The sequence below is a fragment of the Cornus florida genome, unplaced genomic scaffold, assembly GCF_030987335.1.
Source record: "Cornus florida cultivar Cherokee Brave unplaced genomic scaffold, ASM3098733v1 CherokeeBrave_3.0.0_Hap2_Chr11, whole genome shotgun sequence".
In the NCBI taxonomy this organism is placed as follows: Eukaryota; Viridiplantae; Streptophyta; class Magnoliopsida; order Cornales; family Cornaceae; genus Cornus; species Cornus florida.
Window position 1 is genome coordinate 101,204,371 of NW_026775581.1, and position 288,358 is coordinate 101,492,728.

Here is a 288,358-nt window from a genome sequence, read left to right on the forward strand (position 1 = left end):
CTCCTTTATATAGTACTAAAACTATATAGGAAACAAACAAGAAGTCACGGAGGAACAAAGAAAATGAAGTCCATTGAAAATGGTAGCTTCAAATACTTAGAAAAAAGATTGTGTTCAAACTAGAGTGGTCTTTGAAACCATCAAATGGTTTTGTTGAATGAAAATGGACACTGTGGTGAGACATTGGGCTTACTTGTATGCAGTTGAAGGGTTCAAACCCTTAATATTCTACTATTTTTTTTGGACAAAAAAATTGGAAAATGATAATGGATTGTTATGGTGTGCACTTGTGCTATACACCCACAATATTGTGTGTGTATGTGTATAGAGTGATAGAAAACTTTAAAAATTGAACTGTTGGTATCAAATGGAGTCAATATTCATGCAAGATCTCATGAATTTAGCACTACCTGCACGCCACTTGTAATGTTTATTAAATGGGCATATGTACAAAAGAGATATTTGATTTTTTTTTTGTGGACCCCACAAAGCATTACTCCAGACTCGGGACTGAGCTTCCTTTCTCTTCTTGCCTTAATTTATTATTATTATTATTATTATTTTTTACCATTTCAATATTTGATTACTTCCTCATTTCTTGGAATTTTTGGAAGCTGTTTATGGCAAACGGAGAGTACGGCGAGATCTTCAAGTGGGTATAAGCAATTTCAGTTTTGGTGCACTCTAGGGAGTTCGAAATTCTAGGGTTCTTGGGCTCAAATTGGGGGTTTTCATCAAATTAAGGTAGGGATGTTCTAATCTACAACTTCTTAGCCTTTTGTGAATTTTTCCCTTTAAATTTGATCCTAAGCATGCTAAATTTTTATTGCCTAGCTTGTTGTTGTTATAGTTATGTGTAATTAAAATGATAATTTTGTTCCATGTGTTATTTGAGTTCATACACATGACTATTTTCATTCCGGTAAACGAGTATGCTTAATGTTGATATGTTGTATGTTCTATGATTTATTTTTTTATTGCTTTTGAAGAATTGATACTATGGTTAAAAATAAAAAATAAAAATAAAATGAATGTTTAGAAATTCCTATTAAATTGTGATGATGATGTAAATGGAATGTGTGAAAGCCTATAGTTGAATTGATAAATTGAAACACACGCATTCATGCATTTATTGGGAAAGAGAAAGGGGGAAAAATATTTTTAGAATAAACGAAATTATTTTGGAGAAAATATTTTCTAAAAGTGTTGTGAAAACCGGACGCCTAGGAGGCGCCTAGTGATCCGTGATGTTGGTGTAGTCTAGAAGGGAATGCAGTTGAGTTAACTAAGCCGGATGCGACGCCTTGGAGGTGCCTTGTGGTCGTGAATAGTTAACCAACCTTCCTTTCGTGACGCCTTGAAGGTGCCTTAGTCGGATTACACTAACAGTTTGGTTGTTGAAATGAAATTGTTTCGAAAACGAGGAATGGCATAGGCATGACATTGCACTTCATGGTACATGTGGGAAATTTGTGGTTGGATGTTATTTATACCATGCTTGTTGTTGTGATTGAGATTATTTTTTTCCCATGGTATGACCCCGTTCTTTTTTATCCATTCTTTGTGTGGGATTCACAGGGATATAAGAAGTGTGTTTTAGACACTTCCTACTGAGTTTATACTCACCTCATTATTTTTTAACATTTTTCAGGACATGGACAAGAGGTGGTGGACGACGATCCACCACAGGTTTAGACGAGCTTGAAGACCCATTTCATTTTTGCTATCTTTTGTATTAGAACCTTAATATTTTGTAATGTTCTCTTAACTATTTTGTGAAACTCTAGTTTAATGGGTACAATGTTGTAAGTTATGGACTTTTAAATTCTAGCTACATTTTATGGACTGTAACTTGATGTAACTAAGATGTGTTTCTGTTTAGATGAAATGGTGGAAGGGAATTTTTGATATGTATGTAATTATTTTGGGAATGTGATGTAATACTTGTATTGTGCGTTGGGACAGGACGAGTTATTTTTAAGGCCCAGCGATGCCATTGTATTTTTTTTTGGTATTTCAACAAGTTGTAAAGGGACTTTTTCTGCGAAGGTCATGTCGAAATTTTAGCTATTTTATTGTTATTCTTTTGGTATCTAGTTGGGTCGTTACACCACTATCCATTTATTAGGGTGACAAATGAACTGGTGGATTATGAACTTGTGTTTTTGCTTTGTCTTGCAAAACACTCTGCTTAAGTAGCCTAAACTATGAGAAGAGCTAATATATATGTTCATTAATCGAGTTTGAATAACATTTTTAGTTAATTAACTAATTGAGTCTATAAAATCTCAATGCTTAGGGCGTGTTTGGTACGCATTTTTGTTTTTGTCAGGTTTGTTGGTGTGCTTTTGAAAAAGAACGAGTTTGGTAAAAAATGTTTTGTAAACAGTGGCCAAAAGTTGAAACATTAATTCAGTATTTTTACAAGTTTTCGCATTGTAACAATGAACAATATCAATTTAATTTAATTTTTTTAATTAACCGTATTTTTTTAAAACTTTCAATACCTTTTTTTTTTTTTTAACTAAACATGTTTTTATGTTTAAAAAGTTTACAACGAATAAACATTACCAAATATATTTTTAATTATTATTCAAAATAATATACAACTGAATTAAAATAAAAATAAAAAAACAAAAAACACTCTAGTCTCTAAACTAATTGTGTCCAAAAAAACCCATTGTCCGGCTACAAAAACCCACACTATCTAGATATTGTTGTCCCTTTTCTTGACCACGATTTTATATCCTTGTACACCAATTGTATCTCCCAAGTGACAGGAACTTTTCTTCCGGATGATGTGAACCTCGCAATTCAATTTTGAATTTGAAAATTTGCTAAGAAAAAGGAAAAATCTTTTAAAGACTTAACATTAAAAAAATAAAAAAATAAAAAAATATTAATAATAACAAAAATGAATTGTCACAATTCCAGGAAGAATCCAAAAGAAATAAAAATATGCTTGATTCAGTTTTACAAAAATTAAAAATAAGAAAATTATGTAAAAATTTATTTGATTGACAGTTTTAAAAAAAAAATTAAAAAATTCAGTTAAAAATAGATATATATTCAAATACTCCGTTTTGTGTTTTCTGTTTTAAGGGGGAATTTTTTTCATAAATTCTTATTTCACATTTCATGAAAATTGTCATATGAAGACAAAATTTTAAAAATAAATAAATAAAATAAATCAACAATTGTTTTCTATTTTAAATACTCCGTTTGTGACCTAGCTTTCCTTTTCCCCTTTCTTCTTAATCAGTTCGTGAAGTTCTCAACTAGGCATCTAGGTCTAGCGAAACACGTAAGGTTCCACCAGAGAATACTCGAATTTGGACCGAGACCCATTGAAATTCTCACCTGAACTTCAATGGCAGAACAAAAACCCATGCCAACAAAGTCCGTTTCAGGTACAATTTCATATTCATTTCTCTCCACTCCTCTTATATACCACACCAATTGATTCTCTCAGTTTGTCATGTGATTCTGCAGACAATCCTTTTTATGGGTTTTGTGAAATTAAAGATTCATTTTTGTTTATTATGATTCTCTCAGCTTATAATTTTGATTCTGTAGAGTTGTTCAAAGGTTGTTTTTAAAAAGTTGATGTGAATTATGGTCTTTGCCCAAAAATGATATTTACATATGGGTAATCTTTATTAGATGGCAATACTTTCTTTCTCTTGAGATTCTATTACACTTCCATAGTTTGCCCTTTTTTGACAATTCCGAGTTTTTGTTCCATTTAGTAAATTAATTACAGTTTATGTTTCAATTCAACCCAAAAATATTCTAACTGAGCATGCTGTGTTGCACATATTATTACTTACAAATGGTTTCATGAACCAATGATTTACTTTTTATCTGAGATAGTTCTGTACTTTAGTTATGTAGTGAAGGTTCAAAAACAAGTTCAATTCTTTTGATATATATGCTTCCATTTTGTTTTTGAATATAGAAGAGAAAGTTAAAAGTGGTAAGGAAGAGATTGCGGCGGTATTCCACTCTGAGAAACCACCTAGTCATCACAAGGAAACACATGGGACAAGTGATGACATTGATGAGAAAATCCCGATTGATGAATTCAAAGGCCCAACTGTGTTTGAACGAGTGAAGGAGGAGATTGAGGCCGTGGTTGAAGCTATTATTCACCCTAAGAAATAATCCACCGGTCAGTTTGTAAATTGTCTTCAAAGTTGAGAGAGTCGGTCGAGTCTTTCTTCCAAGAAGGTTCAAGAAAAACTTGTTTCCTTTGGGATAACATAGGAGATCCTAGTGATGAACTTTTGTTGCTTTGGTAAGTAAGTTTGGTTCTATGTAAACTTATTGGATGAATTGGAATATGATACAACCTATTTGATTTTTCGGTCTTTGAGACATGGGAGTATGTTTGATTTATCAATTGTGCCTCTTTTGAGACATGGAATTTTTTTCTTTCCTTTCTTTCATGATGCAAAATTATTTGATTGGTGTTATCAAACAAACCTCGTTGAATCTGTCATAGTCATTATCATGAAGTCAATTATGAATGCTAGTTCTTGTTGGAAGTGTTTGAGATGGGTTGATATTGACTACAAGCAAATTCATTTTCTAATCTCTGCCAAGCCACAGGCACTGCTACTTTAGCATTTTAACACACACAACACATTCTAGCATGGCTTTTGTACGTGTCTCTGTATTGTTCCCTATGTTGTATCAACCAAACATGTTAGTCGTATCAGCACTGATACTTGTGTATAATAATCACTCTTATTGGTCAAAACGACATTTACCCATGAAGAGAGAATTTTCTTCAGTCTTGTCTTGTTTATTTTCAGTGGGAATGTTAGCATGAAGCTGTGGTACTTGACTTGTTGGGAACCATTTGACTACATACTGTAGTCACTACATATTGGCTTGAAGATTTTTTTGGTTCAAAAATCCGAATGAATTGATTGATGATAATATGGCTACGCAATATGGTTTTAGCCATATTGGTACCTTGATATGTATTCACATCGAGTGAGTTTGTTGTGGTTTACATAGCATTTGAACTGAGTCTGCATAATTTTTTTTGGTGGAATGTGGGCGATTCATTTTTCTTGTACATATCATCCATCTAAGGCTTGTTTTACTTGAAGTTGTACATGTCAGCAATTTAAGACGATGAACTGTTTGTTTTTGTTTTTGTTTTTGTTTTTGTTTTTGTTTCTAATTCTTTTTTCTGGTCATTTTTCTAGCATCTGTGGTGAGGGTTACCTATAATGGTTTCAACTTAAAGAACAGTATAGCTTCCCAGTGGTTATGTGTTTTACTTTGTCAAAGATCTGTATTGGTCATTGCTTTTAAAAGCTATCGAAAGCAACTGCTCCATGAAAAATTAAGTATAATGTTCAACGTGTTTGCGTGGAGAGGAAATTGTTGGTTTCTTTCGCAATGCAATATATAGTTAGATGGTCTGTTTTAATATTGGAGGATGCATTCCAACGTCTCACTTCTCTCTGAAAACTTGTGTTTTGAACATATGGGTTTTGGATGAACACCATCAAGTACCTGTTACCAACTTATCACCAGCAAGTGTAAAATATGCAAACTAATTATGAGCCCCAGGTTCGATGCAAGTGTGCACCTTGCTTTTAATGTACTAGACAACACTACTGTTCAATCAGAGAGCCATTCATATTGCAAATTGACATAAAATTTCATAATGGAAAACGGACACACTCGTTCGGAGAGTGAGTGTTCTCTTAATTAGGTCACTGAGTAATGTCTCTATTAACTTTATTGGACACACTCATTCGGAGAGTGAGCGTTCTCTCAATTAGGTCACTGGGTAATGTCTCTATCAACTTTATTGGACACGCTCGTTCGGAGAGTGAGTGTTCTCTCAATTAGGTCATTGGGTAATGTCTCTATCAACTTTATTGAATTTCATGATTAATGGCAAACCAAGTCGTGGCAAAATCATTTTTAATTAGGGCAAATTGCATAAAACCTTACAAGTTTTGACAACAACACACACACAAAAAAAAAAAAAAAAAAGGGAATTCAATTGTTGCTGAGTAATGTGTTATAATGATAAAAAAATGTCCTCTTAATATAAATTTTTAAAAAATTAGGTTTTCTATAAAATGATTTTCATTTCAGATTTTCTTTCATTTTTAATTTTGAAAAAACAAAAATTTAAGAAAATTTTAAATTTTATTCCAAAGTATTTTCATTTTCTTATAGAGGCATCACCGATTTTATTTTTATTTTTTATTTTTTAATTTTTTTTTTAAGAAACAATTTTTAACAACACTGCTAAATGAGATATTAAAATTAATTTTAGTTTTATATTAAATGGCACCATTTTCGAAATTTATATTAAGGGCATTTTTATCGCAATAACATTTACTTTGCAACAATTTAGGGGGTTTTAGGTCAAATTTTTTTAGAGGGAGGTTTTGTGCCAAGAAATGATAGTGGTGCAATTTGCCCTTTTCAATTACAAATACAATAAAGTAAGTTTCCACAAAATGTCAAATCCTCACCAAATAATTAAAGCATTTTGGAAAATGCATTAAAGATTATTTTAAGTTTGGAAAATGCATTTTATTGTGTATCATGAACATGTGAGTGGTAGATTGTACTGTGAGGAACTTTTAAAACTTTAATTAGGAGGGAATAGGATCCTCTAAGTTAAAATCTCTTTACATTATCTTAAATTGAATTGTTGTAATTTTAACACGTGCCATTTCACTTAAATCTAGGGCCCACAATGCTCTACATAATTTAGTAATAAAAAAGGCTAGAAAGGACAATGTTTTGAGGAAGAAAAATACATTTAAAAAAAAATTACATTTTTTTTAAAAAATTCACTATTTAAAAAGAAACCTATTCCTTCCCAAAAATTGTAGAGCCAAAAAAAAAAAAAAATGATATCCTAGTCCATGACATATGGGAACTTTATAAAAAAAATGATATGTTTTTATTTTATTATTATTATTATTATTATTTTGGATTTAGAATTTTTGGTAAGAAATAGGTTCCTTTTAAATAGTTGATTTTTTGGATTTTTGTTTTTTTTTTTTTTTTTTTTTTTACTCTACAATTTTTGGGAGGAATAGGTTTCTTTTTAAATACCCAAAAATGATAATGTAGAGAGATTTTTTTTTTTTTTTTGGCTCTACAATTTTTGGGTATTTAAAAAGAAACCTATTCCTCCCAAAAATTGTAGAGTAAAAAAAAAAAAAATCAACTATTTAAAAGGAACCTATTTCTTACCAAAAATTCTAAATCCAAAAAAATAAAAATAAAAACATATCATTTTTTTTATAAAGTTCCCATATGTCATGGACTAGGATATCAATTTTTTTTTTTTTTTTTTTTTTTTTTTTTGGGCTCTACAATTTTTGGGAAGGAATAGGTTTCTTTTTAAATAGTGAATTTTTTTTTAAATGTATTTTTCTTCCTCAAAACATTGTCGTTTCTAACCTTTTTTATTACTAAATTATGTGGAGCATTGTGGGCCCTGGATTTAGGTGAAATGGCACGTGTTAAAATTACAACAATTCAACTTAGAATAATGCAGAGAGATTTTAACTTAGAGGATCCTATTCCAGTTAGGAGAACCACTTTGCTGCAAAAGTGATTCTAACCACACTTTTGGACTTCTCTAATTATCTTATTAATTACTGCTCCAAACATAAAACACTTTGTCAAATTGGCACTGTTGAATTGCTGATAGAAACATTAAATCTTCTTTGAAATATTCAGCCAAAAAAAAAACTTTGGGATTTTTTTTTAGTAACTATTAAGTTTGAGAGGAGAAGAGCGTCTCTAGTGTTGTAATTGGCTTTTTGTGCTTCCTTTTGGCCACAGCGGCTGAACATTTGATGAACCCCTTCCCCAAGCAATTCATTAGTTGCAACTAACATTGAGTTGGTTTATTATTATTCTCTTATTAATTTATTTTCAAATTTTGTGAGGCTAGGCATTAGTTTAATTTCACTTCTTACGAGTTGACTCGTTTATATTGAAATGTGAATCTTTACAATTCCTTGTACCGAACACTTTTTGCCATTTCACTTTATAAGAGACTAAAAATTGATCATGTTTCCGTTAAAACGTGGATCTTGTCGTTTGTTCTGTAATTAACACTTTTTACTATTTCACTTCTTCATAATTGACTTCATTTGTTTTAAAAAAGTGAATCTTGTTCGTTTGCTTTTAACAAACACTTTTATCATTTCACTTCCCAAGAGTTGAACTAGTTTAATTTAGAATGGTTTCTTGTAATGAACACTTTTTTCGTAATTGATTCAAGGACATATAATTGTCATATTGTATTACCCTATGGTATAGCTGTAATATGATTTGGTGAGTGATTAAAAATTAGTAACTACTCTTTTTGTATTATTTAAGGGGTGCATTCCGCTATCAATCTAATTGGATTTCAGGCAAGCCTAGTGGAGGCTAAATCATTTGTAAATTAATTAAAGCCTTTAATCTTTGTATTCTATTGTGTTGTATAATTGTTGGTTTGTTTTGTATTTTATTTGGTTTTAAATTATAGATTCCGCAAAGCACTTCTAACCTAAGTAGTACGTCATTCCAAATTCCAATCCATGATCCGTATTTGTCGCACATCTCAACTCCTTAGCTGCAGATTTTTTGTCTTATTACTACATTCAACTTCCACATTCCACACCTTTTAGTTTGAGGAGAACCAGTTTGCTGCAAGAGTGACTCTAGCCTTTTGTGCTTCCCTTTGGTGTTTTTGGCCGCAACAGCTGAACAGTTTGATTGAACCCTTTCCTATTCGGTAGAAAGGAAGAAAGTAAGAGATGTAAGGAGAAAATAATAAGAAAGGGATAAATTTTCTTTTTGTCGATAGAGATGAAATAAGAAAAGGAAAAATAAATTTTCATAAATAAGTGAATTATTGTAGAAGTTTTAAATTAAATACTATCATAATTTATACAAATTTTAAATTATATTAATATTCTCTATAAATTATATTATTATAAATATTATTGAATATAATGGTAAAAATAATTAAAATTTTCTCTTTCCATTTCTATTCAACCAAACAAAAAGAAGAAAGTACATAATATATTTTCTAGTAATGTCTAGCTTCATCGGCCCTCGATCAGAAATCCAATAAAGTCTTCTTCAATCTTGAAGATTTGAAGAACATTTAACTACTGGTTGAAGATCAAGCTTCTATAATCCTTGCACCAACTTTTAAAAAAAATTTAATCAGAAGAAGATCTTATGTTGTAATGGAATCGATTACAGAGAATTGTACCTATTTTTTAAAAATTAATAAAATTAATTATTTATCTTCTCTCCCTTTCATCTAATAGTTTTTCTTCACTCCTACCCAACATAACATAAATACTTTATCTTATTGCACCAAACATTGGGTTGATTCTAGTTTGAAATAGGGTATTTAATCTCACTTTTCGAGGAGTTGACTTCGTTTATCTTAAAATGTGGATCTTGTCATTAGTTTGTAAGGAATATCTTTTGCCAATGAATGAATAATTGGTTAGAATGGTCTTATACTTGGCTAATTGTATTTTCCTGTATAACTCTAATATGATTTGACGAATGATTAGATAGATATTAGGGAAAATTACATATAAATGGAGTCAAAGTTCCATATTTACTTAGAGACTGAGTCAAAGTTTCATATTTCTCTAAAATGGATTGCTGAGGTGGCACATGGTTTTTTACTGTTTAAAAAATTGTGGTGCCTAAAATGCCCTTCCCTAACAAAAAAGTAGTACCTTCAGTTCAAAAAAGTAGTACCTTCGGAGAAAAAGTAGTACCTTCGCGGGTGTTTAAAAAACATGGTACCTGGACGCCAAAAAGTAGTACCTTCAGTTCAAAAAAGTAGTACCTTCGCGGAAGGGCATTTTAGGCACCACAATTTCTAAACAGTAAAAAACCATGTGCCACCTTAGCAATCCATTTTAGAGAAATATGGAACTTTGATTTAGCCTCTAAGTAAATATGGAACTTTAACTCCATTTATATGTAATTTTCCCTAGATATTAACTCTTTGTTTTAAAAAGTCATTTTGCTATCAATCTGACTGGATTTCACATGAAATGGCAAGCCTAGTGGAGGCTACAACATTTTTAATTACAATAGATTACACGTTTTCACGAAATAACAAATCCTCACCAAATAATTAGAACCTTTAAAACTTTGTGTGTGTGTGTGTATACACTTTAATACTAATATTTTTTTAGAAAAATGATTATTACAAAGAATAATTGAAGTGAATTGTTAGACGTAGTCAATTATACAATAAATAAATAAATAATTATATTTAATATAAATAATTAATTAAAAATCATTCGTTTAAGCAATGCAGTATAAGTTTTCAGGGTAAGTATCAATATTATGTTGTATAATTGTTAGATTTAGTGTGAAGCGATCTGGGTGAACACACATAATAAGCATCGTATTCCATCATCCAGTGGGTCAACGTGACATTTAAGAAGTTGTAGCTGGCAAAAATGTCTTTTACTTATATGGTTTTATTTAAAAACCAAACTTGACACCTCACGTGGAAAGATTCTTTGGTACGCTTTCCTTCGTCCCCAAAATTTTCAGAATGGTTCGAGTGTGTTAAGGTTGTTACCTATATATATATATGGGTCATGGCATTGTTCCACTTACTACTACAACCTTGTACCATTCCCCAATATTGCTTTTCTTTCTATCCACTCCAACCACTTACAAAAAAATGGCAGACGCACTTCTTTCCGATGTCGTGAATGGAATTGTGAAGAAGTTGGGGTCTGCTGCTCTCCAAGAGATTCAATTGGCGTTTAATCTCGAAACTGACTCTCGGAATATGGAGAACACCATTTCCACAGTCAAAGCGCTACTTGTCGATGCGGAGCAGCAGCAGCTCGTCACAAACAATCAGGATAGTGAGTGGCTGGAAAAGCTCAAAGACGTCGTTGATGATGCCGATGAGTTGCTGGATGACTTCTCAACAGAAGGTTTGCGGCGGAAGGTGATGACTTTCAACAAAAAAAGCCAAGAAGGTACGAATTTTCTTTTCAAGGTCAAACCAGCTTTTTTTCCGTCTTAAGATGAGTCATAAAGTAAAGGGCATTCGTGAGAGACTAGCTGCCATAGCTGAAACTAAGATCAATTTTCACTTGAGTGTTGAAAGGCCTTTAGATATGCAAGTTCGGATGAGGAAGAGGGAGGATAGTCACTCTTTTGTGCGAGCTGAAGAAGTAATTGGGAGGGATGCTGATAAAAAGGCAATTGTAGATTTGTTGATGGACTACAACGTTCAAGAGAATGTGTCAGTCCTTGCAATTGTTGGAATCGGGGGGCTAGGAAAGACCGCACTTGCACAATTAGTCAATATTGATGAAAAGGTCACCAAACATTTTGAACTTAAAATGTGGGTGTGTGTTTCTGATGTCTTTGATGTGAAACAAGTTGCAGAAAAGACATAGAAAGTGCTACAAGTAATAAACCAGAAAATCTTAGCATAGATGGGGTGCAAAAGAAACTTAGGGAAATTATTGATGGAAAGAAATATTTGCTTGTGTTAGATGATGTCTGGATCGAAAATCGTGACAGATGGCTAGAATTGAGAGACCTGTTGATGGATGGCGCAAGGGGAAGTAGAATTTTAGTAACTACACGCACTAATTTAGTTGCATCTGTTGTAGGAGCACATCCACAGTATTCTCTAACAGGCTTGTCTAACGAAGAGTCTTGGACACTATTTAAGCAAATGGCATTTGGAAAACAGGAGGAGCCAGAGAATAAACGCATAGTAGCAATCGGGAAGGAAATTCTAAAGAAGTGTGCCGGAGTTCCTCTTGCTATAAGGACATTAGGAAGCCTATTATGCGGCATAGATACCGAGAATGAGTGGTTGATTTTCAAACATCAAAATATGTCAAAAATAGTTCAAGATGATAATGGTATCCTACCAATATTGAGGTTGAGCTATAACCATCTTCCCACACATCTAAAACAATGCTTCGCATTTTGTTCCTCCTATCCCAAGGATCACAACATTGTTACACAACAATTGATCCAACTGTGGATGGCTCATGGATTTATCCAATTGTCAGATGGTAATCAAAATCTTGAGGACGTTCGTATTTTATGAATTTATTGAGGAGGTCATTTTTTCAAGATGTAGAAAGAGATGACATTGGAAATATAATAAGTTGTAAAATGCATGATCTTATGCATGATGTTGCGCAATTAGTTGCAGGGGTTGACATCTCCATTGTTGATTTAGATGGAAAAGGTGTTTCTCCAAAAATCCGTCACGTGTCGTTTGATTCATCCATTGATAAAGATTTATCATGGGAAATTCCAGACCCCTTGCTTAGGGCTACCAAGATAAAAACACTTTTTATGCCGAATGCTAAATACAGACAGGAGAAATCGGTTTTTGAAAGGGTTGTTTGTACTTTTAAGAGGTTACGCGTGTTGGATATGAGTAGCTCAGGGATGCATACAGTTCCAAGTGGCATAAGTGAGCTAAGGCACTTAAGGTACCTTGATCTTTCTTTTAACTATCTAAGTTGTCTGCCAAATTCCATTACCAAGTTGCAAAATTTGCAAACCCTAAAACTCACTTATTCTAATTTCAAAGAATTGCCGAGAGATGCTAGAAATTTGGTGAGCCTTAGGCATCTTGACCTTGATAATTGCAATGATTTGACTGATATGCCCCGTGGATTTGGACAACTGACTTCTCTTCGAACATTGACCCGGTTCATCGTGGGTACATGCAGCACTTTAAGTGAATTAAAAGATTTAAACAATTTACGGGGACAGTTAGAGATTGACTTTCAGTTAGAGATTGGACTCCCAGAGGGGCAACCGCGGAGAACATCGAAAGAAGCAGAGGAAGCGAACTTGAAGGGGAAAGAATATCTTCAATCTTTGATATTAGGTTTTGGCTGTTACTCTGATAATAAGAAGGGGGGGTTAGAAGAGTTATTGTTGGAAGGTCTCCGGCCACATGAAACTCTGAAGAAGCTATTTATAAAAGGGTATGGGGGTGTGAGATTACCAACATGGATGTCCTTCCTCCGAAATCTTGTTGAAATGAAATTATATTATTGTAATGGATGCAAACATCTTCCAAAAATCGAGCAGCTTCCTTTTCTCCGAACTCTTCATCTGGAATCTTTAGATTCCATAGAGTACATAGATGACAACTACAGCTGTAGTACAAGTACTGGGGGTGGTAATGAAGATGAGGAGTCCTTAATCTCTTCTTCTTTTCCATCGTCATCATTGTCAACAACAACATTCTTTCCATCACTGAAATATCTCCAACTGGAGAAGATGTATAATTTGAAGGGATGGTGGAGGAGCAAAGTAGCAGCAGAAGAAGATGAACAAGAACAATCAACGGTAAACATTAATCAAGAAGAGCAGCAACTGTCACTACTACCATCATTTCCTTGTCTTGTTGAATCACAGATGAAAAGATGCCCAAAGCTAGCATCAATGCCTCTGCAACCCGTTGTTGTAAAACTACAATTCTGGCAAGTCAACGAGAAGGTAGTACGACAGCAGTTTTCACTCGTTACCTTTTCCAACTTAGAGGATCTAAAAATATGTGACATCGAGGATCTAGTTAATCTGCCGGAGGAGGCATTCCAACATCTCACTTCCCTACGGAAACTAAAGATTTGTAATTGTCACAGCCTAACCTCTCTGTCCAGAGGGATGCGACATCTCACCGCCCTCCACTCTCTGGAATTCTACCACTTCCAAGAGCTTGACTTGTCAGATGGTGATGATAATGGCATGCATTTTCAAGGCCTTACAAACCTAACTTCTCTGCATATTCAAGGCATCCCCAAGTTGGAGTCTCTTCCTGCTGGGCTTCAACACATTGCCACTCTACAATCTCTATCCATTTCAGAATGTTACAATCTGAAAAGTTTACCAGAGTGGATAGGCAATCACACATCACTTCAACATCTTTCCATTTATATGTCCGACAAATTGACATCATTGCCCGAAGGGATGCGTCGTCTCACAGCATTACAACAACTGAAAATTGAATTTTGTTCAACTGAGCTATATCATAGATGCCAAAAGGAAACGGGGGAAGATTGGCCTAAGATTGCTCACATCCCAAACGTTGACATATAGAAGGTATCCTTCTTAATCTGGCATTCTTGCTGCTTCTTGTTGCTCATTCCTCTCTTTGTTCAACTTTCTTCTGATTCTGTATGTGGTCCATACAAATACATAACTCAACATCAATGTTTCTGTACATTGTAATGTTTATCTTATCTAAGTTTGGTTTTAAAAAGGCGCATTTTGGGTCAATTTCTAGGTACCATAGCACGAAGCAGTGACCTACTACCCCTGCATTTTACAGATTGGAGGAAGTTACCGGATCGGTTTAAAGGGAGGTCTGGAAGATAGTCTTGGTATGAAGCATCTCGTAATTTCCTTTTATTTATATGATATTGGTAATGTTGACATTGATTGTAATTTGTTTGCATTTGTGGTAGGAAAAGTTTATCATTCCAGAGTACGCTAATTAATGAGTACTGAAATCAACTGGTAGGAAGTGGAGGAACTTTAAGTCTAACTTGAAGAAGAAGCATTACAAGACACGTGGCTAATGAGGAGCGACTGGCAGATCGTGATGATCGAGTCCAGCCAGAGCAGTGGTATTACCTACTTCGATTTTGGAACTCAAACAAAGGACAGGTATGTAAGGTGAACTGAAATTTATTAAATTAAACTTATAATCTTTAATATTGTTTTAGTGTCCTTAGTTTGCTTTACACCGAATTTTATCTCCTTTTTATGGCTGTTGGAGTGATAGCAAAGTAAGCACGCTTTAGGGCATCCCCTTTTCCTCTTTTAATCTTTATTCCTGTTTCGTAATGAGAAATCTAGTGACTGTTCTAAATAGCCAAAGAAAGACTGAGGAATCAAGTTAATCAATTGTGAGAGGACATTTTATAGTACTTTTAGTGCACATTAAATGCTTATTAATTAGTCTGTTAATCCCAATAATGTTTACACTGCTAGACCTCCCAATGGATGCACCAGTTTATATAGTCTCACTAATTTATCACCCTTGCTCTCATCATATCAGATTTACATACATCCTCAAGTTATAGGATTAGCTATAGCATTCTGATGATCAACTTGATCATGTGCCTATCAAGAAAGGTTAGTATATTCTGTCCATTAATTCTCAGTGTACGTCCATACATTTGATGATTCCATTAGTCATTTGTTTGAAAAACTGATCAAGAAATTCTTGATAATCTCTAAAGCGCAAGTATAATGGGAGATCATTAAAATAAAAGCAAATAATGATGATTCTTGGGGATAACAGGCTGATGTTTATGGTCAGTATTATTTTTATGTTCTCTGTTTATAGTAGAGTAAATGTTTGATGGTTCTCTTATCTTTCTTTCAGCAATGCTTTAATATGTTTTTCTTGTTTTTAGGAGCATAGCATTATTAATACTGCCAATCGTTCTAAGGAAAAAAATACCCACATAGCAGGGTCAAAATGATTTGCATGAATACACGAGGAGGAGGTAAGCTATTTTGTTCATTATGCTTATGTGATAATATTTTGGAAGTCTGAGTTCCAAATAAATTTTCTGGACTTTAGTGTTATTTTCTATCCAAGGCCAGCGTAAGAAGAGGCCTAATGGACACGAACCAACCTAGGCAGATGTGTATATACTGACTCACACACGGAAAAATAGACGACCAATGAATGAAGCATCTGCATAAATTATTGTAAGCTATTGTTAAATCGTGCCTAGCTCTTGAATCAGTTGAATGGACTGTTCTATTGATCAAATTGTTGCTGCTGTAATGTTGATGTTTCTGATTTTTGTGGAATCTGTCTTGGCTGCTTTGCTCCTGATGTTCTTTTGTCACCTTTATCTCATTGTTGCTGCTATACTTCCCAATGATTTTGTTGTGTTCAATTGTATAGCTGGACTCTGTTCTAGCTGTATAGCTTGAAAACTCATAGGATTCCACTGCTGAAGTTTTTATGTTTGCTCTCTTGAACTGCTTGGCTAAATCAGCACCACCACGTACGCCTCCTTTTGGAAGGGATTATCAGTCAGTTGATAAAAAAATGTGTTTATAGCCACACTAATGAATCATCTAGACCTTAAATCACATATTATTGGCAGCTTAATTCCATGTCTTAAACTTAATATTCATAAGCAAAGCTCATTGGACTTAGTTTGGGATATTATGAGTTTTCATAAGCTGTAACCTGACATTGTTTGGAACAATGAGCAGATATTATAATAGGTATGTTCTATGAACTTGTTGAAACACTTGATGCACATGCTTATTTCGTTTCACAATATTGTAATGCTCTCATATATTTACTGACATTGCCTAATAGAGGTTCAACTTTATAATTAATTCATTTCAAAAAGTATTGCTCAATAGATATTTTCAGTACTAAAATTATGTGTTAATGGCAATGGTCTTTCTTTGTAATGCGCTCTTTTTTGAGAATACAATGTTGACTGGTTAGTCTGGTTGATGCATTTAATTAACCATTACAATATTCCTGACATGTTTTAGGTTTATCTCGAATTTTTGTTATTAACTCAAATATTTGTTTTGTTTTTATAGGGCATGAGTGAAGTTTTTTTTGTCAAGTCTCAAAAAGACCGATGTCATAGTAGCCCGAGGAATTATTTTGAGAAAGCCCTGCGTACAAAAGTAAGGGACATTGAATTTGGACCTCATAATTGGGAAGCAAGTGTTACCATGCCAATCTTGCGTGAAGAACCGTTACGTCTAGCCTTTCTACGCGATTCAAAACTATTGGAGATACAGCTGGGGCTAGTGTTTCTCGGCCTTCTGCTTATGTAAGTATAACATTAAGTTATCTCCTTTTAGTAAAAAAATGAATGAATAAGAATTTTCTTGCTAAATGTGGTATCATAATTGGGAGCAGAGGGGCTGAACCGCAAACCAATTGCAGATTGCTATAACAGTGGACATGAATTTTTGATTGGTTTTGTATGCTCAATTGTTGCTTCTTTTTGGGAGAAATTAATTGTTGCAGCTTGTTTTTGGGTTCATCATTATACAATTTCCACATAAATAATTTGATCTCTGCAAACAAACCCTTTACACTGTCTCACTGATCACAATGAATTGTACACAACATCAAGATTTAATAAGACTGCACCAGTTTCAGGCCCTACTCAAACGGTAAAGGTCACATTAATCTGATAGCTAGCAAGCATTTAATATGTGAAAGACCTATTAATGTTTGGGACTTAATTGATGCATAATTGTTGCTTGTATTCATTCAAAGAAGTCATTTTAATCCCTTTTTTTTCCTTATTTTCTTTGTCTAATTGATATAAACCATACAATATTTTGAGCTATATATATATCCCCTGTTGCAAATTCAAACACTGAATGCAAGTCAACCAGCTTGAACGAAGATATGTACCATGGGTGCTTGTTAATACTACACCAGTTGGAGTAGTTGGTCTCGTCTATTGTTCTGTTAGTTTGGTTCTTGTGGGTGGTTGTTCACCCATTCTCTTATACGGAGTAATATATTTCTCTATTAATTAATTATTTTACTTGGGAATATAAAATGTTGGTATAATAGTTGTTGGTTTCTAATTTGCTAATGTTTTATCTCAGGTTGGACGGGAAGAATGATAATAATTGAAAGATATCGAGAATGTTATGACATGGGGTCTCTCTTTTTTTTACGATTTGATGCAAATTCTCAAGATTTGAGCCATTATAAAAAATCTTCTTTTTGTTTTTTTTTGGGCCTGTTTTTGAGACAGCTACACTATATCAAATTTCATTATTGCACTGTAATTCATTTTTTTTTTTTTTTTTGGTGTTACTTTGATTTGATTGGGTTTATCTTGATGGTAATTTTTGTTTATGAATGGACTTGATGTTTGATTACAAGATATTGAATTTTTCTTCAATTTGCTTCATTTAAATAGGTCAATGTTTGGCAATGCCTTGAATAGTTGCTACAAATATTGCAAATATAAAACATACACATTGCTGTAACCTACACCAAAAAAAAAATAATAATAATAAAATTATTTTGCAGTAGTTATGTAACTTATGTTTGTTGCCAAAGAGTGTATTTTCTTCATATGTTGCAGCATAATTGCTGTCTTTTGTTCAAAATTATTGTAGAGCTTAAAATTGATGTCATATCCCGAAATTCTATTGCGCCGCTAGCTTGCGTTTCGTACTCATCAAATGCCCTTCTTCCCTCGACTTTGAAGGAGCTTGGTATCTCTCTGTTTTTAACTGCCATGGCAAATTTTTGACTGTCGTGTGACCATTGCTAGAAAGTTATGGCAGATTTTTTTTTTTTTCTTTTTTTTTTTTAACTTTTAAGGCTCCATTTTCTTTATTTTTTGGTGTTTGATTATTTTAAAATATTTATGAAAAAATAAAAAAATAAAACTTAATAGAAATAACCTATACATTAATTTGTGACTATCATTTTAGCGAATGTAAAATTTTTCTGAGATTCTTTGTCATTATAGCATTTCAAAATGAGATTGGTTAACCTCTTGGCAAATGACCTAAGCATTCAAGTATGTAAATTACTCATTCCACACTTGGTATGATATTGTATTATTATGTTTTACCTAACACCATCACATATAAGTATTTTATATTTAAATTACCCATTCCACACGTGATATGATATTGTATTAAATTACTCATGTGCACCGATGGCTCGTCCACCCATGACCTATGGTTGGGTCAGGTTTTTATACCATTTGTAACAATTCACTCTATTACATGGTATGATTTTGTCTGCTTTGGACCGAGCCTGCATAGTTTTGTTCTTGAATTTTATCCCAAAATGTCTCATACCAATTAAAGACACAACCACATACAGGGGCGGAGTGAATCAATAACACCCTCTGAATTTAATTTTCGGTTCCGCCTCTGTATGTGGTTTTGTTATCTCTAATTGGTATGAGTCATTTTGGGATAAAATTCAAGAACAAAATTACGCGGGCTCAGTCCAAAGCGTACAAAATCATACCATGTGATAATCACGATAATAAATATAGATTCTATAAATTAAGAGACAAAAAAGAAAAATTACTCAAAATAATATGTTAATCAATGAGTAATTTAAGAAAGATAAATAATTAACAAAAAAAAAATTAAAAAGGAAAGACAAATGAGAGAATTTTGAAAGGAAAAAAATTGGAGTTTGATTCAAAAAGAAAATTTTGACTTTTTTTTAAAGGAAATTAAACGAATTTAAAGAGTAAAAAAGAGATAAAATATAAAATTTAAGAGATAAAATTAGATAATAAAAATTTTAGGGGGGGGCAGTATATGAATTTTTCATATATACGTGTAAAAATATATAAATTTAGTATATGTATTATAGTAAGCGGGTCAAATATATAAACATATAGCATATGTTTATATCCGCCACTGATCACATATAAGTATTTCACATTCCTCTTACCTATACGATGTGAAATTATGCAACTATGACTCTCCCAATATAGTAGTTTATATGTAGTAGCCCAAAAGTCACCATGCTAACCCAACATTTAACAAACTAGATGAAGTCTATTAATGGAACAAATCGAAGATGCCCTTTTATGAATCCCTTTGAAAATTTAAATATCCACTACTAGAAAAATAAGGTATTTATCTCCATTTCAATAAACTTTTATTTTGAAAAATGAGTCTTGTAAAGTTAAAAATGAATGAGTTTTAGATAGGGTAAAGTGCAAAAAAATTCCCTGAACTATGTTCGAATTTGTAAATAACCCGCTTGAAGTATATTTTGTGCATAATATCTCTTAATTTATCACATTTTATTGTAAAATGCCCCAATGCCTAAACTATTTTTCATTAAATGACCATAATACTCTTTCTTATTGAATTATACTTAATCTCTTTTTCTTATTTAAATGTATTATGAAAAAAATCACACTATAAATTTGCATAAATTAACCTTTAAGTTTTGAAATTAATTGTTTAAATAAAAAATTTAAGTAGAAAATTTTAGGATTAAGTGCAAAAAACACCCCTCAAGTATACTTACAGGGCATATCATACCTCTCCCATGCAAAAAACACCCCCCCAAGTTTCAATTTGATGCAATCAAGTCTCTTGGCACATTTAAAACCAAAGTTGACTAAAGTACCCTTAGTCAACAATTTTATAAAATATATAAAAATACAAAAATTTGTAAAAAGACCATAAAGGACAATAAATAGTGATGCACACCCATTCTGCAATTCGGTCCTACGAAGCCACAAGCACCACCGGCCGCCGTGGCTCCACTATGGCAACTCCAATTTCTGGAATCGGTGATACAGGCGGCCGGATCATAAGCAAGCCAAATCGCAAAATTCTCAACAAATATGTATTGATTTGCAAAATTCTCACCAAATCTTAATAGAATTCTCAACCCCAGATCACAAGCAACCCAATCATAAGAATTGATTTGCAAAATCCAATCAAAAGCGAACCCAATTGAAGTGTCAAAGGATTTAGCAAAGTTCAACGACAAAATCAAGATTGAAGTGTCCAAGGATTTTTTGGCACCTTCCGTTTTCACCTCCGACAGTCCCAATCGCCGGCTTCGGCGAGAGCCAGAAACCACATCATCGGAAACACCAGTAAGCAAAAACGGTGGAACGACGGTGACAAAATGGACCGGCTGTGACCTTATGTCGCAGCACCGGCGGGCAAAGAGAAGCTCGACTGTGAGCTTATTAGCTGTGAGCAACGGCGAGCTCGGCATTGATGATGGAGGCGGTGGCGAGCTCGGCTTTGATGGAGCGATTGCAGAGAGGACAGACGATGGTAAAAATGGTGAGAAGACAGGCTCGGTTATGGAAAGCTCGGCCGTGGATGACTCAGTGGCAAGCTCGGCCAGTGGAATCTGCAACCAACGAGTAAGGGATGGCTCGGCGATGCAGCGGCGGTGACGGCATACGGGCTGTGGAAAACGGTAGGCGACGGCTGTGGAGAGCTTGGATTAAGTTTTACACAGGTTGTAAGATTGATTGGTGTGAATTCCCTTCTTTTTCGGTTATCCTAGCACATGCATGAACTAGTTTGCCATTTTGTTACTGCTTCGAATAATTTAGGAAAAAGACCGGCCATGATGATACTTTGTTTCTATAGTTGCAGTGCGGGGTGTAATGTTTATATATATATAAAGTTAAATAAATATTTATTTACTTACCTGTGGGGCCCACATGAGTTTTTAGTCAATGTAAATGACTTAAGAGTCATTACACAGACCATTTTGTCTTTTTCTCTCTCTCTGCGTCCAGTCCCTCTCGGCAATTTCATTTTTTTTCTCTTTTTGCAACTTCAAACCTTGATCTAGCTTTTTCCTTTGGGAATTTGGTAGAACATTATGAAGCAAAGTTGTTGAGCTCGTTGAGGTCGTCAATTTAATAGGAGCCAATCATCATTTGGTGCACTCTAGGGAGTTCGAAATTTTAGGGTTCCACAAATTGGGGGTTTTCATCAATTTGAGGTAGGGGTATTCTAATCTACAATTTCTTGGCCTTTTGTGAATTTTTCCCCTTAAAATTGATCCTAAACATGCTAAATTTTCATTACCTATCTTGTTGTTGTTGTAGTTATGTGTAATCATATACATGTCTATTTTCATTGCGATAAATGAGCATGCTTAATGTTTGATATGTTGTATGTTCTATGATTATTTATTTATTTATTTATTGTCTTAAAAAGAAATGGATGCTATGGTTATAAATAAATAAATTAAATTAAATTAAATAAATGTTTAGAAATTATTATTGAATTGTGATGATGATGTAAATGGAATGTGTGAAAACCTATAGTTGAATTGATAAATTGAAACACACACATTCATGCATTCATTGGGAAAGAGAAATGAGGAAAAATATATTTTTTTAGAACAAACGAAATTATTTTGGGGAAAATATTTTCTAAAAGTGTTGCGAAAACCGGACACCTAGGAGGCGCCTAGTGGTCCGTAATGTTGGTGTAGTCTAAAAGGGAATGTAGTTGAGTTAACTAGGTCGGATGCGACGCCTTGGAGGTGCCTTGTGGTCGTGGATAGTTAATCAACCTTCCTTTCGTGACGCCTTGGAGGTGCCTTAAATCGGATTACACTAATGGTTTGGTTGTTGAAACGGAATTGTTTCGGAAATGGGGAGTGATATTTGCATAACATTGCACTTCATGATATTGTGGTAAAATTGTGATTGGTTGATATTTGTTACATACTTGTTATTGTGGTTGAGAATGTGCGTTTCCCTATGCCATGATCCCATTCACTTTTTATCTATTCATTGTATGAATTCACGGGGACATAAGAAGTGTGTCTTAGACACTTCCCACTGAGCTTATACTCACCCCATTATTTTTAACATTTTCAGGATATGAAAAAGAGGTGGAGGACGACGATCCACCACAAGTCTAGACAAGCTTGGGGTATCTATTTTATTTTTGCTATCTTTTATATTAGAATTCTAATATTTTATAAATGTAATATTAACTATCTTGTAAGACGTTAGTTTAATTAATATAATGTTGTAAGTTATGGACTTTTAAATTATAACTACATTTTTAGACTGTAAATTGATGTAACTAAAATGTGTCCCTTGTTTATATGAGATGGAGGAACGGGGATTTTTGTGTGTATGTAACCATTTTGGGAATGTAATATAATATCTGTATTGTGCGTTGGGACAGGATATGTTAAATTTAAGGCCCAGTGAGGCCATTACATTTATTTTTGTATTTCAACAGGTTCTAGAGGGATTTTTTCTGTGGAGGTCATGCCGAAATTTTTATAGATATTATTATTATTTTGGTATCTTTTCGGGTCATTACACCGGGTGACTCCCTTTGAAGGATGCATCTTGCCTTAAGGATGAGTTCCATTTGGTCGTTGCGAAGGTATGGGATCGACGTTGAATCAATTTGACTGTTGTGCAAGAAAATGAACCCTTGCTCTTTGAGGCAGCATAAGATAGCCTTCTAGAGTAGAGAGAGAATGATGGGTATTTTCGGAAGACTAAAAGGGCAAAATGGGTATTAGAGTAATAATTTATGTCAGATATCTGATAGAGGGTTAATTTTGTATAATTTCAAAAGATTAGCGGTGTTTATTGCACACTTTTATAAATAGGGAGTAAAAGTGCTACTAAGAGTATACTTGGGAGGTGTTTTCTGCACTTACCTCAAAATTTTAAAGCAATTTAAGTATTTTTAAAATTTTTCACGAATCTATTGCATGAAAAAGAATATATTTTTTATTTAATTAATGTAGTAATTTTTATTAATATATTATATGAAAAAGAAGGAATTTTTTTTTTACGGTAAAAGAATTTAAATTAAGTATAATAAGTTTTCTTATTAATAGTAAAGTTGCAATAATAAGTTAACCATATTATAATATGTAGTTACAAATCTATTTTTTTTTTTAATGATAAATTAATACTAAAAATAAAATTAAGATAAATAGTAAAATTAATATTTAGATAAGAGAAATACACTTTACTTATCAAAAAATATATATATATATATTTAGATAAGAGAAAAGATAATAAAAATAATTTAATAAAAAATAATAAATTTAATGAGAAATGATAAGATAGTCACTTATGCAAAATTTCAAGAAATTCCAAAGTTTTTAAAATGATGTTTTAAATAACTTTGTAAACCGAGAGAGAAAACAAATACAGAGTACTAATAATGTTTTCACTATTTATATTAACTTCAAGGGTAAAGTACAGCCACACCTCCTGAGGTTTGGCAAAAGGACACTAAAAGGAAACTTACCTGTTTTTTTGGACAAAGACACCCCTTTACATAAAAAATTGACCAAATTACCCTTTAATCCTTTAAGAGACTTTTAAAATTTTACAATTTAATAAATTGGACCAATCTACACTCATAAACAATTTATGCATAAAAAAAAAAAAAAAAAAATTATATTGTTCATTTTTTTTGTTATTTACTTTATAAATGTCCCAACTTCTTAAAAATGTAGAAGTCTAAAATGATTTTTTGATCCAATAAATATATTTCAAATAAATTATATTTTGTTATTACTTCTTTTCTTTTTCTTTTTTTATTTTTAAATTAAGATGCTTAATTCTTTCATCTAAAAAAATTAAACCAATCTCTTTTCCTTAACCACCTTTTTTTAAAATAAATAAGTATACTAGCATAAATAGGATGATGTGCCTCAAATCGAGCAGGTGAAAAGAAAATGAAAGAGGAAAAACACACACACACATAACATAAACCACCAGACAATTGCCAGAAACTGTTGATTTATTTATCTATTACAGAAGGTTGACTCCATTTTTATATTGAGCTGAAACTAATCCCTACTCACATACACAATATTATGCACCAGGTAACTCGGGAAATAGTTACACTTGAAATGTCTCAGATTGTTGATTTCTTTGAGGTTTCCAAGAAATTATTGATTTCCTCTAAAATTTTGTTGACAACTTTACTCTTGTACATGGAGGCAGTCAAGAAAAAGGAGGTAGAAGTACTTATTTAAAAAAAAGGTAGTTAAGGAAAAGAGATTGGTTTAATTTTTTTAGATGAAAGAATTAAGCTTCTTAATTTAAAAATAAAAAAGAAAAAAAAAGTAATAACAAAATATAATTAATTTGAAATATATGTATTGGGTCAAAAAATCATTTTAGACGTCTACATTTTTAAGAAGTTGAGACATTTATAAAGTAAATAAATAAAAAAAGAAGAAGTGAACAATATAAATTTTTTTTTTTTTTTAAAACTTTTTTTGTGCATAAATTGTTCATGAGGATAGATTGGTTTAATTTATTAAATTATAAAGTTAAAAAAGTCTCCTAAACGTTTAACATAATTTGGTCAATTTATCATGTAAAGAGGGTATTTTTATCCATTTTTAAGTTTTTTTTGGCTTAAAAAATAGATAAATTTTTTGTCAAATCTTGGAGCCGCGTGTGGCTGTACACCCGAACTTCAAATGGTTGGTTGCCCACACTACTATTGAAAAAAATATATATTATAATACATAAATTAATCCATATATTTATAATAATCACAAAAAGAAAAAGGGTATATTATACATAACCCCCCTGTACTAATTTTTTCGTTCAAAATCCCCCCACTAAAATTAAACACCCCCCTGAACTAACAAAACCCATCAAGTTGCCCCGAAATGACAAAATTGCCCTTCTAAGTTAATTGAAAATTTAAAACTTATAATATTATTGTAAGATTACAAAAATACCCTTGAGTTGGTCGGTCTTTTGTTCATCTCCATCTTCCTTTGATTTTAAGCACCAGAAACCCATATTCATCTCCATCTTCCTTTGATTTAGATTTAGAGCATTCTGATTGTAATTGTTGTTTGATCTGTTTTGTGTTGACTTGTTTGGTTGAAAAGAAAAATTGAACTCGGGGGAAATTTGTGTGAAAATATAGCATTGTGGGTAGTTTTATTCGCATAAAATTAGAGAGATTCTACAAACACATATATATACACTGGACTTGGTGTGTGAATTACATTCTTGCATATGTATGGGAAGAATTCTCCTTCGACACACTTAAACTCATCCGCACCGAATCAATCGGACACTACTCCTCGACCTCATCGGCGATTAGAGCCATATCCAACTCTCTCACTGACCAAATATCTGTTGCTATTGTCGACAACGACGTAATTCTGATCAACTAGATCTCGCCGTTCACTCTCAACTGCTGCGACGATCGCAGCGGCCATCACGACTCTCTCGGGCGGGGACCAGATGGCTTAACGACTTTCTCTCGGTCAATCTTTACCGGACGGTGTCGGAAGAGACCACAAGGACATACAGAGACTCATCTTCGAGTCCGCCGGTGCACATGAATTCCTAGTCGGCGACTTCGCAAGCTTCGAATTAGTGGCTCTAGTGGCTCTCGAGGTCGATTCTTCAGCGAAGCGTCAGCGATGTTCGCGACAACGTTCAGGGCATTCAGGTTTCCAATGATTCGATGATCGCCGTGGGGCTCACCTTGTTTCTTTCTTTTCTGGACCAATACGACATCGTCCTCTATCGACGAACCCATTTTAGAAACGCTGGCGATAAGAATTACCGGAATTTCAACCGGAATCGGTGAGTTGGGGTGTCCTTCGGTGGCGAATATTCAGGCGAAGACAGAATCTGATCAATTTGGGGTGTTTCTAGCTACTTACAAGAGGAGCAAACAGAGGGAAAATGTTGCCGGAGTCGCACAAGGAGGTCCAAATCAAAAATTTTACTTGACTGGGTTGGTGATTGTGGCAACGCCACCGTAGAAGGAAGTGTTCACAACAATACTTTGGTTCTTCTTGTTGCAACTCATCGAAGTCGGTGTCGACGGAGAGGACGATGGCGCCCTAATCGACGCCGTAGAGTCGAAGTTCAGTATGATCAAAGTCTGGGAATTTGATCTGTAAGGGAAGATACATCTGCACAATTTTGAAATTTAACCCAAAAAATAGAAATTAGATTTATAAGTTTTAAATTTATAATTAACTTGGAAGGGCAGTTTTGTCATTTTGGGACAACTTGATGGGTTTTGTTGGTTTAGATGTTTAATTTTAGTGGGGGCATTTTGAACGAAAAAATTAGTAAGGGGGGTTATGTGATTTTTCCCCAAAGAAAAATTACACATACTTCAACCGACCTCTTAAGTTCCAAATCAGAGCAGAAGTAATTCTCTGTTTTCAGCTTTCAGTCAGAGACTTGCATCAATGGCGAACTCTTCTATCCATGGAGTGAGTACTCTTCTCTCTCATATCTTCTATTTTTGCAAATTCCAATTTTCTAGAGCTTAAATTTCTGTAGATCTGCAATTTCCTACTTTTTCATATGCGTTCTTGATCTGTAATTCCCATGAAATCTTAGATCTTTTCCCTGATCTGACGTTTGTATGCCGAAAAAGTTTTAGGTAAACTAAACTAACATTTCGAATCTGGGTTTATCATTGTTTAAATCACGACAAAACAAAAGCCCTCTGTTGAGAACATGGTAAACAAGATTCACATAATTTTTTTAATTATTAATCTCTCATTTTTTTATTTGCAATTGTTCCTAGGATACATGATTTATAGATATATTCATGTTAGATCTGTATTATTTCATATGAAATGTCCGATATTTTGATTTGATGTTCAAACAAAAACAATGTGTTTGGGGAAATGGCTTCATTATTCACTTCTCTCTTCTCTACCTATCCACAAACACACAAACACATGTATTTACGCACCTATACTCGAGTATCCATATATGCATGTGTGAGCGCTCACACATTTAGATGATCATAAAATAGCTGGTGGATGTTTTTGTTTGCAATTTAATATATATTTATGTATGGATATATTTTGACTAATTTGCTATCTAAGATTGGAATGTTCAATTATAATCTATTAGACTTATAAGTGGCCTCTACTGCTGTAAATGATTGTATTGTGAGGATATTGCTGTGATTGGGTTATGTAGGATGCATGCCCTACTGTAAAAAATATTCTTCTTCTGGATTCTGAAGGGAAGCGTGTGGCAGTCAAGTATTACTCTGATGATTGGCCAACAAATAGTGCAAAGTTAGCTTTTGAAAAATCGGTGTTTACCAAAACACAGAAGACAAATGCTCGGACAGAAGGTATGCTTTAAGGTCAAGTTTTTTTTACCTTTTCTTGACATTCTTGAATTGATTGTTATGAGATTTGCAAAATGTGTTGCTTTTCAATTAGATTTTACTCAAGGTTTAGCACCTTGATTAACGGAATGCAACCCAGATTGACTGGACAAAACTTACATGACTTGATTTATTTTCTTAAGTACAATTAAGGGGAAACTTTTAATATGGGGAAGATAAATTATTTTTTTATGATTTTCAATATTGTTAGAAGCTACTTCTGTGGAAAAACTAAATAAAAATAAAATTGTTAGAAGCCCACCTTGTGGGGGTAGCATTGGCTCCTTAAAGGAAGCAGGTGCGGATTGGTGGGGGTTTCAAACTATAGTTACGTAAAGCCCTTGTAATAGCAATTCATGGTTCCGAGTACATGACCATTATTGTGGTCTATTTCTACACCTTAGCTGTAAACTTTCCTGTTTTATTTGATTGTTGCAAAACTAAATAGAGAAGCTGATGAAATATTGAACCTTGTGCTTTACATTTTTTCTCTCCTCTTAAAAGATGAGAAGCTACCTAATTGAAGCTGGATAGTTGTATTGGGCAATATTAATCAGAGGTCTTTATTTTTAAGTCTTAGAAAAACTTATGACCTAAAGTTGCCTTTTTTTTCTTTTTTCCTCTCATTTTGGAACTTCTGTCAACTACAGAAAGTAGCAATAACAGTTTATAGAAGTTCATCTTATTACAATTATTTCCTTAGTCCATGGTAAAGCATGAGAATGTGGGTTCGAATCCTGAGAGCAGCTACTTTACTCAATTAATTCCAAGGATTGGGCCTATGTGCAATCTGTCCTTCACTCCTTCCCAGCGCCCTTGATACTTGTTAGTGACCTCTATGACCCTCTAGTCTGGTAAAGCATCATCTTTATTAGTATTAGGGAAGTATCCTCATTTATGGACAAAATTAATTGCCAAAATAGCCTTCAGCTGTACCTTTGGAGCTAATTTTAAGCTCAATAGAATTGGATAAAAATCATTTTTCTCTATCTTGTGCATCTCACTAGTTAGATTTTAGCTCTATTAAATTAAATAAAAATTAGAATAAAATGTTAGTTCATTTTTTTCCCCTTCAATCTATAATTACATCAAACTTGCTGTACAGATGATAAATAAGGAGTTGAATCCCAATTAAGAGGGTTTTTGAACATAGGAGCACGAGCACCCACAAAGCACCAAAACCCGGTGAATACCATATATTTCTTTTATGTTTTCTTGTATTATTGAGTACTTTAGATTAAAGATATTTTTAAAAAAATTGTTATTTTATAAAATTATAGTTTCTTAAAGTTATTTTATAATATTATCTATGCAGTTTCATTCTTTAAGATTACTGGCTATTATTAGATTTATGAAGTGATATGCTTTTAAGTGGTTAACTCTAATGTATGATCCCAAATATACGTAGCTGTGCATGTTCAAGATATCATTTAGTTATTCTATATCACAAGGATATGCATCCTCTTGCATTTACGTTTGCATTTTACATTTATGCAACTAGTACTTCTTCTTTCACTGCAAGATCAGTACCTTTATCTGTCAGTAGGAAAAAACTGAAACCAAATCAGAAAACCATCTCTTATGTAGTTGATGGAAGTTTCTTGCATTATCCAGGAAAAAAAAAAGAAAAAAGGTTTCTTGCATTCTAAATTTTATTAATCATGATTTGAATGACCAAAGTACAGCGAGCCTACCCTGTTCTTCGACATTCTGCAGTAACTGGACATTGTCCATCCGCTCTTGCTTGACAAAATGGTGGATAGTAGTTGCATCAAGTAACTGACTGATAGTAGGTCAGTAAAAATAGAATGCAATTTTTGCTCCTTTCTGCATGACATTTGTCATCATTTATCATGAGCATTGCCATTGTTTTTTACTTTTTTATTTTATTTTTTTATTTTTTTATTTTTATTTTTTTATGAGATAGATTTATATTGATGAAATGAAATATAGTACAAGGAACTAAAGTGGCATACCCCTTGAAAAAACAAAACCAGAGGTCCATAACCAACTTAAATCAAGAAAACATCAACCAAGCAGTCAACTTCAAATGAAACAAAGAAAATACCAACCTGAGCCAATCAGCCCACCTTTTAATAAGTCTCTTTTTGTTCAATCTAAATGGATTGTCTTTTTATGTGGTCATTTCTATGTACTCAAATGAAATTTCTTGTGAATTTAAATAAGAGGTGGTGTGATATGCCTGAGAAGAGCGTTCACTGTGCATAAAGTTATGTTCATTGAAACCGTAAGTTCTTGAATTGAACCCTTGAGGCTGTCACCTCCTTTATTTCATTAGGTGAGATGACAATTTCACATTTTGTCTTATAAGTGCCAAATAGAAGTCGGGAATAAATGCTCAGAGAGTCAGCAACATTTGGATCTAGAATCCTCACAGTTAAATAATGGAGAGAACACTGTAATCACAGTGGAATATCAGTCAGAGCACTCACCACAAGTGTAGTGTCTGTATAAATTTCTTATGATTTTTTTTACCTCATATAATCTCAGTTTCCAAGCTTAACCAATACGAATACATTCATTACTTTCCTAGATCTGATTACCATGAGGGATGTTAATTGACCAATCCTTCCCTGCCTTCTTGAGGGATGTTAATTTTTTTTTTTTTGATAAGTAAAAAATTTGGACCTTTTCTCGATTTGTGCGTGTCATCCTTGCGCAGGGGCCATGCTAATCTTCTCTGTATCGTTCCAATTTTATCGGATGTCCCTGAAGGGACTTCTTGAGGGATGTTAATTGACCAATCCTTCCCTGCCTTCTTGATATTACTTATCATAAATTATGCTTCTTTGTTCCATTAATGTCCATTCATGTGTTTGCTATATTATTTACAGCTGAAATAGCAATGTTTGAGAACAACATTGTTGTCTATAAGTTCATCCAAGATCTACACTTCTTTGTGACCGGAGGTGATGATGAAAATGAACTAATCCTATCCACTGTTCTTCAGGGTTTCGTTGATGCAGTTACCCTTCTCCTAAGGTTTTTGTGATCATACCTCGAGCTGGTGCTTTTAAATTTGATACTGATGATATCTCAGTCTGTGCTTTTATGCTATCTAATATGGCATGCCTGTGTTATAGGAATAACATTGAGAAAATGGAGGCCCTCGAAAATCTAGATCTTATTCTTCTATGCCTTGACGAGATTGTTGATGGAGGGTAAGGAAAATGCTTCTAATTTCATTTTTTTGCTATTTTCTAGACTATCTGCTCACCTTGAATTAAAAGCAATGTTGCACAAAGAAACAAATTCAGAGACTACTGTCTACTAAAAGAGATTGATTGGTTGAAATCTTGAAGATAGGCAACATCATCTTTACCAATAACCAAAACGGTTGCATCCATAAAACGAAAAAATCAAGCATCGAATGGTAAACACTGTGCTTAACAAATGACAAATTTACAGAAATAAGGGCTTGTAAACTTCATACGTAAAGTTCATAAATTTGGGAACTGTATGTACATTAGAACTTAGCCTTGTGTTTGCTGTGCTTATGAGCTGGGAATGTAATATCTTTTACTTTCTGGATTTTGAGTATAGTATTTGGATATGTTAATTATGGAATATCAGGAGTTTTTGCATGTCCCTATAGCTACCAAAAGTTCAAAATTATGTAGGCATATTACCGAAATTTGCACCTAATGAATGTTCTCAATGAAATGGCTTTTTAAGGAATTTGAAATTTAAACTCATTGTAGCAAAATGATTATTTTAACAAATTGAATAACCTTAGTTTTCTTAATTACCTAAATCCCTCTAATCACACCTCGGGTTTTGGGTCTCGAAATCCGTGGGGTGACATAATCCTTAAGTTACAATTGATCTCAGATAGCACCTGAATATTACTTCATGGTTCTGATGACTGAGTAGTAAAACATGTGACTAAATCACAAATACTCTTTGCAAGAATTATACAATCTTCTAGCTCAATGCATGTACAGAACTTCTTGCCTCAATCTATGAGGATAATGATCTTAGCAATAGAAATGTCATTTACTCACAGCAAACGTAGACATCAATTTGAATAGTTTAAATATGGGTTTGGGGAGAAAATGGTTAAATATGGGTGAATAGTTGATCATTTGGGTGGTAGGTGGCCTAAGGGGAGGTAGTAAATCAACTCTGTTTCTTCAGTGTGGCTTCATGCCTTCTATTTTTAGTTTTTGTTCAAATAGTTTCAAGTTTTAGCCAGGAGTGTAGCATGCTCTTATCTTTTTCTGCTGTAGGTTTTATATTATTTTTTTGTATGGAAAATGTCACAATCAAATGCAATGCAAATTCTCTGTGCATTCCTACCGTCCCCGCCTTTTCCCATCCCGTGTTTCCTATCCTATAAGCTTATGTACCTAAACCTAAAACAAAAAGTTCTTCCATTTTAATCTATTATCAGTATGCTAGATTTTGCAAGTATGGGTATAATGAAGGAGTTTGTGTTTCTTTTACTCAAAAAAAAAAAAAAAGGAAAAAAAGAAGAAGAGGAGTTAATGCTTCATTTTGCCATTTGAATCTCATCGCTGTACGGCAAAATATTATGTGTTCCCTCCCCCATGCCTGCCGATGATGAACTTGCTCTAAATGCTACTTCTTTTCCATACAAGAGGTCATTATGATCAAGATGAGGTTAATCTTTTTTTCTTTATCCATTCCAGGATGATTCTTGAAACGGATGCCAATGTTATTGCGGGAAAAGTAGCAACTGATAGCATCGATGCGGGGGCACCCTTGTCTGAGCAGGTAATGAAACTCACTCTTTTCTAACTTTTTCTTTCCAGACTAGAATTCATCAAAAACCAATAATTTATGCTGTTGGATAAAATAGACTGGTAATAATAGATTGTCAATGGAAATAATTAATCTTATTCATGTCCAATCCAAGAAGACTTGAAAGATTATATTTTGAGTCAAGGAGATCACTTGGCTGCAAAATTGTTTCTAATCATGTTAAGACAACTTTTACTCTCTCAAGCTTCTCTAGCAGTTTATCTTACACCTCCTTGGTCTTTTGTGATGCTGGTGGCCTTTTGTGCTTCTTTTCGGTGTTTTATCTAATGGTAAGATGTTGTCAATATGTTGTGCAGACCCTCACCCAAGCTTTGGCTGCAGCTCGTGAACATCTGACAAGGTCCCTTCTCAAATAGTGCATCTGAGTGCACCCAGAGAAAACGAGTTGGCTTTTCATTCTTTATAAGTATATTTTTCTGAGAGTTGGCGGAATGGTAGTTCATTCCACTTCCAGAATTAGATTTCTTTTTTTGATCTTATGACAAGGATAATGCTGTTGGGCTTGTTATGTTTTCCTGTTGTCGGCCTATAAAATAATTGGTTAAGTTGGAGATAATGCTATTCCCCTGCATTGCAACTTTGTGATTTGCATGGGTCTCGTTAATTGAGGGTATCGGTAGAGATAGATTCAGTGTAAGCTTAAATTTTTACATTATTTACATAAATTGTTGTGCTTTGTCTTGAACTTACATTCTGCATTCTCACTTTGATAGTACAACATAGTTGTGCTCCCACTCAAACATGTATTTTCAAGTTTGGTAACCCAATATTAGTCTGTAATTGAGGATGTACAGCCTGAGTGGTGGCATAAACTGTGACATTATTTGCATTAAATGGTAGTGTGCAAAACTAAACTTGCATTTTCATTTCTTACAGCCCGCCTTGTCATTATTTTGATAAAATCATTGTTTCCAGTCCTATTTACAGATTTGATAATTTGAATTTTTATCTTCCAATCAAGTAATTTCTTGTATTTATATGGAAAATGTACGGATATATGTTTTAAATGTATATGAACTTTGTTTTTGTGCTGTGAAGAGATGGCTATTAACATCCTTTTCTCATCATGCAACTAATGAGGAGGGTGCAAGAGCAGGTTTGAGAATGAGCGTTCAATGTTCAAACTCGTGCCACCCGGCCTTGTATCATTTTGTTTTATAATTGCTGGCCCTTTTTTATGCAGTATGATATGATATTTTGGATTCGTAGCTACAAAGTTAACAAAATTTATAATTATAGTTAAATATTTTATTATAAATTTTTTTTTTCTAAAAAAATTATATATTAATTTTATTTACATTATATTTTAGCTATTTAAATTATACATAATGAGAGACATCCCGGTTTAGGAATTAATTTTTCTTTGTAGAAAAGTTTAGGGTAAGGGCACTTCGGAGTTGACATCCCTAAAGCATAGTCAACCAACACCTTAAAATTAGAGAACAAACACGTCTGTTACTTCCACCATTGTCGAGAGAGCGATAAAAGACAAAGAAGACTTGTGAGTTTTTTTGTCCAAGGATAGTTCTGTAAAAAGACAATCTTATAAAATCAAATTTATCCCAAGCTGAACAATGACTCGGGACATTCTAAGTGCGGGTACAACGTTATTTGATAAACTTGAAAATTAAAGTGCTGAAAATTTTTAAAATTGAATCTTAAAAATGTTAGAATTTTATAATCATTAATTATAAATTAAGAATTTATTTTTAGTACTTTTTACAGTTTAAGTTCACATAAGTGAAATATTCATCACATGTCAAAAAAAAAAAAAAAATTCATCACATAAAATTTTATTCAATTTTAATTAGCACTTATTGTTTTAAGTGGTATTAGTATTAAGTAATATACATCATCATTATTAAGTACCTAATTGTGTTATCAAACAATGTGTAAGTCTGTTTTGAGGGCACTTTAGCAAGTTTATGTCCCCGAACTTTGGACAAAAAAATACATTCACACTTATGATTTAACAATTGAGGATGTGAGCTCAACTAAAATTATCCTTATAATAACTTTATCTTATTAATTAATAAATTTCTAAAAAAAAATGTATATTATGAAATCTACTATAATAATGGTATTATTTATAAAAATATATCTATATAATGATTGATGGCAATAAAAGAAGGTTTTGAGTTCTTTTTACTTCTTTGAGCAAAAATTAGATAAACAACTAAATTAGAAATATATATATATATATATATATATAGATTATCATTATAGGGCTTTTTTTTTTTTTTTTTTTTTTCTCTCTAGTTGGGACTCGCATACACTGCCTCCATTGAAGTTTAAATTCTTGATCTCTCTTTGAAAAGTAAAAGCCTTATACCGCTAGGCCACACACCTGTTAGTTCATTATAAACTTATCACAAAATAAATAATTTTAAGTTAAAATAAATTCCAACAGAAATCTTGATATTTAACTTATTCAGCTGATTCTTACGCTCAAAATAATTGAGGTCAAAGTTAATAAAGGAATTTTTATTTATTAATCCAAACGAGTTGGATCGAGAGGTTCATTTAATTAGTTTACAAAATGAGTTTAAAAAATAAAAAAAAATTAAAACTGTAAATAAATATACAGCGAGAAAGAAAGCGGCCCCACCTACCCAAAAATGTAAGGGAGAGGCCCCGTAAATTCCTGGCATTGGTTTGTAGTCGGACGGAGAGAGTACACAGAGCGGGCTTCTTTGCCAACTGGGTCCCTCGAATCTCCTCACCCTCTCTCTCTCTAGATTTTCTCTCTCTAAGCTCCGCCTTCCCTATCATCGCGACTCTGCAACTTCGACTCTCTCTCTCCTCATATCTGTTTATTTTCTAAATGGGTTTGCTACATTCACGTTAAAGGTAGACAATGCATGTTTTTACGGGTACCCTTTTTTCTTTCTCATTATATATCTATACCTACATAAATGATTTGTGGCTTTCTGGGTTCTTCTTTTCTTGATATATCTTAGTTAATCTGTAATGAGGAATCTATACTTGTGTTATATATATTGTTTATTCTATTAAAGATTATTTATGCGGTTCTAGCTCGTGAAATTGTGATTTTCTTTTTTCTTATCTAATTGATTCAAAATCTTCAAATTAATTAATGCAAATTTGATTGTTTTAATGATAGGTCTTCTTAAGAAGGTTTAATCATTATAATGCATAAAGTTTGATTTGCATGTGTTATTGGGTTGATATATTTTCAGGTGATGCTTAACTGCATCTTGTGAAATCTAGGTGATAGGTCAATGTAGTTAAATTATAGAAGATAATGTTGTACAGCTTAGCAGATTCCTTCAATTATTGTGGTGAAGGCAAGATTGTGGAGGTTTTCCTTTAGGTGTTTGTTTATCTGGGCTCAAAATTACGAATTGGAGCCGAAACCAGAAAAATGCCACGGGGAAGGATAAGGGCCAGGCTTCGCAGCAGTCTGTACACATTTGGATGCATTAGGCCACCTGATGTTGAAGCAGACATACCACATCAATTCCAAGGCCCCGGATTTACACGATTTGTGAACTGCAACCAACCTCATCTCCACGAAAAGAAACCTCATAAATACTGCTCGAATTATATATCAACAACAAAGTATAACTTCTTCACATTCCTGCCTAAGGCCATCTTTGAGCAGTTCCGCCGTGTTGCCAACTTATATTTCCTCCTTGCTGCAATTCTGTCACTCACACCCGTCGCCCCATTCTCAGCTATAAGTATGATTGCTCCTCTGTCCTTCGTGGTTGGGCTTAGTATGGCAAAGGAAGCTTTGGAAGATTGGCGGAGATTTATTCAGGATATGAAGGTCAATATGCGAAAGGCTATCATCCACAAAGGTGATGGTGTTTTTGGTCTTAAGCCATGGATGAAGATTCGGGTTGGAGACGTGGTGAAAGTGACAAAGGATCAATTTTTTCCTGCGGATCTACTTCTTTTATCATCAAGTTATGATGATGGGATTTGTTATGTGGAGACTATGAACTTGGATGGAGAGACAAACTTGAAGGTAAAGAGAGCTTCGGAGGTAACCTTACCCTTGGATGATGATCTGACTTTCAGGGACTTCACTGGAACAATTAGCTGTGAAGACCCCAACCCCAGCCTTTACACCTTTGTGGGTAATCTTGATTATGATCATCAGGTTTATCCTCTTGATCCTAGCCAGATTCTTCTTAGAGATTCAAAGCTCAGGAATACAGGTTATGTGTTTGGAGTGGTGATATTTACTGGTCATGATAGCAAAGTCATGCAGAATGCAACAAGGTCTCCTTCAAAAAGGAGCACGATTGAAAAACAGACAGACAAAATCATATACTTCCTTTTCACCCTCCTTGTGTTGATCTCGTTGATCAGCTCCATAGGTTTCTCTGTAAAGTCTGAGTTTGAAGTGCCAGACTGGTGGTACTTGAAACCCCAGAATCCGTCATCAATTTTTAATCCGGAAAAGTCCGCCTTGACGGGATTTTTCCATTTGGTTACTGCTCTTATCCTGTATGGATATTTAATACCCATCTCGCTTTATGTTTCAATTGAGGTTGTGAAGGTCCTGCAGGCAATGTTCATTAACAACGATATACATATGTATGATGAAGAGACTGGAACTCCTGCTCAAGCACGGACATCAAATATAAATGAGGAGTTAGGTCAGGTTGACACAATCCTCTCTGATAAAACTGGCACTTTGACATGCAACCAGATGGACTTTCTCAAATGTTCCATTGCTGGTACTGCATATGGCATGCGTTCTAGTGAAGTTGAAGCCGCAGCTGCGAAGCAGATGGCTAATGAATTTGATAGGCAGGTCTCGGAAATTCCAAGCAATGCTATCGACAAAAAAAGTGCACATAGTTTCTGGGAAGACAGAGGAACTGGTCTCGGGGCATCAGAAATTGAATTGGAAACTATCATTACTTCTAAAGATGAAAAGGATCAGAAACCTATGATCAAGGGGTTTAGCTTTGAGGACAGCCGCCTCATGAATGGAAATTGGATGAAAGAGCCCAATGCAGATGTCATTTTGTTATTTTTTCGGATACTTGCAGTTTGTCACACCGCGCTTCCTGAGCTAAATGAGAAGACTGGAAGCTTCAACTATGAAGCTGAGTCACCAGATGAAGGAGCTTTTCTTATTGCAGCAAGAGAATTTGGCTTTGAGTTTTGTAAAAGAACTCAAACAAGCGTATTTGTTCGTGAAAGATATCCTTCTTCTGAAAAGCCAGTTGAAAGGTCAGACAGCAAATGAACAATTTCCTTTTTTATTTGGTGTTTTGTTGATCTTCCTTGGACTCTTTGTGTCTTACCATATTATTTGTCTTCTTAAAATTTTCAGGGAGTTCAAAATTCTCAATCTGTTGGATTTCAGTAGTAAAAGAAAGCGAATGTCCGTCATTGTCCGGGATGAGGAGGGAGAGATTCTTCTCCTGTGCAAGGGTGCAGATAGGTTTGGCTCATGACTTACTTTCTTATTTTTCTTTAATTTCCTTCAGAAGCTCTTACAGCTTACAATGATATCATTAGTGTAATTTTTGTAGAACCTTAAGTTTGCTCACAAGGTGTTTATGGAGTGTATAAACTTGTATCTTTAGTCTGTTCTTTAAAGTTTGATGGTTTAAGTAATCAGACATAGAGCAGGATGACCTTTGAAGCTCTATATATTTTCCTTCCCACTCCAGTTCATTGAGTCTAGACTGTCCTTTAGCAATGTTGATTTGTTTACAAATTCAATAAATTGTTCCTTTGTTTGTAATTTTGTATTATGCAGCATCATCTTTGATCGCTTATCAAAGAGTGGAAGAATGTTTCAGGAAGCTACCACAACCCATTTGAATGACTACGGGGAAGCTGGGTTGCGTACGTTGGCACTTGCTTACAGAAAGGTTGAAGAGTCAGAGTATTCTGCTTGGAACAATGAGTTTCTTAAAGCAAAGACTTCCTTTGGTGGTGATAGAGAGGCAATGCTTGAACGGGCATCTGATATGATGGAAAGAGATTTGATTCTTGTTGGTGCAACTGCTGTGGAGGACAAACTGCAGAAAGGAGTATGTTTTATCAATACTATAGTGTTAAAACCATTATTTATGCATTATCTTTTTGACAATCTCCCTCAGCTTTTATAACTCTTCTTTCTAGGTGCCTCAGTGCATAGATAAACTGGCACAAGCTGGTCTCAAGATCTGGGTTCTTACTGGAGATAAGATGGAGACTGCCATCAACATAGGGTTTGTCTCTCAGCAACTAAAAATAAGGCTCTGATTAATGCATACTAACTTCATGACTTTGCATTTAAAGACCAATAGCTGAAATAAAATTTTTGTTTGAGTGATGCAGATTTGCATGTAGTCTGCTTCGACAGGGCATGAATCAGATCTGTATAACAACAATGAATGCAGATATGTCAGCCAAAGATCCCAAAGAGGTAAAGTTTTTCAGAAACAATCATTGTAGATCTTTTATAGGAAATTTATTTCATTGATGTTAAAACTTTGATGCTTCTTGCTACCGATCAGGCTATGAAAGAGAACGTTTTGATGCAAATCATCAATGCCACCCGAATGATCAAGCTCGAAAAGGATCCTCATGCTGCATTTGCCTTAATTATTGATGGGAAAACCCTAACTTACGCTTTAGAGGATAATATGAAGCATCAATTCCTAAATCTAGCAGTTGGTTGTGCATCGGTCATATGCTGTCGTGTCTCTCCGAAGCAGAAAGCTCTGGTGCGATATCTTTTTCCTCTTGATGGACTTTGTTTACCGAACATTGTCTTTTCTGCTATTTGGTTTTCTAAGTTAGCAATATTCATATAGTAGAGATAGTTGCATGTCTTTTTCTTTGAGTTTGTGGTTGTCTTGTTCTATCTCTCAATTTGTTCAAGTTTTAATTTCATTGGAACATTAGGTAACAAGATTAGTGAAAGAAGGAACTCGAAAAACCACCTTAGCAATTGGTGATGGTGCAAATGATGTTGGAATGATTCAAGAAGCAGATATTGGTATTGGTATCAGTGGGGTGGAAGGAATGCAGGTTGGTAACGAAACTAACAGGCTTTGTTTGCATTATGCATCTGTAAAAGCTTTAGTACAAACATTTTTATAATTCTAACATGTTTTAGTAGTAGCACAATACATCTTTTTACAGATCATTATTTTTTCTTAAACTCAGATCTCTTGGACGGCATGGACTAAGGATCCATATCAACTCTCCTTTTATGTGTCTGGGGTATTAGAAAAAAAAAAAAAATGGGATATGTGAACGAAATATTATGTCCAGTTACTGCACAATGAATATTTGAGAATATTGCGTGAAAAGTAGAAGGTTGGGTTGTTTACTAGCTTTATGGTTGCTTTTCATGCGTGGAACTAATCTCGATTCCAGACAGGAACTTTCTCTGTCTGAACCTGTTACCGACCAATAAGAGAAATAGCCACATGCAGAAAATTTCACAGCAACTGTCCTTGTCAACCTGCACTTATGATTTTCTTTTTGATGTTTAGTCTCTTTTTATTTATTTTATTTATTTTTATTTTTCATTTGGTTCAATTGCTTTACTCATCTTCTCTTGGAAGGTGGGGTGGGAGGTTAGTAATGTAATCATATCAGCTCTACTGCCTAATAAGCATTTAGTCAGATGATCTCCACCTTGTACAAGTTTATGTCAATAACTGTACTAGTTGTCAATTTCTATGGATCGTTTGGTTTCAGGATTCTGAGAGTATCAACTCTGAATCCACGTTCAGAAATGTTGATGCATTGTTCAATGCTACTATAGTCTTTCAACTTCTTCTCCTACCATAGCAAATTGATTATATTATGGGGCACTGGGTCCAAAACCATGGTCCATTTAACTTTTATTGGTTAATGTTTATATTTTAGCCAGGCTCAAGTAGCCAAGGGAACATTATAGTCCGGCTCACTAAATTATCAGTTTTTTGCAGGCTGTGATGGCTAGTGACTTTTCTATTGCACAGTTTCGGTTTCTAGAGACTCTTCTAGTTGTCCATGGACATTGGTGCTATAAGAGAATTGCTCAGATGGTAATAACTAAAAAAAAAAAAAGAACAGATGATACTGCCATTATATATTAATGATTTTATCATTTTTGCACTGCATGCACACACACGTACGCAGTTTACATATTTCAGTTTTGTGCCTTTGTGCTAGTGTTTTTGACCACTAATTCATCCTTATTTGAACTGCATTGTTGTGCATTCAGATATGTTATTTCTTCTACAAGAACATAGCTTTTGGCCTCACAATTTTCTACTTCGAGGCATTCACAGCCTTTTCCGGCCAAGCGGTGTATGACGATTGGTACATGCTGCTATTCAATGTTGTTCTTACCTCATTGCCTGTCATTTCGCTTGGTGTCTTTGAACAAGATGTTTCTTCGGATATATGCTTACAGGTTACTCCAATATTAGCATCTTCGTCTGTAATTTCATCTATTCTGTTCATCAATGTCACACTCACGCATAGTTCACGCGTTTTTCAGTTCCCAGCATTGTATCAGCAAGGACAGAAGAACTTGTTCTTTGGCTGGTACAGGATATTGGGGTGGATGGGAAATGGTATTTATTCCTCCCTGGTCATTTTCTTCCTCAACATTAGCATCTTTTATAACCAATCCTTCCCGAGGGAAGGCCATACTGCTGACATGGCTGCTGTGGGTACAACTATGTTCACTTGCATCATCTGGGCTGTAAACTGCCAGATTGCGCTCATAACGAATCACTTCACATGGATACAACACGTCTTTGTCTGGGGCAGCATCACTTCTTGGTACTTGTTTCTTTTCCTATATGGCTTGCTGCCTCCAATTTATTCCGGGAATGCCTACGTAATCCTTCCAGAGGTTCTTGCTCCCTCTCCAATATACTGGTATACCACCATTTTAGTAACAATTGCTAGTAATCTTCCATACATGGTTCACATATCTTTTCAAAGATCTTTCAATCCGTTGGATCATCATGTCATCCAAGAAATCAAGTACTACAGGAAAGATGTGAAGGATCGACATATGTGGAGAAGAGAACGGAAGAAAGCAAGACAGGAGACCAAAATCGGTTTCACAGCAAGAGTGGATGCGAAGATCAGGAACTTGAGAGGGAGGCTGCAGAAGAAGCAGTTATCTATTAATCCCTCTGGTTTGCCCTCATTGTAATAGCGCCATTGTTTTTTTAGTTCTTTTATATAGTTTTTTAGGGTCTTGGTGTTTGCATTTCTACTTCTTTGTGGCCCTTTCCCAATTCATATATTGGCAGTTTTTTTGTGTGGTTTCAGTGGTTTGTAGATGCCCATTCATCAAGCCAGAGTATTAAAGCTGTTGTATGTAAAAAAAAGAAATTCAAAAGATTTGATTATAGCTAGTGAAAATAGTCCATGTCTAGCTGCCTTATCTCTGGGTATGTACTGGACCAATATACACCTTTTTGTACCCTTAAAGCATGAAAGCTTTGCAGCTATAATCCAACCCCTGATTTGCTCTCTTTGCCATAATAAAGTGAAGACGCTCCCAGATTGAGCTTGTGCATTGGATCAAGAGTGCAAACCTCAAAGCCCTAATCTAACATTTGAAAATTTTAGCTCACACAAGAGTGTTTTTCTTTTTGAATTTACATATTTGTTTTGATTAACTTCAAACAGATTAATATTGGGTCTATTTGATTGAATTTTCCAAAAACAGTTTTGAAGGGGAAAAAAAAAAAAAAAATCTATATTAATATCTATAAGTTACCAATGGCCTGGTGACATATAGGGTTTGAATCTCTAAAAGGACAAAAGTGCTGGTGGGGGTGGGTTTCTTGCCATTAAAAAAAAAAAACCTAAAGTTGAAACATTTTCAAAAAGTTGGGTGAATATTCAAAAATAACTAAAACTTTATAGGTGAGTTTGTAACCTTACATAGAATTTAGGTAAAGTTATAATTTACCATAAAGAAAATTACAAGAAGAAAAGTAATATGATAAAATTACAGGCATTCATATTAAAAAAATATACCAACATAATGGTCTCTTTCAGATTTTGTTTAATAATTGTTGCTAGATATTAAATGAATTAGTCACTATTTTTCCGCCTTCAAAATAATTTTTTTATATATATATTTTTTTACATATATCATTTAATTGAATTCAGAATGTCTAAATTTACAATTCAGGGCTTCTTATTGACTAAGGTGCAAGTTTATTAAATCATAAGTTTTGAAAAGCAGTGAGTGTAATTTTTTAATATAAAGTGATTTTTGTAATTTACTTAAACTTAATAGAAGGTTAATGCAATTTACTAAAAATAATAATTAAAATGTTAATTATATATAAAGGTGTGAAAGAGGTCTCTGCTTCGATTGGATCAAAGCGCGAGTGGAAATATCATTATGCCTCCCCTTTCCCCTCCGTCTGTCTTCCTCTCTCCTCTGTCTTCCTCTCTCCAACTCTGCAACCCAAAACCTCCATTAAGCTAGATTTCTAGAGAGAAAAATTCTCAAAACCCTAGATTTCCTTTACATATTTTTCCAGTGATCTCTCACAACAATTTATTTTCCCCCTTTCTTGGTACCACAAACAAAATCGTTTCTACATCCTTTGGTCGTGTGTGTGGCCACAAATTTGTTTTCCCGTTGATTTCTGATCATCGTTTTGATCAAGGGTTTGGACTTTGGACGGTTCAATTTGCGCTTTATTTATTTGTTTTTAATGATTTTTTTTAGCTAGCGTTGAATTGTAGATAGGGTTCCGTTTGGACGTTGATTTTGTGACTTTTGATGGAACCTCGTGTGGGTAATAAGTTCCGTCTCGGCCGGAAGATCGGTAGCGGCTCGTTTGGAGAGATCTATCTTGGTATGTTGCAATTCTCGCTCTTCATTGTTCTCTATTGTGAATGTTAATTTACTGTGTTTTTTTTTTTTTTTTTTTCAATTTGATTCTTATTTTGTACATTTTTACAGGCACTAATATTCAAACAAATGAAGAAGTTGCTATTAAGCTTGTAAGTTCCCATATTACTATGAATTCTGTCATTATGTGTTCTTTCTTTTATTTTTTATTTTTTCCTTTTAATGTTGTGCCCGTGGCTAAGAGGTTTTACGTTCTTTTCTATTTGTGATTGAATTATTTTTTATTTATTATTTATATATTTTTTTGGGTTCGTTAAGTTGGAGGTTGCAAATTTCTGTTTATGTTTATGGCGTCTTTGATAAATTTTTCACCTATGGAAGCTTGCGCATACACCCAATGTGGCACATGCCAGCACACAGACAAATTTATTGCATATGTGGTGAGGGTATAGTCAAGTGATCAATGCGTGACAAGAATTTAGCTTCAAATCAGAGGGGATTTTGGATTAGTTGCACCTTAATACTTTGAGTCTATGGCTTAGATTCTACTGTGTTTTTGAGATATCAAGTTCAAGATCACCTGCTTTGCATAGTTATTGGGTTGTGCAAATTTCATCTAAGACAGGAATGAAGCAGATGCCGAATGTCTTGTCATTAGTTTGTTGTTTGAACTTTGAACTGTCCTGCTCAAGTGCTTTCTTTCTTCTGAATCGCATTATGTTTGATGATTTGAGCTGATTAGGGCCCAGATATTATCATGGTTTAGCTAAAACTATTATTATGTTGTGATTGATGAGATTTTTAGTTGGTATTTATCTAGATTTTAGGGTAAATATATTTGGTGTTAGAACTTGGGATAGTTTTAGTAAATAAGGAAGTGTTATTGTGATAGAAACTGCATATTTTTTGAGCTAACATTTTCTATCTTCAAGAATACAGTTAAGGTGCTAATTTTTGGTACTTTAGTTATAGGATATTTGTGGTAAACTGTTGTGTGATCATTTTTTTACCATTAAATTACCCGTTGGTTTCTGATTTTATGTTTTCTCTGCCTGGATTTGGCCCAAAGGTTGATTTTTTACGAGGGTTGCATTAAATTTTGAACTTGTGATGTGATGGGGTTTAGGAATTAAAGGGTTTGTTGATTGAATCCTAGCTTGTGCATATGCAACTTTGCACTGTTTGATCAAATCAAAAGAAGCGGCTGGCAGTGAGCAAGAAGGGGTCGTCAGCTGGTTTCTGTAGCTCTACTAAGCAAATAATTGCTTGCTTCCTTCTGGAATATGTAGCTCTACTTAGCTTATAATTGCTATCTGCCTTTAGTTGCAAATAACGTGTGCGTGCAGCATAGGAGAAGAGAAGCTAGCTATGGTCGTTTAGCCCCATCTATATCTATAGGTGGCAAATGTCAAGAGCTGATAAGTGATGAGTGTGGTAATAGTATTGGGGGCCGGTTCCTTGATGCTGTGCGTTCTGTCCAGGTTCAGCTCTCATGTACGCCCCACCTCACATAGAAAAGGGGGACCTCTTCTATAGAAGAATCAGACTGCTATAAAGTACTGCTATAATTATGCCAGAGTGAAAGAGAGAGAAGAAATGGCGGCCTGGGGAATATATTAGACACTTCTTATGTTCTCTAGTAAGTGTGCTTAAGTAAAAACCCAACCTGACAACCCGAAAATTGCCCCTGGATGGCATTAATGTCACAAGTGGGAAGGGATTAAATCGGTCATTCATCATATACATCTTCCTCCGTGATCCATTTCATGCCTACACTAATTAGTTATCAAAAGACTTACTTTACAAAGATAACATTGCTTACAGGAACCTTGCAGTTCTCTGTAACCGTCCTGGATCGGCCTTGCCAATGCCCCTAGTGCTTATCGTCTATGCTGGATATAGAAGGGGATTGATTTCTTCGCTGTAGTATTATTTGAACTCATTTTGCATGTTGAATTAATACATGCTTGAATTTCTTCTTCTTCTTTTTTTTTGTTTGTTTTGTTTTTGTGGCGGTTGTTGTTGTTTGTTTGGTGTGAACTTTGTTGTTGGCGTTGAAATTTTTTTCCGCTAGTTGAAACAAACACCCACTTTGCCCCTATAGGACACTTTGGAAGGTGAAGAAGTACTACTAGGCTACATTCCCTTGGTCAATGAATAGTTTCACCCATGAATTTTCAATTGTGTTTCTTATATACAGGAAAATGTCAAGACAAAGCACCCCCAGTTGCTGTATGAATCGAAGTTGTATAAATTACTACAGGGAGGAAGTAAGGATATTTACTAGCTTGCTGCCTTCTTCTTCTTCCTTTTTGGCTCACTGTAATATTTATTAGTTCATATCCTTATCGGTGAGAAATTTTTTTGGCAGCTGGAATTCCAAATGTGCGATGGTTTGGGGTTGAAGGGGACTATAATGTTCTTGTGATGGATTTACTGGGACCTAGTCTTGAAGATTTGTTCAACTTTTGTAGTAGGAAGCTGTCCTTGAAGACTGTACTTATGCTCGCAGATCAGATGGTAGGATTTATTCTACTGCATAAATACTGTGGTAACAATAAAGGCACCTCTGTTTATTGTTTGATGGCAATCTATTCTTTCAGATAAACCGGGTTGAATTTGTCCATTCCAAATCATTCTTGCATCGAGATATTAAGCCAGATAATTTTCTTATGGGATTAGGGAGGCGTGCAAATCAGGTTTGAATTGAAAGTTGTCCCCTCCTTTTCTTTTTTCTATTTGCTTTGAGGATCTGTTTTAATTCCTTGTTTGCTATTTAATTGCATTTAGGTCTACATAATTGACTTTGGTTTGGCTAAGAAGTACAGAGACTCCTCAACCCATCAACATATTCCTTATAGGTGAGCTCCTTTTGAACTATTTAATGGGTGAGTTGGTTCAAATACTCGTATTCAAAGGATTTGGTCTTTCATAGGTCTGGAGCCGATTGATACGTTATCCTGATCGATTTGCAATTTATTTTGCTCTTTGACATGCTATGTTTTGTTTTGTGGAATTAGATGGGCTCCACCACCCTTTTGGCAAGGTGTAATAAGGGGGAGTTTATCCCACATTGGATCCGGATGGGAGAGTGATTGGGTATATATGAGTTGGGTGTTGCCCCCACCTAATAGCTTAGGCTTTTGGGTCGGATTGCGAAGCACCCACCCGTGACGGTATCAGAGTCAAATCCAGTTCTTGATTCGGTGTCACGCCAAGCGCCTGGCCCGGAGGGCATCATGGTGGACAACCCGGGTAGGCAGGGTGGCTCGACCTGTAGTAATGGCGTTGCGAGTTCGGGTGGGGGAGAATGTAATAAAGGGGAGTTTGTCCCACATCGAATCCGGATGAGAGAGTGATTAGGTATATATGGGCTGGATGTTAGCCCCACCTAATAGCTTAGGTTTTTGGGTCGGATCGCGAAGCACCACCCATTACACAATGGGTGAACAAAATTATTATTCCATTCTTTGGCTCCTCAATTTTGTCAACCTATTATTAGTTTTCTTGCTCTTATATATTTTATTGTACCATGATGAGTTCTGTTTGTTGCGGCCCCTAAAACGGTGCAGGATACTCGTAACATTTAATGTATTGGCCTATGTACATTTTATTATGAGCTAATGAAATGTGTTTTATATTTTTGTTTGTTCGAAAAAATTCTAAATTTGTTGATGCTGCTGCAAGAAAACTTTAGCACCTCTTAATTCAATTTACTTCATAATTTTTAAGACACCAAACCTCCCTGAATTAGCTTGCAAGTGAAGATGGAAGGAAAATTTGGGGGGGGCCTGGCACACTGATTTATATTATGTCTGTTACTGATCAGATGAGGATAAGGTGTCATACCCTGTAGGAAGCAGGAATTTTAGCTAAGTAGGGTGATGCTGATAGTGTTGACTGTATCTTGAACATTCTGGTGAATTCCCTTTTATCTCATGTTTCTGATCTGGTTCATGTATGCTTCATTAATCAAAATTGGAGCTTAAATTTCAAGTGAGGTTATAGTTTATGGCTAGAATAATGGGAGTTCTTAATGAGTGGAAATTATTCTGTACATGTGGATTGCATTTGATGAATGGTTGTATGTCACATGTTATTACCATTTGATTACTTCTGAGCATCGAATTATATAATCTTTTCTTCTCTTTTATTTTTGGTCTTTGACTTCCATACTTTTCCTGACACTTAAGTATCTGAGCTTGTTTACATGACCCAGATGTTATTCATAGTGTGTTAATTTTGATATTATGTATCATTTAAAAGGCAACAGTGACTCTTCAGAAGTTGGACATATGAGTGCAGTATGTTTCTGCAATAATTGTTGCTTCTTCTTTTTGTGCTTGATTGGTTGTTTATATTCTGGTCTCACTAAGAATCAAAGTATTCGCTAGTCATCCTGTTTTACATGCCTCGTTTTTGTCAGGGCTCCTTGTACTATTTTACTAGATGATTTAGTTATCAGAGATGCCAGTTTCTGTTCCCTTTTTTTTTTTCTCCTCTTGAATGTTTCCAAATAAAATGCAGAGAAAATAAGAATTTGACGGGCACTGCAAGATATGCAAGCATGAATACTCACCTAGGCATTGGTATGTAATGGCAATTTTTTTTTTTTTGTTTATCCTTTTGTTAATAAAGCACAACCTCTTTCTGTGTAATGTAAGTGTTAATCCTTGGGCTAATTTTTTTTTTTCTCCCATGTTTCTCTTGTACTATTGCATAGAACAAAGTCGGAGGGATGACTTAGAATCACTTGGTTATGTTCTTATGTATTTCTTAAGAGGAAGGTACACAATCATTTGATGCTTAACTTCATTATTTTATTGATTTTCTATTATGTGCTTGTTTATTTATGACCACATATGTTTGTAGTCTCCCGTGGCAGGGACTGAAAGCAGGAAATAAGAAACAAAAGTATGAAAAGATAAGCGAAAAGAAAGTGTCAACCTCTATTGAGGTAATTTATGTTTTACAAGATAGATCGATGCAAATGATACATATTCAGCACCATGAAACTGACTGCAAAGCTAACTGCTTCATCCTTAGGCCTTATGTCGGGGGTATCCCACAGAATTTGCATCATACTTCCATTACTGTCGATCATTACGGTTTGATGATAAACCAGATTACGCTTATCTGAAGAGAATCTTCCGGGACCTTTTTATTCGTGAAGGTTTGAGTTTATTTTATTATTATGTATCCTTTTGGTTTTGGAAAGATTAAAGGTCAGGCTTTTAATTTCAATGTTGCGCACTCAATAAATGAAGGTTGTTACTTTCTTTTTGCATCAGGCTTTCAGTTTGATTATGTGTTTGATTGGACTATTTTGAAGTATCAGCAATCTCAGCTTGCCAATCCTCCTTCCCGTGCTCTTGTATGTGACATTGTATAATTAGTTTTTCCCCATTCTTTTGCCCTTTGCCCCTTATTTTGGCCCCTTCAATGGAAATGCTTTGAATAGTAAGATATTGTGGACAGGCTGCTGGTGCTGGAACGAGTTCTGGGATGCCCCATGCAATTGGCAATGTCGATAGACAATCAGGTAATTCTCTGCATTTTCCTTTCTTATATTAAGTTTTACCGAGTGAAATCCAGTTGCATGTTCTTGAAACCGAGTGAAATCCAATTGCATTTTCAACTTATTTGATTCTGTCATCCGGATAATGCATATTCTAATTTTCTGCGCATACCTTTGTGGGTTTTGACTTTTGATGTATGGTTATTTTGGACACACTGTCAAGTCTCCCACTGATTTAATGAGCTAATCTTCTATTCCCCTTGAACCTTTACACCAATTTTTGTAATAAATTTCTGATCTTATCCCAATGTTCTGGTTCCATCTATTGCTCTGAGCTTAATATGTATGCTGAATGTGTTGCAGCTGGTGAAGATGGTAGGCCTACTGGTTGGTCTTCATCAAATCCAACACGTAGAAACACTGGACCACCTGTAAATACCGGAGGCTTGTCTAAACAAAAAAGTCCAGTTGCAAATGATTCAGCCATGGCCAAAGACAGTATTGTAAGTTTATTTCATTTTTATTTTTATTGTCAAAAGATAGATGGGTGCTCTATACCAATGTGAATGGAGATTCCCTTGCAACTGGGCTATATTACCCTTTGTTATCGGTTTAATTGTTTAGAACCTGTCTCAGCCCACCAACCTGCCTGAAGAAAATGAGTTTTGTTAAGTTTTATGCCGCAGGAGTTAGTTTTGGTGATCTAGTCCTATCTGATTAAATATGGGTTGTGTTTAGCCTCAAAACTTGCACAAGCTAAAGTGACCATTTATTTTTTGTTTTTTTGTTTTTTTGAAAAATTATATATATTAGTTATATTTTCTTCTGTTTTTTATGCATCCTTCAATGAGGATAAAAAATGTATCTAGGTTGGTGGACTGTTCCGCTCTCCCTATTAGATCTTGTGACTAGGTTTTGAATCCAACTGGAACTAGCTTTTGAACATGGCCTACTAGTGATCCTTGTCATCCATGCAATTATTTAGGTTTATTTTAAGTTCTCTTGGTTTTTGACACGAATATGTTCGTTAACATGGTGATACAAGCAAAATGAATCTGATGCAAAACTATTCTCAAAAAAAAAGTTTGTCCAATGTGCAATATTGGTCTGTTTACTGAACGATGGAACTTTAACTTCCCCAAGGAGTTCCTCACATGGGTTACTTATTGTTTTATTTACTAGCTTATTGATAACTTCCAATCTTGTTTCTTTCAATTAGCTAAGCCCTTTTAGACCAGCATGGCAGTTTCTGCTCGTGTTATATGCATGTCTTATTTGTGCAGACACACTAGAGTCGATAATTGAATGGATTAGGGAAAGAAGTGCTTTACAGTTATGCCAAGCCTTTCTACTTGGAAGAGCAGTTTTTTATTATCTTTCTTGCTGTCAATGACTCAATATCTTTCTGCAACATTGCTTGGATTGTTTGTGTATACTCAACGATATGGTCCACTAAGAAACAAAATCAAAACCCAAAGTTCTCTTTCTGCAACCTTCCGATGGCATTCCTGTGAGTCTGTGACTACCTCTGCTGTCTTTGGTTACCCGTCCAACTATAGCCTGGAATTTTGACCGAATTACTAAAAACTACTAAATTAACTAATAAAAAGTCGGTCTAGGAATAAAGTCTTGAGGGGCTTGCTGTTTTGGCTTTCAGCTGGAGTGGAACTGCTTTAGCCAGAACAGCTTGTAGTGAAAATGGAACTAAAGTTCTGGTTCTACTTGCTTAATGTATCTTAAAGATAAAACAATTTAGTTAGTCCCTGACTTAATTCTGTTGCTACATTTTGGTTCGTTACTTGTGGTTGGACTCTTGCAGTTGTCTGGTTCTAATTTTTTGCGGACAAGTGGATCTTCGAGGCGACCTGCTGTCTCTAGCAGTCGTGACCCAGTGATTGCTGGGAGTGAATCTGATCCTTCTCGCCTCCGTGCCACTGGTGCAAGTCCAAGTGCACTTCGCAAAGTTTCTAGTTCTGCTCAAAGAAGTTCACCAGTTGTATCATCAGATCACAAGCGCAGTTCTTCTAGTAGAAACCCCTCTAACATAAAGAACTTTGAATCCACTCTCAAGGGTATTGAGGGCCTGCACTTTAATAACGATGAGAGGCTGCATTATTAGTTGTCTCTATTCGACCCTCGTCTACTGTAAAAATTGAAATGGTAATACTTTGGCATGCACTTGGAGTGGAATCTGTTATTTTGTGTTGTTCTTTGAAGACAGCTGGCAGCTGAAATATAAGGTGGTGCAAGTTGGGTAATGTTATACTAGAAACCATACAATAAGAGATCTTGAAAGAGTAGAGCAGAGCCCGACTATATCCCACCCAAGTTAGGCTTGTCAATACAGTGTGAGTTGTTTTGGAATGGTTTCAGTTATATTGTTGTTTTGATCCTTGTTTTCCGTCAGCTCTTATGTTCATTGTTCCGTCAATTCTATATGTTAACGACGTGGGTTATAAGCACTGTAAAACTGTAACTAGGCTATTTTATTGATTTTTGTGGTGCATTTAGATTTCCAGAAGACTTGGATATCAATATTATCTAAAACTGGAAGGTTGTTTTGTTGATTATTTGGTTCATTTTGTTTTCCAGGAATCTCAAGGATTGAGATTATTTAGCACTTAACCCGTACTGTGAAAATGAACTTACAAGCGTTTCAGTAGATGTACAGGTGAAGTGTTATATTTTCAAAGACGAAGTACAAGGTGAAACATAGAATTTGACAAGAGTTGTCTTGGCTTGGCCAAAGCAATTGATTTTGTAATTTTATTTTCTTGATGTCTCTTTTTGCTTAACAATACCAGTTTTCAGACCTAACCCTATAGGGTTTACTGGAGGATGTGGCTTCAAAGCTTTTAGAAGCTCTTTATCATATCACTTCACACAGCATCTGATGTTTGTCGAGGCATACAACAAATTCTGTAAACGTTCTTATGGTTTTGCAACCTTTACTTATTTAGTGTAGCATGCTGATGTAGATTGGTGCAATACTTTTATCCTTGTGATTGTGAATTTGCAAGCACACATTCATTGATATACAAACTTCGACAAAGCCCGCATTCCACTCTAGGTTTTTTAACAAGGACAGTTGGTATGGTACTTGCTTGAAACTATGAAACTAATCCCCTTCGAACATCTAACATATAACAACCGTGAATCATTGGATGAAGATGTCTGAATATCTTTGTATATATATGTAAATTATTGAAGGGATTTCTCCTGCCTCTACAGTTGGACTAATTCCCTTCGAACACCTATCATATAGCAACCAATTCTCTGCAAAGCATTGGATGGAGCATATATATGTAAATTATTGAAGGGATTTCTCCTGCCTTGCTCTCCTATCAAAAGTTTTGATTGTGGAGGTTGAGTGTGCAAGTGGCAATATTGTAGGCATGTTTGTGTTGGAGTAACTTTATTGTCCTGAATCGTGAATTCCGTTCGATTCCCCATTCAGCCATTCCAGCAGGGTCGCCACCGATTTGCATAGATTGCCAAAAGAGGATCTAATTCCTGTTTCTAATTCCCTGCAAAGTTAGTCCCAAACTTTTGGACCATATTTCTAATTCGTTCTCCACAGCAATCCAAAATTTTACGCACGAGAAATGGTAATTCCCTTGTTTCAATAGCTGGTGTGTATATGTATTCACTCTCATTAACAACCAAATTTTTGTACGCAGTGTCAGCAGAAGTCTCTAATAAGAGAAACCATGTGCAACTATGAGAGACTAAAAACCAATAACCATATGATTTAGGCGTCTAACAGCCTGTTGGTAAGGAGTCAAATATAAGGAAATGACGGAGTATGGGAGCCTTTTTATTCATTTAGTAGAGGAAAAGAATAAAGGGAAAGGAAGGCAAAGAGAGAAGCTCCCTAGTATGAGAAAAAATACATTTTTCTTTCTTTATGTTCTTTTTGACAATAAATATATTTGTTTTTCATCTTTAATTGTTAAAGTACAAAAAGGCCATATCATGTTATATACCTATCCCTGTCTTCATTTCTTTTTAGTTCTCTAGAGGTACATCTTCCAACCCTTCAACATTTCCCTCCTTTCCATCTTCCAACCTCCATAAGTTTGCCTAAAAGACAGGTAAATACAACTTTAAGCTATTTTGAGAAAGTGACACCGGGTTTCCTAAACCGAACAAAGACACCCCTTGTCAGAATTTTGATCCAAATAAGGCCATAAAATGCTTGAAAAGACAAAATTGCCCATCAACATTTAATTGATTTTAATGGCAAAATATCACAATTCTGAAGTGATGTTTTTGCCCTTCCATCAATATCAAGATTGTATCATGTCCTCCATTTTTCTCTCTCTAACTTCTGCTAACTTATCTTCTTGGGCGACAACTTGGCCCATGAAGTTGACGTTGAAGGCTAGGGAGGATTGCACCGGCAATGGTGGTTTGATGGCTTTTAATTCCACTGCCGATTGTCAACGGCACAAAAGAACAAGTAGAGTGACGAGAGAGAAGAAAAATGGAGGTTTCTCAAGGAAAGAGCCTGGTTTTGATCCACCTTCATCTGGATTTGGTGAGCTTTTCAGATGGGTTGGACTATGTTTTTTATTGCAATTGGGTTAGTTGGTGCCTTTATCCATGATTGTTCTTTGCCTCTGTTTCTAAGATTCTTGTCTTGTTAATTCTTTCGGTTTCAATGCCAACAATGTTGATATAAACATATATATGGAATATGGTCCGATGGCCACCATCATATATATGGTATGTATAATCAAATCTTTTTCTCCCTTCATACCATATATATATATATATATATGGTCAGACGACCACCAACATATACGTAGTATATGCTATGTATAATCAAATCCGTTTTCAAGAGAGAGTTAAATTTTTAGATATAAACCCATAAAAGCTAACCTATACAATTGACACACACACACACACACACACACACACACACATAAAGATCTACACGACCTTTGCCGCCGCCACCCGACCACCGCATCTTCACCCACAACCTTCGCCGCCACCACCGAGATGACAGGGTTGAAAGAGAGACAAGAATTGAATACAATACAGTCTTGATATTGATTGAAGGGCAAATACGTCACTTCAGAATTAGGATATTTTACCATTAAAATCAATTAAATATTGATGGGCAATTTTGTCTTTTCAAGCATTTTATCGCCTTGTTTGGATCAAAATTCTGACAAGGGGGTGTCTTTGTTCGGTTTAGCAAATCTGGGGGGTGACGCTGTCCAAACATAGCTTACGTTGTATCTACTTTTCTTTTAGGCAAACCAAAGGGGGTGTCCCTGCAATTTACCCTAAAAACAATGCAACTTAAGTTAGAAGGCATATGAGGACAATGGATGAAAAAAAAAAAAAAAAAGTGCATGGGAAGTTCTAATTTGAACTTGAATTGCTCTTTAAAGTATGGAAACTACACTTGATCAAAGACGTTGACTACCTTCTCCAACTGCCTGCATGGAAGATCTTGTGTATAAGGGGAGTCCTGATAGCTAAGACATGAAGTCATGTAAGAGCTGTGAAGGAGCTTAGATGGTCACAGATATGGTCCTAAGGCTTTTAAGGGCATATAATTAATTATAGAACATCTTGGTATTATGGAAAAACATGCATCAGGAGGCCTGTGCTCAATTTCTCAGTTTTAAAGACTCAAGCCACTGGATGCTTCAATGTGGTCATCTGCACTGAACCAGGAGTTGAATCATCCGAGGCACATTCGCATATACATGACATTGTATCTAAGGATCTCCTTTGAATAGCCTTGATGCTTGAGGCCATAATTCAGTTCAATCTATTGGACTTGTATACGGAAGAGGTAGAATGAGTTGCCGCGAACCACATATCATGAAGCAGAAGTAACCTATGGACATGCCTGTGCACCTAGGAGATTAGTCCCACCCAAAAGGTGAGAATACCCTTGATTATCAATACATATATGTATGTATGTATTTATATATATCGAACTCCCCTAAAGAAGGGAAGTTGGGATGGGACCATATTACCAGTGCTCCTGCATAATACTCGAAGAGTTTAAGCATTAACAGGCGTGACCTAGAACTTCTTTTTCATGGAGGCAAAAATAAATTAACAAAAGATTCAAATAAGGGTAGAGATTTAGAAACTCAAACCACAGGAAACCAAACTATAACATTTAAATGGATTGTATATAAATATATATATAGAAGGGATAGAGGCTTAACAAAATTTTTGGACCCCTAGGGCCTCCCATATGTCAACACTGAGCCTTAAAGATAACAAATAATTTCTTCCAATGTCATATAGTTGTACAAGGAGTTTTAGCTGGAGTCGAGCAATCGAATTCACATGCAATAAAGACCAATGGCTGTTTTGAAATCAATGGCTGCATGAACAAGAAGAATTGTAAGAACAAGGCAAATACCAAACAACATGATAGTTAGAGTGGCTGAAGAAATGAAGTGTTGCCCACTCCAAGTGGTGGGGTTATGGTAGTTGATTGCAACCAAATTCTGTGTCATATATCTACCACCCAAATCTTACTCTACACTAGAAGTTGGAAACTCAAACTGATATTATAAGTTTGATTATCATCCGGTAAGTTCATTCAAACTCGAAATGCTAGCAATTAGATTAAGTTTAACACATCAATTTATTTAATGGAAGCCGTCTAATTTCTATATTTCAAATAACTTAATCTTAAGACAAAATAAGTGCCTTTTCAAGAATCAAGATAGGAGAAAACATATTACTAGCAATCCTGGAGAGGGCAAAAAGTAGTAACACCTGTGAAAAGATCGAGTGGATTAAACTACGGGCATAGAACAGAGGGAGAGGAGCATGGAACTATCCATTTTCATTTTCTATTTACCTCTTCTTCCACGCATTTCAAAGCTTCAATCTTTGAAGCTTAAGCAATACAGTTAGTTACTGAGAAGTAATAGTGGTAAAGAAAGTAAGAAGCTTCATCTAATTAACTTTTGCACAGTTAATATTATGAGAAGGACAGTTGCCTTGTATATACTTTGTGAGAAGACTTCAACTAAGATAATGTGGTAGTTAAAACTTTGCATATCTTTATTCTTTTTGCTACCAATAATAAATGATCTAAAAGTCAAAAACAGAAGGATTGATTCCGTTAGTACCTAAACAAGAATCAGATCTAATGCCCATATCCCAAAAATATTTATTCTTCACATGTTCTGAAACAGACCATGGAGAAAATAGACCACAGAATTCAAACATCAAAATTTCCCAATCAGATATACATTAGCCATATGAATTTTCAAACAAAAATAATGACCAATTAATAATTATAATACCTCATTTTTCTATGACCAAAACAACCAATTCAATTTATTTGAACCTTAAAAGCATCCATATTTGCAAAAAGGCAACAACCCATGTGGAGAAACTAAATCTTGATCAAATTGGCATTTATAGATCCAATTTCATAGAACCCAAAGAAGAAATTAAGTACAAACTCCACAATTCAATTTATGGAAGAGACCACAATTATGGAATTTTGACTATTATATAAGGCTTGATATATATTCTCAGACAGAGAGAACTTTATAATCCCAATAGAAACATAACAAAAACACAAAAACAAGAAATACCCAATAATCAATCACCTCCATCCATAGACCACTTGGGTGTAAGTGTCCTTGATCCACCTGAAGCTCTTCCTCAGAGAACCCTTCATCTTACCCTCCACTGAATAGACCTTATAGCTAGCAACCCTCTTCTTCCTCTGCAACTCTGGATCACTCAGGCTCCAATTCTTTGAAGTGGACCCCACACTGCTCTTCCCTTTCTTCATCTTCACCTCCTTTCCCATCTGAGGTGGTGGCTGTGAAGATGAAGCATAAGAAGTACTGTAACTCCTCAGATCATTCATGCTAGTTGGAGCTGGTCTACCTCCATAGTAGCTCTCTATCTGCATCCTATCTTCCCTCCATGACTTAGATCTATAATCCTCCATCACAAGTAGAGAGAGAGAGAGAGAGAGAGAGAGAGAGAGAGAGAGGAGGGGGGGAGAAAGGAAAGGGAAATTGGGGTTTTCTTTTATTTGTGGTTTGTTGTTGATTTTGATGAACTGGGGAATTGGGGAATTGCCCGAGTTGGGAGGTGGCTTTAGTCTTTATTTGATGCTTTGATGTTGCAATAGGAGGTTGCTGAGCTCTGAAATGGTCTATGATGGTTGGCTGCCACGTGGAAAGGTTCAAGTTGACCGTTAAAATACAAAAGTAAAAGATAGAAAAAAACACAGCTTCATGTTGAATGTCATTGTTAGCAGAAATGATTTTAGATCATGTCGGTATGTCACTCTTAACCATTTATTTGAAAGGAGGAGACTTTTGGAAATGCACCCCATTTTTTTTTTAATGATGCTGTTGATTTGGTACAGAACAAAATCATATGGCATGTGCTTGGAAGACACGGCTCCAATAAATAGTTTTACAATTTTGGTTTAATTTGGATTGAAAACTCTCAACTTAAAATTTAATTAGATATATTTCGAAAATAAAATAAAATTAGATTTTTTAATAATTTAATTAGATTTAAATTATAAAATTAAAATATGATTGGATTGGATTGCAACTCAAGCTCAATCAAAATTCTAATTTTATTTTAAAAGTTAAATTCACTAATACGTTTCAGGTTTGACCAAATATCATATTGAAATAACTTACGAATATTTTTTAGGATAAACTACGTTAAATCTCCCTTTTCTATCTGTGTTTTTCATTAAACTCCCTTTTTTTTATTTTTTTTGCCAAAAAACCCCCCCTCAACTATTTAAGGGGGGTGATTTAACTAACGGGAGTTAGTGGAAAGATAATTGAAATATAAATTGACTTAAATACCCATTAAAGCCTATTTGAAAAATCTACTTTGCTTTTTGTTCTTATTTATCTATTAAATAACCTAAACAACATCATTCACAGAAATTAACACTTCTATTGTGTTTTTTTGTTTTAACATTTTACTAGACTGACAAGTTCACATCAGTCACATGGAAGGAATTCTTTTTTTATATATAGAAAAAAATGATATTGAAATATTAAAAAAAAAAAAAAAAAAAAAAAAGAAGAAGAAGAAGAAGAAGAAGAAAACATGTAGGCATAAATATTAATATAAAAATGAAAAAAAATTAGACATTATTTCTTGTAGTGTCCCTTTAATAAATCTATATAAAATGAAAATCAATAAAAATCAAATAAATAAATGCACAATATAATTCTCAAATATATATATATATATATATATAGCAGATAAATTTCAAGAGAAAAACCAAAATTTATATTGATCTGAAGGCTAGATGGAAATGAAAATATAGTATAAATAATATTTAATTGTACATATTATATATACCATTATATTATGATACAAATTATATATAATATTATAATGATGAAAGAGTACGTGTTGTTGCAATGGTGGAATATATGCAGCTAAGAGCGATAATGGAGTAGATATACATGTGAGGGTATATTAAAATAGGTACAAGGACATTTTTGTCTAAAAAATATATGTGAAACTAAATATCCAAACAGCTCCCTTTTAGCTAACTTCCATTTGTTAAATCACCCCCCTCGAATAGTTGAGAGGGGTTTATTAACAAAAAAAAAAAAAAAAAAGGATTTAGTGAAAAACACAGATAGAAAAGGGGGGTTTAATGTAGTTCACTCTATTTTTTATATGTAAAATGACATTATTACCTTTTTAAATTTTGTTGAATTAAAAAAGAGTTCAAATGACTTCCATAGCCTTTGACTTTAAATATATAATTATTTATAAATAAATATATATATATATATATATATATATATATATATCCTTATATATAACACAACTCATCATAAAAATCCAATGGAATGTCCATTCCAACAATTCCTTTGTTTGGTATGTAATTTAAAGTGTGAATGGTCATTCTATTGGAACGAAAATTTATTCTATAACTAAACCTATGGAATGGCCATTCCATTCCCAAGTAAACCTCATGTCCAAGTTCAAAAATCATCACCACCTCCACCTTTCACCACTATCATTGTCTTCCACCACCACCACTGCCACCGACTTTCACCATCGCCCACGTTTTCCACCACCACCACATATCGCCACCGTTTTTCACCACTGTTACCACCAGCATTACCTTTCACTACTGCCACCACTTTCCACCACCACCACTACAGCCTTCCACCGCCGCCACCTCCATCGCTTTTCACCACCGCTACCACCTTCTACCACTATCGCCACCGCCTTTCACCATCACTACCACCTTCCACCACCGCCTTTTACCACTGCCACTGCAACCGCCACCGCCTTCCATTACCGTTGTCTTCCATCACCATCACCTTACACCATCACCGCCATCGCCTTCCACCACCACCACCGCCTTCTACCACCACCATTACCACCGCTGTTTTCCACCACCGCCGCCACCATCTCCTTCCACCACCACCGCTGCCGCCGCCATCGCCTTCCTCTACCACTGCCCCCGCCACCACTATCGCCGCCTCCATCTTCCACCACCACTATTGCTACCACCTTCCACCACCACCAGTCACTTCCATTAGTTTCCACCATCGCTACTTATACCACTATATTTTCCACCACCACCACCACACTACTGCCACCGCCTTCCACCAACACTACTGCCGCCTTCCACCACCACTACCGCCGCCTTCCACCACCGCAACCACCGTCGCCTTCCAACACCACCACCTACACCACTACCGCTTTCCTCCTCCACCACCACCACCACTGCCACCATTTATTTTAAAAAAATTATTAGAGAATGTCATTTTGTTAATTTAATTATTTGTTACTAAGAGGGTTATTATTGAGAATTCAATTTAAAATTTATTCCATTTATAAATTTTAAATTGGTCCAACCAAACACTAGAATAGTTATTATCATTTCATTCATATACATTTCATATTTACAACCAAACAATTCTCATTCTATTCCCATTTAATTCAATTCATGCATACCAAATGGAGCATAAAAGTTCTTACTACCAGCACTTCTTTCTCTATGAAATAATCATAGAAGTAATGAAATCTACGGTTTTTAAATTGAGAGTCAAACTTGAGATCAAATCAAACGGTAGCTTATCTAATTGGAAGTTGCCTGTAGCACCCTTTTCTTTTCCAGTAACCTGCTTCCACCCTTTTTCAACTGGCATAGAATTCAACCTCGCCATTATTGACTTTATTAAGGCTTTCAATTATAGGAATTTTTTATTTTTTATTATTATTTTTATTTTCCAGATGAAGAGCATGGGATGATGTTATTTTACAGTTGAAGGAAATGGGTATTAATGATTAGGGTTTGCACCGATAAGAAGATGATGATGATTATGATGATACAAAGTGGGTTTATAATTCGGATGGCTTTTTGTTACTTTACAATTGATGATGAAAAATATGACATGAACTAACACAACTAATCAATCAATAATAGGTTTGGGTATTGTTCCTTCATTCACAAGTGGATAAAATTTAGGGTATTTTAGTCTTTTCAATTTTTTAATATTTTTGGAATAAAAAAACATTAAACAGTTTAGGATAAAATTGTCATTTTGCATATTTTGCACATTTTTAATCGTGTCATTGACGAAAAAGAAAGATATTTGGGGTTTGATAGTATTTTTCGAAAGATATTTTAATGTGATATTTGGTCAAACCTGAGGGGAGTGAACAAAATTAACCCTTATTTTAAAGGGTAAAGTGCAAATAACCCCCCTAAACTTTCAGCCAATTGCACAAAACCCCCCTGAATTAACAATTGCCCCCCTGAACTATGATAAAGTTGCAGTTAAGGACATCAGGTGAGGTTCCGGCACCGGAAAAAGAAGATTACAATATTACCCTTAAGTGAAACTACGTCATATTGGTATTGTCTTAACTCAAATCTTAATCATCCAATAGAATTGTGACAACACATCATTACCTTATCACCTCATCTTTGTTACCACCAAACACGGCCTTATACGCAAGGCTTTTTCTCTCTAAGCTCTATTTTTCCCATCGTTGATGACATTTGTCGACTAAAAAGGTTTCGCCTGGTCTATATGATGCTCACCAAAAAGGTTTGTTGACGAAGGTTGACGATGTTGAGAACGGCAAGGTTGACGAGACCTCGTTGCCGACGACGGGAACAGTCTCTTCACGGCGTCGCAGAATCACTTCTCGCCGCCAATGCCCACTACTTCATCACCATGTTCATTCGACGTCGGTGGGAACCTTCCTTGGCGCTTCCGGAATTGTGACCCATCTAATTGAATACAGTTGATTTAATACATACATCCAAAACTCAAATAACCCATCACTCATTGTTGTGATTCTATAGATACATCTGAACTCAAATCCATACACAGTGGATTTAATACATACACAGAGGAGAGGAATCGACGACGCAAATTTTTCAAGCCGCTATTACGAAGATAAGAGGAACCGACGAGAACAGTCTCTTCACTGCGTCGCAGAAGGCGATGGGATCGGCGGCGTGCAAACATGTCGGTCGATGCCAACGCCAACGCCGGATCCGTCGCCGCTGTGCCAGTCACTGATTTGATCGGAATCACAACTTCTCTAGTCGCTGTTCTGCACCGCCGAGCTCTCTCTCGCTCGCTGGTTGCCATCACCTTCACCCCTCTCTCTCTTACTCTGCAGCTATGATGATGATCGATGCAATTTTTGGCTGATTTGGGTTTTGAGGCGCTGAAACCGCATTATCGAAACCATTGGTAAAGTTTTCAGAAATTGAATTGATTATTTTTGGATCCAAATCGCTTGAATTGAGGGCAATTTTAGGGTTATGAGGTACTGAAATTGAATGGTGAGAGTGAGTAGTCAAAAAAAGATAAGCAAAGTGGACTTGAATGGTATCTGAAAGGCAAGAGTTTTGGCTGTTTTCCTTGGCTATGAGTTTTGGTGGTGTTTGGTGATGAAGATAAAAAATGGGTTTGTTTTTTAGTCCTGTTGAGAGAGTTCTTTGCTGATGGTGATTCCATGGTGTTGATGCCGGCCGCGGGAAAGAGAGAGGACAGAGATGACAGAGGAGTGAGAGAAACCAGAACAATGAGACTAAGACCCAGTCACGGTGACCATCCAGTGAGCTCCAAGACATGCGTGCGACTCCGGTGAACAAATGACGAGCTCTGTTCATCTTCTTCTGGTAAGCTTGGTCTGACCTAGCAGTGAGTTCTAGTCCGGCAGTCGAACACTTTGTTCGTCGTCTTACTCCTTTCTCTCTCGAGTTTTTACCCCTTTCTTTATATTACTATATACATACAGCGACCCACCCACCACCGCCGTCAATTTGGGAATGGAGAGAGAAGCCAAGGATATTGTTCTGACCGATGAGTAGATATATGAATGTGCTCGGGAAGACTACACTGTACGGCAGCGACTGCCGACGGCTATGTAAGAATTTTTTTTGATTTTTTATACTTTTATAATCATAAAGGGCTATTTTGTCATTTTTTATTTTCTGTAATCGCGCGTGAATAACACACCCCCATTTAATGGTGAGAAATAGCCAAAACTTCGCCGGTGGGCATTTTTTGCAAAAAAATTGATAGTTCAGCGGGTTAACTGTAAAAAAAATAGTTCAGGGGGGTTTTTAAGGAAAGAAAGTAAAGTTCAGGGGGGTTATTTGCACTTTACCCTATTTTAAATATACACTCCCTCTTCCCAAGTCGGATGGTTGTAGTGGTTGTACCACCATTGGTGAAGAAAAGTAGACATTGCTTAGTGTTTAAGAACTTATCTATGACTCCGTCCCAATTTAAGTGTCATTTTTGGGAAGTATAAATTTTGAAGGGAACATGTGAGACATGCATTGTCTCCATAAAATTAGTTTTGAATATTCAAGTTTAAAATTTTAAATTTCAAAAACATGTATGAAAATATATAAAATATATTGTTTGAAAAAGAAAAGTGAATATTTTTCAAAATATTGTTTGAAAAATAATTATTTTGGGATACTCCAAGAAAGATGAGCATTCTTTTTTAGGATGGAGGAGTAATTTTTAATTAAAATTTAATTAATTAAAAACATATATAATGCATTTAATATATATATATATATATATATATATATATATATATATATATATATATATATATATATAATTGGGTTGTTAACATTTCAATCTAAGTCCAACTCTAATTAACATAGGCCTAAGATTTTTCAATTGAATTCAATTCTAATTGTAAAAATAATTGTCCGAGCCTATAAAAAATCGAATTGCTCTCAGGTTAGGTTCGAGTTGTAGTATTTGATTTGTGACAGATTCATTTTTGATGAAATTTCTGAGTAACCAGTACAAGAACATGCGATAAGATGAATAATTATTTTGTACAAAATAATGTTAAAAAATTAAATTCGTTTTAAAATCATGCACATGCGTGATTAATTAGTAGGAGGCTTTATAAGAACGTAGTTGAATGTTAATTGTTTGGAGAATTTGCAAGCACGAGAGAGCGTACGCCATTCAACCTTTTTAACCATCAATCCAATAAAACCTTTTTTTTAAATCTTTTTGACCCGATCACATAAATTTTGTTTTGTTATTTATTAATATATATATATATATATATATATATATATATATATATGTGTGTGTGTGTGTGTGTGTGTGTGTAGATAGAGAGAGAGAGAGAGGAAATTGTAGTGTGAAGTGAAACACCAAAACTTCCCAAACCCAAAAATGGTGAGGCCAATGTTACAAAATCCAAGAGGTAAAATCACCACCTAGGCCAATGTTACACATCGGAACATTCGACAAAATCCAAGAAGTAAAATCACCACCTAGGCCAATGTTACACATCGGAACGTTCGACAAAATCCATATTTGTATTGTGCAGAGGTGGTTTTCAGCCAAGGCGGACATCAGAAGACGGAGTTACAGATAGTTGCAAAATAGAAGAGAATGATAATTTAGGTTGAATTGTTGACCACATCCAACTTGGGGAAGACAATGATCATCTACTTTCTGATGAATAAATCAGTGCCGTTTATTGTTTGGCACAATCTTTGATCGACAATTTTTTTTATTAAATTATTATTATTATGTAATAAATGAACCATTAGCTGTGATGTGGACCTGGAGCTCATGGCATGTCTCGTTTGTACTTGAATGGAAGTGGAATGGGTCGAATAGTATGATTGGGTTAGGAAGATATATATAATATATAACCAACCCAGCAAGACAGTCCAAATTACAAAGATAAGACCTAACATGGTAGGCCCCAAATCTTTATATATATATATAATTGGATCACAAAGATTGCATAAGATGGAACACAAGCTCATTGAAGGTGCATCAACACACAAATTACTATATAGAAAAAGAGAGCATAACACTTTCAATTTATTAAAGCGTTTAAAATGTTGGGCATTGAAAAATATTATCGACAGCATTTGGCCAACCACCATTTCAGAACTAACTTGAAAATGAGACACAGAAAAAGATGGATGTTGATATGTTTTTAAAAATAATAATAATAAAAAATCTGTTTTTTATTTTCTTCTATTTTACTGTAACTTTTTTTGGATGGTATTAACTGTGGACTATCAAACCATATCTTACCATTTATTTCTTCAAGTCGCCAGCAAAAATCTCTCAGAAACTGACCCCAAAAAAAGGCTTTCAACCAAATAAGTATGTTTAACAATCATCTCCTAAAATACAAAACTATAGCCAACACCATTCATATGAGAGAATTATACAAGTTTTAAACAACCCCATTCATATAAGAACCTACACGTGATGCCTTTTGATCAACCTAAAATTTCACCTTTTTTATGTTACTAAAAATTATTCTCTCTTTATGTTATTCAATTTCTTCGCCAATCCTAATGAACTTAAAAGGGTGTTACACCCATTGCCAATTGATTAACCATTCCTATTCCAAAACCCAAACTTCACCACAAAAAGTCATTTTCAAGATTTAAAAAGGCACCATTTGAGCCTGAACCAACGGTACTGAGATTGTCTGATTTTCCAAGAGCCTCTATACCTTAATCAAATTCATTTTTCAATACCTGTTGCCACTATTTAGATACCAAGTCAGTATACAATGATCAAACACACACAAAAATAAATAAATTAATAAATGTGAGAAAAAGGTTTGGATACAAGACTACTAATTTATGCATACCATTATTGGGTACCCTTTGTTTTTATGCAATCAACACTCTCTCTCTCTCAATCAACACACACACTCTCTCTCTCCCTTCTCAATCAGCCATCTCCTGGATTGCATGCGATTTATAAGAAATGCAGCCGTCATCACCCCAAAAACATAAAATTTTGGGAACACGCAAAGCAAAGCGTACTCATTTCAAAAATGAAAAAGTTAAATAAAGCTGACATAAAGTTTAAAAATGAAAAAGTTAACTTTGTCAAAAATGAGAGAGTTAAATAAAGCTAACATAAAGTTTAAACATATATTTACGTGTCATTCAATAATTGTCCCGAGAACATTGGTCCCCGAAGCATGTAATAATTTCTCAACAGAGAGAAACAAGACCTTAAAGGTCCAGGTATCCACACAATCTTTCATTTCAGCAGATCAAGTTTTAAAAGCAAATATAAGAAATAATGCACAAATAGGAATCACTACTATGTCTCAGTTATGCACGATTTGATAGTGTCAACCAACAAATTCCAAATTGTTACATAATATCAACCTAAGACACCTGGTTTCAGAATCATGTCAATCCTAGGACAACGCTAGAGGGATTCTCACAATGAAAATTTCTGAAATTTTTCATGAACCACTCAACATGTCAAGTTACATTGATTTCCCTTCTCTGCTGATATATAATGATATAGAATCGTACCAGGGTCCAAAATATATCAATTTCGTACTTCAAACACATCCTTAAAATCATTTAAGTTAATAACCACTATTTTCAGGACTATAGCTACATCAAAATATGGGGTAGTTTTTTAATCGGTCCATATCGGACCACACAGCCCCCCTGCTGGCTGATCCAATCTGGACCATCCAAAAAAATACAGTAAATACTGCATTATAGAGGATCCTGATTCCATCTTTTCTACCCTCTTATAGATCCATCTTGTTGCTAACGTAGCAACTGGCCTGATGTAACATAATAGCACTGAATTCAGGATTCTGTAGTTACAAAGACCTGCTGGGGTGATCAAAGATCTTGTACTAACATGGTTCATAAAAGAAAATTTCCTTATGCAAGCTATCACAATTTTAGACCATCTTCAACTAAAAAAAACTCTAATGTAATCTTCATGTTCCATGGGTCCCTTAATGAAAACAATAACACCTTTGCCATACAGGTCAAAACTGTGTTCTTTCTTATATTTAATATGTTCCATCTTTAAATTCTATATACAACGTTGTATATATGTATTCTTCATAACGGAGTTTAACAAAAAGAACAAGATAAAGTAAAAAATAAAAAAACCTTAACACACTGGTGAACACTTGAATACTAAAATCCTTTTCACTAAAAAATGTACGAAAAAAAAAAAAAAAAAAAAAACCCATAAATCAGGATGCATAACATTTTGGGTGCATTTAGCCAGACAGAGAGCACTGATGGATCATTCACCATGTCTATTACCTGCATAGGCAATTCAAATCCACCAACCCAAACCTCCACCCCTCCCTTCTCAGGAGAAAGAAAAAGATCAGAAAAGAAAATCCAACTATTTCCCCCAAAATACCTTGAATTTGTCAAGTCCACAATTGGTAATACATGTTTTTGACAATTCTAAAAAATGATATCTACGAACAATTTAACTCTTGATAGTTGATTCCAAGCACCCCACATCATTCCCAACAAAATGAACCAACACCAGTAATGCCAATGGAGACAATTGTTAATAAAATATCTAAGAACAATAAAGCAACCAATGAATAAAATATAATTGCAGGATTTAAAAAAATGGACAAAATTGTCAAGTCCATTAGAATACTCTCATCAAATAAAGCAGCCAATGAACAAAATATACTTGCAAGAGGCAGAAAAGTGAGGTAGGTTTAGTCACTAATACAGATAAATATATATATATATCATCCCATATATCATCTTTCTATCGTTGAAAATTAAGCTTATGACATAAAGAAACCAAGTAACTACAACCGTCAGATACTTAAATCCAAAAAAGAAAGGGAAAAAAAACAAAAGGACATAAAATACAAAACCTACCTGCAACAAAACTTGCAATAATATAAGCCGCCACCAGAGTGTGATGGGCAACTTGACACTCACCACCCACCCTGATGCAAATGAGCAGGACACATCATTAGATGGTCAGTTAAAAAAAACAAAAAAATTTAACATTAAAGAAAACACTGACCAAAAAAAAAAAAAACTAATACTTGCATTATAATAACCCATTACCTCAGGGAACCTAGTAAAAACTCATCAGAGGAGGTCAGCAACATTGGATGGCAGCTCTTCAATTACCACATTATAGAACTTCTGAATGTCAAACAGCATTCTCTCATCTTCTTTAGTTACAAAATTAATAGCAACACCTTTTCTTCCAAACCGTCCACTTCGTCCTATACGGTGGAGGTAATTTTCTGGCTGAGTCGGCAGATCAAAGTTTATGACAAGGGAGACTTGCTGCACGTCAATACCACGGGCCAAGAGGTCAGTGGTTATGAGAACACGAGAGGAACCAGAGCGAAATTCGCGCATAATTATATCCCGAGTATTCTGATCCATGTCTCCATGGGTGGCAGAGACTGTGTGGTCACGGCTTCGCATTTTATCAGTGAGCCAGTCAACCTTGCGCCTGGTGTTCACAAAAATGACACTCTGAGTGATAGCCAGGGTCTCGTATAGATCACAGAGTGTTTCAAGCTTCCACTCTTCCTTTTCAACGTTAACATGAAACTGCTTAATACCCTCAAGGGTCAGCTCATCACGTTTCACCAGGATCCTCACGGGCTTGTTCATAAACTTCCTGGTAATTTCGAGTGCTTCAGGTGGCATTGTGGCAGAGAAAACCCCGACTTGAACTTTAGATGGCAGCAGCCGGAAAATGTCATAGATCTGACAGCACAAAAACCCAACATCAATAAAGAAAATATCAACAGCCCAACAAAAATTCAGGCAGATTGAATTATTGTGAACAAATACAATAAGGGAACAAAACTAATCTATTGACCCAAGCAAACAGAAGAGCATGAATGCACGATCACAAACATATTTGTTGATTTCTCTCAATACAGATTGCCTTGTTATGGTATTTCTGTGAGCTTATATTTGAGAAATATTTTTTTGTCTAATTCAGTTAAGGACTTCCATAAACTAAGATCAGTATTTAGTTAAGATATAAGGGAAGAGGAAGTTTTGGTGGTATGGAAAATGACAATGATCTGTGAAAAAAATAAAAAAGAGAGTGTAGTTAAAATATAAGGTAAGAGACAAAGAGGCAGACCGAAACTAATATGAGATGAACCAATAAGAAAAGACCTTAAGAAATTAAATATAATAGGAGACACCTAATAGAAATGAGTGACAACAAAGGATACATGTGACCAACCCCATTGATCCCATGAGGCAAGGATAATAATGATGATGTTTTACAGGACTATATTGCTACTTTGACTAAATTTGGTTTCCTTCACTTTATCTAGTCTATTCCTACTCCAATATTAATATAAATAGGTAAATAATATGAGATAAAATGAAGAAATTGAATCACCTGATCCTTGAAACCTCGTGAAAGCATTTCATCGGCCTCATCCAACACAAACATCCTAATGTAATCAGGCCTAAGTGACTGTCTTCGCAACATGTCGAACACACGACCAGGGGTGCCAACGACAACATGAACACCGCTTGAAAGAATTCGTTGATCCTCACGAACACTGGTCCCACCTACACAAGCATGAACCTTCACGCCAAGATAATCACCAAGTGCTCGCATAACTTTCTCAATCTGTTGTGCAAGTTCTCGAGTGGGCGCCAAAACCAATGCCTGGCATTGGACTACACCATAATCAAGTTGCTGCAAGATTCCAGAGCAGAAGGTTGCTGTTTTCCCTGTTCCAGACTGAGCTTGCTGAATAACATCAAGGCCTTTGCAGAATGGAACAATTCCCCTTTGCTGGATGGCAGAAGGCTTCTCAAAACCTTAGAAAGAAACACAGAAGAGTACATTCAGCATATCTAAGCAGGATACACTCGACTAAACAAGGTAACCCAACACTTCATAATTTTGCATATTGTCAATGTAAGCAATGGAAAAACATCTTGCAGAACCAAATAAAAAAATAAAGTTCTCAGAAAGATCCAACCACTGGTTAAGAACAATGTCAAGGCTGTTAGAGTCACCCTAGACGACATATATCCCATAAACTGGTAAGGCAACAAGAAGTTCAATTCACAATTTTTAAACTGTAAAACAGCTTCTGAAGCTTTTCCGCATGAGGTTGCGACAGTCATCTTAGAAGACAGGTCGATGAATTGGTAAGGAAACATGAAACTTCAATAAACAAATTTTTTTTTTTTTTTTTTTATAAGCACGATTTTATTATAAATTGTTCAAACGGAAACGTATCCAAAAGCTACAAAAGGCCAAACAGGGCCCCTAAACTCTCTGAGAGTTAAAAAAAACAACTTCGAAGTTGAAAAACAGCCCGAAAATACTTGCCGTAAGCATAGATGCCCCTCAGGAGGTTCTCTTGGAGTCCCATAGCATCAAAACTGTCATAAACCTCATCATATGATGTGAAGAAATCTTGTCCATCAGCTGAGAGTCTACACCAATAAATTAATCAAAACAAGCATAAATGTTACCATCCACAACTGAAAAGTATATATATAGATGTTAAATTTTTTTAAAATAGAGTCACTAGACAACTTAATAAGTATAGGGAAAAGCAGGTGAAAGAGGAACTTACAATTCACTCATTTTGGCATCAAATTGACGAGCATCAAATTGTGATCCTTCTGGTGCCAAAGCTGCCATGACTGTAACCAGAACACCATATATAATATCAAGTTAATTGAGGTCCTCAGAGAGATGAGGCAATAAAGGGTAATACTTTGCCCGAAAGATATTTGAGTTATGGAGTCAATTATTCGTTTGCAAAAGGCCAAAGGTAGTCTTTGTGGGCCAACGAGATTTTTCATTGAGAACTTTATACCCTGATGAGTTATGTACTCTCAGTTTCTTTCAATTTAGTTCTCACTGCCTATACCATTCAAAAAGGCCAAAGAGTAGTTTAATGGGCCTCAAAATAATCACTATTTAGGAGATATACAGATACAATATATATATATAACCATGTATGTGTATGGGCAGACACGCGTATTACAGAATGGTTATCATGTACATATAGCTCAATTATGCTCCTAAACAGCCAGTTAATAGTCAAACATCGCATGTCTCCCAATCAGAACACATACAAACCTTTCCATCAAACAGTTATAAGAACTTGGACCATGCCATTATTCTGGAACTATTTAGCCCATGCTTATAAAGATTAAAAGATTTTCACTTTCAACATCATCAATTCCTATCACTCTCCATTCAAATTGCTTCACAAATCAATTTACCACGCTAAAAAGAATCCAATTTCATATGTTTTCCAGAAACTAACAGATTCCATTCATTAAGCCCATAAGCATTCAAAGGTTCAATTAATCAAATCCCACTATCCAGCTTCAATTAGGTAAGTAATTCGAAGTTTTTCAAAACAACACAAAACCTAAAGATCCAAACTTTCCCTTTCTTTACCTTCCTAATAGTAAGTTTTCTCAGCAGACAAACAGAGGATTAAATAAAACCATAATCATGCACACACATAAAACAGAAACAAATTTCAGATCATGTATGTAATCAAACAACGTATAGATCGATCCATATGAAACAGTACAAAAGTGAGTGGAGAGGATGATAGAAGACGAACCTGCAAATGATGAGAGAGAGATTGGTGATGATTGGTTTAGAGGGAGAAAGTTGGGGAGCTTGTGCGGTTCGGATGAAAAACTAGGGTTTCTCAACTCCTAGGATCTGCACCTGGAGTTGAAGGAAGAACACAATTAGAGAGAGAGAATAGATAGAGAGAGAATGCGGAAACAGAATTGGAAAGGAGAGAAGTTCTCGTATTATATCAAAGTTCGACGAATGCCCTTGTCCTTGTCCCACCCCACCAATATTACTGGTTTTCCGAATTTACCCTTCCTGTTAAAGTCGAGTTGCTGTTGTAATTACCAACATAAAAATAAAAAGTGTTTTTATATTATTTAAAATAATACTATTAAATTTTACATAACTTTTTAATGAATTATTAATAATTTTGATAATAATAGAACTTTATAAACTAAGGGATACAATTGTCTTTTAAAAAGATATAAATGAATAAAATTGTTTAAGGAAAAACAATTACTTACTACGTAAAAACTCTACTCAAAAAGTTTTAAATTTTAACTTCTTTGAAAAAAATTTCAGAGCATCTCCAATGGTAAAATGCTAAATTCGAATGCCAAATCTATATTTTGACAGTGTTATAGTGTCAAAATACTACATTTTAGCAATTCTACTTCAATGATGCATTTTATGCAAAATGGTATTTTTTGACACAACCACTATTCTTTTCAATTACCATTCACACCATTTATATTTGCATAAGTAATGTCAATATTAGGTACATTTCAACTCAAATTGTAAACATTAGAAAGAAAACTAAAATTAAACTTAATTAAAAAGAATCAAAAATCTAATATATCTGGTCAAAAAAAGACCAAAAATATATATATATACATATATAAATATATATATATATGTATAAATTTATATATTTGATTATATTATTAAATAAATTTTTTTATATAATTTTTTATTCTTTTTCAAAAATTTATATTATACATATATATATATATATATATTTAGGGCAAATCATTTCAGCCTCCCAAATATATATAGTTTTAGGGCAAATCGTTTCACAACTCTGAAATTGCCCTCTCTCTCTCTCCAACTGCAATTAGAAGTTCAAAACCCATATCTTTTAGATTCCATCGCCCGCTGTTCTAGTTCGGGTTTGTCGTTCGCAAGCTTCAGCCGCTATCTCTCAACTCTCAAGCTTGCCCCCTCTCTCTCTCTCTACAATTGCTAACTCGTATGTATGGGTTCTGTTTTAATTTTTTTTCTAAATCAACTAATCAAGGTTTATAATTCTTGTTTTGCGTCCTATTTGGTGAAATCAACTAAATAGCAGTAGCCATTTCTTATGCTAGATTTGGCACCAAAAATGACAAAGCCAAATTTTGACCGGTCATATAACATGCTATTGAAAATCACAATTTTAACTCACCTGCTATATTTTGAATTGGCAGCTCATATTACAGGTGGATTGGAGATGCCCTCATTAAAATCTCTATGATTTAAAAGTTTATTTTTTTTGTTCTTAATAAACTAATTTTTTTTAATTAAAAAATCTTTTTAAGACAAAATTATTTTAAAATAACGTTTATTTTTAACAATAAAAGCGTTTTTAAGTGGTTTAAAGTAATTCCAAGTGCATTCAAACCTGAAAATTTGGAGTTTTCTATTTCGTTTTTGGGTTGTTAATTACACGGTTTTTCTTTTGTTTTTAAAATTTGAATGGACCTTTTTCCATGGTTCTTTTGTTTTTAAAATCTACATGGACCTTTTTCCACGGGTAACAACGTGCTATTTAGCACTCTCAATATCCGACTGGTAAATATATATATATATATATTAATATCATAAAACTAATGGAATAAAAGTGAATAAGATTTATCCATCAAAGAGTTCTCAGATGCATAATGCGGTTGAGATTCTGAAGGTAATCGCACCCTAACTTAAATGGTGTATTTTTTTTGGTACATACATGTGCTCTTAAGGAAAAAATAAATAAAAATTTATCAATCAAATAAACTTGTGCCCAAATTCATTTTAATTCCATTAAATATGTTTGATTTTTCTTAGATTACACTTCAATATGACACATTAATTTGTTTTGTGTGTGAATATATATATATATATATATATATATATATATATATGAGTCAAGTTCAAAAAAAAAAAAAAAAACTTAGTGCATATCATACCTCTCTTATTAAAGTTTCAATTTGTGCAAATATATATCTCCGGACACATTTAAGGTAAAGTTTACCTAAATTGCTTATTTAAAAATACATATTGTGAAATGATGAAATTGGACACAAAACAAAATGAACGGTAATTTAGCACATGAGGAGTGTGATACACACTTTAAGCATATTATAGTAGTGCTTCATGCAAAGTGTTTTATTGCACAAAATGTATATATATATTACATTTGTGAAAATTTATTGCAAATTGTAAAGTTTAAAAAATTAAATGTATACTCCTATTTTATATATATAATGAATAAGTATCTTTAAATGATAACTGTATTAAATTTTAATTAAGAATATTTTTTTATAATTATAAAAATAACTGAAATTTTCATTGCATGTGATATATTCTCCGTTAATGTGATAACAAATATATATATATATATATATATATATATATATATATATATATATATATATATATATATTAGAACTTTCTAATTTATTTTTATTTTTATTTCTATCTTTGTTTGACTAGTAAAAGAAATATATATATTAGAACTTTCTAATTTATAAGTGATATTAAGTTATAAGAAATGTATAATTCTCAACTCAAAAATAGATAATATATATCATGAATAAATAAGTCATTTATCAGCTAGATTCAAATTTTGATTTTAAATTTCACTCATATTTGAATTAGTGGTTTAACATTTTACTTAAACTCCAACTATCAAATTTTTTTGGTTATAATACTTTTGAGATATTAAATGATTATGCTACCCCTTTTGACTTTATATTGACTTTGTTCTATGTGTAAAATGACTTAACTACCAAGAGACTTATTTTAAATTACCAAATTATTTTAAAATCTAACCCTCTTCTTCTTCTCACTAAAAGTTTATATATTTATACAGCAATAGACTTTGTCTGCAAGTGCCTGTCTTCAGTGACAAATGTATGGCTAGGACCCTTTACATGATAATGATTTTAGCATAAGGGTGTGTTTGGTTGGCTTGATTTGGAGGGATAGGGAGAGAAAAGGAAAAAAAGGATAATGTGAAGGTGTGTTTGGATAGGTTAAGTAGAGGGATAGGGAGGGATGGGATAGCTTCTCTCCCAATTTGAGAAGATAGGGAAAGAAAGGATATGGGAATAAGTTGTAAAGTGCTAATACCAAAAATGCCCTTTAGAAATCAACATACTAAAATGTAATTCCATTCATGTCCCAATTATATATTATTCTTACTAAGGCAACTGGGCAAATGGGCATGATTAGAATTAGAATCAGAATCAGGAGGAGGAGAGGAACAACACGACACTGATGAACAGATCAAACACATATAGAGTCTGCCTTGATACCCAGAACATAAACTGCATCTGGGCATCTCTGATTTGGTTATGTCAATGGTTGTTCTACCATTTGGGGCTGTTTTGAGCCACTTTTATAGCCACTAAGCCCATGCTTCAGCTTCAAATCTACAAGGTGCTTGCAAGGCTTCGGGATTATGTAGGAGGAGGGCATGTTGATAGAGATTAAAAGAGGTTTTATTAGATTTATAGCAAGTATATCAAACAAATATGAAAAAATCTTAATAATACGTACTACTAATTAGTAACGAAAAAAATAAATCAATCAATCAATAATAACAAAAAAGAATGAAAAAATAATATTATTATTATGGAGAGTACGAATTGAATTAGATTAATTTGAGGTTGGATTGAAGCTTGAGATGGGTTTGGATTTATTTGGTGGATTTATTTATTTGAATATAATCCACCAAAGAAACACATTTAATTTTAATGACCTGTAAGGGTAGGATAGTAATTTGGTCACTATCTTTTCTTTTCTTTTCTCTCCTCTATCTTATCCAAACAAGAATAACTATTTTTTCTTTTCTTTTCTCTCCTATCTATCCAAACATGAATAAAAATTATTGCTATCATTTCTTTTCTTTTCTTTTCTCTCCTAACTAATACTATCATTTCTTTTCTTTTCTCCTCTATTTATCCAAACACATCATAAATAAACTGTTTGTTTTGTGTATATTAATATTCCAGAATACAGCATGAATGTTGAATCCAATCTTAAGTATTATCTAGAAAATGGTCTTTGAATTGCATTTACTGTTTTTTGAAATATGACATTTTCTTCTTAGAACCAGAATTGAAATCAGTTCAAATTTTATACTTATGTTACTAATAACTCAATTCCAAAAAAAAAAAAAAAAATAGTTGGATGATTAATTATACTAAAGAAACCAACAAATTTTCAAAAAGACAATTTTGCATAAAACTGATTTTCAGATAAAACTGTAGGTTGGTACATCAATATGATAAATGGTCAGACAATCAAAGTAAGTAATAGTGGGACAAATTGAGATTAAAGTGGGGCAATACAGAAGACTTTCAAATAATCTTCTGCGGCGCGGATTGGGGCACCACCACCACCACCACCACATAGACCCACATCATCATCAATAATAATAAAAACTTAGACTCGAACCACTAGATCACATTCGAATCCCGACCTTCAAGCGATGAATCGGAGAATAAGAAAAAGACTCTGTCATCAGACACACAACGCCTATGGCGTCGATCGACGGTGAGAGCCTCAGACGGTGTTGAATATTATAAAAAGGGGTCTTTTGTTATTTAAAATTATATATATATTGGATTAAAAAATTGAGGGTAAAATGATTAATTCACATATATCACAAGGCAAAAAATAAATTGAAATGTAAGTAAAAGTTAAAACCAAAATCTCCATCTAATTAAAAAATAACACAATCTTAAAAGGGTTTGAGTGTAATTTACCCTTATTTGAATCTTGAATGATACGTGATCACCACCACCCACTAGATCACGACGACGACGACGACGGCCACATAGACCCACATCATCATCAATAATAATAAAAACTCAGACTCGACCCACTAGATCATATTCGAATCCCGACCTTCAAGAGATGAATCGAAGAATAAGAAAAAGACTCTGTCATTAGACACACAACGCCTATGGCGTCGATCGACGGTGAGAGCTTCAGACGGTGTTGAATATTATAAAAAGGGGTCTTTTTGTTATTTAAAATTATATATATATTGGATTAAAAAATTGAGGGTAAAATGGTCAATTCACATATATCACAAGTCAAAAAATAAATTGAAGTGTAAGTAAAAGTTAAAACCAAAATCTTCATCTAATTAAAAAATAACACAATCTTAAAGGGTTTGAGTGTAATTTACCCTTATTTGAATCTTGAATGATACGTTATTATCTCTCACAGGCCAAATTTTCAATATATATCATACGCCAAATTTCTTATATATATATATATATATATACACACGTGCGCGGGGGGTAATATGAGTGATTTTAGGCTATTTTTTTGTAAACAAAATTATCATCTTTTACAAGAGTCTAAAACGGAGTAAATTATTCCAAATGAAATCCAATTAAAAAAGTGGACAAATGAATGATTCAATACAAATAAATAAAAAAAATATTCATAATATCGTTTAATTAAATTTTCTTTTCATAATAAAGTTTAATTTAATGGTTTTTTTTTTTTTTTTTTTTTTTTTTTCTCTTGTGATTGAATTTAAATCGCAGGGAATGAAACTAACGTTTTTCAATTATCATCACGGAAACTATTAGAACTAAAAACCCTTCTTCACAACTAGTCATCTCTATTCTTCAGACATATAGAGAGAGATGCATTCCCTAAATAAATCTGTATATACTCTCTCTTCAAAAAATAAATAAAAACTTTTCAAATAAAAAAAAAGAAAAAAAAATTAAATAACAAATAAAAAAGAAAAAACATGGCAAAACCACATTTTTATGATAAAATCATGAAAAAACTTTCATGATGTTTATCGTTTTCAGGAAATATATAGAGATAAATTTATTATTATTATTTTTTGGAAAGTGAAAGAAAAAAATAAATTATAATCATTCACTCTTTGAGCATTTTTTAAAGAGTAAAAGGGCAAAACATGCATTAAAGTATAACTTTATAATAGAATTCTATTTAGGGGTATTTTCGCATAATATTATAAAATATAAAAAAATAAAAAAAAATTATTATTAGTACACTATTTCAAATAAAGAGTGAAAGTATACGTAAGGAAGTATTCAATAAAAATGTTCTATGCACCTGACCCATTAGTTTGTTTTAAATTTTAACTTTTAACTTTTTTGGACAAAAAAAAAAAAATTAATAATTGATAAATGTTACTTTTGATGAGCGGACTAGTACTTACTTTGCACATTTGTAGAAGAAGCTAAAAAGAACATTAGTTCTTAAAATTTCTGCCCTAAATGACTTTCCTATTCTTCTAATATTATTTTGAATAAAATAGGTTATGTTAAATATTCTCTGCATTATAATTTTAATTTTTAAAATTTTGTTTTTCAACGTTCATTATGCCCCATACAAAATAAAATTCTAGCTTCGGCCATGGACAGTTGTATGACACGGTTAATTTATGCGGTCATAATTAAATCAATGTGTCTAATACTTTATTGCGTGATTTTTTTATGAAACAATTAAGCATATCATCATAAGAACGTTTGGTTAAAATTTTTTATTTTTATTTTTCCCTTTTTTAATTAATTACACTTCCACCTAAGAATAGCAAAATACCTCGCGTTTAAAATGTTTATAGAAATAGTTAAATGATTTTGGAGCAGGATAAGAGTTATGATTAAAAAAACTCCATGGTTATAAGGTGGGGATGGAAAAGGCCATCCCACTTGTTTATAGTGATAAATTACAATTTTATCTTTATATTTTATTTTTATATTCAATAACATTAGGTATATATAAAGCAAATCTTAATTTATTATAGTCCAATTACTAAATACTCTTTTATATTTTCCTTATTTGATAAATTATATATATTATTTTATTTTTAAAAAATAATATTAAATCTTAAGTTACAATTGAGAAATTTATTTTATTATTATTTTTCATTCGATTCATAATATAATGAAAAAGTATTTTACAAAATTTGCCCTACCGCCATTTAATAAATAATTTAACAATGCTAAATCAAGATGAGATGGCATCCCGTGTCCCAAATCAGCGCCCTTGCAATCCTGATTCCATCCTTGGAGAAATAGATAAAGAGTGGACAATGCTTTGACATTTCTTTGGCGCTAACCCAAGAGGATTGGGTTTACATCTAATATTTCTTGTTTATAATTGTGTATTGACAAAATTGTTGAAGATTTGACATGATGGGGACAACTTTTTTTGTTTATATTTGTGTATTGATGAACTTGGTGGACATCGCAAACTATTCCCACAGTCCAAAAAGGACATTTAGTCTTTATCTGATTAAGCAAGCACTTGAAAGATTAGATATTAAACTCTCATGTTTTCATCTTAAGAATAAAAAAGATTGGGTACTAATAGAGTTAGCGGTGCAAGTTCAATGCACTTACAAAAGTAGAAGATGCTGAAAATGACATGGTTCAACTTTATCATACAAAAAGTATCATTTTTATTCTTGTGATTCAGCTGAAGCCATGGTTTTAAAAAGAGGCAGTCATAATAGAGCATTTGTTTTCTCAGCTAGGGCTTGCATAGTCTTCATCTTTTAATGAAATTTTTTATTGGAATGGTTGGTTTTGTGTGGGCCAAAAATGTGTTAATTTAATATAAGGAAGAGATGGGCTCACTACTTTATTAAACCAAACTGAACTCTTTCTTCTATATGGAAAAGTAAAGGGCATTTACTTGTCCTTTAAAAACTTGAACAACCTCTCAATTGAAAATGAGAAAATACTAATATATTATAGTTTTTGGTAAATTAGATTAAGTTGAAAAATAATATCACTTTACATTTTTTATTAATTAATTTTCTTTGTATTAAAATCTTATGGAAAATGATTGGATTTTGTTAAAAAAATATGAAAATTTCTGAAGTTACAAGATTTTTTTATCTTTGGCAACAAGTTTGGACCCTACGCAATAAAATATACAACACTACCTAATAATTTACTTTTGAACCAGATAACAAGGAATCATAAATAAGAATGACAACGGGACGGGGTTGGGACAAGTTTGGTTAAACCCAATTTGGTTAAACTCTAGTTTGCCCGTTAAAAAATTTGTCATACTAACTCCACTCCTACTCCGGGACGAATTTATAGTTACAAATTTCGCCCGCATCCATTTATTTGGATGCCGAAGTGTGTTATGCCATTTTTATTTAATAAATAAAATTAGCCCAATATACCTAAAATGGACGGATAAATAAGTTAACCAAACTTTAAAATTATGAATATTTAATATATTAAGGACACTCCTAGCAAAATAACAAGGTTTTAAAAATATTAAATATATATTTGATATATTTATATATCATGTAATAGTATAGTCACTTTTAATCTTAACCTTAAAATTAGGGATGGCAACGGGGCGGGTTTGGAGCGGGTTTCCCTAAATCCCGCCCCGCCCATTTTAATTTTTGTCAAGTCCATGCCCGCCCCGATACCCGCGACGGGTTGGATTTTCATATCCAACCCCGCCCCGTTAGGAAATACTGTGCCCCCGTGCCCGCCCCACTAACAACTTTTTTTCTCTCACTTTTTGAAACTTAAACTCCTGCTATTTAAATGTATAAAGCCTAGGAATGACACAACATAAATAAAATTATGTATCCTAATAAAAATAAAAAAAATAACATGCACATAACATAATTCAAAGAACATAATAAACAAAAATAAAAATTTAATACAACCAAATCACAAGAAGTTCTAAGCTTCAACTTCCACCATAACCAAAACAAAAGCAAATTTAATACCAAATTTACATCCCAAATTAGAATTGTAAGAGATGGGTAATTGGGTAAGTCACTAAAATAACTTATTAATATATATATATATATATATATATATATTAAATATAGTTATATGCGGGGCGGGGCGGGGCCCCTAGGATATGTATATTGAACCCTTACCCGCCCCGTGACTCTCGACGGGTACAAAATTTGTATCCATATCCGCCCCAACGGTATAACAAGTGTTCCCATATCCGTTATTAACGGGGCGGGACGAGGCGGGGCCCGGCGGGGCCGTAAAAATTGACATCCCTACTTAAAATCTAATCCTACAATAATTAATTAATCAGTTTTTTCTTTTTATATTTTAGAAAACTTGTTTCTTTTTCTTTTTCTTTTTTTATTACCATTATATATCAGAAATGACAAAACTAAACATGTTTTTAATGGAAATAAATTAAAATCAAATTGGCTAGACTTTTATTCTATATTGTTTGTCATTACTTCCAAAATATACAAAAAAAAAAAATAAAAAAAATAACAAACAAACTTGCGTATACCAGACTAATTAAGAAATTCCCAAAACATATAAAAAATTCCTTCCCATACATTCAGCCACAGAATTCGCAAAACATACAAAAGGAAAAAATATGCATATATTCGATTTCTAATCCGTTCAACCTTATAAGGTTGAAATATGGAAGGAAGGCAGTGACCCGACCAAACATACATAAAAGACAGTGGCATCTCAAAAAAATAATAAATAAATAAAACAACAGCAGCAGCAGGTGTTAGGGAAAAAATTATTGCCAATCTAATAAATCTTCCACCCACCGTAAAGAAATTATTTCAAAAGTCTTGAATTAAATTTGATTAGGTGTAACAAGGGTCATTTGTCCCACATTAGAATCGGATGGGAAAGTGATTGGATATAAATGGGTATGTATGTAACACTATCCAATAATTTGAGTTTTTAGGTAAATGGGCAAGTGTCCACCCGTTACAATTGGTATCAGAGCCAGACTTAATTTTTGATCCGGTGTCACGCCAAGCACCTGGCCCGGAAGGCGTCCGGGTGAGCATCCCGGGTAGACAGGGTGGCCCGAGCTGCAACGAGGGTGTTGCGAATTTGGGTGAGGGAGAATGTAACAAGAGTCATTTGTCCCACATCGGAATCGGATGGGAAAGTGATTGGATATAAATGAGTGGGTATGCAGCACTACCCAATAATTCGAACTTTTATGTAAATGGGTAAGCACCCACCCGTTACACTAGGTGTGTACAAAAAAAGTTGTGAACATTATTCCAAAACTGATTTGCATATCCACATATGGGGGACACTCATAGAGGGTTTTTTTATATTTAGTAATGGTGTAACAAGAATCTTCTCATGTCAATTGCTAAGAGTTATCTTTATTTAATCATATAATTGATACACACACATATTTTATTTTGTTTGAAAAATATAAAAAGTTTCAATCCTAATAGTTAAGTAATTAGAGCTCACGACTCTTGTCATGAGTTAATGTGTTTCCAGAATTTTAATTACATAATTTATCATTAGAATGGATGAAGTATGGGAGTAAATTAAAAAAATAGGACTTACTTATTTCTCTTTAGCCACGGTGAATTGTTGAGAATTTTTTTTTTTTTTTTTTTTTTTTTTTTTTTTTGATTTGGTGGGTAATGAAGGGAATGGATTTATTTTTTCAAACGCTATTGGTTTTATTTTATTTTTTTCCAGATATAGTTGCCTTATATGTTTCAACCTTCTATGGTTGAAGGGAAGGAATTTTTGTATGCATATAGAAGAAAAACCTAACCAATTTGGTTTTAGTTTATTTCTATAAAAAATGTGTTTAGTTTTGTCCTTTCCTATTAATAATATATAATGGCAATAAAAAAATAAGCAAGTTTCCTAAAATATAAAAAGAAAATTTTGATTAATTAATTATGGTAGGATTAGATTCTAATATCAGGATTAAAAGTGAGTATACTACTCCTACTCACCAGGGAGAATTTATACAATTTTTAAACGTACATATATAATTGGGGCGGGGATGAAACGGGCATTAATAAATCCGCCCCGCCCCAAACTTGTTTCAAATTTTCAATTATTATATCATGCTTATCTTAAACTCATTTAGGAGGTTACTAAATCTACCCCATTAGAGCGGGCGAAAGCTCGAGGAGTGGGAGGAAATTGTCATCCGGTTTTCGATAGAGAGTCCTTTTTCAATAGGGAGGACGGGTAGCCGGGTAGGGCTGCATCCGACCCGTTACACTTCCCCGCGTGCAATGTCCACGCTTTCTTTTGTTTCCACCATCTATTCCATGAAACCATCCACAGCTTCGTATTTTCCAATGCTTCATTGTTCACCCCTCTTCTCTCTATAAAAACCCTCTCTCTCTGACTCTAGTTCTCATGTGCTTACCTTCTTCCAATACGTCCTCAAACCCTAGATTTCTATAGCCGACCTCGGACGGTAGCACGGAGTAATCGCTTCGGAGAATCTAGGTCGCAGGTAATTTCAGTGAAATTAAAATTCAAACCTTGCAGTCTCTCTTTGCTTAATGTCTACGTTCTATTTTCGCATTGTTTTAGATCTTAGCAATTTGTTGTTTGATTCTATATAAGCAGTTTTAGAATATGTATATAGTAGTAATTATTAAGTCAGGGAAAATTTAGGTACTTTACATAAACAATTAGAAAATCTTTAATCGTTCCTGTTATATTGTTTGGTTTCCGATTGATATATGATTGTGGTAGCCAGATGATTGTATTAGATATAGCTGAGTAGATGGAGAAAAATCTTAGATTCGAATACACTATATACATACACGTGTAAATTTTATGTGTGTGAACGTATTTTTTCCCCTGAGTTTACTTCAGCAAACAAGCTGAAGTTATACTAGAGTTGGAGGAATATAGATGGTTTTACCTGTTCTTAGTTTTGATTGAATCATATTTTCTTACAGACCACAACATTAAAAATACTGCAAAATGGTTGATAACCATTCAACCTCTGATTCTCCTGCTGAAAACCAAAACCCTAATCCTGGTGGGAATTTAGCTTCTGAGAGTGACATCACAACTGATGAACTAACCCGAAAGGTTCAAGAATCTCTTTCTCTAGCAAAGACACACAAGTTTTGGGAAACTCAACCTGTTGGGCAGTTCAAGGATATTGGGGGAACGAGTTTGCCTGAAGGCCCAATCGAACCTCCTACACCCTTGGCTGAAGTCAAACAAAATGGGAATTTAGCTTCTGAGAGTGACATCACAATTAATGAACTAGCCCGAAAGGTTCAAGAATCTCTTTCTCTAGCAAAGAAGCACAAGTTTTGGGAAACTCAACCTGTTGGGCAGTTCAAGGATCTTGGGGACACAAGTTTGCCTGAAGGCCCAATTGAACCTCCTACACCCTTGGCTGAAGTCAAACAAGAACCTTATAATCTTCCGAATCTCTATGAATGGATTACTTGTGACATGGATTCTGAAGAGATGTGCACAGAGGTTTATAACCTCCTTACCAACAACTATGTCGAGGATGATGAGAACATGTTCAGATTTAACTATTCAAAGGAGTTCCTTCAATGGGCACTTCGCCCTCCGGGTTATTTTAGGAGCTGGCACATTGGAGTGTGTGTCAAAAGTTCAAAAAAGTTGGTTGCTTTTATTACTGGGGTTCCTGCAAAAATCCGGGTCCGGGGTACTGTTGTTATCATGGCAGAGATTAATTTCCTGTGTGTTCATAAGAAGCTTAGATCAAAAAGACTTGCCCCCGTTATGATTAAAGAGGTAACTAGGAGGGTTCACTTGGAAAATATCTGGCAAGCAGCGTATACTGCTGGGGTGATTCTTCCGACACCCATGTCAACCTGCCAATATTGGCATAGATCTTTAAATCCGAAGAAGCTTATAGATGTAGGGTTTTCAAGGCTTGGTGCGAGGATGACGATGAGCCGAACAATAAAGCTGTACAAGTTACCAGACTCAACAGTCACTCCTGGGTTTAGAAAGATGGAGCCCCACGATGTTCCTGCAGTTACACGTCTGCTTAAAAATTACTTGGGTCAGTTTATCGTTGCACCTGACTTTGATGAAGATGATGTGCGGCACTGGCTTCTTCCAAAGGAGAATGTCGTGGACAGTTACCTGGTTGAAAGTCCTGAGACTCATGAGATCACCGATTACTGCAGTTTTTACACACTTCCCTCATCTATCCTTGGCCACCAGAATTACTCGACTTTGAAGGCTGCTTATTCTTACTATAATGTTTCTACAAAGACTCCATTGCTTCAGCTGATGAATGATGCTCTCATCGTGGCAAAACGGAATGATTATGATGTCTTCAATGCATTAGATGTTATGCAAAATGAATCTTTCTTGAAAGAACTGAAATTTGGACCAGGTGATGGGAAACTCCACTATTATCTCTACAACTATCGGATAAACCATGTTTTGAGACCATCAGAGCTTGGGCTTGTGCTCTTATAGTTTGAGCTCTGAAATCCAATTATTGTCACCAGTAGAAGCAAAAAGGTCAAGTATGCTGATTGTTTAGTTTCAAGGTAAAGTCTGATACCCTGTTATACGTTATTGGCAATCTATGTTAGATTTTTTATTTTACTGTTTCTTCTAAAGATAAATTTTGAGAACTTCTCTGAGTCTCGTGGGCAGTTATTTAATATTGAGCTTGTCAGTATTGTTAGAACTGAGAGAATTTTGTATCTCAAACAATTATTTCATTATCTGTTTTCTGCTGGTTTAACATCTCATTTGCTGGTCACCATACTTGACCAATTCCCCATGCAGTAGTTATGATATATTTCTTTTGGTCGGACAAGTAGTTATGAATTCATTCTGGCAAATTACTATTTCTTCCAGCTGATATGATTGCTCTAAAATTCTAGTGCATATATGAACATAATTCTATCACTTATTCTAGTGATTTTTATTTTGTTAAGATGGCAAAAACTTTGAGGAGGGCTAAGATTTAAATGAGTGTACTGGGAAATGAATCAATTTTTGTTCTTTGATGTCATTTTGACTGGAAATTCTGTTTCTTAGCCCTCATGTTGACAACACTTTGTTCAGCACATTGATATTGCTTATAGCTACGTGCTGATATAGTTTCACATACACTGTGAATCTCTTAAATGGGTCTGTCCTAGGTTTTGCCATATATATACACACACACACCAATTATTATAGATTTTTGTCAGTTCAGATGGTAGAAACTTTGAAGGGGGCTGAGATTTAGATGAATGCATGAGGAAAATAATCTAAATTTGAATTTGTTATTTATTTGGACATGTAGAGCCCGTTTGGCATGCGATATGTTTTAGGCATTATGTTTTTGGTCAATACCAAAACAACCGTTTTGTTGTAGGAGTGTTTTGGGTAGAAATTGGAACCATGTTTGGTAACGAAAAATTGTTTTGGGAAATTCATAAATTTGCTTTAGTTATTCCGCAACAGCACTGAAACACACAATATCACCAATTTGCTGATATTGGTTTGTGCCAAAAAAATTAGATATGTTATGAACTATTCCAAACCAATATCAGTCGTCCCAAACATGATATGGGCCCAAATTTGAAGACCAATATCAGAAAAAAAAAAATATCATAACACATTCCAAACAGGCCCATAGCTTTTAACATGTCATTTTTTGAGTCGAAAATTTATTTCTTATTGTGCTTCGCCCTCTTGTAAACTACATTTTGCTTATCACATACTTGAAAGTTATTGCTTCTAACTATGCATCGATAAAGTTTCATATACACAACAAATCTCGTGAATAGAGCTGTTTGAAAATCATTCAAAAAACTTGGATTTTGTTTTTATCGGAGCATTATATACATTTTATAATGATCCTACTTTATTTTCTTAGAAATTTCAAAGTTGCATCAGTCTCATTACACTAGTAACTAACGGCTCTTGTCATTTGTGGCAGTGTGCTTGAAGCATGCACATAGTGAAAGCCCCCTCTGTAAGAATCATGCAGTCACATAAACCCAGCATTGTTAAATTGAAGCCCATGTAGGCTGCTTAATTAGGGGTTGATTACCAATATCTGGATAGTCTCTAGAGAATTAACAAATTAGAAATCGACGTGGTCTATGATACAAGACTTTAAATTTATTAACTGTATCCCAATGGTAAAAGAATTGTTAATTAAAAACTGAAAAAAGGGGGAAAAAAGAGGGTACGGAAATCTGATGCTTGTTCTTAAATCTCAGTTCATAGTCGCGCTGCAAAGCATATCAGAGGTTGGCAAGGGTTGTGAGAACCTAAGCTACATGAGTTTGGGTTTGTATGATGAGTTTAGGTATATGTCTAGATGTTTTATTTATTTAATTCTAATGGAAAACCGTGGAGAAATTGTTAAATGTTTATCAGAGATGTTTAATCGTATGGCTTAAATCAATGAATTTATGTGTTTATTAATCTACTTTGAGGATGCAGATACTTTATATACCATCCTGTAGGCCCTTTTTTCCCTTCACCACTCTTATGATACTGATGCACAATTTAGGTGAAAGTACACTGAAACCCCTCAATATTCATGATTTCCTACTACACATGATTGAATTCCAAAGTCTCCAGGGAAAGTTGAACTAAGTCTCCAGGGACGGTTGCGTGGGAAAAATGAAATGGGAACAGAATGTGGAATGAAATGGAATGGGAACAGAATGCAGGTTACCTAGCATTTCTTTGGGATATGCGAATTGTGTTTCTGTGAAGCATGGAATTACATAGATTTGGAAAGAAGTTTCAAAGCATCCTATTTGAAGCATAGTTATGGCAAAACACTCTCAAGAGCCAGCCAATACGCGCCTTTTATCGGTAGCTTCATTATAAATGTTTTTGATATAACAGCAGAAGAGGTTTTTAGAATTCCTTCCATTTATCTTAATCAATCAGAGTAACGGAATATGAATTTATCTTGACTCTGCTATCTCACTTCCCTTGTTTTCTTTTATGTTCTTTCATATTCGTTTTTTCAGCTCCAAACAAAGGAAAATAACCGATTTCTTTTCCCCTCTTTTCTCACTTTTTTCTCCTTCTCTTAATTCCATACCAAACTGTCCCCTTTATTCTCAAAATCTATAATTGCAGATTAAACTAAAATTACCATGAAACAAGGTTTTATTATAATGGAAACCTATAACTCATTAGTATCTCCGTTGCCTTTTAAAGTGGATGGAGATATTTCCGTGAATGGAGACGTTCCGTAAAACAAACGAGTTCATCAATTTCTTGTCAAGAAAATACAGAAAAGTCTCAATGGAGGCCATTCCGCCTGAACATCCTCAACTCATTGTAATAAATCCGCTTATACCCAGACCTGAAGTCCATGCCTTTGTGAGCAATGACAATTAGACCTCTATTTGATACAAGAAAGCCGAGTAATCCTCCTTTACTTCATTTATCGAGCTTGCAAGAGAACAATTTCACCTCGTGATTCGTGAATTTTTAAAAATAAACTACACACTTTGGAGTTTGGAAATTCACTTGGAACCACCTTCAATTTTTTATTTTTTTTTCCTTCTAACAACTGCTTGATGCACGTGTATGAATCATGTGATGTTGGAATATGAGGAGCTCTAACAGGCCCCACATTAACATCTTCAATCAAAAAAAAAAAAAAATCTTACATTTTCAGTCAACGAATCAAGTAACACTTTTACATGATAATAAAAATGTATTTTATTAGGATATAAATACTTTCACAAAAAATAAACATGGGTGAAATCACTTACCAAAATTGAATGGGCAAGTCAAATATTTACTCAATACAATACGAAAGATACAAAAAAATATTTGTTTGAAACACTATTTTATGTCTAAAACCCTTTTTTTTTTTTTTTAAATGTTTTACTCTAAACAAAATCCTTTCAAACCTTATGATTATATATACGCTACCTCTCTCTCATAAAAATATTTTTTTGGAAAAATATCAAAGAACATATAATTAATACATTATTCTTTTTTAAAATGACTAAATTAACTATATGTTATCTAAGTTAAAAAATTTAAAAGGCATATATGAAAAAGTGCATTTATATTCTCAACATTTCAATTTAGAATTTTGTTTTGTTTTGTTTTGTTTTATTTATTTAATTATTATTATTATTATTATTATTAAAAAAAATTTAATAAAAAAAAGAAAGGGGAACCCCGAACACTCTTCCACCTAGAGAAGAGGAGAGATGAATAATATAAGTAAGAAAAGAAGTATAGTGTGGCTGAACACGATCCTGTAGTCTGTACAGATCGTGATTGGGTCACTTTGGAGCCCTAATTCCTTTTACAAATACAACCCCAGATTTCGATCGCTGAAAAGTGTTACTCTGGTTTTTGATTTCGGAATCATGACATACGCGTCTCACATCTTCAGTCACTCTAAAAAGGTACTGATCATCTGTCTAAAGAAATTCTCATTTCTCCTCTCTCTCTACACACACATGTATGTATATCAATATATGTATCGTGGTTTACTGATTGGTATTTAATTCTTGCAGCAATTGGTAAGATTACATTTGTATACATATATTTGATGCTCAAGGCAGTTGTGACTTGTATGTACTTTGGCATTTTAAGTGTCACCTGAATTTATGTTGTAGGGTAATCAGAGGACTTGATAATCTAGACCTAGAGGTGGGTCAGTAGATCTTACAGAACTGATTTAACTATTTTAATTAATTTCTAAATTAAAAGAAATTTAAACTTCAAAATCTAGCAGACAGTAAAAATCATATGTAAACTACAAAAATTTAAAGCAATGAAATAATAAACAACAAGCAACAGATTTTTATGTGGAGAAGTCTAGAAAGGAAAAAGCATTGGATGTAGTCCAGACTCCAGGCAAACCAATTCGCTATCAAGAAAGAAGGTTTACAACTCAGGGTAACATATTTCTACTCCAAGAATTCTCTAGGTACCTCCTTGACAGTTGACACAGAAGACTCCAAACTTTTCTTTCGAAAAAATTTCTAGGCAATGCTTCTGCTTGTCAACAACATTTGCTCTTTACAAACCTACTTCTCTAGTGAATCGGTCTGAGCCACTAGTTGTACAGGTGTCAATCTAATTGTGGATTGAACTTTAAGTGTTGAACTAATCTTGAAGTATGCAGCAATGGATGCCAACACATATGGATACACTCACCAATACTTAGTATGGTAAATGTAAAAGAAAAATATGCACTCACAGAAAACCTCACAAAAATCTGAACTCAATGAAATTCGTCAACATAAGTCCTATTGACCTAACAGGGAGAATAACGGAGGCTGTCCCTCCTTTGGGGCGGGTTTGTTTCCTTCAAGTACCCGCAATCACTCTCAAACTATGGTATTGACAAACCCAAGGAGGATGTTTTTTTCTCATGTCCCCATGACTTGAACACATGATGTCAAGAACAGGCCTTATGCCAACCCAGCTATCCCGTTTGGATAAGATCTTAGATAATTAACAACATTCTATTTTCAACAACCGTTAGCTTTAATTGCATATCCACACACATTTATCTATGCATTCTCACACGAATGAACATTCATCCATTTGTTCAATTTAAAAGCATTTTTTGCATCACAATATATGTAACACGACATGGTGATATTCATGTTTTTGAGTCTTGAATGTTGAGTCTATGGTCGACTGGTCCATGAAGGTCTCATTCAGTTCAGCTTGTGTTAATAAATAACGTTTTGCACACATGGTTTGTAGTGTCCACTTTCAATTGCTAGTTAACTTAATATCATATATAGTTAGTCATTAATTTGATTAATATATTCAGTTTTGCAAATTTTCATTACCCTGGTATAAGCATGTAGTTAAGGTTAACCAAGTTGGCATTGGTTGTTGGTCTTCATTGTCTATAGGCTCCATCTGGTTTTGTGTTGTCAATTTCAAAATGATGCCCTACCTCCTGCTAACTGATGACATGTGTCTATGCAGTAGTTACAATGCCAATCACAAGTAAAGCAGGGGTTCCTTCAAATAAATAAATAAATAAATAAATATATATATATATATATATATATATATATAGAATTTTTGGCGTTGGTTTATAACCACACACACGCATTTGATTTTGTGTATGCTTCTCAATGCTATTTGTTTGACACCATTCTAGCACAACATCTATGAATTTTATGTTGCTTGGTGTTACGCCTTCCTTCTTTTTGCTTTAAGATTATTTTATTATGATATTTTGTATTTTAATTACAGTTTAGAAATGCTCCCAGCTTACTACGGCAAGAGCATGCCATCCTAGTGCGTTGGTTTTCCAATGGTGTCCGCCCCTCTATTAATATAGGAGAAGGTAAGTATCTGATCCTCGTTCTTGTTTATTATAGGTTAGATGTCTATTTGTTCCATCTACTTTGTATTAACTAGTTTTCTGTATCTAGCTGATTTTGATGAAATTAAAATCTAGTTTTATGAAGTTTAATATCCATCTATGTCTATAAATGATGTTCATCTTTAATGTCCACACGATATTTTTTTCTTTTCTTTCCTGACAGGAGGCAAGATTTTTATAAGGAATGAATAATTAGGAGAGAAGAAAGAGAGATCCTTCCTCAAAGAGAAAATGCTAATAAAAAAAAAAAGAGAGAAAGAATTAAAGAATGCATTAAAACAACTCTGATCAACCAAAGAGGCCTATTAATCCTCAAGGAGGACAAAATTTACCTTTAATAAATAAACAACCTTAAATGGCATAGTCTTTTGTTTTCAATTGCCCCGTGAGGGGACCAACTAGTTCTTGGTTCTATGTGCATGGTATAACTAGTTGAAGAGTCCAATCCAAAGTTTTGGAAGATTGTACTTTTACCAATTATTGATTGGATAAATACTAGAGGTATCTTTTTGTAAAACAAAATGAAGAAGATGAAATGTTCTTGATAAATAATTCCTTAAACAAAAAAAGAGAGTAACCTAAAATTAACGTTGGGGGTGGCTTTTACTTGTAAAAATTATTTGTTGAGTCCTTGAGTCAGGAGAATGCTTGCTGGTTGCAGCATTGAAGAGTTTGAGCTCCCTTAGGTTCATCTGTATGAAGCATGGAGGCATTTAAGGAGTTGTGTCGGAAACATGTTGGATATCGACACTAATTAAACACTCCCAGAGACACGTTCCTCACATCTTGGACGTCTCCATAATAAAAAAATAAAATTCTTAATTTCAGACACTACAATGCTTTTTGAACATGAAATAACATGTGACCAGTGAACCTTGAATGTTAAAAAAGGATTTTCTTTTAGCATACAAGAAAGTATAAATGCAAAAAATTCAAATCAAGGCTTTATGCAACAAACAAAAGATATAGCAAAGGTTTATTGAAGGAGTGGGCTTGGAGCAGAAAAGTAATCATTAAATTACATAAATATACATAAACCTATTTACATACAATACACATATATACCCAAATATATGTTTTATCTATGTTATGTAGTGCTATATGATACAGGAGTGATTGTAACTGTATGATATATAAGCTATAATTTCTTGTTATAGTCATAGAATATATATTCTTTTATAATATAATTTATATATAAGAAACATATGCTTTATTGTTGTGTCCTCACAATGTTCATGTCCTACATTTTTTAACATCTTCTGTGTCAACGTGTTTGTATCCATCGTGTACATGTCCTGTTCCATGCTTCTTAAGTTAATATCTTATGATGACCATTGGAACGTTGCACGAATTCATGTTTTCACCAGGTTCATCTGGCATATAAGGCGTACCAATGTTCATTTTTGGTTAGTGACTACATTATCACCTACTATTCATAGTATTAATATTCTGAATATATATCCAAATTGGCATGATAACTGCTATTCTTGGTTGTTTTTTATGCTTGTTTGTTTTTAAGCCTTGTTTACGTTTGGTCTTAACCATTTTGGTTATTTCCCAGATAATTTGAAGTTTTGCCAATATGATAATATGCCTGGAGAGAGACGTGCGTTTTGCAAGTCTTCCACTGGATGCACTCGCAGCTATAGAGCAACAAATCTTGCCATCGTCAAGGTGATTTCACCACTCTTCCTCTTCATCATTGTCATTGTTTGGCAGCATTCTTTAGACTTGTCTAATCCATTGCATCATTATTTGTTGTGGGGATATATTCATTACCCAAACTGAGGAATCATTGTTGCAGGCTAACTATAATGCAACATTTTGTGTAGATAGGAATACAGAATGAAAATGTTTCGAGGACGGCAAGTAAAATGGAAACGCCGACAGCAGGCTTGGTGTTCCACAAAGTGTTTTCATGGTAAGTTGTGTATGATTGTTTTAAATCTCTAATTTTCTTATCTACTCGTACCTGATTTGTTTTGTTCTTGGGTATCAGTTTACAGGTGGACACAGTGAGAGGTTATTCGACAGATTCAGGTGGAGTTCATTATGCCATTTGGTTCTTATACACCATTGTTGATTTAAAGCTCTGTACTTATAGTTTTTCTTATCTTGTGATTCTGGAAATATAACAACTTGAGTCTGTCTATTAACTGTCTTATTGATATAGCCATTTAAATATAATCAATCGGATACCTTTTGTCTTCTTGATAAGATTTGAATATTAAATCTTTATTTCTTTTGCATGATGTGGTTTATGTTAGCACTTGAATCTAATGAATCTAGGCATGTAGCTTATCATGTTGGAATCAAATTTTGTCATCTTATTTTGCTTTCCGTAAACTATAAAGGTTCTATTAAAGGATGGATGATTTCCCAAAGCTTTGTAGTGTTAAATAACAAAGCTTGCTGTAGCACCAATATTGTTTACTCTATGTTACCTAGACAATTATGTCTGAGTGTATAGAACAATAAAATTGAACACTTCAACATGTTTTGGGTTAGATGGATGCAGCACATGTTGCTCACCTGCACCCAGCACCATTGCAATTTGCAGATTTCACATGACATTGGAATAAATGGTTTTGACTGGTTAAATCATTGTCATTGCAGACGATAAAGACTAATATATTGCATCATCACCCTCTTTATTTTTACATGTCTCTCCATTATATACATTTATGTGCTTATATATACTTAACAAGTATATGTATATATAGTTACAAATATCGCCACCAATCTTAAGTTTGAGTGTGACCGGACACTCTCAGAGGAGGATGTGCAGGTTCCTCATTGCACGAGGATATTTGTATCGTACTTTTCAAACTAGACATATGTATTTATAATAAAGCATGATGGTTTACATCTCTCTCTCTCTCTCTATATATATATATATATATGTTTATACAATAGCTTGAAAGTATTTGGAAAAAACCAAATCCTATCAGCTGCATTGTAAACAACACCCTAATCACCACTGCCCTTGAAACCATATGTATAATTGGATTATAGTCAAATCTTTTGGGGGATTGCTTGTCAAATTACAGTTCTGCTTGTCATAGTTTCCTAGATACTAATGCAGGAATGACATTTTTTACCCCTCTCATTTCATAAAATTGGCAGTACTTTGTTATTCCAAGGCCTTCGATCTGGTAGTGTCTAGAACTTTGTGGGTTTGTGGGGGCATTGTTGTTGGGTAGGATGAACTGTTTCTTTTCATGGCTAAAGGACCTTGTCACCATCTTAGCATTTGATAATAGAACTGCTCCAGCTGTTGCAAGTTTGGTTGATGAATTTCTTCGATTTTCTTGCTCCATATGTAATGATGTTCTTTTTACTTTTATGATCCATTTCTTTCTCAAACCTTCCTCTGTTATTAACAAAGTTTACAATTCAAATAACAAGGAACTGGTATCACAGTTTGGTTATTGTCGTGAAGTATCTCAATCTATTTTATTGGTGAATCACATAAATTTTCCTTTCCTTTCCTTTTCAAACTTTGGTCCTCTTGTCATTTAAGTTTTTGTTCAAATAAATCTTCTTTGTTCTTGTAATTCATAATGATGTAATTTCTCATCAAATCAACGATTATGTCAAATTTTGCAGGCCTTCCCCCACACCAGGAGATTGGGATGCCTTCTCTTTCACCAACAATGTCAGAGGCATGTAACATTGCAAAGCTTAGGAGAGCACGTTCCATGCTAGATCTACTGTTTTTCTCCAAAGTACTAATTCTCCTCCAATGAAATGCAGGGTAATATTGCAAGGTGGTTGAAAAAAGAGGGTGACAAAGTTTCTCCTGGTGAAGTACTCTGTGAAGTTGAAACAGTAGGGATCTTGCTTTGTCTTTGTTTTTGCAGTTGATAAAAGTGTTTGTTCATGTGGCAAATTAACTGATATTTTACATTTTTGCCATTTAATATCGAAGGATAAAGCAACTGTTGAGATGGAATGCATGGAAGAAGGATATATTGCTAAAATATTACGTGGAGATGGAGAAAAAGAAATAAAAGTTGGTGAGGTACTGATTTTATCTGGTATTAAGTCTGGTACGGTCCTCATTATTTCACATTTCTACAATTTTGTTTTATTAACAATTGAAATGAAGTAGACTGAACAGAGGAAATAAATCTTGGCCTTTACCCATGGCACATCTCACATGTCTTCTATCACAGTTTCCCCCCACATCATAAGGAAACTTTGGTTCATATTTTGTCCGTCAAAGAATGTGACTAAATTAGCCAAAGATGCTTTGTTTCTACTGTGTAATCAATTCTATCTAATCTCTTTTAGTGTGACTTTGTGAATCTTGATTGTGGATACACTATACTTAATGTTACAATTTTTTCATTTATTTATTTTATAGAACACCTTTTATATGTACACAGGTCAGGGTTTCTTTTCCTAGAACTGTGACCTGCATTCTTTTTTGGCTTTCCTTTTTCCTTCTAGGCACTTTAAAATTGAACTGGTCATTCCTTGTGGTTCTTTCATTGCTAAACTGTGCACATGACCAAGCTTTCTGCTCTGGACATTTCCTCAATTGTTGGAGTCATGTAACTTAAGATGAATGTGTTCATTCTAGTCATAGCTTTGTCTTGCCACTCATCCATCCTGGAATCCTAATTTAGCTCTGCTCAAATGCGTGGACATGTTTCCTGATTTCCCAACATTTGGTGGAATGAAATAAATAGCTCTCTGGCCACCTTATAGAGACTTTTTTTTTTTTTTTTTTTGGGGTTGGGGGGGGGGGGTGGTGTGGGGAAGGGAGGGAGGGAGTGGAGTGGGATGGGGTACATTTTGTCAAACCTTGTTTCCCAACATTTGGTGGAATGAAATAAATGGCTCTCTGGCCACCTTATAATGAAATAAATGGCTCTCTGGCCACCCTATAGAGACATTTTTTTTTTTATTTTGTGGGGGGGGGGGGGAGGGAGGGAGGGAGTGGAGTGGGATGGGGTACATTTTGTCAAACCTTGTTTGAATTAGAGTTTTTTTTTTATATTGAATATCCTAAAATGAATTATCTTATTTGTAACTCTCTCTTTTATTGGCTGGAGAGGTTTTTTTTTTATTTTATTTTATATTTTATATTGAATATCCTAAAGTGAATTATTTTATTTGTAACTCTTTATTTTGTTCACTGGAGAGAGAGTACTATCTTGAAATGGTGGAACTTTATATATGTTTGCCTATAGGTGATTGTCATAACTGTTGAAGATGAGGAGGATATTGCGAAATTTAAAGATTACAAGCCTTCTACATCAGGCACTGCTCCTCCAGCTAAGTCCCCCCCTGTCTCCGCCCCACCTAAAGAAAAAGTAGTTGAGGAACCTGTCAGTTCAGCAGAGCCAAAAATTACAAAGGACAGGGCAGCTCCTCCTGTAGGAGATCGCATTTTTGCTAGCCCTCTAGCAAGAAAATTGGCTGAAGATCACAATGTAAATTATAGAAGATGCTGCCACTTAAGTTTTTTGTTGAAACAGTTTTAGTACCTTGGATAGGATACAACTATTATTGTTGAGCCTGTAAATGCATGATTTGATGTATGTATACATTTCCTTGAACATAGATACCTCTCTCGAGCGTTAAAGGAACAGGTCCTGGTGGACACATTGTGAAGGCTGATATTGAAGATTACTTGGGTATTACTTTTTGCTTCTGCATCTATTTTGTATATTGAGGGTTTAATGCTGGGCTATATTTGTTAGTTTTAAGACTTAATGCTGCTGTTTTGTTTTCACATGTATTATAGTCATCCAGCTGATATCATCGTATTTTCTGGTTCTCCCTCTCTTTGATGTAGCTTCTCATGGCAAAGAAGTTTCAACAGCAGCCCATAAGGTTGATGCAATGACAGCTGCATCTTTAGATTACAAAGATATCCCTCATTCTCAGATAAGAAAGGTAGATTTGAAACTCCCTGTTGTCATCATCATATCCTAGCTTTATTCTAACAATTGAGGCATTGGATGTACAAATTCTTTTATGTTGATCTACTCAATAGGGGCCTAACTTCCTTTAGTTAATGAGATCTCAGATTTAATGTTAGAATTTTATATTGCTCTTTTTTATTTTTTGGCATAATCAAGCTTTAGGGGCCTAACTTCCTTTAGTTAATGAGATCTCAGATTTAATGTTAGAATTTTATATTGCTCTTTTTTATTTTTTGGCATAATCAAGCTTTACTTCCTAAATTTAATTCCTGGTGTATCTTCACAGGTGACAGCTTCACGATTGTTATTATCAAAACAAACTATTCCCCACTATTATTTAACTGTAGATACATGTGTTGACAAACTTATGGAGTGAGTATCTTTCCACCTTCTGAATGATATGATCCCACCAAATCTTTTGTGATGATCTGAATTGCTGCTCTTTCTGCAGTTTGCGGAGCCAACTAAATTTATTAATAGAAGCTTCAGGTGGAAAGAGGATATCCATTAACGATCTTGTAATAAAGGTATCAAATTCTCTTTGCACAATGAAATGTATTGCTGAGTCTCTGAATCAAGTTGCTTATGAGCATAGTTTAATTAATGGTTGCAAAAGATCAGAAACTTAGTCTTTGTAGTAAATTGCCCTCCAAGAGATTAGGGTGATTCTGTCCCCCAACCCCAAATGTCAGTAGTCATTAAAATGGTGCACAACTACGAGATGATTTTGAGCATCTCCCTTATTTGGATGTTTGTGTTATGATTGGTTCTGCTGATGCATTATAATGGTCTGTTTCTCGATCTGATAAATTTAAATTTTATGGCAGGCTGCTGCTTTGGCTCTTCGGAAAGTTCCTCAGTGCAATAGTTCATGGACCAATGATTATATTCGCCAGTAAGTATTCAATAGTGGACATTATAATTGACTCAACTACACCATACTTTATGACATCATTTCTATGGCAAACAATCCAGGTATCATAATGTCAACATCAATATCGCGGTGCAAACGGACAACGGGCTGTTCGTCCCTGTCATCAAGGTGAGTTTATTGTCCCAGTTAATGCCATTGAATAATATATATGCTTGGAGATTTCTATTTTTATGGTAGCTAATATCTCAAAACTGTACTGTGGGATGTGTAGGATGCTGATAAGAAAGGTTTATCCAAGATTGCTGAGGAGGTCAAGAATTTGGCCCAGAAGGCCAAGGAAAACAGCTTGAAACCAGAAGACTATGAGGTGAGAATTATGTCTTATGTTATCATTTATCTGCAGTTGCTGATTGTCTCATGGTATCAGTACATCATTTAGCATCCTCATTACAGGGTGGCACATTTACTGTGTCAAATTTGGGAGGGCCCTTTGGCATCAAGCAATTTTGCGCTATAATTAATCCTCCTCAGTCAGGCATTCTAGCAGTTGGGTCCGGTAAGATTGCCACTTTATTCTCTCTCCCCCTCTCCCTCTCCCTCTCCCTCTCCCTCCCCTCCCCCTCCAACCCTCCAAAGGAAAAAAAAAAAAAAATTAAAACAATCATGATCACCATCGTCTTTAAAAAATTTTGAACAGCTGAGAAGAGGGCTATACCTGGATTGGGCCCTGAGCAATTCAAGTTTGCTTCCTTCATGTCCGTGACATTGAGCTGTGATCACCGTGTTATTGATGGTAAGTTGATCCATGAAAACGTTCTCTCTCTTAAGCCAACACTGTCTAACAGCGAATTTGAGATATTAAACCCTAATGAATTGACTTGTACTTGGTTTAGGTGCAATTGGTGCAGAATGGCTGAAAGCATTTAAAGGCTACATTGAGAATCCAGAGTCAATGTTGCTCTAAGTCCAATAATGTTTCTTTTTTCTTTTCTTTTTTTTTTTTTTTTCCAAATATCTTTTTTCTCTCAAATGTGACATAAAACTGATTTTTTCTGGGCTCTGGAATGTCTTGGCTTGAATTTATCACTCATCTTAGTGTACTTGAGAGAAAAAAAGGTTTAAATAGTTAATAGAATAAAATGGGGTTTGAGGCAGTGGAACTGAATTTTGCTCATGTAGAGTGTAAAGACCCATTGTATGCTGAAAAACATTTTAGCGAAACAAAGGATCTTTTCCACATTGCAAGGTGAATAGATATAGAAATTTGTTGCTCTGTTATGTGGTTCTAAGCTTACAGTGATACTTGGAAATGACAATTAGGAAATGTCCCCATTTCGCATAACTTAATTGCATAAAAAAAAAAAAAAAACCAAAGTGGAATTTCAGAATTTATTTGCAGGATGTGTTGTTTTCGATGTCAAGTTACACTGTTGTGAACTTGAATGTTAAAACCTCTTTGTTAATTGACATGAACAGCCGGCTTATTCACCCTCCTATGTCTTCATGGTCGGCGGCTTCCTGGAAAGGGCAGGGCTTAAGGTAAGAGCACCACAGAAAAATCCAAGCCAGATGCAGACTTCCATTGGCGCTGAGTCATTTTTTCAACCCTTCCCGTGTCAACCCGCTATGACTTGTCGACTCGTTGTAGATATGTTTTTTGTTGTTGTAAAAATATATTAGAAACTGATAGCGTGAAATAAAAAATAAAATAAAATAAAATCAGTCCACTAATAGATATGTTGATTTATAAAAATGATGAATACGCAATATTATCAACAAATTATTTTGCATGTTCCTATAGTGCTAAATAATTTATAACAGATATGTTGATTTATGAAGCTTTTTGCTTTTTTCTTAATTTTTTTTTTTTACTATGTAGAAAATTAATTAGCCTATAATATTTTACTCAAGTTGGACATTGCCTTGATTTAGGGTCTTATTTTAAGATGAAGAAACTTGGAATCCATGTTGTCATTAAGATGTAGTCCTCTCACCATATAACTATACAATTTTGTTCAAGACGATTCATGGGATGTAATTAGGTGCGGCACTGATTTTTGCAACTTGGTAAAATTATCATGTGATGTATTAATTAGGTAAATAACAGAGTTGGTTTTGTTTTGGGGTAAATAATATTAGCCATAGTAATTATTCCTGTGCTTATGGTAGAATTGATTAGCGAAACCTAAACTTCAATTTGAGTTGGTTTGATTAACGAAACCTAAACTTCAATTTGAGTTGGTTCTTGAATTCTTGGAATACTATTATTTACTTGTATTCTCTAATTTACATACAAAGGTCTTGCTTAAATCCAAAAGGTAGCATTGCTCAAGTCCACAATGGCCATGCCCAGAAAGTAAAAATCAGTGACCGTACCCAGGAAGGTGTGAGAGATTTTTTTAGAGAGAGAGAGGGGGGTTGCGAATAGAGAGGAGGTAAATCTGGGTCTATGGGTATCCATATCCATACCTAATATTCCTTTATAAATATATGGACACTCACATTCAACCTGCATTTTAGTATGATTCATCCATATTCATTAAAAAGCACGCGGATATGGACAAGCAAGCGGATATGGACGCGTTAGTGGGCTATAAAACATATTGCCACCCCTACACATTGGTGATCAAATTTACAAACATTAGATGAGTATCTGGATATTTATAGTGGATGATTTATGATGAGATTTATAGTGGATGATTTATGATGATGTTCTATTATCAGTCCTAAACAAACAACAGCTCAACTTGAGATTCATAATATATTATGAAGAACCCCAACCCCACCCTAACCTGAATTGGCAATTACATTTCAAGGCTTCAAGCTACTCTGTCCCTGAAATTACATCAAACAGCAATGTAAACCTTCCATGTTGTTGGTTGTACATAATGCTGCAACTGTTCACTGCGAGATAACTTTAAGAAAACCGTATAAGGTAGGTGAGAAATAACCAATGCGTAGAGGAAGAAATACTGAGCACACCTACATCTTATAATTTGATCAGATATTCCATTCAATGCAATTAACTAAAAAACTGCACGCACACTTTACTGTAAGAAAACGAACGAGTTTAAAAACCATAAGAAGTTGACCGATAACAATAAATTACAGGTTAATCTCCATCTACAGCCATTACAATCAACTCGATAGCTCAGCAAAATTTGGTGTGTAATGGCCCTTTTCATTAGAAGAAAACTGTCAGCCTTCCAAGAAAGTTGCATACTATGGCAATTGCATTATACATTAAAAAAAAAAATGTCAAATGAAAAGCACAAAGCCTAAGGGCCACAAAGTGGTTGCTCTTAAACTCGAACCTACATTGTCACACTTGATATTTTGAGCTTTCACAATTGCACCAGCTAATGGCCCTCCACACAAGACTGCTCAGTCTGTCCACCACTGTTTATATATCATCACCCTACAATAAATATAATTCATAACTCAAAGTACATACTCCCCCATCTGAACAAAAATTCGCAAGTCAAAATTCATCAATACTGAAAGCTGGAATGAAGTCTATATACCTGTAGTGATAGCAACATCCATATGATCGCAACAAAAGGAACATCCTATGTTAAGTACATACTCAAACCATACATTATCACAAGAGCACATCAAAAGTCCCCATTAAATCACAAAAATTCATTTTTATTCAACTTTGTCTTCTATAATCTCAACCAATCAAATTCAACACGGTATTCTTGTGGTTTAACGTTACACTTCTATTATTTAGAGCTGAATATTGCTTCACCACAAACTCGCTAACCAAGAACCAGCTATGGCATTATATTCGATCAACTCTAACACAGTTCAGTCCATTATCACAACTGCAAGGCATGCAAAAAGAGCCTTCATTGGTAGAAAATAATGACTGAAAAAAGTGAGGAATAGATTTCATCTTCAAACAACAAATATGTAAAAACATGGAGGAAAGCAAAAACAACAAATTTAGGAAGAGCTTTAGAGAAACCTAGCAAGAGAAGAAATTAAGCTATCAAATAAGTACATGGTGTCAATGGATTTCTAACAAACATTTCTTCATGACACCCACTCACCCTTGTCCCAACCGAGAACTAAGACATGCACCTCCCTCTTTAGGGGTGGTAGGAGATACCACTCAAGTTATCAGCCAAGGGTAACTCCAAATGAACTCTAGTAGTATAATGCATCTCCTCTTATCAATATTGTAGCTTGTTAAAGTTCGAATATTCTAGGCACCCAAAACCATTAAATATTCAACGTCCATAGCAAGACAACAACTTCCTTTACAGCACTCACAAGCAGCCTCCAAAAACCTCACCCCTTATTTTGTCCAACTATATCATTTTCCTTCCACAATGAAAAAACTCCAAACTCATGCTCTTCTTTTTATATTATCAAGATAGCACTCAAATCCACCTTAGTAGCATTTGCTTTGTTATTGTCTTCAAAGTTGACATTAATCTTCCTATTCCAATTGTCTTGAGTTTTCAAGAAGCAGTCATTAAATTCATTAGATTTGAGTGTTTGAAGGGGGAATTGATCTTCAAAAAGGGAAGGACGTCCGGTGGGGGGTGGCGCCATTGCCTACTGGGGTCTCCACATTCACAAAGATCACCGATGGAAAAATTACCTTGAATGCAAGGCATTCCATTTCTCCAGCACGGCATTCCGTTTCTCCAGTACAATTCACAATATTCATTGAGATCCCTATAAAGGCAGAAATTTTTCAACAAAGGTTATAGAGACTAGAGAGAAACACTAATACTAATAAATATTACTCTGTTATTTGGACTAAACCTACATATCTTAGTATACAGGTATTCTACCCCAATGGAGGGGACAAAAATTTCCAGGGAAGAATCATAACCTCACACTAGCCATTCTCTTTAGCATCTTACCATCAAAACATCAACTTTTCCAACACAACAAAAGCATCACTTTGACAGCATTCTTGATCTACTTGATCTACTGGAGTGAGATACTGTACGATTTTGAACTTTGCACGATCCATTGAAAGATTAAGAAGACAAAATAAGCATAAAAATAATATCATAATTGAGATTTGATAATAAAGCTAAACTTGCACCGCTAAACCATTGATCTGAACATACAAAATAAGAGTACTTCATCAAGTCTCTCACTATAACCCTGATCATATCACATCTATGATGCTATTCCCATGTCATCGTTGTAATAAATTATTCATCACATACATCATCTACGAAGTTCATCAGCATATAAATTGAGATATATATATATATATAATAAAGCATTAATCATTCATGCTGAACATAGTTGCAACAGACAGCAATGAACGTCTTTCATATCTCAACATATCAAATTTTGGAACAAATTAATTTAAAGCATAGATTATAGAGCCACAAACCCAAGCTCCTCAGATCGGCACGTATCTCTTCGCCGCTTGCTTCCCGGCCACCGCCAACCCAACCACCACGCCCCCAATCGCCCCGGCCACCGCCGCGGACCTCAGCCCAGCCGCCGCCCTATAAAGAGCTCCGGTCCCTAACCCCGCCACCACACTATTCACCACGTCGTCCGTGTCCCTCACCGCCACCATTCCACTCTCCATCCCCGCATATAACAACCCGAGAATCCCAAACCGATTGCCGAACACCCGACCCGTTTGTCCCGACGCGTTCAGGATCCGATTGACCCGGAGTTTCGCGGTGTCCCCGGGCTCCGACGCCTTGACGCCGTCGACTAGACCCTTCCCAGCGCCGGCCACTGCTCCGGATAGGTAACCGATACCGGTGTAGTACGTGAGGTTCTCGCCCCATGAACGGCGTTGAACGACGGACTCCTCTTGGAAGAGGAACTCCGGCGAGGTCGGAAGCTTATATAGGGTTTGGATTGGGACTTGGAGATCCTGGTAAGGGCTGTATAGTCGACGATTGCGGTCGTCTTCTTCGTTGTGATTTGAAGGTTTTGGCTGGTACGGCGTATTCATTTTCTAGGTTTAGGATTAGGGTTAGAAGTGGGGAGTTTTGGTTTCGTTCCCGAATAAAGGAACAGGAAGGAAGATTCTGAATGTCTGATTCATAGAGAGAGGAGAGAGAATGGAGAGGGAAGCTTCCGATGTTTTTGTATCACGTACTAAAATACTCCTATTTTACTTGTAAAGGACCCAACGTCGTCTTTGTGGTTCGGGTGCAAAAATTCGGGCAGGGAGGTGCTGGACCGGTTTAAAGCGATTTGGATTTGCATTGGTGTAAGCCGGTGCTACATCCTACCGGGTGCCCGTCCGGACGGGTGACATGGTACTAGATTAATAATTATATATTCTTCTTCTATTGGCTCACAAAGTGATCTGAGGTCGCTAGCCAATGAACGGCTGACCTAGAACGCGGGCGTGCCAGAGTCCTGATGGACTCGAATATTTCTTGCCAAACTATTCCTATCGGGTCGGGTCACCGACCTAAGGTGATTCAGGCGAAAGTTGGAGAGTAGGAATGACCCTCTCCTTAAGGTTGCTATTGCCTTTAAGAAAGGACTTTAAACACTCAAGATAAACATGAATTAGAAGCAACTTAACTGGACAATAAATATACCTGAATCTGTAAACCTTTTTTCATTGAACTTGACTGATTACAATGATGAATGAATTACAAACTCTTGATTGAAATGGAAACTAAAGTATTAAATGCTGGAAGATGAACTAAGTACTAAACTGATAGTGTTAAGCTAAACTTGCTGAAATAAAAGCTAAGTGTTAAACTGAGCTTGATGAAATAAAAGCTAAGTGCTAAATGATAGGAATGCTAAAGGTTGAACTTTAGAAATGGTCTTGGACCTCTTCCTTGTGATGCTTGAGTGGGTATTTATAGAGGCTTCCACCTGGTGTTGTCCCTTTCAACCGTTTCTCTAGAAATTGATTGGTTGTAAGCTGAAAGTGACTTTTCCTAACCACCAGTTGGAAAGGTTGACTAACTTGCACATCCCTCTATAGGCAGATACAAGTATGTCTGACATGGTATTTTTGACTAAATGGTGCCTATTCTTTCATGCTTGATGATTTTGGTCTTCAAGCCATTTTCAGCTCTCTGCACCTGTCATGTCTGGCTTGATTTGTACATTAGCCTGGAGTCATCTGATTACTGACAATCCTGACTTTCCTCATCAGATGTTGGTGAGAACCTTCCATCTGTAGTTCTGAACTTCTGACATTGTCAAGTTGTCCTTTTCTATTTCAAGCTTTCCTCAAACTTCTAGACCTGACTTGTTGGGTTCTCGAAACATTGGGATTCACAATCGGTCTTTATTTGAATTACCCCAAAGATTCCTCAAGTGATTATGACCCGAGACCCCTGATCATGACCATATTTGGTCATAAGTCTTGATCATGGCCATATTTGGTCATAAGTCTTGATCATGGCCATAGTGACTAGAAATCTTGGTTAAGATTCATAATCATGGCCATTATGACTGAGGGTCTCCTGACTATGACCGTTGTGATTGAGAAAGTTGTGACTGAGAGTATTTTGGCCTAAAACTTATGATCATGACCATAGTGACTGAGAAGGTTTTGGCTTAAGACTCATGATCATGACCATTGAGACTGGGAGTCATAGCCATAGTGACTAAGAAGATTTTGGCCTAAAACTTACGACCATGAGACTGAGACTCTCATGACCAAGATGACTGAGAAGGTTTTGGCCTAAGACTTATGATCATGATGACTGAGACTCTCATGACCAGGATGACCGAGAAGGTTTTGGCCTAAGACTCATGATCATGACCATTGAGACTGGGAGTCATAGCCATAGTGACTGAGAAGATTTTGGCTTAAAACTTACGACCATGAGACTGAGACTCTCATAACCATGATGACTGAGAAGGTTTTGGCCTAAGACTTATGATCATGATAACTGAGACTCTCATGATCAGGATGACCGAGAAGGTTTTGGCCTAAGACTCATGATCATGACCATTGAGACTGGGAGTCATAACCATAGTGACTGAGACTCTCAATCATGGCCGGTTATGGGCTCAAAACCTCATATCAGTCTTAATGGCCCAAAAAATTCCACTCTTCTTCATTCTCAGCCTTAAATCGGATCGCCATGATTAGAAATTAATCTCTCGCCAGGTCAGACTTCATGATTTCTGACCACGTGGCATGATTGTTTCGAATTATATTTTAGGTGTTAACAACTGCCCCCCAACTCTATGAAAATGGGTTCATACCAAATTTTCGTAGAGTTGTATTTATTTTGGCCAGTTTTTATGTTTAGCCTGGGACCAGTCAAAGCCAATTTTTTGCCTTCAATGTATGGATAACCAAAACCATTTATTAACCTGAAGAGAACTGTGTATCATCTCTTTGCCATGGCCATTTATACCTTGGCCATTTTGAAGCTTCCAACTTGCTCAAGCTTCAAAAGAAACAACCGAAACAGAACATAACAGCAGCTAAAGAACATTCTTAGAGAGAGAATTCATTCAAAACAAATAGCACCATAAAATCACATGATGTTGCAGTGTTGCACCTTTTAACAGCCCCTAATCCCTAATGAAATTAAAATCTGATACATACATATGTATACGTATATGTATACATATATACATATACATATATATACCAGGTTCCATGTATATCACACCAAGAGTTGTTACGCCCTCTTCCGATTTGACCATGGATTCCAGGTTTATTTCATAGTGTTGGAGATGGTGTTCCCACCTTTGTCCATCATTCATACCCAATAGTTTTGGGTTTCGGGTGGGCTTCAAAACTGACTCATGTGAGTGTCGGGACCTCGTCAAGCCCAAGCAACAACGAACACACACACACACACACACACACACACATATATATATATGACGGCTGTGAGCTTCTGCAAACTGCATGGTAGACTCTACCAGCGATGGGCCTGTGATTTACGAACCTTCGTATCGCAAAGCGCTGTAATGAGTTTGCCCAGGAACTACGTCGGCCGTAGAGAGATTGTCGCATCGATTATCTTCTTCATGAAGTCACCGCTGCCGAACCTATCACCGTGGATAGATTTGCCACCGGAGAAAAACATGCAGGTCTCCATGCAAGCACAACGTTGTCACCCTCACCGTCATCGCCCATCTTCTGTTACAATAACTACAGCAGCCACCTTTGTTGTCATCAAACTTGCAAATGGCGATAATCACGTTCAAACCATTTCCAAACTTCTTGTCTGGCTCCTCGCGGTTTTGGGTTTCAGTGAGCTTCAACCCGTTTGCTTAACCGAATCTGCTATGGACCAAGAATCTTGATCACGAAGGTTCATATATATATATATATATATATATACATATTTATATGTGTGTATATATATACATTTAACAATTGCTTTGAGATGACAAATGAGTAATCCAACGCTGTCACCTTCGTCGACATGCAACCCAAATTGGTTCGACGACCTCCTTCATCGTGTAAAGTCGGCTCGTTTTTCGTCGACGATGCCACCGCGGGCTACTTTCTTTTCTTCATGCAGTTACGTGCCGCCGAAAAACTCAAGAGATGCCGTGGAAGCTAACGCCGTCGCATGGGCTGCTCCGCTTCTTGTGACCGATGATGATGGCGCCGGTGACGTAGAGAAAGAGGATGGTGACGACGAGAACAGCCATGAAGAGATTGTCGCACCGGTCATCTTCGTCATGAAGTCACTGCCGCCGATCCTATCACCGTGGATGGACTCGCCGCTGGAAAAACATGCGAGTTCCATTGCAACCGTCATTCTCTTCGACGGATAAAGGTCATGTTGCCGAAGAACTCAAGAGATGCCGTGGAAGCTAACGCCGTCGCATGGGCAGCCCTGCTTCTTGTGGCCGATGACGGTGGCCACGGTGACGTAGAGGAAGAGGAGGGTGGCAATGAACTCGGCGATCAGGGCTCTGTAGAAGGACCACGTCTTCAGCTCCGCCATGTCGATCAGCGGTGCCGGTGGTGGGTCGACGTAGTCCTGCTTCCGGCCGCCGTGTTGATCGGATGCTCCTTCGCTCAAATCCTTCTACATTTTATCTCTCTACAACTTCTCTCTCTATAATCCGTGTCTCTCTAGCTAAGCTTGTTTTCTCTCTCTAGCTAACTTGCAGAGACATGCATATATACATATAAATATATTTACATATACATCATGCAACACATCTCATGCAAACCCATTTTTCAAATGGGTATTGGGCCATAGCTTAAGTTGTAAGTCAAAATAAGTACTGACATATGCTTAATTAAGCACGTGAATGAACCTTGTTGTTTCATCTTGAAGGCTGGCTGTTTGGGAGCTCAATGCATATCTTTTTAGATATAGTTATGTACAACACGCAACCAATGCAGACATGGTTGGTGTACTTCAACTAAACGTGGCCTCTTGTAAATATAAACATGTGCGAATATAAATATGCACATATATATATATATATATATATATATATTTCTATTAGCTCTGTACAAAGCACAACCACTTTATTGTCAGAACAAATGGATTTGGAGCTTAACGTACGTCTTTATCTGCAATTTAACTTGACAAGACAAGAGAGAAACAAACCCCAAAACCATGTGCTCAATAACATGTCAATAGATACGGGTTGCACTCAAGTGAAGAACACATTACCCTGTGGCTTAAGGATGTATAATAAATCTCATTTGCTGACACGTTGATTTCTAATACCTGAATTTATTCTTTATATATCCTTGGATTTTTAAGCTAGCCTGTTTTTAAGCGGCTCCAAGTACATTCATAATCCTATGGCGTTTTCATTGGGTACAGTATTTCACCAGCTAAGCCTAGCTAATTGCTCTATATATATAACGCTTGCCTCTACCAAGCATTGTCAACACCATATCCAACAAAACCCTCTGTAGCTTCGCCACAAAAATTGCAGAACATCTCTGTGAAATTTACCTGATAGTTGCATGTTTTTTTTCAAATTAAAAAAAAAACTGCACAGCAGAATGTTAGCTCGTCTTATCCCACAATCAAGAAACATATCCAGCGCACTTTAAAGACCATTTCTTCTTAATAAAGCTTCATCGTAGAGAACACAGCTTTATTTTCTGTCCTTCAGAATCTTGGTGATGGGTGGTAATAAAAATGTAACGATCGTTGCTGAGAATACGTCAATTTCGGCTAGTAACAAATCTTCCAGTCAAGCCGGGATTGTTCAAAAACTCGTCAACGAGATCATCGCTACAGATATTTTCAGCACTAGTGAAGTGTTAGCCAGTGTCTTAGGTGCTGATTCCTTACCTAGAATCGGCCTTGCTCCAGCCTTCAGAGATAGTCCACCAACCTCACTTCTTCCCTACTGTCCCTTAGCTGAGGAGCAACTCCCATTTCAGCACGAGTTCTCTAATCTTGTGGATTCTTCCTACCTTTTCAAAAATTGCCCGATCCCTCAAAGTGACTGGATTGATTGGGTCGATCGGGTCGAACCTCACTACGGAGCATTATGGAAGGAGGTCGGCATTTATGATGCCATCATTCTTTCAAAAAATCGAATCTCTATCAATAAGGAGGCTCTCGTCTCATTACTCTTTTTCTGGTCGAATTCCACCAATGCCTTCCATCTTCGGTGTGGTATGATTGGTCCGACGGTGCAAGATATCTGTTTTCTTACCGGGCTTAGGCCCCATGGTACGGAAATAAATTCACTTCTCACCGTTCCTGAAGTAGCTTATGAATATCCAAAGAAACCTGACGCTTCTGAGCGCATTACTACCCATGGCCCTTTTATTAAAGCCAGCAAAGGTAAATGAACTTCGGTTTCCATCGCCGAGCATATTTCTTTCTTGGTGTACTGGCTGAACAGGTTCTTATTTTGCGTTTCTTCGCTCACAGTCACTAAGGAATTTACTCAATTGGCCCTTGCTCTTCACTCGGGCGAGAAACTTGCTCTCGCTCCTTTTTGCTTTCTTATCTTTACCGTGGCATCGGGGAATATGTTGCTTCCAACTTCAAAACCTGTTTTGGGCCATTCTGGCTATTACAACTTTGGGAATACGCATATTTCCCTGAGCTTTACCCCGATCTCGACTTGTCGACCGCTGTTCCTGTTCCCGGCTATCATTATGCACATATTCAACCAGGAAAAAGATCGTTCAAAACCATGTTCTCCTTCTTTTACAAACTCCCTGCATATCGGGCCAGTCATCTTTTCTTGCCATTCTCTCCTAGACCAAGGCGACCTTTGTGGCTTTCCTATCCCCCTGCCCAGGCTCCACCGAGTTGCCAAGACGAACATACACAAACCTGGGCCAGTTACTTAATTGCTAGGGACATCTCTTATGGATGTTCAAGAATGGGCTCTCCAAATAGTAAGTGTGGGGTGGAGTATTACAATCCCCCACAATTTGCTAGACAATTTGGTCTCACCCAACTCGTTCCACTTCCGCCTTTTCGATCTTTCAATACTTCTTTCTTGGAACGAGTAGTCTTCACCTTAAAAGAAACGGTGGATAGAGTATCCTCCCAGGTTCAACCGTCTCTGTAACAAATTCTCTTTGTAGCCATTTCTGGAAAATCCTGATACTTCTCCATCCTTTGACTACTGGTGGGGAAACCATATTGCGGAGGTTATGGTGGAGGATTCTCGCACTATAACAAATAGGATTGCCTCCATTTTTATTAAACCCCAAGGAGCCTCGACCAAGCCATCAAAGGGGATCAGTGTAGCTAATCCTGGTTCTCCCAGCAGGACGAAAAAATCAAAGTCGTCCAAAGAAGGTACACACTCATACTTACATATATATAAATACGAAGTTCTATGCTTTAGATCATAAAAACATCTTTTCTTTTATGCAGCTGTTGACTTCTATAACCCATTGGGAGTTTCTGATCATGAGGCGGAAATGCCTGAGGCTGACGAGGAAAACGTGGTGCCCCCCAAGAGGCCTAAGGTTTTCCTTATGAATTCTTTAAAGCATAATCTCTTAGAACTTTAGCTTACTTATATGTACCACCTATATACCCCTTTTTTAACCTCAATGGTATTCCAGGTGATCAGGGCAGGGAAAGGAAAAAAACAGGTTACCTCAGTCAGGACCACCAACCCTTTGCCTTTGATCGATGAAGAGGAGGAAGAAAATCCTGACCCCTTGATGCCATCGACTTTCTCAGTTGAGACAAATATCTCTACCAGCCGTGAGGTAACTAGGCTTTGTTTTTACTCCAGTATCAATGTACCTTGCCGATTCTCATGGCATCTTTACGGACAGGTTTCCTCACACTCGGCTAGGTCGTTGTCAAGAGATAGGATCAACATTTGTGATGACATTGCGAATGCTGATCACCCTCGCACTAGTGGAGTCGAGTGTCAACAAGCCACTACTCAACCAAACACTGTTTTTCATCAGTTTGATGGGGCTGAGGTGATTTTCAAGATGATCTTTCAGTACATCTCCCGTATATCTTTATCAAAGTTAGGCATTCAAAAACATTCTTCTCTTGCAGGTTGCCCCGGGCACACAACCAAGAGTTCCAAGCCCTTACTCTGCACCAGCGTTTGCTACCAGACGCACCTTTGGCCACGTGACTCGGCCTTCACCAGTTGGTGTGAGTATTTATGACTTATTCTCTCATTCAAGCCTTGACTTGTTTTACTAAATTCCTTTCATTCATAGGCTGGCTCAAATTCTCAGTCCCAACCGCCCCTTCACACTTATAGCACGATCGATGACTTTGATGTCTACTTTTCCGAGATAGCGGCTGGGTTTGATCTAGATCCCTTGATGAGTGAGCCAGTTGTTGTGCCTACGTCTTCCAGTCGTCTGCCAGATATTGAGGGGGCAAAAAGATTACTAGTCGCCGTCGTGTCCCGAGACCTCTCTGAGATGCCAAGTTTGGCTGCTGATGTGACTGATGCCATGTCCGTCTTGATAGATCATCATGACTTAAGTCAAGAACAGATAAACCATCTTCAATCTGTCCAGAGTCGATTCCCGACTCTCGTCTCTGATTTTCAGCTCTCCTCTCAGAAGGCTGGTGAGCTGTCGTCTACGATCCATGAAAAGCTGTAGGAGCAAGAATCTTTGATTCAACAAGAGAAAGACAATGTTTCCCATTTTCGGGCCTTAAAATTAACTCATGTTAAGGAAAACCAGAGAGCAGCAGAGATCGAACGGGAGATAGAACGTCTCAAGATGGAATTGACTGGAACTGCCCGGTCAAGAGAAGGACTCACTATTCAGATGAAGGAGATTTATCAAAAGAATGTGGAAATTGATCAGCAGAGAGAATCGGTCTCAAAAGAAATTCCTCGACTGAGGACTGAGAAGGCCAAAGAAGATGAAAAAATGGCCATGTCTAAGAAAGAGTGGGATGAGCTTAGGAGTCATTTTGTTTATCTACAAAGAAAATGATAGGTAATGACTCTTATAAACTTTTGTACTCAATGAAAACAATGAATGAAATGCATGTCTCTATGGCTTCTAGTTATTTAACCATCTTTGGTTTTATTCTCCATTGTCTCCCACATTGTAGGATAATAAGTTTTTAAGTATCGGCCATTAATCGATCGAGGGTGTATTTCCCCGTCAAGATCTTGCAAATGATATGCGCCTCCTTTTAAGACTTTGTAAACCATAAATGGACCTTCCCAATTTGGTGACCATTTTCCATATTTTCGATCATTCACACCCATTGGGAAGACAGTCTTCCAAACCAAGTCACCTTCACCGAAGATTTTGGCCCTAACACGCTTGTTATATGCCCTTGCTACTCGCCTTTTCTGAACTTGTATGTGGTCAAGAGCCCTTAACCTTACTTCGTCTAGGTCCTCCAATTCGATCAACATAGACTCATTATATTCAGCAGGGGTCAAATTGTTTTGCAATGCGAATCTCATTGACCGCACAGTCACTTCCATAGGCAAAACTGCATCATGACCATAAGTGAGCGTGAATGGAGTCACACCTGTGCTTGACCGTTGAGAAGTCCTATATGCCCAAAGTGCTTCTGATAACAGTTCATGCCACACCCTAGGGTTATCTTCCACCATTTTTTCAATGATGCCTTTTAGCGTCTTATTAGACGACTCGGCTTGACCATTTCCTTGTGCAAAGTGAGGGGTTGAGTTTAGGAGCTTGATCCCGTACTCTGCTGCAAATGCCTACACTTCTTGGGCGACAAGGGCTGAACCTCGATCAGTTGTGATTGATTCTGGGATCCCAAATCTATGAATAACATGTTGTTTGATAAACCGAATCACATCTTCTTGGTGCACTGACTTCATGGGCACCGCTTTGACCCACTTGGTAAAGTAGTCAGTTGCCACAATGATAAAACAATGTTGTTTAGAAGAAGGTGGATAAACTTTCCCTATCAAATCCATAGCCCAGCCTCTAAAAGGCCATGGTTTTATGATTGGTTGTAATTCAATCGCCGAGGCTCTATGGATTAGCCCATGCCTTTGACACGCTTGACATCCTTTGGCGTATGTGATACAATCTTTAAGCATCCCGGGCCAGTAATAAGCGTACCTTCTAATCAGCCACTTCATTTTTATTCCAGCTTGGTGAGCACCACATATCCCTTCATGGGTCTCTCCCATTACTTTCATGGCTTCTTTCTTACTGACACACCTTAAGAGTAGGTCATCTTTGATGCTTTTTCTGAATAGGTTTCCATCAATCATCACAAACTTAAGAGCTTTGATCTTTAGCTTCTTGTCAGCCTTAGGGTCTAGATTTTTGAGAAAATCGACGATCGGTGTTCTCCAATCATTCTCTTCCATATCGTCTTCCACCTCGATTGCAAAGACCTCTGCCAACAATTCTTCCCTCGCCTTAACTGAGAGTAATGACCTTCTCTTTATTCTGATCAAATTCTCCATTATTCCTTCTGGCACCTTAACGCCAGATGCTATTTGAGCCAAATCATTGGCCTCTTTATTATGCAATCTATAAACATGCTTGACCTTTACCTCTGCAAATTCTTGTAGTAATTGCATGGCTATAGAGTGGAATGGTTTGAGGTGCCAACTTTGGCACCTGAAATTGCTGGACAACTGACCGATCACCAGACTTGAATCACCTATGATTTCAACGGTCTGTGCCCCCATCTCTAAGAGTATTTCAAGACCAATAATCAGAGCTTCATATTCTGCTTGATTGTTAGAACATTTGAAATCTAGAAAGAAAGAATATGTTGTTTTCCTGCCATTTGGTGCAATTATTACAACTCCAGCTCCCCCGACATCATTTGCGCTGGATCCGTCAAAAATTAGAGTCCAAGGAGTTAGTTAAATAGCACATAACTCCATTGCATCATAGACTCCCGGATCAACATCCAAGCATGGATGGTCAGCTAGGAAATCAGCAAGTGCTTGGCCCTTCACGGCCCTTTGAGGCACATATTGGAAATTGAATTCCATAAGGGCCAAGGACCACTTGCCTATTCGTCCAGAAATTATTGGACGAGAAAGCATTTACTTAATTAAGTCAGTGGCACAAATCACATAAACTAAAACAGGTAGCATATATATTCTCAATTTGTGAGCAGCAAAATACAAAGCAAGACACATTTTTTCGATTGGCGTATATCGACGCTCAACCGGTGTCAAAATACGACTAAGGTAATACACCGCCTGTTCTTTCCCTACTTTATTATCCTGGGCTAACAAACTTCCGATTGACTCATCCGCGGCTGAAATATATAACTTCAGCGGCTGTTTCTTCTTAGGTGGCATAAGGACAGGAGGGTTAGCAAGATATTCCTTGATTGATTCAAACACATGTTGGTGATGTTTTTCCCATCGAAAATCTTCCTCTGATTTGAGCTTTAAGAGCGGAGAAAAGGTATGGATCTTTCCAGCACGGTTTGAAATAAACCTTCCCAAGTATGTGATTTGACCAATCAGTCTTTGTAACTCCTTCTTGTTGCGAGGTGGTTGAGCGTCGATGATCGCCCTAGCTTTATTCTTGTCGATCTCGATACCCCTCCGATGCACCAAGAACCCTAGAAAGTTCCCTGCTGTCACTCCAAAGGCGCATTTAAGCGGGTTCATCTTCAAACCATGGGTTCTCATTCTCTCAAATGATCTCCTCAAGTCGGCCAGATGTTTCACCTTTGTCGCTGATTTCACCACGACGTCGTCAATGTATACTTACATAAATTTCCCAATCACGTCATGGAAGATTGCATTCATAGCTCGTTGATAAGTGGCTCCGGCATTCTTCAAACCAAAGGGCATCACCACCCATTCGAAAGTGCCTATGGCTCCCGGACATCTAAATGCTGTTTTGTTAACATCATCCTCTGCTATGAATATCTGGTTGTATCCTGAGTGACCGTCCATGAATGACAGAATCTCATTCTTGGCGGCCGCATCAATCAATTGATCGGCCATGGGCATAGGATACTCATCTTTTGGAGTAGCTAAATTTAAATTCCTGAAATCTACGCACACCCTAATCTTTCCATTCTTCTTAACCACGGGAACGATATTGGATAACCAGTCACAATACCTTGTGGTCCGGATGAATCCTGCTTTGAGCAACCTCTCAATTTCCTCCTTCACTTTCATAGTCACTTCTGTTGACATACGTCTAGGCGCTTGCTTGAACGGTCTAAAACCTTCTTTTATAGGTAGTCGATGCTCGACTAGCTGCCTTAGTAATCCCGGCATCTCAGTGTAATTCTAAGCAAAACAATCCTTATATTCTCTAAGCAACAAGATCAGTTCAGCTTTAAAGTCAGGTTCTAGAAGATCACTTATGTAGGTTGGCCGAGGCTCTTCTTTTGCTCCTAAATTGATCTCCAACAAGGGATCCTGAACATCGGCTTTCAGATCCTCTAGCTTAGCTGGGGCTGCATCTAGCTCTTCTAGCCGAATAACATCTCGACGATCCCCTGACTCACCTTCTTCTATGATTTCGGCCATATTGGCCGACATATCACTCCACAACATTGCCCGTCTTTCGGTGAGATATGCTCTCAGCCGTGCCATGCTAGCTTTAAATACTAGCATTTTCTCCTTCTCCTTTTGGGCTTGGTCCATTAACAACCTGTTGTTCATCAACTTCAACTATCGGCCTTGGCTCGCAGATAACACTTGGCCTCAATAGTTCCTTGAATAAATCGGATAAGTCCCCGTCTGTCAGATTTTTCCTCATCGTCGCCTTCTCAGGCTTGCCATACTTGTCACAACCAATAAGCCTCACAGGACCCATTTTCTCCTCATATAAAACTGCATCAGCCACATGGACCCGAGCTTCGAAAGGCTTATTATCTCCCCATATGACTTGGATTTCATCCCCATCCCAGAAAATCATAAACTGGTGGAGGGTAGAAGGGATGCAGAAATGTGGGTGTAACCAATCACGCCCAATCAAAGCGTTGTAAGCTGCCCCTGCGTCAACCACGAAGAATGCAGTCATGGTCTTACATCTTCCAACTGTCATTTCCAAGGTGACTACCCCTCTGGTCCTGGCTCTGCCCCCCGTGAAATTACTGACTGTCAAGTCAGTGGGAATCAAGTCATCTTCCATTTTTTGCAGCAACCTCATGGTGTTCATCGGAAGGATATTAACTGCAGATCCATTATCTATCAGTGCCCGAGACACTGGCATCCCTTCTAGGAACACTCTGATATAGAGTGGTTTCAAGTGTTGAGACATTGCCGCAGAAGGCTTCTCAAAAATCACCCTAGCCGCCTGATCTCTCCTAATAGTCACTGATTCATCATCTCGTGGTTTAGCTCTTATCACAACGACTTTCTGTTTCTTGTCTTCGGTGATCGACTCAAATGGGTTCTCAATAATCTCCGGAACTTCCTGGCCTTCATCATCTATCACCTCGACGTCTCTCTCCATGGCGGAGGGTTGATCAGGCTTAGCCTCAAAAATATGAGGCAAGGTAAGAACCATATTGCAATTCACAATTCCTTCAAATGAACCAAATTTGATACCTTTTGAACCATCATCCTGGTTATCCAGGTCGAGTTCGTCATCACCAAATCCTGCTTCATCTTCAGCTTCTTTCATGGAGGAAGACGCACATTTCTCTTCAGTGCATCCATTTCCGTCTGCACTATCTTCCTTGGATTTTCCTTTCGGATCACTTTTTGAATCTTGCTTGATAGGTTCTCTCCTAAGCAAAGTCACCTTCCCTGGCTGTGGAGCTGAATATTTTTCTTCCATTCTCTTTAACTCAGTTTTCATCCGCTGCCACCGTCTTACTTGATTGCGAGTCATGAATGCTGGCGGGATATCCCTGACCCTAGAGAACTTTGGATGACTCACCCTTGACCATCGACCGTCGTCAGTGACTGGTGGCTTGACCATCCGTTGCCTATGGTTTGGGTGGTTAACTGATGTCTCAGCCTGGCGAGCCACATTTGAGTTATGCTCCCTCGGCTTCCAGACAGCATGAGTAAGATTCCTTGACCGACTGTTGGAGTTCACTTCTCGCCTTTGCTTGTGCTCATTGGTATTAGACCTTCTATCAGGCCATGTTAATCGACTTGTCACAGGCACCCTAGACGAGGGTGACCTAGGTCTGTCTTCATGACGTGAACTTCCAGGACGTCCCCGAGTGTCGCTGTGGAACCTCTCTCGGTCCCTTCCAATGTCTGTCTTGCATTTAGGGCATAATCCTTGCTTGATCAGCGCCAGTTGAGCCTCCCGCAACTCCTTTTCTAAGTCATCCTTAGACCTTGGAGTTTCCTTAACCATCGGCTTCTTTCCTTCAGCCTTGCTTTCTCTGTTAGCTGAAGTATCCTCAAAATCAATTCTTCTCCGTGGCCTGCTGGCCATTCAGATTTCGACCATGTTACTGCTGACCAAGGCTGGGAATGGATCACTGTCAACGCTCATCACCTCTTTCTTCTTCTCCGGGAACTTCCATGCCCCCTTCTCGATCTGTGCCTGAATCACATTACGAAAGACAACACAATTATTAGTTGCATGATTCCAGGAGTTATGATATTTGCAATACTCTCGACCCTTGATTTCATCAGCTGAAGGTATTTTATGTACCCCAGTGACTTTGATAATTTTATTAGACAACAGGTGGTCAAAGATTTGCTCTGCTTTACTTATATCGAAAACATATTGTTTGCCAGCCTTAAAGATATTCCTTTTGGCTGAAGATGATGAGGGTTGAACACCGCTAACAGTCTCTAAGGGCTTAGCTAAAGCTTTACATACATATGGTTTTTTTGAAACAATTTCAACAGCATCGACCTCTAGGTCATCATATACTGTATCAACCATGTGTATTTCATAATTAGGGTCCTTATAATAGGTCCCCCGAGAGGAGTTTTTCCTCTCGTTTTCCTCTCGTAAGATTTTTTCATACTTGGTAACCCTATCGGCTAATTAGAACAAATCTCCAAAATGAGTACCCTCGAACTTCTTTCGTAATTCAAAGTCTAAACCGCTAAGGGCCAAGTTGACAAATTCTTCTTCAGGCAAAGTAAGTTGGCACCTATTTCGTGCCTTCTTAAACCTAGCCAAAAATGTCTCAACATCCTCATTTGGCAACTGATGGATCCTAGATAGGTCGGACATAGAGACTTCTGGTTCTGTCCTATAGAACTGATCACGGAACACATCCTGCATCTATTGCCAAGTGTGGATGGAATTTGGTGGCAAGTTTAGATACCACTTGAAGGCAGTCTCAGTGAGGGTGTTAGAGAATAGCTTCATTTTATACCAATCGTTGTTGCTGAGTGGCCCACATTTTAATGTGAAACGGCCAATGTGCTCAAGAGTCGATTGGTTGCCTTCTCCTGAGAAAGTTGCAAAGTTTGGCACCCGAAAATTTTGGGGAAGATCCATCCGATCTATCCAGTCAGGAAATGGGTGCCTAAAAGTAGGTCGAGTAGCCCTTTTTAAAGCTGGTCCATACTGTTCTTGTATGACCTCAGCCAATTGCTCCCTAGTCATGACCATAGGTGGGACTTGGTTCTGAAAAGGGACATTGGGCCAAGGGTTATGTCCCTCTTGCCCCCCTGGGTTCGCAGCCTGAGGTGGCAAGACTTGAGGTTGAAAATGAAGAGGTCGACCATTAGGTTGGTCATGATTCCTCCATCTTGGTTGTTGGTGACCATTCACTCCTTGCTCTACTGGATGGACTTGTGGTGGAATTGGAGCTACTGGTCGAGGACCATTAACCATGGGATGTGGTTGGGCACCTCTTTCTGGTTGACCAACTTGTTGAGGAGGAAACTGGTCCACGGGTCTATCATTCTGGTTTTCTAACCTAGGCGGCTGAGCAATGACCTGCCTATCAATACGAGTCACTAAGGCATTAATCACCTCATTCAGCTGTTGGAGCTGAGTATTAGTCATGTGGGATGAAGCCACCAATGGCTCCATATTTTTGTTGATTTCCCAAGCGACTTGGCGTTGGGGAGCCTCCACTCTACTTTCAAATCGTGTCACCATATTGCTGATACTTTCGGCCGCCATTTGGTGGCTGGCCTGATGTCCCTCTTCATGCTCAGACCCGGAATCTTACATGATGGGAGCAGGCTGATTTTCTTCCTGATCTTCCCTTTGAGGGTTAGCTTGTCCAGCTGAAGTCTGAGTCTGTGACCTAGTCTCGACGACCATTCACAAATAAAACACAAGTCCCACTCGGCGTGCCAAAGTTATTTGGCTCACAAAGTGGTCTGAGGTCGCTAGCCAATGAACAGCTAACCTAGAACGCGGGCGTGCCAGAGTCCTGATGGACTCGAATATTTCTTGCCAAACTATTCCTATCGGGTCGGGTCACCGACCTAAGGTGATTCAGGCGAAAGTTGGAGAGTAGGAATGACCCTCTCCTTAAGGTTGCTATTGCCTTTAAGAAAGGACTTTAAACACTCAAGATAAACATGAATTAGAAGCAACTTAACTGGACAATAAATATACCTGAATCTGCAAACCTTTCTTCATTGAGCTTGACTGATTACAATGATGAATGAATTACAAACTCTTGATTGAAATGGAAACTAAAGTATTAAATGCTGGAAGATGAACTAAGTACTAAACTGATAGTGTTAAGCTAAACTTGCTGAAATAAAAGCTAAGTGCTAAACTGAGCTTGATGAAATAAAAGCTAAGTGCTAAATGATAGGAATGCTAAAGGTTGAACTTTAGAAATGGTCTTGGACCTCTTCCTTGTGATGCTTGAGTGGGTATTTATAGAGGTTTCCACCTGGTGTTGTCCCTTTCAACCGTTTCTCTAGAAATTGATTGGTTGTAAGCTGAAAGTGACTTTTCCTAACCACCAGCTGGAAAGGTTGACTAACTTGCACATCCCTCTATAGGCAGATACAAGTATGTCTGACATGGTATTTTTGACTAAATGGTGCCTATTCTTTCATGCTTGATGATTTTGGTCTTCAAGCCATTTTCAGCTCTCTGCACCTGTCATGTCTGGCTTGATTTGTACATTAGCCTGGAGTCATCTGATTACTGACAATCCTGACTTTCCTCATCAGATGTTGGTGAGAACCTTCCACCTGTAGTTCTGAACTTCTGACATTGTCAAGTTGTCCTTTTCTATTTCAAGCTTTCCTCAAACTTCTAGACCTGACTTGTTGGGTTCTCGAAACATTGGGATTCACAATCGGTCTTTATTTGAATTACCTCAAAGATTCCTCAAATGATTATGACCCGAGACCCCTGATCATGACCATATTTGGTCATAAGTCTTGATCATGGCCATATTTGGTTATAAGTCTTGATCATGGCCATAATGACTAGAAATCTTGGTTAAGATTTATAATCATGACCATTATGACTGAGGGTCTCCTGACTATGACCGTTGTGATTGAGAAAGTTGTGACTGAGAGTATTTTGGCCTAAAACTTATGATCATGACCATAGTGACTGAGAAGGTTTTGGCTTAAGACTCATGATCATGACCATTGAGACTGGGAGTCATAGCCATAGTGACTGAGAAGATTTTGGCCTAAAACTTACGACCATGAGACTGAGACTCTCATGACCAGGATGACCGAGAAGGTTTTGGCCTAAGACTCATGATCATGACCATTGAGACTGGGAGTCATAGCCATAGTGACTGAGAAGATTTTGGCCTAAAACTTACGACCATGAGACTGAGACTCTCATGACCAAGATGACTGAGAAGGTTTTGGCCTAAGACTTATGATCATGATGACTGAGACTCTCATGACCAGGATGACCGAGAAGGTTTTGGCCTAAGACTTATGATCATGACCATTGAGACTGGGAGTCATAACCATAGTGACTGAGACTCTCAATCATGGCCGGTTATGGACTCAAAACCTCATATCAGTCTTAATGGCCCAAAAAATTCCACTCTTCTTCATTCTCAGCCTTAAATCGAATCGCCATGATTAGAAATTAATCTCTCGCCAGGTCAGACTTCATGATTTCTGACCACGTGGCATGATTGTTTCGAATTATATTTTAGGTGTTAACATCTATACGAAGTGTAATAAAGTTATTAAATTGAACTGACAATCAACCCTTTGTGGCCTCCAAATGCTTGGTTTGACGAAAAGGCTTTATTACGGAGGTTAATCTCACTCAGGCTTCCTTAAGTTTGGTTATTTCTTTATCCTTAAATATTTTTTAAAAATAATTATTACTTAAATCTATTCTCATTTTTCTTGTTAAATACAGGTAAAAAAATAATAATTTATTCTTAATTTTTAAATCTCATTTATTTTTAAATATTAAATTATGTAAATGACCTATATACCCTTATTATTACACCTATCCCAGTACCCACCACCACAACCCACACACCCGTCATCAGAAACGACAACCACCGCTTTCCACCTCGTCGGAACTGTTTGGCCGAGACTTTGTTTTGGGATTTATTTGTGAAGTAATTTCGGGGTTGATAGCAAATTGGTTCATGGGAGAGCATCAATGCCTGTATACATTGTGCGATTGAATGATTTCGAGCCTCATTAATTTGCATTAAAAGATTGAAGAAAATAAAAATGGTGGAATCAGAAACGCCAACCACCGCCTCCGCCAATATCAAAATCGCCACCACTGCATCTTCGTTGCTGCTCTGGCAAATCCAATCGCAACCCATGGTGACGACATCGGTTAGGCACAGAGGTGATGGCGGTGAAGGCACCCAGATCGGTTGACGGTGGCGTGACTAACGTTGGAGGTCTTGACGCCTTTGATGGGCTCTCTGCGGTCGTACACGGCATGGTTCTTCAGGCATCCTCTGTACCTTGTTTCCTCGACGCCCCCACCGTCTTCTCCTGCGCCTGCCCTGCCGCCGCCACCACTTGTGCTGACATCCTCGCCGGTGTTGTGATTGTGTATATAATATACATATGTGTGTGTGTTTGTCTATATATATATATATATATATATATATATATATATATATATATATAATTTGGTAAATTTACAAAAAAAATAGGGGTATTTTAGACTTTTAATATAATCATATAGGGTAAAGAGTTGTTTTAAGAAAATTAAAGAGTATTTAAGTCATTTTATATTAGGTCAGAATTATTCAACTAATGGTTGAGGTGTGAAGGAAAAACATAATAAAAGTTTGTAACGTAAGTGCAGTTGTTTTCGAAAGATATTTAAGGTTGAAAATTAGCCAAATCTAAAGGCTACGAGTGAAATTAACCCTTATCCAAGTAATTTTTTTAAAAAAAATTAACTTCTCAAAAAACCCTTATGTTCCAAATCAAAAAACCACTATTACCATTCACTACGACCACGCATGCCTTTCACTACTACCACCGTCTTCAATCACCACCACCGTCACCCGCTTTCACCATCGCACACCACTTTTTACCTTTCACCATCGTCACCGCCATCGCCTTTCACCATTGCCACCACCATCACCGCTACCGCCTTCCATCACCACCACCGCCTTCCACCACTACCATAGTCACACCACCATCTCCTTCCACCACAACCACCACACTACTGCTGCCGCCTTCCACCAATACCACTGCCACCTTCCACCACCACCGTTGTCACCACTTTCCACCGTTGTCACCATCGCCGCCTTCCAACACCACTACCCCTTTCCACCATCCATCACCGCCACCACAACTGCCACCATTTATTTTTTTAAAATTATTAAAAAATGTCATTTTGTTAATTTAATTTATTTATTACTAAGAGTGATATTTTTGAGAATTCAATTAAAAATTTATTTCATTCTAAATTTTAAATTGGTCCAATCAAACACTAGAATGATTATTATCATTCAATTCCTACACATTTCATATTTACAACAAAACAATATAATGAGAATAACCTTTCCATTCCTACTTACATTCCATTCCCACTTATATTTCATTCCACCCCTACACACCAAACGTAACATTATAATTCGACCATGAGAGGCTAATAACTTTTAAAATTTTGAAAAATATGTATAAATTATTCTTTTAGCCGTCAATTTTAATCAACATATATTATAAAATTTTCAAAATATCCTTTTTTATTTTTTCTATGAGAGTTTTTGGTTTTTATTTTAATTTTTTCCTAAGAGTATTTTAGATATTTTACTTGAAAATGTCTTTGCATTTGGAATTTTATTTTATTTATTATTTTTAATATTGGAGGTGGATACATTTTGTATGTAACAAGGGGTATAATTTTTTATAATTTAAGGGTTTTTGTGCGATTAACGCATTTACATACGCATGATATATGTGTACTGCTGGGGTGTGTGTGGTGCTGTGCGAGAGATGAGAGCAGCACGTCTTGCCACCATTTCAATCTCACCGTTTTCGTATTGCTTAAATTTTTTTGTGGGCCCATTTTTCATCGCCGGTCCTCGGCGACATTGCAGTCTATCGACGACCGTCCGATCTCTTCCACTGCGAATTCATGATGACCATCATCACTCTCCACAAAACAGCGCCATCAAGTCCTGGGACAAGTTCTACAAGCGCCACCAAAACAAGGTCTTGACGTTTCTATTTCCTCATTCCTCATACTCAGCTAATTAGGGTTTTGATAGTTTAAAAGTCATTTTCATATTTGTAATATAATGTATGTATATGTAAACGTTTGGATTTTACTTGTTACAGTTCTTCAAGGATCGGCATTACTTAGAGAAAGACTGGGGACAGTATTTCTCTGATGATAATTCAGAATCCCCAAACGGGAAGGTCGTTTTAGAGGTTAGTTACTATTTTACTACCATCAAGTATCAACCATCCCCACAAGATTTAAATTATTCATTTATATATATATTTCAGTTTCTGCAATATATAAAAATCCATATTTATATATATATTGATAAATGATAAGTAAGACAGACTCATACACCCTATTTCTTCCAATTGGGAATTAACAATCAGCCTCCTCTTTGGGAGGTGGAGGAGACACCACTCAAGCTAATGCTCAGTGAAACTAATGTATTTCATTATTAGTAAAGCGAAAAATATTGTTGTTGAGGATGAGTGTAGTTCTTTTTATTGATCGCTGGATATGTGCAATAAATTTAGTTATATGAGTATTGTCTATGCAGTTATTTCTTTGACCAAAGTGATTTTTGAATCTAGTTTCCATGTACATGGTCTTAGCTGCTCTTCTTACTGCATACAACTTATATGCACCCATCAATGCATGCAAATTTGTTTTACTCAAATGTATAAGTTTCCTTTTTACAGAATCAAATGTACTGTGTGTTAAAGCATAATCAATTTTTAGAGTTATGAACAAAAGTAAGGGCATCATTCTTATATATACCTCATCCATTAGTGTTTTTGCCGATGTGAAATTTATATTATTATTTTTTATTTAAACGAAAATGAATTTCATTACAGAGAAGTTATCAACCATCTTGGATCTTGATTGAATTGAGTGACGCTATTTCTATGTTTTTGCATGGTAGATTCAGTAATTACTTGTAGAAAGAAGCCTGACATTTGCAAGCGGCAGGTTGGCTGTGGAGCTGGCAATACTATCTTTCCGCTTGTTGCCGCATATCCCAAACTTTTCGTTCATGCCTGTGATTTCTCGCCCCAAGCAATCACACTCGTTAAGGTTTGTAATTTTAATATATATTTATATAATTTATCAACACACACACACACACACACACATTTTAACTTTAGAAGAATGCTTAAGTGTTACTTCATGATCTTAGTTACATCTCTTTTATGGAAAGAGGGAAAATTCGTGTATGTTCTTTTTCCTTCCCTTCACTCGTTAAGGTTTGTATATGTATATAACTTATCAATATATATATATATATATATATATATATATTAACTTTAGAAGCATGCTAAGTGTTACTCCATAATCCTAGTTGCATCTCATTTATGAAAAGAGGAAAAAATTTTCTATGTTCTTTTTCCATCCCTTCCTGTATACTTTTATTGAAATGAAGATCAAAATCATCTCTTTTTGTGTGTGTGTAACTGTACGTATTGAAAAATGCAGATTTTTTTTTTTGTGATTCCCTCGTCTGAGAATTGTGTAGTTATATATATGGTTAGTTCATTTATTATTCTGAATTAGATATTTTTGGCATGATGCATATCAACTCAGGGTTATGCAGACAATAATATGGTAAATTGCTAGCATCATGATCACAACTCATTGTGCCCAGAAGCAAAAGAGATTTCCTTTGCTTTACTTCATGGTTAATGTTGGCTATCCACCCCAATATCCTTTTCCTTGTAATTTTCCTTGATTAGTTTGAAAATACCTGAATGTTCGCATATAATGTAGATTAAATGCATTCATTTGCCATTATCATTTTCTCAACTGAGTCATTTTGTCTAAATCTCTCTCTCATTAATTCTTACAATTGGAGCTTTGTCAGTTGCCAATGTTGCTTTGTTCATGTTCATGAGACCTATTAACCATCATCATCATCATCATCCTTTGCCTAGTTGCTTTATACTGTGCAAATGGGGTCAGCCACATGGATTTTTTCACTCTTTTCTTTCATAAGCCATATGAACTAGATTTAATTTTTTAAAATCATTTTTATCACTTCATTCCATGTTAGTTTTGGTCGACCTTTTTGTCTCTTACCCTCTATGCAAATCAATCTACCTCTCCTCATGGGTGCATCTATGGGTCGATGTTGAATATGCCCATAACACCTAAGTCTACTCTCTCTTATTTTCTCGCTAATAGGTGCCACACTTAATTTCTCTCTAATCCTTTGATTATTAATCTTGTCTTTCCTGGCCATTTCTAACATCCATCTTAACATTTGCATTTTCGTCAAATGGATGCGCATCATGCGTTGTTCGTGTTTCTTTTTTAAAGCCCAACATTCTGCACCATATAACATAGCCGGTCTAATGACTGTTCTATATACTTTTCCCTTTTACTTATTAGGCATTCGTTTATCACATAAACTCCACTAGCGTTCCTCCAATTGGTCCAACCTATCCCAATTCTACTACTTGTATCATCACCAATCTCCTCATCTTTTTGTACAATTGATCCTAGGTATCGGAAAACAATACTTTAAGTAATGTTTTTGTCTTGAATTTTATTGCTATATTGTCATTTCCTACTGAATTACTAATTTACATTCATGTATTCCGTCTTAGTTCTACTAATTTTTAAGCCTTTTGACTCTATGACCATCCTTCAATTTTCTAGTTCTATTGCTGAGGTTTCTTTTAAAGCCATCCAATAGCACAATGTCATCCGCAAATAACATGCATCATGGAATGTCTTCTTGCAAATATTTCGTTATTTCATCCAAGATTACCATAAATAAATATGGATTTAGTGCTGAATCTTGGTGTAATCCTACTCTTATAGGAAACTCAATCATCTCCCCACATATAGTTCGAACTCTAGTCTTAGAATTCTTGTATATATCCTGAATAAGTTCTTAAATCTTACCAGAATATGTTTTCTTCGTAGTGTCTACCATATCATATATCTTAGAACTCTATCACATGCCTTCTCCATGTCTATAAAACCATGTGTAGATCTCCTTGCTTACCTCTACAATCCTCTATGAGACCTATTAACCAATCTTCTGAATTATAAGAATTTTTTTTTTTTTTTTTTTTTTTTGGGTAAATTAGGAATTAGCCAACTACAGTCATCGGCTTTGTCAACTGAGCTAAGGTTGGTTTTGAAAATTTGAATTATAAGAAATGTTCACCCGATATAGCAATATATGTTTGTGCATGTTTCTGTTTCTTGATTCATGGTAATAGTCTGTGGAGAGTTACAGTATTGTAATGCAAATGGCCCATCATGGTTTTGAGTAACTTTTGTTGTATATTGAATGCAGTCCCATGTGGATTTTAGTGAAGACCGGGTAGATGCATTTGTTTGCGATGTTGCAAACAACAATCTCTGTGACAGAATTATGCCTTCTTCTATTGATGTTGTTACCTTGGTAAGAGTGGATAGTGAGTTAAAAACATATATTCTTGTTTCTGTGTATGGTTATTGCTTTATATTTCTCGTTTGAAAATTTGTTTTCTCCACATAGTCATGTGGAATTTTCCCTGTACTCAGCTTTTGAACATTGTGACTACTCACCAACTATAAGCACCTAATATGTTAAATAGATTTTTATGTTGTCTGCAGTTTGTCCAGAGAAGATGCCTTTGATATTACTTAACATTAAAAAAGTACTGAAGGTACCTCTGAAATGATATTGGCTGACAACCTTTTTATATTTTCATTTGTTGGTACTCCTTTTTTTAGAGTAACTTGTAATGGATATTTTCAATTGTTAGCCGGATGGTTATGTTCTTTTACGAGACTACGCCCTTGGAGACTATGCCCAAGTGAGTCTTGTGATATTTCTAATCCCTATACTATACTGTTTTTAGACTTTATTTATACTTTTCATTAAGACATTGGATAAGCAGATAATGAAATAGTTTACATATTTGTTAAGGTGGTTGGAATAATACTGATTATTCTGACAGAGACAGTCCTCTAATCTTCACTTATTTATTGAAAACTTATGGTTGTTGTTCCACAACTTCTTTTTATATATTTTTATATGTAAGTTGGTCAAGTAACCAAAATTACTTGAATGGATTAAAAGGAAATACAGAGAGAATGATAGGGAATCCTTCCAAGAAAAGGAAAGGAAAGGACATGCAACTCGCGGTCTCTGCTGTGTACAAGCAGAAACAAGACTAAAGAGAGAAAAAGAAGTTTGCCTTTTGGTTTATATATCTTTATGCTAAGTCAAAAAAAAAAAAAAAAAGAGACTATTGGACATGAGAGTGGGAGGCAATGGTGAATGTTGATGAAGGTGGCTGTGATGTAAACACAAGAGTGAGAGACCGATTAGAATATGTGAAAGTAATCCGACTTGGTTATTATATTGCCAAATGATTTAGAATATATAAAGGATAATTTAATGAAAGATATTGGAATTGCTAGGCACAGGCGCAATTCCCCCGAATCTGCCCATGCCCTGATTAGAATATACTAGGGATGATTGACTTTTTGGTTTTTGTCCTTTTCACACCATAATATTTTGTTCTATTTCTTCAAAAAAAATATATATATATAGAAACCTTGGAACTACTCTTGTAGCACTCTTTAGCTGCAATTGGCCATTCCATCTCCGCTTTCATTCAAAACAAGAACCCAAATCCTGTGAAATATTTTAAATGTTATTAGGATGGTGTTTTCTTCCTGAACCGTGTTGAATCTGATGTCAAATCCTGCAATAAATTTTTAATTATAAATTGATCTAATAACTTATTGTTTTCTCCATAATGAATTTCAGACAAGAAACTCCACTACACATAAATATACAGAAGTTTAACATTATGTTGTAATAATGGCTTCTTAGCATTTGCTCTTGGTAGTTGTTTCTTCTCATTTGATGCGTTTTTTTCTACATTGAATCAATGTTAGGCTTCATCATCCTCTTGTTAAGCTGGTCAACTTTCAGGTGAAGTTGCAGAACAAGAATCAGATGGTTAGTGAGAATTTCTATATTCGAGGAGATGGCACTGTAAGTATTTCATGAGGCTCATAGTTGTTCTTTGAGTAATATTAATACGTTTAATGTGGCCAGGTTTTCATAGTTTTCAGTTCTATATGCCAGTGCTCGTTTTACTTCTCAGAAGATTCTTTGTCAGCCTTGTTTACAAGATCTGGCTTCAACATTATAGATATGAATATATACTGCAGACAAATTGAGAATCGGTCTAGGAATATTACGATGGATCGGTATGTTAAGTTTTTTAATCATCACCTGCACTTTAAATTCTCATCCTTCCTGTTACTAATCCATGAATAAATGGTGTTGGCTGTCAAATGCTTTTGAGAATTTTCAGTTTGTATGATTTTGGCCGTAATGGGAGTTTTGGACATTCCCCATGAAGAAATGATTCTATTTTGTTTGTTTAGCACTTAAAGGCACTCAAATCCATCCTAGAAACTTCTGCAGTTTCCCAACTTCTGTGCCAAAGATTTTTGTTAATTTACTCACTTTTGAGATGAGAACTTGTTGGAACCAGTTTAATTTCAGCATATGTTCTTACTTCTTCCTCTCCTCACTTGGTGAACCAAATGATATTTTGGGACTCCTCGTCTTCTTTCCTAGATAATGGATGTTAAATTTCTTTGCTCTAACATGTATGACCTGACCCCACTCTCACCCCTTTCTTTTTTTTGAAACCTGGAATTCTCTAACATGTTAAAAGTAGAAGGTAAGGAAATTCAGAATAAGATCTAATTTTAAATTTACAATAGACCTGACATCTCATGTAGATGTTGTTTTCAATGAAATGTGGCGGAGATTTCCTTCTGGGTAGAAATTTTAGAGAAATTAAATGAAGGAAATAGTAAGATTGGAATAGAAAAGGATAATTTGGTCTCTCTTTAGTTTTTTAAAAATAAAATAAGTAACAGTTTAGTGGATTCCCTATATCATCTAGAACTGCAGTCCATTTCGTATTAAAAAATGTTTGTAGTCGCTCTCTGCATTTTTGCTTTTAATTCTAAATTTGATTTGAACCAACCCTGTATTTATAGGCGATGGATACGTGCCATTTGCAGCCTGCCTTGATTGCGATGTTCCTTTCTAAGTCGGGGCCTGGTATGGAAGCTAACTCTGAATTATGTGGCTTTTACAAACTAAATTGTCAATTGGTGTTGGTACCATGGAGAATTTGTTATATAAGAAATGATTGATTCCTATATTTTGTAGTGGAACTAATTTTACCATCAGTGCTGTTAGCGAAATGCTCAGTGAACAAGGGAAAGAACAACTGCAATCCAATTCTAATGGTAGACACTTGGAAAAGAAAGCAATCAAATCCGCCAAGGTTCCAGTACCCCCACAAGAGAACAGCAGTTTGGAAGTATTATTATTATTATTATTATTTTCCCCTGATGTTTCTATATCATTTTTATTTCTGAAGATGTGAAATGCTTGAATACTCGCTGGTAGATATGTGAATTGATTGTGGAATGGGTAGTTTGTATCATATCTATCATACGGGGTACTAAATAATGTAATGTTCTTCGAGGATGATGTAGTCAACAGTTGGCAAATTCCGAATTTACAAAATTTGTTTCTTGTTATCAGAACAAGGCTTGTAAGGAGAACAGACCATCAATCAACAGATTCAACACAAATCAATAATCAATTCCACATTTCCGATACTTTCCGTTTGATTACAAATTATTATGTATAACGGTAATTGCTGCTTCTTGAATTATTCACAGTTCTTCCATTTTTCATGACTTGAATTATTATTACCACTTCTTCCATTTCTCTATCATTGTCATCCTTGCATTTTTCGAAGGCTGCAAAATTTAAAGGGCTGCACGTTTATTTCTATTGAGTGGTCACTTTGGGTTGCTATATTTATATGATTTAGGCATTATTTTTATATATAGAACACGCAGAACACTTTTTCTAAATGTTCATAAATATAATATGTAAAAAGCTCCAATTTTTAGCTTTAGCTAAAAGCTCTTTTGAAGTAACAGCAACACCAAATGGGTATCTCGTATGCCATCCGTACGATCACCCTTTTAATTTGGCAAACCTCCAAAATGATCTCTTGAAACTTTCCCCTACGAGCACGAAAAGATCTGTGACAAAGATCATAAAGCTAGATGCAAATGTAACAAACAGATACTGAAAACGACATCCATTGATTATAAAGATTAAAGAGGTACTTCCACATATTCCACCACCATTTTCTTCAAAGTTACAAATCTCACTGCAATAATTTTAATCATCTCATGAACTAGCAAAGCATAAGACCACCCAAAATTTTATATGTATTATCAAACAGTAAACGAGAACAAAAACTCTTAACGGGTCTGTCTACCTTCTTCGCTTCCCCCTTATTTTAGGAAATCGAAGTGGGGTAGGAAGTGTAGCCCACGATATCGTGCCCGTGCGTACAAACTTGCAACCTAAATGTTCATAATATGGTCTCACTGCCACCACAGACATCCTCAGATCCTTAGTTATATCTGTTGGGTCACTCCGGAAGTCATCCACGAAGAGACTAAGAACCAAAACATAACTGATAAGAAGATCACTCTTCTCGTTTGAAAGTCTTCTTAATTCCGACTCACCAAACATGTTGGAAAACTTCTGGGATAAAATGCTCGGGAATTTATGATGCTTTGCAGAAGAGACGCCCTCCATAGAGTGTTTATCCTTGAACTTTATGAGATGAGCAATGTATGACAGGATGCAAGCAAGCTTCTTCTGCTCCACCTCATCCTATATAACATGAAACAGAGAATCTGTTAGACATCAAAAAATATAAAAGACAAGAAGGGCACGCTGAATCTAAAATTGAATTGTGTTGTATACCAATGTTTCGAATCTCAGAAGCCAGTATATATAAACACGTAATGGGTATATGAGAGAATATTGTGCGGTATAACCCATCTCGCCTATCCATCACCCTACCAAGATTAAATTATATATAAGCACCATTTTGTGCCTTTTATTGAAAAGAAATACATATATATACAAGTATAGGGACTGCCAAACTCATGGGAACAAACAATGAAAACTTTTCATGTGTCTGTCAGGATAATCTTCTGATTAATGAGGTTGATCTTGTTGGTACAGATAAACTTGCCAACATATAGCACCACTTCATGGCTGGTTTCTTTTCATTGGAAAATAAATAAATAAACAAATAATAATAATAATAATGATAATGATAATGATAATGATAATGAAGGAATGCCAATCTCATGGGAGCATAACATTAGAAACTTTTCATGTGACTTGCCAGGAACTACTTATTCTAAGTTTCTAACTGCTGCTGGATCCATGACAAGCCAGACCACAGAATGCTTGCTCATGTTGAAACTTTTTTTTATAATCCTCTACAATAGCCAAAAGGATATCCAATAACAACTAAACAAACAGAGTAAAAAATGTAGAACCTATTTAATTGCATACCTCAATATTGTCCAATCTATGAATTCTGTTGCAAACAAAGCTCGGGTAAACATCTGCCCTTATATCTGAACCCTTGAGAATATCTAAAAGGTAATCCCACTCGCCTTTGAAGATAATCTTGTCCAGTGGATAAGCCGTTTCGGGTGTAGTGGCAGAAATATCATGTGGTGGGATATTTCGAGCATTATAAGCATCAGCACTATCAAAGGCCTCCTTGCTTGGCTTGATTTCCTCTAATTTACTTTCCGAATCCTCCTTTACTCCAAGATGTTCTTGTGGATGTAAAGATTGACGTTTCATATCCTGCAATGTAATACATATAATACCACATTATATCCAGATTATTTCCAAGGAAAACATTGATAGGAAAAGTTGAAATAGCTTAAGGTTTCTTGGTAGTTTTTTTTTATTTTTATTTTTTATTTACTTACTAATAAGAATTACTTGTGCCAAAAATCATACTTTAGAAATTACCATGCACGGAATAATTGTTCACATGTACAACAATAGAAACTCACTAGTTGATGGCCAATTCAGTAAATTTCAATCTAGAAAAAGCTTCAGTTGGCCAAGCAGCAAATAGCAACATTTTCAATGCAACACAAATATCGAGTTTCATTTACCAATTGCTGTGAGACAAATTAAAACTCATAGAAGACGCCATAAGCTTGTAGATATTTAACTCAAATTAACCTACAAAGGGAAGGAGACCATACCTGGTTTCTCGACCTCTTTGTTCCATACACAAGTGTTAGTTCTCTACGTTTGTCAGTCTTCTGTTCTGCGGTGGGCTCTTCCGTCAACAAATTTGAAGGTTCATTTTCAGATAAACCAGAGCTTCTAATTTTTGGCTCCAACCTAAATATCTGCAATTAAATACCCAAGCCAGATTAATGGTTTTAATTCAATGCAAACTACAATAAATGCCAAAGAAACACCAAAAGCATTGAAGCTAATATAAAAAAGGTTTCTCATTCTCAAAGACTTGGCCGCATTCAGCATAAAAACAAGTCACATTTTAAAACCTTAGGATAGTACTCAAACTTGTCATTGGGTACACAACCTCAACATGAGGTCCAAAAAAAGCCAATGGCCCCTAAATTTTACTAAAACTATTTGAATTAAACGCAATCTAAAATTATAAAATATAAGAGGCAAAATGATTGGAATGCATAAAGTATTCAAGTTGAAGTGTTCTGGACGAACACGTTCACAAGTGACATGTACTTCTACTGTCTATAAACCTCTCAGATAAGTAAATCTTCTATCTCCAATCCAAAATAATAATCAAAAGAAATAACTATGCTTAAAATATTTTTCTTTTTTCTTTCCTTTTCCTGCATTTTCTCAGCAATTAAACATTAACTTCATTAGTAAATTTTCTTAAGAAAAAAAAAAACATTAAAAAATAGAGGAGAACATATTATACCCAAATCAGAGAAACGTGAAGTACGAATTCTCTTATTTGCATAACTAACACCAGTTAACAGTAACTCCATACAACATTATATACAAATTTCAAGTTTTTATAACTTATTTTCTCTCAATCACACGTAGCCAACGAAACCATCAAAGCCAAAGTAAAAGCAAATTACCTTATTGGAAGCAATCGGAACAACTTTCAGCGTCTGGGTCTGCTTATCAAGAACCCCAAGAGCATACGTACATACCTGAGCAGCAGCGGCTTCGCCCTCATAGTTGATGCCGACGAAATCGACCTTGGACCCATTTGGGGTGACCACGAGCTGCAACCGTTTAGTCTTTTTCACGTCCCTGAAAACCCTAACCCTATGTTGTGGAGGTGATTCTGATTCGGGGGTTTCGGGACCCAACTTCAGAGGATCGTAACCGGAGGGAAAGTAGCCGACGAAAGGAGAGATCTTGTTTGGGTTTTCGCTGAGGGTCTCGATCTTCACGTGTACCGTGTCTTTCTTCTTTTTCTCTCTCTTCTTCTTATTGCTCTTGTTTTCTTCGTCTTCATCTTCGGTGTCTGGATTTTGTTCTCTCTCCTCCACCTTCATCTTCATCTTCTTCTTCTTCTTCTCCTCCGTCTTTAGAATAGGATGTGGTTCGTCCACCTTCATCTTCTTCTTCTTCTTCTTCTTCTTCTTCTTCTCCTCCGTCTTTAGATTAGGGTGTGGTTCGTCCACCTCCATCTTCGCCATTGTCTGCTGATATTGGGATGGCTATACTAGCTCATTTACTGATGACAAACCCTAATCCGTATGGTTGTGCCAGCCAGCACGATGAATGTGTACGTGTATGTATGTAACTGGGTGTTACACACATTGGATCATCTCCATATAGCCCAAGACAATCGAGCAATTTAAGTGAGACTAGAATAATGATTTGTGGGCCGGCCCACCACTCCTCACCGATTCGATTATTCAGCTCACTTAAAATTAGGTTTAAAGAGTTTATGGTTTATGTTATTTGTACAGGTGAAAATAGAGAGATAGAGACAGAGTTAGGTTTTGTTCATTAAATAAAGTAATTTATTTATAAGAGATATTACTAACTTACCCACTCTTTTAAATAAAAGATAAACCTATAAATCTAATCCATAACAATAAAATAATAAAATAATAAATATTTTTAGTTATACTTGCTTTTATATTTTACTTATGGGATACTCATTGCCCTCTGGATGTGTGGTTATAAAAATTCTTTGGTATATAAAACACCCTTAAGATTTATTTTTGAACAAATAACATTTCTCTTATATTTGGGTATCTAATTCCTTTAAAATTTTTAAAAAAATATTACAAATTAAGACTTTTTGGTAGTCAACGGTTAGAAAAGTACCATTAATAAACCATATACGTCGCACATGACTACTTAATTGTATTAAATAACGAAAATGCTCTTTTTTGACTCAATTTTTTAACTAAACTTTTACATTAAATGAATTTTGTTTACTATTTTTTACTATTTAAATACAAAAAATGTTCTTCTTTTAACTGAATTTGTCTAATAAAGGCCCTAATAGTCATTTTACATTAGTTAAAATTTTTACTATTTTTATTTTAATTGTAGAAAGGGTATTTTAGTATTTTTATCGCTTCATTAACTGCTGAATAAGGGGAGGTACTTCTTCAATGTTCATTCCTAAAATAATGTTAAGGCGTTTCAGAACCTATAAAAAGTTACATGAAGTATATGCATATTACTAGGATTACTAGGATGTTAAATGTTGGCTGCCCAAATTCTTTTAAATACTATCCCTCATCAAAGATTGTTGCTTTCTATTTGGCGAACGAGAAATTCTGGGAGCTTGTGTTGCCTACTACCATCTCATTTGTTGAATTAACATCCAACTTTTACTTTGGGTTACTTGGAGGATGTCTTTGTATACTTCCAAATGGTCCTCACGAATTTTGGGTGACGAAGGAGACCAAAGTTGTGATTGAAATCCCAAATTTCAGAATCCAAACACTGGCTTTGTTGGAGAATCACGAAGCCATTGTAAGGATAAATATAAACTCCTCACACAGCTTGTTCTACACAACACAAGATAGAAACATCGGGATTATACCGATAAAAATCATATTATTATTGCGATGATAAAAATTATATTATTATTGTTATTGGCTGTATCAAATTGATGCCTAATACCTGGTTCGGGGTATGGGGCGTCTTTCTTAGGCCTTCGGAGATTAGCTTAAGATGCCCGAATTATTCAAAAAAAAAATTATTGATGCGATTACAACATTTTAAACAATAAAACAAGTTGGTAATTACCATTTTAGTGTTGATTTTATTGATACGGTTACAACATTTTAAACCGTAAGACAAGTTAATAATTATCATTGCAGTGTTGCATTTGGTGGTGGCCATAAGCATATTAACTCCAAAACAACTCATTGATGGAATAGAATATAATATGTACATGTAATTAAGTCAAGAGAAAGCCAGCTAGTTTACAATTTTTTAATTCATTAACCTCTAAAAGCTGCTCCAACACATCCTATGTATATATATATATATTTATATATTTAAAAACATTACCAGACAGTCAATTTACTCCATCAGCCATTCAATTCCGTGAATGTTAATGATGATGCTATTATTTATTTAGTTATTTTTGTTAGTATGCTTTGAGTTTAATTTTGAATTGTTTTCCTACAACAATTATTAAGAATTAATTTAGAAATATCTTTGATTTCTGAGAAGTTATCACCGTAAAAGTGATAATTATAGTATTATAAAATAGAAAATAATACATTAATAAGTATAAGGTTCTTTTTGTCATTCAATTAAATTAAAAAAAAAAAAGAAAAAGTAAAGTTCAAGAAAAATGGAATGTGCATTTTTATTTTTTACATTTATAATTAATAAATTTTTCATGGAGGGCTTAAATCTCTCCAATAGCATTCTACTGGAAGTTTATGCACAGAGTCGGTAGAAAGTACTGAATTCAGATCTTAAAAAAAGAAAGTTTTTTTTTTAAAATTTTTTTTTTAAAGATATATATATTTTTTTCGTTCGAGAATTTTATGCAATCAACCAATTTTAAAAATCAGAAACAATATTTACCAAAGAATGTCATTTCGTTTTAGTCTGCTTTGCATCAGGGTTGTTTTCGTTACTTTTCGTCTGAGTGCGAAAAAGCACTTCTCAACAGAGGCAGATTTTTTCTTCTTCTTACGTATGTTCTCGTATGCTTCTCTTATTGAACTTGTTCCAGTGGAAACCTCTTTCAAGCCCCTCAAGCTCTTCTCTTTTGGGTAAGAACGGAATATCTGGTTTTTATTGAATCGTTCCTGTTACATGCTTAATCTCCATCACTCGTTAACACATTTTCAGTTGTTCTTATTTGATTTTAGGTAATCCTGGTTAACTTTCGATGGGTTTTGATTAAATTCCCTTTTTTTTTTACGACTTCGGTTGACTTAAATGTGTTTATTTGTTGTTTTCTTTGTGATCTTGTGGGAGGGTTTTGATTGGCGACTTTCAATTTTGTTCGAAGTAGCATATTCGTGTTTTCTGGGAAGCTCTTTAACTGTTTCAACATTGAAAATTTAATTGAGTGAAAATAATTGCAACTTGCACCAACTCTTTTTATTTGCACCTTTTTCGCAGTTCTTTTCTTTACTTGTAAGCAATTTGAATTTGGTTTTCCTGTCAATACTGGCTTTGATTTAAAAATTATTCATTTATACTTGAATTGATTCTCAAGTAGCCATTTTTTTCACCGGTAAGCAAGTATTTGATGATAATACTTGTTGAAATATATTGAGTGAATTTGGGTCCGTAGTTATTTATTTTTCCTTGATTTTCTTATTGTTGAACTGAATTTTTTATTTTTTATTTTTTATTTTTTATTTTTTATAGATCTTCTACCTGAAAATATTGTATTGGATTCTACTTTGATAGGTATGCTTGAGCTCATTGAAATTTAGTTTAGAAGTCTATAAAATCATAAAATCTGTCATGCTGAGTGTGGGTTTCTTCATGAAACATTTGCCTAAATCCCAATATCATGCTCCAGCAGATCTAGGGAAGCCTCAATTGTGCAGGAATATCTGTCATCATCATTGTTCATTAAGTTTATATTTTGGTGCATTTAGCTGCAGTATAGAGGCTTCTAAGAATGGTAAGTTTGTAACAGTCACCTTATTGTATCAAACATTTTCAAAAGAAATAAAAATTTAAAGTTGGCATAAGGACCACATAGTGCTGCTACTCATTGAAGGAATTGACTACACATGAATTTATTTCGACTCGATTCATTTGCATAATTATAGAATTGAAATTTGAACTCACCGATCATATTATTGCTTTGCTTATTGTCAGTAATTGGGTAGTGAGGTACAAATTCCAATTTGGAATACAAATCGAACTAGTTATTTTTAATTTTAGGTTATGAAATTTATGGTTTTCCTGTTGGCTTAATAAGATTAGGATTTATGAGCCAGTGTAGCATACAAGCGTATGAGTAAGTTAGAAATAGTGCTAGTTTGCACATCATCCTTCTGTTAGCCTGTGAATATTGATTTTTCCCCCTTTTCTTCCTTCAAGGGTGGTGCATAGTGTTACTACAGGATAGCATCTTTTGGGGAATTTTTTAGGTGTTAGCTGGTTTTGTTAGAGGTCTTCAGATTGAGTTTAAGAAGTTATTTGTGCACGTAATCGAACAATGAATTATTTTATTTTATTTTATTTTATAGGTAACAATGAGCTATTTCATAATTAATAAGTGCAAGTTTAATTCTCTGCAATAAAACTGCGGAGGCTTTATCTTATCATCATCTTGTTTGGCAGTAGCTAACATGATTTAGTTACCATGCCGTATGGAATAAATTGTTTATTTCTTTATTTATTTTGGGTAGGTAAATCACACATACGCACCACCATATGTCCCATTGCCGATTCAAACATGTAACCTTCCATTTGGAGAAGAGGAGACACCACTAGGGCTAAGCTCTTGGTGATCCAACACAATAAATTATTGTCCCTACTCCCTACAGGAAGTGATAAAGTCAGTAACATGGTAAACTTTTCTCTGCTGGTTGGATTTCATTTGCTGCCTCTCTCTTTTTCTCCCATCGTGCTATTCACATTATAATTATTATTGTAATTATTATTATTTAAATAAGCATCGGTTCCTTATATAAAAAAAATTGAGGAATGACATTTAGACGGAAGTTTTTCCACACCAGGAATTAATTAAGTGGAAAATTGTTTAATCATGATTGAAAAAATAGAAAAACTGAGAACTACTCCTAAAAATTCGAATAATAGAATTAGAATTGGTAAAAAAGGGGGGCTAGTCTAGTGTATGAGGCGCCCACCACCATTGCAGGGTCTAGGTAGAATCAGATGTACGTAGCCTTACATTTGCACGGAGAGACCGTTTCCGGTTTCGAACTACCGTTGCGCCAAGGCCCACCCTCAGAATTATGACTTGGTGTGGAAATGAAACTGTAATCTGTTTTAAAATTAGTTCTTAATTCTCTCATCACATTCTAATGCAATCAAACTGACTTCCATCCAAATTTCTCTCTTGTAGGAAGCGTAGCCAAGATTTTGGACAATAGTGTACTTCATTCTTAAATTGGAGGCAATTTTTTTGTTTATTGTTTGTATTAAACACTTTGTTTTCAAGTACCATTCTGAATCGGACAGATTAGTTCTCCTTACCACTGTGCTTGATTGTTGCCATATCAAATAGACCCAGTTGTTCAGGTGGAAGGTATATGGCTATATGAGGTTCAAGAATCGTCATTGTAAATGGACTATATGAAATAATGTATCACCCTATTGAGCATATACCTAAGAAATGCTGTTCCCATTTTTACTGGTTAGTAATTTGGCTTTTTATATTTTTTTTTTTTTGATCAGCCGGTTGTCTTTGTGTTTCATTTCCTTTTGTTTTTCAATTGAGCACCCTCTATCTTCGACAAATTTTTTCCTCTTTATTATGACTGATATTCTTATTTTGTTCCTAGAATGAACTTTGACTTGTAGGTTTTAATTTCTTGACCTGGAAACTTCATACTACTTTAGATTAATTTAACTGCATTTTTCTTATTTCTTATCACACACGCTGCTTACTTTAGTGTATTTTTCATGTAACAGGTGCTATAAAGGAAGACTGAGGAGCTGAGGACATCAAAGTTCATTATTTTTGGACACATGGATCAGAGTACTAAACTTTGTCTGGATATGAATTATCTTTGTTTTGTTCATTTAAAGATTGTTTTTATTGAAACCATTGCTATTTTTGCACATTCATCTACCCCCTCAGGCCTACCTAGGGGCCATGTAGGATCTCGTGTTGAAACTTGCAACATAATGACATTTTCTCCGATAGGAGAATTTTGAAGACAATTAATAGGCTTTCTTTCATCTTTCATAGTTGTTAGAGTCTTATGGTTTACAATTCGAGTTCAATCTAATTTCACCCTTTGTTGATATGAATCGCTCTGCGATTTCTATAGTACAAGGAATCTTAATAATTTTTTAATTTATTTTAAAGGTATTCACGTGATTCACATTTCCAATATTAGCTTCCAAAGCACTTTTGAGTGCTTTAGGTCATACCGTTTTTTGCTTCTCTCTCTCTCTCTCTCTCTCTCTCTCTCATGCCATTAGATATTTTAACTCTTTTTTAAGACATCAATAACTTGATTTCTCCCTCTAAAAACTGGCGTTTATTCCTTCTTCCAAACCAGCAAGGGAATTTGCTGAAGTCAACTGATTATTAGAGTTAAAATTTGTATTTGTGCTTTGACCTTTGATGTGAGCATTTTATTTAGTCTTTGGATTTTTGGTTTTCTCTTATAAATGTGTATAAGCAAAAGGGAGTGAACTTCGAAGTGAAGTTCTCAAATGAAAATATTTTATTTGATTAAGTGATAATGTATAATTTGGTGGTTTATTTTTCAGTTGAATTTATGAAAATTTTGGGCTTTTATTTGGAATTCAGCTTGTTTTTAATTAAAAAAAGAAAAGAAAATTGTTAGATGAAATGAAAGAGAATAATAAACGTAAGATTAAAATTTTTAGTTCCACGTGCTTATCTTACAAAGAAAAAGCAGAAATGAGAAGTTTAAACAAAAACTTTAAAATGGATGGTGAAAAGTAGAATCAACTATTCAAATATTTGTGGATTCTTTTTTATGGACCATGCTTTGTCTTCTAATTTGATTTGAAATCCTGTGTCTGCTAAAAGAATGAAATTCGTTGGTGAGTGCGTAAGGGCATAAAATTCCGTTCTTATCATGATTTTACAGTCACTTTTATTGGATAAATAAGAAAAAAATCTTAATACAGCTTTTCGATAAGTAGAAAAGAACTGAGTTAATGTTGCTAAAAAATCTTACTTATCAAAAATAAAAAATAAAAAAATAGGTTATGCATCTTAGACATAGATGACATGACCATGATAGCAAAACAAACATATAATACTACATCCTACCTTTTTACAATATATTCTTGCTTCCTATTCATATCACCTACTGTTTAAAAAATTCTGTATCTTATGATTGATGATAAGATACAATCAATGATTAGTGATTCTAAATGTTAGGATGGTAATTCATTATACAAGTCACGATTTGACAACTATGCTTTCTTTACACTTGGAAAATTCATGTCTGTAGAACTTCAGTTTACGTGATTACTTCTGTTGCACAGAGCACGCAATAGTGATGAACAGAACATACTTGTCTTATATAGAAGCACTAATGATGCATATGATTCTATTTTGAAATTGCCAGTTAAAATAGAAAGTCTTAGGTTTGTGGTTTTATTAAGTTACTGCAGAGAACTTTATTCGGATCTGGGTTGTTTGCTCCAGTAAAATGTAAACTGAAGGGGAGGCCTTTTTGATTTGTGGCTGTTTTAGTTTGAAGGTGGTTGCTTTTGTTTGTGGTTTCCAGTGGCATTAGATGCGGTCTTCCCTTTTGTAAGCAGTGATATTTGGGAGTTTCTGGTTGTCCAGTGGAAATGAATCTATCTTGTGGTGTTTTGTATTTCTTTCAATTCAAGTTATTTCACTTTCTCTTCCATGACATTTGGATTAATTTGTAAACTTTTTTAAAATGTCCTCTCCATATTTATTTTTTTCAGTATCGCTTTTAGTGATGACACAGTGAACACCCTCTTTTTGACGTTTTATTTTCCTTTCGTATAGAGTCCAATCTGAAAAGTTTGGTTGTGTTCCATCAAAATCAAATTTCATCATTGTGTCTCTGTTGGAAGATCCAGTAGCCCATTAAAGAGAGAACATTTTCTGTTTAACAAGTTGGTTTAATCAGTGCAGTCAAAAGCACTCAGACACTTATCTTGGAACTCCCACTAATTGGCTTCCCTATAACTCAAACCCCCAATTCTCATGCTTGATAGTTCATGCCTTTTAGCATTGCAGCAAACAATGTCCCTGACAGTAATATGTCAATATAGAGAACCAATTAATTGATTATGATCACACAGGCTGACATGGATGCACACTTTCATGTTAGGAAGCCTGCTTACTCCCCACTGAATTTCTGTTCTTTTAAAATAAGGTAGGGAAAGTTATGAACCTCACTGCTCTACGCTATATGCATGTTGTCTATTGTGTCCTTTTCTATTCTTGTAAACTAGGGCAGGAATGGGTATGAACCTTACTGCTCTATGCTATGTGTAAGTTGTCTACTGTGTCCTTTAATTCAAGCTAAAAAGCACTTTGTTTTTGTTATACTATAGTTCATTAATTACTTATTCACCCAACTTAGCGTTTCCGTATTCCTATCTTCCTATGGTGATAGTTCAAGCTCCATGCCTTCCCTCCAATTTAATGTCTAATTGTTTATTCTTTCCTGAGATTGACTAGATGTTGGCCTCTTCATATGTACCAATTTAGTCACATGTTATGGTGAAATAATTGGTTATTACATCTATTAGCAGTTTCTCACCATGATTGGTAATGGTGCTATCTGAGTCTTATACAAAATTCCAGTAGTGTTCTTCAAACATCTTGACAGCCATCATTAAAGACCCATTGACCTAAAACGAGACGCATTCGGATAGAACAACTGCCTAACTGACCATGCTTCTCTCTCTTTCCTTGCGACCTTGAGCAAGCTACAATGACCCATTCTCCTGTTTAGTGTCAATTACATGTTTCTCTTTCTTATTTCTCATCAAAAGATTGTTGAGAGGTTTTAGCTGCTTCAAGATTGATTGAAAATCTTCATTTGTGTTCCTAACTAGAGAGTCTCAGCTTGTTTCATCCTACTGTCCATGCAAGAGGTAATTCATCTCATGGTGCACCAAATTCAATCCTTCCACTGGTTTGATTACCACCTTAGATATAATTTCTAAGGAGTTCTTCCTTTTTTCAGTAAAACCTTGTTTGAATCCATGGAATGTAACAAATTTTTGGTGTATTTTCTTGCTCCAGCAACCTGTGGTGAAGTTTGACAGCTAAGGAAGTTTTGACTTAGCTGACATACTATCTCGTTTTTATTTTCTTTCTACTTGGTATTCTCTTCTAGCTTTTTTTTACTGCCCATTCATGGTTTTCTTCACAATATCAGTCCTTATTTTTTTCTTTTCCCTGGAAAAGCTGCTGGTATTATTGAGATAATGATGATCTGGGGATTTGGCTGTTACCTATCTTCTATTTTCGAACCATGATTGCTGCTATATTATGTTAAGTTACACAGCATTCAGGAATGAATTTTAATTGAGTGAAAGAATTAAAAACAAATCTTAATACAAAAAATGAAAGTGACTCGTATATTTTCTACTACAGAGGGCACACAGTTATGTGTTAGAAATGGCTGATGTGCATATGGTTTGGTATTGATATAACTTGTTTTTGATAGTTGAAAATAAAGTGCTCTATTTGCATTCTTTTCTTTTAAGATTTGTAGCAAAATATAAGAACTATGAGCAAGACATACCTGGCAAAGTAGTTGATATGTTTCGGTGAATGCAGGACTCGTAACAGATGTCAAGGAGAGTGAGAATGGAAAATATACTCTCATTAAAGATGTGGAGGATAACCAATTAGGAATGTTTGACAAACCACTACGTTGCTTTGGCTGTGGAATAGGATGGTTTTCGTGAGTTTCCTGTCCCTCTTCCTCTTCTTCTTCTTCTTCTTCTTCTTCTTTCTTTCTTCTCATAAATGTTCTTTTCTTTCCAGTCTTCTGCTTGGATTTGTATTCCCATTGATGTGGTACTATGGCACAATTCTTTACTTTGGGAGCTACTACCACAAGGATCCTAGGGAACGAGCAGGACTTGCTGCTAACGCGATAGCTGTAAGTGTTCCATGACTATCTTTACTGGTCTTCCCTAATTGGCTGTCCTACAACTAAAAAGTTCTCCATGTTAAGAGACCTTCTGTAGAGGAGAGGGGAAACCTTCTTAGATAGGGTAATAGCCAGTTTTGATTGAATATCCTTTCCCGTGCTGGTCTTGTATTGAGGCATACCGAAGATACGAGTGAAATTTTTTAAAGTATGAACCAGTTTATCTGCTCCTGCATTGGGGACTCTGTTCAGATCTAGCCTGGGAAACAATAATGGAATATGGCCCTTTCTTTATCCACCCTTTTATATTAATCTCAGATATGATGATTGTTGCAGGCTTTAATATTTACAATAGCAGTGCTGATCACAATAGCTGTCATTCTGTTCTAGTCGTAGGTGCTACAATTCCGCCCTTGTTCCTCCTACCTCTTACGCAAACTTCCTCATACAGAAGTCCGAGCAGATCACTTTGTGCATAAAACCGCTGCCCTTTGATCTTGTTGGGGCACAATTGTAGAACGATGGTGTCGCAGACGTATGCGTGTTCTTGGGCTCCGCTTTAATCTTGTGCATATTACAGACTGTGTATTATAGAACTTGTGATTCCCATTCGTTGGGGTCTCTGTGTATCTGTAATTTATATGTGAAATTGTAGAGATATTGCTTCACTCAGTAATGAAATCCTAGATCATTTCATTTTCATTTTGTGTTCGGAAGCAACTTCAATGTGGATTTGCACTTCTGATTGCCGATTTTTAACTGGTGGCTGATTAATTTCTTAATGTTCATTTGTGCGAGTTCCTAACAAAATTCTGGTTATTGATTAAATATAATTGTTAAGACACCACCAAAAAGTAGCAGCTACTATAAATCTTCATGTAAGAGGTACCGACGTTGCACTTTAGAGGTAAACAACATGCCATTATTAGTTTTGCAGACAGATTGTGCCCCGGGAACTACCCAGTGTTTGAGGCAAAGAAACAAAAATGACAGAGAGAGAGAGTTATGAAGGAATTGCGTACAAGTAAAGATTCGGTAAAAATTTTCATTTATATTAAAAACATGAGATTACAATATTCAGTCTCCAAAACCTCCTCTTTCACTTTCTAATATGCGACTTTTAGTATTTTCTCGTACCATTCTCTACCCCAAATTTATATACATGACTATAAGAGAGTCCTAAAATTGAACTCACCACCGCAAAAGAAAACGGGTAAAATTTTTTAGTCTCAAAACTGAATCACGGCTAACATATAAAATTTTATCAAGTAGTATTATTTTATAGCATATTTATGTTCGCAAAACCTCATATTGAACTGTCAGATGTAAATGCGACTATCATCCATGTACGCGTTTAGATGTCTGGTTGGACATGTGAAGTTGATGTGATACTTCAAGTTCATTATATTATACTATTATATTATCTATATATATATATACACACACACACATGTAATACGCTATTATGCCCTTGTTTTTGTTACATATGTACGCGTTTTTTTGGTTATATATATATATATATATATATATATATATATATATATCATTTTTAATTTTATTTTCTGCCATGGCTGCTGATAGGGACTTCAGCTATAGAGAGTTAATATTTACAATAGAATTGATGAATTCTAATTGCGTTAAACATGGCACATCTGTTTTAATTAGGTTTGGTAGTTAAACTTTAAAAATTATAACCAACAACAAACAACCCACTATCATTTGAAACAAAAGTGGGAAAGTGAGAGGCTGGCTAGTGTGTACGTGTGCTCCAAAATCATACCCTTCATTGATTCCATAATGCCAACATCAATCCTCTCATCAATACATTCTTCAATTTGGCCATCACTAAATCAAGTACTACTAAATGTGAACTTAATTAGAATTAGAGCAGACCTCAACTCAAAACTGTATTAACTAAATGTGAACTTAGTGTAAGAAATTATTTACTTTTTAATCTTAACTTAGTGTAAGAAATTATAAATTTACTCGCGTGATTTACGCAATCCAGTCGAAATAATCATAGTATTGATATTAGAGTTGACCGTGATTAAGCTTGCTTAGAAATTAAAACACAGACAGCAAAGTGATGATACATTCATTGTACATATACGACTACTTTTCTTCATACTTTTCTTGCATGGCAAGAAAATGGCCCCACATATGATTAAATTATTACACCATCACCTCTCCATTTCCAACCAATCAAACATACCTTATTCAAAACTCATGCTTAGTTTATTACTCGTAAGTTATATAACCAACCCACACAAAAGCAAAAAAGTAGAGCTACCAAACACATTACAACCAAAAGCAAAAGCAAACCCAAGGGTGTCCCAAAAAGCTCACTTTTCTCTGCTCTCTCGTCAAAAGCAAACCAAACATACCTAAACTTATGGAAGAAGATGGGGAAGATTTGCCACCATTTTGGCTCCAAAGCTCCACCAATCTCCGCCGCACCGACCGCCGCCGCGGCGGAGGCTTATCCTCTCTCTTCCTCAACTCTGGAGTATTGATCTTGCTCTTGTTGGTAACTGCTTTTGTTTTCATGTTTTTCATAGTTCCTTCAATCCAATCCATTACTGCTCATGTTTATAGACCAAACTCGGTGAAAAAAAGCTGGGACTCACTCAATATAATACTAGTTCTCTTTGCCATAGTCTTTGGATTTCTCAGCAGAAACAAGATTCATGATGAAAACAGTTTTGATGAAGATCAGACGGTCTCTAATGTCAGAGATCAAGTCCAGAAATCAACCCCATCAACACCACACCAATGGTATGAGTATTCGGATCGGATGGTGTACAATTCAGATAGCATGGGTGGTGGGTTGAGGAGGGCAAGCAGCTCATACCCAGATCTACGTGAAGAGTCACCGTGGGTGATCAGGGATGATCGCCGGCGATGGTTTGACGATACCCATGTCGACGGTTATCGGATTTCCGACTCCGATCACCTTCGTCGTCGACGGCATCAGCCACAAGATGTTGATTTATTGGTGAGTAGTACTCCTACCAAGGAAGTTCCATATGATCCAATACGGCAATCACCACCACCGCAATCATCTCCACCACCTCCGCCGCCGCAATCATCACCACCACCATCACCACCACCAACAGTGCCAATGCCAGCTGTCAAACAAAAGCCAAGGCGAAATTATCACCATCAAAGTGCTGCACATAAACAGAAAACAAACACACAAGTGATGAACAATGATTTAGAACCCAAAAAGTCCCCAGCAACACCAGTAGTGCTGACTTCACCACCGCCTCCGCCCCCGATTCCATCATCCCAGTATTATTCCGAGCAAAATGTCGGCAAAAGTAACAGAAAAAGAAGTGGTGCAAATTCAACTAAAGATTTCTTAACCTCATTCTACGATAAAAGGAAGAAGAAGAAGAAGCAAAGACAGAGAAGTGTTGATAATTTCGAAAGCCTACTTCAGCCTCAAGATCCCCTTTATTCACAACAACAACAACAACCACCACCACCACCTCCGCCGCCGCCGCCGCCGCCGCCACCACCGTCTGTTCTTCCTAATCTGTTTTCATCCAAAAAGGGCAAGAATAAGAGATTTCTTTTTGTTGAACAACAACCACCATCTCCGCCTCCACCTCCATCTATGGCGGCGCGTGCATCCAGAAATACAAGCCAAATTCCACCAGTCACTACCCACAAACCATTTTTACCGGTACAGATAAGTAATTTCAACAGCATAGATGAGCATTCAAACAGTGGATCTAAGACCCCTTTGATTGGCAATGAGTCGCCTTTGATTCCGATACCGCCGCCTCCACCGCCGTTCAAAATGCCGGCCTGGAAATTTGTGGTGCAAGGTGATTATGTTAGGGTACTGAGCAACCATAGCTCGCGCAGTGGGTCTCCGGATCTGGAAGACGTCGAATCTCCACCGAGCAAGACATCGACATCAGCTGAATCAAGTGAGATAACGGGCGGGATGATCGCCGGAGATGTGATGTCGCCGTTGTTCTGTCCGAGCCCAGATGTGAACACCAAAGCTGATAGCTTCATTGCCAGGTTCAGGGCTGGGCTTAGGCTTGAGAAGAACAATTCTATCAAGAAAATGCAGGGGGTAGGACTGTCCAACTTAGGCCCAGAAGCCACTCAAGAGACAGGCCCAAGTCAGATTTGAAGTTAATTTATTGCTTTTTTTTTTTTTTTTTTTTTTTTTTTTTTGGGTATTGGCCTTACCAGGGGTGTGCTGATTTGGGTTGTTCTAACATGTACAAGAGTTTGCTTACAGATAGATTATACAGAGAGAGTTGATGATGAAGATTAATGGTTTGGGGGCTCTGATTGTGTTTTTTTAAGTTGCTTTTGGAGTCCAGTAAGTATTGTATTTCAAAAAAGAATTGATGATACAGATTTGTAATATATGGAATTGTTGTGTACATTGTATGCATGCGTTTTTAGAATCAATGGGTTTATTCTTTTGCCAGATTGCATTGCAAGTTTGTAAATGATATATATATATATATATATATATATATATATATAATACTTGGAATCTAGCTGTCTTCAATAATACAAAATGTTGGAGAGAAAGAGAGAGGGAGAGAGAGAGAGAGAGGTGGACTGATTCTACTATATTGCATGTGATAGAATAGTGAATGGTCAATAGTTTTAAGTTGGGAGTGTGATGTTGCTTTACAGTTAATTATCACTATGATAATGCTTCTCCTAATCCATGGTTGTTAGATGCAATTATTTACTTGATTTGACATCTCTTTTTAGAAAATGGTGAATTTGGTTAAAAATAGAGAACTCAAATTATGTACCTAATCCTAATGTTTAACATCAAAAGCTGAGATAAAGATAAGAGAAATGCAATAAATTTGTCAAATTCCAACCAAATAATAAGTTGTGATCATTTCCAAAGTAATTGGGCAAAAGACCAGTGCCTTGTCCTAGTGCAAAGCAATCATGGGCAGATGATATAAGTCAAGTCATAATTAAATAACATGAACAGAAAACAGAGAATTGGAAAAGAGTGCTGCTATACTTTTTGATTCGTTTTTTTATTTTATTTTTTATTTTTTTGGCACTCCAATCATTCAAGTTCAACAAAGACTCTTAATTAACAATGAATAAGGACAAATTTTCACTCCTCCAAAGTGTTTTATCATTTTCCATTTGGAACAAAAGTAATATAAGCTAAGACTGAGAATGCTTGTTTAAGCATACTAGCAAGTTTAGCAACCACTCTGTGAAATAATGTCAAAAAGTGTCCTCACATTTTTTGTAACAGGAATAGATTATAATTGGATTCCCACAGGGAGTGTTTGGCAACAACAATTAGCTATTACAGGTATAGGAACCTAAAACTTGTGCAGGACAAAGTCAATTTATTTTCTTTGACTTAATCTTGGATGGTTTTGCGTATTCAGAAACCATAATATATTACATCATACCTGCTTTTTAAGATGCCACCTACAATATACACACACTAGTTAAATTAATTAATTGCACCAAAAATTGCAGAAACAAGAATAAAATACTCCAAGGCATAAAAACATTAAAAATAAATAAAACCTACATATAAATCATATTGTAGTAAAAATATCGAATCATAGGAGATTCAAAAGAAAGAAAAAGAGGAAAAAGCAAAGCCAGCCAGGAGCCACAACCATCAGAGATTAAAATTCCTAGTGTTAATTCACAAGACATCATGACTAATTGTTCAAACAAAACAGGGTACGAATTGACCATTCTACAAACAGATAGTGCTGTACTGAAAAGTAAGATCCCCTAAACCAGAAGTAGCCATTCACAAGTTGTGCTTAATATAGCACCCAGAAACAAAAGGAGGAACCTGACTGACAAGGCAGTTAGCAGTGTCCCACCAAGAATTACAAAAGGTGAAAAACCATATATTGCAACTTGTGTCAGGGGCGAACTCTTTTGTTGCTGCAAGATGGGCACTTGTATTGCTTGATGTGCTCGGCCCTAGCTGGGGTGATCTTCACACACTTGCCATGGAACCACTTCTCACACACGTCACAACAAATCCAGAATTCATCCGATGCATAGTTGTCTCCACATGCTCCACACAAGGTCTCCCCGTGCTCATCCTCATCTTCCTCGTCCAAGCCCTCCTCTTCATCTTTTGGCTGCATTTTTGAGTATTTTCCCAGAGATTCGGATCCCCGCTGATTCTATCGATCAAAAAATAAAAACCAATGAAAACTGACAGTAAGCGTTGTTCAAGGATTAGCAGATGTCATATTTGTAGAAATTAATGAGCACAGCTCTCTTAAGTCCAAATATGAACTTCCCCTTAATGGATATGCATGAAAATACAAGCCAATGAATCCCAAGAGCACACAAAGACACAAGAACATGAGACTAATATCAGGAATGAAGCCTAATTGGAAATGCCCTCGTACAGGATGTAACTCTAGAGGTAGGAGTTACTTCCCATCTATTCTCACAAGTCATAACCAAAACAAACAGCAAATCTAAGTTGAGTTATGCCAACTATAGGCGTGCTGATGTCTAAGATCCAACTGAAATGTATAAATAAAACTCAGGAGAGATTCGTTGTCACCGATTAGTGACAAAAATAAGAAAGAGCAAATGAAGGTGCTTCCCCTAAATTTGGCACCAGCATATTAGTCGCTATCCAGATAATTAAAACTACTTAACCAAAATTGAACTATTGTGCAAGTGTCTTTTTACCGGTTTAGAGTTTGACTTAGATTTGTTGCTACTATGATTTGAGACTACAGATTTCTCCTTTTGTTGTTTCTTTGCAGTGCCACTCACAACTTCAAATATTGTAGGGAGCTCATTCATCATACTAAAAAGCCGCTTCCTGCACCACAAATGATTACAAATGGTTCAAACTATAGCATCTCACTAAATTAACCTAATTATAAACTAAATAAGCTGGAACACCAGATGCATTACATGGCAGCAAAAGTAACACAAAAATCTAAAGGCAGTTTCATTACTGATTTTCTAACTATTTATGAGGACACAACTGGTTTTTCCAGTATATAACACCACTACAACCAGGTCCCATCTAAGAGATATACGCATTTGCGGCTTCTCTCATGCAGCACATTTTTTTTCCCTCCTTTTTGACTAGTAAAATTACTTAAGACGCCAAATGGGCCATAACGCAATATATAAAACATGAAGAAACAAGGAAAACAACAGTTATAAATGTCAAACTTCCATGCCTTGTTACAAAGTTTTCACCTTTATAAAAAGCATTCAAAACTTGGATAAAATAAAATATGTGTCGGTTTATTTTTTAACCATTTAAAATTTTAAAATGGTGCTAACCTTTAAGTATCAATAGAGGGACGGAATCTTTTGTATCATAATATTGAAAACAAAAGAAATGTAGAAAAAACCACAGCAAAGTTCTCTTGTTTATATGACCATGAATTATGTAAAATGGACTAGTCTAATATCTGAAGTATCCTGATCTTATTTGATACAACATGCATATGGCCTAAGTACAAATTATGAAGGCACCATAACAATTAAGGGCTGCCAGAATTCAAAAAAGGAAATAATATGTTCAAGCACTAGCGTTCTGTTGCTACAAGGATTCATGATCTAACTCTACCAACCACCAATTTGTCCCCTTTTTATGTGCTGTGAAGTATTGAACGACAAAGAAACTCCCCATAAAAAAAGAGAGATCTGAAATTTAAGATCAACGAGTTCCTAGAAAATCACTAGAACAATATGACCTTGAGAGTACTGATTTTAAGTTATTCATCTACTGAATACATTAACAATTTCCCATATCCTCTCTTTTCTACCCCTCCAGATTGTGTAAGATTGACATTGAGAAAGAGCAAACAACTAGAAGATGTACCTGTCAGCTTTATCAAATCCAAATCTAGCACCAAAATAGAAGGCAACAGAAAGCAACCATGCATCACTGTGGACAGCAACTAAAGATAACCAATCCTTTTCTTGCATCCCATCTCTAGCAAAGTTAATGCCCAATGCAGGCTCTGGTAGTTCTGGAGGCACTTCTTCTGCAGGTAAATTGACCTCCCATTGCTCATTGGGAAGTCCATACAAGCACAAATTCTCCTTCTCTGTACATCGAAACATGAATATATTCCAATAATTCAAATACAATACAAAGCAAATTAATCACTATGAATTAAAAAATAAAAATTAAGAAAATCTCTAGTCGCCACAAAAAGAGCAATCAACAACTGCAAAAATTAAACCATAAATGTAATAATACAGGATTCAAGTTTAAATTTTGAAAAGTCTTCGTAAATCCAATTTTTATTATTATTATTATTTTAGAAGTTAAAGAGTATAGGTTAAGTGATAACCTAATTTTTTCCTTCTTTTTTTTTAGCTCTTTCCTTGTTACATGTCAAGAGGCGAGATTTCGGCGCACTTAAAAGTGCTCTTCTATTTTTTTTTTTTCCCCTTTTTGTTTCTTTTAGTAGATTTTTTTTATTACAATCTATGATACAGCATTTTTCATCTTCGTTTTACTGTTTGCAAGCATCAATATCCGTCTTCAATATTGATTATAAAGCTTATTACTGCTCTTGAGACATAAATTTGATTGATTGCTAAAAAAAAACAACATAAAAATAATATTACGAAATAATTCTAAAGTAGTTACATAAAAATTGTACAACTATGATAAAAAAATTTAAAAAGGAAGTTTCTGACTTTGTTGTGGAATAAAGAAAACAATGCCTTAAAAACAGTTTCCTCTTAAAATAAGAAAGTTCTCAGTAGTGATGGTCAAACCAAACCAGTTTAGAAGCACAACAGCCAAAACATACTGATACTTGCACCATACAAGCCAATAAAATCACAAGTCATACCACAGTTGCCAATATATTAGCCACCCACCAACATGATACTTTGTGGTATATGAATATATGTGCAAGTAAAAAATAAACAAGTTGTCTTAAGAAATCTCTAAATTATAAATAAATGTGTTTGAAAGTTGAAACCTATGCGAAGAAAATAATGTTTTGGTGCAAGCACCAAAGCAAGCTAACATGCGGACATCTATGTAACATAAAATCATTATTTTAGTTTAGAAAATAAATTTAAAAAATTATATAATATGAATATTTAGTAGTGTTCATGTGTCAATCAATGTATTTTGGGATTCAATAATCCGACGCTTGGACACATATCTGTACCAAACACATGTACCTGAGCCCTTTAACAAAAGCGGATCCTCAATATTCTCTTACTCCCAGATACCAAACTAATATGTACTCCTAAACTATTGCATGGAAGGACCACATGTGGGAAGAATAGTCTAAAATATTTATAAAAAAAAAAAAAGGAATGGTAGTATCAGGAACAACGACAATGAAACACGTCTCAAAGACATGTGAACACTGAACAGTGCACAGCACGTTTTTATTTGATAGTCCAGTTTTATTGGAACTTAGAAACGACGACGACTAAAAAAAAAGAGGCATTGCCAAGAGGCTGTGATATGAGAAGAGTAAGTTCTATCACATTAAAAAGACACACTAGCAAAGAACAAAAAAGGTTGTGTGCTCTAACTGAAGTCAATCGGTTAAGCTTACCATGTTGATCCTCACTGATGTGAATGACAAAGTAAAACCAAAGAAAAAGGGGAATTGAACAATGGAAAATAATGAATTAAAAAAAACTAATAATAATAAAAAAGGAAAAAAGAAGAAGGAAAGACTCTTGTTTAAAATGAGTTTCTCAAGCCTTTCAATTTTCAAGTAAGATAGACAATCATGTCACATTTTGTCCTGCCAAAACATATGTACTAGACGATGTTGGCCAACCCGAACATAACCCAATTAATAACGGTGTAAAACTCTTCAAAATGAACACCACCTAATTATAAAATGGGTGACAAAACATGACCAGTTTAATAAAGGGGTTCTGTCATGTTTGTATTTACATGAACCCAAGCCAAATGTTACCTATCTAACTGCAGATTTCCTGACATAGTAACAAGCGAAGCATGAAAAGGTTTCCATACCCAAGTTATTTTTGCACAAGTTTTAAGAAAGAAACAACAAATTGACGTCAAGATTCAAAACTACCACACATTTATCAGGCGGATGAGTCAAGTTTCAAAACAATGACAAAGAAAATAACAAAACCCATTGATCATATGCCCAAGACAATAGATTCCCAGATATACAAATACAAATTGTTACGACAAACGCAGCAAACCCAAGAAACACAACAGAAAAGTAAGCACACCACAAACAATAGAACGCAAAGTGTTTTAGTGTGGTTGGGCAAAAGCCTACGACCAAAGTGAAGATCCGGCGAAAGTTTTCACTATGCGGAAAATAGGAGATTACAAGTTTCAACCCCAAACCCTAGCTCTCACCTCTTATCTGCGATTTTCAGTGTCTCTCAATATCCCACTCCGAATCCTAAACACCCTTATATATCAGGCTACAATAGAGTCACGACCCGCAAGCAAAAACGGGTCAAATATTATAAATATGCCCACACAAAGCTCCATCACAGGGTCGACGGGTAAAAAATGGGTCGCAACACAACCCGGAAACCAAATTCAGGCCACAACATCAGTCATCACATAAAATATATATATATATATATATATATATATAGATATATATGAATAAGAGAGAGAAGTCTCCCCAAATTAAAATCAAAGGTACGGTTCTGATCCAAAATATAAATCCAATGAGAAAGCAATAAAATAAAAGGTTGATAATGTTGGAGTACAGTGATTAAATATTAAACTCCACAAATCAGATAGGTACAAACTTGTGAAATATAGCAACTTCAAATGAAGATGAGAAGAGGAAGGAAAAACAGAAGCCGCTGTTCTTGTCTCTATGTTCAAAACTTTATGAATGAGAATAAGATAAGGTACAGGTTTTCATCCACTCCCATGTGTCCCTGAGAAGACTGTTGGACTGATATCTGCAGTGCAAGGCCGTGATCTAGACCCAGAAGGGGGGTGAACCATGAATAGGTATCAAATTTAACTCTTAACTTCAATAGATTTTTAATTATAATTAAACTGACAGCGATTTACAAATCAAAGTAACTATCAGGCATATAATTCAATTCATCCATAGCAAATACCATGCACGTGAGAATCTGAAACAGTAAAAGTAACACAATCGCACACTAGAGCACAACAATTTTTACTTGAAAAAAAAAAAATCAAACAAGAAATACCACAAAACCTAGCTAGGCTGATCAAAACACACAAAGTGAGAAAAAGGTTACCACTAAGTTACCCCACTTTATTCCAAGAATTCCTTAGTCCCTCCTGTCTCAGACTCACGCAAAATCAACCCAAATCCTACAACTATGGATCTGTAGACAAATCCATTCCTTATGCAACCTATTTCTCCATGGATTTCCGTTTCCTCACTAGTTACCAAAACCTGTGTCTAGGGTTTTTGTTGAAGACCTTTAACCACAGGAACAGAGAGTTCAACAACTGAATGATCCACTCACCATGCTCGATGTATGATTATGGATGCAGAAAAACAAAGTTCTTGCAATCAGAGGATTACAAGGATGCACAAAACAAGATGAAATGAATGCTTGAATACTCTATTATGCTCTATTCTATCATATTTAGGTTTTTTGAGCTTTTAGTGTCTTTGTATAGAAATTAAAGTCAGAAAACAGTAAGGTTTTTAAGTGTTTCAATTCAAAAAGGAAATTCAAGAACCAAACTGTTAGATTGATTGAGCCAAGTCAATCGATTGACACCAAGGCAGCCAGCTTCAATGGATACCTTAAAGTCTGTTGTTCTTTTTGTATTAGGATTCTGATTTGTTTCCTTTCTAAACCATAAAACCTGGATCGCTATATGCATAAACCCTAATCAGTGAGTGTCCCATTTCAGGTTGCAATTACCTTTTTGTTTTTGCAAAATTGTGAAATTCTTAATCTGCCCTTGGACAAGGTAACATAACCAACTTAACTAACTAGACACTCTAAAATAAATAAAATTACAGACTCCAATTTTTGCCCTATTAATACAGCTTTACGTAGCCTTGGGTCATAAATTTATCATGGAAAAAGAAATAATCAACAGGTCAGTGTAGGACCATAGGTTATTCAGCTCATGCCAGGAATCCCAAACATGACCTTTCTGTTTTGAATGTTAGCATTAACCCAATTATGTCATGAAAATGATTTACGGCAAACCAAAACCCCCCTAACTTCATTCCATGTACTCAGGGTTTGAGTCGTGTTGGCATTTCGTGTCAAGAATCTTCCATCCCCTCCCTCCATCCCCATACCCATCCCCATCGAAAAAAATCGAAGAGCTAAGTTGCATAAATAAAATTGTTTCGAGCCATCTATTAATCAACTTCATAAGATAGGCAGCTCCAACCATGGTTAAAAGAAGACTATGCTTTGTCCTTCAACAAACTACTAATAATTCCATATTATGAGTATCCAGCATTCCACAAAAAACAAGTTGTGATTCTGAATCAAACAAAGTTGTCATTACAGTTTGACGTACAGACCAGTACCCTCATTAACATACTTCTCTTGATCACATAGAGATGGGGTCGGCCACATGAATTCTCATTTCCCATTCTTTCCTATTACACACCATGTCCTCTATTAAATTTAGATTTTTCAAGTAATTTTTAATTACTTCATCCCACATGAGTTTTGGCCAGCCTCCTTGTCACTTACAGTCTATTCTTCCTCTTTTTATAGGTGCATCATCGGGCCTGCATTGCATATGACCATGTCACGCAAGTCTATTTTTCCTAATTTTGTCATTTATAGGCGCTAGACCTGATGTTCCCCTCACACGTTCGTTATTTATCTTATCTCGTCTAGTGATTCCTATCGTGCAACTTAGCATCCTAATTTTCGCTACATGGATGCGTTGTATTTGTGTCTTTCTCAACGCCCAACACTCCGCTCCATACAACATTGTCATCCTAATAAGCATTCTATAGAATTTTCCTTTATTTTATTTGGTATTCATTTGTCACAAAGGATACCACTAGCTAGCCTTCATTTTGTCCACCCGACTGCAATCCAACTTACTTCATCATCATCTATCTCCCCATCTTTTTGTAGTATTGATCCTAGGTAATAGAAATAGTTCTATTGAGTAATTATTTGGTCTTGAAGTGTGATATAAATATTGTCATCATTTTCTATTATATCAAATGCACATTCCAAATATTCCGTTTTAGTTTTACTAATTCTTAGGCCCCTTGACTCTAATGCTTTTCTCCATGGTTCTAATTTTGTTGCTAAGGCTTCCTTAGAGGTATTTATTAGTAACCATGGGATATTTTCTTGAATATCTTTCTTTATTTCATCTAATATTATCGCAAATAGGTATGGACTCAACACCGATCTTTGGTGTAGTCCCACCTTTATAGGAAAGTCACTAGTTTCCCCGCATATAGTGTTAACTCTAGTCAATATCCCACTATACATGTCTTGAATAAGATTTATAAGTCAATATAGTTTTGTTCGTATATCCCACCAAATTACGTCCCATGGCGTTCTATCATATGCCTTCTCTGAATTTATGATAACCATATGCAAGTCCTTTTGTTTGCTCTTATACTCTCCTATTAGTTGTCTTATCAAGTATATGGCCTCCATAGTGGATCTACGCGGCCTAAATCCAAATTGGTTGTCGAATATTGATGTTTCTTTCCTTAGTCTTCTCTATTATTTTTCCATAATTTCATTGCGTGACTCATTAATTTAATTCCTTTATAATTTCCTCAATTTTGTATATCACCTTTATTCTTATAGATTGGTACTATTGTGCTTTTCCTCCACCCACTTGGCATCCTTTATTCTCTTAAAATTTTGTTAAACAACTTTATTGATCACTCAATGCCTATCTCTCCTAAAATTCTCCAAGCCTCTATATGTATGTTATCCGGTCATACGGCCTTATTATTTTCCATTTTCTTAAGTGTGTCCTCTACGTTCTTATTATGGATTTCATTTACCATGCCTATGTAAGGTTCATTACTTACGACTTCTTCCCTAGTATATTCCTCATCTAGTAATTATTGAAACTATTCCCATTTTCTTAAGTGTGTCCTCTACTTTCTTGTTATGAATTTTGTTTACCATGCAAATGGGTTCATTACTTACGACTTCTTCCCTAGTATATTCCTTATCTAGTAATTATTGAAAGTAATTTTTTCATCTTTCTAATATATCTTTATCTTTAATTAGTATTGTTTTATCTATATCCTTAATACACCTAACTGGATCCATGTCTCTCATCAACCTCTCTTTATATCTTTAATACACCTAACTTGATCCATGTCTTCAGCCTGTTACCCTGCTTCACCCAAAAAATAATAATAATAAAAAATGTACAAAGGAAGCACAAATCATTCATGTGACATTATTCAAATAATAAATGTATCATATTCATGTCCTCTTATCCAAAATGATTATTAAACATGGAAGCTTCGGAAAGAATATTCTAAGCCAGATTCGCACTTTCCTTAATAGAATAGCATAGAAGCAACAATTATTGTTGATTAGCAAATTTATGCTTGAAATATAGTGCGAATCAATGGATTAATAATCAAATGCACGTCTTGTGATAAATCAAACAAAATAACATCAATAAGATAAGATTGATGAGTTAAAAAGAAAAGAATGAGAAGACATAGTCAGTACATATAAAATAATTCTTAAGGGGGCTCATCTTGAGTTCACCATGGAAAGAAATTAAAGGCATGCAAGAGGCACTAATGGCAGAACTATTTTGGTCCCAATCTACACAGGCTCTTTTTCCGCTAAGCAAACAACAGTTACACAGCCTATTTCAGCATACAAAATCCTAAAAAGGAACCTAAAACAATTCAGATCAATGGTAACTACTCCAGTTACCTAACTGGTCATAACCTTCAAATGTCTATCACCCATAAGCCCAAAACATTTGTATGTTGTATATCCCTATCAAATGGACTGGTGCACATCCATTCAAATAAACCAATACACAATATTTTATCTCTTCCTGATTGCATAATAAGTGATAGCTACCCACACACAAAACAAAACAGAATCATAAATGGCAATGCAAAAAGAACCATCCCAAGAGGGAGACAAAAGAAGAAAAAATGATCTATCCTAAATTCAAAATTTACAGAACTGGAGGTCAGTAAATCAACAAAAACACAAAATCAAGCTTCACACACACACACACACAAACACATCGCAGCTTCAGAACCGAACTGACGAATGAAAAAAAAAAAAAAAAGGAAAACACAAATAAAACAAAACAAAACAAAAACAGCTCTCAGCTACCACTAGTAACTGCATGCAGACGTTGAAATTTTCTAAAAGATATACATATAATTAGACGTGTTAAAATCTTCAAGAGAAAACACTAACCAGGATCACACTGCTGGTAAAATTCTTCAACATCTGCAACATCAAAACACTCCGAAATTTAGTAAAAATGAAAATAAAAATAAAAAAGCAGTTGATAAAAACCTAAACATTCAGAAGCCTAAAAAAGAACCTATAGTGAGAGCTTTGATCATGCCGGCTCGACGACATTTGAAATCCCTAAAGATGTCTTCGACTGTGCGAGGACTGTACTGTGAGCCTGTGTCCATTGTATTGCTTCAGAGTATATATAAAGTCAAAATAAGAGAGTGAAATGTTTATAGAGGATTAGAAAATGTCGAAGAATAGCAGACAATAAGATAAATTGTGAGGTCCTTTTAGACGATTCTGTTGAGAATTGAAGGTTGGGACTGAGACTCTTCAGAGAGAGAATAAAAGCACGTACAGGCCACAGGAGGAGGGAGAGAGATAGAGGGGGGGAAGAGGATGGGGCGGACTTGAATCTATTCGTAATAGACCGGTTAACTATATTTGAGAGAATGGTGATGAGTCCGAAAACCAGATTGATGCGTACAGGTAGATATGGACCCTAATTTGCTAACGTGAGCCGTGGGGTAATGGGCTAGTCAGTGATAACGAGACTTGTTAATTTTCGGGTCGAACCATGAGAGAACAACATGGGCATGGTCATTTTCTATTCTCCAACGAGATAAATTTATCCGGAACTTGCCTCTTTCCATAAAACTGTCAAGGAGTTCTTTCACTTGGGGATTGGACATTTTTTTCATAAATTTTTTAAATTTTTTGTTCAAAAACTCAAACGGAACCACAATATTGCTCTTGATAATATTTTAACACTCAACCTCAAATCATACCATATGAATTAATAACTATTTTCGCAACCTCAAATCATACCATATGAATTAATAACTATTTTCGCAACCTCAAATCACACCATATGAACTAGTAACTAAATAATAAAACATTTTCGAGTTTGAACATAATCACTTCTTCAGATTTAAATACAGATGCTATTCAAATTTCATATATTTACTTTGTTCCTAAAGCCAAATTGGTGATAGTTTTCAAATTTGAACATAATAAACTTCATCAAATTTGGAAATTTGGTATGAACCTTAATTACATTTTAAGGTCCTATCCCATAGGCTTCTCTCATCGTATGCATACTCTAAAGTCAGAATTAGTCACGTCTTGTACGCGAATATATGTAGATATTGATGGAACATCACAATCACTTTCTCTTGAGATTCAATCCATGCAATTGTCTATTATATTATCTGCCACAACCCAATCGCACCGTGTAAATATTATCTGTTTTTGCACACTTTCCTGCGGATGCTCACGATTTTTGGAAGATCAGATAATCTCGGTTATACCACCACATGCTACATAACCCATATAGCGGCACACCCTCGTATATTTTATACAACGAACCTCCCTCTCAATTCGGTCATGGCATACCATAATCCCTCCCACAATTTTACATAGATTGTAATTTCTTCACCAATCCCTCACCTTTTCTCAAATGATAAAAGCTTGGACACTAAAAAGATATATGAATTAGGAGTCATTTGTAGATGAGAGTTTCTATAAGGAGAGAATATGAGTTTGATGGTGAAGAGAAAATATTGGCCAAATAATGTAATAAAGATTAGGTTAGTATCCAGCAGAAGCAAAATTGATAAACAGCTTTTTATCAACAAACCTTAGTTGGGCTGCCAACATGACAGAATAAAACTTCATAGACAAAGTTAACAGCCCATTGCCAAAGTAAAAGCTAAATAAACCATACATAGATAGCAACACTAGGTTTTACAAATTATAGAGAATTTATGTTGACCTTCTCATCCACTCATCATAATAACCTCTTAAATCACGCTTGTTTTATCAAATGCAGAGCAGAGTAAAACAGAACCTACTGAACCTCTATATATTGTATATTGACGAGCTAAGCCAATATGCAATGCAAATACTAGAAAGTAAATTAACAGAGCCAAGGATGACTTCCCTCTTTCACCAACATCGGTATTCTCGGTTGAACACCAAACACGGACTGCTGGATCAATTGCTGTTGACCTCATCTCTCACTGGTGGACTGAGATATATCGCTGATTCTGACCAGGCATATTTCCACCACCACCACCTTGCACATCCCCGCCAATGCGAGAAGGGTAGGCGGAGAACCTGAATTCCTGCTGCCTGAAGATGTTGTCACTGTAGGAGGCAGTCGTTATGTCAGAGCAAGAGGTGGTGGAAGCACCTTCTTTGCGGTTTTCTGGCTGACGAACTTCAGATTCTGACATGTTCGTTGTCAAACGAACTTGACCTGCACCTGAGATGTCTTGTCCATTAGTCATGGCAGCTGGCTTGGATTCCTGGAGCTTCTTTGTGTTAAGAAAGCGTCCACCAGATCCTCTAGCCCTCTTCAACGCATGAAGATGCCGAGACTCATGGAGGTAAGGCTGAACAAATTTCCAACACAAAATTAATTAGAGAACGATGTTTTTTGGTGAAATAGCCACAACATCCCACTCCAACATGATAAGGTGAAAGGGGAAACGGGACTTAGAAAGGACATACCTTTCGACTCTTTGAGAGTTTGTTTTGAGCCTCAAGCTTGGCGCGGTATTGTCTTCGCCGAAGAATTGCATGGTACTGTTTTGCATTGACATACAAGAGTCCCTCATGTGCTTCCACAAGAGGGAGCGGTATTCGAGCAGGTGCCACACCCATCATTGAGGGATGATGAATCTGGTGACATTCAACGGTATCTCATTAGGTAATCAAGGACCATGATTGATGAGGTTTATAATACTTTATATAGACGTGCAAGTCATAGATAAATTCATACAACTAAATCAGAAAACCACTGGATTGTGAAGCCCACAGGCTAAAACCACAGATTGCATTTATGAAAAAATCTAGCAACCACTTCAAGTTCTTTTCCCTACCAAAAAATGCCAAAGAGAAATTGAGAATCATATCATTTTGCATCTATGACTTAAACATTGGACTTCATAAAGCTAATGATGAGGAGGATAATAATAAATAAAAGGAGGAGCTTTCCTACTACAGAACAATCATTAGGGTTTATTTTTTGATAAGTAAGAAGAATCATTAGGATTTGAAAAGCATAGAGGAATAAGAGCAAAGGAGATGCAAAGTAAAAAAGAATTAAAAAAAATTATATAGTAACATACTACTACACTGATCTCTATCAACATTGAAGAATCTCCAAGGGCAGCTTACTATTTGTTGCATGTTCACTTAAAAAACGGATTATACATGAATGCTAACGAAGATGCTACTAGTTGAATAGAATTATCTAAAGCATAGGCCTTGATATATGCAAAAATGGCTCAATTTTGTAACTGACCAACCCTTCCATCCCCTCCCACCATGCCTGCCCCCCCAAAAAACAAAAATATATATTATTATTAAAACAAGAAAACACGCACAAAGTTATAGTCCGGGATTTCTAAACTGGGTCTTTATAATAGAATAACCTCTCCCCAACCCCAAAAGCCAGAACAGAACAAACTAAAATAAAACTCAACTCAATAAAGCCTTTTTTTCAACTGCTTGGGTCACAGTTAAGTAAAATTTATTTCTCCATTCCAATCTATCTAAGGCCATAGCCACAATTAAATCACGTTTTCCTATTATTGCTTAATAATCTACCCACGTTAACTTTAATCTTTTCCTTTCCTCAGCATTATTCTCAATGTGAATCATGTCACTCTTCCTAACTGGCTCATTTATTTGCCTTCTTTGCACATGTCTTAACCATCTTAATCAATATTCTATCATTTATCTCTAATTGGTCCTACTTCAACCATCTTACGGATGTGTTCATTTCTTATTATATAATGTCTTGTCTTGCTGCACATTCATCTAATGTATTTCTGTCACTCACTTCATGCAAATGTTGTTTCTTAACTACTCAACATTCTCTCATTAAGAACAGTTGGTCTAATTACTGTTTTATAGAATTTACCTTTCATTCTTAACAGCACATGCCGATCACGCAATATACTAGAAGCACTCCTCCCCATCGTGCCTTCATTTTAGAATTAAATTCATTTTTTATTTTACCTTCATTATGAATAGTTGAACCTAAATAACAGAAATGTTCACTTTTTGTACCTCTTGATCCTCAATTTTTATTGCTTATTATTGTATTTCTAGATTTACTTAAGTTACACACTATATATGCATTTTTATTCCTACTTATCTTAAACTCTTTCAGTTCTAAACTTTTCCTCTAAAACTCCAATTAAGCACTAATTCCTTTAATTTTATCAATTTAAAACAATATCATCAACAGATAACATACACCACAAAACCTCATCATGAATGTCCATTGACTGTTCATCCATAACTAAGGCAAAAAGATATGGGTTAATGCTGACCCCTTGATGTAGGCCTATTCAGTTTCCCGTAGTCGTTTTAACTACAGTCACAAATCCACCTTACATGTCCTTTGTTATGTCAATAAGTCTCTCTAATGTCTTCTTTTCTTTTTTTTGATAAGTAAGAATTGTATAAAAAGCGCTCAAAAGGGAAGCGCATCCCAAAGGAACAACAAAAGACAAAAACCACTAAGCCTTCAAAGAGGCCAAAAAAACAACAATGTCCTCAATAAATCTATAATCTCTTCCCGAAACCCAACAAAAAAGAGTGGAAACAATGGAGAATTTAAGAACAGAAATAGGTAACTCTTTTCCCTCAAAGTATCTCATGTTCCTCTCGAACCAAATGCACCACTAAATACAAAGAGGCGTAGCCCTCCAAGCCTCCCGAATGTGAGCCCCCACAGAACAGTCTTTCCAAGCCTCAATCAGTCCTCTAGAAGATCCAGGCATGACCCAAAGAAAACCAAACAGACCAAGCATCAAATCCCAACATTCCTTGGCCAAAGGACAATGCAAAAGAAGATGATCCACTACTGTCTCTTCATCCCAAAGACACATGTAACACCGATTGAACACCACCTGATTCCTTCTTCTCAAATTATCCTGAGTCAAAATCTTTCCCAAAACAGAGGTCCAAGCAAAGAAAGCCACCTTAAGAGGAGCCTTAGAACGCCAAATGGCCTTCCACGGGAAAGGACCTTCAGGCTCTTGAGTGAGACACCTAAAGAAGGACCGAACATCAAAGCGACCCTAAGCATTGGGAGCCCAAATCCAAACATCAGAATCTCCGAACATAACACCCTGACGATACAACACCTCCAGAAGACAGATGGCATCGTCAACTTCCCAGTCCTGAAACAAACGCCTGAATCGAACATCCCAAACCAATCTCCCACTATCAAGATGATAACAGTTGATCACCCTGGCCTGCCTATCCGAAGCAATCCTGAATAGACGAGGGAAAGCGAGAGCAAGAAGGAGGTCTCCACACCAGACATCCTCCCAAAAACTAATCCGCCTGCCATCCCTGAGACGAAACCGAAGGTGATTGGAGAAATTAGCCCAGCCTTGTCGAATAAACTTCCAAACCCCCACACCCCTAGGCCCACACACCTCAAGAGAGCACCACCCTCCTCTGATGTCTTCTTTTCTAAAACCATCCATATTAAATTTTTATTACCCTATCATAGACTTTCTCTAAATTAATAAAAATCATATGAAGATCCATCTTCTTCTCTTCATATCTTTCATAGTATGACTCATTAATTTAATAGGAGGATAATCAGTAGATCTTATATTTCTCATTTATTTTTATATATAGGTATTAAAATACTTTTATGTCAATCATCAGACATTCTCTTAGTCATTATTATCTTATTAAATAATTTTGTTAACCAAGATATGCCATCATCCCCTAAACACTTCCAAACCTCAATAAGAAGCCATCTGTACCTACAATCCATCCCGGTTTCATTTTCCTTAATACATTTTTTACCTTACACTCATTGATCATACAGAAAAAAGTGTTTATACGCCTAAACTTCTTATATGATTCTCATTTTAAAAAAATTCAAAGTAACTTCCTAACCAGGGAAATAAAAAAAAAATCAAAGTAACTTTTTCAACTTTCTTTAATTGTCTTCTTTTACTAAAACCCTTAAATTTCACTCTAGATACATTTTATATGTGACTACATTGGTAGGTAAAAAGAACAAAAGCAAAATTAAAAAAAATTAAAATACAACGGCGTATATATATATATATATAATATGTATGCCTTATGTAACAGTTTATATAATGAGGGTATACCGGTAAAAATTAATATAAAATCTCTTCTTCACTTCCTTCCAACTAAACAAATAAACGGTGACGCCTCATCTATCCTTTCTACTCAACCAAACAAAAAGTGAAGAAGACACCTTCCCTTTCCTAGGGATTCCTCATCCATCCCTCTCCCCTTCTCCCTTCCATCCATTTTTTCCATCCTCATACAAACGGAGCATTAAAGCTAAACTTTTGGTGGTAAGGCACAAAAATATTAACATTGTGGAATTATCTCACCATAAAATATGCTCCCCATGAGTGAATACTCCTTTTAGCTTGGGCACCCTAAAATTCCTACCACTAAATCACAATAATAAAATAAAACTTACAACTTTTCCATCAATTTTTAGAGCAAAGATTGGAAGGGCCATTGGAAAATAATATTACAGGAAAAAAGAAGAATGAATGGACGGTTGGAAAATATAAGATTTTTGCATTAAACTATGCCCATTGCATAGAAGCAGAAACAACTAATATGAGCATTTTTGGTACAATATCACTTTGAGTGAATGCAAGAAGGATGTATGGAGAAGTCTGTGCCTTTAATTTGAATACCAGGGACATCAGAACTAAGAGAATACTCGTGATAAAAAATTATTGGAGAAAAATAAAATAAAATAAAATTGAGATATGGGTATGAAAGGACATGTGGTCAAGCCCTTAAAGGAAACTAAATCCTTGAAAATGACATTATGATCGCGCTACTACGACGTCTACAGCACAAATGAGATTCTGCTAATATAAAACATTCTCAAAAATCGAAATCAAGGAAAATACATCCTTTTTTTGCACCCTTTCAGGAAGGATACACGAGAAGCATTCCTCAATACCAGCAATACTCAATTACGTCAAATTTACAAATGATCCCAATTGTGATAAGCACATCTCATTCAACCGCATCAACACAATTTGTCGTTTTTTCACAAACTATCCAGATGAGTAAAACCTAAGAAATTACCAGCTTGACCTCTTTGTCAGCGGAAATCTAACAACGCATTTATGGACATATACACAGTAATTGAAGTTGATATAAACCAATATAGAGGCCAGTGATTAACGAACACAGTGCATGATCTCAATGTACCTGTTCTAATTTATTAAATCAGTCAGCATGGATGACTTGCATAATGTCGCAATGCCTTTGCAAATATTGCATCTCGTGCCCCATGTTGATCAGATCCACTAAATGAACAAATCTAAAGTATATTTCTTACATACAGTTTATTGCTATGATTCCCAAACAAAATAGCCTATTTGTGGTTTTTCCTTTGTTTTTTGTTCCTATTTAACATTGGAAAAGAAGAATAAGGTCAAGAGAAAGGGGAAAAAAAAAAAAAGATAAAGAAGAAGGAAAAGAAGAAATGCACGCAAAAAGTAACATTTCTGAAACAGACAATGTTTGAAGCTAAAATAATATCAGAACAGAGTACTGATTAAAGATATTTCCTATTGTTTACCAGAATATTTAGTCATGTCTAACAGAACATGCAATACCATGGCCCAAGATGCAAGCTGCACGACTCACCAAAAGATGTCACCATATAATGAAAGAAAAAAAATTAAAAATAAAGAATTGTCTTAGGATTTCATCAATAAATAAATGCATATCTAAATAAATAAATAACGTCTAACTGTTTTAACTAACAGCCACAGCTTGAATTACATCTCCTAGCTAGGGTGTTAATTTGTCTTGTTTCAGATGAATGAAAGGAATCATAATTTTCAAAACTTTTGGAGAATTATTAAAATGGAGATCAAATTCATTCAAATGACTTATGGCTATAACAATTTTTCCAAGACGCTGAATTAATTACCATAAATTGAGCGAGCAGGAATTCAAACAATTTTGTTTCTTCTTAAATTCAAAATAATATTAAGATATAAATTGGCAACAGGTGTCAAAAGTAATAATAATAATCAGGATTATGCACCATATGCACTCACCACAGACTGTGAACCATAAGCAGATAGGAACCCACCATAGAATGGATCAGGATAAGAAATTGGAAAACGAGCCTGGAACAGGACATAATAACTCGCTTAATGCTATTTCAAATGGAAGGCACAAATCAACTCACAGTAATAGTTATAATCAACTTACAAAAGGTTGTCTGTGATCAGCTTGTGAAGAAGGCAAAACATAATCCTGAGTGCCCATTGATAAAGCAGGTTTAATAAGGCTGAATTCAGGATTCCCAATAGTTCCATTATTCCCTGGACAAGCAGAAGAAAGGGTAAAGCAAATACTAAGCCAGCCTACCAATAAATTCATGGCATGATTGTTCATGCTACAAATTGGGAGTGCAGCTCAAAAGTCGCCCATAACACTGGAGCAGCTCCAAAATTGCTTTAGAATGCATTAACAAGATGTTTGAAAATTTTATCATTTTTAATATTAGACGCTAAGACTCCTTCCTTTAACTGACAGATTTGGTTAAGGAAAGGAACAGACAACACAGCCACATTTCAACAATTAGTTTTTCACCGATCCATGGGTCATTTGCGAGCCGTGAAATACGCCTGTTTCATCTTCTAGTCTTTGACAAAATAGAACACAAAAAAGTGGCGTTTTAAGTTTTTACATCAGCATATAAAAGATTTAGCCAAAAGGTGGCTTTAGTATCCTGTTGCTAACAGTCAAGGATTCATTTTAAAAGAAACTTAATTTATGTATTAGGTAAAATACAACACTGAGGTAAACTTAATTACTTCTTGTTGTTAAAACTCCCAATCTGGGTTACAAGACATATCATTCCACATCCCATATGGTACAATAAACCCAACCCCCACTCAAAAGTCATTGCACTCGGCAGGATTTTTTATACTGAGAGCCTAAGACACCCGGTTCCATGCTAACCAGTGTAAACAGGTCCGTTGCCATCATTGCAAGGTTATTCACATCCATTTTAGGGCTGTCGCCTATCGGTAACATTCAAAATGGTCAACGTTCTAGAATAGCCATGAAATGGTGGTTCAACTTTCTACACTCTTCAGTCTCAAGAACAGATGCAATCAGGGGCAGAGCCACTAAGGGCCCAATGAGGGCAGCCGACTCCACTCAAAAAATATATATATATTTTTAATTTTGTATACATATCTTTTCATAATTTTAAAACCACCCTTTCATAAAATCATCAAAAACCTTAGATGTCCCCACTCTATTTTTCTTACTGTAGTCTTGTATACATATTTTTCATATATCGTAATCCAGCCCTTCTTAAATTCATTATTTTTTTTTCATTATTTTGGTTTACAACTTTTATCTACTATTGTCCAAACTCTAGGGTCGCCTCCACTGAAGCAAATTTCTGGTTTTGTCACTGGATGCAATATTTCAGTTTTGAAGAATTGAAGTCATTCAATCCTTTGATCTGTTAAAATGAAAGTTGTCCACAATAATGCAAATACAGACATGATATTTGGCAGTTAATTAAGGTACAATTTTCTATGGTGGTAACAAAGCAAACTCCAAACTGAACCATCCTCTGAGAAATCTAAGTACTGGCAGTAGAAATTCATCCTACCAAATCAACCTCGAATCCCAACTCTCTAACTTTAATTAATCAAATCTGCTATTTAATATTAGAGTATAGAATGACTACCTGATTGCACTGACATCATGCTTTGTCCATATTGACCGCTGTCTCCCACACTAACCACTTCCGGGTAAGATTGACCAGTTGATTGAGTTGAGGAGGAATCCTGGTCTTGTAATAGGAAGCCCAGTTGCTTGGAATTTTGACAATGTTGGTGTGGAGTTGCCATCTTCAAGCTTAACTTTTCCGATAGAGATGGATTTTGAATTTGTGATCCATTAGAAGTCCACCAAGACAGGCAACCTGCATCACGTGGGGCCTTTGAACGGGCAGAGCTGAGATTAGAATCTTTCTTAGACAGGCCCTGCATTTTTCTGTGCAATCAATGACTTCCAAATGATCTTTTAATTATGTTGTTGAACACTCTTGATCTTCAATATGCATAAGAAAGAGATTTTCACTTGTTTTTAGCTTGCTCTCGAGCACTCCAACAATAAATTAAGTGTTTGCTGCAACAATGTGATTAAAACTCAGGTAAAACAAAAGGCATTAAAATCAAGGCACCACCATTTAGAGGAAGGATGCGACTCTAGTATAGAAACTAATTTGATTCTCAGAATTAAGTATGGTTTAGTAACATTACAACAATACAATAGTACATAGAACAAAGATCATAGTTGCACTTACAAAAGCTAACGTCAATTCCCAAACTAATAATGTAACTGTTTAACTCATTATCTCTCCATTCTTATGAATTTCACAATATCATCAAAACACAACAAATTATTTGACGGGTAGATCATAGATGTGTATCTTCCCATAAATATTATACCAAATATTCGAAAAATTAATAGCTAGCATTTCCCACATGACATGATATGAGACAGACAATAACTTCTCTTATTATGCTATTAAAATTCAAAACCAATAAAAAGAATTTCAAATTACTGATCAGGAAAACCACATTTTACCTGTATCTATACACAGACTGGTAAATTCTTGCAGAAACTAAAATATCAATGATTAAAGAAGAGGGGCGGATCTTCAGTGATGAAGATGAACCCAAAAAAAATGCATATGAAAATAACATGCCCACAATCTATCTTTTTAAAATAAATAAGAGGAAAATCAAATACTAGCAGTTTCAACTGTCACTGAATAAGTACAAATCCCAACCCCGAGAATAAGGGGAAGGAGTACATAAAACAAAAACAGGCATATTACTCTGAGACTGTGGGTTAAAAAGAATCAAATATGTACTTAGAACAATTTTTTTACCAAAAAAAAAACAAAAAGGATAGAGCATTACAGCCAAAAATAAACATAAAAATCATACTAATTAGAGAAAGTAACACCCAGATCAGGAAGGAACTGGGTTGATCTCAGTAGTTTAAAACATGCAGACCCAAAAATTAAAAAAATTAAAAATTAAAACAAAAAAGATAAGAAGTCACTGTTACCCGAAACTCCAAACCCATCTCACCAGTACCAGATTAAAAAACAATACCGATTACATTCCAAAAATCACAAACACAAAAGCAAAAATATTAACTGACCATTCAGAGAAATGGTAATATTTATCAGACCCAGAAAAAAGAATAAGAAAAGGCGAGAAAAAGAAGCAGATAGGGAGAGACCTTTGGAATTTGGTAGAGTGATGAAGTGTTGGGACGGACTTGGGCATGTCCCCTTTCTCCAAACCCCACGCTCTCTCTCCTCAAACTATGTCTTTCTCTCTCTATCTTCTTGGCTTTGGTGCCAAGTCAATGCTTCTTCTCCCTTAAAACAAAGACTGATTCCCCACTCCTTCCACCGTTAACAAGATCCCTTCACCACCCCAATACTAAAAAACCACCACTACCACCACCTTTCTTTATTTTATATAATTTTTTTTTTTTATTAATATAAATGTGTATATGTGTGTGTATATATATATTTATTGTTGTGTAGTGTGAGGTGGTATTGGATTGATGTTCAGACTCTTTTTCTCTCTTAAATGCTCAGCCGCCCTTTATTTTCTCAGGCATCATTACTACTACGCGATTTTAGAGTGCGTGATGTGTAACAATACGACAACGCGGAGAAAATTAATGTATATCTTTTGGTCATTTTACTTCAGAAAAATATATATATATATTTTATCATTATATTTTATTTTATTTTTAATAATATTAGGTATAAATTAAGTCAATTAAATAATTTAAATATCTGTAAATCTAATATTTTGCCCATTTTTCACCATTAGGTGATGTGACATCGATTACATATTCATTTTTTTAAATTAAGCGATATAAAAACATTCACTCGTAACTTTATTCATGTCTCACATCCGCTCAAGCACACTTACTCACAAGCGTTGATGCTTCTTAAAGATCGTTTGTTTTTTTTTTTTTTTAATTTGTACCAAACATTATGAGATTAAACTTAAACTTAACATTTTTTTTTTATAAAAGGAAGTGGAAAAAGAAAAATAAAAGGATAGTATTGTGAAATAATGAAAATTAAACGAAATAAATTTTTTTTTTTTTTAATAAACAAAATGAGTTTGGATAACTCCAGAAAGGAAACTAAACATTGATAAACTAGAGTCTAAAAGAGAGAAAATGAAGGAGAAAGAACATTCTAATATTAATCACAACTAAGGATGGTAAATTTCTCATTCCCGTCGGGGCCTCGCCCCGCCCCGTTTATAGCGAGAATGGGGATCCTTTTAACTAGATGGGGATGGGAATGGGGCTAATTTGTGAATTCCCGCCGGGGCCGGGGGCCAGGATGGGGTAAACCCGCACCGCCTCGATTAAAAATGAAGTTACTAATATACCCTTACATATAATAATTTATTACTAAATTAGATTTATTATATATATAAAAATAAGAAAAAAAATATGTTTTTTTTAATAAAAAAAAATTATGAGGCCGAGACCGAGGCCGGGGCTTGGGGCAGGGATGGGGATAAGGTGGTGGGGGCGGGGCGGGGCGTGTTTGAAAATTCTGGCAAAATTTTAAACAAGGATGGAAGTAGAGATGGGGAATGAAAAATGGCGCGGGGATGGGGATGGGGATGGGGAATGGAATCCCCGCCCCGTTTCCATCCCTAATCACAACTATCTTTTTACGTCCTTTCTTTTTCTTTTTCTTCTGGTAGTTAAAAATAGTGTTCAAAAAAGGTAATTTTTTTTGGAAAGCACTGTCAAAAAGCTTGACAAACCCTACTGGTCCTCGTTCCTCGTCTTTTTCTTTCTTCGTTTGATATGCTCCCCCTTTATCCTCTCATTTTCTTCCAACACTACCCAAATGTTCTCTCAAAGTGACAATAATAGTGGTGGTTCTTTTAAAAACATTAATTTTTTTTCTTACCCGCTAACTACCAAACTCTTTCCTTTAATGGCTAGACGGCATTCATTAAATGTTTATTTGAATTTGAAAAAATAAATAAATAATTATCAAAATTTAATGTTGCATTTAGAAGAATATTTCAAATTTTATGCTGCTATGTTTATGATAAGAAGGACGTTACTCAATAACCTAATTGGTAGAGTGTTCAATTCGTGCATTTACCCCTTGTTTTATTATTTTAGAAATTTAATTCCTGTTTTATCGACTTATTTCATATCATGGTTCAAGCATTAAAAATCGGCGAGGTTTAACCATTATAAATCAAAATATTAAAAAGAATTATTTGTAACCCAAAGTCGAGCAACATAAAACAAAATTTCAAAATCAAAATGAAATACTTGAATTATTGTGGTGTGTAAGCTCCCCAATTTGATAAAACTCTTTCGCTTGATTGAGCATATCACTTCCATCTCTTTCAAGGACGTTAACATTAGCTCAACTTGTGTGAATTCCTAGATGTCATCACTCTCAATCGTGAAGTGCAATAGTAAAAGTGAACCATAAGGACCATTTTGTTCAAATGCAAGTTATCATGGACCTTCGAGAGAGTGCTAATCATTTGAGATAACCAAATGGACCATTTTGTTCCTGGTTTTCTTGCCGGGTCAGGTGAATTCAACCACCTTCTAAACCCGAGGATGGCTTAATATACCAAAATGTCCACGCATACGGGCACATACATGTATAATCTCTCCTCAAAAATATATATATATATATATATATATATATATGCTGCAACAAGTTATTAGAGGGCATGAGCCCAATGATATAATCTCTCTTCCATAAAATCAAAATGCAAAAAACTAACAAGTCACTAAAACGCACAAACCCAATTGTACGATCTCTCCTCCCTAAAATCAAAATGCAAAAGATCTGTATTTTAAATTTTTTGACAATTATTAATAAACACGTTGAATCGTCAATTTAACAAATACGAAATAACTTGTAAATTTGTAAAACCTTACAAATTCTCTCCTCTTTTCATTTCATTTGGGTTAGAAAAATACATGAAAAAAAGGAAAACAATCACGAGCACCTCGTATGCCTAACAACTTTGTTATTTTGTGGCGAAAATTAACTTTGCACAAAACATACAGATAAATATATTTTTGGAACCCGAAATAGGGGAAATGGGTCAAGTTATTGAATCAATCCGCTATAAGAAGGCTTGTAATCTATGAATTATTTCTCTAAATAAAATATGATACTAGAACGCAACTAAGCTCATAAAGTATTGAATCTACAAATAATAATAATAATAGTAGGGGATGCAAATTGCTAGTGTCCCTTATATATTTTATATTCATTGCTAAAAACAAATAAAAACACCTTTTATATGGGTAGGCAATAGGTATTAGGCACCGGCTTATCTTAATATCATACTTAATGTCAGTCTTATCTATTAATCTTCAAGTGTTATTTTACTAATAAAGAATCATTCTCCAAGTACTAATATTGTAAGTTTTGCACTTGACTTTTTCCTAATTCCACCCCTAATGATAAGGATAAGAAAGGACAATTGAAAAAAAAATTAGGTTGATAATCATTTAACCAACATTATCCCAATTAAAAAAATTATATAGGTAAAATTTACCCATTCCATATGATATAATCTAATCCATTCTCAAAAAGAAGAAGGTAGTGAGGGGTTCTAGTTGGGCATAGGTAAAAAGTGTACGTGTATGAGTTAAGTTTTTTTGTTAAAAAAAAATATATAAAACATACCTGGTCTATTTAGTGTTTAACAACCATTTACTTGTTGCTTCTAATAGTGTTGTATTATAGAGAAGCAAAAATAAAAAACATATTTGGTAACGTGCAATTTGAATAGTATTAAAACGCTTTCAGAAAAAAGTCAAAATCAGAACTACCAATTTGATCATTTCAATTGTTTTCACACAATGGCAAAAGCAATCTATCTATGAACAACACAAATAATAATAAAAAATAAATAACTTTAAAATTATATTTTTTAAACTAGTATATTTTCATATTTTTACTTTCAAAAATCTTGAAACAAATATACATTATCAAACACTGTTTTTGAATAGTATACTTCAAGTAAAAACAAAAGTATAAAGTAATTGTGGTTCTCAAACAGACTTACATTATACATACATAAAGAATTATATTGACATCTTTGCAAATATTTCCCTATGAAGGTGATATTACCGTTTTGCCCTTAAAAGTTTTATATTATTTTAGTTTTTCTTTTTAAAAAAATCTTGTACGGGGTAATTTAATTTTGATGATGCAAAAGGATATCGCATTTCAGCTTTTGATGACACATAAGAAATCTTTAACTGAACCAACTTTAAAGGAGGTCTGTGCGCCTATATAATTATGGGTTGGTGAGTGTAATTTATTGTATATGCATATAATTTATTGTATATGCACATGATCTTTACAGTTATCAAATCATTTTTTGTCACTAGTTATCAAATCAAATTAGAAGAATGAGACTTGTGGTCATAGTGAAAGGATGAGCACTTAATCATTTAGTTTGGCATTAGTATGACGGAATTAATAAAACTAGGATTAGGCAATTTTTGGAACCACGCTGTTGTTTGTTTACGTTTGTTTCGAATCATTTAATTTAGGTCGAGAACCTCGTACATTATTGATTAAGAAGGCTAGTGTTAAGATGAGATCATGAAATTAATCAATTGAATTTATAACGCATGGAAATAATCAACTCGACTTAGATAATTATATGGATAATCCGAATAAAATTACAGGTTAATCTGAAATTTAGTACTCCATAGATTCTTTAAGAAGGGACATGCATGCAAAAAATTTAATAAAAAAAAATATATAAAGCTTACGTTTTGAGCACTTCTGAAATTTTAAGTAATTATTAAATGGATATTAAAGATCAAAATGGATATTTGATTATATCATAATCCCATCGGGTTCGAGACAGTGTTCTAAAGAAAATTTAAATTTGACCCGTTTCAATTTTGAAGTTCAAATTAAGCTAAGAACATTGTCAAGTCACAATATTGCCAAGCTTATGGTACTTTGAGCATTTTTTTTGACATTTCAATTAATAATCAAATGAATATTAAGAATTCATTTGATTATAAATGATTGAATCCGAGAAAGAGAAATAACAAACCGACCCTTTGGATCATGAAGAAAAAATTGATAGAACTGTGTGTAACAGTGTGTGGACCGTGGACTGGGCAGCCATTAGACAGAACCCAAGCCCAAACACAAAATACATGGGCTTTCCAAAACACCAACATGGGCCACGTTTACTATGGACCAATATTTGCACTCATTTCTTAGCAGCAGGATCTAGGGTTAATGTCAATTAATAAATTAGAACAACTTCGTAAGTATTTTTTCAAAATCGAAAGAATCCAATTTGAACAAGTTTCCACTCAAAAAGAAAAAAATGCTATGGACCAATATTTGCACTTCTGCAGTGTTTTCCTTCAACTCCTTGAAAGATTGAAAATTTAAGTTTAGTAGAGATTCTACAACTATGTCATGAAGGCTTTAGCTGCTTGTTTGTTTCAAGCAGGTGGGGAATAAAAAATACTTATTTTGAGGGTAAACTATTAATGTAAAATTTTAAATTAAATAATTGTTTTTGTTTTTTTTTTTGTGTGTGCATTTTTAATGTATATTATTAAGGGCAAGTCTGTAAATGATATGAGAAAAATATATATATTGGAAGGAGGAATAGTTAAGGTTGTCAAATGTCAAAACATTTTTTTTTTTTTTCTTCTCTCTCTAATTCATAACAAGTAATATATATATATGTATGTATGTATATAGAGAGAGAATTTTTTAAAAATTTTGGAGGTATCAGTTTAATTTATTTTTATAGAAAAAATTTGCGTCCAAAAAAGTCCACGGATTTAGCGACGAATGTTAGGTTCTCAGATCTTTTCGACTTTTCCATTCCATTAAGGAATATTTCTCTTTTATTTCTTAGTTTACTTGTAATTTCGTGGCTGGAAAAATAAAATAAAATAAACTTAAAATATTATTAAGTGAACCGTGGTCTTCTCAACGCTTTTCAAGTTTTCATTCTACTTTTAGTGATGCACATCATATGTGTCGTTGACGAAGCAACAGTACTTTGATGGATGAAAATAACATGTTTTAGGCCCGTTTGGTATGCTTTGTGTTCTTGGACGTTTTGTTTTAGTTTAGAATAAAATAAGTGTTTTGTAATAGAGTGTTTTGAGATGAGAATAAAATATGTTTGGCGACAAAAATTTACGGTGAGAATTTTGGAACGGAAACATAATAGAACATGTTTGACAAGTTATTTCGTTTCAAGAAATATGAAAACAAAACATAGTTGGCAGAGTGAAAGTGTAATCAAAATCATTGAAACAAAAATATGAAATATGTTTGCTAAAGAGTGTTTTTAAATAATGTTTTCATCCATACAAAATTTATAACTTTATTAAATATAAAATAAAATTTTATTATTGTATAATTTTAGTATACAATTGATATAACTTTTAATATTTTATTTTTTTTAGTTTATTGAGTTTTAGTTTAAAATATTTTTTAACTAATATATAAAAACCAAAAATTTTTATTATAAATTGTAAAACCTATGAATGTTGCATGTTGTTTTGCCAATTGTAGAAGATATTATTTCAATATCGAAGTGAAATAAACTTTCAACATATTACACATTAAATAAGTTTGAAGATATTACAGACATGAGTTTCATAAATATTACATCACTTGTCAACAGGCACAGTAAAAGTTCATAAAGTAAAATTGAACTAATATATTACATCATTTATCAACAGCCACAATAACCAACAACAACAACATGAGCAATAACATAAATAATATAGTTATAATAAGACAACAACAACCACCATAGATAATGTAGTTTTGCCTATTTTGTTGAGCTTGCATAACAACAACTACATCCTCCAACTCTTGTTCTACATGACCGCCCACTTACAGACGTTGGTGCATGTCATCCAACAATATAAATGAACAAGCATGTGACTAAAACATCAAAGACTTGTATATTATTATAATGCTCCTGTGATAATAACATGTACGTATAAAAAATTATTAATGCAAATGATTGTATACCCCCCGAGCTAGACATCTATAGAATGAACATTCATAATTCTTTAAAGTTCTAGCAATATAAAGATTCATTCGACCCCTTCCACATGCACAAGGTGGCCCGTCACCCTATATCTTATACATTACTGCATATACAAGTGGTAAAATGTGTAATTTATACTTCGCACAAGTTATTACATTTATCCAAATCGTAAATGAGAGTTAAAATAAAGTAGTTATTACAGTTATCTAAATCCTAAAAAATAGTTAAAGTATACTTGGCACAAGTTATTACATTTATCGAAGTCGTAAAAGAGAGTTAAAATAAAGTAGTTATTACAGTTATCCAAATCCTAACAAAGAATTAAAATAAAGTAGTTATTACAATTATCCAAGCATGATAATCTAAATGCAATTTCAAGGGTGCTGAATTGTCTTCCATATAGTATTAGCAATATAATCATGTAAAATATTCATTGGTTGCGACCAAGATTGCGGCACATTAACCTGAACATCATCATTCTCATCTTCAAATATTTTATCTATCAGCACTTCCACAGTTGCATCATTAAATATTGCATCTACTTGTGCCTCCTTTCTTATAAAGTTGTGAAGTGTATAGCAGGCAAAAACAATAATAACCTGAGTTTCAAACTTATACGGGGGCATTTGCTTCAAGATGGGGAATTTCATATTAAGCATCCCAAAACAACGCTCGATGATATTTCACAGAGACGAGTGGCTGCGATTGTATGTTTTCTCTCTACCTCGGAGTTGCCTAGAAGCCCTACGGTACTCTTGGAAGTGGTACCATTGACCCCTGTAGGGAGCCAAGAAACCTGGTTGATTGGCATACCCGGAGTCCACAAAATAATATTTTCCTACCATTTTACAAATTATATGTAATACTCTTAATTTTAAAAAAGATAGTCTCGGTATTTTCTTTTATAGTTTTTGTGCATTTTTAAATTATTTACTTGATTTATTTGTCTATTTGTTTTATTGTTAATTGTTTAAATTGATTTCGTTGTGTAATTAAATTATATTTCTTTCATTAATTGGTTAAATTACTTTATTTGTTTAACTGACATTATTTGTGTAAATTGTAATTTATTTGTTTTATGTGGATGTTTATTAATTGTTTAAAGCAAAGTGTTTAATTTTATTAAGGATGGGATTGGATGGGTTGGATTAAATGGGTATTGTTAATACCTATGAATGTATATACATGTATATATGGGTATATATGTATATGTGGATTAGTGTAATTGTTATTAATTATTAATAGTTTAATTGGTATTTTTAGTCATTATTTAATGTATAACATAATTCTAGGGTTTTATTTATACTTATAGTATCACGTGGGATTAGGGTGCCGACTTGCATACAGATAGTTGGAGTCTATTATAATTTCTTTGTTTTCTTAGGTAAATAGATTTAGGTTAAAAAGTATTTCCTTATAAATATATGTAGTAAGTCTGCCTAAGGTTTTAGAACCCTATTCACGGCACAGTGGAGGCAGAGAGAAGTAACATAGAGTCGGGAGAAAAACAGAGAGATTAAGTTGGGGTTTCGGCTGTAGATTAAAGGACAGACCAATGAGGAGGGAAGGTACTGCTTATGGATTTAAACCAGAGCAGTAGGAGGTTGACAGTGAACAAAAGTCGTCGGAAAACTTAGGAAGACGACGCCGAAGTTTTAATTCAAATCTCACAGGCAAATTCTATTTCTTACTCTTTTCCTTTGACCTATGTTCTGTACATGTCTAGGTAGTCTCCAGGAACTAAACGGATATTAAAAGTGATTTAGTATGCATGTTAATTTAGCTTTTAAACTGTAATTTATGCGTTGATTAATTGAATTTGATTTATTGGATAACTTGTTTCAATTTCTGTTTTAAGTTTCCTGTAATGATGCATACTGGGTTTTATATTATTCTGGATGATACGGGACATAGTTGGACCTCTAGTATCTTAAACTAAGACATTACATAGGGTTTTTAACTTCATCGGAGATGAGGACGATGACATGAAGCAGGGACAGAACCGGCTCCCAAAGTTTTTGACCACGGTTCTCTGTGAGAGAGAGAGCCAGCTCCACGGAACTAAGGAGCCGGATCCCTAGGTCATAGAGCCGGCTCCCAATGCTGGGGAGCCGGCTCCCTTGTGTGGGAGCTTGCTCTCTCATTTTGAAAGCAAGCTCTCTTGAATAGTAAATTACGGGAATTTATTTTAAAGCACAGTTTTGATTTTTTTAAAAATTTCAAGACTGTTTTGAGTTGGTAAAGGGGATTCTAAATTATTTTTCATGACATGATAGGATCCCGTGATGCATAATCTTAATCTGTATGCTATTGATTTAAATAATATGGAAGTTTAAATAAGTTTGCATGCTGTTAGTGGACATGGAGGATTAAATTGTTTAATATTATTTTAGCTATTTAAATAGCTGTGACATAATTTATAAGTCTTGAATTGGATGCATAATATGATTATTTATATCTAAATTTTTTATTATGCATAAGCTTTGGATTTTAATTGATGAAATATTCATATCTGCTTATCAATTAAAGGAGTTTGTGGATTGTATGCACCGGTATGGGACGGTGGCATATTATGGACGGATTAGTTCAAATTACTAAGTTCTACATATATTAGAATAAGGGAATGAATTATAAAATTAAATCCTACTTATATTTAAGTCAGATCAACTGAGCAAGTTGAGTGACTAACTGGATTATTTGTTATTGGTGATTAAGTCAGATTAATTGAATAAGTTGAGTGACTAACTGGATTAGTTGTTTATATCAGATCAATGAACAATTGAATGACATACTCTGGTTTTGGATGGATTTTAAATATATGATTATGGTACCACGATTTGAACTTGAGTCTCAAAATTGATAGTTATGGAGCGTATATGCATTGGGATGCATAGCTGGCTATGACAGTTGAGGTGTACCTTGTTAGGTCTAGGTACTTATGCCCACCTCTGGTGTGTTTTGTATGTTACCTTCTATTCAAGTTGAGACCCCCTTTGTAGTCTAGTGAGAATCCTTTAGTGTGGAGATATATATATATATATATATATATATATATATATATATATATATGGACTAGATAGTTATTGTTGAGATATTTATGATGTATCTGCGTATCGGGTCTCTGTTTGGATTGTAATTAGAATATAACTTGTTCGTGGGCCTAACCCATTATCATTTTTCTCAGGTGTTCGACAATTCCAAACGTAAAGCTTGATCGTGCTGAGCAGAGACAGTCACTCATTCCTCCGACTATATAGGATTCTTACTTATGTTTTAGATTTGGATTTTATTTTCAGTAATGTATTTCCAGTTGGAATTTTATTTAGGAGTCCACTGGATGGATTCCCGAGTTATTATCTTGGAGGTTTTAGATTGTCGGATTATTATAATTATTTAATTATGAGGATTTAATATTTAGAAATCTTTCAACTTTATTCTTTATTTCTTAATTCTTTTGTCATCTGTATTCATTTAAATATTAATTGTTTGGTATACCCACGAGTTTGGGCCTGAGCCTGATCAACCCATGTCTCGGAGTCGAGGGGTATCACATTATAAACAATTGTATCATTATATTTAAAATAAATTAAAAAATTGTAGGTAGTATGGCATTTACCGTCTGGAGGCTGTGGGAAATGCATATCATAATTATTAATGGTCTCATTCAATATCTTAAAATTATTAGCAGACCCCTCCCATCCTGCTACAACGTACGTGAAGATCATATCAAAATCACAAACATCTATTACATTATGTGTGGTATCCCCCTTCCTACCACGAAATTGAATTTGCTGGTCCATGGGCACGTTCACATGGATATGAGTTCTATCAATTGCCCCTACGCAATTCTTAAAAAAAGGGTATAACTTTTTTTACTTTCTTATATGGTTAGGAACTCAAGTTAAATACAGGGGGACAATAATCTTTTTTCCTAAATCACACACTTTTTTGTAAAACCGAATGGAAGTGTTTTGAAATTGTATAGGTAGAGTGTTGAAATCTTTCTGCTACCACACGATTCCTTTCATTGTGAGCTAAAATAAACAGGAATATGCCAACTTGTTCAAAAACACTTACACCTTTTGAGTCTTTCAACCCTAATGACCTAAGCTCTCCACACAACATAAAAAAAAAAAAGGGGTAGACATCTTAAAGTTTTCAAAACATCTACTTCCATGCCCGTTCAAGATCTCTAATATATATGCTTCCCCTTTAAAAATTGAATCCCTACAAGGTTTTTGATGGTAATGTTTCATATACTAATCCAGCATACATGCCATTATGATGACACATTCATTCTCGTCGCCATAATCATTATACAACTCAATGATTGTCATAATATCTATCTGTATAATACAAAATATAAGAAACGACATAAATTACAATCATTCCAAGCCAAATACTAGTGTACTTAATATTACAATCATCCAAAGTCATAACAAAACCAAATAAGAAATAAAAGTAACACACCAAATAAAATATAGTTAATAGTACAGTCATCCAAAGTCATAATAAAAGCAACACACCAAATCAAAGATTCATGATCCAACCAACCCTCTTATCATCAGGAAGGTCATTCAGAAATATATCCTTCCAAATTTCATCACTACGTAACATCTGGGTGACCTTAGCATATTATTTCATATCAACGCCCTCCAACTGATTCAAAATACTACAACATAACTTAAAATCACCTTTTGTCGTGTCCGGAGAATTTACTTCAACCTGACATTCATCATGGAATGTTTTCATATTAAACGATGAAGTTTCTTTTATGGCCTTTTCAATTCAATCAGCTTTCATGTTAGCATTGTCTTCGTGCTTATCAAACGTGATACTCCCGAATTTCTGAATGCGGGTTGGCTAGGCCTACGCCAAAATACCCAAGGATATCAAAAACAAATCGACAATAATCGAACACAGAGTACAAAACAAATAACAAGAATAAATAAACGACTGAAAGAAACTAAACCTAAAATGATAATTCATTAAACGTCAGACAAAATTTCCATTAATAAATACTTTTGATACAAATAATCCTCAAAAAATATAACTCGGGAATCCATCCTATGTGGACCATTGGAAAATCAAAACTGAAATAATCAACGGTCTACAATAATATACTAAACCATAAAGGAAACTCCTATGAAGACAATTCGGAATAATGAAGTAGATGATCCCTGCTTAGCACGAACAATCCTCTACACGTGAAGAACACCTGAAAAATAATGGTGGGTCAGACCCACAAATAAGTCCTACTCTATTACAATCCAAGCAGAGACCCGATACGCGGATACATCCTAGATAACTCAACAATAGCTAAATAGTCCGTGACTATATATATTAACACTAAAGGACTCTCACTGGACTACAGGCCAGTCTCAACCTGACTGGTAGGCAACATGCAAAACGCACCTGAAGTGGGCATGAGTACCTAGTCCTAGCAGGGTACACCTCAAACCATCATAGCTAGCTATGCATCCCACTGCATATACGTTCCCTAACCATCGACTCTGAGACTCAAACTCATATCAAGGTACCATAATTATATATATACATTCCATCAAAAACCAATGTAGTGCCGCTCAACTGTTCATTGCCAAGACACGACATTTCATTAGGATTTAAATGTTAGCGTTAGCGTTTTGATCTAATCCAAACCTAATATGCCACCGTCCCACACCGGTGTATATATCCACATAAATCCATATAATTGATAGAACAGATAAATCAATTCAACAATTAAAATCCAGAATAGGTAGGAATTAGCGTTTTGATCTAATCCGTACCAATATGCCACCGTCCCATACCGGTACATATAATCCACAATCAAATCCAATACATGACGTACAAATATAAAACGGTATATCAAATAGTCTATAATATCATGAGTAGTATCATATATTTAATTATTGTATTTAATCTAAATAATAAAACAGTTCTAAGTAGTATGCATTTAATTATAGAATAAAAATTTAACATGCACCTCAAATAGACTGATTATACCTCCAAAACATAATTAAACTATTTAACTTCAAGTATTTAACTTAAAACAGTTTAATATCATATATCCATCCATTAATTAACCATCAAGTTAATTACCTTATAATTAAGCAATAACAACTCTAGGTAGCATGCATTAAATTTACAATATAAGAAATTTATATGCATCTCAAATAGATTGTATAATCTTACATAACATGATTAAACCATTTAAAATCCAATTAGTTGATTAAAATAGTTTACTACAAATACTCCTCCATAAATTAACCCTGTAATACCCCGTATTTTATTAAAGAGTTTAGTTTATTTAAATTAATTAATGTGTAGATTTATTTACCATTATTATATTGAGTTCATTTAATTGTGCATGTATTATTATTAATAATTTTATTTGTTGATTATGTTTATATTAAGCAATATTAGTTAATTAAAGTATTATTATGATATAATGTATTCTTATGTAATAATAATAATAATAATAATATAATTATAATAATTTATTAATAATAATAATAATAATATAATAATTTATTAATAATAATATAATAATTATAATAATTTATTAATAATAATAATAATAATAAGGATAATAATAGAAATAATATTAATAATCTTATTAAAACAAAGTCATGATGTATGTTTGAATAAGATGATTTCATTTATGGTTAATTGGGGACTTAGGGGCATTGGCTTAATGTGATATAGGTAGGGAGATGGGAAGGTGGAAAGTTAATGGAAAATTGACATTTTAATATTTATATTATATAAGTTAGTTTTATATATATATGTTGCTACCAAGGATTAGTTCACATACGTAGAAGTAAGAAATAATATTGTGGGCTATTCTGCAAGTGTGGAAAAGAATAGAAAGAGAGAGAGCAAGAAGCTGGTACCGGTGTAGGCAATTTTACCCGATTTCGCGCCACCGACGGATTTATTTAAATCCTAAAAGGCAAGTTATTATCTACTTTTCCCCTTTGAATCCATAAATTAATTGTTTAGATTATTTAAATAATTATAGAGCTTAGAGATCATGCTAGGAAATTTATTAAATTAATTTTTTTAATTTATTAAAGAAAGGAAATTTTAATTATTAAAGGTGGTAGATAATTATTTTATGGCCTATGTAATCAAAATATAGCTAAAAATAATTATTATGGCCTTTGGGATTTTTTTTTTAGAATTTTCTAGAATTTTTTGGTAAGTTTCTGCAATTTCCGGCGACCTTCCGGCGAGTTTTCCGGTCGCCGGCAATGGGGGAGATGACCGGAGTGATCCGGTGTGATGCGACGTACTGCAGGTTGGTGCGCGCGCACATCCTGGCCATTGGGAGTGTTAGATTGATCCGGTGCATCGCGGTCCATGTTAGCGCGATACACCCGGATCAATAACCGTTGGATTAGGTGTAAGATGATAGATGGATCCGGTGTAGCGCGCCTGCAGTAAAGCACATGCAGCCAATGAATTAGGATCCGCCACATCTGCAGGAGCCTTCAACGCGCCCGTGGAAGCGCGTGGACGATACCACACGCCCGTGGTGGCGCGTATGGGCGCGTGAACGCGTGTGAAACCTAGGGCTGCGCGTGGGGAACCTCTGGGAGGCGCGTGGGGGTGCGTGTGGGACCCCTGCAGCTACTGGAAATGACCAGAATACCACTAGGGCCTGTTTTGTAAATTCCAGAACCTTAAACTATGTTTTTAGGGCCGGTGTCGGTATTTACGGGTTTAACGGGCCACGAAATTATTATTTTATTACCCGTTAATTATTATTATGGCCGATTAATATTTCCAAACATTAATTGCCCCGTTTACAGTACGGATCGCTATTAAATGAATGTGATTAATTTAATAACACCGTCATATACTAATTGTGTTATTAAATGGTATTTAATCATTAATGTTACGATTCCATGGTTAGTCATGTAAATTATCCATTATATATTATGGGATGTTTATACTGTTAATCATATATAAACCATGATTATTATGCTGTGTGCATTTCAGAGAATAAATGGACTGTTTAAATTATGTCGCGTTTATATTATATGGATGTGTTACCATATAGAACCATGTGAGCTGGCTAATAAGTTTAGACTCATTTATACCTTATGCATTCGTTGCGATAGACAGATGTGTGGCTGTCGGGGTATGTGGTTTAATATTATTGGCATGTGTTGCCTAATTGACATACTCGGTATATTTATTAATATTGTTGGCATGTGTTGCCTTATTGATATGCTCAGTATATTCATTTGTACATGGAGATGCGTTACTACTGTGTAGTCTTTCCAGTCTGTGTTGTCAGTACCGTGTACCATGTATAATAGCTGATTTCCCGGGTAGGGAAAGGAGTGTGATATCCCTCGGATCCGAGACACGGGTTGATCAGGCCCAGGCCCAAACCCGAGGGAATATCAAACAATTAAAGTATTATAAAGCGAACACAGATGACAAAATGAAACAAAAGTGATGGAATAAAACTGAAAGAAACATTAATTATAAAATCCTCCATGGACAACTGAAAAATGAAACTCCAATCCTCCAAACTTCAAGGTTACAACTTGGGAATCCACTGATGGACCCCTAACCAAAAGTTCAACTGAAACTGAAAACTGAAAATAGATAATGCTAGAAATATCGAGAGAAGTCCTACGTAATCAGATGAAGGTGAGACTGTCCTCGACAAGCACGATCAAGCTCTAAAGCTGGAACCGTCCTGTACTTGAAAAGAATAATAAAGGAGTGGGTCAGACCCACGAGCAAGTTCTAATCTAACTGCAATTCATACAGTGACCCGATACGCAGATACACCGTAGACACCTCACAATATCTATCTAGTCCATACATATAAATATATCCACACTAAGGGACATTCACTAGTCTATAATAGGGGTCTCAACCTGAATAGAAGGCAACATGCGAATACGCACCCAAAGGTGGGCATGAGTACCTAGACCTAACAGGGTACACCTCAACCTATTATAACCAGCTACGCATCCACTGCATATACGCACCCTAACCAACGAGTCTGAGACTCAAGCTCAACTCGTGGTACCATAAACATATATATAAAGTCCGTCCAAATCCAGGGTAAGCAGTTCAACTATTTATTAAACTGACCTACAATAAACCAACTAGTTAGTCACTCCACTTATTCAGTTGATATGACTTAACTACCATCCGTTAATCCAGGAAGTCATCCAACTTGGTTACAGCTGATCTGACTTAGCCACAATTAGGATTCGATATCTTTCAATCCATTCCATTAATTCATTAGGTTAGGTTTATGCGTTTTGAGCTAAACCGTCCCTAGTATGTCACCGTCCCATACCGGTACATACCATCCTCCATATCCATGTAAATTACAACATATATAACAGTTCAATAATTTACAGACCAAAAACTACCATCCAAACAATTGCAGAAAACTATTTAAAGCTTCAGCAATTTAAATCCAAGCATTTAACCATATAGTTGCAGGAGACGATTTTAACAAATCAACAACTAACATCCAGAGCATGCATAGACCAAATTTAATATGTCAGGGACTCCATCATGCATGTGAATAGGTTAAATAATCCTATTATTAACCAATAAATTGCTAAAATAATTCAGAAGATTGTTTAAATATTTCAGCAGTTTAAATCCAAGCATTAGCCATATAGTTGCAGTACACAATTTAATAATTCCGCAACTAGCCTCCTAAGCATGCATAGATCAAAATTAATAATTAAATGACCCTATCATGCACTTGAATGCATTCTAAAACAAGTTTTATAAACACATTATGTTCCATCAAATTGCTGAATTTTAATTCAACAATTAATTCAATTCCATTTGTTAAGTGCCTTAATTTTTACACTGTTTGTCCCGACAACTTAGAATTAAACTTTACTCAATTTAGGGTCTTACTAACACTCAAAATTCATTCCTTGATCCCTCTGTAAAGTTCCAAATTCATTCAAATAGTCTCCATGCTCCAACAGTGAACATAGTATGTAGAAAATTAACAAAAAAACGTAAAATAAATCAAAAATACCAAGGGAGCCTGCTCCAGAATTTGGAGCAGGCTCTTTTCCAGCCTAGAGCCGGCTCTAGGACTTCCTAGAGCCGGCTCCACTTTGTTGTGGGAGCCGGCTCCCACTTCCATGGAGCCGGCTCTCACCTCCTGTGTGAGCCTTCGTCCCCGGTGCGTGTTTCAGCTCTTGTGCTCCTTCTCCGGCTTATTCCTAACCCTCTGTTAATTTTTAAAACCAAACTTAGGACTCGTAATTTAGTCTAGAAGCATTCCCCAAGATTGTTTACAATAGTTTTGAAAGCAATTACAGAGTTTAATCAGGCCATTTAAACTAGCGTTGTTGAAGAACGGCACTGAAACTAAATTGCAAGATCAGTTTTATCCCAACCCCTCTGTTCTTTCTCCAATTTAAATTTGAAGTCTTAACTTACGTCTAGTATCCAGTCAGACCTTGGTTGATTTCAGTAAGATTCAAAATAAAAATTAGAACAGTGGGACGTTATGCCAAAACCGAGTCAAGAAAACATACGCGCTATAATTATTTTGTAAATAAATTTTGCACAGATAAAACGATCAAGCAAATTATATATCAAACATGCATGGTTCAGTTTAAGGCCAATTAATCTCCTAGAGACTGTCTAGGTGCACAGAACACAAGCCAAAGGGAAGGAGAAAGAGAAGAACTTGCCTGTGATTTCAATCTTGAAATCCCTGTGTCGTTTCTAAGTTTTTCGGCAATTCTGAACGCCGCCAAGCTTCCTATAACTCAGTCTCTAATCCTTACTCAACCTCTTTGGTCCTCTCTGTACACTTCCTCTTAAGCGTCACTCTGTTTTCCCCACAACTGCTCTCTGTTTCCCTCTCTGTATCTTGGGTACGTGAATAGGGTTTTGTTTTTCCAACCCTTGATACAAAGTAACCATATATATATAGGCGTAAAAACATAAATCCTAATCCGTGTTTAATCAGAGACAGAGCCCTAATTCTAAACCTAGTCGGCCCATGAAACTACTTTTGTTACGGCGTGAAATTTCCAACCCCAAAGTTAACTGTAACTTAATGCAGAATTAAATGAAAAAACAATTACATAATTAAATCCACTTAACTAATTAATTTCAATTAAAAACCCAATTAAATAATTAAAAACACTTAATTCAATTTAAAACACATGACACATAGGTAAACAACAATTAAACCAAATAATCACATAAAACAATTTAAGTCAAAGTTCAAATAACCAATTTAAATAAAAATGCGATAAAGATAATAAAATAAAGTTTTAAATATGTTAAAAAAAATGCCGAGACTATCCTTTTTAAAATTAGGGGTATTACAAGGAGACACTTAACCACCTAATGTGAGTCTAAGTGATCACCGTCTATTCTGGTTGAGGTTATATTATACATTGGATAGTTCCCTTAGGATGTATACAGATATAGTACTCATCCAATTCATAATGATTAATTTATTTGATTCTCTGATTTGGGTCACAGTAGAGAGGACTTGCTCGTGGGGTTGACCCACCATTGTTGTTATTTCAGGATACGGTCAGTACCCGTTCCAAGGTTGAGGTTAGCAGTGTGGGACCACCATCCGAACTCATCTACTCTTACGATCCAGTTCAGGGTAAAAGTTTTATGTATTACTTCAGTTTCAGTTTTTATTTACTTTTGACGTTGAACTCTCAGGTTTATATTTAGAGATCCTTGACATAGGATTTCCAAGTTGTAACGGAGTACTGTATTAAATAAATGATGGATGGATGTTTTATTATTTAGTATTCCTTTCCTGTCTAAATTCTTTTATTATTATCATTTTGTATTCCATGCTTGTATATTGCCAATTGTTTTTGATATCCCTCATTTTTCGTGTATAAGCCTGATCAACTTATGTGTGGAAAATGTGGGGGTGTCACAAACCCCTTACGTTAATTAAATTTAAAACTTAGCAATCTATTAAACATTATATATTCCAGTATCTGTTTAGGGCAATTTATCCCAATTTCACACCACTAAAACAGATCCAAACATATCCTAGACATAAGCCCAAAATCCCTGCTCTGAGCCCAAATCGGTCAACGTTTTTCTCCCAGGTGTCGACTGGTTTACACAATCCGGTTGATGTAAAATTTGCAAGTGTCGACTGGTTTGCATAAACCGGTTGATGTAAAATTCCAGATGTCAACTAGTTTCCCTAAACCGGTTGACATAGCCCGTAGACGTCGACGTGAAGCCTTGTTATCTGTCTTCTCCGACTCTGTTCTCATCCGTTAAGGTTTCTAAGGGTACTGTTTTACGTCCCCATCAACCCTAAACATTATTTAAGTCCCTTTATGCATAATTTATACAAGTTAAAATCACAAATCATGCAATATACGTCAACATAATTCAAACATATAAACATACAATTAACATACTGTAATTGAAGTTTTAGCATACATACATGGCTGATTTTAATAACTTAAAGTTCCTGGAATTTTCCTAGGCATGCACAGAACACACAGATCAAAGGGAAGGAGATAGAAATAGAATTTGTCTTATGAGTTTTGAATAAAACCCAACTCCTTCTTCTTCCTAGATTTTTCCGGCGACTCTTACATTGTTGTCAAACCTCTCTACTGCTCCGTGCTAGACCCACGAGCAACCTTCCTTCATTCCTCCTTGGGTTTGGCCTTCTCCTTCGGCCATACATTATTTCCTCTCTAAAACCCTATGCTATTTGCCTCATCTCTATATGTCTGCGTAATGGGTTTCTAACCCTTGCCCAGACACAAACACACATATATATAGCATACTACTAAACCTTACTCCTAATATTACCCCAACTCTAAAACAGCCGTGAAAAAAAGAAAAAGGAAAATAAAACTACAAGTAAAACATGTGACCTAATTATTTGGTCTAATACTACTGTCCAAAACCACGTCCTTTAATTTAAATAAAACAAAATAAAACAACATGCACAATTAAAAACATTTCACTACACATAACAATAAACCAATTTACAATGAAGTCACATAAATCACACAACTCAAATTAAACAAGCAATTCAAATAAACAAATAACCAAATAATCATATAATTTAATAAAAATGCAATTAAATTTTTTTAATTAAATACCAAGACTATCCTTTTAAAATTAAGGGTATTACATCAAAGCAGCCCATTCCAACCATAACTTGTTGATCAACTAATTGAATGCTCATTTTCTTCTTCAAAGAATTTTTTTTTATATATTATATTTCTTATTAATTAGGAAGAAAATGAAACATTAGGAAGAAAATGAAACATTCTTGTGGAGAGGATTACTACAGTAAATATACTAATCAGTTTGTGATTAATTTTAGTTTTCTATTTCGAGTTTGGACCACTTCTAGTTCAACTTTATAACAAGTTTTAGTTCTGAGACTAAAATCTCAAATTTGTTTCCGACAAAGCACAACCCAACCCTTAAAATCTCTATGGAGCTTTAACAATGGCGAATCAAAATCTGAGCAATGTTTATTCTGAGTTGCGTTCCTGTCCAGTTTGGGCTATAGTAATGCAGATGGAGGATAGTAGAAGTAGAGGCGACTCTACTCCTGTGATTTCACTGTACGTTGGTTTATTTATTTATTTATTACAGAAGGGTTTAAAACATACCTAGGCTATAATAGATGGTTGGAATGATTTAAATTGGCATAATTATTTTCCCGAATACATAATTTATGTTAATTTGTCATGGATATGAACAATATAATGTTTTAAATAAATCTGTATATTATTAACGAATGATGAAATTGCATATTATTCATCTAGCAATTTAAATGGATGTTAAATGATTTAAATTATGGATTATCAATATAATTTAGTCATATATCAATCTAATGTTGAGTATACTGATTTATGGATTTAATTGATGTAAAATTTATTTTTCTTCATCAATTATTAGAAGAAATTGAGGAATTAATTGCTTAAAAATAACTTAGCAATTAATATAAATGTTATAGGATTTTAATCATGCATTGGCAGAATAATATGGTCAAGTATTTGGTCTGATCTTACTATGCTTATTTTTGGATATTTGATGTATTTAGATTATTGCATCAACTGTGGATTTATTTGATGTATTATTTTAAATATTGTATCATTTATAGATCATATGTATTATATGCACCGATATGGGATAGTGGCATGTTAGGAACGGATTAACTAAAAACGTTAAGTCCTATCTATTCATGTAACGGAATGAATTAACAAAGAAATGTTAAATCCTACGTATATTCATGTCAGGTCAACTGAATTAGTTGGATGACATACCGGATGTTTATTTTATGTTCTGCATTAGGATGGATTATACACACACACACACACACACACACATATATATATATACGAGCCATGATATGAGCTTGAGTCTCGAGATCATGGTTAGGGTACGTATATTGCCTGGGATGGATAACTGGTTATAGTAGACATCTGGGTGCCCTGGTAGGTCTAGGTACTCATGCCTATTTTATATGCGATTTGCATGTTGCCTTCTATTCAGGTTGAGACAGACCTATAGTCCAGTGAGCGTCCTATAGTGTGTATCTATATATGTATACGGACTACTAGCTATTATTGGATTGACTATGATGTATACGTGTATCGGGTCTCTACTTGGATTGTAGTAGAGTAGAACTTGTTTGTGGGCTTGACCTACCATTATTTTTCAGGTATTCGTCAAGAGTAGAAGTTGTTCGTGCTAAGCAGGGATCAGTCTCCTTCACTCTTTCGGATTATTTACATAGGAGTTTTCTTTATATTTCAGTGTTTTGATGTAGACAGTTATAGCTGTTACTTGTTCAGTTGGGATTTTCTAGGGGTCCACACAGTATGGATTCTCGAGTTATAATATTATTGGAGGATTGGATGTATTAGAATATTTTATTATTTATTAAAATTTATTCTAAGGATTTTTATTAAAGGATTATTATTTTAGTTTCTTTCAGCAATTTATCTATTCTTAGTTATCATATTTGTATTCTATGTTTGATTATTACCGATTTGTTTTTTATATTCTCGGGTATTCAAGCGTGGGCTTGGCCAACCCGCATTTGGAAATCCGGGAGTATCACATATTACCTTATATTTTTATGAGATTTCCTGTAATTATATAAACTTTTTTTTGGATGGCAAACATTCCAAAGTTTTACCCATTTGTATTCCAAAAATTCTAACTATTGCATTTATACTATATATAGAAACAAAATGGATGATATTTTTCTTTCTTTTTTATATTAAATAAAGAAATAAATGTTCTAGTATGGATATGTAAATGCAACATTTTACGAAAAAAGACCTTTTTACATAGAAATGGTAAGAGCATGTCCCGTTACCATGTGAAATGATTTTAGTCCTTCATTATAGAACAATTCCACTACAATATAACACATGTGATGTACTACAAAATATTTCAATTTTAGATAGAGGTGAGGTTATGTTCCAAACTCGATATATTCATTCTTAATCAAACACCAAATTAAAGTATTTGTAATTTCAAACAGATGAAATATCAAAGAACATAAAAAAAAAAAAAAATTTAAAAACAAAATTATAAGAAAACTCAATATACCCGAGATGAAAGAGATGAGGAAATAAAGAGAGAGTGCTTGGGGAGATTCTGGAAACTTTCTTGGCAAGCCGTCGCCGGAGAATAAGACTGGAGCTCGTTGGAAGTTGCAGAGGGTTGCCGGCATTTCTCGTTGGCGTAAATAGGCAGGAGAAAGAGAGAAGAGAATCCGAGAGTGGACCTCAATAGTGGTACTGTAGCGAGTCTGCAACACTACATCTGTAATACCCATAATTTTAAAAGGATAGTCTCAGTATTTAAATAATTGATTTAATTGCATTTTTAATTATTTAATTAATTTTCTTGGCTATTTGTTTAGTTTTTTTAATTGTTTATTTGAATTAATTGATTATGTGTTTATTTGAAATAATTGGCTAATTAAATTGTGACTGATGATGTGTTTTTGGTTGCTTAAATGTTATGTGCTTACTTGTAATTTATTTGTTAAGAATTAAATGGGTATTTTTATTTGGTTTTATTTTGTTTTATATGGTTTTGGATAATAGGAATAGACCATCCAATTGAATTACATGGACTACTTGTATAGGCCACTAAATGGATATGGAGATTATCCATGGGAAGTTATGCATATATATATGGGTATATATGTATATTTAAGGAGGTGATATTTTATTATGATTTTTATCAATATATATATATATATATATATAAGTTGTGTCTGCCAAGGGTTGTTGAACCCTATTTACGTAATAGTGGAGGCAGAGAAGAAACAAAGAGTTTGTGAGATAACAAAGGGAGGAGGAAGGGAAGAATTGGCTAAGAACCAAGGCTGAACCAATGAGAAGAATAAGGGGTGTCATTCGTGGGTTGAAACAAGGGCAACAGAAGAGTTGAAAACAGTCAAGGGTTGCCGGAAAAATCTAGGAAGACGACGTTGAGATTTTAATTCGAAATCTCAAAGGCAAGTTCTCTTTCTATTTCCTTCCCTTTGATCTGTGTTCTGTGCATGCTTAGGACAATTTCAGGATCATTAATCAGTAAAATTAATCATATATGCATGCTTAAAAGATAAATTACAGTAGATTATGTATATGTGTATATGTTTAGTTAACTTTGAATTTCTTACATGATTCTTGATTATAATTTGTTTAATTAATGCATGGAGGCTTTAAATAATGTTTAGGGTTGATTGGGACGTAAAACAGTACCATTAGGAACCTTAACAGAGGAGAAAAGAGTCGGAGAAGACAGGCAACGAGACTTCACGTCGATGTCTACGGGTTAGATGTCAACCGGTTTGGGGAAACAAGTTGATATCTGGGATTTTACGTTAACCGATTTATGCAAACCAGTCAACACTTGCAAATTTTACATCAAACCAGTTGACACCTGGAGAAAATCGTCGACCGGTTTATGCTCAAAGCAGGGATTTTGGGTTTATGCCTAGGAGATGTTTGGATCTGTTTTAGTGGTGTAAAATTGGGATAAATTGCCCTAAATAGAGACAGGGATATATAATGTTCAATAGATTGCTAAGTTTGGAATTTAATTAACGTAAGGGGTTAATTTATGGAGGAGTATTTGTAGTAAACTATTTTAATCAACTAATTGGATTTTAAATAGTTTAATCATGATATGTAGGATTGTACAATCTATTTGAGATGCATGTAAATTTCTTATATTGTAAATTTAATGCATGCTACCTAGAGTTGTTATTGCTTAATTATAAGGTAATTAACTTAAGGATTAATTAATGGATGGATATATGATATTAAACTATTTTAAGTCAAATACTTGAAGTTAAATAGTTTAATTATGCTTTGGAGGTTTAATCAGTCTATTTAAGATGCATGTTAATTTCTTACTCTGTAATTAAATGCATACTACTTAGAACTGTTTTATTAGTTAGATTAAATACAATAATTGAATATATGATATTACTCATGATATTCTGGACTATTTGATGTACCGTTTTATATTTGTACGTCATGAGTTGGATTGTATGATTTAATGCACCGGTATGGGACGGTAGCATTCTAAGGACGGATTAACCAAAGAAGTTAAGTCATACCTATCTGTTTATAAGGGAATGGATTAACCAAAGAAGTTAAGTCCTACTTATATTTATGTCAGGTCAACGAACAGTTGAATGACATTACATTGGTTTTGGATGGATTTATATATATATATGATTATGGTACCACGGTATGAGCTTGAGTCTTAGGATCGATGGTTAGGGAACGTATATGCATTTGGATGCATAGCTGACTCTGATGGTTGGAGGTGTACCCTGTTAGGTTTAGGTATTCATGCCCACCTCAGGTGCGTTTTGCATGTTGCCTACTAGTCGGGTTGAGACCGACCTGTAGTTCAGTGAGAGTCCCTTAGTGTGGATATATATATAGATGTACGGACTATATAGTTATTGTTGAGTTGTCTGGGATGTATCTGCGTATCGGGTCTCTGTTTGAATTGTAGTTAGAAGAGAACTTGTTCGTGGGCTTGACCCACTATTATTTTTCAGGTAGCAAACGTTTCCAGTCTTAGAAGTTTTTCGTGTTGAGCAGAGACGGTTACTCATTCTTTCGACGACGTAGGATTTCTCTTCATAGTTTAGTTTTAGATTTTATTTCAGTCGTTTACTTTATAATTTGGAATTTTAGTAAGGGTCCACTAAATGGATTCTCGAGTTGTTAAATTATGAAGGTTTTGGGATTATTGGATTTTAATTATTTAATTTTAAGGATTTATATTTTATATTTCTTTCAACCTTTATTTATTTCTCATTATTCTTTTATATTCTGTGTTCATTTATATTCTTAATTGTTTGGTATCTCTTAGATCTGTGCTCGGACTTGATTACCCGTGACTCTAGAATCGAGGAGTATCACGACACCATAGAACATTACACATACTAAACAAAGCCTTAGGGCACATATATTGCATTGCTTTGAAGTCTTCGAGACTCTGCACTGGTGATATCACATTATTGTATTATCAATCAATTTTATCTTATTATATAAATAAAAAATATATTTATGTCATGTATCTGTCAAAATTTTATTATATTGTAATACCATGTCATCAATCTAGGACATTGAGGGTCCGTTTGGTACACGTTGTGTTCTCGGGCGTTTTGTTTTAACCTAAAACAAAACAAGTGTTTTGTTATGGAGTGTTCTGAGTTGAAAACAAAAACATGTTTGGCGATGAAAATTTAAAGTGAAAAATTTGGAACAGAAACACGGTAGAACATATTTGGCAAGGTATTTCGTTTCAAGAAAATTTGAGAACAAAACATGTTTGGCAGAGTGAAGCTATAGCCAAAATTACTGAAACAAAAATATGAAATATGTTTGGTAAAGAGTGTTTTCAATTTGTTTTTATCAATACATTATTATTTATATGTAAGAATACATTGTTTTATATGGTTTGAAAATTTATAACTTTATTAAATATAAAGTAAAATTTGATTATTTATTAATTTTATTATACAATTGATATAACTTTTAATATTTTTATTTTTATATTTTATTTTAGTTTATTAAGTTTTAGTTTACAATATTTTTTAATTAATCTATAAAACCAATAAAATATATTATAAATTATAGGGATAATTTCACTAACACCCCCTAGGTTTGGCCAAATATCACCCTTAAATATCTTTCAAAAATAACTATCACTCACATTACAAACGTTTGCTCCATTTTTCACTCACACCCCAAAAGTTAGTTGACAAGTGTGTCAGACCACTTTTTACATATAAAAGACATTTTTATCCTTTGATTTTGGTTTGACCCCACTAAATTATTTCATTAATGATTCAAATGACATGTTTACCCCCATACACACAGACATATCACCCAAGTATTATTACTCCATATTATTCAATAAGCCACATATCAAGTAAACTGATTCTAATGATGCTTTAATTTCTATATTGTTTGATACATATATAGCCAGTAAATTTTCATATAACCACAAATTTTCTTACTACAAAGTTAAGCACAAGTAATTTTCTATGTTGTAACAGTATTGAAAACTGAGTACAATTATTAGCAAGTTTAAACACAATATACTGAAAACCTTTTTTTTTTTTTTTTGTAAATTTACCAAATTAAATATATATATATAGACGGACATATATATAAACACACACACACACACATATATATACACACACACACAAGCACAACACCGGCGAGGATGTTAACGCAAGAAACGGCGGCGGCCAGGCAGGCGCAAGAGATGATGGTGGGGCACCGAGGAAACCCAGGTACTCCTAAAGAACCATGCCGTGTACGGTTGTAGAAAGCTTTTTAGTCACGTCATTGTCAACCGATCTGGGTGCCTTTTTTGCCACAGTCTCCGTGCCTAATCGATTTTGTAGTCGTGGGTTACAATTGGATTTTCTAGAGCAGCAACGAAGATACGGTGGTGCCCAACTGATCTGGGTGCCTTTACTGCCATCACCTCCGTGCCTAACTGATGTCGGCACCATGGGTTGCGATTGGATTTGCCGGAGCAGCAACGAAGATGCGGTGGTGGCGATTTTGATATTGGCGGAGGCGGTGGTTGGCGTTATTGATTCCACCATTTTTATATTCTTCAAGCTTTTAATGCAAATTAATGAGGCCCGAAATCATTCAATCGCACAATATATACAGGCAACATGCATTAATATATGCTCTCCCATAAACCAATTTGCAATCAACCCTGAAATTACTTTCATAAATAAACCCCAAAACAAAAAACTGTAGTTTTAGCCAAACAGTTCTGGCGAGGTGGAAAACGGTGGTGGTTGTTTCTGATGGCGGGGGTGTAGGTTGTGGTACTGGGCAGGTGTAATGATAAGGGTATATTGGTCATTTATGCAATTTAATATTTAGGAATAATTAGGGGTATCATAGTCATTTAGGTTATCTGATATTTTAGAATAAATGTGATTAAAAAATTAAGGGCAAAGTTATTTTTTTTACATGTTTTTATCGGAGACTGTGGGAAAAACGAAAATGGACTTAAGTGATAGTTATTTTCGAAATAAATTTGAGACTGATATTTGGCCAAACCTTAGGGGGTGTCAGTGAAATTAACCCTAAATTATAAAGCCTATGAATACTGGATATTTTTTTGACAAATCTAGAAGACATTGTTTCAATATCGAATTGAAATAAACTTTCAAGATATTACACATTATATGAGTTTCAAGATATTACAGACATGAGTTTCATAAATATTACATCATTTGTCAACTGTCACAATAACCAACAACAATAACATAAGCAATAACATAAATAATATAGTTATAGTAAGACAACAACAACCATCATAGGTAATGTAGTTTTGTCTATTTTGTTGAGCTTGCATAACAGCAACTACATTCTCCAACTTTTGAACCACATGACCACCTACTTGCAGACGTTGGTATATGTCATCCAATCATATAAATGAACGAGCATGTGACTAAAATATTAAACACTTATATATTATTATAATGCCCCTGTGACAATAACATATATGTATAAAAAAATTATTAATGCAAATGATGTATACCCCATAAGCTGGACATCTATTGAATGAACGTCTATAATTCTTTGAAGTTCCAGCCGTATAAAGATTCATTCGACCCCTTCCATATGTATAAGATGGTCCGTCACCCTATATCTCTTACATGACTGCATATACAAGTGGTAAAATGTGTAATATATATTTGGCATAAGTTATTACAGTTATCAAAATCCTAAAAGAGAATTAAAATAAAGTAGTTATTACAGTTATCGAAGTCCGAAAAAAAAGTTAAAATGAAGTAGTTACTACAGTTATCCAAACATGTTCAACACCTAAATGCAATATCAAGGGTGCGGAATTGTATTCCCTATAATATTAGTAATATGATCACGTAAATTATCCATTAGTCGCGACTGAGACTGCGGCACATTAACCTGAACATCAGCATCCTCATCTTCAAATATTTCATCTATCAGCGCCTCCACAGTTTCATCATCAAATATTTCATCTATTTGTGCCTCCATTCTTATAAAGTTGTGAAGTGTACAGTAGGCCAAAACAATAACAACCTGAGTTTCAAACTTATATGGGGGCATTTGCTTCAAGATGGGGAATCTCGTCTTAAGCATCACAAAACAACGCTCAATGAGATTTTACAAAGACGAATTCCTATGATTGTATATTTCTTCTCTACCTCGGGATGGCCTAGAAAACCTACAGTACTCTTGTAAGTGGTATCGTTGACCCCTGTAGGGAGCCAAGAAACCTGGTTGATTGGCATACCCGAAGTCCACCAAATAATATTTTCCTATCATTTTACAAATTATAAACAATTGTACCATTATATTTAAAATAAATTAAAAAAATGTTGCTAGTATGACATTTACCTTCTGGAGGGTGTAGGAATTGCATATTCTCGTTATTAATGCACTTGTTCAATATCTTAGAATCATTAGCAGACCCCTCCCATCCTGTTACAACGTATGTGAGCATCATATCAAATGAACAAACAACCATTACATATTGGTGACCTTAGCATATCGTTTCATATCAATGCCCTCCAACTGATTCAAAATACTACAACATAACTTAAAATCATCTTTTATCTTATCTTTTTTTTTTTTTTACGGAGACATTATTTCAACCTCACATTTGTCATGTGTTTGTTTCATATTAGATGATGAAGCTTCTTTTATGGCATTTAAAATTCGCTCAGCTTTCATGTTAGCATTGTCAGTCATAGTTGCCATGACAATGCTCACTATGGAGGCAAAACTCTCTTTCTTTGGTTTCTTACTGTAATACCCCTAAATTTTAAAAGGCTATTCCTGGAATTTAATTTATGATTTATTTGCATTTTATTTACTTATTTGCATAATAGTTTTATTTAATTATTTGCTTAATGGTTTATTTGTTTAATTAGTCATGTTATGTAATTATTTGCTTAAATTGTTTTTGGTAATTGTGTATTTAATTATTTTTATTTAATTGTATTTATTTAATTGTTTAATCGTTGTTATTTAGTGGAAATTTAATTTTAATGGAATTTAGTTTTTCTGTTTTCCACGTGAATTTAGGTTTGCAATTCACATGCGTGGCCGACATAGGTATATATCCTAGGTTGGTTTATGGGCCGAGATGGGCTCTGGCTTTAACGTTACAAGGATTAGGGTTCAGAGTTAAGCTTATAAATATATTACATGCGGTAAGCTTAGGGTTTTTGATTCATAGCAGTTAACTCGAAAACGTGAATTGAGTTCTGTGAAAGAGTGAAAGACACAGAAACTGCGAGGTACAAAGGGAGAACAGAGGAAGATAGGAGGTGTCTTTGGGTTGAACCAAGGCACTGGGGGGAGCAGACTTGCAATTTAGGACACAAACATATCACTACAGAAACTGAGAATTTAGAGTTTCAAGTCTGAAACTCAAAGGTAAGTTCTTTTCCTTCTTTTTCCTTTTGCCTGTGTTCTGTGCACCTAGGTGGCCTCTAGGATTTAATTAAGAATTAATTAAGTTTCTTATGTATATTTAATGGTATATCGATGTTCTGTATGTGTGAAAATTTATTCAGTTATAGTTTGTGCGTGTCTGTGATTTATTTGTTTATTGAAGTATGAAAAATCTTATGAATCTGTAGCCTCTGTTTTTGTATTTATTTGCTATAAACACATCTTGGGATTTATTCTAGACTTAGATGGGACTTTTAGGGTCAATTTATAACCAACTATACAGGTTGGGAATGGCCGAAATTACTGCAGAAAATTGCAGGAGCAACAGAGGTTGAAGGAGGCTCGGGGAGGAGGAGAGAGCCGGCTCTGGAATGCATAGAACCGGCTCCCCCATCAAAAAGCCGCCTCTTAGGAGAGGTAGAGGAGGAGAGAGCCGGCTTTGGAATGCATAGAACCGGCTCCCCCATCAAAAAACCGGCTCTAGGAGAGGTAGAGCCGGCTCTACCCTCCTAAGAGGCGGCTCTAGGAATTCCAAGAGCCTGCTCTTTCAAAAGTAGAGCAGGCTCTCTCTCAAGGGTTGGAATCTTCTGGGATTAAGTTAAACTCTCTGAAAACCTATACTGTGAAGTGTCGGAGGCGTAAACGACGACTGGAGAGGAGAACACGAAGAAGAGGAGGGAGAGAGCCGGCTCCTATTGGGTTGGAACCGGCTCTCCTTGGATTGGAGGCGGCTCCAATGGTCTAAGAGCCGGCTCCAAGGCCATTGGAGGCGGCTCCAATATTCTGGAGCCGGCTCCAGGTTGTTTTCTACGTGGGTTTTTGGTTCTGTGTTTGTTTTTCCACTTTTCGGTGATTATGCTTCATAGTGATTGTCTTAATATGTTTTAGTGGAGAATGAATACTGTAATGGATGGTTTAGGAGTGGTCTAGAGTAAACATAAATATTTAAAGATCAGATTAACATAGAATTGGACACAAAGTATTAATCATTAGATTACATGGAGTTAGTTACGAATGTCTTGTAGACTTGTGTGGATTTGGAGTTTCTAACTTCTAGATTATAATGTAAAATTTCTTGTGAGAGTTTGTGCACTGCTAATTGCAAATTCTTAGAGTATACATACATACAAGGAATCTGTATTTTTGCTAAAGATTAATTGATGATGAAACTTAACATTTAATTCGTCAATTTTGTTGAATAGGAGCTTAACAGTATGATAAATTGTCTAGATTTATTATGCATGCCATGGAAATAAATATTATAACATTTGTTTAAGCTCTGTTAATTATGGATACCGGGAATAAACTTATATTTACAGACACAGTCCTGTGGGTGATCAGGTAATGGCTTATTGTTGGATTAATTAAGCATGTTTTTCTAGTATACTTTAATGTGCTTAGTTTGGAACTGTGGGTTTTGACATTGATACTGTTAGTACTTAATCAATGGTTGGATTTATTAAAGCATGATGGTTAATCTATTCTAACATGGTTAGGTTGGAATTGTTGGTTTGGCATTTATAAATTATTAAAATGCGTGGAATAGAGTAATTAATATTGATATTTATCTTTCCAATGTTAATCAATTTGTTGGGACTATTCAAGAACGGTTGTTAATACATTCTGATATGCTTGATATGGACTCGTTGATATTGTTATGTACTTGTATATGCTTTATCAACTATTGGACGGATTGGATTGTATGTACCGGTATGGGACGGTGACATATTAGCTCAAATTGCTAAGTCCTACCTATTTTGGAGTAAGGGCACGGGTTATAAAATACAATCCTCCTTATATATATAAGTCGGTACGGTTGAATACGCCGAGTGACTTACTGGATTTCTTGTGGATGGTTAGAAACGGAGTTTAGATATATTTTTATATTACCGTGTCATGAGCTTGAGTCTCAGTGTCGACGGTTAGGGTGCGTATATGCAGTTGGATGTGTAGTTGACTGTGAAGGTTGAGGTATACCCTGTTTAGGTTTAGGTACTCATGCCCACTCAGGTGCGTATTGTGTGATGCCTTCTATCCAGGTTGAGACCCCCTTCATGGCCTAGCGAGAGTCCAGTAGTGTGGATATATTTATGTACGGATTATTAGTTATTGTTGAACTATTTAGTATGTACATGCGTATCGAGTCTCTGCTTGGATTGTAGTAGGATAGAACTTGTTCGTGGGCCTGACCCACTCCTATTTTTCAGGTGTACGTCAGTTTCAGGCTTGAGCTTGTTCGTGCTGAGCAGAGACGATCTTCCATTCTACCGACGATGCAGGATTTCTTTCCAGATCTTGGATTTGGATTTTATCTTTCATTTTACTTTCATTCAGTGTGAGATTTTTATTAGGGGTCCACTAGAGATGGATTCCCGAGTTGTTCAAATTATGGATATTTGGTTTATCAAATTTAAGTATTTAATTATTTAAGGATTATCTTTTAGTTTTCTTTTCAGCTTTAAACTTTCATTTCTTAATTCATTTTGTATTCCGTGTTCGTTATAAAATATTAATTGTTTGATATTCTCTCGGGTTTGGGCCTGGGCCTGATCAACCCATGTCTCGGATCCGAGGGGTATCACATGATACCCCTCGACTCCGAGACATGGGTTGATCAGGCCCAAGCACAAACCGGAGAGAATATCAAACAATTAAAGTATTTAACAAGTATGGAATATAAAAATAAATAAGAATAAAGAATAAAAACTAAAAGAATACTAAATAATAAATCCTCATTAATTAATCCAATAATAAATCCTCCAATAAACCATATCCTCTGATACTAGTAATTAATTAAAATTACAACTCGAGAATCCATCATGTGGACCTCTAATCCCATAATCCAACTGAAAAAAAAAATATCCAACACTAAAACATAAAGAAGGAAATCCTATGTAAAGTCGAAAGAGTAATTATACCGTCTCTGCTCAGCACGAACAATCCTTAAATCTGTAACTGACGAACACTTGAAAAATAACAGTGGGTCAGGTCTACAAACAAATTATAATATACTACATCCAAAACAGAGACTCGTAACTCATACACATCATAATTAATTGAACAATAACTAATAGTCCGTAAATATATATACATATACACACTAAATGAACCTCACTGGACTGTAGGGTTGCCTCAACCTGAATAATAGACAACATGCAAAACGCACATATAGTGAGTATGAGTACCTAGACCTACTAGGGCACACAACTACACTATATCTAGCTAACATCCCTAGTAATATTCGCACCCTAACTACTGATCCTGAGACTCGAGCTCATATCATGGTATATAATCATATATATATAATCCATCATATCTAACCATAAAAGTAAAATATGGTATGTCATCTGTAACGACTTTATAACGACCCACTCCATCACATGGTATGATATTGTCCTCTTTGGGCCTGAGCCCGCACGGTTTTGCTCTTGAGCTTTACCCCAAAAGGCCTCATACCAATTGGAGGTGACACACTTACATATAAGCACTTCACCTTTCTTCTACCTAGGCGATGTGGGACTGTGCACCCGTAACTCGCCAGTGTAGTAGCCTGACAGTGTCTCTCACACCCGCCCACGGCTCACCCGCCCACAAGGTCATCACAATCCACCCCCCTTGGAAGCTCGACGTCCCTGTCGGCTCACTTCTGACTAGGTCAGGCTCTGATACCATTTGTAACGACCTACTCCACCACATGGTATGATATTGTTCGCTTTGAGCCTGAGCCTGCACTGTTTTGTTCTTGGGCTTTACCTCAAAAGGTCTCATACCAATTAAAGGTGACACACTTGCATATAAACACTTCACATTTCCTCTACCCAGGCGATGTGGGACTGTATACCCGTAGCTCGCCAGTGTGGTAGCCTGATAGTCTCTCACACCCACCCACGGCACACCCGCTCACAAGGTCATCACATCATCCAACTATGATGTTGACCTTATACGAAAATAAGTAGAACTTAACACTTTAATTAATTCATTCCCTTATACATGAATAGGTAGGACTTAACTTTTTTAGTTAATCCGTCCCTAATATGCCCACATCCCATAATGGTGCATTAATTCATAATATAACCGTATTAATATATTATCAAGGAACCTAACTTATTAGATACCTCTATGACCATATCCCATACAAACATTAATCTCATCCATAATATATAAATCAAAGATAGATTAAATACCACAAGCATAGACCATTTTTATAGATTACAAGGACATCCATTCATATAATTAACTTATAATTAACAATATGAAATTAATTAAACACGTATAAAATTGTCCTAAAAATGATTTACAATTTAATAATTAAATAAAATCATTTATTAATACAATTACGTGTATTAAAAATAAATATCACGATACTACCAATTTAAACATTATTTTATTTTTCCACTAAAATGGTAAAACCACCCGACCACTAACTAGTATCCAAAAGTGGTTATATTAATTAACCACATAACACGTCACACGTTATATTAATATTCATGCTAAAGGTCCAGCATCTAACTAATACATCATTATCCTATTGGTTAAAACAATTTTAGGACAATATATATATCAACAAGTTAATATAATGTACGATATGATTTTTACCCATACGTAACAATGTAACGTTATACAAATAGCCAATAACCGCTTAATCAAAAACCGAATACCACTTAAAGTGTTAAAACAATTCCAAAAACCGTTAAAATCAAACAACAAAATATGCTGCTTAAACAGGATACTTGGCAGCATATTTCAGTCAACTAATACCTTAATTCAATAGGCCGAAACACCCACGTCAGTTGACTGATACACTCCATCGGTCGGCCGAAACGTGTTGTATTATTCTTCTTCGTCTTTAACAAATTTTTGGGCCTTTTTATCTCCATTGTTAATGTCCTATGAACCAATCTATGTTCCAGAATTGTCCCAATAACAATTTTACATTATGTTAACATGCTTTGAACAACATAAAACACAAATTAATGCATCATTTTATCAAAACATGGGAATTCAACACAGACCCATTATTAAAAACACATGAACTGTAACTTTCAATTTAATTTATGTAAATAAGTTCAATTAATTCAATTAAATTTCTGGAACTAATTGAGCATGTATAGGTTGTGAATTAAAGGATAAGGGAATAATTAAAACTTGACTTAAGAATTTTGATAAAAACCCTAGCCTCTTTCTTTTTCTCTCTTTCCTTTCCTCTAAAATATATTACGTGAATATTTTCTAACCCCCTAATACTAACCTATAGTTATTTATTTATAGACAAATAAAATAACCCTAATCTTTTTAGTAATCCAAGCCTAATAAAAAAATAAGAAGATAAAAATAAATATAATCTATATATATCATTTACTATATAAATATATATATATATATATATATATATATATATACATACACATCAGATTATCTATTATTAATACTAATGTTATAAACAATATTAATTAATAAATTACTTTCCTTATACATATACATATACAATTATTCATGGGTAATTATCCGTACCTAATTAACCTTATATCCAAGTAGTGTATGGGACTCAATTGGTTGGTCTATTACTACTATATATACCCATAAAATAAAATAAAATAAAATAAACATTTAACTATTTAATCTATAATTAATTACAAGTAAACAAACGCATCAATTAAATCATTTAATTCGAATAAAACATTTAAGCACAAAATTTCAATTAATCATTTAATGCAAATAAAACATTTAAACGCGTAATTACAATTAAAACTTAATCATATAGCCAAATAATCAAGTAAAAATAAAAATGCAATAAAACATTTAAAATAATACTGAGACTATCATTTTGAAATTAGGGGTATTACACCTTATAGGCGTGTTCGTCGTAGCAAAATAACAACATAGTTCATGCTTACTTTAGTTGTCATTACAAAACTCGGATTAACATCTAATTGATACCAAAACAACATGGTTCCAAGTTAGGGCTCATAATGCCTCAATTACAATGCTTTACAAATATTTAACTAAGTCTAAACATTGAATACAAAAAAATACAATAATTGACCCTGACTAAGCTTGTGGGGATCCTTCTTCAATTACGTCTTTGCCATTACCTGAAAAATGGTAATAAAGGAGTGAATACAACTGCTCAATAGGATGTGCCAAAAACGCACTCCTTAATGATCCCGTGAATTACACGCAAATAATAGGGTATATAAGAGGGATCATGCTTACTTTGGGAAAATAAACCAAATGAGCATCATCACACACTATTCGAACATACTCAATAAAATGCAATACAATGCCAAAGTAACGGCCATGCAATGTTAATGCGATATCAATATCTCTCCCCATTTTCCAAAATATTTGTCTATGCAACAATCGTCAAATCGTTAATGTCACCAGGCTCGAGGTAGCTCCCCGGCGCCACGAAAGAATGATCGGCTAACTATCCCTGACCTAAGGCAACTCCTTAGCGTCATTTTGGGCCTAGTTAACTCAACCACGCATAGGGCAATCTTCCTATGTTCCCCCTAGGTTTCATTAACCACACAGAAGGCGACTCCTTGCCGTTCGGTTTTCACAAACTTTTCTTTGAAATCCCCCAATTTAAAATCCAATGCCTCTTTTCCAAGAAAAATAACTTTTCCCTTTTACTCCCATAATGTCAATCCATGATTCCAATGATCTCTACATCATGCCAACATAAAATTTCATACATAAACTATAATCCTACTTGCATGCTTTGGGAGTAAACTAAGAAAACAATTCTCATGCAATCAACTTATCAATCACGACATTTTAAAAATTAAAATCACGTAAGAATACCAATTAAACATATATCTTCATAATAGCTCACATAAGCATGTAATTTGAACACATTTCATCACATAAGACATAATATCATGATTCAAAATCACAATTTATACATGTTATATAACACATATTAGAGAATTAACTCACAAAAATCAAAGGTTGTGGGCTTTAGGAACCCTTACCTCGAATTGAAGAGAAAAATCCCTTATTTGCCTAAAATTCGAAATTCCCAAAGTCACCCAAACGAAAATCCACTACGATCAAATCATAACTCTCGTCGAGCTTGTTAGCTTTGCCTTCAATGGCAAAGTTCAAATCATGAAGGAAAATGAATAAATCAAGGCTTTAAGATGCAACTTTAGAGAGATAATGAGATTATAAAAAGAGGGAGGGAAAACCTCGGCATAAATGGGGAAGGAAATGAGCTAAAAATCAGCATGTGTGGTCTTTGTAATGTGATTTGGTCAATGTGGGTCCCGGTTGACTATAAAAAAGACTAAAATGCCCCTGTATGCAATTACACCATACAAACATGTTACAAATCTGAAATAAAACACTCAACCACACAAATATGCTCAAAACTATAATATACAAAGTGCAATGAACTCGAAAAATAATTTCGAGTACAAAAAATCTGGGTGCGAGACGCACCCAGGACACGGCTGAAAATCTGAAAAAGTCTAGAAATGCATTTATAAGAGTTTTAAATTCAAGGAAATACCCCAAACCTCACTCAGAACCTTTGTGGCACGCAAAATGAGGTACGCAAATAATTAAATCCAAAAATTCAAAAATTGGCTGAAAAATAGAAAATTGAGAAATGTTACATAACTATTCATTTGTTTGGTATGCAATTTAATGCGGTAGTGGTCATTCCATTTGAATGAAAATCCATTATTGTGAATGAAAATTCATTCCATAACTAAACCTATGAACTGGCTATTCCATTCCTAAGTCATATTTAAATAAAAATTAAATTCCCAAAACACCCTCATGTTTCGAGTGTGAAAATCACCACTACCACCTTTTACCACAACCACCGCCGACTTTTACCATTGCCACTACCGCTACCACCACCTTCCACCACTACCACATTCGACCACCGCCACCTTTGCTGTCTTCCACCACCATTGTTGCCACTACCATTACCACCATTGATGCCGCTGTTTTCACCATAATTGCCACTTTCCACCACCACTGTCGCCGCCTTTACCATTACCACTGCCACTGTTGTAGCTATTTGCCACCACTATCACATCATCGCCACCCCCACCACTTCCGCCAACGCCACCTCCACTTTTATTGACTTACATCACCGCTACCGCCTCTACCTCCACCTCTATCGCAACCGACTTCCATCGCCGCCGCCACCTCTACCTTCACTTCCACCGCCTTCCACCGCTACTGCTATCACCTCCACCTCCACTGATTTCAATCACCACCACCGACTTCCATTGCCTTCCACCACCGTCACCTCCACTGTCGTCTTCCACAACCACAACCACTATCACCTCTACTGCCTTCCACCACGACCACCTTCCACCACCGCCATCTTCGAGCACTGTTTCCATTATCATCGTCTACTCCAATAACATCTTCCACCATTACCACCGCCGTCACTGCCACTACCACTACCTTCTACCAACACCCTGCTACCTTCCACCACCACTACCATTTTCCACCTCACCATCATCAACCACCATCGCCATTTCTTTTTAAAAAATTATAGAAGAATTTTATTTTATTAATTTAAATTATTTGTCACTTATAGGGGTATTTTGGATAATTCAATTTAAAAATCATTATTTTCTAAAATTTATATTAGTTCTTTTCTACAAATTTCATATTTGCAACCAAATAATATAATAAGATTGACCTTTCTATTTTATTCACATTTTCATTCCATTTTTACTTATACTCTATTCTATTCCTGCATACCAAACGCAACATTAAGGTTGTTCGGTTCAATTTTTTGAGAATAATATAAATACTTTTATAACGGAACCGAATATAAAAAAATAGTAAAAAAATAATGTTTCGTTGATAGTTTCTAAAACATCAATTAAAAAAGAGGTTGATTTTAGAAAATCGTCTTTTACAATTCTCTAAAAAATAAATTATTATTTTTATGAATTATTAAGATCTATATTTCACTATTAGAGATGAGGGGGGTATTTAAACAATTTAAAAGAAGAGTTATTAAATTTAGTAACTCTCATTCAGAGAAAAAAAAAACATTAGTAACTCTCACAATTTCAAATTCAACAATTTAAATGAAAAAAAAGGCACTGGAAATAAATAAATATTTGGTACGAACAACTTTTGAAATTTCAATTATTAATAGTTAATAGATATTTTAACCACATCACATCTGAATCGGATGTAAAATGGGTCAGTCAAAGAACATGCATATTCCATTCCTTTTTATGAATTCAAAATTAAGATAATAAATAACACCGACCTCTCAAGGAAATTTCATTTCAATATATATATATTTTAAACATAATTTCATTTCAAAATTTCTTTTAAAAACATAATTTCATTTCATTTGTAGACATATTATTATTGAACTAATCTTACCTGTTAAAAAAAAAAAACTAATCTTACATTATCTTAGGGCATCATTGACCCATTGTAAATTTGAAATTATAGATGAGTCATCGTAATTAAAGAGAATTAATGTGACATATAGGAATAAGAAAAAGGACGATGGTAATGATTATTGTAATTAAAGATCAATTGATGAAAAAATTAATTAACTTCTTGCCGTAGAGAGAGAGTGTTGGGGTATTTACGCAATTTAGGTAAACGTCTAGTGGCAAAACATTATCTGAAAAACATTCAAAAGTCTTGCCTATTATTAAAGTCCCAGAGGGGTAAAACGTTTTCAAAACCCTCGCTCCCAAAACTGTGTGTTTCGGCCGTTCTTTCTCTCTCTTCCGTTTGCAAAGCACTCCATTCGCGTTGCTTTGTCCCCAAACCCTATCATCTAAACCCCTTTTCATCTTTACTAACCATATTTAGGGTTTGATCATCCATTTATTATCAATATATAGCATATACATACATACATATATAGATATATTTAGATTGCAGTGTTTTTCAATTTGTTTGTGGTTTTTGGTTGGAGATGGTCTCCGGTTCGCGCATCGAAGGTGGGACTCAAATTCTCTCTGCTCGTGTCCGGAAAACGATTCAGTCAATCAAAGAAGTCGTGAGTAATCACTCTGATGCTGATATATACGTTGCCCTTAAAGAGACCAACATGGATCCTAACGAAACTGCTCAGAAATTGTTGAATCAAGGTTAGTTTATACTGATTTTAACTCTTCGAATAACTGTTTGCTACTGCTGTTTAGTGAAAAGATTGGTTTAGGAAAAAACATTGAAACGTTTGACTGAATGTACCCAAAGAGGAATTTGTGTAGCGAAGTTTTAGCTAGAATTGAAGTCAATATTTTGTTTGTATTGAGTGCACTCTCAGTTTACAATGATTTTTGGAATGAATAATTTGGATTTTTGGAAGTTTAGATATAATGTGGGAGGGTTTCTGTGGTTTTGGCAGATACCCTTTTACTGCAATTAGCATATCAATGTGGGGTTACCTAAAAAGTTTGTACTTCGTTATCGATTATGGGTTCAGGCCTTCGGAGCCGCATGACTTTGTTTTGTTATGCTGTTGTGTACTTGTTGTCTCTTCTAGTACTTTTACTGAGTTATAATGTGCTGCTTTTGAAACATAGTATGAGTTGTACCTATGGCCTGTTGAAACATGGGGAGGAGAACCAACCCTGTATATCGTATTTTAGAGGGACATATTTGGAGAAGAGGTGTTCCTGGAGTGTTGATTAAAAAGGCACAAATAACTTCAAATTATCATTATGACCATCAGGCAAAAATTGTTAATTAAAATCTTCACCATCTTTTTATAGATGAAGGGTTCTGTTTATTGCAGATGAACTATGGAACAATGTCATTTCTTTTTGGTTTATATTGAAGTACAGTAATGTTAAATTCTCCATTGTATTCTCGTAGTAATATAAATGGCATTATTATGGGTTGTCATATGCAGTCATGTTTTCTTATGAAATATTTATGAACTTGAGCTGTCATTACGGTGTCTTTTTCTTACTTACAAACTGAATTAGTGAACCCAAAGTTACAGTTAAAATTTCATTCTAATCCTCTTCTACAGATAGTATAACTTATTCTAATCCTTTTCAACAGATAGTTTAAGCCTTTTTTTTTTTTTTTTTTTTTTTTTTTTGCGTAAGCATGGATAGTTTAACTTGCATTACATTATATTAGTGTTGCATAAGCATGGATTAAGATTATCATAATTAATTGTATAAATATTGTTTGCCAATGATTTTGTACTTTTGCTCCAAAGAACATAGTTTGAAATGAAGAGAGACAAGGATTATCATAATTAATTGTATAAATATTGTTTGCCAATGATTTTGTACTTCTGCTCCAAAGAACGTAGTTTGAAATAAAGAGAGACAACAAGCAGCCTGTTTGCATATCCATGGAAATCTGAACTAAAATTCCATTATAGTGTCATGGTTTCCTTTACTTATCTTGCCTATACTTATCAAAAAATCTTGCCTCTGCTTATCAAAGTTATTTTTATACAAGCTAGTAATATGTTGTGAATATTGTATTGAAGAAGTGTGGGGTCTTGATGGAAAGTGGAGGTGATAGTTCCTATGTTTGGAACAATTGTTTGGTAGGTGGTGGTTATAAGATGGTTGGTTTTGCATGTGCTCAATGAGTATGGTTTTGGTGTGGAGTTTTCAGTGAGAATTTTAGCCATGAATGTAGGGCAGGTTTGGGATTTTGTGTGGTTTGTCTTTGGTCAATCGATAGCACTTAGTTGTAGTGGAGTTTGGCCATAGAATAGCTAAATCTTCAAGAGAGAAGTTACAGAAAATTAACGAAGATGAGGTGCAAGATACGGGATGATGGTTGCCAAAAATGATGGTTATTGGTTGGGCCATCGGGCAATAAACAATGAGAATGTTTCTGTCCTCAATTTTGCAAGAACTGTGGTAATTGATGGGAGCTTTTTTAGTGGTTGGAAAAGTTGTCTTGTGGGAATCTTTCTTCTCTGAGTCCAATCGACTCTCATTTGCCTCCTACTAGATAAGTCGTCCTAAATGCTTGCACTGAGTGGGTTTTGGATAAGACGTTGATTTTCTCTCTTGATTCTTATATTGTCTGGTTGTAAAAAAATAGTTGAAACTAAGGACCAAATGATTAACTATGCTTATGGTAGCTGGTTGGGCCTCCATAAAGCGTGAAGTAGGGATTTTGACTTATAAATCTGATCTTGTTTGCATAAAGGCCATTAAATATTCACTTGTGGCGCTACTATGGGCAAGATTGTCATCATAACTTACCAGAGTAATCGATGATGTACTCCCACTAAATGATGCATTGTGTAGGAGAGTGTAGGTATGTTCCATGAAGCACCTATTTTTTCCGTTTTACATGGTGGTTCAAGATGTCAGAAGTGATTGATTGGAAGGTTGGAACTTAAATCAATATGCATATATATATATATGTATATATATATATATATATATATATTTTCTAAGAAACTGTATGTGGATTCTTGATGCTGCTGGCCGTGGTGATTGTGGAGGCATTGGATATTGCTTGAAATAATACCCTTTTATTGGATGATAAGTTATAATTCTATATATATATGGTGCTGGTCCGTTAATGTTTAAACTGGCTGCATCAGCTGGTAAAATTCGTCATGTTAGTCTTTCTGTCTTGCACTATACTTGCTGATAAGCCCATTGTAAATTTTGATTTCTTAGCCAAGGCAGTATAGCACATTGAATAGGGTTTTAGGATTCTTTGTTGCCTTATTCCTTCTTTCTGGTTTTGATATTACATTTTTATAGATTGTCTTTCCATGTCATGGAGGAGTCTTCTCTTCCTTTGATAGGGTTATGTTATTTAGCTAAGTTTTCTTTGTTTTATGTATACTAATATTTATAGCCTGCTGTTTCCAGTTTTTACCTCATTATGCATAAAGTTCTTAGTCTTCGCTTATTCTTGTTTGTTTTCCGCAGATCCGTTTCACGAGGTGAGGAGAAAGCGAGATAAGAAGAAGGAGGTATAATTGTTTGCAAATCCATGCATCTTTTTAGGCATATTGCTTATGTATACAGCATTGGGCAAAATGCTATCGGTCTCCTTGAATTATTTCCCTTTGGTTTTTGCACTATAACATTGATACTTTTACTTCTAGTTGTTTTTATACATCTCATTCCAATATTTTCTTTATTTGGTTCTGTCTTGTTCTTAACATTGGTCATGTCACTATATTTGAACCAACTGTTTTGGACATTGGTTTGTTGGGTTATTTTCCTAGTAGATCTTATGGAGGGAGGCTGAAATGATAATGGTGCTGATCATGCAATTGTGTCTAATTCATGCATCCTCTATCTTTTGGAAACTGTAATCTTTTAAATATTTGTTGCAAGTCATTTCTATGCTTTTCATGAAAATGCAATACCACAAAATAGTATCTATGGTTGGAAATAGTATTTCCTGCTATATAGTATTCTTGTTTATTGAGACTTTATCCCATTGGAATAGTCATATTTCATAACACCAACATAATATCATTTAACCATTATATTTCTGGTTACTTATAAAGTTTTTACTGTTGGTCCTCGTTAACTCAGTTCTTTTTTGGGTAGGGTGAAGGGAACAAACAAACTTTGCCACTTATGCAAAGTGGCTGTCCTCAGACTAGAACTTGATTTCTCACACATGGCAATCCGAGCTTTCATTGTTCCAACAGTGGTCTATAAGGCTTCAGCATAGGAAATTTATATATATTTATAAATGTTGTGTGAAAAAGTAATATAAGGCTTTAACATAGGGAATTCATAAATGTTTATAAATGTAGTGTGAAAATATAACTGAAATCTCGGCTCCGAGATAAGAAGATAAGCATCACTGGATTTTTTAAGCCAACTTAGAACCATCTGATAGATATCTTCAAAATTATGAGTTACAAGATAATCCTCCTTTTGTGACCATTGAGTAGGGTGCAACCTTTTTTTGCAAACTAAGTACTTTGGACTAGCTGAAGATTTGTATCTACATTGGGGTTTGATCATTTTGGAGTTTAATTGTATTTAAGATTGTTGGAGAGGAAAATTTGTCTTCATTTAGTTTTTGATTGGCAAAATCTTTTTTTTATTTATTTTGCCTCAGAGTACAGGTTACAAGGCTTCTACAGAGCCAAGAAAATACAGTGAGAATGTAGGTCAAGGGATGAAAACTACCACATATTCTGATCGCAATGTTAGAAGAGGAGGTTATAGTCGCAACGCTTTACCTGGTAATGTGCAGCCATAGCAGGAATTTTATGTGTCAGTTTTGTAGAAAATTTTCATTTGGGTATTGTACTTTGTGCCCTTTTTTTGCTGCATTCTGATGATGAAGAAGTTGTTGTTGATCGGATAATTGTGTGAGAACCACTTTAGAAACTCTTCTACTTGATTTTTACAAACTTTCTGAATCATGGCTTACACTCTATACACATATGAAGCAATTCTGATACATAATTCTTTTGTGGAAAATGGTAGAATTATTGTTAATGCGATGTTTGCTTGATCGATATATGAAATTGACTGGTTGTGTCACAATATATTAGTGTTCGGTAACCTCATTTTGGGTTTTTGCAATTCTCTATTCCTAGAATAGACTTGGTTACATGTCAGGCAACATTAAAAATATTCAATTAATGAAGTCATCTACACATACTTTAATCAAAACATGTTTTTGCTAATACTAATTGTAGTTAATGTTTAATGTATTTTGAAATCATTGTCATCATCATGATCATCATTCTTGCCTTTGTCTCATATGAATTGATTTGGTAACATGAATTATCATTTTCCATTTTTTCTATTACAAGTCATGTCACGTTGTTATAGTTAATTTTAAAAAATCATTTCTAATTACTTCATTCCATTTTAGTTTTGGTCAGCCTTCTTTTTCTCTTACCTTTTATGCACACTATCTTTTTCTCAGTGATGCATCTTCAGGTTTAAGGTGTGAATGTCGAAACCAACTAAGTATGTTTTATCTTATTTTATCACTTATAGTTGACACCCCTAATTTTTCCTTCACACAGTTGATTATTAGTCCTATCTCTTCTAGTTGCTCCTATTGTCCATATCAACTTTCTCATTTCAGCTACATGAATTCATTTTTAATGACCAACATTCTGTTCCATATATAAGATAGCTGGCCCAACAACCGTCCCATTAAATTTTCTTTTTAACTTATTTGATATTCATTTATCACATATGACACCACTAGCACGTTGCCATTTTAACCTCCATACTCCAATTCCATTAAATATAGTGGCTTCTATCTTCCGTCCTTTAGTATTATTGATCCTAAAAACCGTATATGGTTAGTTTGGGTTACCCTTTGATCTTGAATTGCAAGACTTATTTTGAAATGCAGAATCTTTTATTAAGTATATAAAGGGGTACTAGTTATAAAGCTGAGCATGGCAGAAGTAGGAGACTTTCTATAGTATGCACTATTAATATTAAAAAAAATTGAGACGAAATTTTCTGTAGTTTGAATTTTATATCACTTTAGTGCACACAGACGATTTGTCTTGATTTGAAATTCCTGATTAATTTGCTGGAAAACTGGCATTATTGGTAAAATGATGAGTAACTTCTTCCTGCCACAAAAATTTTTGGCCTTGCACTGATCAGAAAATCTCATATCTCTGGAATTTTTTCTGGGGAGAGGGATTTCAGCAACACATTCTGCTCCTGAATGAATAATTGTTTTTGTTTGATTCAGATTTTACTTTGGACAAGATGTGATCCTTTTCTCTTAGTAATTTTGTTTTTCGTTCTCCTATTTATGTTTTTGTAATGGTGGGTAGCGCCTTCTCTCCCCCAGCACCAACAGATTCTACTAGAATACCGTTGTTCCAATTTGTAGAGTTGTACTTCTGCAGTTTCACATTGTATTGGACCTGTTATCAAATTAGTAACATGATCCATAGTAATATGCATATGTTTTGAGCCTATGCTTCGTGTTGAGGGTTAGTTTTTTTTTTTTTTTTTCTTCTTTACTTCTCGTACACTTTTTCTATTTATATCAGTTCTCTAATCATGATAGTTACTGTTGATTGATTACATATTATGGAATCCTTTTTTAAGTGTATTTGTTGATAGATGGAACATTACCAGTTGCAGGAATCAGCCGAGAGTTTCGTGTTGTGAGAGACAATAGAATAAATCAAAATGCAAATGGAGAGATGAAGCCTCCCTCAATGCAATGTTCAACATCCACCAATGATCAAGCGATCTCAAACGACAAGGGGTATGTTTATTAATCCTTTGTTTTAATCTACTGTTAATGTTTCTGTTTATATGTATTCACCATCGTTGTTATGCTCTTAAATTTTCTGAAAATATTTCTGCGTGTTAGATATATTATTAAATACATAATAAAGTTTCGATTAGCTAATCAATCAACTGCTGCTATAGCTTTTTGTTCACAGCCATTGTATTAGTATCTGATTTAAAGGTCTCTTTACTGAATGTAAATTCCGTTGTACTAGTATCTGATTTAAAGGTGTCTCTTTAATGAATGTAAATTTTGGTTGAGTGGCAATACTTATTCTTGGTGGGAATACCTTGCTCCTGATAATGATAGCAACTGAATGAATACTTTCCTACAGGATCGGGAAAATTATGGAGAAAAAGTAATACAGAAATGCTAGTTCAATCAATTAACAACAGAATGGAGGGCATTGATGTGATTTATTGCTATGGATTGCCATTCAAGTTAGCTAAGCATTTAATTGAGTAATATGAATTATGAAAAACAAAACTATGAAAAGTTTATAGAAAGCTATATTTGGTGATACAATTTTTTTGTAAGAAAACCCCTTCTGGGATGTTTTGGATTTTACCAAGGAAGCCTGGACTGAGCACGGAATTAATGGAATTTGAAGATATAGGATGAGAAGAAATTTAATATGATCTGAAAAAGTAAATATATATAAAACAAAGAATATACGGGAAGAAAGCACGTGACTTTTTTTTTGTCATCATTTTGAACTTTTTATATATTTTTTATGTAGATCCTATACACAGGCTTCTTTAGTGCGGAAGTAACCCTGTATTCTCAATTTTGGTATTTCATATGCATTCCTAGGTTTTTCACACCCACCCTGGTTTGTATGACTAATTAGTTCAGTCTTGTGGCGTATCATGGCTTCAGTAAAGTTTTCATTACTTTATAAGAATGTTTCCACTTGGAACTTCTCGCTTTCCTAGTTTTTTCAAATCCACTGCAGTGTCCTCAACTCTGCCGATATTTTTGTTATATATTAAACTTTTCTTGTCATTAGATGTTGTTTGGTCCATTATTTTCATATGGATGAATACATAGACTATTGCAATGAGCATATCTCCCTGAGCTCCCAGTTTTCTCTTCTTTATTCTGCCTTTGCACTTTGTCTGATATTATGGTAATTTTATATAGAGATGAAGCTGATGCCTTATTTTTGCTGTACCATTTATAATTTTTGGTTGGCAACTTTTGAACATGTTATGCATTCTATCATAGACAATTAAATTCTTTGGCCTTATCAGGAGCTCAACACGGACTTCTAGCAATCAGAAGGCATATGACGGGCGTTATTCATCTCAAGCTGGAAATGGGCCAGTTGGTTCACACCCTAGACAAGCACGGGATGCTAATTCCAGTGGCAGTTCCAAGAAAGAATCATTGGAGGCAAGGCAAGCATCGGTTCCTAACACTGTTTCCCATGTGCAGGCAGTGAAGCCAAACAATTCTCAACCACCTTCTGCAACACTTGCATCAAACAATTCCGTAGTAGGGGTGTATTCATCTTCTTCAGATCCTGTTCATGTGCCATCTCCTGATTCCAAATCAGCTTCAACAGTCGGAGCTATTAAGCGTGAAGTTGGGGTGGTGGGTGTTCGCCAGCAGCAGTCTTCTGAAAATTCGCTCAAACCATCTGTGCAGAGCTCAAATTCACATTTGGGAAGGGATGGTTCTTCTAGGGAATCATTTCGACATTTTACTGCCATTTCTAAGAGCAGCCAACCCAGTCAAGCTACTGTATCTGAATCTATTGTACCCAACATGTCGGTTGGCAGACCTTTCTTGAGCAATCAGTATAATAGCAGATCGCATCAGCAACCTTTGGGTCATCAGAAAGGTAGCCTGTTGTCAAAGTTGATTTAAATACAATCCTATTGATATGGGAAATATTATCGTCCGTTATAACTACAGTTAGTTACTGTCTGGTTGTCTAGATCACAATATTGATGATTGAGTTGGTAATATACTGTTTTGGTAGGATTAATTTTGAAGCCTTAGTGGCATAATTCAAGCTGTTTAGTGTGTGCATTTTTTTTTTTTTAGAATTTGTGTTCAAGAAATGTAAGATGAGCTCATTTTTCTGTGTAACCCACCAAAATTAAAATTTCATTCTAATTTATGCATTACAATTGTTATCTTCTCTTCCAGGGAAGTTAAAATGTATTTGGAATACATGCCTAACCATTTTTTTAGCAACTAGCCTAAAAACCAAACATTAGATAAGAAGCACATGTACTTATTGAACTTTGACGATATAACATTTTCTCATTATGATGCATTTACAAGTTCATGGACATGTAAAAACCACCTTCAAGCTTTGAAAAAATATTTTTGGGTGCTATTAGTATTTTTCCTGATAGGTCATTGCTTATAAATATTGTTTTTCCGATTGCTGTATTATTCAGGTATTTTAAAGGATTTTTCATTTTTTGTTAAGCGTTTCTTGGATTATTTTTTAACTTAGAAACATCATGTTTATTTACTCAAAGTTTGTTTTTCTTTTTGATTTTATTGTATTGTGTGTCTGGGCACTGTGCGTTGTGGCTATCTGTAAATCAGTTAGTTCTTGTCAATATTTTTATAAAAAAAAGAATATGTTTTTACAATATTGACTTCCTATTTATGCTTATAGCTTCTAAATCCAGTTGAACATACGCTTTTAATGCAGCTTCCCAGCCCAATAAGGAGTGGAAACCAAAGTCCAGCCAAAAATCAAGCCTTAATGGCCCTGGGGTTATTGGAACGCCTGCAAAATCTGTTCCACCACCTCCTGTCGTCAATCCTAAGGATTTGGAAAGGGAAGCAGCTCAGTTACAAGATATACTGTCGCGAGCAAACAATAATGAGAACCAGAATGTAATCATTGCAGAGCATATTCGGGTTGCTGAGACCGACCGCTGTCAGCTCACCTTTGGCAGCTTTGGGCCAGATCTTGATTCTTCCATGAATATTATATCAGGTTCCCTGGCAGGCGGAAGTGCCGAAGATCCTTCCGTGGAACATTTTACAAGGTTGGTTTACACATGACTAATATTTGTTTGTTTTTGATTGGTAATACTGCTAATGCAGGAAATTTTTAGGTTTTTGATTCTAATCATTAATCGGATATGCAGGAATAGTTTAATCATTGAATATATGCATCAAAAAGTTCATGCATCTATGATTAGCTTTCATGTTGTCCACTTTCTTAACATTGGATATCAATTTAAGGTTATAGTTTGGTACAATGGTCTTGACGATGCAAGTCAGTTTGCTGTTGGAGTTGTGTAGAAAAGCCTAAATAGAATATTTGCAGTTCTGGTCTATCGGAATTATTTCCCCCCACTTTTCTCGTGCATGTAAATTTCAAATTATCTGCAGTTTTCATAGTGAAGAAGCATTACTCTCTTTAAAGAACTTAATAGTTATTATCTGAATAATATGAATTACAGCTTGTCGAAGTCCGCCCCCGAGTCTTCCAGTGATGAAACTTCTGGCATCAAGCATGTAGATTCACTAGATGATCAAGTTCGAAATTCTGAATCTATTTCTCCAGCGTCAGGTGCAGTATCTGAAAATCAAGTACCTGAGTCTTCGAGTCCCCAGGATCTAGACAATTATGAAGATATAGGTTTGGTTCGTGACAACAGCCCATCCTACACTCCTTCAGAGTCACAACAGCAGCGAGATCATCATGAATTACCAAGTTTCTCAGTAAGTATAGTGTACTCATACTTATGAATAACCTGCTAAACTTTGTCGCTTGATTAACGAGTGTTGAACTGGTGTTTGGTTGGCCTTTGACATTTGTTAAGTGATAACTAGTTCCTCCCAAATGAAAATAATTATGGCATAGCTTTCTTTGACCTCTTATCAGACTTCCTTACTTTTTCTGATTTATGAGCAGGCATATGATCCCCAGACTGGTTATGATTTTCCTTATCTCAGACCTCCAATGGATGAAACTATTCGAGGACAGGGTCTTCCATCTCCTCAAGAGGTAAAGTTGAATGCTATAATAATCTTTTTTATGTTAAAATTAGTATGCAGCTTCTCTTTCGTGTGCATGAAATGTGGTTACACAAACATACATGTAGTGCCCATTGGCGTTTTTTTTGGACAGACTGAAAATGCTTTTAATTTGAAAATTCTCTTAGTTGTGTTTGGATAAGAAAAAAAGAAGCTTTAGCCAAAGTTCAAATTTGAAGCTTTTTGCAAGTAGAGGTAAAAAAAAATAAAACGAGTCTATTTATGGAAAAAGAATAGTTATAAGTGGTGCTTACATTCCGAATCTCCAAACACTGTTTGATCTTTTAGACAACATTTTTTTGACAGCTCTACATAAAAAGTGCTTGTTATAAGTTGCAACAATGCCAAATGGGACCCTAGTAGAATACCTGTCTGAAAAAAATAATATGTTAAATAGCAGAATTTTGGATGCAAGGTTACTTTCTGCACATGAAATGTTCTACCAAAGTGCAAAACTAAATATTATTGTTTTTGCCCTTTGCATTGTGCACCAATTGTGCTGAGTTCTGTGTGATTATTTGAATGGGTCTACTTTGGACAACATTATTTTAGTACTACATTATTGACTTCCATCAAATCCGTATGTATATTTTAATGATTCCTCTTGTTCACAGGCCTTGAGTTCACATGCATCCAGCAACATCCCTGCATCTTCAATTGCCATGTTACAACAGCAACAACAACCAGTTGCACAAATGTATCCCCAAGTTCATGTTTCCCATTTTGCTAATCTCATGCCGTACCGTCAGTTCATCTCCCCTGTTTATGTTCCACCAATGCCCATGCCTGGCTATTCTAGTAACCCTACCTATACTCACCCCTCAAGTGGCAACAGTTATCTGCTGATGCCTGGAGGTAGCTCCCACCTTAGTGCAAATGGCATTAAGTATGGAATTCAGCAGTTCAAGCATGTTCCAGCTGGCAGTCCCACAGGGTTTGGAAATTTCACTAGTCCGAATGGGTATGCCATCAATGCTCCAGGTGTTGTTGGCGGTGCGACAGGTATTGAGGATTCATCTAGGCTCAAGTACAAAGATGGGAATATTTATGTTCCAAATCAACAGGTAAAGTTAGCAGTATCTTATTCTGTGGCTTAAATAATTTTATTTTTTTGGCTTGGGTTTCAGATTGTCTCACTCTATCCGTGTGATTTTGTGATGAGCACTGGTTCCAAGAATGAAGTTTGGGGGCCTGTGCGACTGTAGTTGCTCAATATATAAGTTGATTAGGAAAACAGTTGGATATGGGGCAATATTTAGAGATACCACCTTCACAGCTCCATCTAATAAAGAAAAACATCATATTTGTATTAGGCTATGAACCTATGCTACTGATGCTAATTGCCTTCTAACCTCTTAGAAGATCTTCTTAGATCTGAGTAAATTTAGTTGCATGTAATTGATCCTGGCTTGTTTTATTTTGATCAGAACAAAATAGTTCACTAATTTAGTTGCCCGTGCCAGTGATACTGAAATAAGTTATTGTCTAACATTAAGAAAAAAAATTGTATATGATAATAATAGTTCCAGCTGATCTATTGTAGATTTACTCCACTTTCTTGCCATTTGGTACGATGGAAGAAGATATTTAGGGTATTTACACGGTCCTCCCTGGCAATTAGTGAAATTACATGGACCTTTCCCACGATTAGCGAAATTACATGTATCTCCCTTGTGTTATAAACATTACACTAATTTGCCTCATCAGAGATGTCTGTTGTTGGTCTGTTTTTAACTAAATACCCTCTATATTAGCATATTAATTTAATAGAAATTTCAATGTATAACAAAATTTTCTATACCCATACAATATACATAATCATATATGTTACTTCTATTATTCTCTGACAATGGCCACTTCTCTGTCACCGGCCACCTTTTGCCGCCTTATGCCACTAACATATGCCCCTCTCTCTTCTCTCCCCCAATGGCTTTAGAGAGAGAGAGGTGCAAATGGAGTATGTGTATACTCGAAGAAGATTGTGTGAATAGAGAGAAATCTGTCTAGATTTTATGAGAATTTTATAAAGAATTTTAAAGGGGGGGAGTTTGAGGGAGAATGGCTTGTAAGAGAAAATCAAGTGTTTGAATGTATAATAGTCTTTCAATAAAAGAAGTAATAAAGTAAGGGACAGAAACACCATTTGAAATCATTTAATGAGGGTTATGTTGTCTAAACAGTCATCTTAAGGGTAAATTTTATTTTGCTCATATAAGAAAATACTGTCATTGATTAATGATGACAATTAATGGAAGTTGGTTCAGTTCGTTTGGAAGTTTTCATTACGCTAGATTTAGGTGCTGGTGGAGAGTCTGATGATGAAGCTTTTAGGGATTTCTTCTTTGTCCAACTTCAAAGCCAAATCGGCGAGAGTAATTTGAAGAAACATGAGGGTATCGTGTTTAATTTGACTCACCTCCCCACAAATTTGAACCGTGTATTGAAAGTTAGGAATCTTCAATTTTCCTCTTTGTTGATTGCATTTTAAGCTGGGTTTGTGTGAAGCTTACATTGCTAGATTTATTTATTTCAACCGACAGGCTGAGACATCAGAAATTTGGATTCAGAACCCAAGGGAGCTTCCTGGTATGCAATCTGCTTCATACTACAACATGCCTGGGCAAACGCCGCACGCTGCTTATATGCCATCCCATACTGGTCATGCTTCCTTCAATGCAGCTGCTGCTGCTGCACAATCTTCTCATATGCAGTTCCCAGGCTTGTATCACTCTCCTCCCCAGCCCGCTGCATTAGCAAATCCCCACCATTTGGGCCCTGCCTTGGGTGGCAATGTTGGTGTGGCTGCAGCGGCTCCTGGTGCCCAAGTTGGTGCTTATCAGCAACCTCAGCTGGGTCATCTCAATTGGACAACAAACTTCTGAAATAATGTCAATCTGAGTTCTTCACAAGGGAATGAGGTTAGCTATAGAAGTTTTTAGTTTACTTTGTGAATGGAAAACACTAATCTTTTTTAATTAATGCATCCAGTTGTTTTTAAATTACTGTTTGGCAAAAGATCTTAAGGATAAACGTAGTAAGTGTGTTCTCTGCTTGGATGAACTCCACACTATCCCCTGAACTCCACACCAAACCAGTTTGCTGCAAACACCAATTCTGAAGAATGTTTGTGTTATCTTGGGTGGTTGTCTAGGTCCGTGAATAACCTCGTGATATTAGTGCGTGCCTAATTTTGAACTCTAGAGTCAGGAACCCACGATGATTAGATCTATTACACCTAAATTCGAGGCTTAGAAGCATAGTTATTGGTAAAAAAAACATAGAAAGCTGTGAAAGAGGAGGGAAGGAAGGCACTTCCTTTTGAGTGCATGGTCCACTATATTGCTTTTCTTCAAAAGCGAGAGGGAATGAGGAAATTCTTTTTCATTTCTTATATTTTTCTATCAAACAAGATGTTCCCTTTTAAAATGAAAGGATTTTTTCCCCCCAAATAAAAGGAAGTGGAAAACACACATTTCTTTCTCCGGGAATACAGTCTACGTTCCTTTTATTATTTAATTGGTTTACTTCTGTAACTTGTTCGAACTGTGGAAGTCAGCTGCATTTTTATTTGGCTTGTGCTAGAATGAAAAGGCAAAATATTAGCTGTTACTAGGGAGAGTTAGTACCCTCGTCACAAAATTAATCAACTAATCAACGGGTATCAGTTTTATTACCTTTTTTCTTAGTTAACCAAACAAGATGAGTCCACACTATCCTTGGTCCACATTAATATATATATATATATATATATATATATATATATATATATATATATAATTTTTTTCCTTTTTTTATCTCAAAAGTGGGCAGTACCGTGTATAGGGATGTGTCAAGTCTAATGGGATAGTGGACTATAGCCTAAATCCACCAAGAGTATATTTTGATACACTTTCTTTTGTGGGATGATGGTAGTGGGGAATTAGTGAAGAGCTTTACTTTTTTGTCATGGCACATCAATGCATATCTAGTTGCAATTTTGGGTCCCCAAATTGGTCTCTCCATGATCTGAATGGAATATCTTCTTTTCCCCATTAGTTTAGAAAGGGATCCATCAGGCCTTCCTAATTAATCTTCATTTTCGTAGACGACTTTGTTGAACTTGATGTGTATGTACCTTTTGAGAGATTGGTATATTTAATATTATATATATATATTTGATATTATATAGAATTTTCGTGTTTCACGAGGAAAGAAAGATGGAAAGGAGTGCATGTGTCCCTGTGAGGTATGGGAAATAGAAGGGATAGGCTTGCCAAGCGAACATTGCTTTTGTTGAGGCTTTTGCTCTAATTTTAAATCTTTAGTATAATCTTACTTTTTAGTTTTCACGTACTTCACACACATGTTGTCCTAATCCTTTCTCAATTCTATTAAATCTCATCTGCTTTGTTTATAATTTTATGGTTATCAACTCTCTCTCTAAGCCACAAGGACAATCATTGTGCATGTAAGCATCAATCTCTATAGGTAAGTTGTGGACCTATAAAAATTAGAAGTCGCCTATCTGGGCTATCTATCTTAACAAAGCCAAAAAATGTCAAATCTAATTTACTAGAACTGTCTTACTTATCAAAAAAAAAAAAAATTTAATTGAACTGTCTTTGTATTGTCTCTGTTAATTGTGTGTGTTGACTGGATGTGGACATAACATTTGGCGTTATTATATTTACACCGCTTGAATGTGAGTGTGTTAGTATTTAAATTCGTCGGTAAAATATTTTAGCACTAAGAGAACAAATGGATTTTAATTACATATAAACGGAGACTTTAGCAGGGTTTTTTAACAGAAATATCGATGGATTAATGGTTGATATAATTATTTATCAAGGAATATTTTCATTGCAAACACTACAGTACCTCTCTTGTGATATTCCGATGGGAAATGAAATTGGTTGGTATAAATGGATATGTATACAATATTGCTCAATAGTTTAAGCTTTTGAGTCAGGGATTGGTATCAGAGTCGTGTTCAGTTCTTGATCCGGTCCGGTTTCATGCCATGCGCCCAGCCCGGAGGTGTCCCAAATTGGATCCAAATGAGAAATGAAATGAATATAACTGGTTGATAATGTTATATTAGCTAATGGTTTAAGTTTTTGGGTCAGGGCAAGTATTCGCCAACATTTGTCATCATTTTAAGCATTACTTGTACGATGATTCTCTCCAATTCATCTCCCACTTGGATCCTAGGTACTCATTAGTTTTTCAAGACCGCAGGCCAACATTATTGGCTTCTTTGTTTATAAAATTGTTACAGCAACTATCATTATATTGGTTTACTTGCCGGGGAAAAAAAAGGTTCATTGAAAGGGTTTTTATTTTTCTTTTTTGATTGAATTTGAACCAAACCAAACCAATGGAGCATTTTAAGCGGAGTAAATCACAATCACATGTTAATGATTTATTTTGGGTTCAATTTATTTAAAAATAAAGTGAAATATTAAACAAGCCTGACCCTAAAATAAGCCTTTTTCAACGCAATTGATTAGCAATTTGAATTTTTAATCTGATCTGACAACCAAATCTGATATGCTGTAAGCTGGGTATGAGCCAATCCCAATCTGTTAAAAGGTGCAAGTTTTGTTAAAAAAATTTAAGGTGAAAAGGTATCAACAAATAATGCTTAAAAATAAGTTGTAGAAGCATATAAGGTGTTCGTCTCTTGGTTAAAAAATTATAATAATTAGCTGAAAAAAAATGTGTTCGTCTCTTGTTTAAAAAAAATAATAACAATTAACTCCAAAAAAAAAAAAAATGGAAGTACATGTTATATAACATATCAAATATAGTTACAACATGATATATATTGGTGATACTATCAAATTTAATTTGTTTTCACAAAACTTCTTCCGTCCTAAAATATTTGAGTACTATGGGAATTAATTATACTTTATGAGTAACAGTTTTCAAAATATCCAACTATATATCAAAAGTAACGTACCCGTTATTCATTCAACTGAACTATAATTCTTGGTTTGAATCACCACTTGAACAAGAAGTTCACTTTGTGCCCCTGTTGTTTCATACAAACTCGATTACATTACTAAACAGTAATACAAGACTATTAGAGCAACTCCATCGGTGGCTTCTTTGGCGAAAGTGGCCGAATCTTTGAAGATGCAATGCTCCAATGACATATGGGAAAAGTGGGCCCCATAAAGAGGCTCTTGATCCAAGTCGCCAGAAACCAAGATTGGGTTGGCGATGGCGGACTCGCATCATATATATATATATTTTTATTTTTTAAATTCTGGCCCAAACAGTGTTTTAGCTTAGAACACTATTTGGTAAGGCATGTTTGGCTGACAAAAAAAAACGAAAAAATCAATTTTTTGGCTGATTTTGGTCTGTTTTTTTTTCCCCTCAAAATAATTGAACCAAATAACTAACTGTAGGCCTTTTTTGGGCAAAAAAAAGTTAAAAAAAATAGATAAAAGTGCTTTTTTTTTTTTCTATAAAAAAAATATTACTTTTTAAAATATTCCTAGTGACATATTGCCATTTTAGGTATTGATTTTCTCAGTTGTTATGTTTTTAATTTATGTCGTATTGTATTGTTTTTAATAATAAATATTGTATTGTTTAAATTTTTTTATTATATAACTGTCTTAAAAATATAGTTGTTAGGAAAAAGTTAAAAAATAAAATTTATAAAAAATATTAAAATATTAATATTTTTAGAGAGCCAAAATACACCATAGCTAAAATTTGGAGAATGTTAATTTGGCAAATTGGAATAGCCTAAATTCGAGGGTGCTCTTACATTAGTGTAATGATTGATCCGGAGATCCAAGTCAGCATGATGACTGGACAATGAAGCTAACTAACTTGCCACCTAATCATTGCCAACCTAACACTCTGTCCAGCTAGGACCAACCTCCACTCGTCTGCTGATTAAAGAAAGAGAGACGCAGAACACACCATCTCTCCTAACTTGGCTCACTCCTTACGCGTGACCTCTTGCTTTCATTATTCTCTCTCTCTAAAACACTTGGTTTCTCTCTCTACACCATCAAACACAAATCAATGGCTGTCTCCTCTGTACCCTTCACACTCGCTGCATCCACTCCTACCCAAACACAAGAAGGTTCCCTCTGTTAAAATGTCTCTGCAACTCTTCCCTATCACTCCTTTCTCATGATTCTCTTTACTACTCTCTCTTTTTTCAGCTTTTGACACTCTCAAAGCAGACAATAAAGCCACCCAATCTCTTTCCAAACCCTTCTTGTGTTCCTCAATACTTTTACTATTCTCTTCTCGATCTTCGTTCCCTATAATTCATCACATTTAATATATATATATATATATATGAAGTGATGGATAGGTTCGTTCAATATCGAAGCGAAAGAGAACGCCCATCCTTTTCATCAACACTTCTCGACTCGATCTATCGTTCCATCGACGACGACGAAGAAGAGCTGGTCCTTCACAGAGAAACAATGAGGAAGAAACAGAGTAATTGCAGAGTAAAGGCAACTAAAGGTGGTTTTGATGACGACGAAGAAGAGAGAGCTAATCTGCGACGGGTTTGTATGATCGAGAAGTGGATGGAGAAGAAGGTGAGCGACAAGGTCGTCGTCGTTCAACGGAAGTCACGAAAAGATCGTGAATCGTCGTTGCTCAATTCGAGCTCGACCTCTTCAGATTCTAGCTATGAAGCTGTGTATGTAGCTCCATCGAAATCGTCTGGTTTTGCTACATACAGGCCGAAACCTATTCGAACAAGCGGTTCCATTCAGAAGGAGGAATTCAAAGCATTTGATAATTATCATCAACAACAGAACAACAAAGGCGGCAATTTCGTGAAGAAGACGAAGTCGAGAACCGGCGATCTGAAAAAGCCGAAGCAACCGATCTCGCCGGGCGGTCGGATTGTGAGCTTTCTCAACTCTCTCTTCACCGCCGGAAACTCAAAGAAGGCGAAGATCTCATCCTCCGCCGGAGACTACTATGCGAAACAATCAGACACTGTTCCTACATCGACTTGCTCATCAACTACTTCGTTTTCACGATCATGTCTGAGTAATAGTAATACTCCATCTTCGAGAGTGAAATCAAGCAATGACACGAAGAGGTCGGTGAGGTTTCATCCTATTAGTGTGATCGTGGACGAAGATTCTCAACCATGTGGACACAAATCTCTGCATGGACACGGATCGAGTTTGGAAACGGTGAAAAGCGTTCGAAACTCCATCAACGAAGAGCTTCGATTGCGTGTTATGGAGAAACACAGGCGAGTTGAAGAAGTTGCCAGAGATTTACTGAGGAATTATCAGAACAAGGTCCATGTAGATTCAAACAATGACAATGAAGACGACGACGATGATGGTGCCAGTTGTGCGAGCTCTGATCTGTTCGAGCTCGATAATCTTGCTGCGATTGGAATGGATAGGTATAGCGAAGAACTGCCTGTGTATGAAACGACTCATTTCGATACGAATCGAGCTATTGCTAATGGCTTGATGTGTAATTGAATTATAGTTATAGGTTTTGGGGTGTCATTAAGACTAATAAATAATTTTCCCTTTTTTTTTTCTTTTTTCTTTTTTTTTTTTTTAATTTTTATCAGCTCTTTTATCAATCTATTCCATGCAAATGAATCCAAGTTATGCAATTGTTCAAGAAAAGCTCGGATTTTGGTACTGAGTTTATTCTTCCTCTCAAATGAGTTCCGGTATTGGAATAAAAATTGTTATGTTTAGTAACATGAATTGGTGTGTTGAAATTAATATTAAAGAAAAATTAGTGGAAATTTGAGAAAAAAATGTTACTCATTAAAACATTTTGGTACATGTCAAAATATATATATATATTTTTGGCTATTCACTGTTATACAGTATCCAACAATAACACAAAAAATAAAACACATACTAATCCGACCTAATTTTTTAAATTTGATTTGAATGGAGTCCAACACGAAGTTTGAAGAACGTACCGCACTGTTTTGATGCCAAGCACAAAATCCTATTCAGCTAACGAGAAAATCAAAGCAACTGTGCTATTCAGCTAACGAGAAAATCAAAGCAATCCTTGAATATATATATATATATATATATATATATTTTATAGTAAAAATAGTTTATAACACTTGTGATTAAAGAAGCTTTGTGATGGCCCTTTTTTTTTTTTTTAATTTCTAAAAGAAATGGTTTTTATGGATTTTCTATAATTATATTCTAATTTTAGAGTCCTTAAAAATGATTTGGAGAAAACTGATAATAACAAAGTGTGATAATGACAAGTGAGAGAAAAGTGAGAGTAAAGATGAAGGAACTGAAAATTTGAATTGACATTCTCACGGAAATATGGACGAGTGAATGCAAATTAAAGAAGTCACATTGTCTTCCCTCTCCCTTTCATTCATGAGAAAGCGGAGAGAAAGTCCCTTTTTTTTTTTTTTTTTTTTTTTTTTTTTTTTTTTTTTTTTACGGGAACTTTTTTGCTTCAAATGGGCACCCACCGTGGAAATTATTACATAGTTCGGGACTAGGCTAATCAATAATTGTCATCGAAAGACTTTCAAACTCACAAATGTAGGTATATTGCACCGGAGTAATTATTATATTTATATAGCATCTATTTTGTCAAAATGCATGTAAATATGTTGCAGATATGTTCAGAGTATGGAATTAATATTTTGAAATTAAAATTAAATTTTTTTTTATAGTAAATCTAGAGTCGACCGCAAGCTAACTCGACTTGTTTACATTTTTCATATAAAAATAAAGAAGGAAAAGGGAGGATAAAGAATAAATGGTAGCCTCCAAAAGCTTTCTCCATTTTTTCTAAAATTTGAATGTTGTTAGGAGGTGAAGACTCCTCCATATTGTTTTATCTATCTACAATTTTTTTTTTTTTTGGTTTTCGGAAGGGATATCTATCTACACTTTTGAAAAAGAATGACATCAATGTAAGAGAAGGTTTAGGAGGACCTCTTAATCATAACACTGTGATTATGTCAATTTAGTGATCATATCATATGCTTAACTGGCATACTTTATACAAAATTCTAAAGTACAGTCAGTACTATATATATATATATATATATATTAAGCTTGAACTATAGGAGAAGAAAAGACTATCCTGTATATTGATTATAGTCAAACTTGTAGGCTTAGAATGGTATAATTAAAATCAGCACATTTTAGGTCGGTTTACACTTTACAGACGTGACATAACTTTTGAATTGTATTATATATATATATATATAACCCATTGGCAACAAAGTTACTAATTTTTAGACTCAATCCCTATGTCTCCAAATTTCTTGGTCCAACTTTTTAGAATTAGAGTACAGTAATATCCCTTATCTATACATTTATGTATAAATATACACTAGGGACTTTAATTTTGTCAATGAAAAAGGACTTTATCTTAGTTGCGTCTGAAGTCTGATCGAACTTTGGCCTTCCAAATTAAATATACACTTGATCCACTTCACGTGAAAAATAAACTAAATTAATGCAGATTATATAGATATATATATATATATATATATATATATATATATATATTATATGTATATAAAAAATATGATGCAAAAGCATATAATTTGGTGATGGCATGCCTGTTAGGTGGGACTCATTGCGGCGTGAGTCCACATCCCACTGAAGGTTCAAACACCATTCTTTTATTAATCATGAGCTTAATCTCCCCCTTATACAATATAAAGTTTTGTTGCACTTAAATGACATGGTTTGTAAGCAATCATGCAGTTTATGGGTGACAATAAAACTCAATCCATGAGTCATTGGACGGTTAATTATATGGGATTAACGCAAAACTGATGATGAATGAGACATTAGAGGGCTCCAAAAAGAGGTGACACGGAGGTCTAAAAATACCACAAAAATTGTGGGTAATTAGTGTGTCACAAACTCACAATATGATCTTTCAGCTTTGTAGGGTTGAACTGTTTCTTGCGTTGGTTATCAAGTATATTGTGTGAAAGCTTTGGATGTGTCATGTACCAAGCATGCACAAGTTTTTGGAACAAATAGTGGTTTTGCAAGTATACAATACAACCCATTTATGTGGATTATTCAATGTAGGACCAGTTCGACCCCCCCCCCCCCCACACACACACGGTTTGATAATTGGTTCAACCTCTTTATGATCAGTTGTCCTTGCAGAAGGGTGCTTGTTGGGTCAAATATACATTGCACTAATCTACATTATATATAGAGCTATCACTATGTATATATAATTATATATCAAACTTAATTTTGCTAAACCTTGTTTTCTTGCTCCACATTCCTCTCCTCAGAATAAAGAACATATATATCAAACTCGACTTGTCATTCTCTTCTTCTCATGGACATAAATTTTTTGGCCTTTGTTTAAGACATCTAGTACAACTAAAATACATTACAGCATGCATGTGATATGTTTTATTAGGTTATTTTGGGTGGGTTGGGTTTCAACTTTAAACGTATTCCTTATTTTATTTTGTGTGACCTAAGGTAAAACTTAGCGCCAGTCCTCATATTTTCAAAATTTTGAGAGGTTCTAGGTGAACTTTTAAATGCGAATCCCTAAATTTGAGGCCCTTTCAAATTAGAGACCCAGGGTGTAATAAACTCTCTGAGACTAACTCGTTAAGTAAATGAGACGAATAATGAGTAAGGCTCTTATACTAACTTATTATTAAGTAGATCTCATAACTGTTAGAACTTGTAAAATAAATTTTAATTTAATGTTCAAGTTCAAGCTCAAAAAAAAAAAAAAAAAAAAAAAAAAAAAAAAAACATGAGTTTGAACTTAAAATTAGTTAAATGTGAATCAAATGATCCGAGCCCGAGCTTGAAAAACACCAATTGGGTAAACCCGAACACTTATTTGTAGTGTGGTTACAATTATAGAGAAAGCAACAGCAAAGGAATTTTGTCTTTGGCTTTGAGTGAATAGGTGAAGTGGGTAGGTGGTTTATCAAGAAATCACATCAAATTTAGATGTCCAAGGAAATTGAATTTTAATCTGATTGATGATGGTCAAGAAAATGCACAGCGTCTAAGACCATCACTGTCCGTGAAACTGTGAAAGTGGTTCAAACATGGTTTTGCATACAACGCCAAATTAAAATGAAAATGAAAGCATTTTAATTGTTTCGAAATGAGAGGAAAATATTTTTTGTTTTTAGTTGTAGTATTAATGTTCGTACTTTTAGTAACCATCTGATAGAGATTGCTACTTCTGTTGATTGGACCAAAACCAAAACTACGTTGAATAAAAATGCCGACAGAATTGGAAATATTAGACCTTTGCATGGAAATGGAGGGTTATGGCCACAATCAGTTCCACTGTCGATTTCTATATATATATATATATATGTTGAAGTTTAGGTACAAATCTTAATCTCATAAATATGTAAGTTGACATTTTATCTATGTTTCTCCGGGTTCTAAGACCCGCTGTATACTTGTATTGAGTAGTAGTCTCTCTCCTTTCCACCTCTTCCTCCCGCCCATCAAACTTCCTTAGAGTCGATTGATGCAAGAATGAATGAGGAGGCTGATCTATCCCCCAGCCAGATCCAACAAAGATAGGGGCAAGGTTTACCAGTTTGAAACCCTATCAATGAACTAAGCTACTAAACAATTCCACCTGGTTGGCGTCAGGTTACTATGACAAAATTTAAATGTTTGACTAGTAAGCATGCTAGTACATAGTTTTCTTCCTACTGTGTTTGACGGTATGAAATTGAAGTTTTAAAATTGAAAGTGATGGGATTGGAGAAAATTTTGATTCAATTTTATGAATTGCTTTTCTCCAATTTCAATTCCAAAAATCTAATTTTATGTCAAATAAATCCGAACTTTTTTTAGAGCTCGGATTAAAGTGACAAAAGTAAGAATGTCGAATCCTAACAAACAACTTTTGTAAAATAATTTTTGAATCAATTCAAAATATCTTTTTTTCTCTATTACGCGAACTAAAATTACATAATTTTTTTAAACGATTACTACTTTTATGCTCTGCACTTGCTTCGTTAGACTTAAGAAGAATTATGTGACTGTAATTTGCGTGCTGCGATTCTCTTCTTTAGTTTCAAATTTTCAATAGTTGATAGCTTGCCTGCAAATTGAGTATACATTCGGTAAATTGGGCATGTCACATTATTATGTAAATGAGACCACACTTTCATTGTAGAGTGAATTTTATTTGGTTGGTAAGCCTGGCTCACCCGATATCTTAATCAAATTTGATTGATGTTGTGCCCTAATTATATTGATGCTCCATTGCTCCCTGCCCTGTTAAGTCATTTCTTCTTGGATCAAGGGTTTTGAACTCAGTTGGGCTTTTGTTGGACTTATTTGTCTTCAAACTTCATTCTGTTGGGCTCATCCTTTGTTGTTGATTATTTGTTGGTCATGTTTTTTGGCCCAACGCTTTTCTGTTGGTTTAGTTTGTTCCTTTTTGGTGGTATGCCCCTTTGTACAATTACATATATGTTTTTTTTTTGAAAGTTATTTTCTGAAAGTCACTGCTTTCAGCAAAATGTTTCTGAAAGTTGTTCTTTGGAAATTTAATTACAAAAATTAATTATTTTTAGAGAGCTGTAATAATAATTTTCTATTTTTTAAAATTTTTGAAAACAATTTTCTGTACGTTTAGAAAATGGATTGCTCCTGTGTGGGGCAAATTCTACTGTTGATGAGGGAAAAAAATAAAAAAAACATCATTTACCAAGTTGAGGAGTCTGAAATTTAGAACCAATTTGAATCAAATTGTGAGATACAATTTATATGTAGGTTTTTTGAGTTTGTAAATAAGTAATAATTTTAGGGGTATTTAAGGAAAGATACTTGCACCTCAGCGTTATCTTCTTTCGCGGTTCAGAAAGAAACGGTTGGACGAAAGACGAAGAGGAATATGTATCAGTTGTGAAGGTAGAGTCCATCAATGGCGGCACGTTCTCTCTCATTAACTTTCTCTCTCTACACTTCTCTCATTCCTTCATCTCAAAAGTCACATTGCAGGCAGAATGCCTCTTTCACCTTCAATGTTGAAAAGCGTTCTCTCATATGCAAGAACAAACCCAGCTTCGTCGATCAAATTCTTGATTATATTGAAGGTGCATTCTTATTTTTCACACTTCTTCCTTGCTTTATATATACACAGACACACACACGGCTATATATATATATACATATATATATATATATATATGTGCTTCTTAATTTATTCTTTCATTTGGTATTGAAGCCAAATAGTTCCAGTTTGTGTAGTTAAATGACCACTTAATCTTCTTTTGCGGACACTTTTTGGCTTTATTATCTTTGTTATATGCATGTATACTCGTTTGATTTTTTGGCTATAAGGAAGATTTTTCATTAATGCCCAAAAATATTTTGAAGGGATTCGATACATCATATTTGAGATCATGATTTTCAATATAGATATTTTGATAGCAATCTTATTTTTGCGACAATTATAGCATTTCTACACTTTTACCTATGAAGTTAAAGAAGGGAAAGACAGAGCCTTTTTAAAAAATATATATATATGATGATGAATTAGGAGACTTACATTAAATAGATGACAAAAAATTGAAATTTGTGTTAGCATTTTGAGAATATTCTGAATATCTATATGTTAGGATGTTCGCTTTGGCACCCATTGAATCGAATCCCAACCACACTCGAGAAATGAGAAATATCTTGTTCTGATACTAGTTAGAAGTTAACTAACTACTCTATAAGTTTAAATATCAAGGAAATATTTTAGATAGTAACTTCGATAAAGGACCGTTGAGAAGTAAAGAGACGAAGTTAGTGGACGCTATCAAATTAAGAGGCTAAATATGGCGTGCCTTCGAGAAACTAATTGAGAGAGAGAGAATTTAGAACATTGAAAATAATAGGATTATAGCTCTTATTACATCGGAAATGATAAACTTAGAAAATGGGTTTGGAAAATAGCATATAAGATTTTAGAAGTATAATTCTTATTAGAAAATAGGTTAAGATGATAGTAGGATGATTCGTATTGGTTGAAAATATAATTAATGTGTAGGATTTGACAAACACATTAAAGCATGATATGGGTAACATATATAGAAATTAGCTCAATAAATTTCGGATGAGAGGAAATATATATAGGATGAGGCTTTCATGGTCACAAAAATGTTGTGGAGGATATGACGTGGTGCGTGGTATAACTATGGATTTGGAGGTAAAAATGATTTGGGAACTATCTTAGACTGTGTTGTGGCATATGATCTTTGTACATCAGATACCTACTTTAAAAAACGAGAGATTGACATTTGATAGCTTTTAGTTTGTGGATTAAATTGGAGTCAACTCGATTTTTTCCTATCTAGAAATGTACAGCAAATAATATGCAAGGACCGTATGGCTATTTCAAGAGAGAGCTAAACCTCACAACATAGATTGATGGTTTTAGATGTACATAATAAATGGCAAACAAGAAAGATTACAACTATTAAAAACCCAAGAATTAGATGGTGAAATTTGAAAGGATAAAAAGTACAACTATGTAATAGTAAGTTGTTAAAAAAAATAGTAATGCAAAATTTAGAGAATGAAACTATTGTAATGTGAATAAGATGGCAAGATATATAAAAAATATTTTTGTATCAACAGAGGTTCTTAGAGAATCAAAAGGAAAACAATCATTATCTAAAGAAACTTTGCTGATTGAATGAGAACTTTTAAAATGTAAATATATATATATATATATATATATATATATATATATATATGAATAAATAAATGCAGTGTTATTAAATTTGAAGCAGAAAAAAGATAGAAATGGACAAAGTTTTCCGGAAGTCATAAATATGTAAAGAAGTTAAAAATTTTGTAAGAGACATTAAGAATAAAGGTACAGTAAGAGTTTTATAATCAGAAGGTATTCCTTTTGAGGTTTGTAAGTTTTGGGGAATGCTGGTGTGTCTTGACTAATAACATATCTACATATATATATTTGATAAATCCGAGACCTTAACAGTTGAGAAAGTGCCTAATGAAGAAGTATTTTGGTATCTATATATAAAAATAAGAGGATATTCGGAGTTGTACAAAAAATCATGCTATTAAACTAATGAGACATTAGTCATACTATCAAACTTTGAAGGGTGATTGTCTACATTCTAAGAATTGAAAATACAAAGTTGGAAAACCAATATGGATTTATGTTCGAAAGATTAATAATGGAAGCTGGCTGAACCTATTCTTTTGGGATAAAGGCAAGAATGATGATGATGAGGTTAAGAATGAAAGCTATCAACTTATGGCAGAGATCAATAGAGAAAAAATATCTTTATACGGTCTCTATAAATTTTGAAAAATCCTGTGGATGATCCATATGAATTTATCATATGGGTTTTAGATAAGAAATGAGTCGAATATATATACACACAGAGACATTAGGACCCAACCCCTCTGCTTACCATCAAGCATTATGGCTTCTATTCTGATACTTGAGGATGAACATCATTCAGAATGCTGAAACTCAAATATTGATGGAAAGGGCCAAACCAGTTTCTCTAAAATCCCAAAACGTGTTTTCTGGATCTTATTCTGTGAGATCAAACATACTAAAGAATGTATATCAACCATCTTAGTACTAAACTGATCAACCAAACAAGTGATGCATGATAAATTCTCGATTTCATGTTTCATGCATTGTTGTACATTTGTAGGAGGTCCAAAGTTAAGGAAATGGTATGGGGCCCCTGATCTCCTTCCAAAAGATGGATCCATTTTGGAAGAAGATGATGAATCTCCAGGTACTTTGATATAGCAGTTTTATAAATGTTAATGTTTATGTTGCTTTAATTATCTGAATAATTATGTTCCCCTCCTTATGGGATGCAGGAGAAGATGAAGTCAGGGATGCAGTTTTAGTAACCGATGGAGATAGTGAGATTGGTCAGGTATATGTTATGTCATGGGCTCCATTTTTCTGCTAATAGTATATGTGGCCAAAATGGGGAAAGAAAAAAAACCTGTACTTTTCCAATTTAAATGACATGTCATTTGCACCATATGTGGGTCATGGTTGGATCCTACATGATTAAAGAAGTGTTTCTTATATATGCCATACCAAATTCCATTTTGATTCCTAGTCTTTCAAGTTCTAGATAAAGTGTTCTTGTTGTTGTGCAGATGGTAATATTGTCATTAATCGTCAAAAAAATTCGAATTAAAGCACTGGTGAAGGATAAGCGGGCTGCTATGGAAGCCTTTGGAACTTATGTTGAGGTGGGTAGTTTTATATTCTGAAAATCACTTATTTACATAGTCAATTAATATTTTTGTTAGGTGTTCTGTCTTGTGTTTCTCATATTGTGCACTGACGACAACATTCACTGTTTCATGGTCTTGGTGTTGTGGTCAAAGTCAATGGCTGGAGATGCAAATGATAGTTCATTCCTAATGAGGGCTTTAAGAGGTGTTCGTGCAATAATATGCTTAAATGTATGCATATCTGGACCTATCTTTCTTATTGTTTCTGTCCTTTCATTATCACCTATGCATACCTATTTTCCCACTAAGTGGCTGCTTTTATATGGAAAACTGCATTAAATAGGGCTGCAAAAGAACCAAACTGTTCAACAGTTGGGGTTCGGCTTGAGCTCGGTTAAGAAATGAGCCAAGCCCAAACACCCATGGCTTGCCTCGTTAGGAACGTATAAATGAATAGGTGTTCGTAAACAAGCTCGTTAAGGGTTGTGAAAGTGACATGTTTATTAGGATTTGTTTGGATTTATAAGTAATTTTTCACCTTATTAATCTTGGCCTCATGCTCAAGCTTGAACTTGAGATTGAACTCAAAGTTGGCCAAACGAGGAAAAACGATGTTTATTGCTCCTTTTTCTCTCTTATTCAAGGCACTCCTATCATCATGGCCACAAAGTATTTTAAAGCCATGCTTTTCTGCAGGAAGGTTTCCTGTCTAATATTGCGAGCTTGAAAGGGGTACAACATGTGATCCTATTATCTCAGGTATTCCCTCCGTTATTTAAGCATATCTGAGTACCTGCTACTTTAAATGATGCCTACTTGATATGACGGTTTAATAAGGTTGCAGTTGTCTGTTTATAGAGGTAGCAGTGGGATTCAAGCTCTCATGAATAGCAATGCAAGGAAACTGGCAGAGCAAGATGAATCCATGGTATTGGCCTCAGGAATCCCTTATACCATCATCAAAACTGGAGTGTTAACAAGTACTCCTGGTGGGAATCAAGGATTCAGCTTTGAGAAGGTACTATTGAGTGTAATATATTTTCTTTTTAAATCGCCTGTGTTTAATCAGACCTTTGATTCTCAGTTACAGTGTGTGTAATCAATCTTTTCAAATAATTCTTAGGACCACTGTGGATGGAAAAAATGCACTCTAGGAAGTAGTGGAACAAATTCTGGGTGTGCTCTTCCATCACTTGCAGAAAACAGATACATAGAAATGGAAAGAAAAATCTCTTCTGCATTTTACTATTACATGCTTGAAAATTTCTGTAAATTAATGCTGTAATAATTTAAACATATTCTTCCTCTGTAATATGATATTGCTCATTTTCTTTTGACATAAATATTAAGAAGCACCATAACAGGAGGCTAGTCTTTATAAATGAAATATTACGGGCCAGTTGCTCAATAACCATGGCAATCAACTTTTATACAGCTTTCTGAACAGGTCACAACCTGAGTCTTTTATTGACAGGACAATAGTGCATCCTGGCCACTGTAATGTGTACAGGCTGCTATTCTGCATTTAATGACCGACAAAACTATTATATATATATACTATCCAGGAACATTAGGATATTACATGGTAATGGACCTTTTCCTTTTCTTTTTCTTCCCTGTAGCAGTTGAATGTACAAGCTTATTGCTTGGAGAAATTGAGGCGAAACAAAATGTAATCATCAAAGGAATTGTGCCTTCCAAGTGATTACCATGTGTTTTCCTTTTAAACTCACTTTTAGGAACTTATTTTCTGGTTATGATTCCTTGGCTAATAAATTTTTCTTTTTTTCTGGCTAACTTAATCTGGTCGGTGGTTTTAATGAGCATGGGGGGATACTTTGGATTAAGATATTTCCCTAATATCTTTACATGAGGCTGTTTGTATCTTCATAAACATGACTATCATATTGGTTTAATATTCTTTCTTACAGGGCAGTGCAACACAAGGAAGTCTTAGCAAGGAAGATGCTGCCTTTATCTGCGTGGAAGCACTTGATGCGGTCCCACAAAGAGGACTGACATTTGAGGTTGGTTAAGACAGATACCAGTAAAGATTTGTAGTTGCTACAATTAAATTGTCAACAAATTCATACACTCCCCAGTTTGTCTAATATGAATGTAATACTCCCTCCTTATGGGGGATTAGGAGGGTTAATTAAAGAGAATTAGATGCCAATGGCCCAAAAACAATACATCAATCTCATTATAGTGCTAACAGTTCTGTTTCATATTATCCTGACACTGGCTGGGAACCCCCCAATGGAAGTTTTATCATCTATGTATCATAAGGAAAATGTAAGCATGCATTTGTAACCAGTCATTCTCATGCAAAGATTCAACTTTGCTCTCCTCAACATTTGAAGGTATAAATATGTCATTAAAATGGGAGAATTATGAAAAAAATTGGATTTATTGCATTGAATTGGAAGTCGACACCAAAATGTTAAAAGGAAAAAAAAAAAAAAAATACACACTATTGATTACCTGCCATACATGTAGAGAACCCACCTGATAGTTCTTTTCCAGGTAAGAGTAACCAATTTACTGTGTGTTTTCCATGTTTATTCTTTGTTGCCCTTTATTTCATTTGTCAATTTTCAGTTTATGCCATCAATTTTTCCAGTTTGTCTGCTGACAGGTGGTCAGTGGTGAAGAGAAGATTTCAGATTGGAAAGAGTGGTTTGCGGCATTGATGGAGAAAGCAGAGCAGCAGCTTCCATGAATGTATGCAAATAAGCAGTAGAGATTTTATTTGTTTTATATTTTAGAGTATTTTCTTAGTGTTTTAATATAATGTTCATCATTAGAATTAAAAATTGCAAAAGCTTTTGCAACCCCTCACTTGAATATCAATGGCAAAATTAGGTACAAGTTTCTATATATTAATTGTATGTTCTTTTGCAACCCCCCACTTGAATATCAAATGCAAAATTAGGTACAAGTTTCTATATATTAATTGTATGTTCAACATTCACTTTCTAACCTCCTCTATCTTTTTGTTCCTTTGTTTCTTTTCTCAGGATATTAAAAAAAAAAAAAAACAAACAAACATGCACAACAGTTATAACTTCCATTTTTTTTTTCCATGTTATTATGGAATTGTGTGATAAATCCATTCAACAAGTTATAAGTTCCATTATTTTCTTCTGTTATTAAGGAATTGTGTAATAAATCATTTCAACACTTGTGACATGTGTGCTAATTCCTTTTAATTGGCATTTACCTCCCTCTGCTCTTCGAAATTCAAGGAGTTCGAACTCTTCAGCAAATGAAAGTTCCTCCTATTTTATGGTACACAAGGAACACATGCAGGCACTCACACACACCACACTTCCCCATTTTTTGGCCAAGTAGGCAACACATGCACACACTCACACACACCCCACACTTCCCCATGTGGGGCTCCAAAGGTTCAGCAACCCTCGTATCACTTGGGCCAATGTCCTGGTATCAAATGAGAGATGCATCTGCTATTATATTGCAACCACAAATATGCATACTTTAACATAACTCTTTCATATATTATTTTCAAAATTGCAGGTGGTCCATTGTTAGGATTGTCAAAAAGGAGGACGTAAAGATAAATCAGGGACCAGTACTTACATCTCCATCTGCATTCATACACCAATCGGTCATTGTCGCCTTTGACACTTGTAATTCTCTCAGCCCTGGCCCCTCTTATATTGTTTGTCATGCACATTTATGTACATCATCACTTATTTTATTGAAAAAGCAAATCCAGGACCACCATTGATTTCCACAATAACGACCCTCATGGATTTGTGCTCTCGTTTTCCTGATATTTACCAAGTTTTTGTTTGTTCAATGTAGATATAAGTCCAAAAGTGAAAGTTAAATAGTATTGTCTTTCATCTACTGAAAACCATGTTTATTGGTGAAATGGAGCAAGGGATAAGATTATGGATTTGCCCCGAATGTCGTGTTATATATTTATATATATATGTATATTTGTATGTATGTATGTATGTATCATTACCCAATAGAATAAAGAAACCAATAAACCAAGGAGAAGAGATAGAGAAGAAGAGAACACTGAAGTAAGGACACAGTCCACAATCTGCATTCTTTAATGTTTGATTCTTCCCTTTGATATTGGTAGGTATGTCCCACACCATGTCTCCTAAGCCCTCTTCCCACGTTCATTGCAAATGCCCTTGAAGCTTGGTCAAGGGCCGGTGGGTGGGTGGTGGGTGGGTGGGTGGTTGGAACTAGCCCACTGCATAACACAATTTTTTATGGACCTTGATTAATCAGTGGCGGCTTGACTTTGTAATATTGCCTTCTTATGAAATAAATACTTTAGTGCAACAAATTTGGGATGGAAGGGCGATAGTATTAACAACTCATAACATGAGTCTAACTTTGAAAGGTAGAGTAGAAGAAACCCCTTGGCTTGGGAGTGACACTAGGGGTAATTTTTTTCCTTATTGACTAATCATGCTAGTATATATTCGGGTTTTTGTGTGATACGTGCATATCACATCTTGAAAGTCGGAAGTTTGAATTCCCTTAGAACTTGGGTTACTCCTAAGAATTTTTCTACTAATTATTCGGTGTACGTGGGATGGGAGACCGCACATGTCTGGTGGTAGATAAGGTGTTTTAAGAGGCCTAACACCACCATTATCGACCATTTAACAAGTGCATTTTTTTTTTTTTTTAAAAGAAAAAGAAAAACTAATGTATAAATAATATTTAATTATTATATGAATATATTTCTTAGTGTTGTAGTTGAAATTTAAACGGTCCTGAAAAAAGAGTGAGAATAGCAAAATCATATAATAGAACAATAATTATTAATACCACATATATTGGGGAGTTCAGAACAGACTGACTTTTCACTGTCCTCTCGAAATCTCACTGTCCTCTCCAAATCTCACTTATTCTTACTAGTATGCACTGAAACCCGTCCCAATAAAACTGGAACAGGAGACCCTGGCATGTTTGCACCATTATTGACTTTATTGTGATCCTCTCGTTTTGTATTCTGCTTTTGACCTTTTACAGTTCATAATATATTATTATTTGGCCTTTTTGCTATTGGGCACCATGAAATGCATAGCAGAAAATGACACTGAAGATAGCACCCACATTTTCATTAAATATATGGAAAATAAATTAGTGTATCCAGAGGCAAAAATTTTAAATCCTCATTGTGCAATAAAAGAGATTATGAAGTAACTCAACATATTTGTTTGAAATGCAGCAAACAAACCTTGGCCTTAATATGCAGCAAATGACCCAAGCATGGTCTTTGGAGATTACCTCTATGGCCTTAAGATAACATGTGGATAGAGTTAGTACCAAAAAAAGATATGATAACATGTGGTATCACTGAGGTCATGGTTTTGGATAGAGCAAAACAAAACATTAACATAAGATTCCGGCAGCCGATCTCAAATAGTTGAAAAAAAGGCTTTGGTGGTTGTTATACCTTAAATAAACCATTTTTATGGACTAAGCGTTTCTTGTTTGAACAGGCAGGTTTCATAATTTAAAATTTGCGCCAAATTGGACCTTAAATAAACCATTTTTATGGATCACAGATGGCTTTTCTTGTTTGAACTGACGCTGTATTAGGTTTTGTAATTTGAAATTCATGTCTTAAATTGGGAGGTAGAGAAAGGATGAGTCTGAACTACTACAAATAGTAAGCAGATGCAAACAGGATGCACCTGACCATTGCAATGGGTTATGGTCTTGCAATGGTAAATCTTCTATCATTTTTTCTAATTCGTTCAAACTGAGTGGTATAACTAAATGCAACTGTGCCCGTATGACCAGTCCTCAATGTCTATAAACTAGAAACTAACTATTTACAGCAATCATGCACATGGGTCTTACATCTTCCAAGTCCCAACCAAGCCCAAGAATTGATCAGTCTCTCCTTCCTAGAAAAGCTTGTGGGGTCCAACAAAAAAAGCAATTGATTGACCCTCCAGATCTAGAGAGAGAGAGTGATAGAGAGAGAGATGTGCTGAAATGTTGTACTAAATTCAATGTGAAAGGACATTGGTTTTACAATCAATGAAGAAGTTAAAGATGAACAATGTGGGAGAAAGATCCCAAGATAATCAACTTCAAGTTCAGTTCCATGCATTGAATCCTAAAACTAGAAGTAATGGGCCCTTGTTGTCTGTTCATTTTTGTCACTTAATATGCTGTATAATTTTATTTACTTATTATATATATATATATATATATTTAGGGTTAAGCAAAATACAATCATGGCTTTACTGAGACTCGAACACCCAATCTCAAGGAAGACTTGTAGGCCCATTTGGTATATGCTATAACTTGAGTTCAATCACCAAGGATAGCTTTTTTCCTAAAATTCTTTCTCAATTGATTATGTCCACTAAACAACACTCAAAAGGTTGCCAATACTTGGAACAAAACAGTGGTCAAAAGGCTAATCATCCACTAATATGAGATTCCACTATTCTAATCTTGTAGTGACTATCATCCAAAGCTTCTTTTCTTGTGCTTTCAAAGCATCTTTCAACCTAAGGCCCCCCAATAATATCCTAGGTCATTACAGAAATGCATGTTCTCTATTCCCCGAAGTCTCGAAGAGAAAAAGTTAAAGACATGATTATGAAATGAACAACATAGAGAAGTAGCTGTTTGGGGGTTTTGGGGAAATATTTTGACTAACAATATACACCAACCATACCCCTTGAGGTCATTTAAGAATATCTCCAGACAAACATGGGGAAAGAATAAAGAGGCTTGTTGAAAGTTTCTATCAAAAGCACTAAGAAAATGCATCAAAGTGATTGATACAAGACAAGTAACAAAGACCTACATAGATTTAAGCCTTTTTGACAAGAAAACTGAAAGGAGAAGGAAGTTTAGGGCTTGTTTAGTTCAATTTTAGGGAAAAGTTCTCCGCTTCCCATTTCGAAATCACATAACTATGAAAACTATTTTCCGAAAACTCCAATGAAGAATTTAAGATATCAAACTTGGGAATTGCCAAACAACAATGAATGATCTCACAAAGCAGCCAAGAATCAGCGGCACTATTAACAGTAGAAGAAGAAAGACACAAACATTATTCACCCTTAAATACCGAAAATCAGTAGAATCAATGTAGACATTGAAATCGAAACTCTGACAACATGCATGATTCCAATTAAACAGAGTTGCATACCTTTTATTGGGGGGTAAATAACAGAGTTATATACTAACCAAAAAAAAAAAAAAAAATCAAACAGAGTCATATAGAATTAAAAAGGATGATGTCTGAAGCTATTATTTATGAAGAAAATTGATGACAACAAAGGTGAAACTAAAGTGCAAATTACCGATAATGAGAAGTTACAATTTGGAATCAAACTATACCAGCCATGGATGGAAATCACTTCTTTTTCTTGCAGAAAGTGTTAAAGATGATTGTTTAATCAATTACCCGGACCTAATTCTCTTCTGACCACTTTTCCCATTCGATTTTATAGTCCCACTCGAATCTCCTTCAGATGAAGCTTCCATGGATTTGGAAAAGGAGGTCGAAAGATCAGCGTAAAGATCCACCACCCTTCTAATGTTGTTGTTGAGCTCTCTAATTAAGCCCACGTTTCGGGTTAAGTTGTCGGGGATCCTAGACTCATGGTTTTGGTTAATCTCATTGATTAGCAACCTGTTCTGATCCAAAATGTTTTGTACTTGCACAAAGCTCTCCTGAAATGTCTGCAAAACTTGGCCATCTACTTGTGTTCCATTACCAATGCCAGAAAATATATCACCTTCCATATCTGTTAAAACTTCAATTCACTCAAAACCACTCCAATTCTGCACCGGAAAACATAACAAAATATATATATAATTCTAACAAATGCAATATATGATAAAATAACAAATAAATTTCATTATTTTCAATTCTGAAAGCTACCCATATCTTATCTCAGCTTTTCATGCTTCTGAAAAAAAAAAAAACACATAAGCTATGGAATAATTCAAGAAATTTGATCATGAGACACAATGTATAAGACAAGAATTGTAGGTTCAAAGTACTAGTTTTTGTAATACTACCAAGGCAAAATCAGACATGGTTAGAGTTCTATGAGATAAAAAGAGACTGCTTCTCCCGAGAAAAAAAAAAAACAGAACCTTTTCTTTTTGTGTTATCCAAAAACCAATCCAAAGCTATGATTTTGAATTGAGAATCCCAAAATTCAGACACAGAGTGCCCACAGAACTGATGAGAAAAGTTCATTCAGAAGAAACAAAACCAACAGAAAAAAAAAAAACCATTTTGTTGATTCTTAAATTGCAGAAGACAATAACTTAGTTACCATGTCGATGATTATGTTATACTTTGAATATCAAGCAGTTAGAGAGAGATCTAGTAATCTAAGTGGAAAACAAAAGCAAGTGTTCCTTGAAAAACTTTATGAAAAATCACCAGTGTTGGAATTTACAGAACAAAGAGAAAAGGAAAAGACAAATAACACATAAAATTGAAGCCTCAAACATACCCACCAAAGCAAATAGTGAGAAAACAATAAATCATGGACTTTCTGGGGCATTTTCTTTGGACTCACCTGGAAATTGTGGGACATTTTTCCGGAAAGAGAAAAAGTGAAATTTCCCGAGAAAGTATGGGAAAGGTGAGCGGTGGAATCAAATCTCCGTCTGTCTGGGGAGGGAGCTGAGGATGAACAGAGGCCCTGAAATCATGAACAGGAGAGATAGACAGAGAGAGAAAGAGAGAGAGATAAAGAGTAGATACGTGTGAGATTTGACAGTACAGACGGAGTACCCTATTGTTATATTGTTTCTCTCTCTAGATGTTTCTCTCTCCTCGTTTACTTCACCAACGGGATTCTCCCCTTCATTCATTTGTGCTTACGAATCCGGATCTCTCTGTAGTCTGTACACATTTGGGAATCGTATAAATCATGATATAATATGGCAAATAAAAAATGTTAACACTATTATTTAAAAATAAAATAAAATTACAATACTATTAAACTTAAATATATATTTATTTTTTAAATGTCGTATTCTTTTGGGTCCATTTTTATCCTAATTGGTTGGTGGTGGGTTTGGATTATGTAGGTTCGATATCAAATAAATATATTTATTTACAGTAGTGTTTGTATAATTATTACATTGTTTATGCAAATACTTTTGCATTCTTTGATTAAAAATTTATTGTCCCTTTCAGTGAACCAGAAAAAATACTTGTGGTTGAGACTTGCGAGTATTGCTTAGGGTATGCTTTATTTTGTAGGACACGGTGTAGGGGTACTCTAGGGGCTGAAGCATATTGACTTTGCCAATGATAATAATTTTAGGACAATCAAGACCGTCCATCTGGACATAGATTGCAACATTTGATGTTCAAATTGAACAAAGTGTGGTACACCTACGTTACTCTCTTTGCTGACACTATCACCTATAATTCTGATTTTCACAGTAAAATAGTTTTTAGGGATACACAAAAATAGAAAAAAAAATTCTTAGAAGCTGGAGCTCTTTTTTGAAATATGTACTGTAAGACTTTACCATTAGAAGGATATAATAAGACAAAAGTTGTAAGTGGTGTTGAAATAATCAACCAAATAAATTAGAATAAATGTTTAGGATTTTAGACTAATGAAGTCGACTCGAGTCAAAATAGCGTGTTGCGACCTCTTCTTCTTCATGTCCAAAATCTTTCAACTTACTTTTCTTCAAACATGGGTGATTACTAAAAATGAATGCTCCATTTGGTAAAAGGTGCGAAACGTCAATGATCCGTTTGACAAGAGTCATTATTCATCTTGTTGTTTGGTTAAATTTTTATTTTTATTTATTTTATTTTACTTTTAGATGAAAGAGAAAATGATAGGTTGGAATGACTCATCCCTCCATAGTCCATTATTCCTTCTAACTAGTCCATTATTCCTTCTAACTATCAATGAAGAATTCCGTTCCATCCATCAATTCATCTCTCATCTTTTTTTTCTCTTAAACAAAACACAAAATAAGGTAATATTTAACTTGTCACAATTCTACCTCAATTCTAAAAATATATTACTTTTAGTCCCAGCTCTTGAACTTGTGGTTCACAATTGCATAAGTATTACAATTGAATTAGGTTCGTATTAATAACGTACCTCAAGTCCTAACTCTTGAGCATGGTTTGCAATTGCAGAAGTTCTTTAATGTAATATCATGGTGATAAATTGTCTACTATGAAAACATGTATAAAATAAAAAATAAGAATAACTCAAAGTAGTTTCTCTAATAGAAATAAAATTTATCTAACGAAAATCCCTTTCAGAAAACATGCATAAAAAGAATGCAAAAATGAAAGTTCAGGAATTTAGCAGAATGTAATATCATGGTGATAAATTGTCTACTATGAAAACATGTATAAAATAAAAAATAAGAATAACTCAAAGTAGTTTCTCTAATAGAAATAAAATTTATCTAACGAAAATCCCTTTCAGAAAACATGCATAAAAAGAATGCAAAAATGAAAGTTCAGGAATTTAGCAGAATGGAAATATGAAAAAGAAAAATTAATGTTATTGAATTTTTTTAGGAGTACATTACTGTAGCATTAGAGTCGGACTTAGTTGAATCCGTTAAATAGATTAAGAAGAATAAATGTCCTAATATTAGAATCGGATTCCGTTCCGAATAAACAGAACAGAGTGGTCGAACCGAAAGTCCTTGCAAATTTATTTGAGAAAGAATGTTAGGGCAAGCCCGGTCCCTTGCACCAGATTACAACAATTTTCAAATAAAAAAGGAATCTATTTATATATACACGCACACAATTTACGCAGGGACGATTCGAAACCTAAACCTGTCGCCACAAAATCCCCCAAATTCAGAATCGATCAGAAACAAAAGCACTCTTCTTTCCCCGCCATAGCAACAATCAACTACCAACGGTCCTCTCTCATGCTATTCTCTCTCCTCCAATGGACTCGATCGTGTCCTCAGCCCTAGAAGAGATCTGCTCACCGGGCGTCAATGGACTCACCCTCCAAACCCTCTGGCCGAAGCTCCACTCTTCTCTCTCTTCCCAAGGTCTCAGCCTTTGCAACAACGTGAAGAAGGCCATATGGTCCAACCTCCTCAACGTCCCAGGCCTCCAATTCGAGGCTCGAAGCGTTTCGTACACTTCTCAGGACCCTTCGATTCAATCGGTCGAGGAGTCCGAGAAGTTGGGTTTGAAAGTTGTGGCCACCGAGTCTCTCCGCAACAGCTTCCTCGGCGTTTACGATATCGAGGCCTCAGATGCCGGCATTTCGCAGCCGCAGCGTGACGTGCTCGAGCGCCTCGCCATTGCAAGGTTTGTCTCATTTGTTATATCGATGGTCACATTTACATTTCAGCTAAGATTGTTTAGTAGCTATATGCAAGACATACTACTTGTTTTTGGTTCCTTTCGGGAATTTCAATTCATTATCTGTGCCTAAAATTTTGCTGGGCGGTTTTAAAATTTGATCATTATGTAATTAGTTGGAATTCATTGTGTACATACTTTATTTATACAAAAGAGAGTGATTGTGGGGTTGTTTGGCTGTGTATTACACTACTGATTGAACACAATGATTTTAAAATGGTGGCATTATAAGGTTTTGCTTCATTTGTTATATGCATCTACATGTAACTCTCAGAAAGGTGCATTCACCTATAATTTTTTACTAGCTATACTGATAAGAGGCATTGGGTATCCAAAAGATAACTACTTCATTTTGGTCCCTTTGGGAATTTCAATTCATTATTTTTACCTAAAATAATGGTGGTTGCGTTGAAATTATAACTATGGAATTAACTGGAATTCATTTACTGAATAGTTTAATTGGACACTGTACTGATACAAAAGGGAGTGACTTCGGAATTTTGTGCTTTTAGTTTGTTTGTATCTGTAACCAGATATAACATGATGTATATGAGAGAAAAAATCAAGTCATTTATGCGACTGACTATCATCAGGCCGATTGAGTAACAAATTTGATGGTAAAATCTATTTGATTACTTATTATGTTGTTTTGGAAGCTTGAAATGTGTCCTATCCAGTCAAAGGAATTAACCGCCTTTAATTGTAAAATCATCACATTATTCAAAAGGCCTGTGCTTTCAGTGTAATGGAAGAAAACACGGAGTCATGAACTGTCACAAATATGGGACCTGCCATATTGTGTCACTTGAATTGACAAGGGTACCCCAAAAAAGGTAAGGGTTGGGTTCTTAGCACTTAGGAACATTTTAGGCAACGATGTGATTGAGCATAAGTTTTAGCGAGATCGATTTGGTTGCAAATCCGTCATAAGGTGAATGATTTAACTCGAAAAAATAAAATTCGGGTTGTGAAGCAGCTTAGATGTCAAATCCAACAAATAGAGTGACCAATTAGTAATATTGATCAGTCAGAGGTACTGGACTGAGTTAATCGCAACTAGTTAAGGCTATTAGTCATTTTGACAGTGGGTTGTTATGGACTTAGTCAATTTTTTTATTATGGTGGGAGTGGAAAAGAATATAGGACACATGTCAGCTCCGAATGTGGCCAAGTGGTGAAACTGCATTTAACCACCTCAACTTCAATCAACCGCCTAAATACAGCTACAAATAGAAGAATTGGTAGCCAAACAAAGGGTCTCGGACCCCATCAAATCAGCAATTTCATTTCAACTAAATGTTCTTTTATTATAGCCATACCCATAGCTAGGCTTTACTTTTCCGCCATAGAAACAACTTTACTTTCAACCTTCTCCACATGTGGGACTAAGGCTGCGTACATCTGACCCTCCGCGGACCTTGCACTGGGCTAGCCCTATATAGCTTTACTTTCAGCAAGTAGTTCTAGTTTTACTATGAGTCAGCTATCTAGTTTGTTCCTGTTCTCAAGTGTTTTTTACAAATTGGTCAAATTTGTAATGAAGAAGATGACGGATAAATGGGTTTCAAGGTACTCTTGTTTTGATATTCTCTTAGGACTCATTTTAACTGACATTCTGTTTATGTACAATTTCCTCGTTTAGGGATATTTTGTTTTTTTGTGGGCCTAATAAGGTGGAAACACCTGAAAATATTACGACTATTAGGCTTGGATAACTTGTTGGTGTTGTTTTTGTGCCCTTTTTTTCCCACTTCTAAATACAGTACTTTTTTACTGTTTATTTTTTCGGAAGCCAAAATCAAGAGAAAACTAAAACAAATAGTCTATAAATTTTAAATATATGATTCCATTCATTTGTAATTTCTGGAGTACCTGGGTGGATAAGTGACTGTCCTGTTGACAATAGGCTGATGCAAAAACTTGTAATTGTTGACTTGAGTTGTCTATTAACATGCCGGCTATATGCAGAACAAATGGAATTACCCAAAGTGAAATTGCTAAGGAATTGGGCATGAAAGGGAACCATATATTCTATGTATTAATGAATCTTGAATGCCGAGGGTTGATTGTGAGGCAGTCAACAATTGTCAGGACGAAAGAATCCTGCAACGAAGGGGAGTCAAAAAATAGTTCCGTTGTGAACACTAATATGATCCACTTATATCGTTATGCAAAGCATTTGGGTTGTCAACAAAGACTTGAAATTACCAAGGAGGGTAAAACATTGGTGGGTGATGAGAATGTGGAAGGAAGTGCTGTGGGTGGTGATGGCATTGCTGATGAATGTGTCAGAGATGATGTGCACGTAAAAGATTATCTACCAGCACTGAAAGCTGTTTGTGATAAGCTTGAACAAGCTGATGGCAAGGTCAGACATATTCAAATCTTATGTAGATCTATCTGGTTATTTATGTACCATTGTGCTAATCTTGTTTCACGACATTTTTCCCTTTGAAGGTTCTTGTTGTCTCAGATATTAAGCGAGACCTTGGTTATCGAGGAAACTCTGGGCATAAATCTTGGAGAAACGTAAGTTTGTATTATGTGGTTTATTTATTTCATCTTGAATTTACTTTTCTTTGTTGGCTCCTTCTAATTGTTTGATTGTATCATTCACTGCACAATGTGCTGTTAGATCTGTCACAGGTTGAAAGACGCTCGTGTAGTTGAGGAATTCTGTGCAAAAGTAAACAAGAAGGTAAATCAATTTTTTTAGTGAACAATGATTGATTTACTTCATCTTTCTTTTCTTTGTCTTGCCATAAATATAAATTGGACTTGAATACCATACTTTTTTATACTAGTATATATTTGCTGTTTTTTCTGCGTCTCTTTCTCTCTCCCTCATATTATGGATTAGTTGTTTCTATGTTTATGTGATTATTTATAATCTTGATATATCAACAACTTACTCTTTTAAAGTGAGTTTTTGTGGAGCTTCCACTGGAGTACCGTTTTTCCTCCTTTCTTCCCACTGCAAGGAGGGCATGGTCATCCTTAAAAGTGGTTTGCCATCCAGGGGCGGAGCCAGGATTACAAAGTAGGGGGGGCTAAAGATTATAATAAAATTTGAAGACGATCATAATAATTCTTATGATAAAGATATGTTATATATATTAAAAAATAAACCAAAAAAAATATTATGATCTCATATATCAAATCAAGTTTTTTTTTTTTTTGATAAGTAAGATATTATTAAAAACGCTCAAAAGGGGAGTGAGACCCAGAGAAACAAAAGGAAAACAAAAGGGCCAAAGGGCGCCTTAGACCTTCAGAGAGGCCAAGAAAACAATAATTTTCTCCATAGATCTATAATCTCTTCCTGAAACCCAACAAAAAAGAGTAGAAATAACAGAGAACATAAGCATAGAAACAGGCTTCTTTTTTCCGTCAAAATATCTCCTATTTCTCTCAAGCCAAATACACCACCAGATACAAAGCGGCGTAGCCCTCTAAGCGTCCCTAATGCCAGCCCCAACAGAGACGCCTCTCCAAGCCTCAATCAACCCTTTAGAGGAAGAAGGCATGGCCCAATGGACCCCAAATAATTGAAGCATCAAATCCCAACAATCTCTGGCCATGCTGCAATGTAAAAGGAGGTGATCAACAGATTCCTCATTGCATAAACACATGTAACAGTGATTGACCACCACCTGATTCCTCCTCCTCAGATTATCCTGGGTTAAAATCTTACCCAGAACAGAAGTCCAAGCAAAAAAGGCGACCTTGCGGGGAGCCTTGGACCACCAAATAGACTTCCAAGGGAATGGATCTCCATGACCAACCGAAAGACATCTGAAAAAGGACCTAACCTCAAAACGGCCATGCGAGTTAGGAATCCAGAACCACCAATCCGATTCCCTAAAAGAAATCAGTTGGCTATACAACAGCTGAAGAAAACGAGAAACATCCTCGATCTCCCAATCCTGAAAATGCCTCCTGAACTGAACATCCAAGACAGTCTCCCATTATCAAGATGATAATAGTCAACAACCATGGCCTGTCGATGAGAAGCAATCCTGTAGAGCCGTGGGAACGCTAGAGCAAGAGGAAGTTCCCCACACCAGAGATCCTTCCAAAAACTGATCCTCCTTCCATCTTTAATACGAAAACGAATATGCTTGCAGAAGTCATCCCAACCTCTCCGAATGAAATGCCAAACTCCCACCCCCCTTGGACCACGCATCACCAGAGAGCACCACCTACCACAACTTTCCCCATATTTGCAAGCAATAACTTTCCTCCATAACCAATGCCTCTCGATCCCAAACCTCCAAAGCCATTTACCAAGAAGAGCCTTATTAAAAGGCAACAACTTTCGAAACCCTAAGCCTCCAAACCGAATTGGACGGCACACTTGATCCCACCGAACCAAGTGAAACTTGAACTCTTCTCCTTTCCCTCCCCAAAGAAAATTACACTGCAATCTTTCAATTCTCTCAGCCACTGAAGAAGGAATCTGAAACAGAGATGAGAAGTATGTAGGAAGGCTAGAAAGGGTGCTCTTAATCAGGATAACCCGACCCCACTTGGACAGGTACTGCTTTTTCCAACCCGCCAACCTCTTCTCGACTCTGTCCACAACCGGATCTCAGCTCCCCACGCATCTTGAAGGGGCACCCAAAGGCAATCTTAAATAAGAAATGGGGAAAGAACCAGTGCAACATCCAAGGATCTGAGCAAACAACTCAATTTCTGGAACATCTCCAACAGGCACAAGAAGACTCTTACCAACATTAACCTTAAGGCCAGACACAACTTGAAACCAAATCAGAACGCATCTCAAAAACCTCAGCTGGGACGCTTCCGCATCACAAAACACAATAGTGTCATCTGCAAACATCAAATGAGAAACCTCCAATTGACTAGCAGCCTCCTTACCCACCCGAAAGCCTCTCAAAGAACCCAACTCTACAGCCCTCTTCAGCAATCTGCTAAGAGCCTCCATCACAAAAAGGAACAGGAAAGGGGAAAGCAGATCCCCTTGTCTCAAGCCCCTCGAGCTAGAGAAGAAACCCGTCGGCACTCCATTCACAAGGACAGAGAAACGAGCGCTAGAGATGCAAAAAAGAATCCATCCCCTCCACCGCCCACCAAAACCCATCCTCTCTAAAAGGTAGAGAAGGAAACTCCAGTTCACATGATCGTATGCCTTTTCAATATCAAGCTTGCAAAGAACACCCGGAACACCACTGCTCAAGCGGGAATCAACACATTCACTAGCAATAAGAACTGAATCCAAGATCTGCCGACCTCCCACAAATGCATTCTGAGAGTCAGAAATGATACCATCCATCACCTTCTTCAACCTAAAGGCTAAGACTTTTGCAATCAGCTTGTAAAAACAACCCACCAAACTAATAGGGCGGAAGTCTCTAACATCCATAGCCTCTCCCTTCTTCGGAATAAGAGCAATAAAGGTTGCATTCAAACTTTTCTCAAAAAAGCCCTGCGCATGGAAGGCATGAAAAGAGCCCATCACCTCCCCACGGACCACCTCCCAACACTCCAAAAGGAACCTCATAGTAAAACCATCCGGTCCAGGAGCTTTACCCCCATTACAGCTCTTCAGAGCAGAGAGGACTTCCTTTTCTGAAAAAGGCTCTTCTAAAACAGAGCACTCCTCTCCCGAAATAGAATCAAAATGAATCCCATCAAGCAGGGGACGCCAAACAGCTGACTTAGTGAACTGTGACGAAAAGTACTCAGAGAAACTCTTACTAATCTCCTCCTCTTTACTAATCAACACCCCATCCACCCTAGTCCTCCCAATGTGGTTGCCTCTTCTGTGAGCATTGGCAAGTCTATGAAAGAATTTAGTGTTATTGTCTCCTTCTTTAACCCATAAAGCTCTAGATTTCTGTCTCCACGAAATCTCCTCCATAACAGCAATCTCAGCAAACTCTGCTTGACACTCAACCCTCCTAGGCTTCAAAGGACCCGTCAACAGACCCTGACTCTCCATCTTATCAATGTCAGCAATCTCAGAGAGAACCCGATTCTTCCTCCAGACCAAATTACCAAACACCTCTTTGTTCCAAACTTTGAGATCATTCTTCAAAAAACGCAACTTGCCTGCCAAAGAATGACTCGGAGTGCCAACCACTCCATACCCCGCCCACCAGGATCGAACTCGCTCCAAGAAACCTTCAGCATGGAGCCACATATTCTCAAATCTAAATGGGGATCTTCTGCTACGCAACCCGCCACATTCCAACAACAACGGAACATGATCCGACAAAGGACGAGCCAAAATGGTCTGAACAACATCAGAAAACTTCTCCTCCCAATCACTCGACACCAAGAATCTATCAATACGAGAAAGAGTAGGAGGAGAACACCCACTGGACCAAGTGAAAGGCCCACCCACCAAAGGCAAATCAAGTAAACAGCAAGCATCAATGAACTCTGAAAAAGCCATCATATCAGCTGTCCATCTTCCCCCTGTCGATCTCTCAAAAGGGGAACGAACAACATTGAAATCCCCCCGATACACCAAGGCAACGACCTTTGCCTACAAATCTCCCCCAACCCCTCCAAGAACAAATGGCACTCACTATTCTTTGTAGGCCCATAAACCCTAGACAAAATCCATCGAAAGCCATCCTCCACCATGGAAAGAGTACAGGAAACCGAGAAACGCCCAACCTGAGAATCCAACAAAGAGATCCAATGAACTTCCCCCATAATCAGGATACCTCCCGAAGAACCAATCGCATCCAAGGCACACCATTCCACGAATCTCCCACCCCACAAACTTTGAACAATCACATCCGTCATAGAAGCAATCTTGTTTCTTGAAGACAAACTAGATGACCACCCGCTTTCCGAATCACCGATTTCACCACTTTCCTTCTAGTCGGGTCGTTAAGACCCCGAACATTCCAAGAAAGAATTTGAAGCTTCATAGGGAAACAGTAGTATTGACCGTGTCACCCCTCCTCCCACTGGCCCTCTCCCTGGCCCCCCTCCTCCTCCTCCTTTCGTAAGTAACGAGAGTCGAGGGACTTGGAAACCCTCTTTCCTCTCTCACCACTGGAGCACTCCCCCTACAATCCATTCTATCAGCAAACTGAGCATTAAATAATTAAAAATCACCTGTAAATAGAGTTTTCTGATCTCAGAGAGATTCTTCTTCTTCTATGTATTCTCTAAAGTCTCTGCAATTTCCTTGCTAGACCCCCAAATAGGCCAAACCCTATGACTGAAAATTCCACCGCGTGTTGAGAGGAAGTTGCTGAAGAGCAGTAAAAATTGATTACATATCACATATGGATTGGGCTGATAGGAAGAGGAAGAGTAGTACTATGGATTGGGCTGATAGGAAGAGAAAGAGTAGTACTAAAAATTGATTACATATGGACTGGGCTGATAAGAATTGTAGTACTAATTTTTTTAAAAAAATTGGACCTGGGCTATAGCCCAGGTTAACCCATCAAAAGCTCCGCCCATGTTGCCATCTTGAGGCACTTCTCAATATTGAATTATCTTCCAGTGTTCTTGAACTGAAAGACATTGACCTTTGAATAGATTAACTAGGAGAGGTGGGGACAGGATGGTGGGATTTCTTGGTGAATGGATGCAAATTGACATGTTTAAACAAATAAACTTGGCTCACTTAAAACCAGTTAGATTTCTAAAAGAGTGGTTGATGCAAGTTAGATTTCTAAGTTTCTTCTTCTTCGTCTTCATTTTTTCCCCCAACCCTCTTCCCATTTTAGCTCTTTATTTTTGGAATCCTGTTAGAATAACTTATAATATTCTAGGGCAGGTATCTCTGTAATTGTCAATAACATATAGTAGTAATATAAATATGGAGGAGAATCTCATTCTCAAAACCCTTCTTCCACTTTCTTTTCTCCCAGTTTATATTCTCTCATTCTCTAGAACTCATCCAAGCTAGTTTCAACTTCCAACTTGGTATCAGAGCAATCAATTGGAGTATTGAGACGTTTGAAGAAGTTTAAAGTACACTAGAGCCAGAGGAGTCCGAGAGTCTGCTGATTTCATGATGCTAAATAAATTATTATGTGATTTGTTTCGTTTTTTGAAACTCTTTAATGTGCCTTTTGTATTTATGAAATTTTTGGGGAAATTGGGACTGCTTTTGCGATTTGCTAATTCTGTAGTTTTCTGGTTGAAATTTTTGGACCAATATGGTCCTATGGGGTGCACTTAGAGCTGCTGAATCTTCTAGTTTCTGCCACAATCGGTGGTTTTTTCCCTTTTGATTGGTGCAGCTATGCCTACGAGAATATGTTGCTTGTGTTATCTCTTCTTTTACTATGTAATTTTGCTATTTTTCACCTCATTTTGCCTATAATTTGGTCTGTGAAGCTTGGATTATGTGATAAAATTGAAGAGATTGAAGAGACTACCACAGTCTTGTTCGTTGAAATTTTGGTGTCTCTCAGTCTCATTTTGTGGATAGAAATTATGTTACAATGGGTAGATATGTCGGAGATAAAAGGTGCAGGTTCTACTAGTAGCAGTTGAGCTGGATTGAGTCACGTGTGTACTCTTGGAGATAATCCTTTCCTTCAGATTATCTGTTTGCTACCAGTTAAGGCTCGTGGCTTATATGGATTTTTGACTGGACCATGCAATCTGAACCCTCTCTGATCAGTGGGTCTCTGGAAATTCCGTGGTCATGTCCTGGCTGCTTTATTCAACGTTGTCAGCTCAGCCGCATCAAATTATTGTGGTCATGGTTTTGTTTGCTACCGGATTACCAGTTAAGGCTCCTGGCTTACATGGAAATTTAACTAGACCATGCAAATCAGAACCGTCTCTGATCAATGGGTCTCTGGAAATTCCATGGTCATGTCCTGGCAGTTTTTTTTTTGATGCAACCACATATTAGCCGTGGTTATCTATTACTAGATCTGACATATGACATTTGGAGTGTTGTCTCTCAAACTTATTCACAGATGGGTAATGATGCCCAAGTGTTTGATCTGTGGAAGAGGTTCCTTGAGACAAAAACGGAAGATATGTCTATAGTCGAGTACTTCGAGGAGCTCAACAGTTTGTGGCAGGAAATATACTATGATCATGACTTTAGGGCAGATTGTCTAAGCGACAGTGTGATGTAGGACAAGAGAGCAGCCTTAAATAGTTAAGAACTCAAAGAATTCAGAGGCTGAAAGTTCAAAGAACTTGGGCTGAAATTTGGAGGTTCGATAGTAGAAATGTAGAAAAACAAAGGAGAAGTGGCTGGAAATTCAAATAAGTAGAGCTATGTTTCAAGATATTAGTAGAGAGAAAGGATTGAAAATAAGAAAAACCTATTGGAATCATACCAATAGGGTCTAGGTATCACACCTAGAGAAGGCCTCACCCTCAAAATTTGTGAATCACTCACAAAGAAATCTCAAAGAATATTTTTTATTCATTCATTGACTGATTCACCAAGATTACATTCTAACCCTTTTATAGCATCTTATGATGCTTCGATTACGCCTAATTGAGGCAATCAATACTTGACTCTAACATAATAAAAGTAATCACCCCAAAATTGAGGTAATCAATATTTGAGACAATCAATTGACCCTTGGATTACCCCATAATTAAGGTAATCAATGCTTACCTAATAGCATAATTAAAGTAACTAAAAGTTGACCAAATCTCCCAATTATTCAAACTCCATGTGGACCCATATTATCTAGCCTATGCCAGCTTGAATCTTCAAATTCTCTTTTTGGCGTCTTTTATACACCTTTAAAGATTTCTGCCAATGATCTCCATCACAGTGCCAAGTTTCAAAATGATAGAGAAAGTACGATTATATGATTTTTTTGGCTGCTCTCAACATAGAGTATGATCAAATTCTAGTTTAGGTTTCTGGCAGCGATCCTTTTCCGACTTTGAGGTAGATTTGTGCTTATGTTCAGCAAGAGGAGAGGAGGAAAGCTATGCTTTTTACCATTACTAAAGATACATTTGTTAGCTTACACTTCGATGATAATTTGCTTGAATTGACACTTCTTCTGCTTTAGCCTCTTCTTGTGCCACTTCCAACATTGCTCGTATGAGAGGTTCTTCGAATTTTTGTCTTCTTACTCTCCATGTTCTAGTAGGGATAAGATTAAGGTAACTGATGTGTCTTTGTCATCAGTATTTGGAGAAGTATCTATACATTTCTCCCATCTTGATCACTCTCTTTTGTACTCCATATTCAAAAAGTCTATGCTAACTTCTTTATGTTACTAGTATCACCAAATTCCTTAAGTGTTCTGTGACGTTCTTTCCTACCCATTGTGTTCTTTAAGAACTGGAGACAAGGAGAATGATTAAAAGCACATGATAGATTTTGGATGCTAGAAATTTCATTTCCTAATTCTTCTGAGGATCCATCTTCTAGTCTAGAATTTCAGACTGGTAGTATATCTGAACTTGAACAATTGTATCAGTGACATCGACGTTTGGGACATTCTTCACTTGGAGCATTAGAGAAACTATTTCCAAGAGTTAGTTAAGCACAAACAAAATACTTATTGTAGTAATATTAATAAAATCACTGCTCCTCTTATGATTATAGATTTCTTAACTAATATTATTTGTGATGCTTTTGGATTTCCAAGCACAAACGAAATACGTATCCCAGTAATATTAATAAAAGCATTGTTCCTCTTATGATCATTCATTCTTATGTTTGGGAACTATCTTGTGTTGTTTCAGTTTCTGGATATAGTTGGTTTTTTGTTTATTGATTGGTACACCTATGTCCCTTGGGTATAATTGCTATGACATAAGAGTGAGGTGCTTAATTCTTCTTGAACATTCCATAGCATGATAAGGACTTAGCTCGGTGCTTAGATTAAATATTCTCAAAAGTGGTTATAGAACCGAGTATATTGGAGAATTCCTTGCCTATCTTGTTGAGGTGCTTAATTCTTTTTTAACATTCCATTGCATGACTTAGTTCAATGCTAAGATTCCTATCCGAGTACCATATTGGAGAATTCCTTCCCTATCTTGTCCAGCACGGGATTATCCATCAAACCAGTTATTTGGATACTCTACAACCAAATGAAGTGGCTGAATGGAAGACTGACCATCCCTTATAAAAGTGGTTCATTAACTTCATTCTCTGATTTCTACTATTGGTGTTCCGAGGACAATTTGGAGTGATACTATTCTTACAGCAGTATATCTTATATTTGGAGTGATGCCTCAATGTTGCCAACTTTCAGACTAGTAAATGTTATGACAAACGCAGCGAAGCCAAGAAACAGCCAAGAAAAAAGAGAGAAAGTAAACACGCCGCACACAAAGAATACAAAGATTTTGTGTGGTTCGGCAAAGCCTACATCCACAGTGAAGATCCGGCGAAAGAATTCACTATACGAAATCCTGGAGATTACAAGTTCCAGCCCACAAACCCTAGCTCTTGCTCTTACTCTCTTTTCTGCGATTTTCAGTATCTCTCAATTAATCCCACTCCAAACCCTAAGCGCCCTTATATATCGGGCTACAAGAGAATACTTAACAGGGTCCACGACCTGCAAGCAATAATCAGGTCAAAACTCAATCAACAGGTCGTCGGGTCATACAGGCCGCGACACGACCCAACGCCAAATTCTGGCCACAACATCACAGTAAACTTTTATGGTCTTCTTGTTCTTTTTGTTCCTTTGACATTGAGTCAACTTAAGCAAGTGAGTGAAAGGTGGCAAGAGGGCAAGTTTGACTCGCAAGCGACCAACAGGTGACCCTTATAGTAAGACGTCTTATGTATATACTTATATATATAAAATCTTCAGCCAAACCTTCACAAATGATTTTCTTAAAATTCTTTATATCAATGAGAAAGGCACAAGATCACTGATATTATTGCATGAGCAATAGATAGATATGCAACATTTTTTACTTAATAACATTTGCACTTTATTCAACAAGGACTTCAAAAAAGTATGTAAAGTTAGATGACAAAGTAAATGATGCAATCTGAATAATGAAAAAAAATGATGGCTCACCATATTGCAATGATTAGTTTATTTAAAATACTCCATCCCTGGCATGTTGATGGCGAAATTGTAGGATCAGGTATTTATTCATGTCAGCAGATGTCACCACCACTCCCTTCATATCAAGGACGTAGGTGTGAATCTGCATGTTGGACAACCGTCATCATTGGCATTGAGCATAATAGCATATGCTGAAGGGCGTGGAAGACTAGGGTGTCAAATCCCATTAAGCCTGAAATCCATTTTCTCTTTCTGCGTTGTTGCTTGGGAATTTTAGAGAGAGAAGGGGCTTTGGATTTGATTCAGTGAAACTTGTGAGGGATTTGAATTGTTTGTTTAATCACCTTAGTGAAGATGAAGAGAACATTGTCAGATTTTTTTTTTATAGGGTGAGAGTATTAAGTTTCTGGATACCACTGTCCTCTTCCTTATCAAGACACATATGGTGGTGATGGTAGTGGCAGTTCATTGGGTGTGGTGTTGGTTGTTTAATAGTGGTGGCTGGAAAGGCTAAGATGCAGGAGGAAACTGAACAAAAAAGATAAGACTCTATTGCAAGGATAAAATAGTTAACTTACTTAAATGTGAGGGTAAAATAGTGATTTTACAACTTATAAAAAAAGAAGAAGTAATTTACAACTAAAGTGTAAATTCTGATAACATAGAGGAGCTATACTAAAGGGAAGGCTAGTGTAATTTTCTGTTAACAACCATCTACTCCAAAAGCTTAAGCTATTACAGAGTGGGTAATTTTAATATTTAAATCCTTCAACATGCCCCCTTACGTGTGGCATTCTTTTTGGTCTTACACGTGTTTCAATTTTTAATTATTAGGGTGACGGTAAAGTTTGAACTCGAGACCTTTGGCTTTGATACCATGTTAACAACCAGCTACTCGAAAAGCTTAAGCTATTAGAGAGGGTGTGACTTTAATATTTAAATCCTTCAACATTTTCCCTTTTTTATTTTTTTTATTATATACTATTTTCAGCCGAATAAGTAAAAGTGGTATTGGTTATTTAATTAGAATGCAGCCGTGAATTGTTTTAAATTTTTGGCTGTTTTTTTTAGATTCTTGGCCAAGACCTACTATCCATTTTTATGGTCTTTATATTTTAAAATTTACTTCTTTTTATTTTTCATGAATTTTTGGCAAGTTTTGAAATTGAGGTCATTTTTACTTATCAAAAAAAAAAAAAAAAAAAAAAAATTTGAGGGTCATTTTTGGAATAATTATTGATTTTTGCCTAACTCATTGATAGTTCAAGATGAATCATCCTGAACTTGTTTACCCTATCATTTCAACTAATCATTATTTTGTTTCTTTGGTATTTAAGAAAAGCTTGGCACACTTGTGTTAAAACAAGCAGATTAGTCAAGCCAGAGAGGAAACGGAAAAGCATGAAGCGGTTTTTGTCAAATTCGGTTCAGCTGTCTTGTTATACTATGTGTTAGATTTTGAGTCTCATGATATGTATCTTGAATTGTCGGTAGATTATTATATTTTTTTATGCTTCAGACAAGTCACTTGAGGCATTGCTTTCCCAATTTGCGGATACGTACACAGTCATACAAGTCTCAACAACTTCTCCCCCCAAGGCGATGTAGGACGTCGCGTAAATGGTTTGTGTGTGTGTGTGTGTGTGTGTGGGGGGGGGGGGGGGGGGGGAATACGTTTTGATATCTCTTGTGCTGTTATAATTGTTTATAAGTTATTTGGTTTTAGGAAAAAGGCCAAAATTGCATCTAAGGACTTTGAACATTTTTTTTTTTATATAATAATTACAACTCTTAAAGTTGTGTTCGAATGGTATTGTTAACCTAGAACCTAGTTTATGCAGCAGGCATTTGATTTGATGTTACGCATGCGCTTGCACGCGCGCACATACACACATCATATTATTTCCTAGTTCCTACAGAATGAATTTCTGGCTTTTATAGAAAAAGAAATCTTCATCTTTTAGTTCATTGCTTGATATCTTTGTACTTCCCATAGGAGGTCAGTTGCTTACGTTTGCTAAAGAAGTTTTCTCCAAAAACTTTCGAGCCAAAATCTCTTGGACGTAGATATGATGATCTTGAGACAGAACAATTGGAGAAATCGGGAAAGAGAGGTCAATTCACTGACCAACTTGTAGAGCTTCCTATTGAGCATCAAGTTTATGATATGATTGATGCTGAGGGACCCAAAGGGTTGACAATTTTCGAGGTGTGTGCATTTGTCTCTTGGCTTTTTTTTTTTTTTTGATAAGTATCTCTTAGCTTTTATTTATGTATATTGATCCAGTCCTAAGATTAGCAGTGTAGTTTTGTTTATACATCTCTATATATTTCTTCAAGAATCTTAATCGTCTTTTGGTTGTCCAATTTTTAAGCTAATATTTGCTTCTCCTCTCACTCTCAAAAAGAAAGCAACTAATTTTGGTGGACTTTTAGCTTGTTTACAAATCAACTCAACAAAGTGGTCACCTTTCAAAAGAAAAAAAACTCAACAAAGTGGTATTTTAAATACTCGGACTTAAGCGATAAAGTTAAAAATCTCTCTTTCTATTTGTTTTTGTTATTCATTTTCATTTAAAATTTTTTTATCTTTCATTTGACCCACATGTAGGTGCGCCCTCCCCCTCTATCTTCTTCTTTAAGGTTGCTGCCAGCCATACTAAAATCATGTGTATTGCTAACTTTCCTATTTCTTTGTCCATGGATTTATATAATGAGCGTAGTGCTGTCAATCCACTGTGAATCTGCATGTTAATAGGTGGTGGCGAGGTGATGTGTAAATCTGCAAGTTAATAGTCGGAGATAGTCATGAAATTAGAAATACAAATTTATCAAATTACAGTGTCTTCCTTTTTATTATGAATTTAACCTTTATAATCATTATTATTTATATCAAGTCATATGGGTTATTCCTTAAGGATGAACTAACAAAACACATCATGAATAAGATTCCAATGGTGTATTTTATTTGCTGATGATGTTGTTTTAATTGATGGAACTAGAAGAAGGATAAGTACTAAATCAGAGGTCTAGGATGGAGCTATATAATAAGAGAGTTTAAACACGACTAAAACTGAGTGTATAACATATTACTTTAGTAAAGTTTAAAAATACATGTGGAATATAGTGAAGGATTAAGAGTCATGAGATAACCTTTTGTTATCTAGGCTTGATTTTTCATGAGGGAGAAACTATAGATGGTTTTTTTTTTTTTTGATAAGTTGATGGTTTTGATTGTATATAATTGAAGAATGATGGGTTAAATGGAGGAATGCTTCAAGTGATGTATACCTTTAAAGTTGGAACATTATATTTTATAAAAAATAGTGTTAGACTAGTCATACTTTCTGTGAAAGAATGTTGAGTGACTACAAAACAAATAAAAAAAATAAGGGTAAAGTACAGCCACACCCCCTGAGGTTTAACAAAAGGACACTCAGAGGAAACTTACCTGTCTTTTGGACAAAGACACCCCTTGAAGGTTCAAAAATAGACAAAGACATCCCTTTATATGAAAATTTGACCAAATTACCCTTTGACCGTTTAGGAGACTTTTTTAACTTTACATTTTAATAAATTGGACCAATCTACCCTCATGAATAATTTATGCATAAAAAAAAGTAAATTTTTTTTTTTATATTGTTCACTTTTTTTTTTTGGTTATTTACTTTATAAATGTCCCAACTTCTTAAAAATGTAGACGTCTAAAATGATTTTTTGATTCAATACATATATTTCAAGTAAATTATATTTTGTTATTACTTCTTTTCTTTTTCTTTTTTATTTTTAAATTAAGATGCTTAATTCTTTCATCTAAAAAAATTAAACCAATCTCTTTTCCTTAAAAATAAAAAATATGGTACCAATATAACTTTATGCATCCTAAATTATATATCAAATATTATGCATTTCCCAATATAAAAGAAAATAGGTACCTGGAAAATTTATGCATCTTAACTTTATACATGCCTTTGTTTTTTTTTTTTTTTTTTCCCCTTTGTTTTATTATTATTATTTTCCCTTTGTTTTATTATTATTTTTTTCCTCCTTTTATTGTTGGGAAATGCGTAATATTTGATATATAATTTAAGATGCATAAAGTTATACTGGTGCCATATTTTTTATTTAATTTTTTTAGATGAAAGAATTAAGCATCTTAATTTAAAAATAAAAAAGAAAAAGAAAAGAAGTAATACCAAAATATAATTCATTTGAAATATATGTATTGGATCAAAATATCATTTTAGACGTCTACATTTTTAAGAAGTTGGAACATTTATAAAAAAAAAAAAAAAAAAAAAAAAAATGAACAATATAAAGTTTTTTTGTTACTTTTTTTTTATGCATAAATTGTTCATGAGGGTAGATTGGTCCAATTTATTAAATTGTAAAGTTAAAAAAGTCTCCTAAACGGTCAAAGGGTAATTTGGTCAATTTCTCATGTTAAGGGGTGTCTTTGTCCATTTTCGAACCTTTAGGGGGTGTCTTTGTCCAAAAAATAGGTAAGTTTCATCTGAGTGTCCTTTTGTCAAACCTCAGGGGGTGTGGTTGTACTTTACCCAAAAAATAAAATTAGAAATGAATACAATCCTGAGACGGTTGAAGTAACACCAGTTGGAGATTGAATAAGAGAAAACAAGTTAGATGGTTTGGCTAGTGAATACCAATAAATGCACTAGTCAAGAAAAATAACATGGTTCACATTAGGGTAATGCTTAGAAACGAAAAGATCTTGTTCCCCTTTTGAACGCCTTTTTAATACAACCTTACTTATCAAAAATAAATAAAAATAATAATAATAAATAAATAAAAAGGAAACAAAAAGACCAGAACTAATGTGGGTTGTGATAGTAAAGAAACAAATGGTAGCATGTGGTTTGACTGAGCAAAGGCTGCAGAAGAGCGAATGACCAAATTGAGTGATGTAACCACTCCCAAATAGTTGGGAAAAAGTTTAGTTGAATTGAGTTGCTACATTATTCCTTTGCCACTAGTGAAGTGCTTGTGTTAGAGACTACGTAATATAAAAACATTATTTTATTCTAGAAATTAAAAGAAGAATGTTAAAGAATAGGAATATCCTCCCATGTCCTTGGGTTTGAGAATTTGATAAATTTGACACTTAAAACAAACTCGGGCCCATCAAATCTACCGAGTCTTAATAACATAGTTGATGAAGGGTTTTGTTGTGGTAATGAAGAACGAGAGAAACTTCGATGGCAAGGAGAAACCCATTTCTATGCTTAAGTTCTCTATTATTTCTACTCTCTTTTGTTGGGTCTCAGGGAGAGATTATCGTTCTGTTGAGGAGATTGTTATTTTTTTGGCCTCTTTGAAGGCTTGAGGCTTTTTGTGGCCTTTTCATCTTGTTTCCATGGGTTTCGCTCCCCTTTGAGCGTTTTTTATAAAATTCTTACTTATCAAAAAAAAAAAAAAAAAAAAAAAAAAAGATTAACAGTTCTTTTAGAATTGATATTTTGATGTTGCTCTTGCATCAAAATCACAGTGATGGAAAAACTTTTTTTTTTGATAAGTACACAGTGATGGAAAAACTTATCCTCAAGTTTTAGTTTACCATGCTGAATAATCGTTTTCATTCTCTTTGCATCCGTTGTTCCATGTAATTGTACAATACATATTTATTGTTTTCCTACCCCCCTCCCCCCCCCCCCCCCCCCCCCCCCGGGCCAAGTTCTTACCCACTTGAGCCAACCCCTTGGGGTTGAATAATACATATTAGCTTTAACTGACTTAAAATAACTTGAATTTTGAACTTGGACTTGCAATCTGTTCCTCATCATCAAGCTAAAGCAGCAATACATTTTTGAACATATATCAATATCCTAATGTAATGTCTTATACCTTAATGTAGAAATATGCTAAGTGCTCCCATCTTGACCAACCTATTGTTTCGACAAAGTGTTTCACATTCAATAAAATTTTTCTTGATGTAATAATACTTCAAGTTTCTGTTATAAGACAAGTAAAGCTTTTCATGTTTCAATGTTATATGAATATTAATTTTATTCAAACATCCATTACAAATTTACGTGTGGGAAAAAAATAAATAGCGGTTGAAGATACCCTCTTAGAACGTTCATCTAAATATTGATTTTATGAATATATATTGACTATTATTGTCTAAAAAATCATTCTTAGGGTTCTTAAAACTTTAATTACTTTATGACTAAATAATTAATATATCTCACCACATCATTATCACTTGTTGAGGATGCATACATATTGCAATTTCAACTATTAATTTCTATGCATGTTTGTAACATTATACACAGGTATGCAAGAAACTCGGAATAAGCAACAAACGGTACTATAATCGGCTTCTTAACATGTTCTCTAGATGTGGCATGCATCTGCAGGCAGAAAGCCACAATCGGGGTGTCGCCTATCGTGTTTGGACATCTGGGAACTTCAATTCTGAAGCATCTGTTTTTCCGAGTAAATCAGAAAATCCATCTGATGAAAATGGTGCTTGTAATCCATGTGTTGGTTACCTAGATTTTCATGAGAAATCATCTCAAATCGTTCCAGACCCAGAATTAGAACTTTCAACTTCCAAAGATGATGTTAAAAACACTGGCGAGACTGAAACTAAAGCAATTGAACCAGAACTTTCTCAAGGCTCCGGGGCAGATGGTGAGTGTAAAACATTGTGCTACTTCCCGAAATTTAACCTATGAACTAAGTGATATAGTTTCTGATGCAGAACTTCCTATAGTGAGTGCATCTACTGTATCAAATGTTGCTCCATTAGAAACACCACCCCTTGCTTTGGCAACAGCCCCAAGAATTCGATCATATCAGAAGTATCCATGTCTTACTTTGGCTGCAGCTAGTGCTCAAAGGGAGCAGCGGATACTTCAAATATTACAGGTTTCTCCAGATACTCTTGTTTCTTCTGCTTACTAGGCTTCAATTTCCTTTATTTTTAGACCACTTTAATTTTTTTTACCCTTGCTTGAGCAGGAAGAGCAGTTTATCATAAAAGCTGAGCTACGTCGGCAGCTTGAGAGTTTTGAAAAGGATAAGCACACAGTGATGGATAGGAGGACCCTAGATCGTACCTTGAATAAGCTTCAGCAAGAAGGACACTGTAAATGCATTGGTGTTAGTGTACCCGTTATCACAAACTGTGGCCGCAGGCGTACAACGGATGTGGTTCTTCACCCATCGATTCATTATGACTCTCCGGAAGTATTGAGTCAACTTCATGATAGAATGAGGTCTTTTGAAATGGAAGTCCGTAGCCAAGGGTCATCTCGATTGAAGAAGGATCAATCGATTCCTGTATTGGAGGGTGTGCAGAGAATTCCAAAAAATGAAAAATTGGATGTCCAAGCGGAGAGATCAGAAGCCATGCGTGCCAATGGATTTGTACTGGCAAAAATGGTTCGCACAAAGCTGCTGCATACCTTTCTATGGGGTTACCTCAGTAGTTCACCTGGTTGGACAGACGCTTTAACATCTGGTAAACGCGGGTACGACCTTAAGAATTCTCACAGCACTTGTGAATTGTTTGCACTAGATGCAGCCATTAAGGCCATGCCTCTTGAACTGTTCTTGCAAGTTGTGGGGTCCACTCAAAAATATGAGGATATGATTGAGAAATGTAGGATCGGTTTGCGTCTTTCTGACCTTCCTGAGCAAGAGTACAAGTGTCTAATGGATGCTCAAGCAACTTGTCGCCTCTCATGGATTATTGACATTTTACGTCGTTTGAAGGTATGGTGATTGATCACGTCTTGATAAATTTAATGCATAATCAATGCTTTCAGCATGTTTACTTTGTCTTTATCAGACTGTTTTCCTGCTACATGCTTTACCCAAGTGAGCTGTGTACTTGAACAATGAGATCCTAAGCTTTGCCAATAATGTGGTCAGCACACTAATATCTGTATGTTAAATAAAAAGAAGAAATAAATAACTAAATAAAAAGAATGGTGCATTTCTGGCCTTGGAAGCTTCATTAGGTTGAGTATTTGGATGATTTCTGCAAAATTTAATCCAGATTTATCAGTTAGAATATGGTGCAGGATGATTGGAAATTTTAACACCATGTTATTAACTTTATTGGTTTTGTGTTTGGTATTTTAAATTTTCAGTCACTCGTCTTCTGTCGGCGGGTGTCTCCCTCTCTCTCAGTCACTCATAAGTAGATTGGTGTCCCTGTGTGTGTGTGTGTCTCTCTCTCACTCTCTCATAAGTAGATTGGTGTTATGTAGATAAGAATTTTTTTTTAAAATTTATTTTCTTCTTTAAATGTGAGTTTTTTATTTGAAAACTAGGATTGTTACTCCCTGTAGAATGCTTTCCTGTATATTTAGCTTCTGTGCTCATGTCATATGTCAACACTGCAATGCCTGACTTGTTGCGGATTCTATAACAGTTGATTCGGCTGGTAAGTGATGGACATTCGGAAGATGTATCCAAGGCCCCACATGCCACTCTTACACATGCATTGGAACTTAAGCCTTATATTGAGGAACCTGTCTTAATATATGCACCATCTTCAGATGTCTTTTCTCTTGATCTTCGCCCACAAGTCAGACATGATTTTATTCTTTCAAGCAGAAATGCTGTTGATGAATACTGGAACACTTTAGAGTATTGTTATGCTGCTGCTGATTCAAAATCTGCTTTACATGCATTCCCTGGATCTGCCGTTCATGAGGTGTGGTCAATGTTATTTTCTGTATATAATTATTTCTTTGAATATTATGTTGCTGAGAACTGTTGTGTACATGCTATTGCTTTAGCTATAATTTATGTTCATGCATGGTTGCAAGATATTGTTCATGTGTCTCTTAGATTTCTCAGTATGTTCCTTGCCCTTTACAATTTCTAATGATTAGAAACAACCAAGAAGTAAAAGGTCTTCACTATGATGAGAATCATCTTGTTTGTGACCCTCTGGATTGCTTGGTTTTAAAGAAGGACCCATTTAACAGAGGACAAAATCTTCAGGGTAATGAATATGTGCAATATGTTTGGTATGGCATGGGATCCAGCTTCTTATTTCCAAAGAAGCAGAGGTGTTCTATCTACTTCTTTCCATACTGCTACTGGTGCTACTAGTGCTGCCCCTGGCACTGTCATTGCTACTGCTATTACTACTACCACCACCACCACCACTGCCACTGCTATTTCTATTGCTATTGCTGTTACTACTCCTAGTTCTGTGTCTTTCACCATATTGTAGGATTAATATCAAGAGAAAGATGCAAGAAGGCTGCCTCTGTAAGTAAGCTCCTGTGAATTGTATGTCTGATTTCATATCAATCGTTACTGTGGTTGTGTTTGTTATCTTTCATTTCTAGTGCATTAGTAAACAAGAAGAAATAGATTTGACTTCTTTAAATGTATGCTATGCTTCATACTGGGTATGTCATTAATGGCAAGCCATAGCTCATCACATTCTAATGTTGATACATATTTGTGCTATTTTTCTTGTGTAGAGTTATTGTTGATCTTTGGCTCCTCTTCTTAAATTAAAGTTCCTACATGAAAAAATTAGATCTATGAGTTCCATAATATGAAGATGATACAGAATTGCACCTCTTTTTCCATTTTCCTTTTGGTGATGATTTCTGCTCATGTAACTTTTTTCCTCATTCATGTTCTCTCAATTTTATTGCATTTTCCTTTCTTCTGCTTTATGTTTGAATGATCATTAAGATTGTTATTCAGGTATTTCTTTTCAAATCATGGGCCTCAGCCCGGGTTATGACAGCAGATCAGCGTGCCAAGCTCCTCAAGCGTATAGTGAATGATGACCCGACCAAAAAGCTTTCATTCAAAGAGTGTGAGAAGATTGCAAAGGATCTTAATTTGACATTAGAGCAGGTTAGATTATATTTCACCTTTCTGAACATATTCCCATTTCTTGTTGGGAAAAATTACGAGTCATTCAATAGATTATGAGATCACTTGCTATTGAATATTTTCTAATGATCCACCAGGGCACTGGATGATGTCTTTGGGAGTTTATCATACCTGATTATGTTGCTTCATTGGACGGTTTCTAACATCTAACATGTTTTGTTTTCTGTGAGCACTTGGACTGAAATATGGTCATTTGGTTTGGCTACTTTATTTATCATATTGATGTAGCATACCACATGCCCCAATTTGCAAGTTGATCAAGATTAGTAACCCCGTTGGACTTCAATATGGATGATAAGTCTCATTCTTAGATGAAATTGATGAGTCTGGAAAAATGTTATTTTGCATGAAAATCATTCAAGGGAGTCCAATAACATTAAGTCTTAATCAGGTGTAATTTGATTTTGACTCTGAACAATATTGAGACTGTCTTGTAGACCCATTTGGTGGCTGGATGCATGGTTCACTATGCCAATTTTTTTTTTTTTTACTTTGACTTTCTATTTTGAAACTAGAATGTTTTATGATTTAGGCATGTACTTGATTGTTACTTTAATTTTTTCCATTGCCCACATAGAAACAATGTCTCCTTGCATTGTAAATTTTTTTGGAATGTGAAGTTGTTCGAATGCTCTCCATAGTCCTTTCCATGCCTAGGTACATGGAGGGCCGCTTACCATGACACAATCAACACATTAAATGACGAAAATGCAACAACACCGGCTTCAATTTTTAATTCCATTTTCCGAGAATGCAATGTTGACTACAATTGTGAAATACAATTGCTAAAAGGAATTTTATGAAATATGTGCCAGCTTAGCACTGATAATCTTTTGGGAATTGAGGGACTCTATTTTTTCACTGATATTTTATTTTATCTGTGCTCACATGCACCGTACATTAACTAAGGATATGCTTACTTCCCCTTTCCATCTTCAGTCAATACTCTAAAGTTGTTGACTGGTTCACTTGTAAGTTGTAGACTTTTTTCTTAAGTTCTCTTTTTCTTTCCTAATTTCTGTCTATCATCTATTATCCTTAAATAGTTTAAGATAAGGCCTTTTGGCTTGAACTGAATTGATGTTATTATCAACAGTGTTTAGCACGGTCAAGCTTTGATTGGCACCCTGCTCAGTACATTGTTTTTTAATCAATAGCAACTTCTTAGTACAATACTTGGTTGATTTTAATTGTTCACATTTACCTCCTTTGTGGCTAGGGATGGCAACGGGGTGGGTTTGATTAAGCTCTACCCCGCCCCGTTAACAAAAACTACATACCATCCCCGCCCCGAACCCGGGACTGGTTTTTCCTGGCAATCCCATCCCCGCCCCGTAACAGTCCGTTTATACACACAGACAGAAACTCCCACATAGATTCTACCACTTGTTGCAGAAAAAGAAGATGAACAAACACACACGAACACAATGCCAATTAACCCCCACAAATATTTCACAAACCACACCATTCACTTTCGTCACCAGAGTATTAATTCAATTTTTAAAGAGAGAGGAAGGAAAGCAGTGATGGATTTGTGAGGGCTGATCTGATTGATCTGAAGAGCTTGGATGATCAACTTGAGAGACAACTCAACATGGCATGGACCATGGTAAACAACATGACTAAGACGACTCCACTGCCACCGGCACCACCATGGAGATGCATGTGAGAGATTGATCCTTCCAAGGCGGATGATGGGAGAACTTGTCAGATTCATTGTGTGTGGAGTATGGCAGTACGGTGTTGCAAGATTCACTGTGAAAGATTTTTGGAGTGTGGTGGCGGCTAAGAAATTGTAAGCCCAGAAAAAACCCTAAAAGAAGTGAGAATAAGAAATTGTGTTATAAGTGTACAAGGCGTGTACGAATATAACTTAATATGTAATCAGGGTGGGGCAGAATCAGCACAAATCCGTCCCCGCCCCGAACCCGAGTCGGGTTTTACTTTTAAATACCAAGCACACCCCTAATCCATTTAAAGACCCATCCCCACCCCATTAGGGGCGGGGCAGGGCGGATCGAATTGCCACCCCTATTTGTGGCCACCTTTGCTCTTCTAGTTGTCTTGGAATAATCTCTCAATTTGTTAAGGAATATATTGGGCTTGAAATGACACTTAATTTGGCTGTTTGAGTCTTCTTGAGACATTTAAAATGCCACTTGCAGGTACTTCGTGTCTATTATGACAAGCGACAGAAGCGTCTTACTAGATTTCAGGGAGTTTTAAATGCCGAAGGGGAGGATTGTCATCCACAAAAAAGTAGACATGCTTCATCTTCACGGAAAAGAAAAAGATCTTCAGAAGAAAGGTCATCAAAGCGCGTAAAGGCTGACAGTGTGGATGCACATTCAGGCGAGCAGAGGCTTACCAAATTATCAAATACTGATGGCCAGTTCACAGAACAAAATCTCTCTTTAACTTCTTTAGAAGAGCATGACAATCATTTACAAACGTATCGCAATGATAGTTTTACAGAAGCTATGGAAGAGGCAGCATTAAATGATGAAGGCGAGGAGAATCATTCTTTTCTTCATGAATGTGCCCTTTCAAGGCTGAAGCCAACACGTCAAAAAAGGTTCCCATGGACAGAAGAAACAGAGAGGTAAACAAAAGGGACAAATTGAATTTTATCAGTAGGCTACACCGACAATCTGCCAAAGCAATCATTTTACATACTGAAATAATAATTGGATACTTTCCAACTACAAATTATTGTCTTGATAGTTCCATGCCAATGAAGGCATTACATCAGGGATTTTTATTTTTGTTTTATTATTATTATTAATTTTTTTTGGGGGTGGGGAGTGACTTTAAGGATACAATTTTTTTTAATAACCTGTTACCTGATGGAGGGAGCCTGAGAATTCCCTCCATTTTATGCACGATTGCCTATGCAGTCGGTAATGTCAATGTGGTCTACTTGACACTTCAAATTCTTCTTTCAATCTGGAGTTATTTTGTGTTTCACTAATAAATTTATCTATCAGGAAATTGGTGATCGAATATGTAAGACACCGTGCTGCTCTTGGGCCGAAATTTCATCGCACAGATTGGCCTTCACTTCCAAATCTTCCTGCTCCGCCAAATTACTGTAAAAGAAGAATGTCATTATTAAACCGTAATTTAAAGTTTAGAAAATCTATAATGAGACTTTGTAACATGCTTAGCGACCGATATGCCAAGTACCTGGTTAAATCCCAGAACGAAAATATTAACAGTGGCGATCGTGGAGTTATGGTTTGGGATTCTTCCTTTGGGCAAGATTGTAGCAGGAATTTCTCTAATTGTGCTGAACATACTGAGGTGTTGGATTTCGAGGAACGGTGGGATGATTTTAACAGCATAAATATAAAAACAGCCCTTGATGAGGTTCTCCGATACAAACAAATTGCTAAACTGGAGGTCTCTAAAGGAGTCAGATCTGTATCCAAGGAATGGTCAGATCTACCTATGGATGCTGAAAGACATGTAAGTTCCACATTCCTTGTACAATTGAGGTGTGGTTTTAGATAACATTTATGTGCCTTACTGTTAATCCTGCTATTTATCTGGGTCACGACTCAGGTGAGCTTGAGTGTCCCTTTTAGTAAGTTAATGCTCAGAGAACACAGTTCACTAAACTGATCTGATTAGTTTTTATTCAGTTTTATTTAGTTTTAGGATGACTTGGCAGATTCTCTGACATTTTATCAGAAAGATACTGTGTGTGTGTGTCATTAATGACACGTTCTAAGGTCAGGAATCTCTTTTTAAATCTCAGAGCTTATCAGAATGGTTATATGTGCATCTGCAGATGTCCTGCTCATATATATATATATATATATATTTTTTTTTATCATTTTATATTTTGTAGCATTGTAGTATCCACCCTTAGTTTGTATAGGTGTCTACTGGTGCATCATTCAGGTCAATTCGGTTTTTTGTACCTTTGAATGCTTGTGGAAGCTAGCTTCTGTCTTATTTTTTTTTTTCTCTTTTTTGCTTCCAGGATCCCCAGGGAACTCATTTGGTTTCATCACCCACTTCTATTGAGGAATTTCAGAACCATGATGGAAAGGTTAAAGTTTCTGGTCGAAGATCAAGGTGTCACCACTTTCCTCGAAAGTATACCAAGCTTTTAAATGAAGGGGTTGATTTTGGCAGACGAGCCTGTGAATCACTGGCAGTTTCGAATGCTTCAGAGCTGTTTAAGCTCGTCTTTTTGAGCTCAGCAACAGCTGCAGAGGTGCCAAATTTGCTAGCTGAAACATTACGGCGTTATTCGGAGCGTGATCTTTTTGCTGCCTTTAATTACCTTAGAGAGAAGAAAATTATGGTAAATATTGTTCCTCCACTTCTTGTGTTTACTGTAGGGTGGTTGATGGGGGTGTGCATGTTGGTATCAATCTAAGTATTGGACCTGCTTAAGTCTACATATCTAAATTGAGAAATGATTATGCAACGAATATAATTGTTTATGTTACTATTATTTCTATATATATATACACATATATTTTCATTTTGTCAAGAGCTAGTGTGCATCTTATAAATTATTTGATACGCTGATGAACAGTACGGTCCATATATACATATTTATCTCAGTTAAATAAAAAGCAGTAAATTAAAATTGATATTTCAGTGGGAATTTTACCATAAAATGCCAGCGCATGTAGGGTTTGACTGATATAGATCACAGCTGCAAAAAAGATTTGCCATATAGATGGGGTTGGCCACATGAATTCTCTTTTTCTATTCTTTCCTATTATACACCATGTCTCCTCTAATATTTGATTATTATTTTTTTTGAAAAAATATTTTTAACTACTTCATCTTATGTAAGTCTGGGTTGGCCTCCTTCACGATTATCTTCTGGGAAATCAACTCCCTCTCCTAGGTGCATCTTTGGATCTTTTTTGCCTATGACCGTATCACCTAAGCCCACTTTCTCTAACTTTATTATTAATAGGTGCTACAGTTGTAAGTGCTATTCCTAGCTTTTCAATCTCTTGTTCTTTACCTATGAAGCACCGAAATGCTCTCAGCATGCGACGTACACGTGTTTGACACTGACACGCCCGACACGGACACGCGTGTCCTAGGCTCGGACACATGTCCGACATCTTGAAAACGTATCCTATTTTTATTCTTAACAAAAATGGGTGGACTCGCCGGCGACATGGGGAAGGACACGGCCACTCAGTTTGGTAAACGCTTTTTCTTTTTTTGAACAGAGAAGAAGATGTGTATATATTCATAATCTATATTTAATACACAAAGGAAAAGATGCATGGAAAAATTCAAGATATACTTCATGATATAAACTGACAGAATACAGATCTGTTATCTTTTGTGGAGATTGTGTTCTTCTATTCCGCCTTTGTCGAGCTGAAATTTTGGGTAGTTGAGATTTGAAATTTTCAGTGAGACGAATTGGAGATATAAAAGATGAAACAATGAAGGAACGTGGAGAGATGAGGAGAAGAACGAAGAGAGAAACAGAGAGAGATGTGATTATAGGGAGTAAACTTTTTGGTGACAAGGCTAAGACTATACGTTTTGGAAATAAAAATATATCTTTATTTTTTAATCAAATTTGGGCCAGGACACCTATATATATTTTAAAAAATACGGGATATATAGCGGGCTTAATTTAAATGAGCTAAGGATAGAGGAGAAATATAGAAAAATATAATTTATATATATATATATATATATATATATATATAAAATAAAATTATATTATTATATTATTGCCGTATCCTCGCCGAGTCCATGTCCTACTTTTTTGAAATTTGGCCGTGTCCATATCGTATCGTACACGTGTCCCGTATCTGTGTCCATGCTTCCTAGTTCATTACTAATCCTATCTATTCTAGGCTTCTGGCCAGTCCTATCATCCGTAGTAGCATCCTCATTTCCGCTACATGAATGTGTTGTTTTGTTTCTTTATTATAATATAGTTGGCCTAATAACCATCCTATAGAAATTTTATTTTAATTTATTTGATATTCGTTTGTCACGTAGGATAGTAGATACAACGCTTGCCTCCACACTCCAATCCTACGTAATCACCATCTGTCTCCCCATGTTTTTGTATATTGACCTAAATAACGAAAGTAGTTATTTTTGGCAACTCTTTGGTCTTAAATTATAACATTTATGTCCTTATTTTCTGCTACTTTGTCAAATTTACATTCCATATATTTTGTTTTAGTTTTACTAATTTTTAGACCTTTCGCTTCTAAAGTCCTTCTCTATGCCTTTTACTTTGTCGCCAAGGCTTCCTTTAAGATTATGCAATAAAACTATGTCATCAACAAACAATATACACCATGAAATGTTTTCTTGGTTATCTTTTCTATGTCATCTAACACTATCATAAATAGATATGGATTTAACCCTGATCGTTGGTGTAATCTTACATTTTATTTAGAATTCACTAGTTTATCTACATGGAGTACAAACTTTAGTGAATGTTTCACTACACATATCCTGAAAAAGATTTTAGATGTTTACAAGGACTTGTTTTCTTTATAGAGCCCCAAAATTATGTCCCTTGGCAATCTATCATATGCCTTTTCTATTTCTATAAAATCCATGTGCAAGTCTTTTTGTTTACTCCTACACTCTTCTATTAATTGTCTTATTAAGTATATGGTTTCCATAGTAGATCTACCTAGCATAAATTTGAATTGATTATCGGATATTGAGGTTTCTTTCCTCTTTGTTCGATTCTCCTTTCCTATAGTTTTTCATTGTATGACTTATTAATTTAATTCCTCTATAATTTCCAGAATTTTGTATATCCCCTTTGTTTCTGTAAATTGGTATTATGGTACTTTTCCTCCATTCACTTGGCATTCTTTCTTCTTTTAATATTTTTATTAAACAACTTTGTTAACCATTCGATTCCTATTCTCCCTAAAATTCTCTAAGCCTGTATAGGTATATTATCAGGACCTATTGTTTTTTTATAACACATTTTCTTATGTGTGTCATCTACTTCTTTAATATATTAATTTCATTTACCCATCTTGTGTAAGGTTATTTACTTACGATTTCTTCTCTAGTATATTCCTCATTTAGTAAGTGTTGAAAGTAATTTTTTGTTTCTTTCTACTACATCTTTTTCTTTAACTAATATTATTTGATCTATATTTTGATACATCTAACTTGATTCATATCTCCTTTTCTTCTCTAATATTGTTTGATCTATATTTAATACACCTAACTTGATTCATAACTCTCTCACACACAATCAGATTGGGTCCCTCTCAGTTACATATGGGAAAATCTAATTGGTCTTTAACCTGCGCGTATTTCACTTCTGTTCTTATTGTTTGTGTTTTATGTGTTCTTCTATCTAAGTATTTACTTTCTTCTTCTTGGGCAGGTTGGTGGTTTTAGCAATAATCCTTTTGTACTTTCTCAACAGTTCTTGCAAAGTATATCTTCATCTCCATTTCCAACAAATACTGGGAAAAGAGCTGTTAAGTTTGCTAAGTGGCTTTATGAAAGAGAAAAGGATCTGATGGAAGGGGGCGTTGATCTAACTGCAGATTTGCAGTGTGGGGATGTTTTCCATTTGTGCGCTCTACTTTCTTTAGGAGATATCTTAATTTCACCATGTTTGCCAGATGAAGGGGTTGGAGAGGCCGAGGACTCAAGAACCTTGAAACACAAATTGGATGACAATGAATTCTGCAGCAGCAATAAGGCTAAGAAATTGAAATCTTCCTTGCCTGGGGAAGGTGAGATTATTTCTCGCCGTGAAAAAGGTTTCCCTGGTATTAGATTATCCATAAGTCGTGCTACTATTTCAAGAATCGATGCCATGGAAATGTTCAAAGATGGGGATTTCCACACCCACACACTTCTTTTTGGTGAAAATGATCAAGCCAATACTAATTCGAGTCTTAAAATTAGCAGCATTCCTTTTAATTCCGATCATATGAAAGGAATCCTTAATGTTGGGGAAACCACTCCTACAGTACTCGCTGCGGGTGATTCACCATGGGAAGCTATGACAAACTATGCTGAACATCTGACGTCTTCACCTGGTAATCTAGAACATGCAAGTGCTTTCTGTCCTGAGCTCTTTAGGACTGTTTACTCAGCCATTCAGAAGGCTGGTGACCAAGGTTTGAGCATGGAAGAAGTTTCCCAGGTCATGCACACGCAGGGTATGTGATGTATTTCCTCTACGTGTGTGCTTTTGGTGTGTCTTCGTCGACTTACTGCAAAGATTTATTAATGTATGCGTTCCAATATTTATAGAATTTAGGTGTTTCTATTCAGGAGAAAAGAAACCAAAACTTATTGTTGAAGTGCTTGAAGCATTTGGGCGAGCTTTAAAGGTTAGTTTTACTGATTATTTAGCAATTCAATTGAATTTTCACTCATCAATCTCTCAACCAATAAGTGATAGAATAATGCATTTGTGGTACTTTGATACATGCGGCCCACACATCGGTGGGAGGAAATTACCTTCCTAGGGCATCTCCCATGCTTACTGTACGTGTTCTTTGTAATACATCATCCTGATTAGAAACAAGTGAGTTTACCGAGTCTTATTTAGCCACATCTGCATAGCAGCCAAGTTTTGCATATACAAATTTCTCAGACCCCTGATTAACCGGATTTCAGTGATCTTTGTGGAAAGAATTTTTGGGGTCAGTGTTCTTTTGTGCTGAAGCAGGCTATGTCATTCTTTTATGGATGAAGCAATCTGTGATATTTTTGTATGGATGAAGCAGGCTGTGTTATATTTTTTTTATGAGTGAAGCAGGATGTGTGATTTGACTTTATAAGCATGAGAGGAGAAGAGGTTTGAAATTGTTGAGGGAGTTTTGTTTTTAAACTTATTTAATGTTCTCACTTGTTTCATGGCTTGTGTAGCTAAGCTAACTCAATTTTACTGTCAAGAAGTCTAGACCTAATATTCTAATCCTTCGACCACATTATATGAGATCGTTTGTGACCAGATATTGGAGTTCGATTCTAATTTATTGCTTTTATCACAGGTCAATGCTTATGATTCTGTCCATGTTGTTGATTCTTTATATCGGTCCAAGTATTTTTTGACCTCAATGGCCAGTCCTTGTCAAGATCTTAAGGTATCTCCACCAACAAATTCCAAAGAAATAATTAATGATGGGGACCTGAACCTTGAGCCAGAGAAGCATGAAGTTGATGGCAATAATTTACGGAAGGAAACAAGCATGAATACCGATGAGGTGCACAAAGTCACCATTCTAAATCTTCCTGAAGAGGCTTCTCAGCCCTCAAGTGAAATCCAAAGTACCAGCGAGCTCAAAGGCTGTATGCTGGCCCAACTTAATTCATTGGGAGGGGATCATGAGGATGAAACCTTTGAATTCAAATCTGTTGATTCTAAGTTATGTAGGCCAATATTGCCTTGGATAAATGGAGACGGTACCATTAACAAGATTGTTTACAAGGGACTTGTACGCCGTGTTCTTGGAATTGTGATGCAAAATCCAGGCATATTAGAGGTACATGATTTCTGTTTTGAGCTTTAGGTTTGTGCGAATTCCATTCGGTTAATTTGCATAACCTTTCTTTTCATCTTTAGTCGCAGGTCACCATGTGGCAAAGAGAAAAAAGTACAATGTAAAGTAGAAACTTCTGATTTAACCTTGTAGATGTGTAGAAGTCGGGAAACTGTAGTAACTTTTAATATCAACATATGTTGCAAGCGATTTGAAAATCTGCAAATTGGTTTAAATATGAGAACAACATTGATGACTCCTGATGATGGGGATCCTAACGTGATTGTACGAGGATGGGGCTGCTAGTGACGTGTATGCTTTTGTATTAGCTATGACTTCTCTAGGTTCTCTTGGTCAATAATTATTTGGCAGACCATCATTTAGTGGATGGTTAGGATTATGGGATCAGGTGACTTCCCTTTAGTGTTTGCTTTTATTAAGCTGGTGGTTGGTTTTGCATTCCACAATCTGTGTGTGGTTCTGTTTGGTGTGTTATGTGCTACAGTGGTAGTATCCTTTTTTATTTTTATTTTTGAAGTTTTTATTTATTTTTGTCTTAGAATAAGATCTTATCAACTCAAATCACTAAAATTGTTATCCGGTGAAATTGGACCATGACATTCAGTTTACCCCATCCTTTCACCTTTCTTCTTTGGAAAGTTTGTAGATGTCTCTTGGAGTTACATTACTTTGTCATTATGTTTGGAAGATAACTAGGTCTTGGTTAATATTTACAAAGCTTTTGACATTGATTTCAGCAGACATTGATATAATTTTTAATTATGGTTGCAGGATGATATCATCTGGCAAATGGATGTAATAAATCCTCAGGTTTGCTATTTAATTTCCCAGTTTCAAAGGAATAATACTTACTTTCATCCTCACACAATCTGTTCACCCAGGTGGACGGACAGACGCACTCCCAGATTGCAATTAATTTGACATTTATATTTATTTATTTTGCCTTTTCTCATGTGAACAAAATAGTGATGCATTGATTTAATTATTCTCAGAGCTGCAGAAAACTGATGGAGTTGATGGTTCTGGATAACCATATCATTGTGCGGAAGATGCATCAGGCTACATCCAAGGAGCCCCCCGCCATACTCCAGAGTCTTCTTGGGAGCAGCTTCAAAAAATCGAAGATGATTTGCCGAAAGCACTTCTTTGCTAATCCCACAAGCACTACCTTACTGTAGAGGTTTTTTTCTTCATGTCCTCTCCTTTTGTTACAGGGACCTCCTTCAGAGCAGGGTGAATGTTCGTTTTGGTAGAGCCCCAATGGTTTGTAGTAGGTTAGTGGTGGTTGAAGTGATGAAGAAGGGTTTAACTGACATCACTTGTTAAACATAGAAATATGTATAATTATATTCCTATCCTACATATATATATTTATATATTAATTTCCTTAGGTTCTACCCTGTTTTTCTGTATCATGAAAAATCAACAGTTGTATGTTGAACTTCAATGTAAAAGTTGCTTCAGGGTTTTGAACTTCCATGTCAAGCAGAAGAAATTCTCTCCACTGTGATGCTTGGAGATTAATGGACCATTGATTCAAATCTTTAAATATGATTATTATAAATCTATATTAAAACTCCAAATTGGAATTTGAAAAGGAAAATGTAAAGGAAATCCTGAGCAGCTGTTTCATTTGGTCATAATCTCCCTTGTATTTTGATTTTTGACTATCTTCCCTTTAATCTCCCTTGTGTATCTTCACATGTCTATACATCGTATTTTAATCTGACAATTCATACACTAATAATCTAATCCGACATGATATGATATATAATATGCTATAAATGTATTATTTAATTTTTATAATATATATGATCAAAATGTTTTTAGCATTATTTTTTCTTCTTTCCTCTATTCTTTCTGTCTTATTCCTTTCTTTCCATTATTATTTATTATTTTTTTTATTTTTTATATATTCAGCGGTAACAAAGAGTCAAAAATTTAAACCCCCACCCTCTACCCAAGCCTTGACTTTGAAGCTAGGAAGTACAAACACTTCCACTATGGAGCCCTATTCGTGTCGGATACCGTTACTGTTCGAGTACTCCTTGGATACATGTTCAACATTTCATATAAGTGTTCATAAATAAAAATTAAACTTATTATTTCGGACACTTTACCGACACTTTCTGGACATTTCTAGTACAAGTCTATTCAGTAATCTTGAAAAAAATATGAATTCTATCATGACAAAGTAGTGAAATAATGATATATCATTTCATACCGTAATTTATTCTATTTTTTATCCATACCGTAATTTATTCTATTTTTTAAAACTTTGACGTGTCTGTTCGTGTCTGTGCTACATATAACAACCATTGAGTTACAAAAATTACAAATCTGATACAAACATGCAAAATCTTTAAGCCTGCCAATCACAAGCTAAACTCACTCTTTTTATATCCATGTAATGAAACATCATTCCACTTCCCCTTGGAAGAAAACACAAAGCACTATTCAAAATGAGATTATCTTCACACAAAAAAAAAAAAAAAAAAAAAAAAAATCATGCACTTGATTTCTAATGATTCAAATAATGTTTATTTATTTATTTATATTGGGTAATAATGTACCCTAAAAAAATAATTAATAAAATATTGATAGGATAGTGCATTTTCACTTAAAAGTTTATTTTTGATCCCCATTCAACCTTAAGAATAGGTCATATGCTTCATCGATTATCTAAAACACTTTTGAGAGAGAGAGAGAGAGAAAGGGAGACTTGAGAAAATATAGTGGTTTCTTTGCATGACATAAACGGCGCACTATAACTTTATAGCAGGACCTTTGAAGTTTCTATCACATTTAATAATAATTATTGAAATTCAAGTGGAGTGATTTTCACCACAGATTATTTATTTTCCCACCATAAATAAAGTATATGTTTTTATCATGAGCCCACCAAAAATAAAAAATAAAAAAAATTGAAATCTCTATTATTTATATTAATTTATTATTATTAATGATGATTTTGTATAATTTATTAATAATAATTTTTGTACAAGATAGTTTGCAAAAATAAATTATTGTTTGTCCCTTCAAAGTCCAATCAACCTTTTTAATCTTAATTTTTAAAAATCAAATAGTAATTGTGATTATAATCCATCCTACAATATATTAATACTCTGTTTATATATATATATATATATATATACATACATTACTTGTTATGATTTAAAGACAGTATTGTACAACCGTACTTTGTAAAGACTTTGAATAATTATGTAAAATTCAAAAAGATTGAAGAATTCAAGTAACACTAATATCAATAAATTTAAAAGTAACCATATCGAATTTAGATTGGATCAAAAACTGGTTCATTTCAAAAATTAAAGAATGGTTTGATTTAGTCTTTAAAAAACAGTTTTTATTTTATTTTTTGGTTATCAAAAAAAAAATAATATCTAAATCCTTCTTACTTCTTTTTTTTCTTGTTTAAATGAATTTTCTAACAAGGCAAGGCAAAGCAAAGCAGTATCATATACTAATCTAATCATCTAAATTTATTAGGACAGACTAGGTAATTAATTGTTACGAGTATAAAAATATCCAAAGAGCTGAAGTTTGATTGGTAGTTGACAGTTGATTCTTCCTCAATGTAATATCTGTAAGGGTTTCGACCGCACAGAAGTCTTTCCCCTCTCTCTTTCTCTCTAGTCCTCAGTAGGAAACCCTCTGAATTTCTGAGAAAGTCTCCAATTCCATGAATTAGCAAGATTAACAAACCCTCTCGATTTTCTAAGTTGCCAATCAGAGGAAAGAAAATGGGGGAGAATTCGTCATCGTCCCCAAAACCAATCCAATCAGCCAACACGATCGAATCGATCCCTCAAAACCCTTCGAACCCAGCCATGCCCTCTCCTTCAAACCTATCTCACTCCCCATCAATTGAAATCCCACAACAAATCTCATCCCCACCTATACCTCAAATGCCCCAAACCCCATCACAACAACAACAACAACAACAACAGCACCAGCACCAAATCGCAACGCCAACCGTTGGATTGGATTACCAACAAAAACCCCAACAACAGCAGCAGCAGCAGCAACAACTTATTCAACAACAATTACAGCAGCAGCAATTGCAACAACAGAACAATTTGATATCAAGCTCGAGTTATCAAATTCAGCAGAGCTTACAGAGATCGCCCTCGATTTCTAGGTTGAACCAGATGCAGCAGCAACAGCAGCAGATGCAGCAGCAATACGGTGTCACCTCGGGGGCGGGTGCAATGCGGCAGCAAGTTGGGGTTTATGGACAGATGAATTTCGGTGGCGGTGGCCTTGCTCAACAGCAACAGCAACAGCAACAACAAGCTCAGCAACAACAAGCTCAGCAACAACAATTGGGTCAGATGGGTACTGGCAATTTGGCAAGGTCTGCATTGATTGGGCAGACGGGGCAACTGCCTATGTTGTCCGGTTCTCAGTTCAACTTGCAGTCACAGTTGTTGGCTTCGGTATGATTTGCTTTGTTGATAGTACATAATGTACATTATACTTTGTTATTGGATTGAATGATAATTGCCAGTTCAATTGTTAGAGTTGTCAAGTTTTTAGCTTTCTCTTAATTTGTATGTTGTTTTTCATAGTGAACATTGTGTGTATTTCTTTTCTAAGAATATGGAACTTTGAGTGCAGCCAAGGCAGAAAACGGGCTTAGTCCAAGGGTCATCCCAGTTCCATCTGAGTAATTCTCCTGGACAGCCTTTACAAGGTATGCAAGCAATGGGGATGATTGGGTCGTCTCTTAATATGAGCTCACAAGTCAGAGCAAATGGGTCCCTTGCATATGGCCAGCAACGGATAAACCAGGGTCAAATGAGACAGCAATTGTCACAACAAACTCCGCTCAGCTCAACTCAGGTACATTTTTATCTATTCTTATTCCTTTTTGCCATTTTTGTTTTGTACTCGGATTAAACTTCGTAAAATTCTCAAATCTTTGTGCCTTCTTTGTAGTAGTTTAAATGATCGCCTAGGCAGTAAAGTATAGGTACTCTTGTTTTCTTGTTGGCGGTCATTTAAGTTCATAGCATACAGAAAGATTGGACATGAAAGATTTATATGATTAATTAGGGCCTTAATAGGGGCAATTTGGCATTCCAGAAAAGAATGATGTATATTTGATTATGTTGATGCCATCTAGGACATTTAAAATAGAGCAGTAACTAGTTCGAGGACAACTGGAGGAGATCGTTTTCTTTTTAAATGTTCTCTTACCATTGTTTAGCTGGAGTTGAGTATATTTTTTTTCACCTTGGCAAAAACTCACACCCCCACTTCCCCTATGGGGACTTGTACCCTCAACCTTCTACTTTGGAAGGTCAGAAAGTACCACTAGGCTACAGCTTTTGGTGGTGAAGTTGAGTGTATTTTCCATTCTTTTGTGGACTTCTTTAAGATGCTGTTCGCAAGGTTTATCTCTTTATTATTTTATTTTATTATTATTACTTTTTTTGGTGTTAAAGTTGATTTCTTGAGTGAGTTTAGATAGCCATGCAGTATTATCATGTTTGTTTTTCTGTATATGTATTTACATTTGTTTTCATGTAGTTGATATTTAACATTTTATTTTTCTTTAGAAACTACAGGCTCAAAGCTTAGCAAGGACATCATTAATGAATCCTCGATTACCTGGGTTGGCTCAGAATGGACAATCAGCTATGATGCAGAATGCTTTGTTGCAGCAACAGTGGTTGAATCAAATGCCAGCAATGTCTGGTCCTAATTCTCCTTTATCTCGTCTTCAACATCAGAGGCAGCAACAAGCACTTATGCAACAACAACTAGCTTCATCTCCTCAGATGCACCAAAATTCTATGGCCTTGAACTCACATCAATTATCCCAACTGGTACAGCAGCAGCAGCCGATGGGGCAGCAGCAACAGCAGCAGCAGCAGCAGCAGCAGCAGCAGCAGCCACAACAACAACAACAACCACTGCCACCACAACAACAGCTTTTGCATCAGCAGCAGCAGCAGTCTCCCAGGATGGCTGTAGCTGCTGGCCAAAAATCTTTAAGCTTGACAGGATCACAACCAGATGCTACTGCATCTGGGACAACTACACCAGGGGGTAGTTCAAGCCAAGGAACAGAAGCAAGTAATCAACTTCTTGGGAAGAGAAAGATACAGGATTTGGTTTCACAGGTCCTTCATGCAATTTTATTTTGCTATTTTTCTTTCCCATAATATGCATATTTTAGTGACAAATTTGTGATTTGAATTTTAGTTACAGAATGATCTGAATTTTTGGAGTTGATTGGACAGATCAAGACTAGTTCTTGGTGATGGAAAAATGGGTTTAGAATGAAAGCATGGCAACCTTGAGTTACGTAGAACCAATGGCCTTTTCAAAAACTAATATGGATGTGATGAGGGACGTACAACAAGATATATAATCCTAAATCTTAAGGGATGTAGTAGAATCCCTTCTTCCATTGAAGACCCATTTGTGGATGGTAGAACCTTCAAGCTCTATCTTCTCCAACCTCCTCCTCCAAGCCTCTCCTTCTTCCTCCTTGGTTCTTTATCTTCAAGAATCACCTCTATGACCAAAGGGCCAAGTGGCTCAGCGGTACTGGCTCTTACTTCCCAAAGGGGAGGTCTAGAGTTCAAGTCTCAGTGGCAGTTGGGTGTGTTTGTGGTTACCCTTTCTTGAATTCCATAAGTTATGTTTGGTGGGAACCCTTAGAGAGTAAATAAGAGAAACCTAGAGAGAGAAATATGCGTAGAGACTTTGTCTTCTAAAGCATGCAAGACAACCACTAGGTTAGTGAGCACTCTTAACACATATATATAGGAGTCCAAGGGAGTGGTAATATCACTCCTCACAACCTTCTAGAGTGCTCATAGCACCCTCTAGTCCCTAACTTTCTTTTTCCACTCCCTCTTGCTTAACATTCAAACGTGGGCTAGAAGTGAGGATCTATTGGGCCCATTCTCTTCTTGGCTCCAATGGGCTAATTAATTGACCCAGTCATCTCATGACCCAATTCAAATCAATCCATTAACCAAACTTAATTGCACAATATAAGAATGGTTGCACTCTAATTACATAAATGGTTAAACCATGAAGTCAATTTACAATATGGCCCCTCTACTCTTAATTAGCCATCGGATAAATAGATGTCATCAATCCAATTACTATATTGATCCTTCATTTCAACTCGTGGATTATTTCCCGTTTGATCACATAAAATTTCCTTTGAAAAAAATAATATATTTAATAAATAAATATATACAAAACCATTTAATTAAAACACTGAGTCCCCAGATTTTTCCGTGATCAAACTAATCAAGTCAAAATAAATATATAGCATAGATGCAATCTTGATAGTATGCTCCAATGTTAATAATTAATAGCTACCCAAAGTACCCGGGTCTTAAGCCTTGGGGCCCACCAAATAAATCTAAGCAACCACTAATCAAGATGAGCCCGGCCGTCTCTCATGCTTGACAGTCATTTGTTATGACATTGACAAGGAGCAATTGTTGCGATAGCTCCCGCAATCTTCTCAACTTATCGTTGATCCAACACCATTCTTTTCAAATAGAGAGTGCATCCTCTATCATTGAATCTGTTATTTATATTCCCTATGCATGAACACCCATCACACACATATAAAACACATGCATGGTCAAAGGGACAACCTCGATCCATCTCATGGACCGACCAATACACGGCATGCACCATATATGTACAACATTTAATTAAGACCCAAATTCCATCAATAATAAATGTCAATTATATCCCATTCATTGTCTTGAAGGGCACATAATCCCAACACTTGGAAAAATTTGAAATATCTATACGAGTTTGGGAAACTTAATGCGTGTTGTTGTTGTTATTGTTATTTAATATGATCATCTAGAATTATTTGGATTACTTGGCAGTTTGATAATCAATTTGGCAATTGTGGTAATATTCTATAGTTTAAGTAATTTTTTATTATTTGACATATCAAATAATTCCAAGGTAATCATTATGATCATCTTATGGGTTCTCAGGTGGATTCACGAGGAAAGTTGGATCCTGAAGTTGAAGATCTTCTATTGGAAATTGCTGATGACTTCATTGATTCGGTAGGGCTTGCTAACACTCTTTTTCAGCCATATTGTAGCCACTCTATGTTTCTCTGTGTGGGAACCTGCATGTGTGCAGTTAATGGTGCTTAGTTTCCATCTTTTTTACTTCTGTAGTGTTAAGACTAATATGTTTGCTGCTTGAATAATCTTTGACACCCCCTATCAGAGTTAGCAGTTGAAATGTTGTTAACTTTTAATGTTCATTTACTATTTGCCCTCTTTTATTATAATACATAGTATTAATAAAATTTTAATAATAAAGAAATATCAATATAATAAAAGACTTGATTTTTCTCTCCTCGTCTCTCTTTACTCTTCCTCGTATAACCTCACCTCTTTCTCTCCTCAACTTGTTGCCTCCATGACTGCCGTCTGCATTATTCACCACTACACCATCACCTCTCGGACCTCCAATTCCATAATCACAATGAACCCCAACCACCAAGTCACAACATCTCAGTGTTTTCTCTCTCTAAAA

The 288,358-nt window shown here is 35.2% G+C and overlaps 25 protein-coding genes, 1 non-coding gene and 1 pseudogene across 51 annotated transcripts in view; 16 read left to right on the plus strand and 11 right to left on the minus strand.

Annotated features, from left to right (window-relative positions):
• The first annotated feature begins 3,228 nt into the window (after window positions 1-3,228).
• On the plus strand, window positions 3,229-4,375 carry LOC132284969 (uncharacterized). The gene is made up of 2 exons (XM_059787114.1): window positions 3,229-3,410; window positions 3,959-4,375. Exons 1-2 carry the CDS (start codon window positions 3,371-3,373, stop codon window positions 4,162-4,164), a joined length of 246 nt encoding a protein of 81 aa, XP_059643097.1. The 5' UTR covers window positions 3,229-3,370; the 3' UTR covers window positions 4,165-4,375.
• A 6,703-nt stretch (window positions 4,376-11,078) lies between these two features.
• On the plus strand, window positions 11,079-12,124 carry LOC132281697 (putative disease resistance protein RGA4; annotated as a pseudogene).
• A 162-nt stretch (window positions 12,125-12,286) lies between these two features.
• LOC132286676 (putative disease resistance protein RGA3) lies at window positions 12,287-17,924 on the plus strand. Of its 5 annotated transcripts, XM_059789039.1 has the most exons (7): window positions 12,287-14,142; window positions 14,327-14,405; window positions 14,508-15,180; window positions 15,288-15,362; window positions 15,465-15,765; window positions 16,630-16,868; window positions 17,665-17,924. In XM_059789039.1, exon 1 carries the CDS (start codon window positions 12,379-12,381, stop codon window positions 14,137-14,139), a length of 1,761 nt encoding a protein of 586 aa, XP_059645022.1. In that variant the 5' UTR covers window positions 12,287-12,378; the 3' UTR covers window positions 14,140-14,142; window positions 14,327-14,405; window positions 14,508-15,180; window positions 15,288-15,362; window positions 15,465-15,765; window positions 16,630-16,868; window positions 17,665-17,924. The 5 variants fall into 5 exon arrangements, with proteins under 5 accessions (XP_059645022.1, XP_059645019.1, XP_059645020.1 ...); XM_059789036.1 differs by having other exon boundaries at window positions 14,508-15,557; window positions 15,635-15,765; XM_059789037.1 differs by having other exon boundaries at window positions 14,508-15,362.
• An 8,724-nt stretch (window positions 17,925-26,648) lies between these two features.
• On the plus strand, window positions 26,649-33,212 carry LOC132283636 (coatomer subunit zeta-3-like). The gene is made up of 6 exons (XM_059785622.1): window positions 26,649-26,797; window positions 27,522-27,681; window positions 30,573-30,720; window positions 30,822-30,899; window positions 32,391-32,475; window positions 32,820-33,212. The coding sequence occupies exons 1-6, from the start codon at window positions 26,774-26,776 to the stop codon at window positions 32,877-32,879; spliced, it is 555 nt and encodes a 184-aa protein (XP_059641605.1). The 5' UTR covers window positions 26,649-26,773; the 3' UTR covers window positions 32,880-33,212.
• LOC132287251 (U6 spliceosomal RNA) lies at window positions 30,355-30,457 on the minus strand. The gene has a single exon (XR_009472967.1). It is a non-coding gene; the product is annotated as a U6 spliceosomal RNA (small nuclear RNA).
• A 2,514-nt stretch (window positions 33,213-35,726) lies between the features above and the next one.
• LOC132286598 (probable phospholipid-transporting ATPase 4) lies at window positions 35,727-42,058 on the plus strand. The gene is made up of 10 exons (XM_059788956.1): window positions 35,727-37,737; window positions 37,841-37,951; window positions 38,273-38,549; window positions 38,641-38,729; window positions 38,839-38,926; window positions 39,018-39,227; window positions 39,409-39,534; window positions 40,446-40,544; window positions 40,724-40,915; window positions 41,003-42,058. Exons 1-10 carry the CDS (start codon window positions 35,909-35,911, stop codon window positions 41,669-41,671), a joined length of 3,690 nt encoding a protein of 1,229 aa, XP_059644939.1. The 5' UTR covers window positions 35,727-35,908; the 3' UTR covers window positions 41,672-42,058.
• Window positions 42,059-42,853: 795 nt separating this feature from the next.
• Window positions 42,854-51,427, plus strand: LOC132286799 (casein kinase 1-like protein 2). The gene is made up of 14 exons (XM_059789185.1): window positions 42,854-43,343; window positions 43,451-43,491; window positions 45,540-45,609; window positions 45,711-45,859; window positions 45,943-46,038; window positions 46,130-46,200; window positions 47,867-47,928; window positions 48,063-48,126; window positions 48,212-48,296; window positions 48,386-48,512; window positions 48,631-48,713; window positions 48,818-48,881; window positions 49,221-49,360; window positions 50,677-51,427. The coding sequence occupies exons 1-14, from the start codon at window positions 43,268-43,270 to the stop codon at window positions 50,974-50,976; spliced, it is 1,428 nt and encodes a 475-aa protein (XP_059645168.1). The 5' UTR covers window positions 42,854-43,267; the 3' UTR covers window positions 50,977-51,427.
• Window positions 51,428-54,967: 3,540 nt separating this feature from the next.
• On the minus strand, window positions 54,968-56,990 carry LOC132284737 (uncharacterized). The gene is made up of 2 exons (XM_059786867.1): window positions 56,465-56,990; window positions 54,968-55,215 (listed from the first exon to the last, which is right to left on the minus strand). The coding sequence occupies exons 1-2, from the start codon at window positions 56,812-56,814 to the stop codon at window positions 55,209-55,211; spliced, it is 357 nt and encodes a 118-aa protein (XP_059642850.1). The 5' UTR covers window positions 56,815-56,990; the 3' UTR covers window positions 54,968-55,208.
• Window positions 56,991-66,821: 9,831 nt separating this feature from the next.
• LOC132282438 (eukaryotic initiation factor 4A-8) lies at window positions 66,822-70,955 on the minus strand. Its single transcript, XM_059784112.1, has 6 exons — window positions 70,767-70,955; window positions 69,756-69,825; window positions 69,506-69,612; window positions 68,555-68,985; window positions 67,240-67,899; window positions 66,822-67,115 (listed from the first exon to the last, which is right to left on the minus strand). The coding sequence occupies exons 2-5, from the start codon at window positions 69,821-69,823 to the stop codon at window positions 67,264-67,266; spliced, it is 1,242 nt and encodes a 413-aa protein (XP_059640095.1). The 5' UTR covers window positions 69,824-69,825; window positions 70,767-70,955; the 3' UTR covers window positions 66,822-67,115; window positions 67,240-67,263.
• Window positions 70,956-82,039: 11,084 nt separating this feature from the next.
• LOC132283631 (glycylpeptide N-tetradecanoyltransferase 1-like) lies at window positions 82,040-84,559 on the plus strand. The gene is made up of 2 exons (XM_059785618.1): window positions 82,040-82,234; window positions 82,689-84,559. The coding sequence occupies exon 2, from the start codon at window positions 82,714-82,716 to the stop codon at window positions 84,208-84,210; it is 1,497 nt and encodes a 498-aa protein (XP_059641601.1). The 5' UTR covers window positions 82,040-82,234; window positions 82,689-82,713; the 3' UTR covers window positions 84,211-84,559.
• A 3,346-nt stretch (window positions 84,560-87,905) lies between these two features.
• Window positions 87,906-97,904, plus strand: LOC132283519 (dihydrolipoyllysine-residue acetyltransferase component 3 of pyruvate dehydrogenase complex, mitochondrial-like). The gene is made up of 19 exons (XM_059785476.1): window positions 87,906-88,133; window positions 89,953-90,046; window positions 91,647-91,759; window positions 91,918-92,006; window positions 92,085-92,125; window positions 93,695-93,750; window positions 93,842-93,916; window positions 94,017-94,109; window positions 95,287-95,529; window positions 95,661-95,733; window positions 95,895-95,995; window positions 96,311-96,396; window positions 96,476-96,551; window positions 96,852-96,919; window positions 97,000-97,066; window positions 97,170-97,265; window positions 97,352-97,454; window positions 97,596-97,691; window positions 97,792-97,904. The coding sequence occupies exons 1-19, from the start codon at window positions 88,095-88,097 to the stop codon at window positions 97,860-97,862; spliced, it is 1,680 nt and encodes a 559-aa protein (XP_059641459.1). The 5' UTR covers window positions 87,906-88,094; the 3' UTR covers window positions 97,863-97,904.
• A 2,063-nt stretch (window positions 97,905-99,967) lies between these two features.
• LOC132284195 (mitochondrial import inner membrane translocase subunit TIM23-1-like) lies at window positions 99,968-103,002 on the minus strand. 4 transcript variants are annotated; one of them, XR_009472214.1, is made up of 3 exons: window positions 102,267-103,002; window positions 101,511-101,587; window positions 100,526-100,725 (listed from the first exon to the last, which is right to left on the minus strand). XR_009472214.1 is itself a non-coding variant. In XM_059786275.1 (2 exons), the coding sequence occupies exon 1, from the start codon at window positions 102,846-102,848 to the stop codon at window positions 102,276-102,278; it is 573 nt and encodes a 190-aa protein (XP_059642258.1). In that variant the 5' UTR covers window positions 102,849-103,002; the 3' UTR covers window positions 99,968-100,316; window positions 102,267-102,275. The 4 variants fall into 4 exon arrangements, 3 of the variants coding, with proteins under 3 accessions (XP_059642258.1, XP_059642259.1, XP_059642260.1); XM_059786275.1 differs by lacking the exons at window positions 100,526-100,725; window positions 101,511-101,587 and adding an exon at window positions 99,968-100,316; XM_059786276.1 differs by lacking the exon at window positions 101,511-101,587.
• Window positions 103,003-111,304: 8,302 nt separating this feature from the next.
• Window positions 111,305-111,865, minus strand: LOC132281698 (uncharacterized). The gene has a single exon (XM_059783372.1). The coding sequence runs from the start codon at window positions 111,863-111,865 to the stop codon at window positions 111,305-111,307; it is 561 nt and encodes a 186-aa protein (XP_059639355.1).
• Window positions 111,866-116,621: 4,756 nt separating this feature from the next.
• On the minus strand, window positions 116,622-117,428 carry LOC132281699 (uncharacterized). Its single transcript, XM_059783373.1, has 2 exons — window positions 117,212-117,428; window positions 116,622-117,067 (listed from the first exon to the last, which is right to left on the minus strand). The coding sequence occupies exons 1-2, from the start codon at window positions 117,426-117,428 to the stop codon at window positions 116,622-116,624; spliced, it is 663 nt and encodes a 220-aa protein (XP_059639356.1).
• Window positions 117,429-118,280, minus strand: LOC132281700 (uncharacterized). The gene has a single exon (XM_059783374.1). It carries the CDS (start codon window positions 118,278-118,280, stop codon window positions 117,429-117,431), a length of 852 nt encoding a protein of 283 aa, XP_059639357.1.
• A 4,183-nt stretch (window positions 118,281-122,463) lies between these two features.
• LOC132283592 (tRNA N(3)-methylcytidine methyltransferase trm141-like) lies at window positions 122,464-129,341 on the plus strand. Of its 5 annotated transcripts, none has more exons than XM_059785571.1 (10): window positions 122,465-122,749; window positions 122,876-122,968; window positions 123,732-123,836; window positions 126,067-126,174; window positions 126,350-126,421; window positions 126,521-126,571; window positions 127,702-127,764; window positions 127,858-127,982; window positions 128,790-128,853; window positions 128,965-129,341. In XM_059785571.1, exons 1-9 carry the CDS (start codon window positions 122,486-122,488, stop codon window positions 128,821-128,823), a joined length of 915 nt encoding a protein of 304 aa, XP_059641554.1. In that variant the 5' UTR covers window positions 122,465-122,485; the 3' UTR covers window positions 128,824-128,853; window positions 128,965-129,341. The 5 variants fall into 5 exon arrangements, with proteins under 5 accessions (XP_059641557.1, XP_059641554.1, XP_059641555.1 ...); XM_059785572.1 differs by having other exon boundaries at window positions 128,986-129,341; XM_059785573.1 differs by having other exon boundaries at window positions 128,995-129,341.
• Window positions 129,342-129,901: 560 nt separating this feature from the next.
• On the minus strand, window positions 129,902-133,498 carry LOC132282888 (uncharacterized). Its single transcript, XM_059784705.1, has 4 exons — window positions 132,795-133,498; window positions 131,916-132,065; window positions 131,200-131,502; window positions 129,902-130,503 (listed from the first exon to the last, which is right to left on the minus strand). Exons 1-4 carry the CDS (start codon window positions 133,362-133,364, stop codon window positions 130,096-130,098), a joined length of 1,431 nt encoding a protein of 476 aa, XP_059640688.1. The 5' UTR covers window positions 133,365-133,498; the 3' UTR covers window positions 129,902-130,095.
• A 2,182-nt stretch (window positions 133,499-135,680) lies between these two features.
• Window positions 135,681-143,651, plus strand: LOC132283917 (large ribosomal subunit protein eL20z-like). Of its 5 annotated transcripts, XM_059785959.1 has the most exons (7): window positions 135,681-135,926; window positions 137,532-137,692; window positions 138,212-138,502; window positions 138,781-138,847; window positions 142,631-142,757; window positions 142,841-142,958; window positions 143,286-143,651. In XM_059785959.1, exons 4-7 carry the CDS (start codon window positions 138,838-138,840, stop codon window positions 143,337-143,339), a joined length of 309 nt encoding a protein of 102 aa, XP_059641942.1. In that variant the 5' UTR covers window positions 135,681-135,926; window positions 137,532-137,692; window positions 138,212-138,502; window positions 138,781-138,837; the 3' UTR covers window positions 143,340-143,651. The 5 variants fall into 5 exon arrangements, with proteins under 5 accessions (XP_059641942.1, XP_059641943.1, XP_059641944.1 ...); XM_059785960.1 differs by lacking the exon at window positions 138,212-138,502 and having other exon boundaries at window positions 137,532-137,680; XM_059785961.1 differs by lacking the exon at window positions 137,532-137,692.
• A 1,530-nt stretch (window positions 143,652-145,181) lies between these two features.
• On the plus strand, window positions 145,182-147,358 carry LOC132285856 (pollen-specific leucine-rich repeat extensin-like protein 1). The gene has a single exon (XM_059788087.1). It carries the CDS (start codon window positions 145,342-145,344, stop codon window positions 147,097-147,099), a length of 1,758 nt encoding a protein of 585 aa, XP_059644070.1. The 5' UTR covers window positions 145,182-145,341; the 3' UTR covers window positions 147,100-147,358.
• Window positions 147,359-148,474: 1,116 nt separating this feature from the next.
• Window positions 148,475-158,792, minus strand: LOC132287129 (PHD finger protein ALFIN-LIKE 4-like). The gene is made up of 5 exons (XM_059789639.1): window positions 158,452-158,792; window positions 158,322-158,354; window positions 150,802-151,030; window positions 149,646-149,781; window positions 148,475-149,122 (listed from the first exon to the last, which is right to left on the minus strand). The coding sequence occupies exons 1-5, from the start codon at window positions 158,546-158,548 to the stop codon at window positions 148,853-148,855; spliced, it is 765 nt and encodes a 254-aa protein (XP_059645622.1). The 5' UTR covers window positions 158,549-158,792; the 3' UTR covers window positions 148,475-148,852.
• Window positions 158,793-160,038: 1,246 nt separating this feature from the next.
• On the minus strand, window positions 160,039-170,076 carry LOC132287128 (nuclear transcription factor Y subunit A-3-like). 2 transcript variants are annotated; one of them, XM_059789637.1, is made up of 6 exons: window positions 169,713-170,076; window positions 168,142-168,584; window positions 166,641-166,753; window positions 166,484-166,555; window positions 160,881-161,051; window positions 160,039-160,762 (listed from the first exon to the last, which is right to left on the minus strand). In XM_059789637.1, exons 2-6 carry the CDS (start codon window positions 168,443-168,445, stop codon window positions 160,385-160,387), a joined length of 1,038 nt encoding a protein of 345 aa, XP_059645620.1. In that variant the 5' UTR covers window positions 168,446-168,584; window positions 169,713-170,076; the 3' UTR covers window positions 160,039-160,384. The 2 variants fall into 2 exon arrangements, with proteins under 2 accessions (XP_059645620.1, XP_059645621.1); XM_059789638.1 differs by lacking the exon at window positions 169,713-170,076 and adding an exon at window positions 168,763-169,682.
• A 39,175-nt stretch (window positions 170,077-209,251) lies between these two features.
• LOC132282435 (uncharacterized) lies at window positions 209,252-222,824 on the plus strand. Of its 2 annotated transcripts, none has more exons than XM_059784110.1 (10): window positions 209,252-209,699; window positions 212,481-212,524; window positions 213,637-213,763; window positions 215,655-215,781; window positions 217,062-217,654; window positions 218,486-218,828; window positions 219,249-219,510; window positions 219,704-219,796; window positions 220,440-220,889; window positions 222,366-222,824. In XM_059784110.1, the coding sequence occupies exons 1-10, from the start codon at window positions 209,525-209,527 to the stop codon at window positions 222,705-222,707; spliced, it is 2,556 nt and encodes an 851-aa protein (XP_059640093.1). In that variant the 5' UTR covers window positions 209,252-209,524; the 3' UTR covers window positions 222,708-222,824. The 2 variants fall into 2 exon arrangements, with proteins under 2 accessions (XP_059640093.1, XP_059640092.1); XM_059784109.1 differs by having other exon boundaries at window positions 209,253-209,699; window positions 215,649-215,781.
• A 3,912-nt stretch (window positions 222,825-226,736) lies between these two features.
• Window positions 226,737-228,358, plus strand: LOC132285408 (protein BIG GRAIN 1-like B). Its single transcript, XM_059787592.1, has one exon. It carries the CDS (start codon window positions 227,142-227,144, stop codon window positions 228,297-228,299), a length of 1,158 nt encoding a protein of 385 aa, XP_059643575.1. The 5' UTR covers window positions 226,737-227,141; the 3' UTR covers window positions 228,300-228,358.
• A 5,308-nt stretch (window positions 228,359-233,666) lies between these two features.
• LOC132283108 (uncharacterized) lies at window positions 233,667-240,868 on the plus strand. Of its 3 annotated transcripts, none has more exons than XR_009471945.1 (10): window positions 233,667-233,899; window positions 236,492-236,578; window positions 236,667-236,725; window positions 236,958-237,053; window positions 237,192-237,269; window positions 237,735-237,797; window positions 237,883-238,056; window positions 238,970-239,065; window positions 239,662-239,762; window positions 240,579-240,868. XR_009471945.1 is itself a non-coding variant. In XM_059785003.1 (10 exons), exons 1-9 carry the CDS (start codon window positions 233,728-233,730, stop codon window positions 239,758-239,760), a joined length of 909 nt encoding a protein of 302 aa, XP_059640986.1. In that variant the 5' UTR covers window positions 233,668-233,727; the 3' UTR covers window positions 239,761-239,762; window positions 240,579-240,868. The 3 variants fall into 3 exon arrangements, 2 of the variants coding, with proteins under 2 accessions (XP_059640987.1, XP_059640986.1); XM_059785003.1 differs by having other exon boundaries at window positions 233,668-233,899; window positions 239,677-239,762; XM_059785004.1 differs by lacking the exons at window positions 238,970-239,065; window positions 239,662-239,762; window positions 240,579-240,868 and adding an exon at window positions 238,162-238,958.
• A 3,418-nt stretch (window positions 240,869-244,286) lies between these two features.
• Window positions 244,287-245,941, minus strand: LOC132284711 (protein ELF4-LIKE 4). Of its 3 annotated transcripts, none has more exons than XM_059786838.1 (2): window positions 245,606-245,941; window positions 244,287-244,816 (listed from the first exon to the last, which is right to left on the minus strand). In XM_059786838.1, exon 2 carries the CDS (start codon window positions 244,812-244,814, stop codon window positions 244,470-244,472), a length of 345 nt encoding a protein of 114 aa, XP_059642821.1. In that variant the 5' UTR covers window positions 244,815-244,816; window positions 245,606-245,941; the 3' UTR covers window positions 244,287-244,469. The 3 variants fall into 3 exon arrangements, with proteins under 3 accessions (XP_059642821.1, XP_059642819.1, XP_059642820.1); XM_059786836.1 differs by having other exon boundaries at window positions 244,287-244,853; window positions 245,606-245,936; XM_059786837.1 differs by lacking the exon at window positions 245,606-245,941 and adding an exon at window positions 245,357-245,588 and having other exon boundaries at window positions 244,287-244,853.
• A 1,819-nt stretch (window positions 245,942-247,760) lies between these two features.
• Window positions 247,761-281,267, plus strand: LOC132287005 (uncharacterized). 3 transcript variants are annotated; one of them, XM_059789462.1, is made up of 18 exons: window positions 247,761-248,355; window positions 250,378-250,777; window positions 250,867-250,938; window positions 251,045-251,107; window positions 262,375-262,587; window positions 266,672-267,032; window positions 267,103-267,269; window positions 267,363-268,118; window positions 268,783-269,067; window positions 270,084-270,239; window positions 272,444-272,880; window positions 273,266-273,746; window positions 274,267-274,593; window positions 277,651-278,440; window positions 278,556-278,614; window positions 279,281-279,772; window positions 280,562-280,600; window positions 280,783-281,267. In XM_059789462.1, exons 1-18 carry the CDS (start codon window positions 247,982-247,984, stop codon window positions 280,966-280,968), a joined length of 5,658 nt encoding a protein of 1,885 aa, XP_059645445.1. In that variant the 5' UTR covers window positions 247,761-247,981; the 3' UTR covers window positions 280,969-281,267. The 3 variants fall into 3 exon arrangements, with proteins under 3 accessions (XP_059645445.1, XP_059645446.1, XP_059645447.1); XM_059789463.1 differs by lacking the exon at window positions 262,375-262,587; XM_059789464.1 differs by lacking the exon at window positions 247,761-248,355 and having other exon boundaries at window positions 250,658-250,777; window positions 251,056-251,107.
• A 2,109-nt stretch (window positions 281,268-283,376) lies between these two features.
• LOC132287146 (transcription initiation factor TFIID subunit 12b-like) overlaps window positions 283,377-288,358 on the plus strand; it is a 10,616-nt gene continuing 5,634 nt past the window's right edge. For 2 of the 3 annotated variants that reach the window (XM_059789661.1, XM_059789663.1), the window contains exons 1-4: window positions 283,377-284,250; window positions 284,432-284,656; window positions 285,376-285,942; window positions 287,803-287,877. In XM_059789661.1, coding sequence (XP_059645644.1) covers window positions 283,555-284,250; window positions 284,432-284,656; window positions 285,376-285,942; window positions 287,803-287,877 — 1,563 coding nt within the window. In that variant the 5' untranslated portion in view covers window positions 283,377-283,554. The remainder of the gene's footprint in view (window positions 284,251-284,431; window positions 284,657-285,375; window positions 285,943-287,802; window positions 287,878-288,358) is intronic. The other variant, XM_059789662.1, reaches the window with a different exon arrangement.

Bases quoted from the DNA above. Each gene is read 5' to 3' on its own strand.
- LOC132283636 (XM_059785622.1), top strand. From the start codon at position 26,774: ATGGCGAACTCTTCTATCCATGGA. The intron at 27,682-30,572 runs GTATGCTTTAAG...TATTATTTACAG, and splicing joins GACAAATGCTCGGACAGAAG to CTGAAATAGCAATGTTTGAG. The intron at 30,721-30,821 runs GTTTTTGTGATC...CCTGTGTTATAG, and splicing joins GCAGTTACCCTTCTCCTAAG to GAATAACATTGAGAAAATGG.
- LOC132283917 (XM_059785959.1), top strand. The intron at 142,758-142,840 runs GTGAGTTTCCTG...TTTTCTTTCCAG, and splicing joins TGTGGAATAGGATGGTTTTC to TCTTCTGCTTGGATTTGTAT. The intron at 142,959-143,285 runs GTAAGTGTTCCA...TGATTGTTGCAG, and splicing joins TTGCTGCTAACGCGATAGCT to GCTTTAATATTTACAATAGC.
- LOC132282438 (XM_059784112.1), bottom strand. From the start codon at position 69,823: ATGGCAGCTTTGGCACCAGAAGGATCACAATTTGATGCTCGTCAATTT. The intron at 68,986-69,505 runs GCAAGTATTTTC...TTTCTTTCTAAG, and splicing joins GAGGGGCATCTATGCTTACG to GTTTTGAGAAGCCTTCTGCC. The intron at 67,900-68,554 runs GTGATTCAATTT...TTGTGCTGTCAG, and splicing joins CACGAGGTTTCAAGGATCAG to ATCTATGACATTTTCCGGCT.
- LOC132283631 (XM_059785618.1), top strand. From the start codon at position 82,714: ATGGTTGATAACCATTCAACCTCTGATTCTCCTGCTGAAAACCAAAAC.
- LOC132285408 (XM_059787592.1), top strand. From the start codon at position 227,142: ATGGATAGGTTCGTTCAATATCGAAGCGAAAGAGAACGCCCATCCTTT.
- LOC132284711 (XM_059786838.1), bottom strand. From the start codon at position 244,814: ATGGAAGGTGATATATTTTCTGGCATTGGTAATGGAACACAAGTAGAT.
- LOC132283592 (XM_059785571.1), top strand. From the start codon at position 122,486: ATGATATATGTGTACTGCTGGGGTGTGTGTGGTGCTGTGCGAGAGATG. The intron at 123,837-126,066 runs GTTTGTAATTTT...TATTGAATGCAG, and splicing joins AAGCAATCACACTCGTTAAG to TCCCATGTGGATTTTAGTGA. The intron at 126,572-127,701 runs GTGAGTCTTGTG...GTCAACTTTCAG, and splicing joins CCCTTGGAGACTATGCCCAA to GTGAAGTTGCAGAACAAGAA.
- LOC132282435 (XM_059784109.1), top strand. From the start codon at position 209,525: ATGGTCTCCGGTTCGCGCATCGAAGGTGGGACTCAAATTCTCTCTGCT. The intron at 215,782-217,061 runs GTATGTTTATTA...TGGCCTTATCAG, and splicing joins GCGATCTCAAACGACAAGGG to GAGCTCAACACGGACTTCTA. The intron at 219,511-219,703 runs GTAAGTATAGTG...ATTTATGAGCAG, and splicing joins ATGAATTACCAAGTTTCTCA to GCATATGATCCCCAGACTGG.
- LOC132284737 (XM_059786867.1), bottom strand. From the start codon at position 56,814: ATGGAGGATTATAGATCTAAGTCATGGAGGGAAGATAGGATGCAGATA.
- LOC132286799 (XM_059789185.1), top strand. From the start codon at position 43,268: ATGGAACCTCGTGTGGGTAATAAGTTCCGTCTCGGCCGGAAGATCGGT. The intron at 43,492-45,539 runs GTAAGTTCCCAT...TCTTATATACAG, and splicing joins AAGAAGTTGCTATTAAGCTT to GAAAATGTCAAGACAAAGCA. The intron at 48,513-48,630 runs GTTTGAGTTTAT...TTTTTGCATCAG, and splicing joins GGACCTTTTTATTCGTGAAG to GCTTTCAGTTTGATTATGTG.
- LOC132287005 (XM_059789462.1), top strand. From the start codon at position 247,982: ATGGACTCGATCGTGTCCTCAGCCCTAGAAGAGATCTGCTCACCGGGC. The intron at 248,356-250,377 runs GTTTGTCTCATT...GGCTATATGCAG, and splicing joins GAGCGCCTCGCCATTGCAAG to AACAAATGGAATTACCCAAA. The intron at 274,594-277,650 runs GTAAATATTGTT...CTTCTTGGGCAG, and splicing joins TTAGAGAGAAGAAAATTATG to GTTGGTGGTTTTAGCAATAA.
- LOC132281699 (XM_059783373.1), bottom strand. From the start codon at position 117,428: ATGCAGGATGTGTTCCGTGATCAGTTCTATAGGACAGAACCAGAAGTC. The intron at 117,068-117,211 runs GTACTCATTTTG...TGGTTGATACAG, and splicing joins ATTACGAAAGAAGTTCGAGG to TATATGATGACCTAGAGGTC.
- LOC132286598 (XM_059788956.1), top strand. From the start codon at position 35,909: ATGCCACGGGGAAGGATAAGGGCCAGGCTTCGCAGCAGTCTGTACACA. The intron at 37,738-37,840 runs GTCAGACAGCAA...TAAAATTTTCAG, and splicing joins TCTGAAAAGCCAGTTGAAAG to GGAGTTCAAAATTCTCAATC. The intron at 37,952-38,272 runs GTTTGGCTCATG...TGTATTATGCAG, and splicing joins CTGTGCAAGGGTGCAGATAG to CATCATCTTTGATCGCTTAT.
- LOC132287129 (XM_059789639.1), bottom strand. From the start codon at position 158,548: ATGGACACAGGCTCACAGTACAGTCCTCGCACAGTCGAAGACATCTTT. The intron at 158,355-158,451 runs GTTCTTTTTTAG...TTGATGTTGCAG, and splicing joins GATCAAAGCTCTCACTATAG to ATGTTGAAGAATTTTACCAG. The intron at 149,123-149,645 runs GTAAAAAGACAC...TTTGATCGATAG, and splicing joins CTAAGTCAAACTCTAAACCG to AATCAGCGGGGATCCGAATC.
- LOC132281700 (XM_059783374.1), bottom strand. From the start codon at position 118,280: ATGGCGGCCGAAAGTATCAGCAATATGGTGACACGATTTGAAAGTAGA.
- LOC132285856 (XM_059788087.1), top strand. From the start codon at position 145,342: ATGGAAGAAGATGGGGAAGATTTGCCACCATTTTGGCTCCAAAGCTCC.
- LOC132282888 (XM_059784705.1), bottom strand. From the start codon at position 133,364: ATGGCGAAGATGGAGGTGGACGAACCACACCCTAATCTAAAGACGGAG. The intron at 131,503-131,915 runs GTATGGTCTCCT...ATTACATTGCAG, and splicing joins CAAAGAGGTCGAGAAACCAG to GATATGAAACGTCAATCTTT. The intron at 130,504-131,199 runs GTATGCAATTAA...CATGTTATATAG, and splicing joins ATAGATTGGACAATATTGAG to GATGAGGTGGAGCAGAAGAA.
- LOC132284195 (XM_059786275.1), bottom strand. From the start codon at position 102,848: ATGAATACGCCGTACCAGCCAAAACCTTCAAATCACAACGAAGAAGAC.
- LOC132281698 (XM_059783372.1), bottom strand. From the start codon at position 111,865: ATGGTGGAAGATAACCCTAGGGTGTGGCATGAACTGTTATCAGAAGCA.
- LOC132287128 (XM_059789637.1), bottom strand. From the start codon at position 168,445: ATGCAGGGCCTGTCTAAGAAAGATTCTAATCTCAGCTCTGCCCGTTCA. The intron at 166,754-168,141 runs GTAGTCATTCTA...CTGCTTGTCCAG, and splicing joins CATGATGTCAGTGCAATCAG to GGAATAATGGAACTATTGGG. The intron at 160,763-160,880 runs GTATGTCCTTTC...AAATTTGTTCAG, and splicing joins AACTCTCAAAGAGTCGAAAG to CCTTACCTCCATGAGTCTCG.
- LOC132283519 (XM_059785476.1), top strand. From the start codon at position 88,095: ATGACATACGCGTCTCACATCTTCAGTCACTCTAAAAAG. The intron at 88,134-89,952 runs GTACTGATCATC...TTTTAATTACAG, and splicing joins TCTTCAGTCACTCTAAAAAG to TTTAGAAATGCTCCCAGCTT. The intron at 96,397-96,475 runs GTGAGTATCTTT...CTCTTTCTGCAG, and splicing joins TGTGTTGACAAACTTATGGA to TTTGCGGAGCCAACTAAATT.
- LOC132286676 (XM_059789035.1), top strand. From the start codon at position 12,379: ATGCCGAATGCTAAATACAGACAGGAGAAATCGGTTTTTGAAAGGGTT.
- LOC132283108 (XM_059785003.1), top strand. From the start codon at position 233,728: ATGGCGGCACGTTCTCTCTCATTAACTTTCTCTCTCTACACTTCTCTC. The intron at 237,054-237,191 runs GTGGGTAGTTTT...TTGTGGTCAAAG, and splicing joins CCTTTGGAACTTATGTTGAG to TCAATGGCTGGAGATGCAAA. The intron at 238,057-238,969 runs GTACTATTGAGT...TCTTTCTTACAG, and splicing joins AAGGATTCAGCTTTGAGAAG to GGCAGTGCAACACAAGGAAG.
- LOC132284969 (XM_059787114.1), top strand. From the start codon at position 3,371: ATGGCAGAACAAAAACCCATGCCAACAAAGTCCGTTTCAG. The intron at 3,411-3,958 runs GTACAATTTCAT...TTTTGAATATAG, and splicing joins GCCAACAAAGTCCGTTTCAG to AAGAGAAAGTTAAAAGTGGT.